The 288358-nt window shown below is 50.1% G+C and overlaps 3 protein-coding genes across 3 annotated transcripts; 1 reads left to right on the top strand and 2 right to left on the bottom strand.

The window, feature by feature from the left end:
• Nucleotides 1-13062: 13062 nt before the first annotated feature.
• Nucleotides 13063-14055, bottom strand: LOC308242171 (solute carrier family 25 member 3-like; the record flags this gene model as incomplete). Its single annotated transcript, XM_080656036.1, has 1 exon — nt 13063-14055. The coding sequence occupies one exon, from the start codon at nt 14053-14055 to the stop codon at nt 13063-13065; it is 993 nt and encodes a 330-aa protein (XP_080512162.1).
• Nucleotides 14056-28555: 14500 nt separating this feature from the next.
• On the top strand, nt 28556-35979 carry DMRTB1 (DMRT like family B with proline rich C-terminal 1; the record flags this gene model as incomplete). The annotated part of the gene is made up of 4 exons (XM_080657115.1): nt 28556-29114; nt 30842-31047; nt 34203-34452; nt 35801-35979. The coding sequence occupies 4 exons, from the start codon at nt 28556-28558 to the stop codon at nt 35863-35865; spliced, it is 1080 nt and encodes a 359-aa protein (XP_080513241.1). The 3' UTR covers nt 35866-35979.
• Nucleotides 35980-61516: 25537 nt separating this feature from the next.
• GLIS1 (GLIS family zinc finger 1) lies at nt 61517-284645 on the bottom strand. The gene is made up of 11 exons (XM_080654399.1): nt 284613-284645; nt 283362-283650; nt 150378-150555; nt 144158-145037; nt 80984-81145; nt 76205-76315; nt 72934-73066; nt 69143-69296; nt 64899-65077; nt 64161-64328; nt 61517-61808 (listed from the first exon to the last, which is right to left on the bottom strand). Exons 2-11 carry the CDS (start codon nt 283606-283608, stop codon nt 61651-61653), a joined length of 2370 nt encoding a protein of 789 aa, XP_080510525.1. The 5' UTR covers nt 283609-283650; nt 284613-284645; the 3' UTR covers nt 61517-61650.
• Between the last annotated feature and the right edge of the window lie 3713 nt (nt 284646-288358).

Raw genomic sequence — 288358 nt, 5'->3', positions numbered from 1 at the left:
GAGGGTCTCGTTAAATTTATCGGCCTTTTCTAGGAAATTCTTGAAAAACCTTATAACTGTGGTTTTGATCTCTATATCCAGTAGTTTGCTTTCCTCCATTTCTTTCATTTGTAATCTGTTTCTTTGTCTCCTCATTTTCACTGCTTCCCTGAGTTGGTAGGGTGGCTTTGTGTGCTAGGTTTCTTATATGGCCCAGTGGGTCAGCCTCCCAGTTACCTGAGGTGGACACTCTTGGTGCACCCCTTTGTGGACTGTGTGTACAGCCTTGTTGTAGTTAAGTCTTAATTGTTGTTGGTGTCGCTGGGAGGAATTGACCTCCAGGCCAATTGGCTGTGAGGACCCGGTGTCTATAATGGAAGAACTGCTGCACTGGAGACACCCTTATGGGGTAGGACTTGTTTCAGTGGGGTTTTGGTGCTCACTGAGTCTGCCTCTTGAATGTGTCACTTAAGGATGTGAGTAGTTGAAATCTGGTGTCGTCTCACACTGATCACTAGATACACTAGCTTTTGGATCTCCAATGGGGTGCAGGTCAGCTACTGTCTGAGGCCACCCAGCAGGAGCTATAGTGAGAACTACTGTTTTCTCCTCTTTGCTTGGGGTTTGGAGGTTTTGGAGCTGTCTGACCAGAGCTGCAGTTTGTTAGGTTAAGCTGTGATAGGGCAGGCCATTTATATGCAAAAGCCGCTGTGTGGAGCTTGGGTGGGTTTGTAGATTGTGCGGGGTGGGGTCTCAGGGAGTCACTAGGCTAGGGTGTGGCAAACAGTGATGGCTGCCAGTTTCCAAGTCCCTGCATCCTGCGCCCCAGCGCAGTAAACAATGATTGCTGGGCACATCTCTGCAAGAAAGTCACGCTCCCTTTCCAACCCGATGGCAGACAGTCCAGCTTCTCCCTGTAGGAGTTTGGGTCCCCCGCGTCTCCCAGAAACTGGAGTTCAGAGTAATTGGGAGCTTGTCTCCCTTTGGGTTGAAAAAAGCAGCGCTCCCAGTCGCCTGCCGCCAGCCCGATTCGCGCGCCTCCGTACCTCAGCTTTTCAGCGCTTGTGCACGTCTCACTGCTCTTTTCTCTTTCCTTCTAGTTGTAGAACTTCCACTCAGCCAGCTTTCCCGTGGTTCTGGGTGATAGACGTTTTGTCTTTTAGTTGTAGTTTTGAAATTGTTGTGCGAGGCAGCAGTTTAGGTGTTTACCTACGCCGCCATCTTGGTTTCTCCTGTTTGTCTATTATTAGGTAAGATGGAGCTCCTTGGCAAAAACACGCCACCTCCACTCCTCAGTGGCTCCAGGAGGATCCAGAGGACTAGGAGCTCACTGCCTGGGCGCCGGGCTGCTCTCCTCACTGCCCTCTAGCACTTCCATCAGGATCTGCCCTCCAGGCTCACTGTGCAGTGATGTGCCCTGCACTCTGGAGGGCGGGGCACTAAGAGATGACTGAGAGCCTTCTCTGCTTTCAAGGAGCTTTCACCCAGCTGGGACTGTAGAGCACTTCACACCTCCCAAGCTTGTAGGCACTGAGAGCCTCACCCCAGGCCCAGTCTCCGCAGGTCCACCCCTCCTCACCCCACTGTTACTCGTCCCTCTCACCCACAGCCCCAGAAGCTCAGGTCCTGGTTTCCGACACTGTTTTCCCCCACACCCTAAGCAGCCTCAGACCCTGTGGTCCATGTTGACTCAGGTCCCTCAACCTGCTACCCGTGTCCCCACCTGGTCACATCCGTCCTGACGCAAGCACAGACTGTTCTCCCTGAACTCCTCCCTCAGCTCTCAGCCTTTCCTTATGCCACAGCACCCAACTTGGTCCCAGGGTTCCCCACACGGCTTTGGACTTGACTGCCTTTCTATTTGATTCTCTCACAGGCTTTGGGGACATTTCAAATTCATCTTTATATCCTACAAGGTGAGGTTAGGATGCACCAAATATTGGGAATTAGTAAGTGTTAAATGAGTAAATAGATGAGTGAATGAATATTACTAGATACAAATAACAATTAGCTTTACCTAAAGGGCTTTTTGATTTGCAAGAATTATATACTCATCAGTGATTTTTATGGCAAGCTAGAAAAATAGTTACTATGCCTGAATATCACAAAGAGGTTAAATTACAACAATAATAGCTCCAATGTCTGGGGACTGGCTGTGTGTCAGGCCCTCAATAGACCTGTTCTGTTAATCCCAGAACAGCTGCACAAGGTAGATAGTCATCTTCTATAGCTGAGGAAACTGAGCCTTGGAAACTTGTCTAAAGCCAGGGCCTGGATTAGAACCCCTGTCTTGGGACTCCAAAACCTTTCATTAGTCCCTGATACCATGTTGACAGACAGGAGAATGGAATCAATCCCAGCCAGACAAAGTATGCCCTAGCTAAAGCTCAAAGAACTAAGTGAAGACCAGTGAGGGCTGGACAGCCTGGTCAGTGGGATTGACATGGGCAAAGGATGGGAGATGGAAGCAAGCAGGCCAGGCTTGGGACCTGGGACCTGGGACTTGAGGGACAGTGTGAGGTGTGGGCAGTGAGACAGGAAATGATCAGTGCCAATGGCCAGGAGGGATTGACTCAAAGAGTCCTTAGATGCTCTGGGGAAAGGTGCTTGGGCTTTAATTTGTCCACAGTATTACTGATGTCAGTGGGGGATGAATTCTGCAGGGGCCTTTGACGTATTCTTATATGTTAGTGGGAGAAGAGGCTAGAGCCAACAAGACTAGTTACAGGCTATGGCAATAATTTAAAAAACCATAAGGTGACCTACCCTGGATAGTAGAATAGAAATAAATAAGGGGAAACAGATACATGAGATGTTGAGAATATTTCCCATACCTATTCCCTTCTCTGTTCTTAGGCCAAATAAATTTCTCCATTGAAAAACATCCCCCTCCTTTGCTGGTTTAGGCCTCTATGCCTCTGTACTTATGTTCTCTCTCCCTCAAGTGCTCTTGTCTCCTTACACCCCACATATCTGGAGAACACCTATGCATCCTTCAAAACCTTGCTCAGATGTAAACCCTCCAAAAAGTCTTTCCTCACTACAAGCATGACAGAGTTGATGATTCCACCTTTGTATCACCTTTATACCTTGTACACAGTTCGGTCGGGACATCAGTGTCAGTGTAGTTTGCACATCTGCCTGCCCTGGTAGAGAGTGAACTCCTCAATGGTTGAGACTATTTTCACCTTTGTGTTCTTGTGCCTAGGGCAATGCCTGACACATACGAAGCAGGATGTTGAATTAATGAATATATGAACCAGTAGATGATTGACACATTGGTCTCTGCACTCTTTTCTAGCTATGTGATGCCCAATAGAAGTAAGCTACGCTTGACTTTCTCTCTCAGATGAGGTACTTTGTTCTGAAGAATACTTTCAATTTAAGCTTTGTTTCTATAAAAATAATGTGTGTCTCCTTTGGCAAATTTGAAACACCCAAAACAAGCAAAAAAATGCTTGGGGGAGGGAGGGAGACAGGAAAGAAAAGGAGAGAGGAGAAGCATGATGGGGCCATTGGCCTACAGGTGCTGTATTTTCCTGAGCATGATCAGGCGAAATGAAACACCCAGGACTGGGAAAAGTTTTACTTCCCCTCCTTCCATTAACTCGCAAAAGGAGCCAATAGGAAAAACACTCTGAAAACGGTAAGGCGCACCATAAAAGGCATATTATTAATTCTTCCCTGATGGTAAAACACGGTCTTGTGAATTAAATGCTAGCTTCCCGTGCTCACCCAAAGAAAAGGATGACTTTAATATCAAATGTATTCCTTTCACTTACTAAGACATACATTAATTAGGGAGAAAACATCTTCCAAAATATAAACTTCAATCTGTTAATAAGCACAAATCTTCACAGAAAAATAGGAAGGATATGGAGGCTAGCAGCTTAACCTTAGACGGGAAGCCATCTGTGACTTTCAAATAGGCATTTTTACTAACTGGAGGTGGCACACTGTTGTGAAATGCTAAATTAAAGACCACCAAACATTATTGTGGCTTCAAAAAGTAGTTAAAGGCTTCAATAAGCACACTTTTATCACAAGAACACACAATCTAAAGCCAAAATAGTTCAGTTTAATGTGCCAAAAATATGCTCACTCCATACATTGTTAGGAAAAAAATCTAAAATTTGCTGCTAATTCATTTGATGGCAGCCAACATCTCCTATCTTCCTTGGCAAGAGGGCCATTTTTCTATGCTGTATTTTGCACACAGAAATCTGCATAGAATGATTTGCATACCAAAAACACATTTGTAAAAGAAACTGTTTTCATAGAAGTCAGGGAGAGATGGGGTTGCCACTCTTGGCTTCTGTACACACATCCCCAGGCTGCTTGCGTTTCATTCCCTATGTGCTGCCTTCCCCACAAAGCATTGTGTACTTTATGATGCATTAAAAATTAAAGCAAATATATCTTGTATATATCCAAGAACAACCATAACAACAATATCAACACAGGCTAAGTCTTTCCATGTTAGCAACCTTCAACTTTTTACTAAGGGGCTGGTAATGTAAGTGTTATAATATATTAAGCTTTCATTTTATATTATGCGTTTTACATAAATTATTGCTAATTCTCATAATAAGTCTTCAAGGTAGGTGCTGTGGTTCCCCATTTTACACATGAGAAAACCGAGGCTTGGGGAGGTGAGGTAACTTGCAGGGGGGAAGCCTGGTTTGGAAGTCAGGTCTAATTGCGCAGCCCTTTCCTGCATGACTCCCCCTCCCTCCCCGCACCACCACCACTGCCTCTTTACCCCCGGTTTGCCAAATACCATTGTTTCATATCCAAGGGCCGAGTCTACCAGTCTGGGGATGGTAAGAAGTCATGCTGGAAGAGGTATACCACTTGGTTTCCTGGCATTTTTTTTTTTCCTGACCAAATCCTGGAAGCATCCAGTCTCAAGGCTCAGTGAAGGAACCCAATAAACTAGTTCAGTGACAGACATGGGGCGAATGGGCAATGGCCTGTGATTCAGAGGGTGTCAGGGGGGAGAGACGGATTGGTCACTGCACAAAGAAGGTACATGGTAGTTGAGATGCAACGAAACCCTCCCGCTCGGTGCCCATGCGCTATCACCAATTCAGTGCCAGCCCAGCTGTATTCTTGGAAACACAGAGTGGTTTTGTGTGTGCTTAATTATAATGCTACTTACAGAGAATTTATCAGCAGCAAATCAGATGCTTGATGCACTTCTTAAGAAAAAACATGGTAGTGGCTCTTTGAAATTTGTTCATGAATCCTGGATGAATCCTTTGGATTATTCCAGTAGATAGCATTTGAAAGAAATCAGCCATTTCTAGAAAGTCAATGGGAGACAAGTACAGAATGAAAAGACTGAGGATGACTGCAAAACATTTGCTTTCTTTTACTATAAGATGTTTGCCGATGTTTGCCTGGCGTGGGGGCGGGGGGAGGTTTCCACCTAGTTTCTCTTTTTCAGGGCAAATTGCAAAATGTATGTCTAATCATATCTCATTATCCATTATAACCATTGTCCAGAGATTTCTGGCTTTGGTACTTTATTATGTATTAGTCTCTGTTAGAAAGCAGTTTTTCCGACACTTTCAGTAACAAATCCCTTTCGATAGGATCTATAGCAGGCCTGCCTCATAGCAAGTTCCAGGCTAAAGCAAGTAATGTGACGGCAAACTGCTTTGGAGGCAGACAGGCCTGGTTTGAATCCTGGTTTCAGCTCTACACTTTTACCTTAATCTCTCTGGCCCTCAGTTTCCTCATCTGTAAAATAAAGAGAAAGAATATAAGGGCAGACCCCGACTGCCTACCCAACAACAATTTCCCTTTTCTTCCTTGCTAACAGCAACAATAACAACTAATCTGATTTTGTTCAGGTCCTAATATGCCAAATCCCAGCAAAAGCTTTACATTGATCTGAATCCTCCATAGCTGTTGTCAGTGACTGGTTTACAGGGTCTACAGAACGTATGCCACCTAATTCTGGCCAATGAGGCTGAAGGGGAAATCTCCCAGAAGCTCCTGAGGAAGATTTTCCTCTCTGATAAGGCACATAAAGAGAAAGCCCATCTTCTTTTGCAGCCCCCTCCCCCGCTCCCTCTCTGGATGCTCTTGTGGAGCAGCCCTCTCTTGAACATGAGAGGAATCAATACTGACACATCAAAGGTGGCAGAGTAGCCTGGCTGCTGTGGATCACGGTTCTATTCCCAGTCACGGCACATGCCTGGGTTGTGGGCTCAATCCCCAGTGTGGGGCATGCAGGAGGCAGTCGATCAATGATTCTCTCTCATTGTTGATGTTTCTATCTCTCCCTCTCCCTCTCCCTGCCTCTCAGAAATCAATAAAAATGTATTAAAAAAAAAAAAAAAAAAAAAGATGGCAGAGAAGAAGGACTGAAAGAGCCAGGTTCTTGGATATAACACTGATCTATTAACAACCTTCATTCACCTACCTCCAGATTTCTTGTTAACCATAAATGTCTTTGTGGTGTAACCTGATGTGTTTTGGGTTTTGTGTTGCTTGCAGCCCTCTTCCCCCCACCCCCCGCCCCACCCAAAATCCCAACTTATACAAATACCAACCTTATAATATGGTTGTAAATAAATGATACAGTGTATGTAAAATGCTCAGCATAATACCTGGCATAGTAAATGGTTGTTAGAAATATTAGTAACATTTATCAAACATAAGCAATGATCTGAAAGATCAGAAGTTTCCAAACACAACATATAAGATGAATGGCATTGATTTAACATGACTAAAAAGCTTTATATTCTTGGTAAGGAGGGGGAGACACCGAGGTATAAGACAGTGATTACAGCAACAAACCCTCCTCTCGGGGAGTAAGATGTACTATTAACTGCAGCCAGAGCACAAACGCGATTGGGAGATGAAAGGACTAGGGTTCCTTGCCAGGTTTCCATCCAGCCTCTCACGAACAGACCATCACCCTGTCAGCAGCTCCAGTTCATGTCTGAAGACTAACAATTACGTGTATGTGAATTACCAGCCTTGCCAAGGGGCAGGGTTCTGTCAACCCACAGAATATCTTTCTAGAATAGTAAAATTTACTAGTATTTTCTAAACACCTGGTTTATTTCTTAAAGGCGGGAAAGATAGATATACTGATCTATATTAAAAATATACTAATTTAGGAATATCATTTTCTTAGATATAGCCTATCATTTTGGAGCAGTGTGGTAAACTCACAGGACTACATATAGTTTACAGATGAAACCACCAATTTTTGAAACAACCTACTACAACACAAAGAAGGAATACAGTAAGATAACATGTGAAAGAACCTAGATAATAGAGGTAATATTATACAGTAGCTACTCAATAAATAATTTTAAAGTAAACCATATTTTTTTTCTTCACTTTGTTTTAGCAAAGATGCATATGACAAGAATTCCAACTAACACTGAAGACTAAACACGCACATGCATCCATATCCACTAGGGTCAATGTATACCCATTCAAAAGCCCTACACCTTCTATAGCTATAGTAGTATACAGCAAGCATTGATTTTCATAACTGATGGCCACGTGGCTTTATAAATCCCTGAATTATTCATCATATTCAGCATATTATAAAAGACTAGTAATCAAACATTTAGACAAAAATTCATCAAGAACTGAAAACAAAAGGGGACTTCTGGTTACCTTGCAGTTAATGAAATAAAACCACCAACTCCTGAACATTCTGGTTAACTCAGATTTTACTTGTATGCTATACACACCACACACCTGCTTTTCTCAAAATCTATCTGTCCCCTTTTCTTTACAATAAAGGGTAAAATTGTTAGTAGCTCAACTCCTCACATTGTGAAATGATTCTCCCAAATTTAGAGATCTCTGCATCTCTAAAGACTAAGATAGCTTTCATTCGTTAGAGGCAATTTCCAGACTTTACAACCTGGTAGATTTTTCTTCCTCATTTGAATGGAATTTAACAGGACATTGTCAGAGCCAGAAGTTTACTTTTGCAGGGGTAAACTTGAACTAAATGAATGACAAAGCCTGGAGTGACCCTCTTCCTGTTTCACATTTCATTTCATACCATCCTCTCTGCAGCTGAATGGCTCCAAACAAAGGAAATTTCTCTAAGTTCCATGGAACTATCAGGCTTTCTCTCTCTCTCTCTTTAAATATATATACTTTTTATTGATTTCAGAGAGGAAGGAAGAGGGAGAGAAAGTTAGAAACATCAATGATGAGAGAGAATCGTTGGTCAGCTGCCTCCTACACACCCCACACTGGGGATTGAGCCGCAACCCGGGCATGTGCCCTGACTGGGAATTGAACTGTGACCTCCTGGTTCATAGGTTTACACTCAACCACTGGGCCACTTCAGGCCATCAGGCTTTCTCTTTCTTTAGGGCAGGTGCACATACTGTGCCCACTGCCATATATATTCTCTAGGCCAGTCTAACTTCCGCTTATCCTCTAGGTCTCATCTCAGCCATCACTTGGATGTACAATCTTAAACACCCTGTGCTTCTTTGCAGCACTTTGCATAACTTTAATTTATTTTTTTCTACTAGTCTGTAAGCTCCACAAGGGTAGAGCAATGTACAGTTGACTCCTGAACAATATGGGTTTGAACTGTGTGGGTCCATTCATACATAGATTTTTTTCCAATAAATATTGTAAGTATATTTTCTCTTCCTTATGATTTTCTTAATAATATTTTCTCTAACTTACTTTATTATAAGAATACAATACACATAACATACAAAATGTGTGTTAATTAACAGTATATGTTATCAGTAAGGCTTCTGGCCAACAGGTTATTAGTAGTTAAGTTTTGAGGGAGTCAAAAGTTATACATGGACTTTTGACTGTGTAGGGGGTTGGCACTCCTAACTCCCACGTTGTTCAAGGATCAACTATATTATGCTCACCACAAAAACCTTTCTGCCTAGCACAATGCTTGGCACATGGTAGTTGTTGATCTATAGTGTTATACAAAGTATGGGCAGAATTATCAAATTGCCTCTAAAATTTTAGACACTCTTATCACTGAAGGTTTCAAAATATAGTAACCAATATGGACACACACACATACACACAAACCTTAGTTATAATTATACTAGAGGCCCGGTGCACGAATTCATGCATGGGTGGGGTCCCTCTGAGTGGCCTGCAGGGATTGGGCTGAAACCTGCCGTCCAACACTGCCTGCAGCTCCTACCTGCTGCTCCCGTTCATCCCAGCCCCACTGTGCCTGCCATGGGCTCGAGCCCAGTCAGTCCCAATCAGGAGAGGCTTGCGCTGCCACAGCTGCACTCACCAGCCATGAGCCCTGCGTCTGGCACCCTCCCAAAGGGAATAGCTTGTGGGATCTCTGACATCCCCCAAGGGGTCCCGGATTGCGAGAGGGTGCAGGCCAGGCTGAGGGACCCCACTGGTGCACGATCAGGCTGGGGAGGGGCCTTGGGAGGGCTCCAGGGCATGTCAGGCCCATCTCGCTCAGTCCCGATTGGCTGGGCCCCTGCAGCAAGCTAACCTACCGGTCAGAGCATCTGCCCCCTGGTGGTCAGTGCACGACATAGTGACTGGTCAACCAGTTGACTGTCTGCCTCCTGGTGGTTGGTGCACGTCATAGTGAGCGGTTGAGCAGCCTTAGCATATCATTAGCATATTAGGCTTTGATTGGTTGTTTGTTCTGCCATTCAATCTATTTGCATATTCGCCTTTTATTATATAGTACTAGTAGCCCTGTTCATGAATACATGCGCCAGTAGCTCACTGCTGCCCTCCAGTAGCTCTCCACCCACTGCCCTGCCCTCCTGTAGCTCCCCCCTGCCCCCCCCCATAGCTTGCTGACCTGCCCCCTCCTGTAGCTCTCTGCCGCCTGCTTGTAGCATGCTGCCCCACCCTCCTGCTGATCTGTGATCTGGTCGTTCCATGGTTGGTTGTTACGCTTCACGGCGTAACGACCATTTGCATATTACATCTTTATTATATAGGATTGTTAGTACCCTCCCTAACTCAACCAACCACCCAAACATTAGCACTGAGAAAAACAAGACAAAGCCTTGTAAATAACACTGAAATTGAATTTTTCTTTCAAACAGTTCTTTGCTCATGATTTAAAAAAATAACTGATCTATAAGTCCACATAAAACAAGCATACTGTAAGTGAATGGCTGCCTATCAAAAGGTGATCATCTGACTTCTACGATTATTCTTGCTTTTGAAAGGCTCAAAAGAAATGCTTCCTAAAGAAACACTTGTACAGCAAGAAAAAATACTCATAATATTAATACCTTGATTGTTTTCTTGTTTTATCAGTGTGGTAATAACATGTAAATGTGTCATTTGTTTTTCAAGATTTTACCTATTCTCTTTATTCATTTCTCAAAGGACAGACCAATGGATGAGATTACAGTATCCTATCATAAAATTAATGTCATATACTTGAAAAAGCTACTTTAGTCACCACTTGGGGGGATAGATAACTGACCTAAGCCAGCTTTTTTAGCTGTAGGAACTAAAGATTAGAGGAAAAAATTAGAACATGTGATAGTAAAGCTTCTTGTTAAAACTGCAGTACCACAATTTTTTAAAAAAAATTAAAAAGCACTGTTTTTATGATCATCAGTTCCTTCAAGTTGGGATTGAGGCACTGGCCTGGTGTGGAAAATAATTTAAATATTAAATTAAATGCACTTAAGTATTTTGCAGTCTGAGTACTTCTAAGCAATTATGCCATAGGTTTTTCACAATTGAGACATATACTAGTAGTACAATTTTCCATTAGTAAAGGGATAGGAAAGTTCATAGTATATACAAATAGAAAATTTTTAAAATTTGGAGGTACTATGAAAAGCAATTTATGAAAAGGGTAGTCATTGGTTGTGTTGAAAGGCTGGACTAGAGTAATGGAAGAAAATGTGAACTCTGATTCAGACTGTATCACTTAGCTATATGACTGTGTAGCAAGTTGCCTAGCCTCTGAGTATATAAAATGGACTACTGCAAGGATTCAGAAATTAAATATAAAATGTCTGAAAATACCAGATGTATATTATGGCTTTTCTAATAGAGAAGCATGATTTCAAAGAGTAATTATTATAAACAAGGTAAAACAGAAATTTAAGTTGTCCCAAAGGAATAATAACTAGGAAAAAAATCCCTAATGATTCTGAACTCACATTTTCTTTAATTAAATTACCTTTTATTCTTCATTATTAGCTATCCTGGTTCCTATCAGAGAAACATTTGTAAACTACCACCAACAAAAAATGATGAATAGAAAGCTGGGGACTAAATATGAAAACTGTTGACACAACTTAAGTAAACCCATTTTCTCGACCATGTACATGACAGCCAGAATCATGGTAAACAGTTTTTCCTTAGATTATACTTCCTACACATACACAGAAATTATATGGTATTGCCAACAGAACAATCATGAAATACCACAGACCAGAACAAGTGGTGTCTTACTACTTTGAAACTCCATAGATGTTGTATTAATCCCCTAAATTACATTACTGATAGAAAATACTTTACTTAATAAATCGGTGACCAAAGAAATGTCCTACAAACATTTTACAAGACAACACTAGATGGAAATATATTTGTTTTACAGTCTTACAAACATGAACCTGCACAATTTAGTTCCTTGAAATGTTTATCATTCTTCTTCATTGAGAACTACTATTTACAACAAACCTGGACACTAACTACCTAAAGAAAGCTAAAGTATCTTAACAATTGATAATGACCCTTCTCCTGCTCCCTCCCCAATAATAAGTAAACATAGAAGCACTAAATATAAATTTAATTCCATTCTCACTCACAAGTTCTGACATTTTTCCTCCAAGTTCTTTATTATCCAACCATGACATACTTAAATCTAGACATTTTTTAACTTCTGTTAACCATTAAACAACTTATCAAATACTTAAAACACTAACATATTCTAAGTTTGTAGTCTTTAACACAATTATTAAGGCAATCATGTAACATTTTGGTAAATTGTATTAAACAGAATGTTTATTTCTTATTCACATTTTACAAACATCTCTCATTCACAGAATTTCACTAATTTTATTTCCCTAGAGACGTGAAGACTACAGAAATCTGAAAATGTGTCTTATGAACCTCAATCACTGTAAAAATCACTAAAATATCTACCAAATTAAATGAATGGAATTTGTTACATTAAAAGCAAGATTTTTTTTTCCTTCCAAAGTCACCAAAACCATTCTTTAAAATTCAACAAAAAATTGTTGGAATTTGTAGGGTTTTGTGTGTGTTAATGTTAGGGTGGTATGATCTTTGGATGGATGACTGTTGAAAGCTGAGTTATACAGAAGAAATAATAGAGAACAGAGGCTTTTTCTTTACATACTTATTTCCAAAGCCTGCCCTTCATCTCATTTTGGTTTTCCACATTGATCCAATTGTAGCACTTCCTGGAGAGAACTATGTCCTAACTAGCAACATCAGGAAGAGAATTGGACAAAGCAAAATGAGAAAATGCTCATGTCATTTCATCTCATGTCATGTCTCTTTGAAAACAATGAATACATTCTAAGGTATCAAGCACTAAGTCACAATTTAACCTTCTATTGCTTTTACTTGTAATGGACATGAACAGGAGATACCGAATGAGTCTATCTATTCAATAGGTGCACGATTTCTATTGAGATGAATACCATGTAACAGAATTTTAATTGGTTCCCTCTCCTGCATAGTTGTGATGACCTTAAAACCTCATTAGTAGGCTATTCAGTAGTGATGCTTGGATAATCTCCACTGGATGGCGAATCAAAGGAGATACAATCTAAAGACATGAAATTACCTAACATTAATTCCTGTTAAGAGATTTCCCCCCTATAATTGCTGAAAAACTATTGAGTTAAAGCCACCGCTGCCGACTCCCCAAAGATAATGGTTCAAACCCTCAAATCCCCTTGGATTGCCAAAAAAGAATCGATCGTTTAAAGAGAACAAGTACTGCACGTGAAATCACCTCTCCAAAAAACGTTAACATTTTACACACTAATAATGTCTGAACGCCATCTCCCACTGGATCGAAATGCGGGCCAGTGGTGGTGGCTACCGCACGTGACCAATCCACGCCTATTTCTGCTTCTTGAAGGATTCCGGCGCTTGAGGGACTGGAGGGCGAGGCAGCTTGAGATAGACCTTGACAGAGTCGTAGATGAACCACTGCAGCGCTGTCAGGGTGCCAATCATGATGATTCGGGCGAACAGGCCCTTCCACAAGCCCCCAAACCCCAGTCTGCGGAGAACTCCCAAGGCTGTGCTGCCTTTCTCCTTGTTCAACACGGAAACTACCGAGTCGGCCGGATGGGACACGATGGCGCAGAAGACGCCAGCAATGTAGCCGGCCACGAAGGTCACGGCGAGCTGCTCGGCTTTGGTGCACTGGCTCTGGGGCTTGGGCACCACGTACTTGTAGAGGGCCTCCACGGTGCGCTCGAAGCAGGCGAACTTCATCATGGTGTAGGGGATCTGCCTCATCCAGAGCGGCGCCACGCCCTTGTAGAAGGCCCACAGGCCCTCCTCGCCGTACATCCGGGGCACCGCGGCCCGCAGGGTTCGGGCATAGCCCGGCTGCGTCTGCACGCGGACCTTCACCGCCTCCATGGGCGACAGGGCCATGTCGGCGAAGAACTCGGCGCTGGCCGAGGCGGCCAGGTACAGGCCGGTTCTCCACTCGTAGGCCTTCTCCGGGCCCAGCAGCTCCGCGTAGCGGATCTTGAAGACCTCATAGAGGCCGAACTTGAAGAAGCCCTGCATGGAGTAGCCCAGGAAGGTGGGGGCCCAGCCTCGGGCCAGGCCGCGCAGCCCGTCGTCCTGCACCGTCACAGCGAAGCCGCTCAGGATGCCCTTGTATTTGCCCGGGTCCACCTGCATGCGGCACTTGACCAGGTCCAGGGGCACGATGGCCGTGTGCGTCAGCCCACAGCTCAGCATCCCGCCCAGGCCGCACAGGAGCAGGTATCTCGGAGAGCCGTATTCATAGCTTTGTTCCACCGAGACCGCCGCCCGCTTGCTTCTGCGCCCACTTTTTACGTGCAGGGGTTGGTTACCGCCACTGTCACACATGGCCACTCTCCGTCTAAGCACACAAGTCCCTTAGGCCTCCTTCCTCCCTCAAGAGCAGGTGCGCATGCGTAGTGAGCTTCCCCTGGAGCCGCCAAACCAACGGTCGCAGTGAGCGGGCGGCCCAGCCTGCGCCTACAGGGTTTCTGCCAATGCTCCAACCGCGCAGGCGCAGCTCCTACTGGCTGGGTTACGGTGAAGTCCTAAGTCCACTGGCGAGAGTTTAAGTAAGAATTGCACTGCGCGCCGCCCTCACACCCCCGCGAAGGCGCTTCTGGTAACAGCGGGAACCCCGCCCCTCAGCCCTTCTCAGCCAATGGTCCGCGGTCCCTAGGTCTTACCTTGGGCGCTTGTAAGGCTTTGTGTGCCCAGGTGGCAGCTCTGCTACTTAGTGCTCTACGAAGATACGGAAAAAGTAAACCAACAGGTACAAACATGAGTAAACACATGAATAGGCGAGTAAATAGATGAGGAGGTTGGCGAGAGGGTGAAGAGTCTCCATGCACCGTTGTCTTCCTGAGAGGCCTTTCTGGAGTCTCAGCTGTGCCCACTTAAAGTAATGGTCATCTCCATGGCAACAGAGTTTTCCATGGAGGAAATGGGCCGAGAGAACTAAGAATCTGGCGTTGGAGGCCCAGTCTTGAGGCTTCCAGCCTTACATAATAGTCATTTTTTTGGCTGTTGGTTTACTTTTTGTTTTTGTTTTTTATTCCTTATTGTTTAAAGTATTACATATGTCTCCTTTTCCCCCCATTGACCTCTCTCCGGCCACTCCCACCCCCCAGCACATGCCCTCACCCCCCTACTGTGTGTGTCCATTGGTTATGCTTATATGCACGCATACAAGTCCTTTGGTAGTCCTCTTAATCCCACCCACTCCCCTCTGAGGTTTAACGGTCTGTTCCATGTTTCTCTGTCTCTGGATCTATTTCTGTTCATCAGTTTATGTTGTTCACTATATTCACCAATGAGTGAGATCATGTGATATTTACCTTTCTCCGACTGGCTTATTTTTGCTTAGCATAATGCTCTCCAGGTCCATCCATGCTGTTTTGAATGGTAAAAGTTCCTTCTTTTTTACAGCAGCATAGTATTCCATTGTGTAGATGTACCATAGTTTTTTAACCCACTCATCTGCTGATGGGCACTTAGGGTGTTTCCAAATCTTAGCTATGGTGAATTTACATAAGTTCTTATCTGGCAGGTGGGGATGACATTTTCCTTCCCCCAACACTCATACTTCATTCCTATTTTCCCTCCAAGAAGCATGGAAGTAAACTGAGGGTGGGTGGGGAAGCTGGTTATTTTTATTCATTAGGTATTTTTTCATTGACTACTGAATGCCTGCCATGATTTTCAATATTATGAAAATAAGTCAGAAATCCTCTCTTCCCCATAGGGAACTTGCAGTCTCATTGGCCTGGAAAATGAGAACTAAGTGACTCCATGTGTAAATCGGTAGTATACATTCATTCACTCACCCACTGTATACTGGTCCTGAGCAGGGTTGGCGGTTTAGGAAAGAGCTAGATACATTCCTACGTACTTCTAAACAAGGAGATTTCAAAAATCAGTATTGTGTGATCAGTAATATAACAGACGTTTGAATAAAGTTCTAGATAAACAATGAGGAGCAACTGATTCTGCCTGATGAGGTTAAAGAAGACTTCCCAGAGGAGATGACAACATAGCTGCCTTGAAGGATGCATAGAAATCTGCCATGTAAATAAGAATAGAAAGGTAATTCCAGATAAGGGTAAACATGAGTGCATGACCTGTTGAGGAGAGGAGAGTAATTCAACATGGTGGAAACTCACAAGGGTTGAGTCTGGAAAAAAAAAGAATTGGGTCAAATTAGGAAAAGCCTTAATGCCTTGTTCAGGACTTTGACATGTTTTTCAGAAGTGACAACCATAGACAACCTGCATCAGAATCACCTGGGATGCTTTATTTAAAATCCCAGATAATATCCTAAGCTCTCTGATTGAGAATCTCTGAGGGTAGGGATATACAATTTTAATAAGCTCTCTTAAGTATATTCTTCATTAAACTTCACTAAATTTTGAAAACCACAGTATGTGGATGACAGAAGGTCAACGACTTACTTTAAGTTCCTCTGATCAAGAATTCAGTACTGCCCGGCCGGCATGGCTCAGTAGTTGAGCGTCAACCTATGAATCAGGAGAGTTCAATTCCCGGTTCAATTCCCAGTCAGAGCACATGTCCAGGTTGTGGGCTTGATCCCCAGTGTGGGGCATGCAGGAGGCGGCCGATCAATGATTCTCTCTCATCATTGATGTTCCTATCTCTCTTGCCCACTCCCTTCCTCTCTCAAATCAATAAAAATATATTTTTAAAAAAGATTTCAGTACTTAAATACTGAACTAGGTGTGTATACAACTCTGAAAATTCATCAAACTGTGCACTTAAGATTAGTGCACGTCTGTGTGTTTTACCATAATTTTTACACATGGCTGGTATAAATTTCTAACCACAAAGTAGGATAACGACCAGAGCAGAGGCAGATACAAATTTTCTCAATCAACATGTTTTATTGAACTCCTGTCCTTATTGTATTCTTATGCCAGTGTTAAATTAATTAAATGAGCAGAGCATTAGACTGAGGTGGTTCTGATGCCTCAGTAGCCTACCTAAGGGAACCAAAACCTAAACCTATAAACACCTCAAGGTTAAGAAACTGAAACTTAAGGACAGCCAACTAAGACAACCAACCACAAATAGCCAACCTAGGCTTTCCCAAATAAGGGAACCACTTAAGTTATAGCCAATAGAATAATTTCCTTCAGCATCTTCTCTATAAAAGCCTTTCCCCAGCTCCTGTCATTGGAGTACTTCTAGTTCTCATTTGGCGCTGCTTCATTGGAATCGATTTTTGCTCAGATAAACTCTTAAAATTTTTAATATGCTTCAGTTTATCTTTTAACACCAGTAAGTTCAATATTAAAGAGAAGACATTCTCCTTGAGTCATAGGGAAACAATTAGGGGGCAAAAAATCTTAGTACAATCGTTTGTGGCCCTGCAAAACTCAACTCACCCAACAAAATCTTATTCCTTAATATTTAATTTGGGGTAGGGAGAGGGAAAGGGGGACAGAAAAGGGTGATTAGAAAAAAAGTCTAAAAAGGCTCCTGGGGAAGAGGGCCAATAATGAATAAAAGGTTGAGAAACACTGCAATGTAGCATCCTCTTGGATATTCACAGGGTACATGAACATCTTAAAGAGAATTTCCATAGTAAAGAACTTTAACTTCATTCACTTAGGATTTCCTAATTTTATTGGATCTCAAACACCCTTTTTTATATGATACCTATTCACATTTTACAGGCATAGTCTTCCATGGAGCATATTTTGGGAAACACTGAACTGTATAAAAAATGGAACTTAGAGAAAATAAGGAGGGGAGGGCTAGAAGTAATAATAGCAGCTGCCACTTACTTAGGTCTCTATTTCCTAAAGGTGCAACTTAGATGTTTTGCTAGCATGTAACACAGATCACTGGCTATTTTATGAAAACAGAGGTTAATTCCCGGTTAAATCAATTTATCTCATTTGTATGAGCTACTTGTTCTGTGCCATTAAAATATTGTGAAATAACATGTACAAGTTGAAGAAAACAATCTAGGAATCTTCAGGACCAAAATGTTCTTGAATGATTCTTAGTTCAATAACTTGACTGCAACATAGCCATAAGGTTTTTAAAAACTGAATGTAGCCTGGAAGAATATTTTTGCCATTACAGAGTACACATCTACCGCTATGAAGTTTATCTCCGTGGTACTTATTTAATACAGGGCAACATTTCTGTTTTGAAATCATTATTTCACTTTTGCTGTGTTCTTCTTACTAACTTAACTAACAAGGCCACATATAGACTTTTATGTTCTCTTTGTTATAAAGAGAAGAGAGTTAAAATGTATTCATTCATTCAACAGATTTTTATTAAGTTCCTATTATGTGCCAGGCACATTTTAAATTAATATAACAAAGCAGAACTAATAATATCCTACATCGTCCCCAAACAGAACTTTAAAAATATATATATATTTTATTGATTTTTTACAGAGAGGAAGGGAGAAGGACAGAGAGCCAGAAACATCGATGAGAGAGAAACATCGATCAGCTGCCTACTGCACGCCCCCCACTGGGTATGTGCCCACAACCAAGGTACATGCCCTTGACCGGAATCGAACCTGGGACCCTTCAGTCCGCAGGCCGACGCTCCATCCACCAAGCCAAACCGGCTAGGGCCAGAATTTTCATAAGCTCTAAAACAGAATCATAGAGTGCACAGGTAACACAATAGCCAATGCTTCTTGAGTACCTACTCTTTGCCAGGTGATTTAAATATCTCTAGAACAACCATACAAAATACATATTCTTCCCATTTTATAGATATGAAGTGGCAGACACTGTTGTTGTCTACCCAAAAGCCAATTTCCTATTCCTCTCTGCTAACAGAACCTCTGCTTGTTCAAGTATCTGGCAGATTTTTTAAAATCTCTATATCATATTTGTTTACTTTCTTCTCATCACATTTTTATTTTCATGTAGGGTATTTTATTAATAGACCATAAATATTTAGGGCCATTAATGGTGTCTCCACTCCCATTACACAAATATCTATATGCAAGATGTGCTTATCCCTGTCCATGTTTTTGTGTATATCCTTCCACTTTCCTCTGCCAGTTCAAGTTGTCTTACAGAATCAGGAGCAAAGTATGTACACCAGCAAACTTTTCTTTATTAACCTACCTCTCTTATATTTTTCTGATAATTATAGTATTTAAGTAGTGTGCTAGACATTCATTTGTAGTTTAGACTGATAAATTGTCATTTTAAAAAACATTGCTTGCTTTGTTTATCTATCACCTCATTGTTCAGTGTTCTGTGTAGTCTCAGTGGGTATTGGCCAACTCATCAGTGAGAGTGAATTGGAGTAGTTACTTGAATTACTCTCTCAGCTTTAACATTTACAGTGAACTTAAGCAGGTGACTTCATCTGCCATCATGAATCTCTATATCCATCTAAGAATTTGGAGAATATAGTTTTTGGCATGTTGTTTTATTTTAAAATGCAAATGAAGGACAACTTAATGGACAGGGAAATTTAATATTTATTAACCACTACTATGAGTCAGTCACTATAATATAGTGGGAAAAGTCACAGCTTTGGGCAGAAATAAATTCTGAGTTCACTTTTTTTCTAACTGTGTGACCTTAGACAAATTATTTATCTCTTTCTGATATTTGTTTATTTCATTTAAAAATCTGTAATTAGTGTTAATTATAACATTTTAGAGATGTTATAAGAAGAGATAATACCTAGCACAAAATACCTAGCCCAATTCTATAAATGTCAATTATGTTACTCACCTGCCTTTTCTGGCCATCCTTAATCCTCACAGAACTCATGTTTCTGCAATGCTAATCTCTGCTGTTTCCCCTCCACTTGAGTGGATGATTTATTCAGTTAACTAAATTCCAACCGACTTCGATGATTTAGAATAGGAACTGAAGAAATCATCACTGGAAGAAATGTAAACTCCTTTAACAATGTCCCAGATGTGTCATGGCATAAAACAAGTAGGACAGAGATTACTCACCTGTGGCACAGAGATGAATAGGACAGACAACTGGACAAACTTCCTTTTCCCCCCAAAATAACCCTTCTAGCCTGGTTCCTTATTCAGTTGAATTCTAGCTTAGGTGACCAACTTAACAAGGTTTGCCTTGGACTCACCCAGTTGTGACCCTGAAAGTCCAGTGTCCCTGAACCCTCTCAATCCCAGGCAAATCAGAATGAATGGGAAATGCTGAACTGTATAAAAAATGGAGCTTAGAGAAAAAAAGGAGAGGGCTAGAGTAATAATACTATTAGGAGTCGGAACTGTGCCCACACTTCAGTTACTGCCAGCATACCACAGTATAAGAATCCCTGGCTTTGGAGCTAGGTATACCTGGGTCCAAATCCTGGCATATTCCACACCTAGCTATGACTCTTGTAAATGTTATTTAACTTTCTTGAGCCTCGGTGTCTATAAACTTCATCCTAGTCTTTTATGAATTTATAATGAAATTCACATTAATAAATCAAATTATAGCACAGTGCTTGCAATGGTGTAGGCTCTCAATGAATATTAGTTCTTTCCTTCCTGGCTTCCTTTTACTTATTAGTTTCATTATCCCCTGGGATACCATATTTCTTAAAATCCCTGTAATTTAAGGAAGGTGGGCATCAGGCAGTAGGGGGCACTGTTGCCACTATTCCTTTTTTCCTTCTGGCTTCTCTATGCCAGAGCAATAAAGTTTTAGTAAACCAATGATCAAAGATGGCTAAACTCTAAACCCACACTTGGTTTTAACTTATGCAAATGTGTCCCACATGCCTGAAATAATGTTTAGGGTGTATCAGGACCATTTTAAATGTTCTGCGTTTAATTTATAACCCTTCTCACTCCAGGAGATTTATGATGTTCCAGGGGGTCAAATGTTTATTCTTAGAATTATTTAACCCCAATCAACTAATTATTCTGATGAATTGTATACTTTTTTCTTTTTGTTTGACCAGACTGGAAACAATGACAGGCATTCAACTTGGATTTATTTGTAAAACTCTGACAGATTGGGAATTACGGAGTTCCTTAAACTGTCTCTGAAAATAAATATTCCTGGATAGTTAAAGGGGAAAGAGCAACAATCTCCAAACTCATTAAACTAAGTAAGTCTAACTATGTTTAAAGAAAATGTTGTAGGAGGTAATGATACTATATGCTTAGAAATCTTCATGCCTTTTTTTTTGCTTAAAGAATTATTTGTGCAAAGCAACATTAGTGCTCCTAGTGGTAATTGTTTACCTGGGGTGGGTTCTGGGGTAAAAGGTCATAAATAAAATAATTTTTATTAACTTTTCAGCATTCTTAAAATATTAAATGTCCAAAGGACTACATTTATCAAGCAGCATGTAAATAAACAACCCATGCCCTCTGGTTGGGATCTTAGAAGAATTTGATGATTTATGTATCACAGAAATGGTGTAACTTTAGTATATAATGACTTCCTTCTTTTTTTTCAACCTTATACAGCATTTTACTGGTAATTTACCTAATACGATAAATATGAAGATATTCCTATAAAGAGAACATCAATGCATTTGAAGCTTCAAAATGCAAACTGAGTTTTATTAGACTCTTCTAGCTAACATAATCAAGTAGTCAGATGAATATTTCCAATTCTAAAGCATGAAACAGTAAAGCATTAGAAAGACCTTAAATTTCAGGATACATTCAAGTTAGTGAAGGTAATCTAACCAACATGAGAAAAGGACCTGGGAATGTGGTGTATTTCCCATGGCAGTGTGAATTTGAGCTGCTTTTGAAAACTTGGTCTCTGGAAGTGGAAGGAGGACTGAAGGGACAGATCTCAAGTTCAGGGCTGTCCAACAGAAATACAATGCAAAACATATATATAATTTAAAATATTCTGGTAGCCACATTTAAAAAGTAAAAAAAAAACACATTAAAATAATGTTACTTAACACAATACATCCAAAATATCATTACTTCAGTATGCAGTCTATATGAAATTATTAATGAGATGTTTCACATTCTTTCATACTATATCTTTGAAATCTGGTATGTATTTTGTACTTTCAGCACATCTTAATTTGAATTGACCTCACATCAAGTGGTCAATAGCTACATGGGGGTAACAGTTATAGTATTGGACAGTTTAGGATTTTATCTATGCTAGGAGAGTCTGACTCTCCCCAAAAACGCTGTGCAGCTTAATCAAATCTTCTGGTTGGAGGTGGCCTTGGGTCAGTTAGAGATACACCTTTCTATTCATTTCCCATTCCCTTTCCCCTTCCTCCTCCTTGATACCATGTAATGAATGCTAACCATGTGCCAGATACTGGACACTGTGCTGAGCATTCTAAATGCATTATCTTATTAATCCTGCAAGAGATCTTACTTTATAGCTAAAGTAAATGAAATAACTAAATGATGGCAACATAGTGTAGGTTAAGAATAGAGACTTAGCCTGGCTGGTGTTGCTCAATGGTTGAGCATTGACCTATAAACCAGGTGGTCACAGTATGATTCCCTGTCAGGGCACATGCTCGGGTTGCAGACTTGATCCCCAGTAGGGGGACTGCAGGAGGCAGCCAATCAATGATTCTCTTCCATCATTGATGTTTCTCTCTCTCTCTCCCTTCCTCTCTGAAGTCAATAAAAATATATTTTTTAAAAAGACTGCCTTAGAGGCTATTTATATATGTGTCTGCCATTTCCTGTATACCTTGGATAAGAAATTTCTTAACTTCTCTAAGCTTCAGTTTTACCATTTGTCAAATGGAGACAATAAATGTACCTACCTTACAGATGTTGTTTTGTGGTTTAAATGAGACCATGCCTGCAAAACTGTAAGCATTCATGAAATATTAATATTATTTGGGGTAAATGGGGACACTGGACTTTGCAATACCTTGAAAATATTTTTACTACTGCTACTACTACTGAGACCCAAAGAAGTTAAATGATTTACCCAAGGTAACACAGCTAATAAGTAATGATCAGGCTCTCACCTAGTTTGCCTGTCTCTAGAGTAGTTTTTCTTGTCATCTGTTTATAGTAATAACATGGATTGAATTTTTACTGACTCTGTGACATAAAATGAAAAGGTCTCTTGAAAGATAAATTCCTGATCTCTGCTTGCCATTTTCATAGAAGAATTCAAGGGGAAATTCTGGGCTCTCTCACTCTCCTTTTAAAATAGGAATTTAGTGTTCTCTCTCTCTCTCTCTCTCTCTCTCTCTCTCTCTCTCAATAAATAGGAATTTAGTGTTCTAAGAAACTAGGTAAGAAACATACATAGAAAAAGGGAGATTAAATTTAATTTTCTTTGCTCCTTTGTTCTTTTTGACTCTAATCTCACTAGGGAAAAGTGCCCTACATGTTGTGTTAAATCAAATTTTCATTTCAACAAAGAACAGAGATATTAAAGCCATTATTCCCTTCTAATAATGTATTTATAGGGACAATTGCCTCATATCTTTTAAGACAAAAAATTATTGATATTTACAGAAATTTGATAGTACTATCAAAAGTACATGTATTGATACATATATTGTGAAAGTTTCTCTGTGTGTAAAAATACATTTTCCCATCAAATTAGCAAGTAAAAACCAAACCAAACAAATGTCAGTGCTACTGGGTCTAATTCAGCTAACAATGCCACTTTGAGCATGCCCTCTCTGCCCCAATCTTGTACTTTGTATCTGCTCCACAGAATTGTTTGTTCCTGTCTTTACCTATATATAGCTTCTTCAACTACTTTCTGTTTGATTTTCTATCACTCCTTTGTCTTCCATCACTGCTGCTTTGTACCTAGCCTCTTTATGATTCCTAGGAGATTCATAAGAACCAGTCAGCAGGGCTCCAGGGTTAGGAGGAACAACACTGCCTAGCATCGTACTAGTCCAGGGCCATGACGAACCTTGACTGTGTGCCCCATCTGGACCCCTCCCCTCAAACCCCACTTAACTCCATTTTTATACTGTCATACCTTCTGCAAGGTTATCTACTTATTGTTCCACGTTCTTAAAGAAAAACCAAGGGCAGGGGTTAGACGTCTGGATGTGTGGATTCTAGTTTGGCCTGCCTCTTGCCATGTCATTTTCTCTCCTTAGTCTTAGACAGCAACTCCCATCATTTCCCCCAAGATTCCCTCCAACACCTGGCTGTTGCTTAACCTCTACACCTCATCTCTCTCCAGTTTCCTGACCTCACTATTATAGCCACACTGTAGACCTTCCATGTTGTTCCCTCTGTCAGGAACACACCTTCCCTACTCCTGTACCTGGCTAATTCCTACTAATCCTTTAGACCTCAGCTTAGAAATCAGCCCTTCAAGGAAGTCTTCCTTGATTTCTTGATCTAGGTTATGACCCTCATGTGGGTTCCCATAGTATCCTGCCCCCTTCTTCACCCCCACCATTCCCCTTTTGTTTGGAATTGTTTACTGCATGGTTTGCCAGATAGAAAGTATGCCTAAAGGTAAGGATCCAGTCTTCTTACTTACTTCTGTGCTCCTTATGTTTAGCACATAGTTGGTACTCAATAACTACTGGCTGTTGGTGGAGGAAAACGACTAAGCTGGGTGTCCTAGGAAGTTTCCCCAGGTTGCTACCACCTTCACCCCCTTTTCCCTCAACTGTGACAGGATATGTAATAAGACAAACATTTCTATTCATCACCAAACTTTTCTTGAGGAGAGCACTGTGTTTATTTTAAAGAAATATTGAGTTAGCAGATATATGGTTAAGAATATGGACTCTGAGGATCCATTTCCTGTTTTTGAATTATGGCTCTGCCATTCAATGGCTATAAAACTTTGGGCAAGTTACTTAACCTCCTTAGGCCTTAGTTTCTTCATGTATAAAATGAGGGTGAAAATAATAGCACCTACCTTAGGGAGTTGTTGTGAGAATTAGATGCATTCATACACATAAAGGACTTAAGAATTACTGGCACATGTAGACACTTAGTGCTAGCTATTACTATTACTATTATCAAACAGTTAGGGATAGGGGTGAATTCAAGGAATCAAAGTTAATCCCCAAATTCTATTTCTCACGAGAGTGATCCTATTCACTTTGGGCTTTCTGTTTTGTATAATGTTTGGTGAAAATTGCTGAAGCCAAGTTGATTTACTGTGCCAATTATAACTTTGACATTGGCAGGAGGGGGAGGCAAGATTCATTTATACATTCAACAAATATTTACTGAATGTCGATTTTGTGCTAGACATAAAGGAAAATAAGATAGTCACAGCTGTTACAGAGCTCTCAAAAAATTTAGAAAAGAAAACTAGAGAGGCTGGATACGAGGGGTGGGGGGAGGAAAGGGAGGGCAGACAGTTTCCAGTGGGTGTAGCACAGCGGAAGAGGACCATGAGAGAACAGACATGCTATGGCAGGATTTTAAAGCATCGGGTATAGGATGTGTCATATAAATACTCCCCTCCATTCCCTACAAAATCTTCACTAAACTTTTCATTGCTCAGAGAGCCTGAAGAAGGGGAAGATAGCAGATATCTGGGTTATAGCTGCTGGGGGAAAGATGCTATTAGCAAAAAAGGCCTTCCTTACTCTTGTGTGCTACTAGTAAGGACATATTGCAGTACATACAATATTTGATGATTATAAATAACTAGAGGCCCCGTGCACGAAATTCGTGCATGTAGGTGGGGTGTCCCTCAGCCCAGCCTGCACCCTCTCCAATCTGGGACCCCTCGAGGGCAGTTGGACATCCCTCTCACAATCCAGGACTGCTGGCTCCCAGCTGCTCACCTGCCTGCCTTCCTGATTGCCCCTAACCGCTTCTGCCTGCCAGCCTGATCACTCTCCTGCCAGCCTGATTGATGCCTAACTGCTCCCCTGCCAGCCTGTTTGCCCCTAACTGCCCTCCCCTGCAGGCCTGGTCACCCCTAACTGCCCTTCCCTGCAGGCTTGGTCCCTCCCAACTGCCCTCCCCTGCTGGCCATCTTGTGGTGGCCATCTTGTGTCCACATGGGGGCAAGCCATCTTTGACCACATGGGGGCAGCCATCTTGTGTGTTGGGAGTGATGGTCAATTTGCATATTACTCTTTTATTAGATAGGATACCGCATGCATTGCATAATATAGGGCTCTTTACAATTAATATGAATTAAACATTATCAATAGCAACCATATTAACTAAAGAGAAAAAACATTATTCAAGGTAGAAAACTTGGGACTCTGAGGGAAAAGGGGACATAAATGAAGCTGTGAGTCAGATATGACCACCATCCTGCCCTTTCATGGTTAATTAGTCTAACTGCTGATTCCTTGGCAATTATAACTTATAATTTTATAAACCACTGCTTATGACATTGCAGACTTTCTTAAACATAAATTTCCTATGGGAGGTGGGGTTTAATGGGGGAATAAGGACACATATGTAATACCTTAATCAATAAAGAAATTTAAAAAAACACACAAAAACATAAATTTCCTAAGGTTAGGTGTAGGGAAGGAAAGGGAATGTTGTGTACTTATTGCTCCCATCCTTTTGACTTCCAGTTTTTCACATTTATGTCATTGCCATCTGTTACCACTTTTTTAAGGAACAACTTAAAGAAATGTATATAGTAGAAAAGCAGCAGCCTAAGAAGTAATCAGTCCTCAAGCTAAATAAAACAAAACTATCAATTTGTCTGAATTTCCAAGAGTGAAATAAATAAAGCTCTGTTGGAATTTACCTACACAAATTGAGACTTTGGCAAGGAAGAGAAATAAACTGGTCTTTTTTTCTTCTTAGATTTATTTACTGTATAAACTCTGGGGTTTCTACATCTTACAATGTGACTACTGATTAAAAAGATATATGGTTGTTTATTAATATTCTCAAAACACTATGCAAACTCACATCACCTTGGGTATATTTTACCCCTAATGCTATAAAGTAAATATGGAAGCATTTTATAGTTAACAAGGCTAAAATATGTTAATTCATATAGTTGGCTTCAAATAGGATTTACTTTAAATCATTAATAGTAAGATGAAGAGAGCATGGGTGCTCAGGCATAAAATATATATGAGTGGTTTTCTTTTTTAGGCCCTATCATCTGATGTCACCTGATGTTAAAAATTTAAATTTGATAATGCAGAAAATGACCTTACAATTTGCAATATCATTAAACAATGAAGCTAATGATCCAGATTTTTGACAGTAGTACTGAAACTATGATTTTTAAGTACCACTTTCAAATGACAGGATTGTGAAAAATTTGATATTTTGAATTGGGTAGAGTCAGAAAAGAGCTTGCTTGTCCTTTGATCTATGGGACCATGTTTTTAAAACAAAAAATTAAGAGAGAATCCTAGCCTGTCTAGCTAAATGGTTAGAGCATTGGCCCTTGGACTGAAGGGTTGTGGTTCTGACTCTGGTCAAAGGCATGTACCTCGGTTGCAGGCTCTGTCTTTGGCCCAGGTTGGGGTACATGGGAGAAGCAACCAATGGATGTGTCTCTCTCACATCGATGTTTCTTTCACTCTGTCTCTCCCCCTCCCTTCCACTCTCTCTAAAAATCAATGGAAAAAATATCCTTGGGCGAGGATTAACAACAACAACAAAAAATTAAGATAGAGGATATTAGAGCAAAGCAGAGACAAACCTAGATTTCTTTAAATGGATGTAAAATTACCAGTGAAATTCCTGAAGGGCCAAATAATACAGAAGGATATACTCTTGCCCTCTTAATAAGATAGGAATATATTTCTTTAAAGCAGAAAAAAAAAAAAAAGGCTTTAGAAACTCCTTTACAAAAGCCTCCCAGTATCTAACCGGCCTCAGTATGGCACAGTCTCCTATTCCCAGGCGGCCGGTGAGACATGCATAGTCAGCTGCAACCAGAGGCCCAGGAAAACCCAGGCGGGCACGAGGCCTCAGCTTCTGCCCTCTGCCCCCAGAGAGAGTTTCAGAGAAAGGCAGTTTAAAGGGCACGTTTTCATCAGGTGTTAACCACAACTACCTCCTTAAATATGTTTGATTCTATGACTATAAGCTTTCAACTTAGGTGTGAGTGGCCCACTTCTGGGAACCTAAAAAAGACAAAGACCTCAGGTGTCACAAATGTCTATCAAATAAGAAAATGAAGTGATTTGGGAAACTATGAAATTCATGCCAGCTTTTCAGATGTCCCAAGATTTGGATCGCTTTACAGGTATAACTAAATTCATGGCAAAGTTAAGCAATGATTCAAACGCATGCTAAAATGCCCTGAGTCTATTTACTTTAAAGCATTCTAAGTATGCTTTACTTTGGAAAGCATCGATAGCAATGAACTCCTATACCAACAAGACTCTTAAATGGGAACTACTCATAGGATGCACCCTTGAGCAACGATCACACTGCACCGTGCTCTTGAGAATATTCTAGAAGCATCACTGGGAAGGGCTGCTTCTCTGCAGGGTAGAGAAATGAAGTGCAGAGGAGGCAGCTGCTTTGGAGGGAGAAACACGGCTTGCGTCTTAGAATGCTTTCCTACTGGAATGGCTTTGCCGAGAGCTGAGTTCCTGGAGCTTTAAATCCATGGACCACTGCACATCACTGCGCCGACTGCACCGACTAACGTCACAAACCACCTGTCTCGGGGGTAACAAGAATAGAAACTTTGGAAAATTAAATGCCTGAACCTTCAGATAATCCAGATGACATACATGCAATAGCATTTCACGTAAAATTTATTTAACCCCCTGCATCGAATTAAGGCACAGAAACTCCAAAATTTGCACCCCCTCCAAAGTTGGGAAAATGCAAGGGTCTTGCGGCAGTTCCGGGGATGTACTCAGAACCACTTTGTTACAAGTGTATCCAGTGTCCCCAGCAGCAGGGACTTCTGGGGCTCGGCTTCGCCGCTTCACTTGCTCTGCAGCTCCCAGAGGTGGCGGTTGTGCTATGAAGGCAGACCCCGCCAAGGTGGCCAACAAGATGCTGCGCACCCCCAACTGCTCGCGGTGCCGGAACCATGGGTACCTGGTGGCAGTCAAGGGCCATGCGGGCAAGTGTCGCTGGAAGCAGTGCAATTGCGAGAAGTGCTATCTCATCACCGAACGCCAGAAGATCATGGCCGCGCAGAAGATGCTCAAGAAGCAGGCCTCTGAAGAGGACCGGGAGCTGGCCTCAAGGGCCGCGGCCATCGCCCCGGCCTCCAGCCTCCGCCCGCTGCCTCCGCTCACCGCTTCTGGAGACTTGGAGCCGGGCCCCGAGGGCCGCGCGGCCGCCTACTTGCTGGAGAGACCCCCTCGCGGCCCAAGCCCGGGCCCGAGTGCCTTCCAGCCAGTCATGGGCGGCCGCGGCCACATGGGCCCGAATGACGGGGCAGCCGTGGCCAGGCCCAGTTTCGTGAGGCCCCAACTCGGGGCGGAGGCCGCAGGCCAGGGAGGTTCCGGTCCCCTGGAGCCGAGCAGGCCTCTGCAACCCATGCCCAGGCCGCCCCCGCCGCCATTCGCCTTCGGTAAGACCCCCAGGCCCCATGTGACCTTCTTGTGCCATCGGTTCCTCTCAGGGCTGCATCCTCCTTGCACCTCATGTTCGTGTACCTGGAGTAACTTGGGGTGGGGGTGGGGAAATACTTTCTGAGTTAAATTTGCTTTCAGAAACCTTTCTCCACATACGGATTTGGATTGTGTGCCTTTTTGCATAAAGGTAAAAGAGATAGAAAAGAATGGGTGGTGAAGATGGCTTTCAATATTTAGCTACAATTTTTGCCTTTCCATCTTGCAAGAAAAAAAAATGGCCTCCAGTCCACTTAGCTGGGAGTCTTGTGGAGACATTGGCCCTACTGCGCTTGCGCATCTCTTCCGGCTCTTTTCTTGGGCTGCAGGCACCTCCCCCACAGAAAGAATGTCTCTGTGGGTGGGCCAGCGCCATGCTGACCGCGCCTGCGCACTTTCCCCCATTTCCAGTAGCTGGAGGCTTTTCCCAGAAGACCTCCCTTCCTCTGTGCCTTGCTCCAACCCGCCTGCGCGCTCTTTCCCGCTCTTTTTTTGGGCGGGAGGCTACCAATGGCAGGACTTCCTGCGGACGGATGGGCTTGCTAAACTATGACTGCGCCTGCGCACCCTTCTCTTTCTGAAGGCCCCGCCCTACATCGGAGCCCTGGCCTAGTGCACCTGCGCACCTCATTTTGTACCCTTTCCCTGGGCGTGGGTGGGGATGCGACAGCCTTTTTGCTCCATTAAGGAGAAGAAGATAGTTCATTGAGATATTGCCTATTTTTTCTCCTGCCCACCACGTGCATAAGTTACAATGTTCTTTATGTAACAATGTAAATTATGCTTTCACTATTAAAGTACTATAGGTCACATGTAGGTCTGAGGCTTTTAAAAAACGGCCGTTTGAAAGTGCAGACCCCTGTTGGTGTTCCCTGTGGTGTGCAATAGAAAGAGCACAAGTGCGAGTCAGGTGACTGGGGGCTGCTCACTCTGTCACATTAGGCAAGCTGCTTGGTTCTGGGTCAGTCTCCCGTGTGTGTGCTAAGGAGATTGGCCTGGGTGCTACCCGTAGGCCATTTCTGTCTTCTGGGATATTCTAGGAAAATCTGGTCCCCGGGAACTAGATGAGGAGGACAGACCTGAAATAGCAGTCCTATCGGAGGATACCTTTCCACTGGCACAGTGCTTCCTTATTTCCATCTCTCCACGCCCAGGGGCTGAGCACTCAACTGCCAGACATAGTGGCAAAAGGTGCGAGGGAGTCAGATTCCTTCCCTAAGCATCTTGTCCTTGTGAGAGGAGCAGCACTAATAAAGATTCACACATCAGTGTAGCTCTCATAGTTAACGGTTTAGCTGAGGTCTTAAGGAGGAGGAGATGCTGAGGACTGAGTGCTTAGGGGGCAAAGTGAGTTGAAGGGAGAGCCCTCCAAGGTTAGGGAAGAGTGTCTGCAAGGGCTTTGAGGGGGATGCGAAAGAGAAGAAGCTGCCAGGTTCTCGCACTGGAGGAGGCTGGAGGGGAGGCAGGGTCGGCCGCCTGGGGCTTCATGGCTATGCTGAGGACTTTTTCTAAGAATGTGGGACAGGGCTGAACAGTGTAAAAAGCAGGGATGGTGCAAAGCATAATGGATGTGGGAGCTCTTTGTAAATGGATCTGAATGTTTATCCCGTCTTTGGACAGTACTGTGATGCTTTTCCCCCCTCGCTCTTTGTGTTTTTAATACTTCTTCCATTGCTTGCTCTTTCAGGGCTCTCTCTGAGCATCAACTCGAATGCTATGGTGCGGTCCGAGTTCCTGGAGAGAGAGCCTTCCAAGCTGTATCCCAGCTGCTCCAACATGTACTCCTATCGCCCATTCCTGATGGGCTACCAGGATCCATCCCCAGGCGTGGGGATCTCCCTGCAGCAGGGCTTCCGGCATGTGTCCTTCAGCCACTACCATGGAGGAGGCTCGGTGAGTCCCATCCCAACCCCTTTCTGGGTTCCTCCTTATCCCATCTGCTCTGCTGCTCTTACGTATGCTCAATCCCAGAAAGCCATTGGTGTGCCCACTCTGTGCCAGGCCCCTTGGCCTGTACAGTGTGCACTTCGGGGAGGGCACACACGTAGATGCGTCTCATCATGTGTAGACAGGTCAGCTTGAGCTGTGGCATTTGCTGTTCAGAGCTGTAGGCTAAAGGCCCTGGGAGCTCAGGCAAGAAGGAATGCAGACACGTAGGTAAACCTGGGAACACTGACAAGTGACCCCCAGCCTGGACTCGTGGAATGCTGGGGCCACAAGGGCTCTTCGTTATGCTGCTGCCGGGAAGGAAATACCACTGTCCTGGTGCCATATAGTTGAGGGCAGAGCCAGGAGCAGCTGTGGGCCCCCTGCCCCAGGGTATGGCCCACTGAAGACTGCAGAGCATTTTCAAGAGGAAGTGGCATTTAAGCTTAGTCATGAAAAATATGGAAACCTTTCCCCAAACACCTATCACCTAAGGATCTATGTGTTGAAAGAAGGAATGAGATGTAACCCTTTTATGAAGTCAGTGGTGAGTTACTAACTGGTGTGCTCTGTAAGCCTGAAGTTTTGAATAATGACGGTAAGTCAGGCCATCCCTGTTGTAGGAGATACACATCAGGGTGACCAGGTTTTGTGACTTTGGTTGCCAGCTCCTTCCAGACCAGAATAGTTTAAAGCCCTCTCCTTTGTGGCAACTCCTGATGGACATCAGAGTAACAGGATAGTGAAAGGCCTGTGTGACAGTCCTGACTTTGGGCCCATAAGGCTGAATCTCTGGGGGAGGTTGGCTCAAATGCAGCTCAAGTGCATGGGAATGTAGATCACCATTACCTCAGAGCTAAAAGCCTAATCCTCGGGTTATAGAAATGTTTCCCCTTGGGTAGAGGAGAGTGGGGGGAGGACAGGCTTCTTTGGTTTAATGTGGAAAGCAATAAAGAAGAAAGATGAAAGCTTGACAGTCACATAATGGAGCCATTGGCCACAGAGTGTGGAGCCAGTACTGTGGGATTCTAGCTCTGTCCAGGCAGGTCAGGCACACAGCATGCTGGGTCCCCACTCTTGCTTCAGCCTCAATAGTATCTCTTCTCTCTTTTAGATATTGTAAACTTTTATTTATAAATCATTTTCCATTGTTCAAGGGGGGAAAGTCTGAAAACCACTGGTCTTGATCATTTCTAGGGTGCCTACCCACCTCTAGTTGAGCCTTCAAAGCACGTGTTATTATTCCATTGCAGGGTAGAGGAAGAAGGCTCAGAGAAGTTATGGGTTTGTCCAATGTCACAGAACTAGTGAGTGAGGCATTGGGATCAAAATTGCACAGCAGATTAGTGACAGAACAGGATGCATACCTGCATTGCCCTGACTTTGGAGCCCAGGTGCTTTCTGCTACCCTGAGAGGTAAACAAAACTCTCCCCACTGCCCTGCCCCACCTGAAATCTGTGGGTGCTGGCCACCCCCTTGCAGCCCAGAGACAGCATGGCATCTCTAGCCTCCACACAAAGAGAGGGGTTCTGGCCAAGTGGAGCACGCTCCCACCGTCTGCTCACACAGAAGCCTGGCGTCCAGAGCAGCGCTCTGATTGACAGGCCTGCCAGACGGCCATTGTTAAGAGTGTGATCTCAGTTGGTTTATCTGGGCCTGAGCTGGCACCACAGGCCCCAGGCAGGAGCTGTGATCCAGGGAGAAACAGCCAAATAGCTTGGAATTAAAGGGCTAATAACCCCCCTCCGACCCTTTCCTGTCTGGATAGTGGATCCAACATTTATTTGTAAAGCTGTTTCAAACCCAAGAGCCCATGAATTGCTTTCAACCTTGTCCTGCTCCCCCTGCCCAGGCTCCGAGGTAACCCCAAGAGACGTCTTCCACTTTTTATTTCTGTCTCTGTCCCACCTGCTGCTGCTTTGCTTCTTTAGTTCTCCTCTCACAAAAGATCACAGTCCTGGAGTTGGACAGACCTGGGTCCATTCGTACTTCTTTTTACTAGTCTATGGCCTGGGGAAGTTACCTACCTCTGAGGACCTCACTCAGCTCCTCGACTGAACAACAGGGGTGCGAGTACCTATCTCACAGGGCCATCGATAGAGTAAGGTGTGATGCATGTCAAGTGCCTGCACAGGATCTGGCATGTAGTAGGTACTTGAAAGTAGGCTTTCTTCCCTTCTTTGTAGTCAAATTAAGTTAGGACATGCTGGGTTAATCTAAGGAGATTTTTGCAGACTGCCTCACGGCTTTAATGTGCTTACATGTGACTCACCATTGTGGTGAGTCAATATGTGGAGTTTTTCAAACTCCCTTGACAAAGAACACTTAAAGGCACTTAAAAATAATCTTGTAGGACGCGAAGGTTCTCTGGAACACAGCTTGTGAAGTGCTGCTCTGATGTATCTGGATGGAGAAGTAAATAATAGGAACTACCCCTGACATTCATTCCTACCTTTTATTACATTCATGTCTTAGATGAACTTTGAGCTGTGTAGGCATCACCCCTCTAGATCCCTTTCTTCCAGCCTTGGGGTCCTAGGTCATGGGTTGGCTTCCATCTTCTGAAGAAGCAGCAGAAGCACAGAATGGCTGATGGCTGAAGCCACTTTTCCTGAGGTCACCCAGCTTTTCTGACTCAGTAACAGCTGCACAACACCCAGGAGAAGGCCCTGACTCTTGAGTCTAAGTCATTCCCGACCATGGGACACAGGTGGTTGGGAATGCACAGGGACCCTGGCCTCGCACAGAGCAGTCGGGTCAGACAGACGTGGGACCCAGTTCTGCCTCCGCCACTCACCAGCTCTGTGGCCCTGGGGCTGTAGCTTCATTCGCTGACCCTGATTTTCATCATTACAATGAGGACCATAGGATGAAATGAGGTAACGGATCTAAGCTAGAGAGAGGGCTCAGTCAGGGTGACCGAATGGCTGTTCCCAGGCTTATCTGCGGTGCGCCTGTGTGCCTCCTTCCCTTCAATCATTTGTTTGCTGAACCCCTCATTTCAAGTGCCTTGTGTCCAGCCCCTGGGAGCCCCCCAGTTTGAGAGAACAGATCATGTTTGATCAGCCCATCAGGCTAACGCTCTCCCCTGTCTGGCTTCTCTGCTGAGTGCACCCTGCAGGTGCCGGAGCCAGTGGAAAACTTCCAGCCGAGCTATCCCCCGCTGCCGCCGCCACCGCTGCAGCCACTGCTGCCGCCACCATCACCCCTGCTGCCACCCCCGCTGCTGCCGCCACCACTATCACCACCGCCCCCGGTCCTCCCACCAGGCTTCCTCTCTGGCATCCATTTCCTTCCACCACCGCCGCCGCCGCCGCCACCAGCATCTTTCTCACTGACCATCCTGTCTGATGTGGACCAGGAGAACATGGGTAAGAGCACCAGTCTTCTGGCTTGTGGGGGAGCCAGGGAGACTTTCTGGAGGAAGGGGGATAATCAAAATAGATGTGGAGAGAGGGGAGATGGAGAACGGAATTAAAATGTGCTGGGCCTGGGAGAAGTGTTTTCCTTACACCCCTCCCCTAAATTCTGTGGGCAGGCATCAAGGAGGTGGGCCCCCTTTCTCAGGTGAGGAAACCAATAGAGCCCATAGGGGTTCTTGTAGATATAAATGGCAGATCTCAGATTTCAACAGGATTATGTGTCTGGCTCTATTAGTGCCCCTGGGCAAAGATGTGGAGGGAGGTGTGTACGTAGTGTGCTCAGAACAGAGGTGCCAGGCCTCTGGCTAGGGAAACTACCAATGCCGAGCCTGGAACAGCAGCAGGAGCCAGTTTGGGTCTGGCAGGGGTGATTCCTCTCCTCAGGCCACTCTGGAGAGAGAACCTGCCCAGGAGCCAGAGACCCTGTCCTTAGCTCTGCCGCGGTGCACTGGGTGACCTTAGTCACGCACACGCCCTCCTCTAGGACCATTTCATCTGTAACGTGGGCCCTGTGAAGGCCAACTGAAATTTTAGATGTGAAAGTGCTTTGAGGAATTTGTTTTTTCAGGGCCCTTTGCAGAATGAGTTTAACCATCTCTGGGTTGTGTTACTTTTATGTTCAAGGATTTTTTTCCCTTTTACTCCTCCCCCGAGGTTAGTCTGGTGATGTCCTCATTTTACTGAAGAGGAAACTGAGGCCTGTTGCACACCTGCTGGGTGTGAGATGCCTACACCTGTTAGCTGGAGAGATGGTCTAGTGTGGCATGAAGCATGCTGGCCCTGGTGCTGGACGGCCTGGGCATAAGTCCTGGCTCCAGCACTTACCAGCTGTGTGACCGTGGGCAAGCAAAGCCACTCCTTGGTGCCTCCGTTTCTGTATCTGTCAAAGTGGACTGATAATGCATCCTACCTCATGAGGTTATTCTGAGGCTTAACCAGAACGTGAAATGATGAAGCCATTAGTGGGAGTTAGTTCTCACAGTTTCCCCTGCTCCCGTGCTGACCTGATGTTGCAAGGTGGGTATCATTTCATTTACAGAAGGAGGAACTGGGGTCCAGAGCTCCAGGGTAGCTTGTCTCATGCCACCCAGCCTGTGGCAGGCAGAACTGGAGTTTGAACTTGAGCCTGTATCACATGAGGACTAGAATTCCAGTCTCCTGACACCGAGCAAATCCAAGGCAAATTCATTCTCCTTAGGGCCTGGGAATGATGAGAATGCCTTGTAGAAAGCTTACACCTGAAAAGAGGCAATTTTTCCTATTTCTAAATGCATTCCCTCTTTTTTGTTCTTTGCAGATGACCAGGTTGCAGGGATGCCTCATGAGCCCAGCCAGCCATCGTCTCAGGAGCAGTCTGACTAGGCCCCGGGCCTCTGGCCAGCAAAATGGGGCATTGGGAGGGTGACAGCAATGATTTTCTTGTCTGTGTTCAGTGATGTATAGGGAGGGTGGGCAGTGATAGACATAAAATAGAGTTAATTCCCATTTCAAGATAGGAGGAAATAGGGAGGTTTCTAAGTTTCAATCCTGAAATGTGAGCTGGAACAAGAGAATGGAGGATGAAGTTAACCAGGGGAGGACCAGGACTCTGAGGAGTGGGGGCTGGTGAGAACGCCCATTTAGGAATGAATTTAACCATCTCTGGCTGTGCTACCCGTTGGTGACTCGCCCTCAGAAGCGTTCTTTGATTTCCTCAGGCCCCACTGCAAGACAGGAGGCACCATGTATTCCAGCCTTCTGCCTCCGCCTGGTCCCCGGGGCTGGCAGCACAAACATCAGGCTTCCAGCACACGCAGTGGCTGGTGCGAGCAGCCAGGACCAGGGCACTGACAGCAGGTTCTGGAGTGTCCTTCTCTGCTGCCCTGTCTCCCACTGCCCCTCGCCCCTTCTCCAGGGGCCTTCACTAGCAAGCATCGTGACCCTGGGGCTACTTCACCCCCTCCATAAAGTTTAAGCCACTTATAGGCATCATTTCTGGTTTTAAAAAAATGCATTAACGTTTTATTATTTGGTGTTTTTATAGTGATTGCCAGCTTTAAAAAGTAGGCCATTTGTAAGCACGGATACAGTTCTCAGAATAGAGTGGTGCTTCCAAAGTACCTGTGATGTCAGCAATTCTTCTCTGGGGCCAGTTGACTGTTGAAATAAAATGCGCAATGGAAATCCTTGTGGAAATTTATTCTGTTTAAATCCACGTGGAAGGCAGTGTTGGGTAGAGTAGTCGGGACCTGGGTTTGTGGCCTGTCAGCCTGCTTCTATGTGCTTGCTTAGGCCAGTCCTTCCCTGCACTTCCTCCCCTTCCCTTCAGTTACCAAGTGATTGTGGCCAGACTTACTTCAATTGTTGTTATTATTATTTTAAGAAATGGAAACCTCTTAAGGAAATCTGATGTAGACACATAAAATGTAAAGATGTCTTTTTGTTTCCCTGCCCCAGCTCCTTTCATGGTCCCTGCAGAGGGACATGGATTTAAAATACAGAACTTGGTCCCATTCTGCTGTTTTAGGATCTTGGGGCTCTTCCCCTGGTTTCATTTGTCCCTTCATTTAAAAATCATCCGACATCTCTACTAGATTTAGAGCCTGGCAATCACCAGCTCTGCCCATGAGCGTGGAATCGAGTAGAAACATGGGACTGGGACAGAGAGGAAGAGGAGCTGTGAGGATGGTCAGAGAAAGCCTGGAAAAGTCGGGCTTCATCTGCCTTTTATTTTTTAATCCTCACCCAAGGTTATTTTTTTCCATTGATTTTCAGAGAAAGTGGAAAGGAAGGGAGAAGGGAAGAGAAAGGGAGAGAGAGAGAAATATCAATGGGATAGAGACACTTTGATCGGTTGCTTCCTGCACTTGGGGATTGAACCTGCAACCCAGGTACATGCCCTTGACTGGGAATTGAACCATTGACCCTTCGCTGTACAGGCCAAACCTCTAACCAACTGAGCCATGCCAGCCAGGACCTCAAATTTTTAAAGGGCAAGAATGAGTTAGGTGAAAACGGGCACTCCCTCTTAGGTGGGCAGGAAGAGGGCAAGGGATCTGGAGTGAAGGATTCCAGGGTGAGGAGCAGCACCGTGTTCTCTGTCCAGGGAGACTGGCATGCAGGAGAACAGGCTGACCTGCTTTCTGTCTTGCCTGTGGGCCTGGGTGCCCAACCAGCCTCCTAGGACAAGTAGCAGGAGGATCACTGAGAAGTAGTATTCTGTCCTCGTCAGCATGGTGGCTGGGGATCTAGGGCCAGGCCTGCTTTGTTGAAAGGCATTGGGGCAGGCACAGTCATGGGAATATTTCAGTTACTGCATTGTAAACACAAAGTAGGTTCGGCAGGGCAAAGCCAGGCGTTGGCTTCAGTCTGAACCTGATGATGCAGTGATTTTGCACTAGCTTGGCTTAGTGGCTGGTCCTGTCCCCAGGGCCATAATGCTACAGAAGCCCTGGGCGGGTAGAAGACCTGACTTCTGGTTCCACTTAGCCCCACTCACCCTGCCCTCACGGGACCCCTGACCTATCAGTTGGCCAGGTGGGGTTGATCAGCCCTTGCTTTTTTTTTTTTTTTTAAATTGCATTTTGTTTTATTCTAGAGTCCATGTTTTGAAAGATTTTTTTCAACCAAGCTGCATTAATAAAGCTGTTTTTCCATTTCTGATCAAGTCTGTGACCAATCCAGACCAATGCAAGAAAACAGGATGTTAGTTAGCATATGGGGTTTGAGACGGGAAGCTGTAGCCTGGTAAGAAAAATGTCCTGTTGCCTTATTGTAGGAGTCCATGTCCATGGGGCTCTTAGTTCTCCAATGGGCCTGGGATCTGATGAATCTTGAGACACTCTGCATCTTTCCTGGAGCCTTGAAGGTGCCAGCTGGGGTGAAAAAACCCAACTGTGGGGCAGGGTAGGAGGCCTGGCTTCCTTCCTTCCCCCCCAAGTTCTGTCCTTTCCTGTGGGCTCTCACCATGATCACTTACGCTGGGGGGAGGGGGGTCAGTGGACCCCTGCGCCCTATAGCCTTGCCAGTCAATCCAACCCATGCTCCTGAATGCCCTGCTCTTCCAGGCTATTCTCCGGCAGCAGAATGAGCATTGAAAGAACAGATCTGCTCATGTTAGTTCCTTGCTCACATGCCTTTCATGGCTCCCTACTGCTCGCAGAGTAAAGACCGGCATCTTCAAACCAACTGCCCGCCCACCTTTCCAGCCTCCTCTCCCTCACCGGCTGGCCCAGCCTAGGTTCTGCAGGTGTGGAGTCAGGAAGGAAAGGATGGGCTGCAAAGAGACCAGTGGCCAGGGGCAGCACTGCTCATCTCAAAATGGAGGGTTGGCTGTAAGCCAGGAGGATGTTCCGGAAGGCAGCCAGCAGGCCGGCATTTGCATGGCGCCCGTGCACTTGCATGGCGCCGCCAGGAGAGGGCGTGCGAGCAGCAGCTGTGGGCGGGGCCGATGGAGGCCAGACCACTGTGGGGGCGGGCCCTTTTGCCTAGCAACCTGCATCCAAGAAGAAGCTGCGAGTCAGCCTGGCTGCAGGAATGGGTTTCTGCAGCGGGGCCTTGACGAGACTGGAAGACCTGTATTCTTCCCGGAAAATAAAAATGATAAGCCTGTAGGCTAGGCCAGGAATTTTCAACCTTTTTCATCTTGGCACACAAATTAATTACTAAAATTCTGCAGCACACCAAGAAACACATTTTTTTGCTGATCTTACAAAAAAGGTATAATTTTGGTTTATTCACACCAGATGACTTTGTATTGACTGTTGTCATTTTTTTAATTTGACAATCTCAAGTGAAAGAGGTCAGTGTTTCTGACTAAATAGTCGGGTATTGCATGTTTTAAACCTTCTTTCAGCATGCCACCATGTGGTCACCAACCTCGCAGCCATTGTCTTTGCACTGCCCCGCTTGTGAAACCAATGCCCTCCTATCTTTGTCTTCAGACACCAGCCTGAACCCCAGCCCCCGTATCCCATGACATAGTCCCCTTTCTCTCCGTTCTGCACTTTCTGAGTCTTCTGCCTAGACTTCTTCTGCCTTCACCAGCTCAGCTCCTACTCATCCTTTCAGACTAAGTCCAGGCACCCCCTCCTCCAGGCCTCCTCTACCTGGATTAGGAGGCTCTGCAGGGACTGCCCAGGCCCCGCCCCGCCCTCTGTCACACTGTTCCCACTGAGTGGATGTCCCTCCTACAAGTCGGTGGGCTTCCTGGAGGCAGTGTCTTCATTTGTCTTTGTGTCCCTGTTTGTGAGCTCAGCATTGGTTGGCCAGTAGTTACTGAGTGACTGTTGCAGAATAAATGGCTGAATTTCTGGGCCATCTTGTGGACTTTGGGGTGGAGGGTTAATTTGCTCTGCCTCAGGCCCCTCACACAGCATCTTTTGCCTTACATTTTTGCTCTATCTGCTGGGACCCCACACAGGAAGTCAGCCTTCACCAAAACTATGCCAAGTGAAGCACTGCACCCTTCCCGCATCTGAGCCTCACAACAACCCTGGAAAGACATGGGTCGTCACCTCTGTTTTATGAAGGAAAGAGACATAGAGGGCTAGTAATGTTCCCCAAGCCACACAAATCACAAGTGGCCAAGGGCATGCAGAGAGGAGCATACATCCCTGGACACCAGTTCTAGAGTTTTAAAGATCTGTTTTGCCCTGAGTTTTCATCTTGACATGTTTCGAACACGGACCACGTGAAGGCACCCTAGATTCTGGGCAGATTCCAGGACGACTTGGGAGAGCAGCCCACAGACATTTGCCTCTGAAACCACTGCCCACTGCCCTGGCCACAGCACACAAAGCCTCCGGAGCGAACGCTAAGGTAGGCGTCATGGCGACCAGTGAGGGTCTCCTCGGGCCTGAGCCTCCCATGGCCTGGGCTCACCACAGCCCCGCTGCCAGCTGGACCGACAGAGGGCTGGCTCCTGTGGCCAGAGTGGAGCAAGGTGTGTCTAAGGGACCAAAGCCTACAGAGAGAAGCCCTCCCGAGGGTGCTTCTCTGGATCCTCTTGGGAAAAACACACCTCTCTGGGCCTAGGGCAGCGGATGAGTTTCTCTCTCTGCAGCCTGGGGTTTCTGAAAGCCCCTTCCACTTCTGCCCGCTGTGGCTTTTGTGGGCCTGGGCCTAGGCCTCTCTTACTGGGAGCTGCTCAGAAGCCCAAGAAAGAGCATGGCCTCTTCTCCTGGGAAATACCACCGCTGACGCCACCTCTCAGTGCACAGAGTGGGGCACCGGGGCTGTCATGGTCCATGTGCGGAGGCGAAGGTTCTTTACTTCCTGGAACTCCGCGCATGCCGGGCATGGTGCTGAGCGCTTTCCACAAATTCTCTCTGCGAATGCTCATAATGACCGCCCAGGCAGGCACCATAGGCTCCCATCTTACAGATGGCAAGACTGAGGCCCACAGAGCTTAGGTTCTTGTGCTTGGGATACTATCTACAAGTGGTAGAACAGGGATTAAATCCCGGTTCCACCCGACTCCAGAGCTAAGTTCCTGACCACATGGTGCTCTCCTGCTTCTCGGAGTGGGGAGTGTGGCCTTGGGGAAGGTGCAGTCCCCGGGATTTGCTGCCCGACGGCCGCCCGCCCAGCCCAGCCAGGTGTCAAGGCGTGTGGACAGGCCAAGCATAGAGAACAGCCTGTCTAGCTCATGTTTTACACAAGGAATGAAACTTAAAAATTTAAATTTCCAAACCCTTTAATTTTGTTTTGAAAATAAACAAAGCATGAAGTCGATTTCTTAAAAATGAGTATTAATAGTTTTTAAAATTTAAATCTAAGCCCTCTCACAAGGTAGACTGGAACTTTATCAATCACAATGCTTTTCATTCAAATGGAACCTAGGAGATAGTTTTGGTATTTACTGAGCTAGTTTCTCTTTAGGCCCATTTCTTCCTCCTTCTCCAGACCTTTGTTTTAAAATAATTAATTGTGAATAAAGTAATGCATGGAAAGGATGACAATTTAAAAGGGTCAACCCCCCCATTACCCATTCTCATTTTTCTCCTTGCAGAGGTCCCCCACTTATGTGTCTCCTTCCAGAGATGATTTGTACAAGCTCAACTTGTTTAACTCATCGTTAGTTTTGCGGTAATTATAGATTCACATGTGGTTGTAAGAAATGATACAGAGAAATCTTATGTGCCCTTTACTCAGTTTCCCCTAATGATACCATCGTGCAAGACTACGGCGCAGAATCACTCCCAAAACATCGGCACTGACACGGCCCATCCACTTATTCAGAGGCCGTTTCACATTTCGTATGTGAGTTCATTTTTGTGTAAGATGTGAAGTTTAGGTTCAAGTTCATTTTTTTTTGCCTCTGGATGTGCAATTGCCACAGCACCCAGGTTGAAAGGCTATGCTCCCCTATTGAATTGTTTTGGGCCTTTGTAAAAAAACCAACTGTCTATTTTTGAGTTTTTTAATCTGTTCCATTGATCTGTTCTTTGAAACACACACACACACACACACACACACACACACACACACACACACACGTGTGCAGTAGCATATGATCCACACTGTTCTGCACGTTTCTGTTTTCATTAACACCAGACCAGGGTTCCGAGCATCTTGGTGCCATGAACCTCTTCGTCAGCCTGGGCAAGCCTGTGCCCTGGCCTCAGCAGAGCTGTAAGCGGATGAAGTACAACACGTAAGGCGGCAGAGGGAGCGAACTATGTTTAACATATTTGTCAAAACAGAACCGCACTGGTGGGTTAGTGATCGTGTGCGTCTTCGCGAGCACACAGAATAACATTGGTGGGTTAGTGATCGTGTGCGTCTTCGCGAGCACACAGAATAACGAGAGCACTATTAATCGTCTCACAGTCGCGATGCCATTGATGAGCTGCGGTACTTGCAACAACCGTCAAGCGATACGAGAAAACCCGTGATTTCTATCGTGACCAAGCCCCTGCCAGTGCTGCTGGGGTTGGAGGAAACACTGAATTGTAGTGGGAGGTTGAGGAGGATCAAGGTGTGCTTTTTCACCCAGCCAAGTTCACGAGCCTTCATTCCCTGCAGGACCCCAGGACTCGAGCTGGGAGAGCCTCATCTCCTCCTCACGCTTGTTAACTGCTGTCTTGGATTCAGCTTTACTTATTTAACCAGGGCCCCACTAAGAGACTGTTAGGTTGTTTCCCATCTTTTGCTATGTCTGCTAGTTTAATTTTAAAAACATTTCTCCTGCTCAGATTTTCTTCTCAAGCAGGGCCACCAAGCTGGGCCCTCTGCCCGCAGAGACACCCTTGGGTGACAATACAGCCCATCTGCGGAGGGCGCTTTACGGAGCAGGCTCCAGCCCCAGCGCTCCCTCCTTCGGGGGCTGTCCACCCTCCGCATCAGGACATCCTTTGCCCCTGCCCCCAAGCCCAGGCTGGGGATTCCAAGCCAGCCGTGGTGAGCGAGTCGGAGGCGGGCGGGGAAGGGTGCCCAGGCTGTGCAGCATCCTGGGAGCAGATGTACAGCTTCTCTGTGCCTTTGTGTTACATTTTATTAGCAGCAGATTGCAAGATGCTAACATTCTATCATGTCAGCTCTTGCATTTGAGCTAGCACAGGCATTGGCCTGTCAGTAATTAGCTGCTGGGTGGTGTCTTTTCTTCACCCCTCCCCCCCTTTTTAATTGGAATCAGAACATCCTTTTTCTTTCTTCCTTCCTTTCTTCTTGGTAGTAGACGCAGTCCATGGAACACTCTGTGGACTTGGCTGTTTTTCCACATTCATGGGCAATTAATTTCCAGCCATAATCCAGTTACCCAGCAAACACGGAGCTGCCGCCCAACATCGTCAGCATTTGCTGGAGCAGTGGCTCCCCCTGCTCTGCACTTGGGAAAGGAAGGGAGAATGACACCTCATTCCCAAGTGGGTGAGACATACCTGGTTTTGAAACGCTGGCCCTTTCAATTGTTGGTCTATAACTAAGTCCGTGTTTTTCTAACATCTGGCTTTTGTATTTGTTTTTCCAATTTGGAGTGATTTCTTTTATCCCCACCGGCTGTTAACACCAGTCGAGGTGATGTCAGCCACCCTGTGCAGCATCAGCAGCGGCCCATGCTCTGTCCTCAGTCAATAAGCAGTTATTCGGGACGAACATGGGCCGGGCCACGTGCTGGCTCCCGGGACGAGGTGGATACTTCCCTCCCACGTCCGGCCTGGGCGTCCTGTACCTCCATCTGAGCACTCCTCCCACTAAACCCTTCTGGCCCCATTGCTCTCGGCAAGTCCCAGCTCCCCCACTGCTCCAGGCAAGTCCCAGCTCCCAGGCTGGCCTTTCACAGCCCGCAGTCCAGCGGACCCTCGCCTATCTCCACCTCTCTGTCTCCATCACCGGCGCTTCCTCAGGTGCCTCAGGCCCGGTTCATGCTGTTCTCTGCCTGCCCTGCGCCTGCCCTCACCCAGGCCTCTCCAGCACCTCCGTGGAGCCTGGCCTTGCTCTTCTCTGATGCCAGGGCTGCCACGCAATGACCCCTCCAAGACGTACTGCACCTGCTTGCCTTTTCTGTGGTTCATCGCAAGTAAGGACAACGTCCGACCCGCCCACTGAAGTCACCTGATGTGACCTCATGGCCAAACCCAGTGGTCAGTCCTCTGCTTCCTTGGTCTCCTAATACATTTACACACATCTCACTAGACTCCTGGCCACCCCTCTCTCCTGGTTCCTGCCTCACACCCTTCTCCATCCACTGCTGCTCTCGCCCTCCCCTGCCTGCCTCTGGGCCCGGGGCTCCCCAGGGGGCCTGGACACTTCTTTCTTCTTGTCAATGTGCTAGTTGCTCCTCTAGGTCCGTACCTGACACTCCGTGTGGCATACAGGAAGGGCGAGCCGGGCTCTGGGCTCCTGTCAGACACACGTCTGGACGGAGGCAACACTCTGGCTGCACGCCTCCAAGGTGGCCCGGCAGGGAGGTCTTCGGGCAGGAAGGTTCACGGTTTTCAATGAGAGGCTCTTTCCTCGGAGGTGTGACAGGGCTAAGGAACCAACGAGAGGCACGGAGGCACTCGGAGATCAGCAGGAGCCATGGCCATCCCGGGGCGGAAGGGGCAGGGGAGAAGGTGGTTCCCGGGGCCCAGAGGGAGCTGGAGCTGGAGCTGTGGAGGAGGGCTGGCCAGGCAGGGGGTGTGGTCCTGGAGGGATAGAACTGCAGCCTAAACGGATCGCTCAGGAGGAAAAGGGGTAGAAATGGCCCAACTGTGCTCTCCCCCTGCCCTCTGATCAGCTAGTGCTTTGCATTGGCCAAACCCAACAGGAAGCTGGAGGGCAAAGGAGCCCGGGTATGCAATTCACAGCACTCGGGCTGGGCCCCCGGCACAGAGGGCGCAGAGAATAGGTTTCGAGGGGCAAAACGAGAGTCACTGTCGCACGGCTCGGTGCCACTCAGTCTCCTCGCCTCCAAAGTGGAGGAAGGAACACAGAGCCCGCGGTACCGTCAGGGAGCCGTCTCACTTCAGTCCTGCTCCCCCCAGGCCTGGACCAGGACGGCAGGAGACGCAGGAGTGGGAGGAAGTTACTCACCCTCAGAGCAGATCGGATCGGGCTGCGATCACCACGGCCAGCTGACCGAGAGGCGGAGGACGATAGCCCTTGCTTCCGTTCCCAGCTCTCACTCCGCGTTCCTCCCACACTCCGAAGCCTGGCTGCTGGAGTTCTGTCCCTGGGAGCGTGGCCAAACTCTTCGTCCTCACTGGGCCCGAGTCCTTAGACACCCTCTTTGTTGCTTGCTGCATCCCCCCCCCCCCCCGCCCCGACGGCATTAGAGGACAGGTGGCCCTTGGTGACCGGGTCACTCCGGGTCAGCGCGGCAGCTCCGACTGTCAGGTCTGAGCGAGGAGCTCCAAGTGGCCAAGCAGAGTCTCGGCTGCATTTCCGGGGAAGCCCTTGAGAAACAGCCCCTCCGTGGCTTCTGTGGGGATGTGGGTTCCTCAGGGAAGTGCTCTCTGGGGAAACCAGTAAGGGAGGGGGAGCCGGACAGGGAGGGGAGAGGAGCTGGGCACTCGGGCCTTGCTGATTCAGGCCAGCCCTCAGCCGAGGAGTCCCACCCTGCGGGGCTCTGCCCTGTGCTCAGGTCCTGAAGTTGTCTGGCCTCGAGGCAGAGACCAGGCCTCGCGCCCTGTCCCCTCAAGTCCCTGGCTGAGCTGCTGAGCCTCTGGGCCCGGCTCCGGCTCTGGGGCCCAGGGGGATGGCCTCTGCCTCCGATGCTCCCTTGGAAGCAAAACCACACCGAGCCCAGGCGGGGCCCAAACCTGGAGAAAGGGATCCGAGGGCATGGGGCGGAGCTCGCGGGAGCTGTGATGCGAGAACGGGAAACAGTCCCGTAAGCGCGTTGTTAAGGTGTGAGAGTGGGTGAGCCGGGTGAAGGCTGTGCGACTGCACCGAGAGCCACTGACGGTGCATGCGGAGGAGGTGACCTGCATGGCATGTGAAGTGCGTCTCAATAAGGCTTCTGCATGAAAACGCGAGTGGGGACCCTCCTGGTGACGAACTGAGGCACATACCCATCCTGTGGCGCAGGCCCTCCTCACAGGGAGCTAGTTCCAGCTGGTGCTGTCACCAAACCCTCAGCAGCCAGCCACCCCCTCCTGCTAGCTGTAATGCAAGCTCACGGCCACACTTCTCTCCCTATTAATTGCGTTCCTGGGTTGGAGGCGCTCTGGTGAGGCGTGCCGTGGGCATGGGTAAGGCATTCTGAATGGCCACAGATGGTGGCACTGACACAGTATCCAGCAGAGAAGGCAAATCTACACCAGATTCCACGAGGATTAATTTGTAAGTCCTTCATGATGGAAGACATCCAATGCAATCAAGTTGCCACCACGTGGTTGCATGGGAAGTGGTGCCATTGGGTGCCATTGGGCATGCGTTATTGGCAGTCTGGGCACGCAACAGCAGCAGTAGCCAGCTCAGCTTTGTAAGGGGGACTCGTGTTGCTGAGCTTATGAGAAGTCTCTACTCCTGCTATTACGGACTGAATGGTCACCCGCCCCATAAACTCATGTGCTGAAGCCCTAACACCCAGTGTGGCTGCATTTGGAGGCGGGGCCTCTGAGGAAGTAATGAAGGTGAAATGAAGTCATAGTTGTGGGGCCCTGGTCCAACAGGATGAGTGTCTTTATAAGAAGACATGCCAGAGAGCTCCCATCCTCTTTCTCTGCGTGCATACAGAGGTCCTGTGAGCGGACAGCCAGGCGGTGCCACCCCAGGCCCAGAGAGGCCTCCGGAACACCACCTGACTGGCGCCTGGAGCTCGGACTTCCCAGCCTCCAGAGCTGTGGATAACACATTTCTGTTGTTTAAGCCACACAGTCTGTGGCATTTTGTTATGGCAGCCTGCGCAGACTAACACACCTGTTGTCACAGCCACTTTTTATTTAAAGTATTTACTAGAAAGTCTTCAGACAGTGTGCATACAGAGGGATTATATTTTCTTTTTTCCCTCTTGTTTAAAAAATATTCATTGTTGAAAGTATTACACAGATCCCCTTTTCTCTCCCATTGACCCCTTAGAGCCCGCCCCGCCCCCTGCCCGGCCTCCACCCCCTACAGTGCCAGGGGTCCTCAAAGGGGGCCAGTTCACTGTCCCTCAGACTGTTGGAGGGCCGGACTATAGTTTAAAAAAAAAACTATGAACAAATTCCTATGCGCACTGCGGGCCCGGGACGAGTCGGCTGCTAAGCAGGACAGGCAGCGGCACCCGGCGGGCCGGATAAATGTCCTCGGTGGGCTGGATGTGGCCCGCGGGCCGTAGTTTGAGGACCCCTGCGAGTGGCTTTTTAAATGAGCCGTTGAGCAAGGGTAGGCTTATCTGGGAGAGAGAGGAACTGACGTCCACAGGATGGGTCATCTCGCCCCTCGTTCCTGAAACCCTCTGATGTGCGTTTACAGGGCATACGGCCTACTGTGAGAGGTCCAGTGCACCCCTCCCTCCTTATCACCAGTTCCAACCTCGTCTTTCCCGGCCGCTGAGCAGCCAGCCCTCCATAAACCCCGCCAGGAATCGGTGCAGGTGCACACCTCAAGCGGTCTCTCCTCCCACGGCCGTGGCGGCAGGGCCCCGGGGAGGTTCTGCCCATGGGAGGGTCTGCTTGCAGCACTGCCTTCTAGGGCCGCCCGAGTGGGGCTGCAGTTCAGCCTCCATCACTCCTGGCTGGTGCCGGCACCCCTCCACACCTATTCGTAAACCAGCATCCCTGGGGCACTGACGGGGCTGCCGGTCAGGGATGGGCGCCAAGTAAGACAGGGCTCTGCATTTGGTCTGGACTATGGTACAAGCTGCCCTGGCCACGGCCCGATGGCCCAGCAGCCCCAAAGCAGCTGGTGTCGGCAGCGGACTGCGGTGGGCCGTGGGGTTTTGCTAACTGGTCAATGGGAATTCCCCCAAAAGAAATGGCAAAGCAGCAGCAGGCTCCATAGGCGTCCGAGCCGTGTTCATATGGTTTGCACCCGCCCCCTGGGCCTGCCCCGCCCCCTCTGGGCTGCGCACCCGGCCTTGTGCGTGGGCGGAACGAGGACCCCAGTGTGCTCACGTTCTGTGGCTGCTTAACAAGTGGCTACACAGTTAGGGGCTGAACCGGCACCCGTCGTCACCCGGCTCTGTAGGTCGGAAACTGGGTAGCTGCATGCTCAGGGGCTCGCCAGGCTGCACCCCAGCTGTGGTGTACGCAGCCTCCAACTCCAAACAGGCCCCCTCAGCCCCGAGCCTCTTACTTAGTGGTAGTTTGTACAAGGGGTAGCCACCGGTCTCCTTTCAGAGGAGATTTTTCCAATTCTGTCTCCTGCCCTCTGACCTCCGACTGGAATTCAGGGAGCGAAGGAGCCGGAGATGCTATCCATAGGGAGCAGCCCCTCTAACCTGACACGGCAAGCCAGAGCTCTCGACTTTCTCAGCCACTGCTGACCCTGCAGCCACGTCGCCTCCTGCCTGGGGACGGCAGTGCTCTTGTCACTGAGCACCTTACCCCTCCCCTCCCCCTGCGCCCCTCCCCCCGCCCCGCATTCTCCATAAACAGCTAGGACGATCCTTACAAATATGAACCCAATCACTCCCGGCCCGAGCCCGGTAGGGGCTCCATTGCTCTTCCAGTAAAACCTCGACCCCTTGGCCGGCTCCCTGAGGTCTGGATGAAGTGGCCGCCCCCCAGCTGGCACAGGAGACGAATTTAACGCTGGTCCGTGCATGCCCACTTTCCTTTGCTTGTTTGTTTGTTTTTAGTAATGTGATAAGCCCCCAGGAAGCCAGCGCTCCAGACGAAGGCCAGGCCCTTGATAGTTTCCTACATCCAGCCATCTGGTCCCACTTGTCTCTCACTTCTCCCACCCCCGCCATCAGCACCCTCCATCCTGGAGCCTCGTTCCCTCGCTTTCCTTTATTTATTCCATTACACCCACACGTGCTTCTAAATGCTCGTTAAAAGTTATTTTAGGCTGTGGTCTTTGGGCTTTTTTCACTGAATTTTACTCACTCACCCATGTTGTTGTGAGCGGCTGTAACCCATTTGTTTCACCTGCGGTGTGCCGGTCCCACGTGGCACCCCAGGTTTCTCGCACTCTCCCTCCTGCTGGCACTCGGTGTGTGGTCCTGACTGTGGCACCAGGCGCTGCAGACATCACTCCCCAGGCCCTGGTGGCCCACCCCTTCCCCTCTCCCCCCACTCCACACGCCAGCCACGCTCATCCCTGCCCCGGGGCCTTTGCACCTGCTGCTTCCCCTTCCTGGAATGCTTTTGCTGGTCTGGCTCTTCTTCATCATTCTGGTTTTGGTCCACCGTCACTGCCTCAGGTCCCTGCCCTGGCCCACCTGGGTCTGTAGCCCTCCCCTCCCAGAAACTGTCCCCATGAGCCCAGGGTCTTCCTGGGGGAATGAGGGCGGGGCTCCAGTGGATGTGGCTGGAGCACCGGGGCACAGGGGTGGGGTGAGAGACGGGCCAGAGAGGCTAAGTGAACGCAAATGGAAGGAGGCCTTGAATGCCATGCCAGGGAGGCTGTGTGCATCCCCGTCCTTCCGTGCGTTAGGTCCAGTGCCCCAAAGTGCCTAGTGCAGCCGGGGTGCTCCTCCGGGCCTCCGAGGGACAGCTGCCGTATATGCCTGAATATGAGGCAAGTGGGTTTCCCCCAAAATTTATCCCTCAGAAAATGGCTTGCTTCATTTTGAGTCTTCTCACGGTTTTACATTTTATGGGGCACTTGTTCAATTACTGTATTTTGAAAACAAAGTTCTGGTTGGGGATTTCATGTCAGATTAAAACCGCCTCTGGTATTTGGGGACTTCTGAAGGTTACCTTACACTCGGGGGGAAGAGTCACCAGGCCGAAGGGTGTGACCTGACAATCGCGAGGGCTGCCGGGGGTGACACGGCCAGCCATGCTGTTTCCATGGGAGGGTGGGGGGCTGCAAGGCTCAGTGGCCCATCTCCCTGTTCTTCAGAGGGGGAAACTGAGGCCTGGGGAGGAAGGGACTTGCTCAGGTGCAGGGCCAGGCCTCAGCGCAGTCCCTGCTCCTGGAGCTGCAGAGTGTTTCAAGGCAGTGTGAGTGGAGGACAGCACGCCGGCACAAAGGACACGGATCCGAAGGCAGGGATGATGTTATGGGGAAGCACCAGCTTTGGAGCCCGAGACCCGAGGTCCCAGCTTCCCCGCTAATCAGCTGTGTGACCTTGGGCAAGTCACCTCCCCTCTCTGAACCTCAGTTTTCTCCTCTGCCGAGTGGACGCAGAGTAGTGGCCTGTCCTAGGATGGTGTGAGGCTCCAGATTCTGCAGAGCGGGAGGGGGTCATTCCTTGGAGTGTGGGAGCGTGGGTGTGAGGGGTGCTGCGTGGGGTGGGGTGGAGTTGGAACCTGTGGAGACGAGGCTGGGCCTCTCTCCGTGGCCCAAGCCGCAATGGGGTGTGAGCCTGCTCAGGACGCCTGCAGTGCTCAGGAGGGCAGGGCTGGGTGGCTGTGCGCTGTCCTCACAGCCCTCAGCCCAGCAGGTCCAATGACTCTCACCACGGGAACATGTGTTTGCCTTGAATGTCTTGTAAAACTCACAATTTGTTCAAAAGAATAAACAGCATGAAAGGGGATGCAGAGCCTTCATCCAGGGCTTGGGGGCGGGGGTGGGGGGCGGGGAAGGGCGGGAGCTGCTCAGAGGCTGGTTTCCATTTAAACCAGATTTGCAGGCGCCATTCTCAGCTCTGGGAAGCCCTGGCTGGTACAGGCTGTGTGCTCGGCTCTGGCCTTGGATGAAGGACACAGGCCTTGCTTTTTCCATCTGTGAAACGGGGACAATAGCATTACCCTGTGCAATATGGGATGAGTACAGGCAAAGTGTTCAGAACAGCACCCAGAAAGGCGAGCCCTTACTCGTATAGGAGACCGCCGTGTATGCACTTCATGACACCCAGAGGGTTAGCACTGGGACAGAGGAAGCCTGGGGCCTGGGAACCTGGGAGGCCTCTGGCCAGACTAAAGAGGCAGAAGTTTCCTGGAGGAGAGGACACCGGATTCCCGATATAAACGGAGAACAGGTTACACAGTGTATCACAGGGGCACGCAGGTGTCTGTCCCCTTCCTCCATCCAGGACAGCCCCCTGTAGCCTGTCAGGCTCCCCCCTCCTCCAAACCTTCGCCCCCCATTGCCATTTCTACAGCAGGCAGGCCAAGCGCAGGTGGGGAAAGCTGAAGGGATTGCCACTAGGGGGCGCTAGGACCCAAGCCAACAAGATGCTCTGAGCAGAGTGTTCCCTAGACCTGTAATTGGAAGGGACTCCTAGCTGCAAGGAGAACTGGACGTTTCTCAGGAAGAACTGGAGGCTTATCCTGTCCCTGAGAGGAGGCGGGAGGCCCAGCGCAACCCCAGTTCTGCCCGATTCTGGGTAAGCCTCTTCCAGTGCTTTCTGGGCCAGCTTCCCATTGGTCAGGAGTGGTGGGTGTGGGACACAGGAAGGTGGGGCCCCAGGAGAGGCCCCGGGTGCCCGAGCCTCCGCACCCCACCCTGCAGTGATCTGGCCTGCCACCCGCCCGCTGCCCGCTGCTGCCCGACGAGGCTCCATCAGTGCTGCTGCTCAGGAGGCGCCGCCCTGCTCTTTAAGGCTTCGACGTTTGCTGAGGATGCATCCACGCTGGTCTAACCTCTCCGCCCTCTGGGGAGTCTGGTGTGGAAACCGAGGCACAGGGACCTGGATGCTCTGAGGCCCACAGCAGGGGCGCTGAGCTCTGGGTCTTCGGGCAGGGTCTTGGGCTCTGTTTCTTCCCTGTTTGCCGTGTCTCAGGGAGGCAGACACCCCTGGGGTCAGGGCCAGAGGCCGTGTACACTTATCAGCCCCCAGAGGGCTGCCAAGCTGGGGGAAGGGCGCTGAGCCCAGACAAAGCCCTGGAGCCTGGGCTGCAGAGCTTAGAGGGCCTGGGTGGGGTGGGGTCTGCATTGTACCAGTTGCCCCACGTGGCTTCTGAGTAAGGGCCCTCGGAGACCTCTCTGTAGGCTCAGTAGCCTGTGCGGGGGCACCAGCCGGATGTGCCCTAAGCCCAGCATTAGCGGACGCCGCTCCAGGTAGGGGCCTCTGTGCAACCCCTCCCAGCCCAGCTCTGAGACCCACAGTCCAGGGGGGATGCCCACGCACAGCAGACGATGCGGGGAGCTGTGCCAGTGCCGGGACCAGGAAAGCTGAAGGAAGCGTGTCCCACACAGAGGGCACAGCACGGACACAGGCCTGGAACAAGAGCGTAATGGAAAAGAACGGGGTCTGGTGGGAGGGGAGGGCGTGATGGGAGGAGGGACAGCGCTCTGACCTGGACTTTAAACTGGGGTGGGGGAGCTCGGATGTCTTAATTGCCCTTTTACTTGAAAGTTTCCCACCAGCCTGGGGGCTCCCTTGTTGATTTACGGCACTAAACCTCCCCTAGTAGAGGCTCTGGCGCCCCCAAAACATTACACCTTAGTATTGAGCTGCCCCACTGGCATGCAGGATGGAGGGGGCCGTGGAGTGGGATGGGTGGGAGCTAAGGTTGCAAAAGTAGGAGGGGGAGGTGATGGGGAAGGGGGAGGGGTGGGCAGGGAGCAGCTGATTTGTTTTAGAGCAAGAGGCTCTGGGCTGCGTTCTGAACTGTAGCATCAAAGGCGGCTTGGAGCCGTGTACAGAATGAGGTGAAATATTATGGAAATTGTCTCCTCTGCTTTGTGGCCTGGGAGTTCGCGGTCACTGAGAAGAATTCCCCGGGCCCCCTATTTCTCACTCTTTGAAAGTAAGGCTTGTGGGTCAAATAAATACAAATTATGGTCATATGTTTCTTCTGAACTCAACTGGCTTTACCAGCCATGACTGAAACGGACTGAGCTTTTTTCAGACTGTCCTTCCAGCAGCCGAGGGGGCGAGCGGCTCACCTCTGAGACCCACGTGGGGACATCCCGCTTCTGCCTTTCCTGTGGCCGCTGCTGCAGTACCGCACCGAGAAGGCAGCCTGGAGGGTGCCGCCCTGTCCTGACGCGGCCACGCCAGCAGCCCCTTAGACTCACGGGGCATCCGTGCCCTCACCTGCCAAAGGGATTACACCTACTGCTCACTCATTTTTTACTTTCCTCAAAGAAATACCAACATTGTTTCAAAAAGCCCATCAGTATGCTGCGGGCTGAGAACCAACACGAACGGTCCCAAAGGACCTCTCAGCAGCCCCTCCCAGTCCACTGTCCAGAGGCGCTGTTTCTGTACTCGCGCCCACGCTTCAGTACGAACTCGCACGGCCGCTCCTGCGCCCCCTGTGAGATCGTCCCTCTCGGCTTCCCGGAGCGGGCGGTGAGGCCCGACTTCCCTCCTCTGTTCCCACCACGTCCCTGTCCCAAACTCTTAGTAGGTAACGGTCATGCATTTTCATTCAGTGGATATTCTGGACTCGCACGATCACAACCATGTAAATATTTACTAATCCAAACGCCGTATTCTGATTTTCCTTTTCTCATACGTTTAACTTGCTGGAGTTAATAATTGCCTCGTTCCTCATTTGTCTAGTTTCCTACGTTCCCATCGCTGATGCTTCCCCCCAAACCCTTCCGATGGCCACGGACACCACCTCTCTGTGTCTCTGTGTCATTGTCCACACTGCCAAGCACGTCAGAGGCCCGGGCCAGCCCCGCCCCCGCCAGGCCTGCCGCACAGCGTCCACCTGGCCTCTGCGTGACCTCTCCTGCTCGGGTTCCTTGTTGGCTAACGGGATGTCGTTAGTGCTTCTGCTTGGTGGAGCTCATCCCCCAGCAACTTCCTGAAACACACTGCGCAGAAAATACTTCTTTTTCTGTAGTTCTGGCATGTCTGAAAATCCCTCCGTTCTACATTCACCCTGGACTAATAGCTTAGCTCAGCGGGACACAGAATCCCAGGTTGAAAATTGTTTTCATTCCGAGTTTTAAGACTTTGGCTGTGCACCTGTTCGTCCCCCTGTGCTGCTCTGAGAAGTTCCCTGCCATTTGGATCCCTATCTTCTCCTCTTCCTCCTCCTTTTAGGCTCCCTCCTTGGGGAGGGTCTTTGGCTCATCCTTACACTGGGCACTCGGTGAGCCCTGTTGAGCTGGAGGCTTACATGCTTCTGTTTTGAAAACTTTTCTTACAATATTTCTTTGATAACTTCCTTCATTTACAGTAAAACCTCAATATAACGGACTAATTCAGGTGAGGGGGTGTTCGTTAAAGTCCAAAGTCCGTTATATAATAAAGTAAGTTTTCCGAATGCACATCTTAAAAAACTGACAAATTAGTTTACCTGTTTTTACTTAAGTAGACAAGTTTGGGTAACTAAAATTGAGTAGGTCTGAAAAGTTTAATTTCAAAGAAAAGTTTTCTATGTGTATTGCAGCAATTTTAAACTGATACTCACTAGGTCTAGTAAGTAAGTGCATGCACTCACCAGTCACTCCACGTAAATAAATGCACACGCTGGGGCGTGGCTTAACACACGTGGGAACATGGGCCGGCACGCGTTAAAACTGCTGCAGAAGGTCACGCCACGAGAGGACAGAACCCCTTACCATGCACCAATTACCGCTCGCGATTCGGGGTGGTCACGTGCTAATTAGCCGAACATTGTTTACAAGTGGTGACCCTGGATTTAAACATGCAGACTATCCTTATGGATATGTAATACTTATGTAGATGAAATTACTGCAATGTTTTTTCTAACATGTGGCCTACTCACTAAAATTTGTTTAAAAATAACAGTGAATTAATAACTAAAAATAAGCTGTTAATTATAAGCAAGTCTTGGTTAAGAGCATTTTCAAAGTAACAGGGTGTTAATGTTCACATACGACATACAGACCAGAAATTCTGTCCAATAAATACGAAGTCCGTTAAATCGAGGCCTGCAAAATCGAGGGTTTACTGGATTCTGCTTCTGGAACTTCTGTCAGATATGCTGACCCCCAGGATTGATCCTCAATCGTATTTATCATTTCTTGTCCTCTGCCTCTCCTCGGGTTGCTCTCTGAGAGGTCTCCTTGCTGTTACACCCACACCTGTCACAGTTTGTTATCTTGTTGGCCTGTTTCAGCTTCACTCAGCTGCCTGCCTGGTCTGTTTCCTCCAGGTTTTTTCTGTTTGGTCCTGAGGGTCCTTCCAGGCACTAAGACCCAGTGGGGAGCTGTGTACCTGATGGCGGTCGGGGGCACGACTTGTTGACTGTGGCTTCGCCTGGGTGACCTGGTAGCAAGTCTGCTTTTTGGGGGTGGCTCCCAATGCCCATTTCCAGAGGCCTGTTGCTCAGAGGCGGCTCTCCGTCCTCGGTGCTGTGGGGCCCGTCTGCTCGGGGTGTCTGAGTCAGATCCCTCTGGTTCTGTGTCTGGAGAAGGTGCCATCACCTCCTAGTCTCCTGAGAGGGGTCAGGGAGAGGGAGGGGAGGACTAGTTGTCCGTGGGTTGGGAAAGGGGTACCAGGGCATCTGCCAGCTCCCACACTAGCTTTCCACCAGCCCCTTCTTCCTGAGCCACTCCCCACCCTCACCTTCCTTAACATCTGGTGCCTGCGTCCTGAGCGTTCCTGGGGCTCTGTGGGAGACCCTGCTCACATCTGGCAATGTGCCCTCCACAGACACGGAGCCACTTCCGCCTGCCAGGTCAGGCCCCTCTCCCACGGCTCCTCTCCTGTTCGCACGGTCATTTTCAGTTCTGTCCTGTCACCTTAATGGAGTTTCAGGAGGAGATGAGGTCAGTGCTTATGTCTGGTCTCTCTCTACCCTTTCAGTTAGACTGCTTGCGTCAGGCGATCTGGGGGAGCCAAGGAAACATCATCCTCATTACAACAGCCAATACCAGGCCTCGCTCCATTCCAGGAGCCCTGCTATGCACGTTGCGATGTGTCACTCTCCTAGGATTCTTACTACCACCCTGTGAGGGCAGACACAGATGGGGAATTGGGCTCAGATCTGGGGTGACTTGCCCAAGGTCACCCATCAAGACCATCCAAATTCCTCAGCCCAAGTCAGAGTCTGGGTGGTCCTGGCCCTGAGCTCTCGGCCTCCCTCCCCACCCTGCCCGCTGCCTGGGGTTGAACTGCCTCAGGGCTCCGCTCACCGATGCTCCAGGACTCATCAGCCCTGTCTGCAGGAACACCTTTCCATGGTGTTTCTTCGTGGTGTCTCTAGACACCAAGTTATTTTGGTTTGTATAGCAGGTTTGCTTCAGCCTGGGCCTGAGAATGCCCATCCTTCCCGGCCATACCTTTTTTTTAACTTGAGGAGGGCTGGGGTTTTTTGTTTGTTTTAAATAATTGGGGCCTAGCCTGTTAGTTTCCTGTGTCTGAGGTGAGAAAGCTGGCCCAGCAAGGGACAGGGTTGCATACCGATGAAAGACCAGGGCCAGTGGGAGAAGTAACAGATTAGCCATTTGGTGCCGCAGCCAAGACAGTCACTGAGCCTGCACGGACTCTGTCCCCAGAAGGACAGAGGCAGCAACAGACTCTCCATTTTTTAAAGCAAGGCTTTCCTGAGCACCTGAGCTCCCGGCACCCCCGCCCTGCACCCCGCACCCGCAGCTCCCTCGCCCTGTCCTGGCCCTTGTTCTGTGCAGATTCTTGTCACTGGCAAACAGACCCACAGAGAGAAGCCTTTATTAAACCCCAGTGGTGTGCCAGGCCCTGTGCTGGGCACTGAGGACACGGCCACCAACACGGGCCCTGCGGTGACCAGGCATCACAGCAGCGGTGAACCCGGGCCTCAGACTTGCTGGGCTGAGCTCCTGTGCCGTCCCGGCTGCCAGGCCAGCGAGTCAGCCCAGCCTGGCCACACCGGGAGCGCGTCGGTTCACATTTCAAACATACACAGAAGCACGGAGACCAGCACAACAGACCCCAAGGAGAGTATAATGGACCCTCCTCCAGTGTCAGCATTTCCACGTCCAGGTGAGGCCTCTTCCCATCCCTCTGCACCGTGCCCCCCCCCCCCCCCCCCGAATCACGTGAAGCTGGCTGGCTGCTCCAGGTCCCTGCTCTGCCCTGGAAATCGCCCACTTCCGTGGTCGGCAAACTGCGGCTCGCGAGCCACATGCGACTCTTTGGCCCCTTGAGTGTGGCTCTTCCACAAAATGCCATGGCCTGGGCGAGTCTATTTTGAAGAAGTGGCGTTAGAAGAAGTTTAAGTTTAAAAACTTTGGCTCTCAAAAGAAATTTCAGTCGTTGTACTGTTGGTATTTGGCTCTGTTGACTAATGAGTTTGCCCACCACTGGCCCACCGGACCCAAGCCCAGTACCAGGCCCCGTGCTCCACGTGCTCCCTGGCCCTGCGGGGGCTCAGGCAGCCACCCACCCCCCCACCCCGCCCCAACAGATAGAACACATCTCTTTGGTGCAAAGCCAGTTCAGGGTGATCTGGCAGCCCTGTCCTCGCGGGCCTCCGGGCCTCTCGCTGGCCCTCCTGCAGGGTCGCGTTGCACTAACACCCCTGCCCCCCGCGGAAAGAGCTGGGCTCTGCAGCCGCAGGGCTGACATGGCCGGCAATTCCTTCCCAGTTCATGTTCCACTTGCATTTCCTCCCAGAGACAGGATCACTTAGAACCTATAAATCCCTGGCAGGGCTGCGGCCCAGGTGAGTATATAAACCGGGACTCGTAAAAGCGTAACAGTCTCCTCTGGACGGAGAGGGGGAAGGGGCGTGAGCCCGAACTCCTATGCCAGCCTCGGTCCTGTCGTGCAGACCCGCAGGACGTGGTGGGCACAGGCACGGGCACCCCGGCTGCCCTGGATTCCAGCTCCGCCCTGACGCTCTGGGTGGCTTCGGGCGAGTCACCTCTCTGGGCCTCCGTTCTCCCCTCTGCAGTGGGTGATGGCACTTACCTGGCAGGTGCAACAACATCACACACGTCTGAAGGAGTCGTCAGCATGGGCGGACAGGATGCACCGAGTGTGGCCAGGTGCCCGGGGGCCGGGTGCTCCACTCTGGTCACTGCCCTGCCCTGAACTGTCCTGTCTCATTTGGAAACCCGAGTTGGATGGGGTGACCAGCTCACAGTATTTGCGGGGCCCTGCTCTGCACGTGGTGCTGTGCAGACCATCCTGGTCTCCCTGCTCCTCTCTCCTGCTCCACTGAGGTATTTAACAGGCAGTCAGCAGGGAGGACAGATCAGGACCTGCCTTCACAGTGTACGTCCCACTGTTCCCTCCACAGCAGGGGGTGGGAGGGGGCGTCCTCAGGCATGAATCTGCCGTGCACCCCCACAGCCCTCTTGCCAGCACCCCATTCTCCATGGGCTTCTGCACCTGTGAAGTGAGAGGGGTGGCCTCCGTGGGCCTTCTCAGCCCCCACGTGGGTCAGGGTGGAGGTGGGAGTGAACACAGGGGCCAGAGGGAGAGAGACCAGGGAGGCGGAGGGAGTTCCCGGAGGGCAGACCCAGGTGTGGGGAGTCCCTGTGCCCGGGGCCCGGCCACAAAGGGCAGAAACAGAGCCCTAACACGCGTTCACCCTGAGACCCAGGCAGGTGGAACTCAGGGAGGAGAGGTGGCCCCAAGGCATCTCCCACCAGCACTTCTGGGCTCCCCCTCAGCCCTCGCTGCCCCCGCTACATGACCCCTCTGGGCCTCAGAGAATTAGGGAGACCGAGCAAGGAGGCAGCAGAGAGGAGAGGAAGGTGAGAGAGAGAAAGATGTCCTTCTCTTGATCAGAACTTGCAGTTTGAAGAGGGTGAGAGAGAGAGAAAACGGAGGGAAAGGAGACAACAGGAATGAACTGGGAGGGTGGATGGAGGGAGGGAGGAGAGAACTGGGAGGGACGGGGAGGGACAAAGGGCAGCAGCAGAGAAATGTGAGACAGAGGCAGGGAGGGAGCAAGACGCAGAGACCTGCAGGGGACGAGGGGGCCCAGTGAGGGAAGGCAGAGAGGGACAGGGAGACGGAAGGAGGGATGGGGGAGACAGGGAAACGGGGACAGAGACAGACAGTGGGGAGACAGCCCCTCTCAGCCTGGAGTGGACAAAGGCTTGGCTGAGGGCCACCTGGAGAGGCGGGCTTGGAAGGGCGGCATGGTCTCCTGGTCGGCCTGGGCACTGACCCTGCTCCTGGGCCCCCTGGGCCCCGTGAGGAGACCCCGGGCAGACTCAGCTCCATTGCCCTAGAGGCCCTGCAGGACCCCAGCCTTGGCCAACTCCCAGGAGCTCACCAGGGGAAATGCCCGCCCCCCCCCCCCCCCCCCGCCAGCCCCCAGCCCTCTCAGCCAGGCCTCCTGCCAACTAGGAGCAGCAGTCACCACGCCCCTGACGGCATGGCTCCTGCTGCAGGGCAGCGGCCAGGGCTCCGGAGGGCTGGGGTTCTCTAAATAACGGGTGAAGAAAGCCCCAGCTGGGATGGAGCAGTCCGTCTCTCAGGGGTCCTACCCCAGGGGCCGGGCCGCTGCTGAGCTCGCCTTGCTCTAGGAGGGAGACCTGTGGGCGTCAGAGCGTCAGTGCAGGGGCCCAGAGGAGGAGCGAGGCTGAGACCCTAGCAGGGGAGGGGCACAGTCAGGTTTAGGGGGCAGATGGAAGCTACGCTGGGGCTGGTCGAGCCCTATGCTTGCCGGCTCCAGGCTAGGCGCCGCCTCCACCTCCAACTCGCCCGGCTGTATTTCCCCTGGTCTCTTTGTTTCTCTTTGCCTTTGTCTCCTTTTCTCTGTCTCTGAAATTAAATGGGATTCAACTGCTGGATCCCTGTGTGTTCTGCTCATGGCTCAGCCCTTTTCATTATTACTAGAAATATGTCCTCATTGTACAGCTTAATTCTGCTTATCTGGAGTGGATTAAGTGCTTACAATGACATGCAGCATTGAATCCTGAGCATCCCTGTTAAAGGAATTTTGCCACAACCTAATTAGTTCCATAAAACCAGTGGGGGGTGGGACGGGAGGGGGGTCGGGGGGACACAAAGGAGCCTGGGGGGTGGGAGTCAGGAGCCCTGGGTCCTCACCCCAGAGGCTGGTGTTCTGAGCAACACTGGGTTAGTCCCGCCCTGAGGGGTTGCATGGGGCTGCTCTGGGAGGCTGGGGCTGGGAGGGGAGGTGGGAACCAGGTGGCCCCCAGTCTTCAAGGGGCAGGCAGTGCAGTGGGTAAGAGTGCAGGCTCTGGAGCCGGAGGCTGGGGTCTGAATCCCAGCTCTACCACTAGGGGCTGTGCCTTAGTTTCCCTGTTTCTGCACCTGTAAAACGGGGGGCCTGTCAGGCCCTGTGACTGGGACCGCTGACGAGGGCGAAATGAAGGGACTACGTGCAACGGTGTGAACAGGGTGTCAGGAGACGACCTCCCTGAGAGGGGGCTGTGCAAAAAGGCCGCCCGGGGGCCGCCTCTCTTCCCCTCCGTCCACGCTAAGCTCCTCCTTGGCTGCAGCCAGCCAGGAGCAGAGGGAAGGTGGGCCCTGACGCAGGCCCCCAGGTGGGCCCTGACACAGCGATGGAGGAACATGCACGGGGGCGAGCAGGAGGCGAGAGCTGAGCCATGTGAAGCGCACAGGACTGGCAGAGCTGCACCCCACGGTGAGGTGCCGCACGGCTTCCCTGTCGCCCGGTCCTATCACCACATGGCGGGTGGCCTTTCTGGACCTCGGGCCCCTCTCTATAAAGAAGGGGTTGCTTAGATCTTTCCACCTCACCTTGCCTCCCTAACCCAGCAGGTGTTACTGAGAGGGGATCGAAAGCCCTTCGCAGGGCTGCCAGGAGCTCAGGGCAGGGCCGGGCGCACAGTAGGTGCTCAGTAATGTGGGCTCCCTTGCCTTGCTGCACTCCAGCAGCTGCGAGGCAGGAATCTTCCTGGAGGAATTTTTCCCACCCGGTGACCCTCAGGGTGGTGTAGTGAGGCGGACACTGTCCAGGGTATTGCACAGGCCTGGTGGTGGGCCTGCTCCGTGCTGGACCAGGGGGAGGGAGGCAGGCAGGGAAGGCGGCAGCCCCAGGGGAGCCCTGCTGCCCTCAGAACTGGCCTCCTCCCCACCCTCCCTGGCCCTGCCTCTGCCCCTGCCTTTGGAGGCTGTTTGGGCTCAGGACTGCCCTGCCCTTCCTGCCTGGTTCATCCAAAGCCACACCGGAATTGGAGCTCATCTTCCTCCCAGGGAAGTCTGTGCAGGTAGCAAAGGTCTGGGTCAGGTGGATCTGGGTTCCAGTTTCAGTCCCAGCCCGGGTCCTCCTGCCCGCCAGTGGGGAGAAGCCTGCCTTCCACTGAGGCCTGAGACTAGTGCAGGCGTCTGTAAGGCTCACAGCACACAGCACGTTGAGGGGCCACGCGACTCATCCCCACCATCCCCACGGGGCTCCCAGGGCCCGAGGGGTCTCCATGTGGCTCCCACACATGCTGCACTACACACACCTGGGCCATTCTCCTGCTCCAGCCTCTGGGCTGAGCCACTAAAGCAGAGCCAGGCCCCAAGTCTCATTTCCAGTTTTTAATGTTTTTCTTGTAAAACCAAAAATATAAAACTGGCAGGAGGATGGAAAACAAGTCCTGTACACTCTATATACACGAGGTCTGTGATTTAAAGCCATCAGGGAGAGGAAAGGAAGACACGGTCAGGGACCAGCACAGGCCGCGGACCCTGTCAACACCTCTGAGCACGGGCCAGCCCTGGGCGCCGCGGACCGGCACCTTCGTGTGCAGAGAGCTTCGGTCTGGCGGCTCAGGCTGGGTGTACGGAGGGTGGGGACACACACCGGTGGGCAAGGTAGCATCTGTGGTGGAGTGTGGACGGGATGGGCAGGGCCTTCCTCAGGTGTCGGTGTAGATGGAGGGTATGTGACTGAGGCAGTGGTCAAAGGCCCCGTTGGGGAAGAAGCTGCAGTCCTCGGGGCCGCTGGACACGACGTCTTCAGGTGGCTGTGGAGGCAGCGCTGTGGGGCACGGGGCCTCGGCCAGAGCCTCGTAGCCTGTGTGGGCACAGGGTCTGGCTGGAGAACTCGGGGTGATGCCTTGTCATCTTTTCCCAGCTCCCAGACCCCACCCTCCTGGTCTAGGGTCCCTCATCTTAGTGCCCCCTCAGTAGGGCCTGATCTGAGCCCTCTGCCCTCCCAGGTAGGGCGGGGGCGGGGGGGGGGGGGGAGGCGCCCTAGGCTTTGTATTCCCAATGGGCCCAGGGCAGCTGGGGAGATGGGCACAGGCTGGCTTGGGGATTTCTCACCCAGAGCTGGGCTGTGGGGCAGAATGTGGAGGGGGGTGTGGGGGGGTTATCACAGCTCTTGCCTGCAGCGGCTGGTCCCCTCCTAGCAGAAGGACCCCAGCCCACCCCATCATTTCAGGTTCCTCCACCAGACACAGGAACCCACACCAGCACTCACTGGCACCTACTCTGGGCTCGGTGAAGTCTTATCACTCAAGCTTCACAACAGTCCTGCCTGGGCGATGAGACTCACTACCCCACTGCAGAGCTGAAGAGATGCCCAGAGGGCAATACACTTGCCCAAGTTCGGTGGGAGAGGCGGGCTTTGGACCCAGGTCCATCTGGCTCTTCCATCGGACATGCTGTCTCCTGGGAAGGCCCTCAGCATGGGAGGGGTCTGGAGAGGTCGCCTTATCCAGACCCTGCCTACCCTAAGGACTCTGCACCTGGGCTGTTGTCATGAACTTTTGTAGCCTACGACAGGTGGGCCTCAGTCTTCCCATCTGTGCAATGGGTTCAGGTTGAACTGTTCCTGAGGCCCCATGGTGCCACCTTTTCAACCTTGCATGCCTATGCTCAGCTTGGCAGAGGAGATGTAGGCAGGGTCTGGAATGGGTGCTGGCAACTAGGCTGCCACTCAGATAGCAGGGGCCAGGGGAGGCGAAAGAATCCCCTCCCTTGCTGTGGGGGCATGGACGCTGCCTCTCGGCCACTCAGAACTCTAGGCCTGGCTGCTAACCAAGGAATCCCACCTTGGGCTGGTGCGGGGCTGGTGGAGGATGGGTCGGTGACAGCTAGCAGAGCTGTGGCCAGCGGCCAGTGCCCAATCACATATCAATCCACATGGGTGCAAACATGGCACACACACACCCTGTGACTGGGTACACATCAGCCTACAGCATGTATGTGACATGTGTCCACCCCAGAGGTACTTACACCATATGTGAACACAGTCTGTACACACAGATGGGGTTATGGGATGGAGAACACACGTGTGTATGCATGGATGGGGGTCACGTGATGGGCACACAGGTGTGTGCACACAGATGGGGATGAACATCAGCATAAGCATGATGTGAGCACATGTGTGCACACATCAGCACGTGTCCTGCAAGCTCCTTACACACTCATGGGGCTCACACTGCCTAGAACCTATCTATGCCGGCTCCATGTGCACACACACACAGCCGGGTTCCACAGACACATGAAGAATAAGACATATGCAGACACGGGAGCATGCGTGTGAATAGAAAACATGGGCCCACAGCTTTGTGTATGCTCTTCTGTGGCCTCGGTGCTTGTCCCTATGACTTTATGCCTACACGCCCAGCTGCACACGCCCAGCTGCCCAAGGGGCCTCTGGGACAAGGTCTCAGGCTCCCCTCTGTCTTGGGATCCCCACATCCTGCCAGGCCTTGTAACTTCCAGCTAGACCTGGGCCCTGGGGCTGATCTGGGTGGGGCTTGGCTTGGAAAACTCAGGGAGGGCCCAGCCCCACCATCTGTGCCCTGCTCTGACCAGGACTGGCCCGGCTGGTCTGAGCCTGACTCTGCCTCGGGCTCCCACCGCCCCACCCTCTCACTGGGCCTCTCCACCCCAGCCAAGGGCTTTACCTGGGGGAGGCCCAGGGCCCTGAAGGGACATGTGCAGCACAAGAGCAAGCATGACCCCAGACTCTGTCCCTTCCTAGCAGTGGGGCCCCTCTGGGCCTCCGTTTCCTCATCGGTTAAACAATCAGGGTTTGTCTCATTCCCTGCTGGATCCCCAGGGCCTACCATGGTGCCCCCAACACATAGTAGGTGTACAGTAAATATTCAGAGGGAACATCAACTAGACTGTGAGCTCGTCTGATTCTTCTGTGTCTTCAGAAACCTGCCAGAGTCCAGACACGAGTGAGCCGTGTGAGGCTGTGGAGGAACTGACTTTGGGTTGGGCAGGGTGCATGTCCCCATTCTGTGGGGTCCTGGGACCTCGCTAAGCTTCAATTTTCCCTCTGCAAAGCGGGGATGACTCTGCCACAGGGGGCTGTCCCAAGGCTGTGGGACAATGGGCATAAAGCACCCAGCACAGGGTCGGGCCTTGGTGGGCGTTTGGGGAAGGGAGCCATGCAGGTGGGGCTTACCTGTGTCAGGTAAGGGTGCACTGAGGCCGTGGTAGCCATTGGGCCGCAGGGGGTTGAAACCAGGGGCCTCCCCAGCCAGTGCGTCCCCACTGGCTGCTGTCTCAGCTACCCGGTAGCAGTCGCCATAGGGGAAGCAGTTCTGGATGGAGTGGAAGCTGCCCTGGTACCCTGCAGAGGGAGGCGGCAGGGGCTGCATTAACCAAGGAAAATGCCCAGGTGGGAGGGGAACATCTCTGCTACGCTGTGTAGCACCCTCTCCCACCCCCCACCCCCTGCCCCGCAAGGCTTCCTGAACAGGCATGATGGGTGTGACTGAGAGAAGGGAGTCCCCGGGTGGAGAGGTGCCAGCTCTGCCCTGCGCCAGAGTGAGTGGGCGCCTGGGCCTCATGTGGCTGCACCTGAGTTGTTGGTGGCTGATGAGAGTCTCTGCCGGAGGGGACTGTTGGCCCTTCACCCTTCTCCTCTGAGATAGCGGGTCATCCAGCAGCAGGTGTTCCCTGCCACTGCCAAAGCTGCTCCCTGGGCTGGGAGAGCCTTATCAATGGAACAAGCTGGTTTCACCCCTCAGCACAAACTTCCTGAGTCGGCGTGTCGAGTCCCTGACTCTGGCTTCTCTGGTGGGGCCTCAGTGCCTGCTGTCACTGTTACCCACCCACCTCCCCCAGGTTGGGGTCCCATCCTCTTGGGCACCTAGCAGGAGTCCGTGTGTGGACAGGAGAGGCCGCAGCCAGAGCTTACCTTGGGGGCTGTGCAGAGGCGGGGGTGGAGGGCTCTGGAAGGGCGGGTAGGGTGGCTTACTGGGGAGCGTGGGGAAGGACTGGCCGCCCGGAGAATGGCTCTGGGAGGACGGTGGCAGCGGTGGTGGCCCAAGCCCCTTCAGCGGGCTGACCATGGGTGAGAGGAGGCCAGGTCCCAACCTGGAGAAAACAGAGGCAGCTGTGAGCAGGATGGGCTCGGGGGTGGGGCGGCCAGAGGCATGGCCACTGCTGCTTGCTTCCCTCCAGCAATGGTGAGCTCACTAGATGACCTGCTCTACCTGTGACAGTATAGTTAGAAGAGGAAGATTTTATTTCTGATTATGTTCAAACTGGAATTAAATTTAAGCATTAGAGCCCAAAGGAATCAGTAAAGGAAAACTGCCATCTGGTGTTTAGGACCGACAGCAAGGAACATGACCTTTGGAGTCGACAGAGCTGTGTTTACAGCCTCCTCGGCTCTCACTGGCCACGTGACTTTGGGCAAGAGGCCTGATGTCTCTGAGCCTTGGTTCCCGCATGGCTGCTGTGTCCCCTGCATGACACACTGCAGTTCATGACCCAGGGCTCAAGGCCAGCCTCCCCTGCCGGATCCCGACACTGACTGTGCGTGCCGCTCTGGCGTCTGGAGCGTGAGTCCAGGAACAGCCGCCGCGAAAGCACAGGCCATTCCTTAGCAGGAGACCACCCCGCGGCACTGACAGTCCACTCACTGCACCTTCGCCTCCCGCTTGTGTCCTCACAGATCAGAAACCAAGGCTCAGAGAGGTTGCCTGGGTTAGTCCGGCCACACAGCGCTGACGTAGTTACGGTGAGAATAACATGGATAAAGCAATGCAGGCCAAGCACCGGGACGATGGCAGGTACATTGCTGGCCACTGGGTGAATCATCATAGTTATAAGAAGAGGGGAAAGAAGACTAGCAGGTGGGCCTTATTCCCCTGCACCGCCGCGTTTAGTGGCCTCGTGTCCGTCCCTGGCATCTCTCCCTGGCCCACCCTCCAGGCACAAGGCGTCAGCAGGACAGATCCGTGCCTCTGAGGATGCAGGACCGTCATGAAACAGGGAAGGGGCTTGGGGAGAGGCTGGTGGGCTCCATGCAGCTCTGCTGGGTCCTAGCTGCTCCCTTCAGTGGGGCCTCCTGCCGTCGCTGCGTCACTGTCCCCCACTGCTCCGTCCCCACTCCGGGGTCTGGGCCCACCACTGCGAGTGCTCTGAGGGCAGCAGCAGGGCGGCCTCCGCACTGCGCCTGGGTCCCCAGCCCAGCATCTGACACCTGCAGGGACACTTCAGCCTCCTTCTGCTGATGAACTGGATCCTCATCAAGGCCCCAGGAAGGAACTGTCATGGCCGGCAGGTGGGCCCGTCCCACTGTGCTCCATAAACTGAGGGTGTGCGCCAGCTGTGTGCCCTCCTAACCGGTTCTCCAGGCTGAGACGGGCTGAGGTGTGGCCGCAGGGTGGGTCCTCCCGTGGGCCTGCTGGGTGGTACCCGTCTGCCTGAGCTCACCCCAGCCTGGTACCCACACTCCAGCTCTCCCCTGATTTCCTGCTGGCCCCCTCCTGCGGGAGGGCCAGGTCCCGGTCCTCTGTCCCTGGTGCTCAGCTCTGGGCTTGGCGGGCAGCAAACAGCTGATAAACACTAACAAACGCGTTTCTGAATTGCTTAGCCACAAAACCCAGAGATGAACGGCACTGCAGAATGAAGGAGAGCCAGATCTGAAGGGGAACAAACATGCATTTCCCAAGTTTGTGTTTCCTGTCTCACACCTGCCATAAATCCACATTTGCCACCTTCACAGCCAGTGAAATTAAACAGAACGCGGCTCTCTCCGCAGCAGACGCGAAGGCTGAGGTTACGCTGCAATACCTGAACCCTTTAAAAGGAAAAAGATCATCTGGAGCTCCTCTTCTGAGTCATGCAAATGACTCCTAAATCAAATATTTTTGCTCCAATTGGAACCTATAAAAATTAATATGAAACCTCACTGGCCTGGCAGACGTAGGGCTTCATACCTCGTACGGGGCCGGGGTAAAATACCACCCTATTCGGCGTCTTCCCTGAGCCAGAATAAATAAATTTGGTCATGAAGTCAGGCCCTCTTAGCATATTTCTGAGTGAATCAGATAATTCTGTCAGGCCCTTTAAACGTCCCAGCAAACCACCGGGGAGCCGCGAGGGGCCTTCCCTGTTGACTTTGGCAGGAAGGGGAGGCTGCAGGCCTTCCCCCACCTCCTCTCGGGGCTGGAAAAAGAAACCCATTCAAGCTGGGCTGGGCCTGGTGTCAGGCTGAGGGCCCCTCTCCCGCAGCCGGAGGAGCCTGGGCGCCGGGTGGCTGGGGTGACTTGAGCCCAGGCTCCCGCAGGCACGGGTGGGCGGGCGAGCCGGGGGTCCGTCGCGGGCTTGTCATCACTCTGCCTCCATTGCAGGAATTCCTGACGGGCACTTATGCAGGCGGCAGGCAAGTGATGAATGAGGCAGAGCAGAGCGCACATGCCCGGGTGGGAAAGGCCTCTGTGGTTTATTTTGATTTGGCTGGAGATGCTTTGGGCTGGCTGGTGGGTGAGCAGGTGGCCTGGCCGGTGGGTGGGGCTGGTGGCCTGGACGCTGTGCCCGGTGACACATACGGTGTCAGCACATGCAGGGGTCTCGCCCTCCCCCAGGAGGGACCGAATGCTCCCTTTACAGAGAAGGAGCTCAGGCTCCGGCAGGGCTTGCTTTCTGGGTGCCCCTTAGGGCCCTTGCCAGGCTGCCTCTCTATGGCTGTCCGTGCCCTCGCCACCAGTCTGCCCTGGCTCCATGCATGGCACCTCTGCTGCCGGGGGACTCCTCCGATGGCCCCTCTTCTCTCCACCAGCCAGAGTTTCCCTAAATCCTGCTTGTTCTAGGTCACTAATGCCTCCCTGCGCTTCTTCCCGCCCACCCACAGCCCCGCTCAGGTTGCCATCACTCACACCCGATGCCGCTCCGGCACCCTAGGCTCGCGCTGCAGGCCTCGCCTTCTCATCCCCAGACCTGACCACTTACTACTGCTTGGCACCCATCACATGGAGTCCCGCCACCCCGTGACCTCTCTCCTGAGCCTGTCAGCCCACACGAAGATCCCAGTGTCCCAGGACACACCAGGCTCTCACCACACGTGGCCTTCACTCTTGCTGCTCCTTCCCCCAACCTCTCCACTCAGCCAGCTCCTACGTAACCCAGAGGCCCAGCTGAGCATCACCTCCAGGTGCCTTCCTGCCGGCCTCCCCCACCACACTGGGTTCTCCTCTGGGCCTCCGTGGTTTCTTCTGCTTCCTTCCCTTAAGCACATGTCTGTGTGGTCAATCCCTGCAGACTTGTCCCCGTCCCCTCCTCACGAGAGCTTCCCCAGGGCTGGGTCAGTGCCGCAGGGCCTGCCCACACCAGAGGCTTACGTGGACTTAGAATAAAAGGGTGAGTGAGTCGCAGGAGGAGCCCTGGACAACAAATTTGGTGATAAAGCCAGGTCAGCCCAGGCACGGGTTGGCCAAGACTGCGGCCTTGGGGAGGAAGGACAGGGGAAGAGGAAGGCTCTGGAGCAGGCCCTGGGGGACAATTTGATCAATTCCTGCTGGAGATAAGCGAAAGTGGCAGGGAGGCAGGAGGCAGGGCAAAAAAAGCAGATTTTGGCAGCGTTGGAGGCCAGCAATTAGCACATCCACCATTTCCAGCCAATTAAGTGGCCACAGGAGAACCGCACTGATTGCAGGAAGAGGCTGCCCCTCCCTGCAGTGACCCTGCCATGAGGGCTCCTGGGCAGCCTGGCAGGACCTGCAGTGGGTCCCAGCTGCACTGTCCAGAGTGGGGGCGAGGCCCAGTGGGCATCTTGGAGTGGGCGGTGGGCAGTCTGCTCACCAAATGCACAGTGCGAGCCACAGGGAAACCCAAGTGAGGCTCCCAAGGAGGCCTGGGTGTGGGCGTGGCAGCCCGGAGGCAGGACACCCCCACGGGAGAGGAGAGTGTGCACAGGCGAGGCATCAAGAAGCCCAGGTGCCTTTCCATCGACCTGGGAGGGCTACTGTGAGATGCCAGTGAGATCGCGCCCGGAGCGAGTTTAACACAGACGTAGTACATAGCTGAGCACTGCCTAAGCATTGGCTATTTCCTATCAGTAACGACCCTTTAGTGTGAGGGACGCCTGCCCTCACCGGCCCCCCACGCAGGTGCCGCTTACCACCTGGGAGAAGGGTGGCTTGCTGTACATACCCATCCCTGGTGCTCTCAGCCGTGGGCAGAGGGGACAGATGGTGGGAACTGGTGGTGGCTTCCAGTGGGTGGTGCCTGGAAGAGACGTCATGCGTAGGGGGCAGAAGGCCTGGTGTGAGCCCATCCTGGGGGGTGATGGAGCCAGGATACAAGCCTGCAGGGAAGCAAACAAATATCGCTGGGCTTCGGCCACTCCCTAGAGACGGCTGTGGCCGACCCAGCAGCTGTGTGCCTGCTTATGGAGAGAGAAAGAGAAGAAGGAAACCAGCAAGGTTGTGGCCATAGGTTAGGGGCCCAAACAAGGAGAGGATGGGTCCACTCTGCTTTGCTCATGTCCTGGCTTCTTGAAGGGCTGTGTGCGGAGCTGAGGCCTACCCTGGAGCAGAGACCTGACAAGGGCTGTCAGAGGCCTGGGCGGCCAGGCGTGTGTGTGTGTGTGTGTGTGTGTGTGTGTGTGTGTGTGTGGACAGGGGACAGGAGGACAGTGTGGAGCGGCTGCCTCCAACCTCTGGGCTATTCTGGGAAAGAAGGGGCTTGCTCTGATGCCTGTGTAGCCCTAAAAGCAGAACAGGGTTCCTGGACTGGAGAGAAGCAGACTGTGGCTCAGGGCATGGCCCTACCTTCTACTGGCCAGCTGCTGTGAGGCAATGGACTGCCTTTGGGAAAGTGAACTACCCATCATCCGGAGATGTGGGAGCAGAACCTGGATGTCCAAAGAGAGGACCGCTGTGCTAGCTGATGGCAGGCTGGCCTGGGGACCTCCAAGAAAGCACGCCATGGATGGTGAGCAGGCTGGACACTGCGCACCAGGTCTCCCAAGTGATAGCAAAAGAAAGTCCATTTAAAGCCAGCTCCGCTCAGGTTCTGGAGGGATGCCTCAGGTGCAGGCTGCACTGTGGGCTGGCTGAGGCCCGGCTCCAAATGGGTTCCTGAGGGCCCTCTGTCTCTTGGCCCCCGTCCTTACCCTGCCCGTCTGAGGGACCGCTGCTCCCATGGCAGCGACGCCGTCCACCCATCCACTGCCTCCCCCGCCCACACCTCCTTCCCCAGCTCAGCCAGGAAGGTCCTGGAGGGGATTCTGTGGATGGAGCTGGCTTGGCCCTGCTATGCTCACCACTCTTGCTGGCATCTTGAACCAATTTGGGGGCCTGATAGCTTGGAAGGCCTAGAATCCTGATAAATCCTGCACCCTTTCCCTCAGCCATGCTGACCTCATGCTTCTCACGTCCTCACTGCCCCGGGTCTGCTAACGCGGCCTGCCAGAGAAGCCACCGAGGTTCCCCATGAAGACTGCAGGTCCTTCCCGGTGAGACAAGCTCACAGGGGCTTCCAGTAGTCAGACAATGACAACTCAGTGTCTCCCTCACCAGCGCCTCCCTCGCCTTCACCCCCCTGTTAGGGACTCTTGCATCCTAGCACTGCTTGACACTACCCCTGCTTTTCCCCAGCCTTTGCCCGGCCTCAGTCCAGGTCCCTGGTGGCCCCGCCTCCTGAGGACGAGCTCATGAATGAGGCATGTTGAACATGTGAACAGACAGTGGATGGAAATGAGGGGATCACCACATCGTGATGGGCAGGGAGAGTGGGGCTCGCTAGGCCTCTCCCCAAAACGCACCACTTCAGGCTGTAAATCAGCATCATCAATCATCAGCCATGAGTGCTTAACCTCTGGCCCTAACATCTGTTCCCAACTGTGCTTCAGGCATCTGCTGGGCGCCCACAGCAGAACCTGGGGGCCGGAGCTTAGGAGACCAGGACTCCTGGGTTTGCCTGCCTGGTCCTTCCCTCCCTGCTGCCCGAGAAGCTGCTCGAGGTCGGGGACCAGCACGGGGCCTGGCACACTAGGTGCTCAGTTTGGCAAGGTGTGGCTCAGCAGCAGGAAGCGGCAGGCGAGTTGGTTAAGGGCACAGCCTGCAACCAGATGGGCGGCGTCCCAGCCTCTGCCATTCACTGGCGGTGGGACCTCAGCAAAGAGTGGCTCGGCCTCACAAGAACTGCTTTCTCACCCGGAAGGGAAAGCGCATCGTGATGGGCAGGGAGAGTGGGGACGCCATGGGGCTTGCCAGGCCTCTCCCCAAATGCACTTCAGGCTGAAAAAGCATGCACTTGTTGAGGTTTATGTCAGTTAACACTTGCGTGTGTGGTACCTAGAACAGCTCCTGCACATACTCAGCAAATGTTGGCTGTGGCATTACTGAGATGGATAAGTAAGCAGTTTCTCATTCACCGTGAGCCACAATGGTAATAATGATGCTGATAAAATGATCAGTCATTGGGTTTATAAAGGCGACCACGTCCACAATCACATTTGTCATCACAGCAAGTCTGGTGGGGAAACCTGACGCCCCAGGCAGGGAAGGTACGCTCCCTCGCTGTCAGACGGGCCTGGCAGCTGCTGCCACCCAGTGCTGCTCCTCCGGGTGCCGCCTCAGTGACTTTGTTCTCAGCTGCAGCATGGGCTCACCGGGGACTGAATGAGAGGATGTCTGCCAAGTGACCAGCACAGCCAAGTGCTCGAGCGACGGTTACCGCTGGCCCTGGCTGGCATCCAGGAGAAGCAGCTTCCTAGCTGGACCTGCTAAGGACTGCGATGGCCTGAGTCCTCCCAGGTGAAAACGATGGGCTGCAGGAAGCTACTGCTCCTCAGCCACAGCCCTCTTCCCTGCGGAGCCTCGGAATCCTTCTCAACACAGAGCTTCCCGGAGTCATTACCAGCTGTAGGGAGCTGGCCTGGAGGTGTAAGCCTTCATCCCTGGGCGGGGTCACCCCCACCATCCCTTCTTGTCCTGCTTTTTTAGCACCCCTGACCATGTGCGAAGCAGCCCCGGGCAGGGGGGAAGGGTGGGACCCCCCTCCCCACCCTGAGCTGTCCCTGCCCTGTGGGCTGTCTGCACACACACTAAGCGCTTTGACAGTTTCAAATCTGCTGCTACTTCAATGCTGAGAGGAAGAATAAAAAATTGGAAAATAAAAAATGTTTAAAACGGTTGGAGTAATTCAAGAAATCCCAGAGGGTGGGAAGGGCTTGCTGCTCTGATCCTGTGGTTTCTGGGGGGAGCGGGGGGCGGGGGGGAGAGCACAACGTCAGCTCGAAGCCACAGGCCACACTGCCCTGTCCAGGCTGGAGGCCCAGCAAGCAGCCAGAAGCTCCTGCCGGGCCCAAGACCTGCCCATGGCTGGTGGCCATGGGGAGGGACATGCAGGCTGCCTTGGGGGACCAGAGGCTCTGAGTCTGGCCGGAGGAGCCTTTAGGGATCCAGGAGCTTGGGGGGCATCTCTGGCCGCAGAGTTTCGCAGTGAGCTGGAGTGATTGCGGCCACGTGTCGCCCACCCTCACACAGCCCCAGCTCTCTCCTCTGAGCAAGGAGTCCCGGTGGGGAGCGCGTGGGGTTTCCAGTCGAAGCCCAGGCCTGACTCAGGCGGGTCCTGAAGGAAGGGCAGGGGCTGCCTTAGTGGAGAGGAGGCATGAGGAAGCTGGCGAAGTGTGTACACGGCTCCGAGGAAAGAGGGAGCGCAGGGTGCTCGGGAAACTGTATCTAGTGTGCCAAGGGTGGGTCAGGAGGCGCCAGGAGCACGGAGGCTGCACAGCCTCGGAGGCCAGGCTGTGAGGAGCCCGGCTTCATTCCCTGGGCAATGGGAGCCACAGACGAGGGTGAAGGAGGGTCTCCCTCAGCAAGTCATACCTATATCGCCCCATGGGCCCACAGAGCATCACTGTCTTCCTGCGGGGCTGGGTGGCAGTGAAGGGCCCTCCGGGCTGTGAGCCTGGCCCTGCCTCCCAGCACGCATACCTGGGAGCAGCTCCTGGCCCAAGGCTCGGCCACCCTTCCCGTCGCTGGCAGCCAGCTGTGTGGATGCATGGAGCTGCTGCAGGGCCAGACACTCGGTCAGGACGTCGGCCTCAGTATCAGGGCCCGCGTGCAGCTGGGGAGCAAGCACAGGGAGAGAGGGTGTTAGCACGAGACAGCTGGCCCCCAGCAACCTCGCTTTAGGGGACAGGGCAGGAAGGATGGTGGCCCCGGGACAAGACCCTTCACCTCACTGTGCCTCAGTTTCCTCATTTGTAAAATGGAGCTAATTGTGTCCCTTAGAAGGTTGTGTTAGTTCAGGCGTGAGAAGCAGATGCTAAGACGAGATTGACCAGGCAAGGATTTTAATGGGGAATGTTAACGTGAGAGCTGGGCAGGCTGGGAGAGATCAGACCACCTTACAAGTCTGACCCCAAGGGCAGGGAGGGAAAGGAGGTTGGTGGGAGCTTCCTAGACGGGTCATGGGAAGGGGTCTTGCCTCAGCACCAACATCAGGATGGGTGTCAACAGTGCAGCTGGGGCCCCCCACAGGCACGTTCCCGTAGCTGTCACAGAGTGAAGGGATGAAGTGGGAATGAAATAGAGTAGTACACAGAGTGTTTCCCTCCTGCCTATACTGCCCCCACCATCTTTCTTTTTTTCTTGGCATAGATGCAGCAGAAATAGTCCAGGGCGAGGGACAGAAGACCTGAGTTCAAACCCTCCTCCATCTCCTCTTCTTCCCTGTGGACACTGGGCCAACAGCCTCTCTGGCTCTCCCCTCCCCTGCCTGTAGCAACAATAATCCCCTCGCCCCGGGTGCTGTGAGGACCAACAAATGATGGTGCAAGCACACTGCTGCATATGCTGTGTGAAGGGCTAGCTGACTGCAGCTGGCTGCGTCTCACAGGGTCCCACGGTGGGCACTCAACCCATACACGGCCCTGAGCTCATTGCCTAAGAGCAAGGCTGGGCTGGCATGTCTTTGGCCAACAACCCTCAGCTGTCCCTTAAAGACAGACTAGAGCCTGGCACCTCTCCAGATGGGGCCAGGTGGGGATGGGGCGGGGCTGAGTGGGGCCCTAGGGACACTGGGTGAGGAGTGGGCATGCACCTGGATGGGAAGGACCTCTTCTCCCAAGGAAATCCCAAGGCCCGACTCGGAGAACCCTGAAGACTGACTCATCCAAATCCTCATTTTACCAGGGACAAACCCGACCCAGAGAAAGTGAGCGCCGTGTCTCATGTTGTGCGGCTGAGAGTCAGCCCGAGGGTTTTCCCACCCTCTCAGCCCAAAAGGGCCAGCACCCAGGTTTGGGGAAGACATGCCCAGCCTCCCAATGGGCTCTCAGCTCCTTGACCCAGCAGCTGTTTTCCATGTAAATTAAGTTTCTGGCAAAAGAGGGCCCAAGCATGCCTTGCAGACCGAAATGTCGATCGGATTAGGAGCAGCAGGAGAGGAGAATTAAGGGAGAAAAGCATTTCTAATTCTCTCTGAAACGCAGAGGGGCTGCCAAGGAGCTGTCATAATACAAGGGTCGCCTTACCCAGAAAGATACATCATCCCCGATGGCTCTTAATGGATGCTTATTGTTGGGAGGTTTGCAGCTCGAGGCTCCAGGTCCCTGGGGCTCGGTGTGAGCCAAGCATGGGGCCTGGGAAAACCAGGGCAGGATTCAGGCCCTCAGGCACCAGGCCGCCGGGGACAGAGCATCCCTGGCATGGAGCCTGGGCTAGTCTCTGTCCCCACTCAGGCCCCTCACATGAGAGGGTCGGAGTGAGCTCAGACCCTGGCTCTGTCATTCCCATGCTGCACAACGCTGGGCAGATATGTGAACTCTCCAAGCCTCAGTTTCTACATCTCTAAAATGGGAAAAATAGTGCCCACTCCCTAGGCCTAAATAAGACACAGTCTGTGAAGCACCAGACACGGGGCTGAGTTTAAGTCGCCCTCCATTCCCGGGGATGGTGTTTTTACCCCTGAGCTCAAGGCACCTGCTTTGACCATGTCCCTTCGCTGCTCTCCCGCTTCCTGGCCCCGCTGTCTGCAGGATGAAGACCAAAGTCTCAAGCCCGGCTGTCTCCCTACGACTGTCTCTCCCACTGCTTGCTCCATCCAGCACCCAATCTCAGCACCCCCAGCCCATGACTAAAGCTGTCTGTGCTTTCTCCAGCCTCCAGGCCTGTCTCTGCTTTATCCACAGCCGTACCCATAGCTCTGAGAACAGCGCTTCGAAGACAGGGGTGCTCCATAAATCCTGCTGAGCAAATGAATGGGCTCTTCCCGCTCTGTCACACTGACACCCCCGGATTGGGCCCTGATGTTTCTCTTTGCCCCATGCCCTCCCTGGCTCTCAAGTGTGCCCACTCCCATGCCCCAGTGGTCCTACACAATATGGGAAAAACCCAGCCAGTTGGTTCTGCCCCAAGCCGCAGCCCCGTCCCTTCCACTGTACGGGGCCCCTCAGCAGCTCGCACACTCCTCATCCCAAATGGAACCCGCTGCTTTCTCCTGCAAACCTGCTTCTTTTTTAGATTCGCTGCCCTGGTCAGCGGCACCACCCTCCCGGCTGCCCCTCAAGGTCTGACACTGGTGCTCCTCTGCCCAGTGCTGTTCTAAACCCTCCACGTGTATGTATTTACTCACTGAGGCCTCGTGGCAACCCTGGGAAGCAAGTCCTCAATTGCCCGACTGGACAGCTGAGGAGCATGAAGAAGAAAGGTACTAAGAAACGTGCCCAAGGCCACAGGGTAGTGGGGTGAGCCCGGCAGGCTGACTCCGATCTCACACCCCTGCTCCTGGTGTGATTTCTTCGAGACCCTCCTGTTCCCACCTTGACGGGCTAAGGCCCCCTTCTCTGTGCCCCTGACTCTTCTCGGCATACCCCTTGTGCAGGCTTTATTAAATTATACTGAATTCACTCTTTATGTCTGTCTGCCACCCACCAGATCCCCACTAAAGATGGGGACCGTGGTTTTCCATTTTTGCATCTTCGAGCCCTACACAGTGCCTGCTGTCAACTGTTTAATAAGTGAGCCACAGTGAGTGGGCAGAGGGATGAGAGGAGTTGGGTGGTCTGTCTGGCTGGCGGCGGGTGAGGACGTACGTTCAGGGGAGGGGTGTGAGCAGATGGTGGACGATGGACAGCAGCATCCTTGGTGAGTGGAAGGGCGAATGCACATGAGGAGTGTGGGCTCCTGTGTGAGGCTGGACATGGGGCCGGGAGGCCAGGGGGTGTCTGCAGAGGTGGGCCTGGAGCAGAGGCCGTCTTACCTTCTTACGCACCTGCTGCTCTTTGGCCGAATGGGCCTTCACGTGCTTGCGGAGGGAGCTGGGGTCCGTGTAGCGCTTGGAGCAGCCAGGGATCTGACAGGCGTATGGCTTCTGCAACATCAGAGAGCAGAGGTGGGTGAGTGAGGGGCCACCGCCGGGCCCCAGGTCCTGCTGTGTGACCTGTGGATGGGAGGATGACTGGCGAGGGGCAGGCTGCAGGCTCATGCCCTGGCCCTCCCTCTATGTCCCTGGCCCGAAGGGGTCTGACTCAGCCAGCCCTGCTCAGGGGTGTGGGGAAGGTGCCTGACCTGGTAGTGAAGGAGGGGTCTGTGTGTCGATGCCACCCTCACACTGGGACCTCGGTCAGTTGCCTCTCCTCTCTGAGGCTCACTTTTCTACTCTGCAGAATGGGGCCCACTGAGGGTCCTCCCAGCTCACCCTGGCTCTGAGAAAGAATGCCCTTCGCAGCCCAGAGAGGCAGCGAGTGCACACGGAGTGAAGTGTGGTGGCTGCCTTGGAGAAGAGGAAAAAGAGGACGAGGAGGAGGAGCAGGAGGAGGGGGAGAGAGAGGAGGGAGAGAGGAGAACAGAGAGGGACAGCATGGGGCAAGGGGGCACAGTCATGGGGTCAGGCTGGGGTAGGGCAGGACCCCTGGCTAGGAGCAGCAGACCACCCCTGGCAGTGGCGCCAGAGTCCCCAGACTGCTCTCTGGTCCTCCCCTGACAATCACCGGAGGCCAGGAGGGAAGTGGGTCTCAGACACAGACCTGGGGCGGCTGAGCATCTGTGCCCTTTGTGCCCCTTACCCTCGGGGCTCCCATCGCTCTCCTTGAACAAATCCATGCCCACTGCCTCCTTTGGTTCCCGCCTGGGCCCCACCTGCTCTCTGTGCCTCCAACCTCCCCCCACAGAGCTGGCCATGCCCTTCCAAACCCTCCATGACCCCCTGTGCCCTTGGACACAGCCCATCTCTGGCCAACAAAGACCCTTTGTCACGTGGGCCCTGCTTAAGTCTTCACTCCTCCTCCTGCCCCTGCCTCTGGCTCTCATCACCTCCCCTCCGAGCCCTCCTCGACTCTCCTTCTACCTCCACCCCCTGAGCTTCCCACGGAAGCACCGTCCACCTGTGCTGCTGGGCTTGTCCAGCCTCCTTCTCAGGGAGGGTCCCTGGTTCCTCTCAGGCCCCAGGACGGACCCAGGGCAGGGTTTTGTGGGCATCTCTGGATGCTGGGCTCTCCCACGGGGCTTCCACAGCACCCTGCTTGGGGACTCCAGCGGCTACTGGGCTCGAACTCCCCCGGGCTTCCCTTTTTTAACACATCCAGCGGCTCTGATTTCTCAGGGCCCTCTGGTTTCCAGTGTTGGTAGGGGGTCAGGAGGATGTTTGCAAGAGGTGGATTACGTATCAGGGATTGCTGTGCCCGCCGACCCACAAGGTAACCCTGCCCTCTGGATCCTGGTGAGGTTGGTTGGCCTCGGACCCACCTCGTGGGGAGAGGAAAGCAGAAAGAGACAACCATACCTTGGTGCTGCCACGGAGAGCTGCCAGTTAAAGAAACGGAGGAGAGCAAAAAGAGAGACAGGGCAGTGAGTGGCTTGCCTTGCTGAAAGGAAGGTATGGGGTGGGAGGGAGAGAGTCCTCCTCAGACCTGCCCTCCCCCTGCCCACCAACCTCACAGAGATGCAGATATACATGCACATGCAGACAGACAGACACAGGGCCCCTCTCCGTAGGCTTGACCCCCACCCCGACATATGCACAGACACACACACAGCCCCTCTCTCACGGGCCTCAGCCCATCCCGTCTCTCTCTCTTGCTCTCTGCTCTGCCCGGCTCCAGGCCCTGTCCCTTGGGGATGCTGATACAAATCCACACGCTCTTGTCAAAAAGCAAGCAGAGCTCCGTGTGTGCAGCACACTTGCCGGAAAGAGGGCACCAGGCCCATCTCCGTGATTGTTTTTCCAGGGCCTGACGTGTGCAGAACATTCCTCCGGCCCAGCTCCCCCACGTGCCCTCAGGAAACCCTGCGCGTGCCCCTGCAGCAGCCAAGTCCCAGGCCTGGAGGCCCTGCGGCGGCTCCAAAGCCTGGGTCCTCAGGCGGGCTCTCAGGGTTCCGCTGCGAGGAGGAGCCGTGTAGCTCACAGAGCCTCCTGTCTGAGCTCCTGAACAGTGCTCGAGGGCGAGCGCCCTCCCTGTAGGCCCCTGTGAGCACCTGCTGTCCCCGCTCGTCCAGGCTTACACCCACCCTGGGAGAAGCCTCTCCACTTTGCAGATGAGGAAACTGAGGTTGAGGCTTTGACGCCTCTTGATCCACAGCCCTGAACAGTCCAGAGAAGTGGGCAAAGGAGGTGATCAGCCCCATCTTGCTGATGGGGAAACTGAGGCCAGAGTAGGACAGTGGCTTACTTAGGGAGTCTGTGCAGTCAAGAACTGAACCCTACTCTGAGTGCCTGGGACACAGCCAGATTTGGCCAGCATTCTGTCAGGGCGTCACAGGACAGGAAAGGAGGGACTCATATTTGCTGAGCGGACGGTGCATCACTGCCATCGATTCCCATCTCTCTCTGGCAAGTGGTGGTTGAGGAAACTGAGGCCCAGACAGGAGAGGTGGCATTCCTTGGACCCCTGGGAGCAGGTGGAGGGCCAGGGTTAGGATCCAGGCTGGTCCTCTCCAGTCTGTCCCACCACTTTCCTGCCCATGGAGAGAATCCATGCTCTCTGGGGCCAGAGGGGAGGTGGGGACGGGACCGGGTTTCCTCTGGAAAGAAGACTCAGACTTCACGAGGCTGACCCTCTGGGCTCTGAACCTTGGGTGCTGGGGAAGCAGCCTCGCCCTGTGGAGCTGCTCGCAATGTTTACATGGAGATGGGCACAGGCAGGGGCCGGGCTTGGTGGCTGTACCTCCAGGGCTTCCCCAGGATCCTCTGGGGCAATGAAGGCCGAGATAACGGCTCATTCGGGGCCTGATCTGACCTAGCCCTGAGCTGTTCACACACCAAGTGGGGGCCAGAGGCCTGTTGCTTCAGGGCTGGGTCCAGGAAATGCAGTGCAGAAGGAGGGAGGAAGGGGGTAAGTCAAGGTGGGTGACCCTGAGAGGCCTGGAGGGACACTGCCAGGCCTGGGAGGGGGGTGCAGAGAGGCCTGTGCTACTGGGACTGCCTGTGGCCTCTGGGAGATGTAACCAAAGGCCTGGCTGGGCCCCAAGGGCAAGGGCTAGGCATACGAGAAGGTAATGACAGCAGGGGGTTTGCTAGCACCCCTCCTCCCTGCATGTCCCCAATACAGCCCGTGTCAGTGCAGCCTGAGAGGGAGGTGGTGGGGGGTCAGGTTCAGGTTGGGGACAGGGCTCTTCTTAGCCTCGTCCTGTCTGCTCAGCTCCAACAAGGCAGCCTGCTTCCCCAACAAGGGCACTGGGCTTGGAGTATGAGAGACGCGGGCTGCATCCCAGCGCTGCCACTTAGCCGCTGGGTGACAGTCAATGCCTTCATCTCCCCGAGTCTCTGTTTCTTTGCAAAATGGGGATAATGGACCCCACCTTGTGGGGGAAGGTTTGTGTGATATGGGGGCTGAGAGGAGATGTGTAGGACATGTTGCCTGGGTCCCACCTGGACCCAAACATGACCCTGCTATTTTCTGCCATCCCCCATCCTTTTTGGGTCTTAGTTTTCCCAGCTATAAAAGAAAGGGCTTGGACCAAAAGGACCCCGCTCTGACCTCTGCCGTTTCATGGCCTCTAGCTTACCCTGGAGGGGCCGGCTGCCCTCTGGGCCTCTGTTTCCTCATCTGCATACCTGTGCCCTGGACAGGCTGAGCTGGACGGCCACTCAGGTCTCCCGGCCCCCCACCTGCAGAGTTCCCCAAACATGTGCATGAAGAGCAGGGACACAGGCAGGAGGCCCCGACGTGGACTCTGGCTGCAGACCCGCCTTCTGCGGCATGCAGGGGCTGGGGTCCTCCCAGGCCTTGTGCACCCCCTCACACAGGCCCTGCGAGGCTATATGAGGCCGGTGCCGAGCCCACTGAGCAGGCGCTGATGCCCCCAGAGCCTCACTTCCCTCACCAGGGAGACGGTTAGAGACCCCTGACTGGCCTTCAGTGCGATCACGGGAGGCCACAGGGAGGGCTCTCTGAACCGCGAGTGCTGTGTGCACAGAGTGCATGCTTGGACGGCCCTGGGAAAAGCTGCAGGTTACCCCACTGTCTCGCACAAACAAGGGAAAGGAGGTGACGGATAGGCACCTCGGCCAGGTCACTATTCCAGGGGCCGGAGTCTTAGGCCCTGCTCACCTCAACTCCTCACCCACTGGACTCCAACAGTAAAGAACAGCCTGTCTCCACAGAGGGAGTGGGGTGGGAAGAGCAGGGAGGGCCTGCTCTGGGGGTGGCTGATCACTCAGGCCTGGTGACAGGACGTGGGATGGCGAGCCCACCTCTCCCTTGGGAGGTGCAAGGACGCTGGTGCCCCGGCAGAACCCACAGTGGTTCTCACTTGGGGGATACTTCACTATCTCCTCCTCAGGACACTGGGCAATGTCCAGAGAAACCTCGGGTTGTCACAGTGGGAGATGGGCGATCACTAGTGGACAGAGGCCAGGGACCCAGTACACCCTCTAATGACAGAACTTCCCTCTCTCCCCAAACTGTCCTCCTGCCTGAAATGTCAGTCGGGCTCCAGGATGAAGGTGGGGTTTCTGCAGGCCTCGGCTCCCAACTGCATTAGACAAGTGTGGGAGTGTGCATGTCTCCCCACTTCCCCTTCCCCCCTCCCTTGGGCCTACCGTGTCGAGGTGGGTGCGCTGGTGCTTGGCGCGATCGCTGGAGTTGCTGAAGGCCTTCTGACAGCCCGGGTGCTGGCACAGGTATGGCTTCTCGCCCGTGTGGCTCCGCAGATGGATCTTGAGGTTCTCCAGCCGCGAGAAGGCCTTGCTGCAGCCTTCAAACTGTGGGAGAGGCTGGTGAGGGGCGCTCTGCAGCCCCGGGGGGCCCCCCTCCCAACCTGGACATGCCCCCAGCATCCTCTGCCCTCCCACTCCTCACACCCCGTCCATCCTGCCTGAGGTCTCCAGGCACCCGGTTAGCTCCCCATGAAGTGCTCAGGGCCCAGGCTATCTCTGGGAAGCCCTGGTAGGTCCAGAAAAAAGGGCACCCTGACTTAGAAATGGCCTCTGGGCTGCAGAAGAAGACAGGGATCTTTCCATCTGTGGATCTGGAAGGAGCCCTGCCCCCGTGGCACCTGGAAACGATGGCTGCTGTCACAGCCCGGACGGCCGAATGACAGGGCATTTTGTAGTGCATACAGCCCTGGATTGACAGCCCTTGACCTCCCTGTGCCGTATTTCCTTGCCTGCAAATGTGAGACTGTGGCCACCACTCAGGGCGATAGGAGAGCCCCAGGGGCAGGACCCTGGCTGTCAGGGGCTCTGTCCACCGGAGCGCAGCACCGACAACTGACCGCCGTCAGAACAATGGCCACACTGTAAACTCAGTGTCCTTGATTAATCGTTTGGCTAATTAGCCGTCCAATGCCCACCACATACCAGGCCCCATGCTGGGCAGTGGACGTGCAGTGGGTGCAGCACAAACACCTGAGGCCTCTGGTCAGAGGAGGGTGGGGATGGACGGAGAGCAACCAACGCAGCACCCCCTGTGGCCCCAGGCTGCCCTGGTCCACAGCCACTGCCCAGGCCTGACTCTCCCTGGAACCCCCTAACTCCTAACCCACCCTCCCTCCTCTCCACCCTGCTGCCCAGAAGAAGGCTCTGATGCAGGAACTCCCCATGCTCTGCTTAAAGCCCCTTGGGCCTGGCATTCGCACCCCTTCCTGCCCCTCCTGGCTCCCACCCACATCTGGAAACAACAGGAGCCACCAGGCAATTTCTATAGTAACAATCCATCCAATGTCCCCACGCCTTCAGAGGAGCTCAAATACACCTGGCGGAGGCAGTCTACCCAGTTCCTCCGTGGGGACTGGCTGCTCCCTCCTGCTTTCCCCACTGCCGTCCTGTCCCCGCGGAGCTGCTGTGGGTGAGGGGAGACCAACACTGACCCGCACCTGCTTGGTCCCTGCAGGCCTAGTGCTGGGTCTTTGACAACCATGAAGTGTGGGGTCTCAACACCCCCACTCAGAGACGAGGCTTCCTGTGCTGGCCACAGGGCTGGGACAAGGCAAAGAGGATGCAGGCCCCTTCGGATGCCAATGCCCGGAGGCTCTGCTAGCAGATGCCTTCCCAGCGCCGGGCAGGGGGAGGGACCCTCGAGGAGGATAAGACCAGCGGAGGCCAGTTCCCTCTCTGGAGCTGTGGGTTTCACCCCCTAGGCCAGGGCTGGGCTGCCTGCCAGATCAGGCCCCCTGTACCCCACGCCTCTGGGCCAGGCAGCGTGTCCCCAGGGCTAGTGCTCCCACAAAGGTTCACTCAGGCTGCTCCGAAGGAGGAAGGAGCTGACAGCTCCTGCCTGTCCACACTTGGAAGACGTGGCTTCCCCCTTTTCTGAGCGGGGCACTGGGCTCCTTTTTGCCCCCATCTCCCAACTTTAAAGCCCATTTTCTCAGCCCCGAGAGGTCCATGTCCCCATCTGAGCAGTACAGCACCTTGGTCACTTCCCATATAGGCTGTCTGGTTGGACAGACCGGCCCAGCCCTGTGCTGGGGAGGCGGAGGCAGAGAGAGCCCAGACGTGGGTCCCCTCCCCAGGAGGGCAGAGCCCCGGGAGGCACATACACCCTCAGAGCAGAACACACGGCCACAGCTGTCCCAGAGGCGGCAGCAGCACAGAGGTGGCACCCACCCGCCTGGGGACGGAGAGGCGTCACCGAGTGGGAGGCGGTATATGCTGGGCGAGACACGCAGTCAGTCACGCCAACACTGGTGCATTCACTCCATTCAGTCCTGGCTGAGCCCTGAACAATGCCCAGGACACCACGGAAGAGGAGGCGACCAAGAGGAAGGCCGAGGGGAGGCAGGCCGCAGGGCACGCAGTGTGGGTAGGGCAGAGTCCCGTGGAGGCCCCTCTGTGGCTGGGCGTAGGGTACATGTTGAGAGTGTGGGGTGGGCGCTAGTGGGTGAGAAGCCTACAGGAGATCAGAGGCCAGAGAGTGGGGGCTCCGACAGCAGGACTCCACTTGGGGACAGGGACCATGAAAGCGCCTTGAGAAGGGAGGACACAGGTCAGACATGCACTTGAGGAAGACCCCCCACCGCTACACACACACACACACACACACACACACACACACACACACACACACACTGGCTGCTGGTGACCAGGGCTGGGAGAGGGGACTGGGGACTGGGGGGGAGAGACAGGTGTGGCATCATAGATAAAGGTCACTGGGGCTGGACCTGAGGCAGAGGTGGCAGGGTGGGGTGGAAGCCAAGCCAGACATGCCCCGGAGGTGAGGACTGGACCCAGAGACAATGACCAGCCTGAGCGAGCTCCCTTCACACCTCGCCCTCGAAGCCTGGCCACACAGGCGGGTCGAGCTCTTTTTTAGAGGCTGTTTTTTAGAGGCTGGATTTTAGAGGCTGTTCTGCTTCCTACTTCCAGATGTTGTGCCTTTTCCATGTATGACAACCATAAGGAAATCCTTTTTTGGGAGTAAACAGGCCACAAGCTGCCCCTCTTGCTCTCCCCCAATGGCCTTGTGCCAAGTTCATACCAATGTGAGGTGGGGGGCCTCAGCTCATCCCTTTATTCCTCTCTGGCCCGAGCCAGGAGGGCAGACATCTGAAGCTGAAGGGCAATAACTTCTCACGTGCTGTGTGATTTCTCTGAGTTTGGGGGCCAGGGAGGGGAACCTGACTCTGAAGATCGGTATGTCATCTCCTCCCCTCCAGGGTTTGTAAGCCTGTCTGGCCAGCCCTCTGTCCCAGCACAGTTGCTCCCAGACCAAGTCTGAGCCCCTCTTCAGACACCTTCCCTTCCTACTCACTGACAATTTAATTCATACATTTTTCAAAAGCCCTGGATCTGTAGCTTGTTCACAGTCGTCTGACACCGCTCTTATCTGCATACACCAAGTGCCATGCTGTAGCCACAGGGAGTGATCCACTGAACTGCCCTGAACAGCACGCCCCAGGCCTGGCTGAGCTGTTCCCTCAGCCTGGACCCTTTCCTTCCTCCCTCCACTTAGCAGACATCTACTACCTCTGCTCAACCTTCCCAACCTCCCGGCCCCTCCCTGGCCACACCCTGCACACGTGGGTTAGGTTTTCCCTGCACACTCACTGTGGTCTTCTCTCCACGTCTCCAGGATGAGGGTTCCTGAGGGCAGGACTGGCATCTCAACCAGGGAGCAAAGGGTGGGTTAGACATGCCATCCAATGGGGTTAAGAAGAGGGATGCCGGGGCCTGGGGGTGCATGTGCCCTTGTGGGTGCACTTCCTCCCTCCAGTGTTCATCAAGGTACCCCATACCTGTGCCTGTGCCCTGTGCCCATGCCTTGTCCTGCCCCCAATACTTCCCGGAGCAGAGTTGCAAGCTGGGGTATAAGAAGCAGGCTGTCCTGATTTCGGGGGGGGGGGGGGGTGGGCGCTGTCTCTCTAGGTAGAACCAGAGGTAGCAGCAGGTGGAAAAGGGATGCTGCCCATCGGGACTGGTCTGGGTGAGGATGCTGCAGGGACCTCTGGCAGAGCAACACCCCCTCAGGGCCAGTATCCCAGTCATGCCAGGGGCCCTGTGGGTGTGTGGTCCCTGCTGTCCTCCCCATTCCACAACTGCACGGATGGGCTACCGAGCAGAGATGAGGGCAGGAACATTCCTGGGTTCAGAACCATGTGTGCTGGGTCTGCTCGGCCCGATGCTGTCGCTGGCACGATCTCTGTCCTCTCCACAGCCTGTGTGACAAGTACTCCTCCCCACGGTCAGGAACTGAGGTGGGGGCAGGGGGTCCAGCACCATGGTTACAACACAGCCTCTGGATGGATTGACCTGGGCTTGGGCTTGGCTGCTCCACTTGTGAATGATCCCAAGCAAGTCCCTTCAATTCCTTGAGCCTCGGTTTCCTCGTCCATAAAATTAGGTGAGTTCTACCAAACATGGACTGAATGAAATAATGCATAGGAAGTGCTTATCTTGACACCAAGTTCCTGCCCAAAATTGTCATTGTAACTATCATTTAAGGTCACAGGGCAAGAAAGTAGTGGAGTGGCATTCTGCCTGGGGTGGCCACGCCCAGGCCTGTTGCCCCTCTGCCCAGTGGAGGGAGCGTGTGTATAACGTCCCACTGGTGTGATGGCTCCCATGTCCTGTTTCCACCTCTTACTCCTTAACCCCTCACCTTATTCCCAGTTAGAACTGAGCTGTCCTCGCTCCACCTCAGGTTTCACTAACCCACAGAACTAAAGAACAGAGGCCATTGACTGGTCTGTCCTAACGCCCTTGCCAGGAGCAGCCTCCATGTCCAATGAGAGTGAGGCAGACTTTTGGGGTGGGAATGGTTTGCAGGGGCTCCATCCATCAGCTGTGTGGGGGCTGGGTGGTCAGCAGGGAGAGGGCCCCACCACTGTTGTGTTATGGGGGTACAGATGCTGCCAGGATGGAAATGTGGGTCTTAGAACAGAAATGGAGCTAATAGGCACATCCCTGATTTTGGGCCTCAGTTTCCCTGTAGGGCGTGGAGGATGGGCCCCTCAGGCAAGGCCACTGTGACCCAGGGTGTAACGATGCTGCCATGGGGGCTGCACCAGGGGGAGGGCCTTCCTGGCATTCTTCTCCCATCCCCTGTCCCCTGTGGTTCTAGGGCAGGTTTTGCCCTGGACAGACCCTTCCTCCCTGCTGTCAGTGCCCAGGTATGCAGCCCTGCAGAGCAGACCTCCTGGGATGCCCCCCGCCAATCACAAGGGTTAGGTATCTTTACACAGGGAGCAGGGAGGGGAAATGCTCCCACTGTGCCTGAGGGCACAAAGCCTGGACTAAGCCACAGTCCGACCTGCCATCTTTTCTAGAAAGAAGTGACCCATCGATCTCCAACATGAGGCAGCAACGCTGGACCAGCTGTGGCTCTAAAAGTCTCTGGTTCACTCTCCTCCATGGCCCCCAACCTCGTCACCTGCCCTCCTCACTCCTGTCATGCACCCCTCCATCCTTCCACCCACCCACTTCTTTCACCCACTCACTAACCTCTCATGTTTTTGCTCATTGATTCATATCCTCTTGCCTCATTCAGCTGCCCCTTGGCAGCTGCCCTTTGGCAGCTGGGGGCTGAGACTTTAGGGCAACAAAGACTACAAGAGAGAATGTATTAAGACCTAAGAAGGGGCCTATCACAGGGCTACCAGCTGGGGAGTCCAGGGGACCACTAAAACCTCTTTGGAGGAGCTGGGCTTTGCTGCCTAGGCAGGGTTTAGACCAGGGGTGGGGAACGTCTGCCTGCGGGCCGTATAAACCTGAGAAATCATTTGGTCTGGCCCTGCCAAGGCAACCACAGGCAAGACTCGAAATTCAATAAATGTAGGAGCTTTTTTCATAGCAACATAAATTTATATCGAGTGAATTACATTAAGCAAATGATGTTATAAATATCCAATGGCCTTGGCAGAAAAAAGGCTCCCCATCGGTGGTTAGGCAAATTGGGGGGGAGGGCGGGAGAGGGGCACAGGAGGCAGGGAAGGAGGTGCATGTTCTGGAGACGCTAAGGATCTGCTGAGCCAGAGTGGAGGAAGCAGGGAGAGGAGAGGTGGGAGTGGAAATGGAGTTTGGGGGCTCCCTCCATTCAAACCCATGGGTGGTGATGCCAAAAGACTCTACAGGAACAAACCTGCGCATCCCTGACATGGCCCAGCAAGTGGGGTGACCTGATCTCTTCACTTGGGGGATTCATGCTGGACTCCCCAGCCCTGACCTGCCACCTTCCCCCAGAGCCAGGAGCCTGTTCCCCCTCCCAGCCCCTGCACCCAACCAGCTGCCAGGTCAGAGCGACACCACCTCTTAAACATCTTTCACGCCGTCCCCTGCTCTTCTCAACCACCCGGTCCACTCCCACAGCACTGCTCACGCAGTGGCGGCACCAGCCACTGTCCACCTCCTCCCCTCCCCACCCACTCCCACATGGTATCAGGTGTCCAGACCAAAGACTTGCACCTACGGGTCTGTCCAAGTCCCCCTCTGGCAGGTGGGGCCTGTCCTCTCCACCTCCCACACTACTGTGTTTCAGCAACAGAGACGTCTGGATGCCAGTCTGGTCTCCACACTTCCCAACTGGATGGCCCTAGGCAAGTTCATCTCACTTGTCAGAGCCCAGATTCCTCATCTGTAACAGGGTACACCTGTGCCCAGGTGTGTGTGGGGGTGCTCTCTGTGAACTCCACGGTACGTGTTGCATCCTGTGGCCCAGGGCCCTCATGCCATCTGTGCCCACCCAGAGAAATACCTCTTGTTCAGGGTGAATTTGTAATGCTCTGGCTCCAATAACCAAACACACGACAGACTTGTGTGGTCAGAAGCCAAGGCTCACGTGCCAGGGGTAACAGAGGGTGGCTACTGTGGGTGGGGGGTACCCAGGGAGGGGGAACAAAACAGAAGGGACATCTAACAGTCCAGAAACAATGTAAGAATGGGTGTCAGGTTTTCACTATTCACCTTAACGTGCGTAAACATTACAATCTACCCCAAGGAGACACTGGGATGAATGCGGAGTGATTTAAGTGGCTGGGTAACACCCTCCCAGCACCTCTCAGGGGTGGGGGCTGTGGGGGCTGCATTTACGGTGGCTCGCCCTGCTGGTGAGGTTCTCTCCCAGCCACATCTGCAGGTGAGGAAACAGGCTCTGGGAGGTGACATCGCAGGCCCCAGGCCACACAGCCAGTAAGTGGCTGAGCTGGGATCTGGCATCAGGTCTGAGTAGTGTGCAAGGCTGTCCACATGTGGCCTGCCCACTCTGGCACTGCCTTAGGGACCCCCATAGAAAGCACCAATACAAGGCTGGCTCTTATGGGCCATTACCGATTTCCAACCAGGCCACCGCCCGGTTCCCTTCCCAGGCGAAGGTCAGGCCCATGACATGCAGAGCCAACGCAGGAAAGGAGGCTGCCCTCCTTCCGCCTGGCCCCTGCGAGAGGCGATGCCACCGTCCCAAAAGGACGATCGGGACGGCACAGCAGAGCAGAAAGCCCGCTGAGGCACGGAGCGCAGAGGCTTGAAAGGGCCTGCTCCCACATGTGGGGCATGTTACCAAAGAAGATGAAAATAACGGGGGAAAATACCCCAGGAACCGTGAAGTCCTAGACCATCTGGAGTTTTATACTAACAGGCAGGGGAGAGTCAGAACCTGATTGGAAAAAGTCCACTGCAATCCATTACTGCTGCGTGCAGCTCACAGAACCCAGGGCAGGAGATGAAAGATGGGGGAGCCATCCCAGAGCCAGGGAGCGGGTACCCTCTTCCCGTCCCGGCCAAGCCCGAGGGCCCTTCTAGCTCTGGCTGGGGGAGGGCCGGGCACTGGATCGATGTCAGAAACTGCTCTCCCCGAGCCTTTCGCCCATGGGTAGCAGGGCTAAGCGAGATCACGCAGGGGAGCCCAGCAAGGTACCAGCTGGGGCTGGGCACGACCGGGCTCTGCCGGGGCCCTGGGGAAGGATCAAGGGAGCTGCTTCACATGCAACGTGTGGGACGCCCTGCTCTAAGCTGAAGGTCATGAGGTCACGCTGAGGTTTGTGCTGAGGCCCCACCAACAGCCTCAAACTCGGGCAAGTCACCTCCCACCTCTGTCCTCATTTTCCTTCTCTCTAAAATGGTGGCCACCACAAAGGGCTGTTAGAAGTAAATAAAAGGACATGCCCAGCGCAGGAACTGGCACACAGTGGGTGCCTAATGAATGTCAAGTTTCCTCCCTGCGGCTGACATGGCCCAAAGAGTAGGCCCTGGTTTCTCATGCTCTGGCCAAGGATCTCAACACAAAGGGTAAGGAGGGGTTTTGGGGAGCAGGCACGGGTGGGGACAGGGGAGGAAATGCATCCAGTTTTGGCATTTGCCAGTGACTTGCTTCTAAACAAACACATTTCTGGTTTAAGGGTAAAATATATTGGGTTACAGCAGTCTGGCAGGCCATTCAGGGATCAGCTTCCCATTTTTGTACACTTTTAACTTACTTTGCAACAATGATTTGGATGGGAGAACTGTGTGGTGCCAGACCCTTCTCCAAGATGTCAAACAATTCTATGTTTGGCCAGCTCGAAAGGCCAGCCAGCAGGGAGCTGAGGTCCATTCCTCACCCCATGTTCTGGGAGGGGGACTCTGGCCCTGAGGTTACCGTCCAGCAGGTCCCCATGGGGTCTCCTCAGAGCCTGTGCTTTGCCAGTCCTTGGGGGGAGGAGGTCAAGGCAGAAAGGGGAGGGACAGATGTGGAGAGTCCTGGGAGGTGCGGCTGGAAGGCACTGGCCTACTTGCTCTTTCCTTGAGGGTCTGGTCCAGCTTTGGGTGCACAGCGCCATCTGAATCAACGATGATGGGACAGATGTGTGCAGGAGGGAGACTAGGACTGTAGCAGTAGCAATCACACTTACTATGTACCCCAAACTCTCCCTTAACAAAACCTCCTCCATCCCATTAGGCCAGCACAACAACCCCCTCATTACAGAGGCAGACATGGAGGTCCGTGGAGTTCACGTGTGAGGGTCCCAGAGCTCAGGTGGGATGGAGCCTGGGTTCGCCTCCAGCGCCCCAGCTCTGTGTCCTGGGCCACACTAGTGCCCTCAGCAGCCATGACCAAGGGGGTGCCCTGAGACCCAAGGCCAGCTGGGAGCCCTTCGAATAGGCTCAACTCTCTAGGCCTTCACGCCATCTAGAGAGGCTAGAGGCCAAGGGACACAGAAGAGGCAAAGGGAGAGGGGCCGGAGGCACAGCACAGACATGCCCTCCCAGAGCTGGTCAGGCTGTGCTGCCCTTGGTGAGGTTTCCAAGATGGTGGGTTGGGCGCTCAGGCCTTCCTCACCAGGACCACACTGAGGCTCTGGGCTGGTCCCTTCTCCAGCAGAAAGTCCTCTCCAAGCAAGAAATGGGTTCCTGTTCCTAGGCCACCCTCCCAGGGGTGTGTGGAGTCCCCCAAAGTAGGAGGTGCAAATGGGGGCCAAGTCTGCTCACCAAGCAGACTGGTGCAATTCGGAGGCACTCCCAGGGCCGAGCGGTGACTAGACACCATTTGGGGTGTGGAGAGAAGCTCGGCTAGCAGCCAGGCCACCAGAAAGCCGACGGCACAGAAGGGCTGACAGACACATCAGGCTCTGGGAGCCTCAGTGTTCTCATTGCAAAATGGGGTGGCACACCTGGTCCCAGCCACAGACCCGGAAATGCAGACACACAGGTACGCGGACACCTCCCTCCTGTCAAGCCACATGCCAAAGTCACAGTCCCAGGCACCAACACACAGCGCTGACTCCTACACACAGGACTCATGTCACAGAGACACACAGGTCAGCACACACGCGCTCAAGCATATACCCAAGGACACTCAAGCCCCAGGCCCCACCATAGGCACGAACATACCAACTCCCAGACGCCAGACACGCGGACACAGCCTGGGGCACAGCACACGCCAGCAATGGCCACAGCCTCAGCACGGTGAGCCTTCAGCGGCTTGGGAGCACAGGGAGGAGACACCCAGAGACAATATCCAGAAAAGGCTTCCATGAGGTCAGCGGGTGAAGACATCCTCACACCCAATCCCGCCAGTCCTGGGGCAGTGCTGCTCCAGGGAGCCCTCACGGTGACGCTGAGCTGCAGGCCGGAGGGCTGGGCCCACTGTACCTCCCGACTGTCCTGGACCACCTTGGCTTTGGAGGGCACACATGGCCTGAGAGAACACCATGACAGGGCTGCAAGTCACCCTTTGGCCCCGCTGACCTCCGGCCTAAGGCCCACTCCGCCTCCCCATGCTCCTGCCACAGGCTATACTTCCCACCTCCAGGCCTTTGCACAGGCTGTGTCCTCTGTTTACAACACCCCTCTCGTCACTGCCCAGCTCTCCCTTTCCTCAAGCTTCAGCACCCCCCACTTTCCCCACACTAGGCCTCTGGTTCTGCCTGAACCGCCCCCCCTGGTGCTGACGTTGCCCATCTCACTGCTCACCCTCCATGCAGACCCTGCCTACGCTCTGGGGCCTTGGCTGGGGCCTGGCCCAGCCCCTGGGAGCTCACCCCCGCCCCCCCGCTGCCCCCGGAGGGAGGCACAAGCTGGAGAGCAGCTCTTCTGTGTCCACAGCCACCTGAGAAGAGCCACTGGGCCTGTGTGCTGAGGGACACGTCTCTAGGAGGGGCAGCGTCCGACCTGGGAGCGGCAGGTGAGTGGTGAGCACTATTTCAGGAGGAACAAAAGGGTCCTCTCCAGCCTCCAACCTCATCCCTCCCCCCAGAAATCCCCCCCCGCCGAAAGGACGTCTCCCCACACCAGAGCAGCTCCCCACACCCGACTCAAACCCAACGCCTCTTTCTGGCCCCTGGGAGCCTCAGTATTCTCATTGCAAAATGGGGTGGCACACCTGGTCTCAGACACCTGTGACAGACACCAGGGTGTGGCCTTGGTACTAGGCATAGGAGAGTCAGTCCCCTTTCCAGCTCTTCTCCCGAATTCCAAGAAGAAACAGCAGGGGACAGGTCACGGTGTGATGAACATCAGGGTCTGAGACCTGATTCCAGCCCTGGCTCTGTCCCAGGTCGCTACCTGACCTTAAACCAGTCACCTGCCTTCCCTGGGCTTAATTACCCCAGGGTCGCCTGCCCCAAATTGGAGGTGGGGATGGGGGGCACTGGGATGAATGTGCACCAGGGTTGAGCAGGTGGCAGTTGCATTAAAGCCCAGCCCTGCACGACACACAGTGTCCTGGTGCTGCCCGGGGAGGAAAGAGATCCAAGACATTCTACCCATCACCTGAAAGAAAAACTCACATCAGACCATGGGGATCACTGCAGATGAGCAAAATGCACCGTTCCTGTCTGAGGTCATGAGAGTGTGGGAGCAACCTGCCCAGTAGACACCTGGGCTCAGATCCCACCAGGATGTGCTGGGAGGCTCTGGCCCCCACCTGGTGAGGGGACTGTGTTCAGACCTGGCCTCTGAGGGCAGGGGCAGGGCTGGGCTTGACAGTTCCGGGGCCGCAGGGACCTGTGGAGGCCCTGGTGGGGGTGGAGGTGGAGGGAGTCACCGAGGCCTATGCTCCTGTCAGGAGGCATGCTGTGGGGTGAGAAGGTGAGCAGTCCGTTCCCAGGTGCTCAGGTACAGAGCCGGGTGACCACATGTTCATCAGGGCAGCTTGGAGGTTCCTAAGTTACCTTTAAGGACATCCAACGCATCAGAATCAGGTTGGACCTACCACCTGGGGTACAGTGGGATAATCTCCTGTTCTCCACAGACCGGCTCAGGGGCCCCAAGGCGGGTGGCCTGGGTCAGTGACTGCGCTCATGGCGGGTGCTTAGTAATGGTGAATGGCAGGAATGGTGACAGCCCATGTCTCACACTGGACCTAGCGAAGGAAGGTCAATTGCAAGTAGGAACCAATTACACAAACAGAAACACCAAATGGAATCCGACCCATAGAGACGACGAGAAGTAGGAAGAGACAGAGGCAAACCTTACCGGTAGCAAGTGCCTCAGTCTGCAGAACACCCCTCCTCTCCGGTCCCACCAGCATCTCAGCAACCCGAGAGAGGCAGGCCCGGGTCACAGAGGCTCACTCGGGCTTCTCAGCAGCCGGGACCTGCTGCCAATGCCTTGCTACCCCAACTGCCCTGCTGTGCAAATGGCATCCAGCTACAGTGGGCATCTGGCTGGTTCAGCCACGGAGGAGCCCCCTGCGCCAGGTATCCTGGGAGTCCTATTCCCCGCTGGGCCTGTTCTCATCTGTCAAATGGATACATATAGAATAGCATTGTGCCTCCACCCAAGTGCCCCAGGGAAGAGGTAACAGCAGAAAGCAGAGCAGACAGGCCAGGCGAGGCCTAAGCGCCTGGCTTTTGGGTTTCAAAATCCCAAGCCTCAGGGCCAAATGGAAAGAACTCTGGAGACAGAAATGAGTCATGCACAGTTAACATTTCAAACAATTTTTTCTGCCATAAACCCCTCTGAGAGTGCCCAACACTGGGCCTGGCACAGAGCAGGCTTTTGTGAATATCTGTTAATGAATGAAAGAACCAAGCAACAAATGAGCCTCGAGGGAAGTGTGGGGCAGGGCAGGGAGCCTTGTGGGGAGGGAGGGCAAAGCTTCCTGGGCTCCTGCCCCTGGAACAATGCTCCAGTTGAAATAGGGACACGAAGGGGAAGGAAGACACGTGTAAACAACAGGGTGTCTGAAAGTGGGGAGGTTCCGAGTTCTGCCCTTTTGCCCTGGGGGTGCTACACCTCTAGCTAAGCCTGTGGGACCTGAGGCAGGGCTGTGACCTACTCATAATTTGCTACCCAGCATTTGGGTGCTCAGAATAGGGAGTCAAGGAAAATGTTCAAGTTACATTTTATTTTTCTTACTTGAGTTCATGGACACAGCAGGTTCAGCCTGACATAAATAAATGAGACCATGGTCTGCCCCCTCACAGGGACATGGAGCAGGAAGAAGGGAGGAAAACTGCTGCGAGTCGGCCTCGTGCACTCTCAGGGCGCCCTGGACGGAAGGTGGCGTATCACTCTCTCACAGAGGAAACAGAGGCTCCCACAGAGCCTGGGATTGGGGCACCCAAGGAGTGAGGGCTGCATCTGGACTGAACCAGGGCTGCCTGATGCCAAAGACCCTGCCCCTGTTCTCATTCAACAAAAAGCAGAGTGGGCTGCAGACTTAGGAACAGTCGGCCATGGGAAAGAAATGACCAGAAGGAAGAATGAAATGTTTCACATCACCAGAAAACAACACTAGCAGGAACAGCCACTGCATCGCTTTTCATATATTCCCTGGGAACACATTTTCCTTAAGACCTAAATTCTCCCACTGCTCAGCAGGTTGGAAAGCTTTGGTAGGGTCTAGGGGAGGGGCCAGCCCTCACCTGTGCCCAGGATTCCCCAGGGAATCCTGAAAGGGAAGTGGTGCCTCCTGCTGGGACGGGCAGGCCCGCTGGCACAGGAGCCTTCCATCCCTTAGGCAAGGGAGAAATATGCTGTGGTCACCACACAAACTGAAAAAGAGAGATAACTAGATGATTAAGCAGGAAGGGGTCCTCAAGGAAAACACGCTGCAAGGCACTTCTGTGGGAACCAAGGTGGCAGGAGGGCATGCTGGGGCACAGGCCCTGCACTGATGCCTGGCCTGGCCACACTGCACCGCCCACTCAGGGCGACACCTGGAACCCATTAGCATATGTCAGGAATCATGTAAAATTAAAACATTTAGCTTTGGCTTCTAAAATTAAGGAGGACAAAAAGAGAAGGATGCCATTGTGCTGAGGCACTCAGCTATGACTTGGGCACCAATACTTTACAGAAAATAAATCGCTGCTTTGCACTTGGGCCCAACTAGGGCCCTTGGTTGCCAGCAGAGGCTGAGGACTGAGAATGAGTCCATGGCTCTGTCCTGGGAGAAGCAAGTTGGGAGCCTGAGTGACTCCTCTACAGAGGCTGGGCTTTGGGGCAGGTCCTGGGCCAGACTCCTCACTGGCTCTGCTCTGGCCCTGGGGTAAAAGCAGGGTGGTTGGACCAGGCTGCACAGGAACCCGAGATTCACACAGCATCAGTGCTGGCTGGCTCTCAGAGGCCCTCATGTTACAGGTGGGGACACTGAGGCAGCCTAGAGAAAGCAAGGCTGATTAAGGTTTCTCCTGACCCCCAACTGTGGGGAAGCATGGGACTTGGTTGGAAAGTCTGTAAGGAGGAATCTCCGAAAGGTCAGGGGCCTCTAGGGGGACCTTGCCGAAGGTGCAGACCTGCCTTGACTTTTCCAAACAAGTCTGAGCCCCAGGTGTTTTACTGGACTCTTTATATTGACTTCAAAACGTCCTTGCTTAAAGGACACTACAGACGCATGTGTCTTCTCAAGGATGCTTACCCTGCCAGTAGTGTCTAATAGTTCATTTTAGTTCAAGCTGTTGTTACAATAAAAGCCTAAGGAGGCAGGTGAATGGGGCTGTTTGGTCCCTATAACCAAGCAGCCCCTTAGCCCTCTCTTTCACAGAAACGTGTGTCAGAGTAATCCATTCATCCATTGCTCAGGATCTGCTTGTCAGTCCCAGCACCCAACTTTGGCTCCCTTTTTAGGGCAGGCTCTTCCTGTCTTGCATGCTCATTCTAGCGCACAGAGTGCTCCAGAGTCACCCAGGCCTGAATTCTAATCTCCTCTCCCTCCAACTATGACTGGCAGAAACTACCTAATCTCTCTGGGAGTCATTGGCATTATGGGGATGGTAAGGAGAGTAGTGTTAGCCCCTCCCAGGGCTATGGAGGATCGGTATCAGGCACCCACAACCCCCTGCATAGACGGAGAAAAGGGGCCAAGGCTACAGTGACAGGAGAGAGAGAGGGAGGAGACTCCTGGTTCTGGGAGGCAGTCTGGCAGCTCATGAAGTCTGACTTGTACAGTGGCACCAGAGAGCAGAATGCAGTTCATTAATTCACTGGCCATTCATTCATTTCCTCACTCACTCACTCAGCTAAGTGCACATTGCCAGATGTCCAAAAGACACTGTTAGTGAAAAAAGCAAGTTACCGAACAGTAAAGGTATTATGATTCCATTCTAGTAAAGAGTATAATTATCATACAGAGAGGAAAGTCTGGGGAAAGTTTCTGAGCAGTGTAGTTAAGGGTAACTTCTCCTTTATTCTTACACTGTGCTCACTACTTTCTACTTCTTGATACATTATACTTACTGCTTTATGTATTATAGAACTCTGTTTTGTTGAAGTTTTTTTTTAAAAAAAAAAAGTCAGAGAGGGCAGCATAATACTTCACAGACAAATATAGGCTGCAAAACTAAATGTCCTTCTTAATTCTGCAGTGACTTTGGGTGAGCTGTCCTGGTAACAGGACCATGGGACACTCCCTCCCTCCATGGGCCAGAGAGATCTGAGGTCTGGACTAATGCCTGCTCTTGCCCTATGTGACGTGAACAAAGGACTTCCCTCTGAACTCAGCTTCTGCATCAATATATGGGGACAATATGATGGCCTCCAGAGGGGATCTAAAGATCAAAAAGACATGGATGGTGACAAACTTTCAAAACATCTGGGATGAAGCACATGACGATGACAGCTGTGCACCTGCATCAGGAAACCTGAGGCCGACCCCACTAGATGCACTGGGGACACAGATGACTCCTCACAGGGTTCCACACGAGGTGACCAGCGAAGGCTGAGGAGTCTCAGGAGTGGCTGGTTTAATGGAATAGTGGTGATAGACGGGCTCACTCCAGGGCAGAGGACACACAGGCAGGTCTGAGCCACAGGCCTGGGCAGGAAGGAGCAACCGCTCCTTCAACACCCAACTCTGAACCAGCTGGATGGGGTGTGGGCTTTGGGTCAGGCAGACCTGGGTTCAAGTCCCAGCTCTGCTTCTTACTGGCTGTGTCCTTGGGCAAGTTACTTAGCTTCCCTGGTCCAATTAACACTCCTTCCTTGTAGGTTTATTGTAAGGGCCAAATGAGATAAGGGAGGGCAGGGCCCAACACCTCGGGTTGGGAGAGGGCTCCACCCAGCAATACAACACGCTAGAGATGGGGGTCACACTCCATGCAGCCTACACCACTATGCCTCTGCTCCTGTCACTTTCTACTTAGAGTGTCCTTCTCCTGCCCCTTCTCCTGGCAAAATCCTGCTCATCCTCCAAGCTTTAGCTCATATGCCACCTCTTCCAGGAAGCCTTTCACTGATGTTAGGGCTAGGCTCCTCTGGGGTCCCACAGCCCTGTCCTTCCCTCATTACAGCCCCTAGGACTCAAGATTCTGAATGTCTGCATCTGTGTCCTTCTCTCCCATCAGCTAGGGTGTGAGTCAGGCACAGGATGGTGTTAGTCCCACTGACTGGCCTCTCACTCCAGGGCCCACCAATGGACTAGAGACACAGTAGGGGCTCAGAACACATTTTCTGGCTAGAACCATCTGCTAGTTAGAGTCAGCCACCCTTGTTCACCTCCCTGCCCACCCCCCCCCCCCGCCCCCACCCCAACCTCCTTGGGTAGGGAAGAGGCTCTTTTTATTTAAAATCATAGAAGGTCTGAATTGGAAGGGGTGTTTGAGGAAGCCTGTCCACTTTACAGGTGGGGAGACTGGGCTGGGGAAGAAGGGACTGGCTCAAAGCTGCCCGTTAAGTCAGTGGTGACACCAAGACAGGGAGCCAGGCCTCCAGACCTCCCCTCTCCCCCATCCCCACCCCAATCCAGTGCGCCCTGACCTGTGGCATCAGGGGCATGCTTTCCTCCTCACCCAGAGAAAGGGCCGCAGGGCCATCTCCTACATCCTCACAGAAGTAGCTCTTGAGTCCTGGGTCCTGAGCTTTTCAACTTTTCACTGCCTGTCACTGCCTTTAATGACTGGATGGTGTTACTGATCTCTGTGAGTCCTATTTCTTAGACCTTAACCAGACAAGCTCCCCCCGAATGCACCTAGCCTCCCAGAACTTCACCAACAGCCACAGCTCTCTGGTGAGCCCTGCAGGCCCACTCAAGCCTGGAAGCATAGGGCCCTGCTTCAGAATGCATTTGTCACTGCACGCACCACAGTGGGTTTTCATCATCTTTGGAATGACTATACTTTCTGGAACACAAACTGGGTGAGCTGGGCCCAGACCAGGTCTAACAAATGCTATTTCCCTGCCTCTCCCTTCGTGCTGAGCCAGACCTGGGCTGCCAGGGATTGCCAGAGCACGATGATGGTAATTTCTCATTAGAAAGATGCTTCATAAAGTCCATTTCTATTTTACTCAAGGAGCCAAAGTTAGCCCAAAGAGGCTCTCTTTGTGAGGAGGCAGTAGGAACAACTTTTGTTTGCTTCTAAATCTATGCTTACTGTGTTTTCCATGTTTTCTTCAATAAGCGTATAAAACTTCTACAAATATTTATTTTTTAAAAACTCAGTAACAGAATCTCCCTGCTTTCCTGACTCCTCCTTATTGGCCTGCCTCTCTCTCTGCCTCTTTGCACAGGGGCAGCTTCTGCTGAACATGACGGACTCTCTCCCCTCCAGCTGCTAAGCTCTAACTGGCCCCGGGCCTACGCACTTTACCTTCTCAACAACTCCAATTTTAAGGACGACTCTTGCCCAAGGCCACCCAGGAGTGATGGCTTCCTGGGACCTGAATGCAAGCCAGTCTCATTCCAATGTATATCCTCTTTTCCACTCTACTTCTCTGGGCCTCAGTTTTCCCATCCGTGAAATAAATGAGAGAGGACTGAAGGTGATCCCACAGGTTCCTTCTAGCTCTGGCATGGCACGCCTGTGTGACTGGCTTCTTTCACTTAGCATAACGATTCAAGGTTCACCCATGTTATAGCACGAATCTGTACTTCATTTATCTTCTTAATCCTCACCCAAGGATATGTTTTTGTTAAATTGATTTGAGATAGAAAGAAAAAGAGAGAGAGATGTGAGAGAGAAACATTGATTGGTTGCCTTCCATATGCGCCCCAACTGGGGATTGAACCTGAAACCTAGGTATGTGTCCTGACCGGGAATCGAACCTGCAACCTTTTGGTCTATGGGAGAACACTCCAACCAACTGAGCCACCTGACCAGGGCCATACTTCATTCTTTTTTATGGCTGAGTAATAATCCATTATATAGATAGGCCACATTTTATTTATCTAGTAGAGGCTCAGTGCATGAAATTCGTGCACTTGGGTGGGGGGTGTCCTTCAGCCCGGCCTGCACCCTCTTGCAGTCTGGGAGCCCTCAGGGGATGTCCGACTGATGGCTTAGGCCCACCCGCTCCCCATAGGCATCCTTAGCGCTACCGCAGAGGCGGGAGAGGCTCCTGCCACAGCCACTGTGCTCCCCAGCCGTGAGCCTGGCTCAGGGCTTCTGACTAAGCTGTGCTCTCCCTGTGGGAGTGCACTGACCACCAGGGGGCAGCTTCTACGTTGAGCGTTTGCCCCCTGGTGGTCAGTGTGCGTCATAGTGACTGGTCATTCTGCTGTTCGGTCAATTTGCATATTAGCATTTTATTGTATAGGATTTGTTGGTTGATGGGCATTTAGTTTGTTTTCACTTTTCGTCTGTTATGAATAATGCTTCAATAAACATTATGTACAGGATTTTGTGTAGACATGTTTTCATTTGTTTTGAGTATATACCTAGGAGTGGAATTGCTAAATCACATGATAACTCTATATTTAATTGTTTGCAGAACTGCCAGACTATTTTCAAAAGAAGCTGCACCATTTTACATTCCTATCATCAGGGTATACCATTAAGGGTTCCAATGTCTCCATGTCCTTGTCAGCACTTATTACCCACTGTTCTATTATAGCCATCCTAGTGGCAGGAGGTAGTATCCCATTATGGTTCTGATTTGCATTTCCCTGGTAGCTAATGATGTGCTTTTGGCCATGTTTTTTCATTGGAGAAATGTCTATGCAAGTCCTTTGCCCTTTTAAAAAGTGGGTTCTTTTTTTATTATTAAAATGTAAGGGTTCTTAACATATTCTGGGTACAAGTCCCTTATCAGAAATGTGTTTGCAAAAGTAAAGTCATTTTTTGAGCTAAAGGTAACAACAGCTAACAGTTACTGAGTGCTTACTATAGGCTGGGCCCTGCTTCAAGTGCTTTATAGGTAATAAGTGTTTTAATCCCACAACAACTCCACAAGGTATTCTTATGGTTGTTGCCATTGTTTTTATCACCCCCACATTACAGATAACTAAACAGCGTCACCCATCCAGGAGAGGGCAAAGTGGAAGCTCCAGGGCCGTAAGGGAATGTCATTGTGCCTTCTGGAGCTGATATGAGGCAGGGCAGCAAGAGACCCTCAAAGGGGACTGACAGGAGTCAGGGTCACCAGATTCTGTCTCCTTTGCCAACCTTCGGGGATCTGGGTTTGATTTATTCAGAAAGGATTCGGTTCCAGTACAGCTATACATGCTCAAATTGGGTGAAAAGGGAATTTTCTCCCAGAAGAGTACAGTCTCTGGCTGAGGAACCAACCCACTGTAAATCCTGGCGGTGCTGTTTTCAGCCACCAGCACCAGAGGGAGCCTAGCCCATTAACACAGTAGCCAGTGAACATCCTTGGCCTTTCTCTGCATCAGCCTGGGCCAGGCAGCAGGAGGCAGTGCTGGGAACCTCAGGCCCAGATGGGAGGAAGTGGTGCCCGTGGGGGTCGTAGGGTTAGATGTGACTGTACATAGAGCAAACGGGGCCTCACACAGAGCCAGGTTCCAATCGCCCTTTGACATCTCAGTTCTGGGTGACCACCCAGGCTGGAGATCAGAGAAGCTTTATTCAAGAAGATAGTTAATGAAATATTTTTGTTATGAACTAGAAGAGTGGAAGTTCAGGGACAACCTAGATATCCAACAGTGTGAGCAGACTGAGTAAGTACCCTATGCCCCAATCTGCTTGACGGACTATAATACTGCTACGAAAAACGATGGTTATGATGTTCCATGGAACCCCGGGGGAATTTCTTAGATATAATGCTAAATGTATCGATGCTAGTTGCCACTAATCCTCTCCACAACCCCCCTGGGGGCTTGAAGCACAGAGAATTGAATACCTCACCCAAGATGAGGGCTGGACCAGGATTCGGACCCCTCTCACTCTAAAATCCCGGCGATGAACTGGAAGTCGCCCTTGCTGAGCACTTCCTATGTGCTGAAGCCTCAAGAGGGGCTGCCTTCCTCAGGGACCCTGTGGGCATTCACAGAGCCCCTCTGGCCATACTGCCCTTCCAGGGGCTCTTCCATCTGTGAGCTCTGCACTTCCTACGTGTTCAGCACTATGTCTCAGAGCAGGAACCGGCCCAAAGAAAACTTCCCTCTCTGGTGGTTTAGAGTCATCTGCTCTCTTTTTGGTTTTGCAAAATTTCTAGCATATGTCCCATTTACACAAAGAAATTCAAAACACCCGCCACTCAGGGTGCGGGGAAGCCTGGGGACATTGTGAGGCAGCACTTTGGGAACTGTAGGGTCCACCTATACTCAGCACCCCACGTAGGACGGAGGCCTCTCTCAGGTTGAAGAGGAGGAGTCCTTCCTCCAAGGCCAACGCCTCAGGCTGCTTCCTCCCTCCGGCCTGGTGTTCTGTCAAATGGGGTAACAATCCCTGCCCCGAGGCCTCCCTGAGTGTGTGTGTGGGGGGGGGGGGGGGATGCCAGGTCAAAAGTCACTCAGAGCCTGGGGACCTACTGAAGCCTCAAGAGGGGCTGCCTTCCTCAGGGACCCTGTGGGCATTCACAGAGCCCCTCTGGCCATACTGCCCTTCCAGGGGCTCTTCCATCTGTGAGCTCTGCAGCCTGGCCCATTCCGCTCTTCCTCCTTGGCCTGACATTATCCCCACTTCTTCTGATCTCCCTCACCGCCCCCCCCCCCCCCACCATGTCACTGCTTTCCCTGGAGGTGCTGGGTGATCTGCATCCTGGCCCCTCTGCCAGGAAGGTCCCAGTGCTCTCTTCACCCCTCCAGGTCCTGCTTCTCTCCCAGGAATATTCCCAGTTGGCATCTTGACTTGAGGAGAAGGGAGTGGGGGCTACAGGCTCCTGGGTTCAATCAGCCTGGGCCAGGCCCGAAGGCTCATCTCCCCCAGCCACTGTGACCTCTACCCTAGCACTCCTACACCCAACACACACACATGTATATCCAACGTCCCACCCCAACCCTACACACACACACACACACACACACACAAACCCAATGCCAACACGCATTCCCATACCCAATACACATGTACATACAGAACAGATTCTCCAAAACACTCCTCCTAACACATGCGTGCCTTAACCACACATGCACAACCAACATACACACATAAAAACACCCAATGCAGCTCCACACACCCAACACACACTGCACATACAATACACACCAAACACTCAACCACATTCTCAAACTACCCGCCCTTCATATAGGCACATACCATGTGTCCTCTAAACTCAAATCCCAATACATACACATACACACTCACCAACCACACACACATATGCGTATCTATAGAGAAGTGTGTCTGATAGTGTGTTACAGGAGTATGTATTGGGTGTGGGGTGTTGAATGTGTGTCTGGGTATGGTGTTGGGGGTTCTGGGTATGCTTTGGATGTAGATGTATACAGGGGTCCATGGGGTATGCAATGGGTATACATCTATCTCTACCATATACTCCCCCAACCACATCCTCAATATATACATACCCACTTCATAAACTCCCCATCTCACACCAAATCCCATACACACCCCAATCACAATCCCCAATATGTACTCTGCAACTGTATACATTCCAATCACATGACAAACAAGTCCCATACACCCTCACAGAGCTAATTACACACACATATACCCACTTTCTCCTAATCCCCTCCATGCTTAACACACACCCAGGTATAGTCTATCACATTCTCTGAGCCTGTGCCCATGCCCCCAAACCCCCAACTCTCCTCTACCGGCCCCTCAGGCCTCACCGCACACCCTGACCTTAAAGTGTATGGGTGGAGAGCGCTTCCCCATGGGAGTGGGACCAGGCAGGTCCCTGTGATCTGCACACAAGCCCTGTGTACAGGATGGCTCCATACGGGGGACCCAAGTGGCAGGCGGAGGGGTAGCCCCCACCAGGCTTCCTCCTCAGGTCCCCTGGCCACATTCCTGCCTGCTCCAGGGGTTTATTCTTCCCTTGTTCATTGGTGATTAAAATACTTTTAAGCCAACCACAAAGATTGTTGTCTTTCGTTTCTTTCTTTCTTTCTTTTTTTTTTTTTTTTTTAATAAAAGCCAACAGATGGGTTTGGGGACCCTCTGATTTTCCTCCAGGATGATTTACATGACCACAAACAGCTCTTAGAGAGAAAAGCAAACATTCCATGACCTAACATGAACATTCCCCCCTCCACCACCCATCCTGTCAGCCCCTTGCTGGTTCCCAGGGATGCTCCGCAGGCCGCCCTCCATCCCTCCTGGAGGCCAAGAGACAGGAGGAAGAGCTGGCTGGACCAGGGCTGCAGCCTCATGTGAGACTATCTCTAGGATAATAATAGGTTTTATTATTATTATTATTTGTTAATCCTCACCCAATGATATTTTTCCATTGACTTTTAGAGAGAGTGAAAAGGAGGGGGAAGAGACAGGGAGAAGCATTAATGTGAGAGACACATTGATTGGTTGCCTCCCACATGGGTCCTGACCAGGGCCACAAGCTGCAACAAGTACATGCCCTTGACTGGAATCGAACCCAGGACCCTTCAGTCCATTGGCTGATGCTCTAGCCCAGTGGTCGGCAAACTGCGGCTCGCCGCTCTGTTGACTAATGAGTTTGCCGACCACTGGATAGGGGCTTAATCACAAGGAACAACAACAGCCTGTAATTATTGGAATCGAGAGTCTAGGTCAGTGGTCGGCAAACTCATTAGTCAACAGAGTGGCAAACCACGGCTCGTGAGCCGCATGTGGCTCGAGAGCCACAGTTTGCTGACCACTGCTCTAGCCACTGAGCAAAATTGGCTAGGGCTCTATTTTTATCATCAACCCTGAAGAGGAAGTTGGCCACGCAGAGACAAACTATCCCAGTGACAGAAAAGGAGGCACCCATTTAATCAACAACCCTGGGAGGTAAGTACTAGTGTTATCTCCATTTTATATACAAAGAGACTGAGCTTAGAGGTAATAAGCAACTTGTTCAAGCCTTCAACTGGGGACAAGTCCCAACCAAGTCAACGCAGAGCTGGTATTCGAGCTGATTCCACAGCCCGAGTAGGAGGACCACCGACCTTCTCTGCCTTCTCTGTTTTTCCCATCCCACCCAGCTGGTCCACACTGGCTCGCCTGGCAGATACAGCCAACCCCACCATGGAAGCCTGTGCTTCAGCTCTAGGGACACCAGGAAAGCACAGCCAGGCCTGGGAGGACTGGTGGGAATCCAGTCCACAGCTCCCTGGCAGGGACCACTGCCCTTGGCTTACACACCTGCTGAGATGGTGCCCGCACCTGAGGCAGCCTTTTCCTCTCCATCCACTAGTTCTCCATCACACTGTGACCTATCCATGCACATACTCACCCATCCATCATCCATCCAACCTACAAAATGCTAGGGACACAGGGGTGAATAAGTAGGACACATACGGCCTCTGCCCCTATGCAACTCATGTGCTGGGGTGACACAGATACCAACCAAGTAGGCAATAAAGAAGATAATGTCTGCCCTGGTCGGTTTGCTAAGTGGTTAGAGCATAGGCCCTAGGACAGAAGGGTTGCAGGTTCAATTCCCGGTCAGGGCGTGTGTGGGAGGCAACCAATTGATGTGTCTCTCTCACATCGATATTTCTCTCCCCGCCCCCCCTCCTCGCTCCCCTTTACTCTTTCTAAAAATAAAAATTAAAAAAAAATCATTGGAAAAAATATCCTCGGGTGATGATTAAAAAAAAAAAAGTATGTCTGACCATGCGAGTGCTATGGGAAGAAGCACTTGGCCTTGCGATGTGACAGGAGCACCTGAGCTGAGATCTCAAGGATAACAACTTCCTTTTGTCAGATGAGAAAACTGAGGCACAAGAGGTGGAACATCATCTGAGATCATATGGTGAGTGGGACTTGGACCCAAGCCCTTTCTTTGAGGTGTCCAGAGGACCCCACCACCCCACCACAGCCCTGCGGGATCACGTTTGGGTAACTGGGGTAGTGGCAGGCAGGAGGGGCCAGGTTATGTAGTCACTTGTAAAAGTAAGGGAACCAAAGTTCAGAGAGGGGTAGTTGACCTGCCCCAGGTCACACCACAAATCTGAGGAGGAGCCAGGACGTGACTAGTCTGACACCACAGGACTAATCAAGCAGCTCGTTAGTTCAGCCAAGTTTCCTCTTGACGCCGATTTGCACTCAGGTTGGAACCTTTTGGTGACAAGGACACTGGGCAAAGGTTTGGGTGTGGGTGTGGGTGGGTCACGTCAGGGAGACAGTGACATAGGCCCCACCAATCCTGACCTGTCCTCAGGCCCCAGGGGGCCAGCTCTGAGAAGCTGGGGACACTTTCCTGAGAGCCACTGCCTCGGGGCGCTCAGGAAGGCTCCCCACTCTGAGAACCCCGCTGATCCTGCTGAAGCCACCACTGAAGGACACGGCCGTCCTCCCTGCCTCCAGCAGGCTATGAGGCTGGAAGAGGACATTCTCCGGGGTGCAGAGTGGAAAAGAAGGCAGGGGAGGCCCTGGCTGGTTTGGCTCAGTGGACAGAGCATCAGCCTGCAGACTGAAGGGTCCCGGGTTCGATTCCGGTCAAGGGCACATGCTAGGGTTGTGGGCTCGACCCCCAGCAGGGGGCATGCAGGAGGCAGCCAATCAATGATTCTCTCTTATCATTGATGTTTATCTCTCTCTCTCTCCCCTCTCCCTTTCTCTCTGAAATCACTAAAAATATATTTAAAAAAGAAGAAGAAGGCAGGGAACCTGGGGATCTGAGAGGGTTCCGAGCCCCTGCAGCTCTCTCTGGGAAGACTTGAGTGCTGCCCACTTGTGGCTTCTCCAGGCTCAGCGACCCGCAGGGCTGGCATGCTCCAGAAAGCTCCACAGGGATTCTCAAATCCAAAAACTGACCGCCCTCCTCCCCCTAGGGTGACTAGATCACTCCCTCCCCTACAAAGCAGTGTGTTATGTTAAGATGGTCTCCTGGGCCACATTGACTCTGTAAATCCTCTACCTCAGACCTCGGTGTGGCTCTGAGGCTGTGGAAGGAGGCGGGGCACTGCCTCTCTGACTACAGCACAGAGCAGGGACCAAACGGGACGAGATGCGTGCGTTGTGTGTGCAGGTATACTATGGGCGTGTGTGCATGTCTGCCGTGGGACTGAGGCTATGTTGTTGGGCTTCAGGAGACACCCTTGACCTGCCAGGCTGCTGGCACTCAACTCTGGAGCCAGGCCCACTGGGAAGCAGCACTCAGTCAAAACGCGGAGAATTTGCTTCCATGCTGGGGAGGAGAGGGCAAAGCTGTGCACCATGCTCATCCACCCACAGCCAGGGTGGCCACCCTCAGAGACAGCCGCCCGGAGTTCAGCTGGCGTGTGCACAGCCCTGCTCACCTCCCTAATTCCAAGGCGACCCTGCGGCCAGGGCTGGGACTGGAAACAAGTGAACCCACACTCGCGTCTTATTTGCTGGATACTCTGGACACTGTCATTCTGTCACCATGGACCCAGAACAGCCCCAGCGGTGGGCACTAACACCAGGACCCCATTTTACAGATGGAGAAACTGAAGCACAGAGCACCATACATTAGTAACTTCCATGTCACTCAGATACAAGTAGGAGTAGCAACTGGGATTTGAGCTGCTTGAGAAGCTGGGGACACTTTCCTGAGAGCCACTGCCTCGGGGCGCTCAGGAAGGCTCCCCACCCTGAGACAGGTTTAGGAGGCCAGGTAATTGGCACTTGGTGACCAGTTAGATGTAAGGAAGCAAGGAAGAGCCCACACAGCCTATTGGGGTTCTGGAGGGTGGGGTGGGGAGCAGCCGGTACCCAGATGCAGAGCATCCACACCCTGTGGCTGAGGCCAGTGGGGGAGGACAGCCCTCTGACCCTTCAGGTGTTCCTTGAAACAGACACAAAGTAGACCACATGGGCGTGGGGTACCACCAAGCAGCAACCATGAAATATCTTGTCACTCCAATCCCATTTCTTAATGCCTCCCTAATTCACTTCCTGTAAAATCAGACAGACTAAGTAAATATATACCTTTTTCAAATGAAGCACGTTATAGTACTTAAATGGTTTTTGTCAAGTTCTTTCCAGTCTCTTGCAAAATTTCTGATTTCTAAATAATCCCTTATCCGTTCCATATGCCCCTCTGAAGTCTTTGTTAACAGAACAGCAGAAAACACACAAATAAGCTTCCCTTTTGCATGAGCTTATGGTTTACTCCACTTACTGCCAATCAAACATCCTTAGAAGAGCCCCCAATCAAAGCAGAACAGAGCCAAAAATAAGATGGGGACGGGGCTCTGGATGAGGAGGGAGGGCCAGGGGGTTGGCAGTGCCAGGCCTGCATGGGCACTGCTTGTCAGGCTAGAAGGGCACGCCGTCAAACGCACACAATGTGCACACAGTGTGATGGGAGCCTGGGTTCAGGAAGTGCAGCAGCGCGTGGAGGGGTGGCGAGCCACAGGGACACTCTCAAAGGGCCCTGTGTGGAGAGGGCAGCCCGGGGTCACCCTGGATGCCATCCCCTGGGGTTCAGCCTCCTGTCACTTACTATCAGTGATCTTTTGAAAAGCCACTGATAGCACTTCTTCCAAGATCTCCAGAGAATGCCCCAAGTCCTCTGTGTACGTCTATGCTGTGAGCCCCAGCCAACTGGCCTTTCCAGTCTCCCATCCGCTGCTCTCCACCCTGGGCTGTCTAGTCTGGCTCAGCAGACTCCTAGTCAATCCTAGAACATGGCACTCATTCCTACACACTGTCACCATCTCTCTTCCTAACAAGCTTCCACCTCTTGGGCTAACCCGCATGTCTACTTCCCCTGCTTTAGTGTGTGGCTTCCCCACCAGACTTGGGGCAAGGTCAAGAAGGGTGCCCCATCCATGTCATGGTACCCGGCACCAGTCCAGAGGAGCTCTCAGTAAAGCTGAGTGAGCGAGCAAATGCATGGCCACCTTCGCCTTGGATGAGCCAGTTAGGACCCTGTATGTGCAGGACATTCTTAGTGTGTATTTCTTTGCTCTTCTGTCCTGGGCCATGAACCCCCTCCCAGTCCTCAGCCTGCTCCCCACCAGTGAGACTAGTTTCCACTGGTGGACAGTTCCGATCATCAGAAATCTGTCCACACACAGACCTGATAACAGCTTCCCTCTAATGCCCTGAGGACAGAAGCTGCAGTGAGGACAGGAGGGGCCCTAGGGGCGACTGGAGACAGGGTCTGGGTTTGTCTGGTTGGCCTAAGGGCATATCAATTTGGCTGGCTTCACCAGGACTGCAGCACATTTTTGAGGGCCTGTTATGAGTCCAGCACTGTGCTAGGCACAGAAGGTGCTTTAAGAAGGCCTCAACCACACAGCCTGCTCCATAGACTGCTCAGAAGCAGCCGTTGGGAGTGGTGATGAGTCTGTGGTCTGACTCCAGGGTACAGCATCCACCCAGCCCACCCATCACCCATTCCAGGCCCTGCTGCCTGAAGGACCACAGGCAATATATATACTACATTCTACTGCCCCCTGCTTCTACCCCTGCCAGGCAGCTGGGTAGCCAGGCATAGTACCAGCCAAGAGGCCAGTCCCCAACTGGGTTTTTGTTCCTTACAGAAACTCTAACATACACTCCATTACTGAGCACCTACTATGTGCCAGGACCTGTGAAAGGATCTATAGACATTACCTAGTTTGATTCCCATAAAGCAGTGTCTAGGACCCTTCGTAAGTCACATTCTGCCATACTAGTCAAGTTATACATGAAGAAATACTGGCTCAGAGAGGCTAAGCAATGTGCACAAGGTCACATAGCAAGCAGGGGAGAGGCAGGATTGAAATCAGGTCTTCCCTTCCAATAATCTCCTGGGGTCACTTTAACAAAGAGCTAGGCCACAAGGGCTCCAGGCCTTGCAGGTAAGCTGAGCATCGGGGCAGTTAAGAATATACTGCATTTATAAACGGTGAACGACTTTACAAGCCTTCAGCTATAATTTCATCATAGCCCAGGCTTTGGAAAGTCTGCATAATCCTGGAAGGCACTGGATTTCAGCTAAAAGACGGCTGTGAACGCTAATTGGATCCTTGGCCTACACTGTAAATCAGACCAAAGTGTGGGCACCTAAATGCAATCTTTTCTCAAACAGTCACTGTATGTCTTTACATTACTGCTGGCCAACCAGAGCCTTAAATAGTTTCTGTGTGACCAAGTTCATAAATCTGCCCTCACTCCATGGCTGGCAAAGGCTGCCGGAGAGGAGACCACGCTCCCAAGGTAAACAGTTGGCTGGCAGCTGCTTCCCAGCCGGCCAAGAACTAGGGCAAGAGGCCTGGGGTGGGGGCCGGCCCACACTGGGGAAGCCTAAGAACATGCTGGGTTTGGCAGAGGCCAAAGGGAGCTGGTGGACCCAGCAGGCCATGGAGTTGTCACCCTAAGGTGTGGAGCCAAAGACGGTCAAGCCCCGTAGAAGCCAGAGAGTTCTGGTGGGTGGAACATGCCGGCGAAGAGCAAGTGCAGAGGCCGGCCAGGGAAACTGAAAGGAACTCACCCTTACCATGAACTACGTAGAGTGTGAAAATCTTGCTACACTCCTGGGAGGCTGGCTTCGCTCTCCCCATTTTAGAGGTAGGGAGTCCGAGGCTCATAGAGGTTATGCCATTTGTCCTCAGAGCCAGCAAGCGGAGAAGCCACAGTCTGAATCCAGGGCTGACTAGTTCCAAAGGCTTTTCCACGTCACACATGAAGAGAGGATGGGTTAACAGAGCTCGTATTTGCCAAACCAAAAATCTGTCCACCAGGAATGACAAGTACCAGTGTGGTTATGAGGGCAACACGACAGAGTGCTTCAGTGTGGGATGATGCCAGAACCCAATCCTGGGAGGGGGAAGGAGTGAGCTTCCCAGGTGACCAAGCAGAGGCTTACAAGATGCTATTGTTTCCCACATGATGCGGTAAAGAAGATGCATTGTTTAGTCCTGTATCCATCATCTGCTAACACCCGGCCCTTACCAGGTGACAAAAAGCCGAGAAGAGTTGAGTGCCTGCCTTCAAGGCGCTCAGTGGTGAACAGAAAACAGGCACCAAGCACTCCACTGAACACAGAGATGAGACAAGAGAAGGAGCCTGGGGACATCGGAGAAGTGAAACCCACCAGGGAAACAACTCGGGCCACACCTCCATGGGGACTTATGATGTATAAGAACACATTCCTGCCCCCACAGCTCACTCCTCTGCTCCTGAGACAAGCAGACTGAGATTCCTGTAGCCAGCACCCCAGACCATGAGCTTAGCTGGCTCAAGATCACCCAGCAGGAACCCATCAGAGCCACAACCCTGCCCTTTCTCTTGAGTTGCAGTCCAGCACTCTCCATTGCACCTCACTGCCCCTCAGCCAATGGACAGGCCCCCACTCCACTCCCTTAGTCACAGGTATTCTCATTTCCACCTCTTCCAACAACAACACAGCAATATGATCTTAATAACTGTGATGCAAATGCACCTTTACCACTTAAAACCTCAATTTTTCTCATTTGTAAAATGGAGGTGATGATAGAACCAGGTCTGGTGAAGGATTAGATGATAAATTGCATGTAAAGCAATCAGGAATATAAAATATCAACAACATATGGCAATTATCCTATCTAATAAAAGAGTAATATGCAAATTGACTGTCACTCCAACACACAAGATGGCTGCCCCCATGTGGTCAAAGATGGCTGCCCCCATGTGGACACAAGATGGCTGCCACAAGATGGCCAACAGGGGAGGGCAGTTGGGAGGGATCAGGCCAGCATGGGAGGGCAGTTGGGGGGGACCAGGCCTGCAGGGGAGGGCAGTTGGGGAGGCCAGGCCTGCAGGAGAGGGCAGTTGGGGGTGACCAGGCCTGCAGGGGAGAGCAGTTAGGGGCGATGAGGCTGGCAGGTGAGGGCAGTTAGGGGTGACCGGGTCAGCAGGGGAGGGCACTTGGGTGGGACCAGGCCTGCAAGGGAAGGCAGTTGGGGGCGATCAAGCCTGCAGGGGAGGGCAGTTAAGGGTGACCAGACTGGCAGGGGAGTGGTTAGGGGCAATCAGGAAGGCAGGCAGGCGAGCAGTTGGGAGCCAGCAGTCCTGGATTGTGAGAGGGATGTCCGACTGCCCGTTTAGGCCTGATCCTGGTGGGATTGGGCCTAAACGGGCAGTCAGACATTCCTCGAAGGGTCCCAGATTGGAGAGGGTGCAGGCTGGGTTGAGGGACACACCCTCCCCCCTCCCCAATGCATGAATTTCGTGCACCGGGCCTCTAGTTCTTAAAGTAACACTTTTATGATGCTTTGCCGTATATAATTTCCTAGGATTCTTACGACAACTTGTGGGGTAGTTGTTGTTACTGTTATTATTATTGGTGACCATTTTATAGATGAGGAAACTGAGATTTTGTTTCTGGACCCTTCTTCTGCAAAATAACCAGATTATGCACAAAACATAGTTTTTGTTGAGTTGCTTGTATCCTAAAAGGTAGGAAAATCTCAGAGCCAGGGCAGAAATGAAAGAAGGATGCATGAGCTAAAAGTGACTGGTAAAGGGGTGTGGGGGGTGCCCTGAAGCAGGTGTTGACATCAGGGCTGAAGCAAGGTGTGGGGGCGGGACCTTCAGCTCCTAGACTGGTTCTGAGTGCTCCCTGGCTTCTGGCAAAAGCCAACGCTAATCCTCTAGGGAGGGAAGCATGTTCAGTGGAGGCCTCCCGAATGCCCAGGAATGAAGATCAAACATATCAGCTCATACTCAAAATTACCCACCACACAAGCAGACAAACAGAGTGGAACCTGAAGGAACAACAAAACACAAAATTAGACACCCATTCCTTTGAGGAATTCAAATTTTAATACTATCAGACTTAATATAAACCAATATAGGCAAAATGTTTAAAGAAATAAAGGATGGAATCACAAAATATGAACAAGTAATAAGAGACTGTCAAAAACAACAGTGAAATTTGAAAAGGATCAAATAGAATTTCTAAAAATTAAAAATATAATTGTTGAAATAAATTTTTAAAACCCAAAACAGGTGAAACAGCAGATTAGACACAGCTGAACTGGAAGAGCTTAAAAAATATCGCACAGAATTTAGATCAGAGAGATAAGCAGCTAGAAAATAAGAATTACGGAGGGCATACTATACCTTTAATCAAAGCCTCAAATGCAACAAAGAATGGAAAGAGGCAATATTTGAAGAGACAATGGCTGATAATTTTCTAGAACAGCAGGAGGGGGGAAAAAAGAAATCCACTTACAGAGCAGTGAAAATTCAGAACACCAAAGCAGATCATAAAATAGAGAGAAAACAAAGATAACCCACAAAAGAATGACATTATGTCAACAGGCTTCTCTACAACAAAATGGAAGCCAGAGGCAATGGAATAATATTTTCAAAGTGTTGACAGAAAATAACTGCCAACCTAGAGTTGGGCATTCTAAAGACTATCTTTCAAAATAAGGGGGGGGGGGGGAGGGAGGGAGGGAGGGAGGGAGGGAGGGAGGGAGGGAGAGAGAGAGAGAGAGAGAGAGAGAGAGAGAGAATGTAAAATGTGCAAGAAATAATGATGGCAAATATATTTGTTAATATGTAGCCTGGCCTGTGTGCTCAGTGGTTGAGCCTCGACCCATGAACCAAGAGGTCACTGGTTCAATTCCAGGTTAGGGCACATGCCCATGTTGTAGGCTCAATACCCAGTAGGAGGCATGCAAGAGGCAGCCGATTGATGATGTTTCTCTCATTGATGTTTCTATCTCTCTATCCCTATCCCTTTCTCTCTCTAAAATTCAGTAAAAATATTTTTAAATATGTAAATATATAGGTAGAGATAAACAAACATTGTCTTATAAAATAACAAAGCTCTCTAATTTGTGGTGGAAACATGGACAGAACTAAAATACTGCACAACGGTAGGGTATAAGTTTGGATGGAGAAATTAGAGACAGTGTTCTAAGGTTCTTGAATTGCTGGGGAAGGGGTTAAGGTATTAACTTTAGGTTACTTTAGGCTAATAAAGCATGATAAAATTGTAATGAATATTTCACTCTGGTGGGGGATATTGTTATAATGGGGCAGGCTGTGCATGGGTGCGGAGGGTATATTAAAACCTTTAAACCTTCCTCTCAATTTTGCTTTGAACCTAAAATTGCTCTAAAAAAATAAATTTTCTAAAAATAAAAAGGGAGGGGCATGATAAAAATTCAAAGGTAATCACTAAAAGAATCAGAGTGCATAACTTCTAAACCAGCAGAGGGGGGGAAAGTAATAAGGAGGGGGAAAACTTTCCCTTAACAATAAGAGCAAAATAAAACAAGACAAATAACAACAATATGGAGCCAAAATGAACAAACAAAAAAGGAAGCATTGCTAAAGCAAAAATAGAAAGCAAAGTGTAAGCTATCAGAAACACATCCAAATACATTGTAATCACAGTAATTGAAAATGGATTAAACTTTAAAAGAGAGCTCGTCAGAATGAGCTAAAGGAACAAAACAACCTCACCTCCCACTATTTGCTACTTATAATAAACATACCTAAAGCATAAGGACATGACAATGTTTAAAGAATAGAATAAATATGCAATGCAAATGCTATCCCAAAGATGTCATAACCATATTAATATTAGAGTAGAATTTAAAATGATTAGGATCCTGGCCAGTGTGGCTCAGTGGTTGAGCGTCAACCCCTGAACCAGGAGGTCATGGTTAGAATCCTGGTCAGGGCACATGCCCAGGTTGCAGGCTTGATCCCCAGTAGGGGGTGTGCAGGAGGCAGCTAATCAATGATTCTCTCTTATCATTGATGTTTCTCTCTCTCTCCCTCTCCCTTCCTCTCTGAAATTAATAAGGAATATATATTAAAAATGATTAGGGATAGAATTATCTAATGATAAAAGTTTTACACTTCCAGGAACCTAATGATGTTGCAAATATAGATAGAAATGCAAAACCTCAAATCTTGGTGGGAGTTTTCAACATCTCAATTATTAATAGGTCAGACAAAGAAAAAATTAGTAAAGCTTCAGAAATTTGGAATAATACAAGACTTTTGATCTATTGAACAAAAATAGAGTGTACACATTCTTCTCAAGAACATTGGAACATTTACAAAAACCTTCTTTATACAGTCATAGTGACTGATGTTATACAAATAAATGTTCAACTACAGTGAAATTAAATTAGAAGTCAATAACAAAAAGGGAAAAATATTTCCCTATGTTTGTAAATTAAATACTCATTGGGTCAATCAAAGCATTACAATGGACTGAACAATAATATCAACACTACATATAAAAATTCTGAGAGGCAGTAGAAGTAGCATTAAAAGAGAAATTTATTTTATTTAGAAAAAGAGAAAGTCTGAAACTTAATGTGCTGGGCGATCCATTTCAGAAATTAGAAAAGGGACAGAAAAATAAAGTAAAAAATATAAAAGGAAGAGGCTAATAAATATAAAAGGATAAATTAATGCAGTATAAAACAAAGATACAATAGAGAGAACCAACAAAGCCAGGAATTAGTTCTTGTAAAGACTAATAGAGAAAAACTTTCTTGTGAAGTGAATTTTTAAAAAAATAGAGAGAAGGCACAAAAAAAAGTGTAATATTAGGAATAAAAAAGAAGACATAACTACAGATGCAGCAAATATTTAAAAAATAACAAAGAACATTATAACTAACTGTATGCCAATAAATTTGAAAACATACAAAGTGGATAAATTCCTAGGGGAGGGAATACTGACTTCAGAAGAAGTAGAAAGCCTTAATAGTTCTATGCCAATTAAGGTAATTGGAACAATAGTTTAACATTTTTTCACAATGATAACATCAGGATCAGATAGTTTTGTAGCATTAGTTCTATGCCAATTAAGGTAATTAGAACAGTAGTTTAACATTTTTTTTCACAAATATAACATCAGGCTCAGATAGTTTTGTGGCAAGTTTCACCAAATATTTAAAGAACATGTCATTCCAATGTTATACAAACTCTTCAAGGAACAGAAAAAAGAATACTCCCCAACTCAATCTATCAGGTCAATAAAACCCTGATAGCAATATCAAATGAACAAAGTATTTTAAAGGAAAACTATAGGCAAATATCACTCATGAACAAAGATGTAAAAATACTGAATTTAGTGATATAAACCAAGTTGGGTAGATGCTAAGAATGTAAGAGTGATTGACATAAGAAAAGTCAATAAATTTAACTCACCATATTTACAAATTGAAGTAAACATATATATGATAATCTCAATAGATCCAGAATGACAACTTGCTAAAATTCAATGCTCATATATTCTGAAATTTTTAGAAAATTAGAAATAAAAAGGAATGCTTTGAGCAAGACAACAATGTACCCTTTCAGTACTCCTTTTCAACATCAAACTGGAAGTCCTAGCTAGTGCAATAAGACAAGAAAAGGAAATAAAAGGAATACAGATTGAAAAGGAAGAAATAAAATTGTCCTCTTTTACACAGGTGACATGGTTGCTTATGTAGAAAATCCAAAAGAATTAACAAAAAAATTACTGGGACTAATAAGCTATAATCACAAGGTTGCAGGATACAATGTTAACACACAAAAGTTAATTACTTTCCTATATGCCAGCAATGAAAAAATGGAATTGAAATTAAAAACACAATACCATTTACATTAGCACTCTCCCAAAATGAAATACTTAGGTATAAATCTAACAAAATATGCACAAGCTGTATATGAGGAAAACTACAAAATGGTGATAAAAGGAATCAAAGAAGAACTAAATAAATGGAGAGATATTCCATGTTTATGGATAGGAAAACTCAATATTTCCAAGAAGCCAGTCCTTCCCAACTTGATCTATATATTCAACACAACCCCAATCCAAATGTCAGGAAGTTATTTTGTGGATATTGATAAACTGACCTGAAAGTATATGGAGAGGCAAAATACCCAGAATAGCCAACACAATATTGAAGCAGAAGAACATGTTGGAGGACTGACACTACCTGACTTCAAGACTTACTATACAGAGCCCGGCCAGTGTGGCTCAGTGGTTGAGTACTGACCTATGAGACAGGAGGTCATGGCTCGATTCCCAGCCAGGGCACATGCCCGGGTTATGGGCTCAGTCTCCAGTGTGGGGCATGCAGGAGGGAGCCCATCAATGATTCTCTCTCATCATTGATGTTTCTATCTTTTTCTCCCTCTCCCTTCCCCTCTGAAATCAATAAAAATATATTTTAAAAAAAATTTTAAAGACTAACTATAAAGATACAGTAATCAAGTCAGTGTGGTATTGGCACAACAATAGACAAATAGATCAACAGAACATAATAAAAACTCCAGAAATAGACCCCCATAAATACAACCAACTGATTTATTTTTTCTTTATTGATTAAGGTATTACATATGTGTCCTTATCCCCTCTTTGCCCCCCCACCCTCCTCACTCATGCCCTCACCCCGCTGGTGTCTGTGTCTATTGGTTAGGCTTATATGCATGCATACAAGTCATTTTAACCAACTGATTTTTGACAAAGGAGAAAAGTTAATGCAATGGCAAAAAGAGACTCTTTTTTAAAAATGGTGTTAGAACAACTGGACATTCACATGCCAAAAAAAAAAAAATCTAGATACAGACCTTACACTCTTCACAAAAATTAATTCAAATGGATCACAGACCTAAATATAAAATGCAAAACTATAGAACTCCTAGAATATAAAAGAGGAGAAAATTTTGGTTACCTTGGGTTTGCCAGTGATTTTTAGATAAAACACCAAAAGCATGATCCACAAAAGAAATAACTGATAAACTTCTGCTCTGTAAAACACAGTCAAAAGAATGAAAAGACAAGCCACAGACTGGGAGACAATATTTGCAAGGCATATCTAATAAAGGATATTGTCCAAAATATACAAAGAGTTCTTAAAACTCAACAATAAGAAAACAAACAACCTATTTAAAAATGGGCAAAAGATCTGGACACCTCACCGGATGGCAAATAAGCATAGAGGAAGATGTTCCACATCATCTGTCATTAAGGAATTAGCAAATTAAAGCAGTAATGAGATAGCTCTAATACCTATTAAAATGTCTAAAATTCAAAACACTAACACCACCAAAGGCTGGCGAGGATGTGGAGCAACAGGAACTTTCATTTATTGCTGATGGAATGCAAAGTGTCTTTTACAGTCACTGCAAAAGACAGTTTGGTTGTTTCTTACAAAATTAAACATCTTCTTACCATTGGATCCAGAAATTGTGCTCCTTGGTACTTACCCAAGTGAGTTAGAAACTTACATATGTCCACACAAAACCTGCACATGGATGCTTGTAGAAACTTTATTTGTAATTGCCCAAACTTGAAAGCAACCAAGATGTCCTTTAGTAGATAATAGGTAAATAAAACTTAACCTCGTACATCCAGGCAATGGAATATTATTCAGTTTTAAAAAATAATGAGACATCAAGCCATCAAAAGACATGGAGAAACCTTAAATGCATATTACTAAGTGAAAGGAGCCAATATGAAAAGGCTACTTATTATATGACATTCTGGAAAATGAAAAACTATAGAGATCAGTGACTTCCTGGGGTTGGGGGGAAGGGAGACAAATAAGCAGAGCACAGAGAATTTTTAGTGACACGATTCTGTATGGTACTATAATGGTGGATACATGTCATTATGCATTTGTTAAACTCATGGATGTGCAACACCAAGAGTGAACGTGAATGTAAACAATGGACATTGAACGACAATGTCAGTGTAGGTTCACTGAGTGAAACAAATGTACCACTCTAGTCCAGGAGATCCACAGTGGGAGGCTGTGTGTTTGGGGGCAAAGGATATATGAGAACTCTATGTACTTTCCACTCAGTTTTTCTGAGAACCTAAAACTGCTCTAGAAATAAAATCTATTTTTTTTAAATATATTTTTATTTATTTTAGAGAAGAAGGGAGAAGGATAGAGAGATAGAAACATCAATGATTAGAGAGAATCATTGATCGGCTGCCTCCTGCACACCCCCCACTGGGGTTCGATCCTGCAACCTAGGCACGTGCCCTAGGCCGGTATCAAACCTGGGACCCTTCAGTCCGCAGGCCGATGCTCCATCCACTGAGCGAAACTGGCTAGGGCAAAATCTATTTTTTTTTAAACAATGCCTTTTAACTGATAGAAGGTGTCTACAGAAATCCTACAGGAAGCATTATATTTAATGGTAAAATGTTAGAAGCATTTAAAATCAGCAGCAAGACAAGGATGTCTACTATTACTGTTTCTTTTCAAAGACATAAAAAAAGTATAAGGATTGTAAAGAAAGAAAGAAAATCATCATTATTCACATACATGAGAGTATGTATAGAAATTCCAAAAGAGTCTACATAAAAAGTAATCTAAATAATAAGAGAATTTGTCAGGATCACTGGGTAGAAGATAAATATACAAAAATCAATTGTATTTGATCCACCAGGAACAAACAAAAATAATTTAAAAAGAGATATGCTTTACATCAGCAACAAAAACAAAAGAAACCTATGAATAAATATTTAAAAGAGATATATGTAATACATGTATGAAGAAACATAAAATCTTGGAGCAAATCACTAATAAAGACCATGTTTATAGACAGGAAGAATTAATATCATAAAGAGGCCCATTTCCACTAACTGATCTACAGAGTACCAGTAAGTGGAATTCCAATAAAAATTTCAGGAGTTTTTAATGGAAATTTTAAAGTTGATTCTAAGATATATTGAAAAGTAAAGTTCCAAGAACATCCAAGGAACACTTAAAAACACTGCAGTGAGAGTATGGGGAAGGTCTTTCCTATTAGATATTAGCAAAAACTTAAAAAAAAACAACTTTTGTATTTAAGGTAGTGTGATACTGATACAGAGGTAGGAAAACTGACTAATGGAAGAAGAGCACCTAGAAACAGATTCATAAATATACAGAAAGTGATATATGACTGGGTGGCATTGCAGATCACTGGAGAAAGGATGGCCAGTTAGGTGAATAGTTATCCAGATGGAAAAAATTACATTTGGTCCCTACCCCACACCATACAAAACCTTAAATGAGAGTAAAACTTTAAAAACCTTAAAATAAATCCTCTTATTATGATACAAGAGGATTTATTTGTGACATTAAATTAGAGAATGATTTCTTATAACAGACACAGAAGGTATAAATAAGTAGAGAAAAAAACTAATAAATTCAACTCACTAAAATTAAGACCTTCTAGATGTGGAGAAAAGTGAACCCTCATGTACTGTTGGTGGGAATGCAGACTGGTACTGCCACTATGGAAAACAGTATGGAGGGTCCTCCAAAAACTAAAAATGAAACTGCCTTATGACCCAGTGATTCCACTTCTGAGTATATATATGAAGGAACCCAAAACACTAATACGAAAGAATATATGCACCACTATGTTCATTGCCGCATCTATATATATATAAAAGCCTAACCGACCATCGCAACCAAAACAACTGAAAGGATGACCGAACTGGCTATGTGGGGCAACCAGGCTGGCAGGGGGGTTAATGAGGGACGACCAAATGACTGAACAAGCAGGCTGCATGGGGCAACCAGGCTAGCAGGGGGGTTAGTGAGGGACAACCAAACAACTGAGCAGCAGGCTGTGTGGGGCAACCAGGCCAGCAGGGGGGTTAGTGAGGGATGACCAAACGACTGAACAAGCAGGTTGTGTGGGGCAACCAGGCTGGCAGGGGGGTTAGTGAGGGACAACCAAACGACTGAGCAATGGGCTATGTGGGGCGATGAGGCTGGCAGGGGGGGTTAGTGGGGGACGACCAAATGACTGAGCAGCGGGCTGCATGGGGCAACCAGGCCAGCAGGGGGGTTAATGAGGGCCGACCAAACGACTGAACAAGCAGGCCGTGTGGGGTGCAGGCTGGCAGGGGTGTTAGTGGGGGATGACCAAACGACTGAACAGCAGGCTGTGTGGGGTGACCAGGTCAGCAGCGGGGGGGGGGGGGGGGGGGTTGGGGAGGGGGCAGTGAGGGGCGACTAAATGACTGAACAGCAGGCTGCGTGGGGCGACCAGGCAAGCGGGAGGGGGGCAGTTGGGGGTGACCAGGCTGGCAGGGGGGGCAATGTGGGGCGACTAGGCCAGCAGACGGGGGCAGTGAGGGGTAACCAGGCTGGTTGGGGGGGAGCAGTTGGGGGCAACCAGGCCAGCAGGGGGGCAGTTAGGGGCGATCACGCAGGCAGTTAGGTGAGCAGTTAGGAGCCAGTGGTCCCGGATTATGAGAGAAATGTCCAACTACCGGTTTAAGCCCGATCCCCAGGATTGGGCCTAAACTAGCAGTCGAACATCCCCCAAGGGGTCCCGGATTGGAGAGGGTGCAGGCTGGGCTGAGGGGACCCCGCACCCCTGTGCACAAATTTCGTGCACTGGGCCTCTAGTTATTTATCATATGGAAGCAGCCTATCAACAGACAAGTAGATAAAAAGTACAATGGTACACATATACAATGGAATATCACTTGTTCATAAAAAGAATGAAATCTTACCATTTGCAACAGCAAGGATGGACCTAGAGGGTATTATGCTAAGTGAAATAAGTCAGTCATAGAAAGACAAATACCATATGATTTCACTTATATGTGGAATCCAAAGAACAAAATAAACGAACAAACAAAACTGAAACAAAGGTACAGAGAACAGACTGATGGTTGCCAGAGGGGAGAGGATTGGGGAATTGGGTGGAAAAGGTGAAGGAATTAAGACGTATAAATTGGTAGTTACAAAATAGTCATGGGGAAGTAAAGTACAGCATAGGGAATATCGTCAGTAATATTTTAATAACTATGTATGGTGCCATGTGAGTACTGAAAATATTGGGGGAATACTTTGTAAAGTATATGGCTGTCTAACCACTCACTGTATACCTGAAACTAATCTATACTAATAAAAGGGTAATATGCTAATTAGACCGGACATCCTTCCTGACAAAGCCACGGTGGTGGGGGCCGAGGCAGAGGCAGTTAGGGGGTGATCAGGTTGGCAGGGGAGCAGTTAGGGGCATCAGGCCAGCAGGCAGAGGTGGTTAGGGGCAATCAAGCAGGCAGGCAGGCAGGCAACCGGTTAGGAGCCATTGGTCCCAGATTGCGAGAGGGATGTTTGACTGCAGTTGGACATCCCCCAAGGGGTCCCAGATTGTAGAGGGTGCAGGCCGGGCTGAGGGACACCCCCGCCTCATGCACGAATTTTGTGCACCAGGCCTCTAGTACAAAATAATATTAAATGTAAAAAAATTAAGACCTTCTATTTCAGAAAAGCACCATAAAGAAAGAAAATATAAATTACAAACTGGCAGAAAGTATCAAGAATCCCTATAAATCAATAAGAAAAAGACAAACAGCCAATAGGAAAATTGGCAAAGAACATTAAAGGCATTTCACAGAAGAGGAAACAGGAATGGCTCACAAACTATGAAAAGATGCTCAATCTCATTAGTAATCAGATAAGGGAAAATTAAGACCACCACCAGATACCATCTCACACCCACCAGACTGACAAGATTATGCAATATTCTTGAGGAACTGGAACAACAGAACTTCTATATACTGTGGGTGTGGGTGAAAACTGGTACAACCACTTCTGGAAAAAAATAATTGGTGCTATCTTATATTCTCTGAACCAGCAATTCCATTTCTAGGCACACATTCTAGTAGAACTCTTCCACTGGTCCAAAAAGGCAAATGAAGAATTTTCACAGCAGCTTTGTGAACTAGCAGAAAACTCAAACAACCCAAATGTCCATCAACAAGAGAATGGTTAAAGTTTAGATTAGTCATACAATGTAATACTGCACAGTAGTGGAAATGAATGAATTAATAGCTACACACAATAATATCAATAAAATCTTAAAAACATAACATTAAGTGAAAAATTACAAAGACCATATACAATAAGATACTATTTCTGTAAAGTTTTAAACCAAGCAAAACCAAACAATACATTGTTTATGGATATATAATATGTGTGTGTGTGTGTGTGTGTGTGTGTGTGTGTGTGTGTGTGTGTGTAATGAAACCATGTTAAGGAAAGCAGAGAATTTTAAACAGAAAAGGAGCAGCGGTTCCAGAAATTCATGTATGTGCATTTTGCTATGGTTTATTACTTACACATATTTGCATGTATTCTTTCGAATGTATCAAATATGACATAATTTTTTAAAATGTAAACACAAGTAAGGGCTCTGGGACTAAACAGTACTAGTTCAAATCCTGGTGTCTTTCTAGTGCGTGACCTTGGCAAGTCTCTTCCCTTTCCTAAGCTTCCTTTTCTTTGTCAGTAAAGTGGGGAGAGTGACACCCCTCATGGGGTGTTGGGAGCCAATCCTAACTTAGCACAGTGTCTGGCATGTATTAAGTACCAAGTAAATGTTTGCTATTTTCATTATTACTATCCTATCTAATAAAGAGGTAATATGCAAATTGACCGTAACTCCAACACACAAGATGGCTACCCCCATGTGGTCAAAGATGGCCTGCAGGGGAGGACAGTTGGGGGAGACCAGGCCTGCAGGGGAGGGCAGTTGCGGGTGATCAGGCCAGCAGAGAAGGGCAGTTAGGGGTGACCGGGCCTGCAGGGGAGGGCAGTTGGTGGCGATCAGGCCTGCAGGGGAGGGCAGTTGGTGGCGATCAGGCCTGCAAGGGAGGGCAGTTAGGGGTGACTGGGGCTGTTGGGGAGGACAGTTGGGGGTGACCGGGCCTGCAGGGGAGGGCAGTTAGGGGTGACCAGGCCTGCAGGGAAGGGCAGTTGGGGGGGACCAGGCTTGCAGGGGAGGGCAGTTAGGGGTGACCAGGCCTGCAAGGAAGGGCAGTTGGGAGGGACCAGGCCTGCTGGGGAGGGCAGTTGGAGGGGACCAGGCCTGCAGGGGAGGGCAGTTGGAGGGGATCAGGCCTGCAGGGGAGGGCAGTTGGGGGCAATCAGGCCAGCATGGGAGGGCAGTTAGGGCAACCAGGCTGGCAAGAGAGGGAAGGTAGGGGTGACTGGGCCAGCAGGGGAGGGCAGTTAGGGGTGACCAGGCTGGCAGGGGAGGGCAGTTAGGGGTGACCAGGCCAGCAGGGGAAGGCAGTTGGGGCAACCAGGCTGGCAGGGGAGGACAGTTGGGAGCAGCCAGGCCAGCAGGGGAGGGCAGTTAGGGATGACCAGGCCGGCAAGGAGGGCAGTTAAAGGCAATCAGGCCGGCAGGGGAGCAGTTAGGCGTTGATCAGGCTGGCAGGGGAGTGGCTAGGGGGTGATCAGGCTGGCAGGCAGAAGCGGTTAGGGGCAATCAGGCAGGCAGGCAGGCAAGTGGTTGGGAGCCAACAGACCTGGATTGTGAGAGGGATGTCCGACTGCCCATTTAGGCCCGATCCTGGTGGGATCTGGCCTAAACGGGCAGTCGGACATTCCTCAAGGGGTCCCAGATTGGAGAGTGTGCAGGCTGGGCTAAGGGACACACACCCACTCCGTGTACAAATTTCGTGAACTGGGCCTCTAGTTAATAATAAGCATAGTGGCAGGGCAGGGACTTGGGCCACCCCACCTCTCCATCCGGTGCTCCTGCTCTGCTGCCCTTCCTACCTGCTGCCCCAGGTGGGCTGAAGCAGGTGAGGCTTTCCAGCCTGTCAGTGGAGCACTGCATGAGGCAGCACCATGGTCCACAGCCCCCATGCATCCAGGAGATGTTTACAACCTGGTGGATTAAAATCCTCAGAGGGAAGTGCAGTGGCCTCCGAACCGTGGTGATTACTAACCTGCCTAGTGCTAAGAGCCTCAGAGGATGGCTGGCAGCGAGCTCGCCGGATGGCACGGGCACCTTTGGATTCACATGAGCTCTGGGGACAGATAGGAGTCTCTTCCAGGCCCTGTCCAGCACCATCGCCTGGAGCTGGGCAAGGGAGGGGGGCCGGCAGGTCAAGTCCTCCTGACTCAGGGTGGGTTCCACTTCTAGCCTTGCCTCTGCTTGCTTTAGGAGCCCCAGGCAAGCTGCTTCAGTCTCTCACTGGTAAAGCAGCACCCATCTCAAACACATTGTGAGCTCAGATCAGTGCCCGCCACAGTATGAGCTCCATCACTTTTAGCTCTTATTGTTCCCATGGGGACCCAGGCTCAAGGTTATCATCATTAGTTTATGGGTCCTAGAACTCAACCTGCATCATGTCTGTGTCCCAGGGCCCAGAGCAAGGCTTGATACAAAATAGGAAGCTGCAGGGAATGTTCGCTAAATAAAACTACCAAGTGGCAGGCAGCCTGTACCCCCACACTCTGGGACGAGAACCTCACCCCTTTCCATCCCTGGGGCGTTAAGGTCCTGCCTGTTAGCAGTCTTCCTGGAACTGAGCTGAACCTGCCTCCTGACACCTTCTTCCCTCTGTGTTTTGAGAATGGAGGCAGGAAAGTGGGGAGGAGAAGCCCCCACCCCACTTGTACCCCTCTCCAGGGCCCAGACCCAGCCTGCTCTTCTCAGTGCTGCTTCCCTGGCCACTCTGGCCAGGAGTGATGGCTTCCTCAAGCTCATAAAGCCCCATTCACAGACACCTGCTGTATGGACACACAGATGTGCAGACGCACGGTCACATCACAAACCAGCACACTCATGGCAATACACACAACACCTCAACCTCACGAAAGTGCCCACAGATACTAACATGCAGACATACACATGTGAACACATTCACCTGTCTTACTCCCTCCCTACACACACACAAAAACAAAAAACAAAACCCATAAGCATATATAGTTAGGGACATGGTGTTGAGCACCCAGAGACAGGCAGGCATATACAAACACAGGCCTTCGCAGGTACTTGGGAACTTCAGCAGCCAGGGAGCCAGGGTTTGAGCTTCTCAAGGGGAGGAGGGCTTGGAGTTTCATAGAAATGGACTTGACTTACCCTGAACCCATCCCTCAGGGCCAGCTCAGGGTAATGCTGGCGATCACAGTCTCCCCTTGGTCACTCAGCAAGCCTGACATCGGAGGGGATTTTTAAGAAATGGAATAAACATTCAAGGCATAATGTTTGCTCCATCCATGCCATACAAATTATCACACAAACTGCAAGACAATGACAATGACAGCATCAACTGTTGCAAGCCAGTTTGCTCGTGCAGAGACCTCACTGCTCCCTCCACCAGCCTGCAGCCAGCTTCAAGCCCTCCAGACAGCAGGATGCTGTGATCCGGGACAGGCCTCACCCACCCGGGCCATCTGCACTTTGACCTCCACGTCTGCGGTCCTGGCTTTGCGTTCCATCGAGGTCACTCTCTGTGAGGCTCTGGTCGAGCACAGTTCTGAGCCTCCATTTCCCCGGATGTTACTGGACCTTTGGTCAGCTTCACCTGCAACTTCCCCACCCACCTGCCTTTTTCCCAGGTTCCATTCACCTCTGTCTCTAGCACTTCACATATTGCTGGGCAAATCCCAAGGACTAAGAACTATTGAAAGAATGAATGACCCCCTCCCCACCCTGGAAGACATTGTGGCAGATCCTCCCTTCCAGTCTACCCTGGGAGACCACCTGTACCCAAATCCTCCTCTCAGGGTCTGCTTCTGGGACACCCACCTAAACACCATTCACAGATAAGGAAACAGAAGCTTCAGAACGGTAAAGTAACTTCCTCACGTTACACAGCACAGCCTTGCCCTTGGGGGTTAGTTCTGGGGATGCTAGTGAGGTCCTGGTGTGCGCTGGTCCCTAATACTAGTGAAGGGCCTGGCCGGTGTGTGGCTGTAGTTGAGTGTCATCCCCATGAACCAGGAGGTCATGATTCGATTCCCTGTCAGGGCACATGCCCAGGTTGTGGGCTTGATCCCCAGTAAAGGGTGTGCAGGAGGCAGCCAGTCAATGATTCTCTCTCATTGATGTTTCTTTCCCTATCCCTTCCTTTCTCCGAAATCAATAAAAACATACTTTAAAAAAAATACGGGTGAAGGAAGCAGCCCCATTTTGCCCTTATGTCCAAGCCACATTCATGGTTCCAGCTGTACCATTAATGAGGGGCACTGTGTTCCTCACCTCGCCATGGGGTCTAGATGTGAATATAGTTAAGAGGAGGGGGCTGAGTTCAGCCAGGGTTTGACCACAGGCTGCTGGGCCCTTACCCTCTCAACAAAGAGTGCAATCACTCCAGGGACAGAGTGGGTGGCCCCGTCTGACCCTGGCGTCTTGTCAGTGGCCCTCATTGGACACCCTGGCCCAGCACAGAGAATTCTTGGGCCAAGATGGAAAACTACATGCAAGCACAGTGCTCTCTAGCAACCTATATAAATCTGGAGAAAAGGGGTTTTTAAACCCTGGGAAACTGCAACCAAAGACACTAACCATGTTCTTGGAAAAACCTCTAGAATCAAGTAATTACCTGTTATTTAACAAGAGGGGAGCAGAGATTTTAAGTAACCCCCTGGCATGAATGTGTGCATGTTGGCCCTCCGGAGGCACAGGAAGCACACACACACACCTATGTTCACACGCACTCACACCCCTCCTGCTTCAGCCCAAGCTCAAGTCTCAGCCTCCCTCAGACAGAGCGGGAGCTCCTCCATCTGACCCATCAAGTTCTCTGTTGCTAGTCCCGCCCCCTCCCCACCACTCTCTCCACCACCCGATGCTCTGAGCCACTCACAGCTCTCCCCGCCAGCCTTTTCTTATGCTGTTTCCTCTCCTTGGGATACCCTTCCCATCCTTTTGCTCCTGGATAACTCTTACCTCAAGTCCCTCCCAAAGCCTCCCTATCCTGGATTAAGTCCTCTCCTCTGGGTCCCCAGGGGATTCATCACAGGGTTTTGTAACCGAGGCCCTTGTGTCTACCCCCACTCCAGACCATGAGCATCTCTGTGAGCATCACTGTGCAGCGACGCAGGTGCACGGTGGTGAATGAATACACACAAACAGTTGCACACAGACAGAAGCTGTTCTTAGCTGGCCCTTGCGCTGACCTAGGGCACGGAGGCTAGCACAGCACCCACTGCACAGAAGGACTTCGTTAGGGCCCAGTCCACCAGCCTGTTATCTCTTCTCTGAGACAAGCACAGTCAGTAGGAGATGGATGAGAGTCCAAGAAGGCCCAGTGGAATGAACAACCTGAACCCCTACTATGTGACCCGGTGGGCCACTGGGAATGGACAAGGAAATCATCACCCCACACGGCCCTCGCTGCATCGTTAGAAATACGCCTGCTCCACCACCATGTGCCCACCATCCAGATATCATTGCTGACATGTACACATAAGGAACTGTTTGACATTGAAACGGGGACTCGGAACTGTTGGACATTGAAATTGGGACTCAAACATTTTTTGTTATTATATGTTTATTTCTAGTCTGTAGAGGCAAGATTTTTTAAAGGAAAGAAATGGGGGGAAAAATAGATACAGAGGCAAAGAAGCATTGAACAGACTGTCAAACTACAGCGGGAAGGCAGGTAGGTTTCGGGGAGTGCGGGGGCGCTGTAAGAGATCAACCGAAGGACTTGTACGCATGCATATAAGCATAACCAATGGATATAAGACACTGCGGGGGCGGGGGGGCAGGTAAAGGCATGTACTGGGGGGTAGGGGAGGCCGGGGGGAGGTCAATGGTGAAAAAAAAAGGAGACATATGTACTACTATTTGTAATACTTCAAACAATTTAAAATAAATAAATAAATAAATAAATAAATAAATAAATGTGAAAAGAAAAAAAAAAAAGAAATAAATACGCCTGCTCCAGATTCACGGCTCAGCCCTTTGTGTTTTCTCCGCGAATCTTTTCATATTGGCATTACTATCCATTATACAAATGAGGAGACTGAGGCTCGGAGAAGACAGGCTGGGATTCCAAACCCTGGCCTCCCACTTCAGGGTACTCTCATGAGGATTTGATATCCAGACAAAACTGGCCCTAATGCACACGCTGGCTGGCCTGCTTCCTTTCCCAGACAATAAGAATCCTGCAAGTCAAAAAGTTGCCTTTTTTGCCTTGGCTTCGAGGAAGCTCTACGAGAATGCAGGGTTCAATCACAATAATTAAATGCGCTTGGGTTTTTTTTTAATTGTGTGTATTTATGTCCTTTTCTCTCATCTATGTCAGTTTAACTACATATCTATCTTTTATTGTAAATCCCATGAATTATTTTTTTAATTGATTCTAGAAAGAGAGAGAGGAAAGGAGAGGGGGAGAGAGAGATAGACATTGATTCCCTGCTCCACCCATCCATGCATTCATTGGTTGCTTCTTATATGTTTCTTGATAGAAGACTGAACCTGCAACCTTGGCGTGTCAGGATGATGCTCTAACCCAGTGGTTGGCAAACTGTGGCTCGAGAGCCACACGCAGTGAGCTGCGGTTTGCCGCTCTGTTGACTAATGAGTTTGCCGACCACTGCTCTAACCAAATGAGCTAACTGGCCAGGTGCCATGAATTCTTTGTTTTTTAATCCTCAACCGAGGACGTGTTCACCAATTTGTTTGTTTGTCTATCTATTATAGAGCAGAAGGGATGGAGGGAAAGAGGGATGAAGAGAGAGAGGAAGGGGGAAAGGAGGGGAGAGAGAGAGAGATATCAGTGTGAGAGAGAAACATTGATTGGCTGCCTCTCATACATGCCCCAACCAGGACTGAACCTGCAACCTAGGTATGTGTCCTTCCGTATACAGGACGACACTCCAACCAACTGAGCCACCCAGCCAGGGCCCCAGGAATTCCTAAAAGAAAACAAGAATTCAATAATAAGGAATAAAATGGACTGGAACAGAAGGGAACGGACCAGAACATCACAGGAATTTTCTGGTGTTTCCTCCACCTATTCTCCTTCATGGGATGAAACAAGCTCAGAGAAGGAAAGGGGCGGGGCGACGCCCCGAGTGTACTCCGGCTCTCCCAGCCTCTGCAGGCCTCACTTCTGGCTGACAGCCACTGGGCACAGTGGGCACAGTACCTGGAGCTAACAGACCCTTGAACTACATGGATTTAAACTGCAAAGGTCAGTTGAAAAATTCCTCGTATAAGTGGACCCAAGCAGTTCATACCCCAGTTGTTCAAGGGTCAACTGACCTGTGAACATGTTTTAATTAAAAAAAACAAACCTTTTAAGTCAAAGAAAATGTTGTCTTTATACCACTGCCATCACAAAATGTAATTTTAAATATTTTTTATGGAGGAAGGGGCCAAAGCCCAAAGTGCTGGGGCCACGAAGGTCCTGCGAGGCCCTCTCACGGCCCCCTCTCACCATGAGGACTGGAAGCTCCTACTTCCCACCTGCCGGCCCCCGGGGCCCAGGCCTACTCTGCACTTTCCTCCAACAGGATCCAAGGGAGCGTTTTCGAGAACGTTCCAGGGGAAGTGTGCCTTGCCAGGTGAATCTAATTTATACCCTGCAGTAACCACCTCAGACAGCTCCTGAAAGGCAGAAACCATGCCGGCTGGGAGGGGATCCCTGGCTGATTGCACCAGCCAGTTGTCAGGACAAACCTTCCTGGCTGCACAATGTGGAGACAATTAGAGAGCTGGTGCTTTGAAGGTAGAGTCAAGAACCTCCTGACAGAGGTGTTGACTGCGGGCGGCAAACCCTCCGTTCCTCACCCCCGAGGACCACACCTCTTCTTCCCAGCCCAGAGCTGGGCTCACTGTGGGGGCAAAAGGGGAGCAGCGCTGGCCTGAGAAACACCATCCCACCCGAGGGCAAGTGGCAACAGAACTCAGAGGAGAGGTGCAGCAGGGGAAGGGCCTCTGGGCATCACTGCTGACCCTGAGTGACCCTGGGAATCACTGCTGACCCTGAGTGACCCCGGGCATCACTGCTGACCCTGAGTGACCCAGGGCATCACCGCTGACCTGAGTGACCCTGGGAATCACTGCTGACCCTGAGTGACCCCGGGCATCACTGCTGACCCTGAGTGACCCAGGGCATCACCGCTGACCTGAGTGACCCTGGGAATCACTGCTGACCCTGAGTGATCCCGAGCATCACCGCTGACCTGAGTGACCCCAGGCATCACTGCTGACCCTGAGTGATCCCGGGCATCACGGCCCACCCAGTGACCCCAGACATCACTGCTGACCTTCTGCTGGCTACCCTACCTCTCCAGGCCCCAGTGTCCTCACTGGGAAGATGAGGCCATTGACATCAAAAGAGTCACTGAGACAACACAGACCAAAGAGAGCACATTCCTGACAAATGCCATGAGGTTGTCATGAGAGTGATATGGAGTGAAGAGCAGTAAACAACTCCAGGCAGATGAGACAGGATTATAATTCCCACTGAACAGATAAAGCAACTGAAACAGAACAAGGAAAATGTTAAGTCACCAAAGGAGGAACGCACGAGGCCAGAGTGGTGAGGGATTACGAATTTATTCTATTCGATCATCCGCACACCAGGTGGCTGAGCCTGGATGGCTCCAGCAGCCAGTGAGGGGAGTCAGCGGCTTTTAAAGGACTTTTGACTGGATTTTTTCTGGATGGAGACCTCTTTATGCATACCCGGAGGGGAGAGAATGGAATGTGGTCACCGCAAGTGAAAGTGGTCTTCAGCAAAGGGCATGTCCATAGTGAAATGACCTGAAAAGCCAGTTCCCAGGGGAAGGGTATCAACTCAATTGCTCCATCAAACCTAACAGAAACAGCTTGCCCAGCGAAGTCCCTGCTGAATAAGGGATCACGCCAGGTTTTAGACATGGACCTGGATCCAGGAGCCCTGAGGTCAGGGTACAGGTGTTCCTGGGGACTGGTTTACTTGGAGGCAAATCCTGACCCAGCTCTTACCTGCTATGGGAACCCCAACATTCTGTCATCTACCCAGTGTATGTAGTCACAAGCCACAGAGTCCTTCCCTCCATCCTGGACTTGTCTCTTCAACCTTTCTCAGGACCAGAGCCCTAGGCAGCTGTCCCCAAACCCCTCCCTTTCTCTGCCTCCCCAACCTGTGAGGTCAGATATCTTCCTGCGTGCAGGAGCTGGGAAGTAGGGCCCGAGGACCCCTGGGGCTCATGGTGCAGTGTCTTGATTCAGCAACTCCCACCTGGAACAGGCTAAGTGAAAGGATTGGCTCCTGAAAGCTCAGATTACATATGATTGCTTCTGAGGAGTCATAGTAATTAATTAAGGTGCCTTGTCAGGGGTCCGCTGGGGTGAGCTCAATGAAAATGGAGTGAGCAGCACATGCTCGATTACTGAAACACACTGACACATGGTATTCTGGAGCAGTGGGAGGCCAGGGCTTTGAATCTTAGCACTTAACTTCTCTGAGCCTCAGTCTCCTCATCCATCAAATGGGAGAGTAATGCTAACATCGAAAGAGTCACTGAGACAACACAGACCAAAGAGAGCACATTCCTGACAAATGCCACTTCCTTTCCGTCCCCACACTTTAGAGTAGCTGCTTGGGGTAGTTTAATCATTTCCCCTGCTGCATTCTTGGCTATAAGAGTCCTTTTGTCATCAATTAATGCAAAATTGTATTCTTGCTCTATCTTTGGGCCATGGTCATAAAAATAGGGTCTGTGGAGGCAGAATTAATGATAAACAGCTGCAGGGACAGCAGCTAATTACTGAACATCTATGTGGAAGACTAGGAATTTCTTTCCAAGCCCCAAACTAGCATGGGAACCTGGATGAGAACGTCTCCTTTCTGAGCCTCAGTTTCCAAATTCATAAGTGGATTGAGCCTGATGGTCTCTAAGTTCCTGTCTGGGTCTGAGGTTCCATGAGCTGGTGGACTCGGGTTTACCCTAATACCGCAGGTTAAGGAGGAAGGGAAATGAGGGTGAGGGGTGGGATAGGAGGAGTGAACTAACATGTGCTGAGCACCTACTGTGCACCAGGCGCGTGCAGGGCTCTCTGGGCACACTACCCATCTGGCCCAACCCAGACATGCCTTGTGGACAGCAACCTGTGAAGCCCTCACCACAGCCCTGAGTGTTTGCTGTAAAAACCCTCATTTTACAGGAACTCCTGACTCCCTTGCCAGCACACTCCATCACGTCTGCCCCACTGAGCCAGACTTTCCCCTTCTTCATTCAATCATTTAGCAAGCACTTGTTGATCATATTACTTCCAGACATCGAAGACACAGCAGGAAACAAAACCTAAAAAGATTTATACTTCATGGAGCTTACATTTGAGTGGAGGAAACAGATCACAGACAAACACATGTCAGGTAGTATGAAGCATAGAAAGTGGCTGAAGATGCTACTTTAGACAGGTGGTCAGGAAAGGCCTCCTGGAGGAGGTGACATAAACTTCCATGAAAACCTTTATGGGCCTGAGTCATTGGAGTGGGGCTACGGCAAGAGCGTTCCAAGCAGAGAGAATGGCCATACAAGGAGCCTGAGATGGGGACAAACGCAGTCTGTTTGAGGAACCGCCTGGACCCACTGAGGCTGGAGTAAGAGAGAAGAGTGTGGAAGGACCTGAGGTCAGAGAGCTCAGCGTGGGTCCCATACCTGCCCCTTCCTATCTCCATTTCCTTCCTCCTCCCCTGGGCCGTGCTAGGAAAGCAGAGAGATTACTATGGATGTCTGAATGTCTGAGTACAAATGATCTTAGGCATCCTGGAGTCCAAGCCTTCCATTTTGCAGATGAGAAAACTGAGGCCCCAAAGGTATCTTGATGACTTTCCTAGAACCACCAGGCAGTTTGAGTGCAGGGCTGGAGAGGGAGTCGAGCTCTGAAGCCCTGGCCCATGCTCTCTATCAAGAATGACTGAATCAGGGTCATGAGTCCTCAGGGCTTTGAACTACTCAAAGTCCTCATCACACACATGAAGACACAGAGGCTCCAGTCCAGGTGGTTCCGGGTGCAGGAAGACGGTAAGGGGCTGAGATGGGCAGGGGAAGTGAAGACTCAGGTTGGTGCATGTATGTGAGGACCTTTGTCCAGCAATCCATCATCGTGCTTTTCTCATGCACGTAGGTGTGATGTTTGAGACCCACCACTAGTTAAAGTCTCCCTGAGTCTGCTGGCCGGTGCTTCATGAAGCAGACCCTGCTGGGAGGGAAGGTGATTCTGACTCATGTGGACTGCGCAAGCCACCAGCCACCTCCTGCCACATGGCCTTAGCAGGTCATCTCTCTGCCCTGGGCCTTAGGTCCCATCTGCCAAGGGGCACCACAGCATCAGATGAGATTCTGGGGAAGGTTCTTTCCTGGAGCAAACCCAGCACCAGCCAGTGCTCTTCAGAGCCTGGGAGGCAGTGATGGTACAGATGGAGGCAGCACATGCAGGCCCTCCACACGGCCTAGCACACAGTCGGTACTCAGCAGATGTTTCCTTGGGCTGGGCGGCAAGAGACTGGGCTCGGTTCTTTAGATCACTTTTGCTCTGTGATCTTCCATGAGCCAAATCCTCTCTATGGGCCTCAGTTTTCACATCAGCAAAAAACAAAAGTGCAAAGAAGGCATTCAAACTTGTGGCCTCCAGGAGCCACCTCCTCATGTCCTGGATACCTGGAGAAGGAAGGGGAGCTGTGGTGGGGCGTGGGAGAGGTGGGGGAAGCATCTGAGGCACAGCAAACTGGTCTTTCTCCCCGGGGCCAAACTCCATTGACTTCCAGTTGCTATGTTGGCAACTAAACCTGGTCAGAATGACACCATAAGGCCAAACTGACTCCCAAAACTTGAGGTTCAGCAGATTCTGGGAAGCACAGACTCATGATTAAATGGGGGTGCAGAAGGCAGCTTTGGGTAGTGGGACAATCACAGAGCAGGGAACCAGAGACATAAGGTAGAGTCCCAGGTATGATACCTGAACAGGTAGCTTCCACTCTGCGGATTTCAGTGACCCCTCTGTAAAACAGGGATCCTGTCATGGCCCTGTGCATTCCTTAAGCACGGGAGCTACCCATCAAATTCTGCATCCTGGGGCCCTGCCCAGGGCCTGGCCACATCTGGGAAGGTGCCAATGTTACTTTCAGCTCAAAAACCTATGCATTTTGACTCTGATACAACAAAAAAGTGACTGGAGGATGGGCTCATCAGTTGAACCTACCGGGTGCGTGCCTTGCTCCACATGTGGCAGAGACCTCCTGCTCTTACCCCCAGAAATGCAGTCATGCAGAGACCTCTGGTCCCATCATTCCATCTTCAAGAAATGCACAGCCCAGCACCACTGTGCCATCTGCCTTCTGAGACTTATGTCCCCAACACACAGACTTATCAAGGGAGGTTGGACGGTGTGTGGAGGGAGAAAGAGCAGATTGTGCTTCTTCTGACACCACCTCCCAGCCCTGTGGAAATGGCCACTCACAGGGTCACGGAGTCCCGGCGATGGGCTCTCATTTTATCATTAGCCATGGCGGAAGAATGCATGGCGAGGAGGCAGCACGGCACGAGTCAGCGCCATAATCACTTACAGACCGCGCTGGCCTCAGGCCTGGCAGTGGAGGAAGATTTATTGTGGGGATGGAGAGAAAACAAAGAACAGTTGTGCAAACTTTACGGAGCTACATTATGGGAAATGCCTTTCCTGTTTCCCACTGGTAAATGTGCTGGACGCTGTTTCCAAAGGGAATTGGGTGCAGACACTGTGCCCCGAAAGGCTTGCTGAGCTTGAGCTGGCCTGGCCCATGGTGCCAGGCCCTGGCTGACGGCCAAGCCCTGCTGTCTGAGGCACAGATGACCTGGCTGCTCTGTGAACCTGGGGACGATGGCTCCTTCCTGGGCCTCCATGGCCTCATCTGCCTACTGTCATTCCCCCACCAACATATCTGCCACATGACCAACATTGCAAATGTTAACACTGATTGTGTCACTCTCCTATTCAGAACCCTTCCACCACTCTCTCCACTGCCCTCAGGTACAGTCCATGCTGCCCACACTTGATTCTGAGGCTCTGCCATCTCTGTCCCCAGCTCCCAAGCACGTAATGCGCTCCAAGCACCAGAGGACGCCTATGCTTCCCCCAGGGGTCAAGGCTGTCAGAACTTTTATCTATGCTGTTCCCTTTCCTTGAAATGCCTTTCCTTGTGGTCTGCACCGAAAAAGGTTCCCCCATCCCCTCAAAGCCCAGCTCTGATGAGGTCCTGGGGAAAGTCTCTATGGCACTGGGTTAACCCCTTTGCCGCCAGATCTTCTCTCACCTGATGCTGCACCCACCCCCTGCTTCTAGCACTGAACGTGGCACAGTGTTATCAATAACGATGTGTTGAAAAGTTGGCAGGAGGAAGGGGGAGACAATACAGATGAGCCCAAGGCTGTCTCCTGGGGCGAGGGGGAGAGACACAGGTTCTGGGTCTTAGAGTGTCGAGGTGACCACGGCCATGGGGTTGTTTGATAGAAGAAGACAGGACGCTGAGGCCTGTCACAGCAACAGTCCAAGTGAGGCACACAGAGTCGGCTCAGCTAGCCCATCCGCCATCAGCGGAGACATAGCCTATTAATTCTCCATGAGAAGTTTACCACTGCCAGGCTGTCCCTCTTAGAAAACATGGTCTGGATGCTTTCTTAGAGTCACTGTTGATTTTATCTGACTTTCTCATTCCAGTAAGAGAATCATTTCAATTCCATTTACATTTAATTCAAAAGCCCCCCCCCCCCTTATTATTATTTTAAATTCAACTCAGAGGGTTGTATGTTTTTATCCTTAATTTTTTTCATATTCCATAAAGCAGCATTCACAAAACTTGGCCAGGTTTCCTTAAGTGTGGTGCTCCCAGGAATTCTCATCTCTTCGAGAGCTTGGGTTTGATGACTCAAAAGCAAAAAAAAAAAAAAAAAAAAAAGGAACAAGAGCTCCTGTTTTCAAGCATTTTCAAGTATTTGCCAGGCATGAGGTAAGTGCTCCATATACATGATCTCATTTAATTCTCACGACACTCCCCCCTTTATACAGAGAGGACACTAAGGCTCAGAGAGGCCTTGTGACTTATTTGGATCTCACAGCTGCTTGAGGAGCAGAGCGGGAGATTTGAAACCGAGGGGTTATCCGATGTGCTTGGCTATTGGTCCACCCTGGCTCACCAATTCCTAGCTCATAATTTAAATAAGATGGGAAGGGAGGGATCAGGGATAGAGAGTAGGTAGGAGTGGGGATCAAAAGGTGAATGGGAATGATGTGGGGTGGAAGGTAGAGGTGGAAGTAAGGGGTGGAGGATGGGGTGAGGGTGGGCTGTTGGGCAGGGAAGGAGGAGAGGGCAGGAGAGCTGCAGGCAGAGGCCTAAAGGCCAGAAATTGCATTTGGGGGAGCCTGAGGCTAAACCCATCTGGGAAGAACACACCAGGCAGGAGCACTGGATTTGGAATTGGGAACTCCACTTGATCCCCTCCATGGAGCACTCTGCAGTGTGCAGAGCACGGCTCCTCCACCCCTTACAGAGACTCCTCTGCGGTGAGCAGCACAAGCCCCATTTTACAGATGCATATACTGAGACTCGGGAGTGAAGGGGCTTGTCCTAGATTGCATAGCTAGTGAGCAGCAGAGCTGGGACGAGTCTCCAGTTCCTCTGCCTTCCCAGGCATGCCATTTCCACCTGGGCACTCAAGTTTCCCACTCTATACATAACGAAAGGGGGCCTCAGGGCTCTGACCTGACTGTAAGGCCAGAGCTTCAGAAAGCTTGAGTTTGATTTTTTAAAAAACTAGAGGCAAGAGGAAGGCATCCAATGTAAGCCAAGATCTGTGGAGCTGGCATCTTAGCTTCAAGAAGGGAAAAGGCATTTTAATCTGTTGGGTCCCACTGAACTCAGAGTGCTACTCATTATCCCATTTTACAGCTCAGGAAACTGATGCTCAGAAGAGCCAAGTCCCATCCAAGGTCACGTAGCCTGTCCGTGGCAGAGCTGGCACTTAAACAGTCTTTTCTGTTCCTTTGGGGACATTGGCAACAGCATGGCCACTATCCATTTTAGACTCTCCCTTTTCTCCTTTCCTAATGCAAACTGCCCAGACCAGTCAGATCCATCCATTGTGCATGCAGTGTATGCCAGGCACCATGTGAGCACCTCATGTAGAGTATCTCACAGAAGCCTGACCACAGTTCCATTCCCTCCACTCTCCAGGTAAGAAGACAGAAGCTTGCAGAAGCCAATTTGCACACAACCACAGGCTGATAGATAGCAAAGCCAGGTGTCAAGTGAAGGCTGTTTTTGCAGAAAAACTTCCAAGCACCAGATTAGGAGGTGGACATGACCATCTTTAAGATTTCTCTAATTTTGTGACTTCACAAAAAACTGCTCTGGAGGATGGTATCCAGGCAACCTCACACAGCCTTGGAGCAGGGAGGTCAGATGGCTACCCAGCCCTCTCCTCTGCCTCCACAGCCAGGCCAGGTGTCAAAGAACATGTGGTCCCCCAGACACTCAGCCACAACAGGAAGTACTGTTACACTTGGGCAATGCATTCTGAAAGAGCAGGAGACAGAGAAAAGGGAGCAGAGGTGGGGACACTGGACTGGGTTGTGAAGGATGGCTAGAAATTTCCTGTGCTAGGAAAGGCATTCCAAACAGAGGGACCAGCAAAAGCCAAGGCCCAGAGGAGCAAAAGAAGCGGGAGTCCAGGAGGAGAGGAGGCCTCGGGCAGGCGTTCCAGGGCTACCATTAACTCTTAACTCCGGGTGGCATGGGGCCACTGGCGCTGCCTCCCCGGCTTCAGCTTGCCCGCCTAATAATGAGTAGATAAGAGGACTGAATGAATCCCAGGAGACGCCCGAGGGGCTGTTACGAGGCACATCTGGATGCCAACTTGAAGGCTGCCTTTGCCCAGACCCTTCCTCCCTGGAGCGAGGTGAGGCTCAAACCCCCATTTCCAAAGCAGTGGGCTTGACAGACAACCTGCACGGGCTGGGCCAGCCTGGCCTCTCGAGGCTCATTTACAACAGGATTCTCCAGAGTTTTCAATCACATTCCACTTCGCAGGTTCTTAATCTTTCCAGAACCCCCAGCCTCCACAAAGAAAGCTTGTTTTCAGGTGACTTATTTATTTTATATGTGAAATGTCTTACTCCTCACCCCAGGAGCACCCTCTCCTCCAAGACAGAGCAAAAACCTGTCGTGTCAGCAGGCAGGGACCTGCAGCAGGCCCTAATGGTGACTGGGCACTGGCTTAGGAAAACTAGTTAAATGCTGATGTCTAGTGGTTTCCCTGCTCCACCACGACTCCCTGAGGCCAGACTGGCTTGGATTCCCTTCTGTGACCCCAACTCCCTCTCCTTCCCTACCCCTCTCAGCACCCAGGGTTTTGTTTCTCAGGACAGGTGGGGCTATGGCAAAGCAACAAGAGCAAGCCAGCCCCAGGGCCTGGCACACAGATGCTCAGTCACGACTTGCTGAATGAGTTTCAGATCTGAATATCCTCTTGATATATGTAAGAAAGACCTATGATTATTCTCTGCCTGGAAGATGGCTTGGGATCTTGACGGGCGCACAGTCTCTGGAGTCAGGTTGAGACCTGGGTTCAAATTTAACCCACAATATACTTGGGGCCTGGACTTGAGCATGAAATGGACATCCCTTTCCCCATCCGTAAAATGGGGATAATAATTCCAGTCTCCAGGAATGTTCTGAGGGCTGAGATCATGCATGTGGGGAAGCCCTATATAAATTGAAAAACACCCAACAAGTGTTTCAATGATGTTCCTGTCCCTCTTGACCAACTTGGACAAGGTTATGTGTCAGGCCTCAGATCCTCAGCTCCTAGCTCCTCTCCCTCCACTGTCCAGCAATAATATCATAAGATTCAAGGGCAGTGTCCTTCCCACGGTACCAGAAGTCTCCCGTCACATAGTCTTATCTCTGGACCCCAGCTCCCAGCACAGGGCCCTACACACAGGGAAGTCTGCCCCTCGCGTAGGGCAAGTGTTTCAGGAGGACCCTTCCCTGGTTTATGGGTCACTTTCCCACTGTCTAACCTTTCCCAACTGTCCCCTTCAGGAAACTCCTTGCCCAGTGAAGCCCAGTTGCTGTGTGCTCCCTGGCCCTCACCACCTCTCAGGGTCTGTCTTCCCTGCTAGACCTGCCTGCTCAGATACTTCAGGCTCCCAAATAATTCCCAGGATGGAGCCTGAGATGTTGAGGTGAGTCAGGGTGGCTGCTGGCCTGGAAATATGACCTACCCTCAGGGCTGGTCTCAGGCCATAGGGGCAGGGAAGGAACAGATGCCCAGGAACTCGTCCGCTGCAATTTAAGAAGCACAGAGGAATTGACTCTTTGGAAGGAAGAGACTGGGCAAAGGCCGGTAAGTGGAAGGCAGCAGGGCATCTGGAGTGGTCCAGGCAGCTGAGCCAGGGGATACAGAACAGGCCATGTGGCCTCTGAATACCCATTTCTTCTTCTGTAAAATGGGCATGATAACTCATGGCTGGGCACAGCTTGTCTCAGAATAATTAGTCCTCTTCTCTCTCAGGACTTCCCATGAGTTATGATCCCAGCCTGTCAGTCAAGTCTCTCTGACTCTCAGCTCACAGCCTGGCTGGGCAGATATGGTCACTATCCATCCCCTGCCAGGTGGCAGACTATGTGACCTTGGGAAGTGATGTAGCCTCTCTGGGCCTCAGAGTTTTGACCCTTTTTGTCTGAAGATGGCATGGAGAATCACCAACACTAAGCCAGAATATAAAAATCCCTGATTCTCAATAAACAGGAACTCGCCGCTTCCCCCCCACCCCCTAGTACCCAGGGTTTTGTTCCCAGGGGTGTGGGGGACTGGGGCAAAGCAAAAAGAGGAAGCCAGAAGCCCCAGGATTATGGGAAATGAAAGCAAGTTTGGCCTGGCCTGGCCCTCTGGGAGATGGGCAAGGAGGTCCAGCCAGGTGGCTAGTGGTCCAAGTGTCTTGGCTGGTTAAGGTCAACCAATAATGACCAGCTTTTGGTCAGATGCATTTCCCTGGCCCCAGGTCCAATGGCACCAGAGACAGAGTGTCCATAACAGAGAGGGATGGGGACCAGCGGCCGGTGCGCTGCAGCTGCGGAGGGACCCGGGCAGGATGCAAGGCCAGCCTGGAGGCTCTAGCTGTGCATGGGACCGGGGGCACTAACCAGAGCCTCCTCCCTGTGCCTCTCCCAGCACCCCTTCTACTCCAGTCGCCCCGGGCAGACACTCGGCATAGAGCAGGCACTCTGCATTGCTGGTGGACACCTCACAAGGCCAGCGACTCGCGTGACAGCCCTGCCCACCTCACCAACAGCGGAGGCTGCTGGAATTAACTAACCTCAAGGCCAGCCTCCACCACTAACTGCCTGCCAACCCTCATTTTCCTCATTTGTGAAAGAGCCATCAAAGATCCTGTCCTAATTCCTAGGGCTACTGTACGGGTCTCCTGAGATGATCAGTGGAAGAAGGTGATGCAGGAAGGACGGAATTAGCTAAGCACCTCCCTAGGTCATCTCTTTTAATCCTAATAACAGCAATCCTGAAATGCAGGTACTATTATCACCCCATTTAATAACCAGGTGTGCTTCAGTTCAGAAAGGTCAAGTCACCTGCCTGAGGTCACACATCTGGTGAGAGGCAGGGCCAGGCAGGGACCTAGGTCTTGTGACTCCAGACTAGACTTTCATCTGTCTACACACAGTTCCCACACAGCATTCACAACATTGGTCAAAGATCACAAAAGTCAGGGGCTGTTGTCATTATTATCTATAATAATAAAACGTAATATGCTAATTAGACCAGACAACCTTCCAGACGAAGCCGGGGCTGCAAGGGCCGAGGCAAGCTGCCATGGCTGAGATGGCCGAGCTCCTTACACGAATTTCCTGCATCGGGCCTCTAGTTTCTTATAAAACCCAAGGCTATGAGAGGTTTTCCTTTTCATTCTGCCTCTCTTTTCTCGATGTGGAGAAAAGCAAACTACACAGTCGGCTAATTCCTTCAGTCTCAGACAATCAGAATTCCAACTGTCTGGGACAGCCAACCTAAGAAAGCAAGAAATTAATCTTTTCAAAGCTAAGGTCTTCGAGGCGTCGCAGCAGTATTTGGATTGGACGTAATCTTGCTATCATAACGCAGATGAAACCCCAAATGTAATAAGGCTAAGACAACTCGGACCACGTAAGAAACATAACAGGATATTGCAAAGAGATCAGGGGGCTTCCTCTGGGCGGCGGGACCAGCCAGGGGAAGGCAGGGTGGGGGATGGGTGGTGTGGTCTATCTGGGGGCCAGCGAGGGGGGTCCTGGTCCCAGGCCTGGCTGTGGACAAGGCGGAGTGGCAGAGGGGAGCTGGCTCCTCCCCGACACCTCGAGGCCGCCTGGTGCAGAGCGAGGCTTCACACTTAGGTTAAATGTAAACCAGCTGCAGGATGGAGTGTTACAGTTGGATGGGGTGGAGAAGGCTTACCTCATGAAAGAACTGTGGAAACGGCTGCTGGAAAGATAATAAAAGGATTAACTGCTATTTTAGTGGGCCATTTACTCTTCAATCAAAGTGTCTCATCTATTTCCTGTTCTCCAGAGGCTCCGGGTCCAAAATTCCTTTGTCTATTACAGCACATGGTAGCAGAGGCCTGTCATGAGAAATTAATAATTTTACAGGGAAGGGTGATTTTATTTATCTGGGTGCGGGCTGGAGACCGCCCCTTCCCAGGGGTTGCCTGCTGCGCCAGCATCTCAGGAAGGGGGAGCACTCCCACTGCGGGCAGGGAGGAGCTCAGAGGAGACCTCTGCTACCATCTCCAGATGGGGGGACCCAGCAGGGCTGGCCCCACGACCCCAGAGAATAATCAGTTGAACAGGACAAAATCTGCACAAATAAGAGCACCACCATTTAGAAAGATGTGTGTTCAAATTCCACTCCAGTGGTTATCAGCTGTATAACCTTGGGCAGCAGATACTTATTTATTGTTGTTAGTATTATTGCTATCATGATTACTAGCCTCTATTGTTGTTGTATCTCTAGCTGTAAAATGGGGGTTCTAATAGCATCTACCCCGTAGGGTAGTTGTGAGGACCACACAGAGTTACCGACTCAAATAACCCCTGCACCCAGTCAGCACTCAGAAGCTGCTTGCCAGTATGATCACCATAACCCCGAACCCTCAAAGAGGCAAGATGCAGTGTTTTTATAGCAGCAAGTGGAAGGCCAGCTGGACCCCCTGGAACCTTTGTTTCTTTGCCTGTATAAACTGTTAGTTCTATAGGAGTCATATGAAGATTAAATGGGTGAGTACAAACACAGCTTTAATATCACCTCCTCCTTGAAGCCCTTCTGGGCCTCCCCTCCTTGAGCCCACGCAAACTCCATCCCAGAACCTGTCACTGATCTCCATACCATCTCCCACCCATCCCTGACCACGAGTGCCCCCAGAGCAAGGACCCTGGCAGGTCTGGGTCTGAGTACCCAGAGTCAGGCCTGAGCCAGGTCTAAGCCAGTGTCTTTCTGTGGAGTCTCCTGAATGAAGCGAGATCCTGGCAGGCTGGCCCAGAGAGGGATCCTGAGACTACACTGAGTAATCTGTGTTTCTCTGACCCACTTGTTAGTCCTCTATTTACCAAATGGGCAGGAAAGTTTCAATCATCTCCAAGGGCCCTAATGTGCAACATGGACACTCCTGCATGCTGTGATTCCACACGGGAGGCCCTAGTGTGAGAAGGCCCTGACCACACCTCGCCGGAAATCAGACCGTGTAGCCTCCACGTAGGCCCCCAGACACCAATGGGCTCACCCACAGGAAAGAAGACATGAAGGACTCTAGCTCCAGGGTCTCAGAGGGAGACAGGGCCCCTCTGTCTGCCAGCAGCCCTGGCCTATGATGCCTATTGGTCCTCTCCTTCCAAGCAGGAACATGCCTTTCAGCAGCCTTGTGTTGTGATACCCCAAGTGAACTGGAGCATCCCCAGAGAGTGGCCTGGCCACCAGCTCTTCCTCCAGCATACTCTTGGGCCAAAGACATGTAATAAACTCAAATTCTCAGCCTGCTCACGCTCGCCTCTCCCCACAACACCAGCACACCCACCACCAGCTATTCACTGCCCCTCACTTGCCTATAAAGTGAACTCCTTCTCATCCTCAAGGCCCAGCCTCCTCAACGCTGAACAGGCTGGGCCAGGCGATGCCCAGCTCACAGCAGCACAAGCAGATGGGGACCAAAGGACAAATACCTGGTCCCAGCAGGACGGAGTTTATGCTGCCAGCTGCCAATTCTTCCTGCCTCCTCCCTGGTCCCTGCAAAAGCTGCCCTGGGCTTTGAGCAGGGACAGATGTGTGCCCCTGTTCCCATTGTACCCCTTCCCAGACTGAGCACTCCATGAGGCAGGGCCCAGTGACAGTGACAGCACGCAAGTGTGGAGGAACTCAACCTTGGCTCTGACACACCGCTCCCTCCCTCTGCCTCACCAATGCCCCAATGGGTGGGCACTGGTGGCTCCACAGCCCTTCCACTCTGGGCAGGCACTTTTCCTGGGGGGTTGGCTGGGCCTTGGTGGTAGGCACAGTGGTTCAGCTGGGATACCAGGGACTAAGCCTACATTCCTCCGATACGGATTTCCACCACAGTGAGAGCAGACGCAGAAATGGTCAGAATGGCCATAGGCCCACGTGGCTGCAGGTGTGTGTGTGTGTATCCCAGTAGCACTGCAGGTGCTCTCTAGGGTCTTATCTGTTAACCCTTGGCCATATCCCCAAAGCCTGCCCTAGGGACCCATAGCTTGAGCTGGATGCTCATGAAGACCTGGTGCTCCTTACAGGGTCAGCGAAGCTGTGGGCTTCCCAGGAGGCCCAGGACCCAGCAGGACAGCTTATGCCCCGCGACTCTCTTGGCCAGGCGTCCTCAAACTACGGCCCGCCACATGCGGCCCGCTGAGGACATTTATCCGGCCCGCCAGGTGCCGCTGCCTGTCCTGCTTAGCAGCCGACTTGTCCCGGGCCCGCAGTGCGCACAGGAATTTGTTCATAGTTTTTTTTTAAAAACTATATTCCGGCCCTCCAACGGTCTGAGGGACAGTGAACTGACCCCCTGTTTAAAAAGTTTGAGGACCCCTGCTCTTGGCCATCAGCACGTAGGACACTGAACATGTGCATGTAAGGGAGAAGGCTGGCGAGCCTGCTCTGACCTCAGAGCACGTGTGTCACCACCTACTGTGTGTGTACATACCAGGCCGTGTAGCATGCCTTGGGGTGGGGAAGGGGCACACGGTGAGTACGAGGGGCCCTCTGCCAAGGTTCCCAGTGACAGGTGCACTGACCGTCTTGACAGCGGCCACACCCATAGCATTCTTCCTCCCCTCCTCACTCAGCCACAGCAGGTCTCAGCCAGCCCCCAGGTAAGGAGGCCCAGGCATGCCTCTCGGGCAGTGAGGGTCGGGTGGACATGGCCTGGTGGCCGTGGGAACTCACCATGCACTTGTTGGGCTTCTCGCCTGAGTGCACCCTCATGTGGATGAGCAGTTTGTAGCGGGCGTTGAAGGGCTTGTAGCGGCGCACGCAGCCCGCCCAGAAGCAGGTGAAGTCCTCGCCCTTGCGCTGGTCAATGTGACTCTTCTCGATGTGCCGCACCAGCTCCTCCTGCTGCTCGTAGGCTGCACAGCAGTCCACCCACCGGCACGCCTGCCGCCCAGCCACCCTTCCCGCCAGGCCCAGCCCCAGGCCTCCAAGGCCTAGGCCTGAAGGCACCTGAGGCAAGGGGTAGGGGGGTGGCAGGCCAGGCTGGTGAGGTCCGAAGAGCTCTGAGAACTCGTCCGCAGGCTCCTGCTTCAGGAAGCCCACCTTCCGGCAGGATTCCGCCTGCAAACTGCCCTCATGACTCTCAGTGGTTGCAGCGCCGGGCTGGGCCCGCTTGGGAGGGCCCCCCAGGTCTCCCGGTAGAGGGGGGCTCCGGAGTCCATTCACACAGGTGACCAGAGCAGTCTGGGAGGAGCGGATGATGGAGGTGATATCGGAGGAGGCACAGGGTGAGGAGGAGGCTGAGGAGGTGATGGGCAGGCCCAGGAGGCAGCAGCGCTTCAGGCCGCCCTCGGGAAGGTGGGCCTCAGGTGGGGGGCCCAGGCTGGAGCTGGATTCGCTGCCTAGAAGGTAGCAGGAAGGTGCAGGGTGGGCAAGGCCTCGGCCCGGGAGGTCCAGGTCTGTGTGCGGGCCAGAGGCTGGTGGGGCCCGGCAGTGGGCAGATAGGGGTACCCGAGCTTCCATCATTGCCCGGTAGACGGGCAGGGACTCTTGCTTGATGTGCTGTGTAGCCGGGAGGCTGCCATTCACATATGTGGCCTGGGGTCTGGGTGACCTGGAAGACAGGGGCCAGAGAGGCCATGAGATGGTGGGTACTCACAGTGGGGAGGCCCAAGAAGGGGGCAGTGAGGAACCTGAGGGCCGAGGGCTGAGGAAGCCCAGAGCAAGGATGGAAGGTGAGGAATGGAAGGCGGGTGGGGAGGGAGGGAGAGCAGAGGGAGGGACAGGTAGGAAGGTAGATATATGCTGTCTGGCCAGCAAGGAAGAGTGTGGAAGGGGAGAGGGGAGGAAGAGAAGTGGGGCTGGGGAAAGGTTCAAAAGAAGCAGGAGGTCTGAAGAGGAGAATGCAAGAAAAGAAACCATTTCCTCCTTTTACCAAATCCAGCCCACCCCCTCCTACCCTGGATGCCATCCCGCCCTGCCTCCCAGGCCACCCTAGGGTCTGCCCTGACCGCCCCCCCCACCCCCCCCTCCCGCCACACACACACACACACATACCTTCTAGTAAGTTCTGGAGGGAGAAGGTCGAGGCTGACATTTTGAGGGACAGTTTGTTTTAAATTCTGCTTACGTGTCCTTTAAATCTTTATTAATTTTTTTAATCTTTCACAATTTCTAAAAATGTTAACTGTGATGTTTTGCCCCAAGCAAGGTTTTTGACACTGAGAATATTAGTGGATGGGGTTTTTAAAACACGGTCCTGGTGGAGGCTGCATCCCAGGAATAACTAAGGAAAAGCTTCTTGGGTGGGGATGTCACCAAATTTCAAGCCCAGACACTGTGATGGGGAAAGCCGTGGGCAGGATGGCCAGGCAGGGCAGCACACGGGAGGCAGTGGGCCCGGGTTCGAGGCCAGGCTCGGCCACTCCCAGCTGTGCACACTGAGCAAGGGGCTCTGCGCCTTTCTCCTCACCCCACCTTCAGAATGGTTCTACTCCTGGGGGTGCGGACAGTGTGATGGGCAGGGCTGGATGGCTGAAGTGGTATCTTCATCACCCATGTGGTACATGCCATTCTAGAGAGGGCATCTCCCGAATGTGGGCACGTGTGTGCAGGTAGAGACACCGGGGCCTGCTGGTCACCTGAGGACTCTGAGAAGGGGAAGAGGCCAGCAGCTGGTGTTTGGTCTCGGGTCAGAGAAGCCCCCACCAGCTGTGGGCAGGACAGGAAGCCTGTTTATGTGCCACCCCATGTGTCTTCAGACCCTGCCCCGTCATGGCCTCGGTTACCTCAACTGTGAAATGAGGACCAACCTTCTCTACCTCAGAGGGTGGCTGCCAAGATCAAGTGAGAACAGATGCTGTGAGACCATCTGGAAAGAGGATGGCAGAGCGAATGGTGCCATTCTCTCTGTTTCCCAGTGTTACTGCCTGCAGCTCCGGCCCGCCCCTCTCCAGCTCTGTAGCTATGGCATCCCCAGCTCCAGTCACAGGAGGAGGGGAGGGGACAGGAAGCCAGGCCAGAGCCAGAGCACTCAGCGAGCATCGCCTCCAGCTCCATCACCACAGGGCCAGGAAAGGAGCCGGGCGGAGGTAGGCCTCAGGGCGGGGGGCGGGCAGGTCCAAGAGGGCTCCGGTCTTGCCCACAGTCACAAGCAGCAGGCCAGTGGCAGGGCTGGGCCCAGAACCCAGGCTCCCCTCCTCCTGGCTGTGTGCCTTTCTCGGATACAGAACTGTGGAAAGGCTTGCTGAAACTCTGCTGAGCGGTGGTAGCCTTCTCAACTACACTTGAACAACTCCTGGTTAGCTCACCAGTGGCCTCTTCCCACCCAGGAACTCTGCTGCCCAGAGCACAGTCAGTGGAACCAGGAGCTGGATTCTGAGGTGGACCTCAACACGTAACCCCTCTCCAGGGCTGGGGACGTGGGGTCCACCCTCACCAGCAGAAAGCTCCGAGCAGCTTAGAGATCTGATATCCAATTGTGACTGGGGAGCTTAACAAGATAAATAAAAGCACAGCTGTTCCTTGCATAATTGCAATCCTGGGCCTGGCACAGGGAGGCTCGGGCAGGGAAGGATAGCCAGGTAAGCCTCTGTTTCGAGTAATCCCTTTAAAAACAGTCAGGTTAAAGCAAACCCCACCAGGAGAAGAGATAGCTATCGTTTCCTGTGACTGAATCACCCAAATAAGCGAATAATCGACAGGAAAATCTCAAATGACATCAGGTGAGGAGAGAGCGACTCTGGTCCTGGGGTTCCATGGCTCCAAATGCCAGCTAAGCAGCCCCCGCCTGCCTCGCTGTCCCTGTGCACCCAGGAAACTCGCATCACCGCTAGAAATGGTGAGCGTGAGTCCCCAGATGAGTCAATACCATGGAGCAGCCCCACGTGCCAGGTGCTCTCCCAAGGGCCGTCCCAACACAGAAGAACGATGCGAGGCACCTGCTGAATGCATGCCCAAATTCTTCAAGGGAGAGACCACCATCTGTTTTACACTTAGGAAAACTGAAGCAACCTGCCCACGCTGTCAGAGGCGGTCAGGGATAGAGCAGGAATTTGAACCTGGATCTGGTTAAATAAGAGCTGGGGTTTTCCCACAACACTCTACTGGCCCGGGCCCCGCTTCCTCATCTGTAAAACGATCTAATTGAATAATCATACGTTTCCCTGCAGCCTTAATGTTCTGAATCTCAAGGCTCTACCATCCTGGACCCTGGAAGGAAGTTGCTGAAATTGGAAAAATCAGTGTTTCTCCAGCAGAGACTCAAGGAGAGAAGAGGGTGATGTGGGACCTCACGGGGTCCACACACCCGATGGTTCAAGGCTGCAGCCTGGGCTGAGGGTCAGTGAGCTCACTACACAGGCTTTTCACACTGTGCTGGGGTAGGCTGGGGGCTCCAGACAGTTCGAAGCCCAGGCAGACCCCTGCCCTTCTACTAATGGGGAAACTGAGGACCAGCCCCCTGAGGGAATGCTGAAACTCTGCTGAGCGGTGGTAGCCTTGTGTCAAACAGAAGAGAGTGCAGGGGCTTGCTCTGGAGGCCAAGACATGAAGGTATAAAACTATGTGGCACGTTCAAAGCAAGGCCAGGAAGCTGGCGGCTGGCAGGCCTAGACCCATCACGGGAACCTCCTGACGCTGCTGGGGGCCTGCACACTCTGTGATCCCATCCTCATCTTACAGGTGAGGAAATGGGGCTTGAGAGAGTCAGCATCTCATCCAAGGTCACCCAGAGAGCCAGTGATGAAGCTAGGACTGGATCTGCAATTAACAGCACATTCTGCTGACCGTGGTGAGGATGGGCAGTCATTTTAAGCACAGATATGATGAAATCAGGATACTGCTAACATTTCTTAACACTTCTCACCACTTGCTGAGTGACCTCTGGCTAGTTTTATAGCCCCTCTGGCCTCCGTTTCCCCACCCAATGGCAGCTGTGGGCTGAATGAGTTACCACATGTGAAGTGTCGAATAGTAAGCACCCCAGGATTGTCACTTATTAGCGATAGGACCTGGGCCTCCTGGGATTGTGCGGTTAAATGAGAGAATGTGCACAGGCAGCAGCCACTCAGAAAGTGGGAGCTATTTTATTGATATTAGAAAGCTGGGCCGGAGGCAAGGAGGCGGCTCGTGAGGCTGCTGCAGGAACCCAGGCAGTGGGGTCAAGGGGCCAGAGATCAGGAGGGGACAGCAAGAATGAAGAAGAGGCCCCAAACACAAGGCAGTCCAGGAGAAGAAGAAGGACGAGCTCTGCCTGGTGTGGGAGAGGGGCTGGCCCTCTTTTCCTTTAGGAAAATGAGGGAGTCTGCAAGTGCCAAGTCAAATTCAACCACTTCCTCCCTGGCGAAGGTGGCAGCAACTTAGGTTGATGCTGGTGTAGGGTTCTGTGTACAGACTCCCCTGTGCCCTCAACTGTCAAAATGACATTCCAAATGATAAATGATATTTCTGATTGCCTCTATCAAAAAGGAAAATGGGGAGGAGGTCATCTGTAATACTTTCGACAATAAAGATAAATTATTTTTTAAAAAGAAAACAAAACACTTGCCTAGCATTCCCTGGGCTCGCATAGCGTCTACCCCAAGAGAGGCAGAATTCCACTGGAGAAACTGGATACTGCTGGGAGCCTCCGCAATAACCAAGCAGATACATGCATTTGGCTGTTGCCAAACAGTGCACAGCTTGAAATCTAAAGGGTGTCTGGTCCTGTTGGGTACTGAATCGATGTCCTCCTAAAATTCGTATGTTGAAGCCTGAACCCTCAATGTGACTGGATTTGGAGACAGAGGCTAAGGGAGGTGATTAAGGTTAAATGAGGTCATAGGGTGGGGCCCTAATCCGAAAGGACTGGGGAAGAGACACCGAGGGTGTGCACACCAAGGCCGAGTAAGGACACCAGGAGAAGACGGCCGTCTGCAAACCCAGAGAGGCCTCGGGAGAACCCAAACCTGCTGACATCTTGATGTTGGCCTTCCAGCGCCCAGAGCTGTGAGAAAATAAATGTCTGTTGTTTAAGCCACCCAGTCCGTGGTGTTTGGTCATGGCAGACGAGCGGACTAATGTTCTCCTATAAATCAGAAGTCTCATTCACATCAAGGGAGGCCATGGGAAACCTAATTCTCAACGAAAAGTGGTTCCACAAGAAGAAAAAACTATTTAGTACTATCTCCCCCTGTGGACTCCCACTGGGAAGTAAGCTCCATCAGGGAGCTCTCTGCTCCCTCCACCAAGGCACCCCAGCACCCACAGTGTCTGGCTGGTGAAGAGATAAGCTGTGAACAGGCAAGTGGGCCAGTTTTTAGAATCTCTGACCTGTGAACAGGGCTGAGGTCAGCAGTCCCACGCAGTGGGGTAGAGGAGCCTATCTGAGGTTGGCCTCCTCCTGGCAGCAAACCAGAGGGCACAGAGGCATGGGTGGGACCCCGGGAGAAGCTGCAGGAGGCAGATTTCAGCCTGGCATGCCATCTAACTGGATACTTTGCAGAGGGAGACTGGGAACATCCTAGCACTGAATGACGCCTGTTACCTACCAGGGTCCTGTGGGGGGAAGGCTTCCCGGGGCAGGAGATGGCCCAGGAGCGGAGGAACCCCCTCCGCTCTGTCAGCAGTCCAGGGTTTGACAATGTGAATTCTGAACTGAGTTTTCCTTCCCCAACTTACTCCAAATCTTCCTCTTCTAAAACGACTGATTCTCTGTGAAAGGCCACCTCAGCTGCTTCAACGGGGAAGCACACCTCAATAATACCATCTCTTTCTCTCACGAGGCCTTGCAATTCCAGAGGTGCAGGGCCTCGCCCAGGCAGCCATCATTGTGCTACTGGGCTCTGGCTGGTCCCTGGCAATCCTGTGCCTCAGTTTTTCTGTGCATCCCATAAGCCAGACAGACTAGGTGAGGTCTGGAGGCCTCCAGGGAGAGTCCACCGAGGGCAGCTGATGGTGGGGATGGAGCACATACCTGCTGGGATGGGGGAAATGGAGCAGCCTCTCACAGGCTGGGGGGTGGCCCCTGGATGGGGGGTTTCCCGCCGAGAGAAACAGGCCCTGACGGCAGGTGGGGCCCAGGCCCTCAGCAAGGTCCAGGTCCAGCAGGCTCTTGTCGGAGCCTGGGGTGCAGTGATCGTAGCTCCCGTTCACTAGGCAGAGAAAGACAGGAAGAGGAGACAAAGTAAGTGGGGACAGTCATTGGGTACAGCATGATACAGAGTACCCCTGAGCCAACACTAACTGAACCCCTACTACATCTGAGGCACAGGGACACCTCATTTAATTCCCATAATCACCAGCAGGATCAATATTAGCATCAGCCACAACTCTAGGTGCAGGAAAGACTTGGGAACTAGAGCCAGGGGTGGGCAAACTTTTTGACTCGAGGGCCACAATGGGTTCTTAAACTGGACCAGAGGGCCGGAACAAAAGCATGGATGGAGTGTTTGTGTGAACTAATATAAATTCAAAGTAAAGGAGCGGAGGGGAGAGCAAGAGAACCGGATAGAACAGCCAGATCCGGCCCGCGGGCCGTAGTTTGCCCAAGGCTGAACTAGACAGACAAGCTCCTGTCTCTGGGAAGCTCAGTGTTTCACAGCTCTGTATCCTCATGGTTCTTTGACACCCTAACCATCTGCCTGGCCCAGCTGCTGGGTTTCTATGAAGAATAAATTAAGGGAGCAGATGTGAAAGCCCCTGAAAAACTACATAACATGTAACAAAAATGTCAGGCATGTTTCTTAAGTTACTTCCACTCCCTGAGCCTCCGTTTTCTCATCTATAGTGTGAGGAGGATTAATCTGGAAACTACTTCTTACTTAGGCTTTCTGCCCTGTCACCTGGCCGAGTTAGGCTAAGGAGGAACGGACATACATGGGCTTGGGGATCCTATGGGTCTTGGTGTGAGAGTCCCTACTGCCCCCAACTAAGCCTGTGACTTGGACAAGTCCCTCCCCAAGGCTGACCCTCCCCGAGGCTGACCCTCGCCCCGGGTGGAAGATGGAGACAGCCATGCCAGTCCCCGGGAGATGTTGTGAGGTTCTGAGCCCTGGGGTGAGAGCCCCTAGCACAGTGCTGGCACCTGGTAGGTGTGCCAGGAGTAGAAATTGTTCTTAACCATATAGCACTTTGAAAAGCATAAAGTACCCTAGAGAGGTAATAAAACATTAACAGGCCCAAGTATTGTCCAGAAACTGTCAACACTGAGCAAGACACACCGTTAAGATGAGAAGAGAACTGACACCAAAACACCCCTAAAGTAAGGACAGAGCACCATTTGCCGAGTAGTGTGTGCAGGCCCTGTGTGCAGATCCACTGGCCTCTGAGGGAAGTATGGGTATTATTGTCCCCACTGTACAGAAGAGAAAACAGAGGCTCGGCGAAGCTAAATTTGCCCAAGATCACACAGCTAGTAAGAGTCTGGGATCTCTGACCTAAGTCAGACCCAAACCCCACATCGTAATCACTATGTAATAAAAAGTGGCCCCTTAGCCAAAAATCCAACCTCACCTAATTCTAGCCCAACCCCAAGACCAGACTCTCTGAGCTAATTCAACATGTGCCCACAGCTCTGGACAGGCACCAGCATTCACCTGCCAAGCACTGACAGTTTGCAGATGAGAACACAATGCTCTCAAGGTCCTAGGCCAGGTAAGGGGCTCAGACAAATTTCCAGGTTCCCAGGCACAGGCAAGCCTGCCCAGATGAACATTTGCTCAGAAGCTGCCCTCTATGTCACCTTCCCAGCCAGAGCCTGGGCCCGTGTCTTGCTGTGAGGAACACTCACTCCCACTGGCTTTGGCTGCTGCTCGGCCAGCCCCTCACAACCTTATTTTTTAATAACTTGGTTGTTTTTTAATTAAAAAGAAATCCCTGGTAACAAATGTGAATGGCCTGAGCTAATGAGAGCAGGCTGCCGCTCGCTTAACTCCATCTCTGCTTGGCGGTCTCTGCCTTTTCCAAATCGTTTCTGCATGCGATTTTATTGTCCCATTGAGGCAAACCATGGGACTGGGCCTCAGAAAACTGTGGATAATTTTATGACCATTAATAGCATTTGGAGCAGAGAGAGCTTAATCATCACACAGGGCTGTTCAGCCAAGGTCTTTCTCCCAGAGTCTTTGGGTTGGGCAGGCAGTTCTGAGCTTCCTTCAAGGACCCACCAGGCCCATTGGGGACCTCTGAGTCACTTATCCCTCATTCACTTAGGAGATGTGTGGAACGATGGACGGTGGCCCCCGGAAAGGCGCCAGGGAGCCCAGCATTCTTCAAGCCCTATTCATCAGGCACTTCCTAGGTGCCAGACACATTCAGTACTTTCAAGTGTCCATCCCTGTGATGCGGGCTCATTACAGCCATTTTCCAGATAAGAAAAGTTGAGGTTTGAAGAAATTAGGACCTTTGACTAGGACCACGGGTCCCAGATCTCTTAGACTTCGAAGCCCAAGTTCAGTCCTGCCACCCCTCAGCCAACTGAACAACTGGGGGCCCCTGAACAAGCTTTCCCACCTGTGACTACAATGAAGATAGTGTTGGGGGCCTTTGGGGAAGTCAAAGAACCATCATTCCAATGACTCCTAAACTCTGCAGGTGGTAGGATCACTCCATCTACAGACAAGCACAGGGGCTCAGGGAAGTTCAAAGGTTTACCCAAAGTCACCCAGGCAGTGCAGTCAGGGGCCGAGTTGAGATGTGGGAAGAGACAGTCATTGTTACTTGATGAACAATTAAGGCCTATTGGCTCTTCTCTGCTGGATACACTAAGAGGTTTTCCTATCTCTATATATAAAAGCCTAAGCGACTGAATGACCAAATGACCTGTCGCTATGATGCGTACTGACCACCAGGGGGCAGATGCTCGACGCAGGAGATGCCCCCTAGTGGTCAGTGCACTCCCACAGTGGGAGCACCGCTCAGCTGACGAGCCTCTCCCACCTCTGCAGCAGTGCTACCGAGCAGCGGCGGCAGGCACAGTGGGGCCAAGATGAGCGGGAGCAGCACCAGGCCTGGGCTCAGGCTCCTCCCTGGCCTCCTGGCCTCCTGGCCTGCGGGGATCAGGCTGAAACATCCCCCAAGGGGTCCTGGATTGCAAGAGGGCACAGGCCAGGCTGAGGGATCCAACGGTGCAGGTGCATGAATCCTCTAGTAATAAGTAAGCAAGCCAGCTCTGAGAGGGAGGAAGGAAGGAGCCCCTTGGGTCACAGTTTGGCACTTCTCAGGGCTCCAAGCCCATTTGAACATTGTCTGTGTTAACCCTCCCAGACTCCGGATGAAAGCCTGGGCCTCCCACCTTGCAGAGGGACATAAGCACCAGACCTGGCAAGTAGCTGCCCGATGTCACATGCCAATTGCTGGCAGAGCCAGGGCCTGAACCCAGATATCCCAAGGCCTATGCCAGATCCTACCCTGGGCCACCTGCTTTCTTATAGGCTGAAATTAAACCAGAGGCTGCAATATGTTTCCCAGAGATGCTGCCACTACTGTCACTGCTGCCCACTCCAGGCCCACGTCAGCCAGGGGACCTCCCACTGTCCTCCCACCTGTTGGCATCTTGCTTCTCTGTCCCCAGGTGCATCACGGAACCCACCCCTGCTCACTCTACATCAAGCATGTCAAACTGACAGCCCACGGGCTGCATGCGGCCCACAACGAATATTTTTGTGGCCAGCCAATGTAATAGTATGTAAGAAACGTTTTAATAAAATTTCATAACTTATTTTTACAATATCCTGTCATACATAATTATTAATAATGAACTACAATGTTCGCTAATGACTGATTACTATAATCGTGTTGCATTCATTTCCCTTATGCACCTTACGTGCAGGCGCACCATTTCTCTCCACTAACACTAGCAGCGAATATTTTAGCAGCCGATTGCCACGTCATTAGTCTTAGACTGACTTGTTTGGTGTGCGCAACAGGAAATATTTCGCTTTCGGAGAACAAGAGAAATAGGTTTATTTGCGTTACGCTTATTAATTTGTACAGTTATTCTGTGTCTGGTAAGTTAATATTCAAGAAAAAATATTAATTTTTATTAAAATGTTGTATTATTTTATGTTAATGATTACCCATTTATTTCAGCCCTTTGTATTCAGCATGTCTCTACTGAAATAAACCTACATTTCTATGAAAATTGAAGGTTTTGTTTTTTTGCGGCCCACATAAACTTAAACCTTGTTTATTTGGCCCGTGTTAGCCTTTGAGTTTGACATGCTTGCTCTACATCTTCAGGGACCAGGACTGGAGTCTTTCTCAAGGGAGGCAGGGGAATGAGCGGCCTGAGGCCGGCTGGGGATACCCTGGGAAGGGGCTGCACCCAGCAGCCATGTCTCCCTCTGTGCCACAGGGGACCGGACCTTGGACCTGGCTTTGCCCATGTAAATGAAGCTTTTTTTTTGCTTTTGCTTTTTTTTTTTTTGGAGGATTGGAGGGTCAGGGGGTCCTGTGTTCATTTTTACAAGTTGGTGAGAAAATCTAGAACATCAGGGCTGGGATTGACTGACCATCTATTTTAATAATAGATGAAGAAACTGAGGCTCACACAGCAAATCCACAACAGAGCCTGGACTGGCACCCTCGGGGCTAGGGAAGAGTTTGGTTTCGCTTCCTCTTCAAGTCTCAGTTTTCTTATCTGTAAAATGGTGCTAACACTACTTCACAAGGTTCTGGTGACAATTAAGTGAGATGATAAACACAATGTGTTTGGCATGGTGCCTGGCTCACAGTAACTGTATAACGGTGTCAATAATGATAATTATCTCTTCCATTTATCCTTGAGCTTGGGATGGGGCCAGGAGGCAGGGCCCTGTATGGGAAGCATTCTAACCCCAGGAAGGTCAGGCCTGGATGGCCTTGAAGCCAGACTCAAAAGGACAAGCCCCCAAGGCTCAGGGGTCAATGAATGCAGCAGCCTGAATGAGGTCACAGCCAGCAAATCTGAAGCAAATGTCTCCAGTTACACACCACAGAGCTTTGCAAATTACCGTAATGACTTGGCTATAAAGCGGTACCACATATAAGGTGACTCCCCACAGGAATTTTAATGTATGTCAAAACCTGCCAAGTCTGCATGAGAGGGACAATGATGCATTCAGCACCCCAGGCCCAGATGCCGCCTCCCTGCAGTCCCAGAGCAACCAGTGGCCGGTCTAGGATGGCCTACACGACTGCACCTCATTCACGGACAAGCAGAGCAGACTTTAGTGCCCACCAGGCGCCAGACTGGTGACAGGTCACCGCACCTTACAGTCTACCAAACATTCTGCAGCCCTCACGTATGAGCTTCACTACAACCCTCAGGAGTAGGGTGGGGAGGGCTGCGGGGTAGAGGGCAAACAATTTGCCCAAGCTCACTCAGCAACTGAAGGGCTCAGACTTACACCGGATCTCCTGACTCAGCCACCTTGTCAGCAAACTTTTTCTGTAAAGGGCAAGACAGTAAATATTTTAGGTTTTGCGGGCCTTACAGTCTGCTGTCACAATTATTCAACTTGGACCGTAAAAAGCAACCACAGACAATATGTAAACCAATGAGTGGGGCTGTGCTCCAATAAAACTTTATTTAGAAAAACAGCTCATTGATCCCAGAGAGTGGGAGACACAGGGCTCCACTTCTCAGGCCCAGGGGTTGAGCAGTTCTCTAAGGACACACAGCCCATGCTGCACCCACACTCCTGGCCCCTTCTGCCTCACAGCACTGCCTCATCCTCCCCTCTCCCCCTCCCCCACCAAACCCAGAGGCCTGGCAACCACAGCCTGGAGGGATGGGCTAACTGAGGGCCACTCACTTAGCCTGGAGCCACCTTGGGGGTTCAGTCACTGGGGAATAGAGGCTGTAAGTTTGGCAGGGCCTCTGGAGCTACAGAGCCTGATGCTCAAGGCCTCATGCCAGGTTTATGGTCACCCGTCATCTCTCATCCCAGATCACAAAAACTCCATAAATTCTCCTTTAAAGCTAAGCTAGGTTTATAGGGACTCCGGCCAGTAAAACCTGAGCAGGCTCACCTCAGGATACCACTGCAAAGAAAACGGGGTGAGCCCTCTGCTCTGTCCCAGTCCAGCCCAGGGCCGGTTCCACATGTGGGTGCAGGTATCTATATACATAAACATATTCTGGCTGAGTTTTTCTCTGTGTCTTGTGTTGCTACCAAATTAGCACGTATTTGTTGGTGGAAAAAATTAGAAAATATACCTTGGCAACTAACTATTAGAAAATAAATGTCACCTATACGACCAACAACAGAGAGAGCCACGGCAGACATGACGACACATAAACCTCGTACTTCCATATGCCTCTCTACATATTTGACAAAAAAACAACAACAGGAAGACATACTTATTTTCCTGTACTCCGCTTTTTTTCTTTTTTCTTTCTTTTTTCTTTTTTAGTATTGTAGCATGAACACTAAAGTTCATACTGTGCCTATTACATGCCAGGCCTAGTACCAGGCTCTTTGCATGCCAGCATTTCTAATGCCATTCTCCAGAGGAAGAGTGACTTGTCCAAGGTCATGCAGCTGGTAAATGGTACAATCCCAGCTCTCTTGGACTTAGAGGGCAACACTGGCCCAGACCTTGCTCCACATCATTAAGGGATTCAGAGTCCACACAGCTGATTACTTTCTTATTGTATTGGTCAGCTTGGGCTGCCAACACAAAATACCATAGACCAGGTGGCTTAAACAACACATTTATTTTCTCACTTTTCTGGAGGCTGGAAGTGTAAGAGCAAGATTCCTGCTGATTGAGTTTCTGGTGAGAGTGCTCTTCCTGGCTTGTAGATGGCCACCTTCTCACTAGGTCCCTCACATGGCCTTTCCTCGTGCGTGCATGCAAAGAATAAGAGCAAGAGTGCAGTGTGCCCTGGTGTCTCTTTATAAGGACACTAATCCTATTGGAGGATCTGGGCCCCACCCTTAACCTCATGTAACCTAACAAAGGTCCCATCTCCAAATAAAGTCACACTGGAGGTTGTGGCTTCAACATATGAAGTTGGTCGGCAGATGAGAGGAGGCACAAACCACAAACATCCAGTCTATAACACCTGGTATTCATTCCCCCCACAACAGGGTGCATATTTCTATATCTATCTATTAGAGGCCCAGTGCACTTAATTCGTGCATGGGTAGGGTCCCAAGGCCTGGCCGGCGATCAAGGACGATCGGGGCCTTCCGGCTGCCGGCTGGGGCCTTCCTTCACTCCGTGCCGCCCCCTGGTGGTCAGCGCACATCATAGTGAGCAATCGAGCTCCCAGTCTCCTGGTCAAACTCCCGAGGGGACACTTTGCATATTAGCCTTTTATATACAGAGATGGGACTTGAGAAGGAGAGACCATATCCCATGGCATGTAAGTGCAGATTCTGGGGTCCGACCAACTAAGTTTGAATTCTGGTTTTGTCATTTACTAGTTGTGGCCCTGTCTGTGTCACATGACTTAGCGTCTCTGTGCCTCAGTTTATTGAAAGGGGTTCATTTATCATATGTAAAGTACCCGGAAGAGTACGTCTGGCACGTAGTAAGCACTATGTCGGTACTGGCTCTCGTGGTTGTTCTTTTTAATCCCACTCCAAGTGGGCTTCAGAAGCCTGCACTGATCAGCATGATCTCACCTCCCCAGCCACAAGGCCACAGGGGCCAGCCCCGAGACAGGCACACAAGTTAGTTTAATTAGACAGAGGCCTGAAACTTCTGTTTGATGACTGGGGTAAGAACAGCCTCTCCTCCTCTGTATGTGAACAAGGAAGCATGTGGCCCTGGTAGCTAGTAGAAGCCAGCTTGTCATCCCAAGGGAAGTCAGTTGGAGAACAATAAACCAAGGCATCTCAACCAACAACAAAGAAACTAAACCACAGCACTGGTTGCACCAAGAACCTCTTTTGCGAATAGTAAAATTCCTGTAGTGTACTAAGCTTGTCTCAGATGTATTTTCTGCCACTTGCAACCAAAAACATCCTTATTAATACAATTTCTTCCATAAAATAATTCCTATCCACTCTGATCATCTTTGTTTTTAATTTGAGTATTTAGTCCATTTATACCGTTTACCTTTAATGTAACTAACTTATATTTGGGTTGAAATCTACAACCTTACAAGTGTAAATTACTACTAGTGTACCTCAGGGGGAACAGAGATGCCATGTTGAATCAAAGAGGGAACAGCACAAGCAGGGGCCCAAAAGCTGGCAGAAGCACTGGGCATAGTTAGCTGATTAAAGTATCTCCCAAGGGTGGGGGAGGGTGGCCTAGTAAAGAAATTCTGATATCCCTTAAATTCTCAGGTTCTGCATTTCATCATACTGAGTCAGCATGATTCCAAAATTTAAGATTAGAAAGTTCCATGCATGTGGGATTTTAAAATTCCATGATTCTCTCATTCTAAGATGATGCAATTTCAATGCATAAAATTTGTGCATTGTGGGGGGTCAGGCATGGGAGTGGGGATTCTGGTAGTCACAAGGACTTGGAGCCACTCTTGCAGTCCAGGAGCCCTCAGGGGATGTCCGACTGCTGGCTTAGCGCTGCTGCGGAGGTGGGAGAGGCTCCCACCACCGCCACTGCACTTGCCAGCCGTGAGCCCAGTTTCTGTCTGAGCAGCGCTCCCTCTGTGGGAGGGCACTGACCACCAGGGGGCAGCTCCTGCATTGAACGTCTGCCTCCTGCTGGTGAGTGCACATCATAGCAACTGGTCATCCTGCCGTTTGGTCAACTTGCATATTAGCCTTTTATTATATAAGACTAGGGGCCCAGTGCACAAATTCGTGCACCTTGAAAGGAACTGTGGGCCACAAGGCTGCAGTGGGCACAGGGGCAGGTCTCAGCCCATCCTCCGTGCCCCTGCCCAGCCCCTCCCGCCGTGGCCCCTAGTCCCCTGTCTGCTGACAGCGCTGGCCTTGCTGCACCTGTTGACAATGCGGAGCGATTGGGGCCCGCACCAGCAGCGGGTGTGAGCGGCAACTGCTGCCCCGATCGCCCCTCAGGAGCAGGATGAGGTGGAGAAGCCCTCAGAGGTGATCGGGGCTAGTAGCCACTGCTCACACCTGCTGACAGTGCCGAGTGATTGGGACCGGTGCTGGGCACCGGCAGCATGTGTGAGCGGCAGCTCCGGTGCCAGCTGCGGGTGTGAGCAGGGCTGGCGCCAGTAGCAGGTGAGAGCGGGGCCGGCACCAGCAGCGGGTGCAAATGGCGGCTGCCGGCCCCAACAGCCCCTCAGGAGCAGGGGGAGGTAGAGAAGCCCTGAGGGGCGATCGGGGCCGGCAGCCGCTGCTCGCACCCACTGACAGCACTGAGAGATTGGGGCCAGCACTGGCAGCAGGTGCGAGTGCTGGGCAGGACTGCAGTGTGAGAGAGGAAAGAATTTTCAGTAACCACCAGAGGCTGGCCCCAATATCAGCGACCAGTGCCCCCACTTATCTGCTCCACCATCCCACCTGTGGCTGACACCCGCCATGTTCTGTGCGCGCCCCCTGGTGGTCAGCGTACATCACAGCAACCATTTGTTCAGTTGTACGGTTTTTTGGTTGTTCCGCTGTTTGGTCTATTTGCATATTAGGGTTTTACATATACAGATAGATGGTTCTAAGATTCTCTGATGTCATGAGATTCTCTGATTCTGAGGCTGTAAAATCCCAGACCTCTCTAATGGGCGGCCCATCACTTCCTAGGATGCCCTGAGCCCCACAGAAACCCCTGCCTGGCCCAGATCATCAGGGAGCAATAGTGATGGTCACCAAAAACCCTTTGTTTTTGTCCAAGCCCAAAACAGCCAGAAGAGTAATGGGATGACAAGACATCCAGAGGAAATGGCTGTTGAAATATATAAAAACTTCTCAAAGACAAACATTTCCATCTGTGTTTTTTCAGTAAATACAGAACCATAAATGTTTATGTCAGGCATATATTTATTATTTCATGTTTGGCCCCCTTTTTTTTAACATCCTCCACTTAAATTGAGCTAATTAGTTAACTTCTATTCGTGCCCATGTTGCCCCCCTCACATCCTAACCCCCCCCCCCAACTGCTAAGAAATATATAAAGTAAGAAAGAAGACATAAAGACAAGGGGGGAATGCACAGCTCCAGGCAGCTGGGCAGGGGGAGGAACATGAGATGAGATGCCAGCATCTTAAAACCCCCTTCCTCCATCTCAGGCCTCTGGGAAGGATTAGTTGTTCTGTCTGAGAAAATACCACGATTCTTTGCAAAGACACCTCGACCTCCAGGAAAAGGCACCATCAGTAATACAACATAGGGCAGGCAGTAGGAACAGTTCTTTGTCCCTCAGAGAAGCTCAGAGTTTCTAGACACTGTGGAAAAGACAATTTGTTCCACAGTTTGGCCAGAAAGGCTGGCAAAGCCTACTTGGGAAGTCATAGAAGTTGCTTTGCCTTCTGAAAAATTGCTTTTCTCTGGGCCTCAGCTCTGAAAACACTCAGTTCCCAGTGCACCTCCTCCAGTAAGCCCTCCCTGACTAGCCCTGTCCCACAGAGCTTTTTGTTCTCTTCCTCTGCCCTCCCTGAGGACCCATAGTCAGTGTTCCAGTCTGCACCCTCACCTGCCAGGGCACAAGGGACATACTGAAAATCATTGTGGGGGGGTCAGGCGTGGGAGTGGGGATTCTGATGGTCACAAGGACTTGGAGCCCCTCATTTAGTGAGGAGGAGCCAGAGATGGACAACTCATGGCCTACACTAACTTATGAATATCTTGCCAGGTATTCAAATAAACTGTAAACAAGCAACCTGGTCCTCTAAGCCTGAACACAGCCCCATTTTACACATAAACACAGAGTACTTTTTTCATGATTTTATCATGTACTGAATTTTCCAGGAATGGAACTACCATGTAAATTGAGGTGAGACTGTACTGTGTTTTGTTTGGAACTTAAACAGGAGGTGTTCGCCATTTCAAAAAATCACGTCACCCTCAGGCACCTTGCTTGTGACGTCTGTGTGTCTAGCTGACAGGTCCGGGGATGCTGCACACAAGGTGCGAGCAGCTGACGACTTCATCCTGTCTCCTGAGGAATGCATATCACCGATGGTCCTTCCCCTTGCACTTCTTCTTGATAATTCAATTGAAACATTATATGGAATTTTTAAGAATTTGGTGCAGGCAGGTTACATTCTCTATGAATTTTACTTCAGGAGGGTAAAGGAGCCCTGTTAGAAGAAGGAAGTGCTCTGAGAACCACTGGCCGAGGCCAACTCCTCATTTTTCAGATGGGGAAAGAGAGGTGTCCTCCCAAGTCACACCGTGGGTGATACGGGAGAGCCAGGCTTTGGCCAAGTGCGTCTGACTCGACAGTGTTGAGACGCTCCAAGTGCAGGCCCGTGTCTTTTTTTGTCTTGTCCTTTTTAAACAACCTTTACGTTACAGCTGGCATTCAGGTGTACAGCATACTGGTTAGACATGTACATAACTTATGAAGTGATTTCCTCATAAGTTAGTATCCACATGGGCAGGCCCCTGTCTTGATGTCTTTGAATCCCAGGGTCTGTTTCTAGATTCAGTGACACAAAGAGAGCCCCGAGCCCAGAAGGACACATGAGAAGGCAGGCACATGATCCCCAAGTGGGCTCCCCAGTGAAGGCGAATCAGCAGCCAGACGCTGTGCTGGGGCCACAATCGGCCGGGGGGGTGGGGGGGGGGCGGGTGCCAAGCTGACTCTGGAAAGCCCTGGATGGACAAGCCCAAAAGGGGTTCTCGGGCAGGTGTAGTCTCCTGCACTGGCTGATCAGGGGTTGAGACCGTGAAGTGGAGCTCACCTTCCCACCCTGCCTCCCCCACCCCAGTCATTCTCCTTCTCCTGCTGCACTCCTGGTCTCAGTCCTTCCTCACCCTCAGCCTCCATTCTCCCTACTGAACAGCTCTCAGTCCATCCTCCTCCCCATCCACACAGGCTTTGCCTCACTTCAAACCACCAGCAAACCTGAGCAATAGTTTCCTCTCCTCCCTGAATGTGACCACCCATTCCACCACAGCCAGAGTGATCTTCCCAAAGCACAAAACTGGCCCACCTGTCCCTGCTCCTGACCTACCACGGCTCCCACTGCCCACGAGATACCCTCTGAATGCCTAAGCCAAGCAAGCAAGACCCTGTACCCTCTGTTTGTCCCCACTGTCCAGCCCCCCTGCTGGTTCCAACACTCCCCTCCCTGCAGCTGTGCCCAACTGCTTACAGCTCCCCAGACCTGCCCTGCTCTTCCCCCATTTGCCCAGTCCTTGCCTTTGCTGTTCCTACCACCAGGCTACCCTCACTGCTTCCTCTGTGCCCCCAGCCCTGAGTGTTCCCATCAGAGCGCCACTCGCCCTGCGTAGTGTGGTTCATGTCTAAGTGTGTCAAATGCCAGTTTGAAGGACAAACGCAGAAAAGAACATATCAGGTGAGAGGTAAGCAAGGCCTTGAGTGATACTTGAACCTCTGCTGCCAGGAAAGACAGACCTAGAAGGACGAGAGAGATAGAAGCCTTTTCTCTAAGACGCAGCCCCAGTGGGTCCACTAGGTCGCAGGCCCCACTCCAGCCATGACAGCTCCCCTGTAGAGATGGGGGATGGAAACGTACCCAGCATTTCCATAAGCGTGTTTGAGGGAACACGAAGCAGCACCTAGTAGTATTTTCATTCTAAACAGGCATAGGCCTCTGGAAGGCTGGGGACTGCAGGCTTAGCCCGGCCCAGCCTGGGCCCTGCTCCGGGCGGCACCGGCCCACAGTACCACACTGCCCTAACTTCTGAGGCTGCACGGGAGGGTTTCTAGGCAAATACAGCCAATGGGGCACCCCATTCAGGGACACTCACGGCTGGGCAGCTCCAGAGGAGAAAGCCTGGCCACAGGTCACATTTCGCCTCCATGGGGAGGTAGTCTGGTTCTCACCAAAATACATGAATCAATACTCGTGTGTTTTGGTCCAGTAGCCTCCGCATTCACTCCCAACCCCCTTTCTCACATTTCGGTGTGAGAGTCCACAGAAAGGCCCCCTGGGCAGGGAAGCACAGCCCAGTGTTCCAGGCTTCCCTAAAGGTTCACTACATGTCTTGGGCAGCCCCCCAGCCCTTGGGACTCAGTTTCCTTTGCTGTAAAACAAAGGAAGTGGACTGGAGGTGGGGCTAAATGTGCATGTTCTCTTGTAGCCCCAGAGAGCCATCATGAATCCCCTGTCAAAGGCCTCATGACCCAGAGGAGGGGCTGGTGTTGGACAGGCCCCCACATTTGGGATGCCTCACCACCTGACAGGCCTGCTACTTCCCACAGGAACCAAATGCTTCCTCTGGAATAGCCAAAGACAGACACCTGTTCTCCCTCCCTCAAGCTCCTACTGTGTGTACAGCCTGGGCTCTGGGACACAGAGATGCACCAGGCACTGGTGTTATTCTCAGGAGCCCACAGTCTGGTGTGGTGAGTGACACAGACCCTTAAACAGAAAAGGTGCTAAAATTATCCCTCCCCCAAGGGTGAAGGAGCATACTTGGCTTCTTTTATCCTTCCTCCAATGCAGTCACTGCCTCCATGAAGCCTTCCCTGACCCTGCCACCTTCTCCCCATGTGGCTGACCACTCACTCCCATGCATGCTGGCATCCCTCCCCTACAGCCCTTACCATATAACGCAAGTGTGTGTCGGTACCTCGGAGGACAGAGCACCGTGCTATATGTTTCCTCGAAGCCAGTGGTCAGCAAACCGCGGCTCGCGAGGCACATGCAGCTCATGAGCCACGGTTTGACGCTCTGTTGACTAATGAGTTTGCCGACCACTGCTCTAAGCTTCTCAACAGTCTTGCTAGATAAGTCAAGCAGCCTATTTTATAGATGAGAAAACAGAGGCCCAAGAAGGTAAAACAACTTCTCCTGAGTAACACACATAGAAGGAAGCAGACCTGGCATTCAGTCCCAGGGCTTGTCATTCCAGAATACAGTCCTTGGCTGGGGTGACAGTGGTCATCCCATGCCTCACCACAGGGCTGCCCAAAGGCACAGATTCCTGGGGAACAGCACACTTCCTGAGGGGCACGCCTCAGTCGTTCTATTGTAAAATGTCAGGGTACAATGGCCCTGAAAGATAATCTCATCTCAGGCTCCTAGTTTACGGAAAAGGGAGACTGAGGCCCACAGAGAGCAAGAGGCTTGTCCAAGGTCGCACAACCAGGAGCCAAGTCAGGCATTCACTCCACAGCGCCTCGCTGATGCCTCTTAAAGGCACCTAGAGAGGGTAACTCTCTCCTTGGCATTCTGGAAGAGATGGGACTTTTATAACTTGGGTTATGAGAGTTTCTCAAAGGTTCTCCATCAGTTCTGTAAGGCAGAGGTCATCATTAACCCCGCTGGAGAAAAGAGGAAACTGAGTCTGGGAGATGATGGGGCCATGGCAGGACTCAAGCCAGGTCTGTCTGGGGTAAGGCATTGGCTCTCTCCAGGATGTGCTGACAACTTTCGCCACACGTCACATGTACAAAGATGACCTATCTCATCAGTCCTCACCAAGGCCTAGGACAGCCCTGACCTGTGCTTCTGATGCCAGATCAGGGCCCAGCATCTTTTCTTCAGACCAACTCTGACGTCACAGTGTACCACCTTGATGGATGCCTCTGGTTAGAGACTAGGGTGACTAGAAAATGGACCAGAGGGCCGCCTGGGCTCAGGGTGTGATTTCCCCAAAGTCTGCCTGCGTTCTTCTCGCTGCCAGGTTTTGCCGGGTGAGCTGTGGCAGTTCACTGCCAAGCACGGGGACCCTGTCAGCAGGCTGGCCATGAATGAGTGCAGTGTTTGGGACCAGTCAACAAGATGGATGTTGTTTCGTTTCGGCTCCGCGCACCGTAAACATTCTGGGGCAGACGCAGCTCCAGGTGGCTTGCTGGCGCGCGCTCGGCAGCTGGGCCGGTTTGCAAAGGCCCATTAACAGGGACATAAACATGGAGAGCTGGGGGATGGAGGGCAGGGAGGCCACTGGGGTCTGTCCCACTTTTGGAGACAAGAACACAAAAGAAGAAATCTAGGAGCCAAGCTGGAGGTGGAGGCAGCCGAGCAAGGAGGAACGAAGCCCCATCCGGTTCCAGTCCTAGTTCTTACACGAATTCTGTGTAATCTGACAAATCTCACACCTAGACCAGGCTCAGTTTCCTCATCTGGAGAAACAGGAAAGGCTCCACTGCAAAGCTGCAATAAATGAGCTGATGGTACCAGCAGTTGCCTGAGTACAAGGACTACATCCGATCCATTTAGGCTCAGCAGTTAATAGCATTGAATTTAAAGACAGACATCTACCTGGTCTAGAATCCGAACTCTGCCATTCACCCACTGGTGTGCTCTTGGCCAGGTAACCTACCTCTCTGAGCCTCCCTTCCCTTATCTGTCAAATGCAGACTGATTGTAGGCACACACGGGGTTGTTGTGAGGATCAAATGAGATAATGCCCAGAGGTGCTCTGCTCAGGGCCCAGTACACAGTAAACAAAAGTCACTCTCATTCTGTTAGTATTTGTATATCCCAAATCTCACACAGCCTCTTCCGGAGGAGCCGGCTCTCAGGATGAAGTGGATGGCCAAGGCTGGGCAAAGGCCAGGTCTTCTGGGATTCTCCCTTCCTGGTCTAAAATGAGATTTGAGTCCCAGACTAAGAGCTTAGCCTGCCAGGCGCCCATATGTGCTTCAGCCTGGCCCCAGACATCAAGCCCCAGGCCCATGTGGGAGGCAGTCCAACTCCACAAACATCAAGTCTCCAAGAGCCAGTTGGCTAAAAATCAATGTGTCAAATGACCAATTCATCAAAAGCCAATTAGCCACAGATTACCACGCCAAATGGCTACATTCCCAAATTAGCCAAACAGTTACCCAAAACTTGTTTATTTGAACCATTTATAAAGATGACAACAATTTGCGCTACAGGAGATGGTTCTGGTTTTAGGGAATTTGGGAAAAGGATCTTTGCAGATGTAATGACGTTAAGGATCTTGAGATGAGGAGATCTTCCTGGATTATCCTAATGGGCCCTAAATCCAATGAGAAGTATCCTGATGAAAGACAGAGGAGAAAACAAGACCACGGAGGCTTAGGGTAGGCAGCAGTAGCCAACCGGTGGTCCGAGGACCGAGGTCCAAAAGTTTGGTGACCACTGGACTAGAACAATGCATCCACAGAATGCCAACAACCACCGGAAGCTGGAAGAGGCAAAGAAGAGAGTCTCCCCCTGAGCCTCCAAAGCTAGCACCTTCATGCCAGGCTTCTAGAACCATGAGAGAATAAATGTCTGTTGTTTTTAAACCACCAAGTTTGTGGCCACTTGTTATAGCAGCCACAGGAAACTGGTCTACATTTTTAAATGATTATTTTATGCCATTTGCTATTTTGCCAACTTTTATCTTTTTTTTAAGGACTTTTGTTAATTTCTTAAGAAACTTGTTAACTTTAGTTTATTTCTAGCAATTACCACACAACTGTGATATGGCTGCTTATGCTACTTCTTCATTTATACGAGTATATTACTTAGCCCATCATTTTGGACTTTTTATGGTTTACAACCAACTTTTAAAAAACTCCTTCTTTACAATTTCATATTTATGGTTAAAGAATATAAAATTTGATATCTACTCTTTTTAAATAAAGTATAGTTGACATACAATATTATATTAGTTTCAGGTGTACAACACAGTGATTCGACATTTATATGCCTTATGATGTGATCACCATAGTAAAGTCTAGTACCCATCTGTCACCGTACAAAGTTATTACAATATTATTGCCTATATTCCCTGTGCTGGACATTAGATCCCTGTGACTTATTTATTTTATAACTGGACGTTTGTACCTCTTTTTTAAAAATTAATAAAACACAGCTATATATAAAAAAGATAATCCATCATGACCAAGTGAGGTTTATCCTCAGAATGCAAAGTTCTAGATCTGTCAATATAATTCACTAAATCAAAAGAATAAAGGAGAAGAGCCATATGATCAGCTCAACAGATGCAAAAAAAAAAAAACCTATTCATGATAAAAATTTTCAGCATGCTAGGAATAAAAAAGAATCTTCTCAGTATAATAAAGCACATCAATGCTAAGCTATAGTTAATATCATGCTTGATGGTAAAAAAACTGAATGCTCTCCCCTGAGATTGGGAACAAAGTAAGGATGTCCATATCAGGACTCTATTCAGTGTTATATTAGAGATCCTAGCTAGCGTACGTAGGCAAAGAAAGAAAAAGGCATGGAAACAGGAAAAAGAGAAGCCTGACTCTTTATTCTCAGATGACATGATTGTTTACATGGAAAGTTCTAAAGAATCTCCAAAAACAAAAACATAAAGAGAATAAATTAATTTAGCAACGTGGCAGGATATAAAGACAACATAAAAATCAATTATTGCAATTCTATATACTAGAGGAAATAATGGGAAAATTGAATTCAAAGAGCAATACCACATAAAGTAACACTAAAAAACATAAAGTGCTTAGGAACAAAGTTAACGAAAGTTGTGTAAGACCTTTACACAATGAAAACTACTAAACCCTGTGAGAGAAAGTCAAGAAGACCTAAATAAATGGGGAGAGATGTTATGTTCATGAATGGAAAATTAAATAATATTAAGATGTCAATTCTATTCAAGTTGATCTATAAACTTAATGTCATCCTAACCAAAGTTCCAGCAGGCTTTCTGGTAAAACTTGATAGGTTGACTCTAAAAAATATATATGGAAATATTAAGGGCTTAGAATAACCAAAACAATATTGGAAATGAAGAACAAAGTTGTAGGGCTCACATTATCTGATTTCAAAACTTTCTATAAAACTTCAGTAATCAAGACAGTGTGGTGTTGGCATAAGAATAGACATATAGATCAATGGAACAAATGCAAAGTCTATAAATCAACCTATACTAATAGGGTCAATTCATTTTTCACAAAGGTGCCAAGACAAACCAATGAGGGGAAGAAGTCTTTTCAACAAATGTTGCTAGAACACAGCTAGTTTCAACATTTGTTGAAAAAACATATTTCCCTCATTGAGCAAATTTTGGGTCAGTCCAATTCAACAACTTTTTCCTTTATGTTTTCTGCTTTTTGTGTTCTATTTTAAAAAACCTTTGCCTGCCCCAAGGTGTGCTCTCTTCTAGAAGTTTTAAGGTTTTATCTTTAAAGTTTAGGTTGATGATGCTTTGTGAATTGATTTTTGTGCATGCCTGTGACTGTCTCTCACATCACTAGTGGAACCACCTTCCCTTATAGTGGTCTAGGCAGGCCCCAGATGCCCAGGCTGAGCGACCTTGGACTTGGTCTCACTGACTCCCTTCTCTAGGGCTCATGACAATGGATGCTCTGTCCCTTTGCCTCCTGGTGGAACCACTAGGTCCAGAATGGGGCAGTTCTTGGGAATGGCAAAGGGGGTAGGGTCTGGTGCCAAGGTCCAGCCCCTCTACTCCAAGCCTCTCTTTAGCAAAACCAGACCCTGGCCAAAAACTAAAGTTCCCATTATTGTAGCTAGTAAGCTCATTAATCCAGTTAGAGGCAAGTCAAATAAACAAACAGCAGATACAACTCATATCTTCCCCAGGAGCCAGCCTCTTTACACCCGTCTCTGGAGCTCCTGCCAAGTCCATCCTCAATAGCCTGCCAGCCACATGCTCTGCACACTGCCACCTCACCCCCAGGGACCCCCATCTCTGCTCCAGACACTCTTTAGTTGCCCCATTCCCCATGCTGGATGGCCCCCACCTACATCCAGGGGATCCCTGAGCTGGCTGAGCTAAGTTTTCTGCCTCCTTATCAGCACCTCATTGCTCTGCCTCTACCACACCCTCTGTTATGGACTGAATGCTTGTGACCCTCCCCGCAAACTCATGTGTTGAAACTTCACCTCCAATGTGATGGTATTAGAAGTTGGGGTCTTTTAAGGTATTAGGATTAGATGAGGTCATGAGGGTGGAGCCCTCATAAATGGGATTAGTGCCTTTGTAAGAGTCATGAAAGATTGTTCTCATCAGACACTGAGTCTGCTAGTGCCTCGACCTTAGACTTCCAGCCTCCAGAACTGTGGAAATAAATGTTGCATTTTTGTTATAGTAGCCTGAACAAACTAAGAACCTACCTCATCCTCAAACACTCCTCAGGAGCTTTGCATCTTCCAGTCTCTGGCCTCTCCTCTCCCAGGTCTGCGCAGCTCCATGTCATCATTTAAGTCTTGGTAAGAATGCTACCTCATCTTGGAGGCCTTCCCTGACACTCCAGGGATCTCACCATCACACCATCCTGTTTGACCATCTTCACAGCACTCATCATTATTTAATACCATCTTGTTTCTTTGTTCACATCTTTATTTTCTACTCTCTGAGAACACGGATTTGGTCTGTTCTGATCACCACCCAGATCCAAGAATAATGCCTGGCTCATAATAAGAATTCTATAAACATCAGTCCTATGCATGAATCCTCAAGACCATGCTTAAATGACATCTCCTTGGTGAGACCTTCCTGTACACCCTTGCTCGGCCCCCTCGGAGGTGCAGACCTCACCGCCTCCCTCCCTCATCTCTCTCTCCCCCTGGTGCCTGAGGGCAGGGCCCCCGTTCATTCATCTCCACACCAGGCCCCTAACACCAGGGACTGGCCTGCCACGGGAGCTGAATACATTTTCTTTCTTTTTTTTTAATATATTTTTATTGATTTCAGAGAGGAAGAAAGAGGGATAAAGAGAACATCAATGATGACAGAGAATCATTGACTGGTTGCCTTCTGCACTCCCCACACTGGGGATCGATCCCACAACCCAGGCATGTGCCCCACAACCGGGAATCGAACCTCCTGATTCATAGGTTGACACTCAACCACTGAGCCACGCCGGCCGAGATGAATACCTTTTCACTAAATAAATAAATGAATGCAATTCAGCTTCCCCACCTGTGTTAAATATGGGAGGACTTTGTAAACTGTAGAGTGCCATACATACACACACACTCCAGGACCTGACAGTCCCAGGGCCTTAACACAGTCTGCTGAACTGAATTCTGGGCAGTTTCTGCCTGTGCCCAATCTCCAGGTCCCATAACCACAGCCACAGTTGGCGTGAGTCTTGAACCACTCATTCATTACCTGAGCAGCCCAGGAGGCAGAGGTTAAAAAAACCACAGAGCGGAGTGCCCCCCAGTCCTGGGAGGGGGAGGTGCGGAGAGCCGCCTGAACATGTGAGCAGCAGATGGTCAGCCCTGCGATCGGGAGGGTTCTATTTCAGTGACAATTCATTTTCAGTAATTATCCCTCTCTCCTTTAAAGTCACCTAAGGCAGCTCTCGTGGGCACAGTGGACCTCTTCCCTGGGCGAACTTTCAAGTTATTTGCACTTTTGGAGATGCGTAGAATTAAAAGCAGATGTGCCAAATTGAGCCTCCCGCTTGCCGCTCCATCTCTGACTTTTTTCCCTGCCGGCCCACTGTAAATGTTTTTAAAATGGGACCCCGGTACTAGACATGTCAAACAGCTGAATTCAAGGTAGAGGAGGCTGCCAGAAAGGAAGACGGATGAAATTTAAAATCTCTTTCGACAGATTAACTAGAGACACTTTGAAGCCATAAATCATGCAGACAGTCTAGAAGAAGCTAATAATGGATTTCGGTTTTGTTCGCATTTATTATCTCGAAGAGATAGCATAATGCAGGGCCACTGCGCCTGGCTGGGAAACCCACTGGGGACTTCCTAAGGCTGATTACCAGCCAGAGAAGAGCTGGGACAGGACGGGAGGAGGAACCTAAGAACTAGCTGTGTTCCTGCTGTGTGCCAGGTACTGAGCTTGGCATAATTTGTTTTGTTTAAGCCACAATGCCAACCATGTGAAGAAGACAATACTGTCCCCACTTTAAGGATGAGGACTCTTAAGATGCTATAAGAAAACTTGTTCCAGGCCATAAGGTTCCTGGATTCTAAAGCTCTTCTCTTTCCACCCAAGAAATGTAGGGAAGGAGATGGCCCAATATGAGAGCACAGAGGGCCTGGGAGAGACGGTCAGACAGACAGTGAGGGCAGGAGCTCCTGCACCCACCTGTGCACTTCCCCACCATTCATCCTGTAGCCGTGCTGTGCCCTCTACCTGGGGTTCCTTCACTGGTCATTTTCTGAGCTCCTGACAGAACCCGGCCTGGGTCTCTGCTCTCAAGATGTGCCCTGAATTAGAAAACTTGTCCCAGGCCATATAGTTCCTGGATTAATAATGCAGGTGTACTGGTTAATAATGCGGATTTATTTCAACAGATGGAGTTACACACATGTTGATATATATGCGATTTGATATGTATGCTATTTTGTTGTATTGACAGCAAGCTTCAAAACTTCATATGTCAAATTTGCTGAAGGTGTTAACATCATAGATATTTTTACACTTAAAAATGTCGAATTTCATGCCAAAGAAAGAGCATTTGTGGGAAGTTTTAATTCATTACTTTATTTTGAAGAAAAGTGCTGCTGAAAGTTATCGTATACTTCGGGAAGCTTATGGTGAACATGCTCCATCTCAAGATACTTGTGAATGCTGGTTTAAATGCTTTAAAAGTGATGATTTTAATGTGAAAGACAAAGAACATCCAGGTCAACCGAAAAAGTTTGAAGACCAACAATTACAAGCATTATTGGATAAAGATGCGTGTCAAACTCAAAAACAACTTACAGAAAGATTAAACTTTGCTCAGCAAATGATTTCCGATCATTTACAAGCAATGGAAAAGATTTTAAAGGAAGGAAAATGGTTGCCACATCAACTGAACGAAAGACAAATGGAAAATTGAAAAGTCATCAGTGAAATGTTGCTTCAACGGCACGAAAGAAAGTCTTTTGGGCATCGAATTGTGACTGGCGATGAAAAGTGGATTTAGTTTGAGAATCCCAAATGCACAAAATCATGGGTTGATCCAGGTCAACCATCAACATCGACTTCAAGGCCAAATCGCTTTGGAAAGAAGACAATGCTCTGTGTTTGGTGGGATCAGGAAGGTGTGGTGTATGGATGAGCTTCTAAAACCAGGTGAAGCTGTTAATACTGGTCACTACCGACAACAAATAATCAATTTGAACCATGCTTTGATCGTGAAACGATCAGAATGTGCCAGAAGACACAGCAAAGTAATTTTGCTTCATGATAACGCACCATCACACACTTCAAAACCAGTTAAAGACACGTTAAAAGATCTTGCCTGGGAAGTATTAACCCACCCGCCCTATTCACCAGACCTTGCTCCTTCAGATTACCACTTGTTCTGGTCGATGGCACACGCACTTTCTGAGCAGCACTTCGAAACGTATGAAGAAGTGGAAAATTGGGTCTCTGAATGGTTTGCCTTAAAACAAGAAAAGTTCTATTGGGACGGTATCCACAAATTACCTGAAAGATGGGGGAAATGTGTAGCTAGCAATGGACATTGCTTGGAATAAAGCATTTTTGATGTTTCTCTTGAAATTATCGTGTTTTCTTTTATTACAAAATCAGCATTATTAACCAGTACACCTGGTACAGCATGTTTATGTTTGTCTTACTTATCCCCAAGTTTATTTGTCTCAAATAAGTATGACGTTATTCATCCCTATGTCCTCCGGTGGCCACACAGGAAATGCTCAATGCGATGGAGTGAATTCTCTGATGACCCAGTACCCGAACACCAGCATCCTGTCTACCAAGGGCAGGGGAGAAGGCTAATATTACAGAGCACCTCACTGACTCATCTGACTCACATTTTTGAGTGCCCACTCTGTACCAGCACCACAGATTGAACCGTGAACCAGACACAGTGCGCCCACACGGAGCTTACACCCGGTACCAAGCACTCTGGAAAACACTAAGTTAACCTTATCAACCGTAGGAGAAGGAGTACTTACTGCCACCTACCAAACATGGAACCTGATGCTCAGAAGGTGAAGCAACTAGGCCGTGATGGAGTGAGATGCACACCTAGGCCACCCCCTGCCACAGGCCCTCCCTGCACCATCAGAGCCCTGCCCAGCACCAACTCAGTGCGTCTACATGCATCTACTGTGTGCTGAGCATCAGGACAATGCTGCCAAGTGCAGGATGGGGATGAGATGGATTTAATAACCAAAGGCTCACACACAGAGGCAGGTAATAACCCCAAGACGCCAAAAGGGGCACCATCAGAGAAGGCTCCCAAAGCAGAGGATCGAGTCTAATTTTCAATTCTCAATAATTCTTTGTCCACAGCAGTGGGCCCCAAACTCTGACACATCAGAATCACCTGGGGAACTTTTAAAAAATATCCCTGGGCCCTGCCCTAGATACATCAATCAGAATCCCAGGGTGTGTGGGCTGGGAAGCTACATTTTTATGAGTGCTCCAGAGTATCCTGCTGAGGCCTGCCTGATGCCAGTGCTACATATTATTTGGCCACCACCAAACTTCAAGAGGAAGTCTCACCTCTTTGGCCTGACAGTGGCACATTCAATGTCCTTCACAGCCGGCTCCAAACCATCGCCTCTCTGGTCTGATCTGCCAGGGCTGCATGCATGTGTACACACACACACACCATAGAGTCAGATGGTCCAGGCCTATCAGCTATGTACCATTGGCCCAATATATCTGAATGTGCAACCCGCTCCCCCACCCCATGCTTCACGCTGTCCCCTCTCCTGAAATACCTTTCCATCAGCTTTGACTTGGCGAATTCATTCCTATTTATCCTTCAAGGCCCAGCTCAAATGTTTCCTCCCTGAAGCCCTCCCAAGTCTCCTCTGTACTTCACAGCCCCAGGAATAAACCCCACCGAGTCCCAGCTGGCTGTCCCATCACTGGACGGCTGGCTCCTCAGGGCCTCTCTCCAGTCCTCCTCATCTAGCCTGACTTCCTGCCCAGCCTGGCTCAGAATGGTACCCTAGAAACAAATGAGGCATGCGATGGTCTTGGAGAACAGACCTTGACCCAAAGATAAAGAGGGAGAGGAGTTCCTTGTTCCTCTCTCCCCACTTCGCTGCAGCCACACTGGCCTCGGCCCACATCAGGAGCTTGCTCCTTCTTCCGGGCCTCCGCACTGGCTGTTTCCTCTGCCTGATGTGCTTTGCCCTGGACAGTTCATCAGGATGGCTGCCTCTGGTCATCCAATCTCACTGCCTGTGACAGGCCTCCCCTGACCTTCCCCAACCCGCTCACTCTCCACTCCCTCATCCGCTTCATTTTTCTTCTTAGCCCATACCATTACCTACACAGTATTCTATCTGCTCATGGTCTGTCTGACCCATCTGAACACAAGGTCCATAAGGGCAGGAGTCCCTTTGGGCTCAATTGCTAAATCCAATAGACTTGATCATCCCTGCACATACACACAGGCCATCTTAGACCATTCAGTATGTGAGCCTTGAGTTTTCCTTTCGGAAATACATACGGGAGTAGGCAAAAGGAGGTTTACAGGTCTGAGTATGTAAAACACAGAGTATAATAATCATAACCTACATGTCTTTTTCCCTATGAACAACTGTAAACCTACTTCTGCCCACCCCTGTATATGCTGACTATACATGTTCATTTGTGGTAAATTTTAAGGAAGGGGAAAAAAAACTCCAACCCACCCGCCGTATTCACCAGACCTTGCTCCTTCAGTTTAAATCCCATACTTCCATCTTTCAAACTACTTAGATTTTGATATGTTCATTTTTTTCACTACACCTATGTGTATGTATACATACACACATATACATATACAGATATTTAGCATTTTACTACATATTGACATTTGTTTAGTATTTGTTACATTCAATATAAAATTATGCACATTTTCCCCTTGTCACCAAGAATTCTTTAAAAAAAAACAAAAACCCTTTTGAATGGCTGCATAGTATTCTGTCAGGGGACTGCACCATAATTTATTTAGCTCTCCCCTGTTGTTAGACATTTAGGTTGCTTCCCATTTTTTGCTATCATAAATAGCACCGTGGTGAGCACCCTGGAACATAAATCACTGTCTGCATCTCTGAATGTTTCCTCAGGGTAACTTCCAAGAAGAGAATTCCTGGATCAAAGGGACTGACTATTTTCCAGGCTCATGGAATACATGGTCAGACTGCCCTCCATCCAGAAAGACTGTACCAGTTCACACTCCCCCCCAGTGACTGGTGATGGGGCCAACATCATCGCACATCGCAGCAATGAGCAACAGACTTTCCTTCGTCTTTGCAAATTTGTGGGACTAAAATGATACTTTTATTTTTACTACTAGGGGCACATATGTGAAAATATTCTTGGCTATCTGTATTTCTTCTCCTGTGACTGCTTATTCCTGTCCTTTCTCGAACATTTTTCTTATCATTCTGGGGTTGCTTTTTTAATGTATTAAAGATACCAGTCTTGCTCTCTATAGCAAACACTCTTCCCAGTTTGTTTACTGCCTTTTATTGATGTTTATAAATTTTCACATGTAACAGTGTTCTAAGATTTCACGTAGTCGTATCTAACAGTCTTCAGTTGAGATCACTTCCATAGGCTTTATGTAAAGCTAGTCCTTTTCCAACCAGACGTAAGATAAATATTTCCCTAGAATGCCTCCTAATTTTTTGTGTGGCTTCATTTTTCACTCTTAACTCCTTAATCCATCTGGAATGTATTTTGCAGGATAATGTAGGTGAGGAATTAACTTTATTTTTCCCCCAATAGTTAACCAATTGTCCCCATCTGTGTTATTTTTTTAAGACCTTATGGCAGGGTTTCTACCATCTCCCTTAGTAGCACCATAGTGTAGTAATAATCACAGTATCACATGTATGCACTTATACTTTATAAAACATTATTCATTCATCATTCATTCATCACATTTTTTGTTGAGCGCCTGCTATGCACTAGGGACTATTCTAACTGCTCAGAATATAGCAGTGAATAAAACAGATAATAATCTCTGCTTTCATGGAGCACCCCTTCTAATGGGGGCGGGGAGGGGTGAAACAAAGAAAATAAATAGTCCGGAATGTTAGTGAGACGGAAAAAATAAAACACAAAGGGAGATAGGAAGCACCTGTGGGATATCCGACATAGGATGTTCAGGGAAGGCCTCACTGAGAAGTGTCACTTGGGTAAAGACCTGAAGCAGGTGAGGGATTGAGCCATGTGGATGTCAGGGCTTGGGGGCAGGACATTTCAGCAGAGGAAACAGCCAGTTCCAAGGCCCTGAGGCAGCAGGAGAACTAACATGCTCTAGGATCAGCAGGAAGCCAGTGTGGCTCGAGGGGAGTAAGCCTGAGGGTGCGAAGGAGTTGAGACCAGAAGAATAAGGAAGATGTATGTGTGTGTGTGTGTGTGTGTGTGTGTGTGTGTGTGTGTAGTGTGTGTGTGTGTGTGTGTGTGTGTAATGTATGTGTTTCATGCAGGGCCTCACAGGCCTTTGTACAGAGCTTTCCCTCCACATCTGGACAAGATGAGGAGTTTTGGTGAGTTTTAAGCAGAAGAGCAACATTATTCATGTTTAAACACAGGGTTTGTCTGACCCCATCACTACTGACATTTGGGAATGGATAATTCTTTGTTCTGGGAGCTGTCTTTTGAATTGCAGGATGTTTAACAGCAGTAGCTCATGTGCGTGCGCGCGCGCACGCGCGCGCGCGCGCACACACACACACAGTTGTGATAATTAAGAATGTCTCCAGACATTGCCAAATGTCCCCTGGAGGGGGCACAATGGAGAACCACTGCTTTAACAGGGTCACTGGCCACTGTGCCTTTGCCAGAGACACAAACCAGCTCAAAAGCTGTTGCAGTCCATTAGTGAGAGATGATGGTGGCTTTGGCCAAGGTGGTGAGAAGTGGATGGATTGTGGATATGCTGTGAAAGTGAAGGCATCCTGGATTTATTGACAGATCAGCTGGAGGGAGTGAGAGAAAGAGTCGAAGATGACACCAAGGTTTTTACCCTGAGGATCTATTGGGGTGGAGTTTCCATTTACTGAGATGGGGACCACAGGAGAAGGATCAGGTGTGGGGAGACTCTCAGGAGCTCAGTTGTGGTTGGTCATGTACATGTGAGACACTTTTTAGACATGAAAATGGAGATGCTGAATAGCAACTGGATTTACACGTCTGGAATTTAGGGGCCAAATCAGGGCCAGAAACATAACTATGGGGCAATAGCAAGTTGATGGTATTTGAAATGCAGTGATATAGGATGAGACCACCAAGGGAGGAGTATAAACAGAAAAGAAAGAGTTCGAGGACTCAGTCCTGGGCACACCCATGTTTAAAGGTCAGAGAGCTGAAGAGGAGGAGCTGGAGGAGTAGAAGAAAACCAGGCATGAGAAGTGTCCTGAAGCTGTGAGAAGGAAGTGTTGCAAGTGATCAATTGTGTCCAAGGCTGCTGATAGAACAATGAAAATGAGGACTGAGATTTATCCACTGGACTTGGCAACATGCAAGGCACTACAAACCTTCACAGGACAGTTGGGGATGAGTAAGGGCCCTATTGGAGTTCATTCATGAGGGGATGGAAGGAGAGGAACTTGAGACATTGAAGTGTGACAACTCTTTTGTTTGCTATAATGGGTTCCCAGGCTCCTCCTGAGTTCTCCTGCCATCCTCTCAGCTCGCCTCTTACTGCTATCACTGTGCAGCAGACGTTGTAGGCAGGCTTCCCTGCTTCAGGCAGGCGCAGCCTGACAGTGCTTTCTACAAAGCAAGGACATGATACAAACACTAAGGTGGGTGGGGGTTAATGCTTTGGAGCACCCCCGACCAATGGGTATGGGCACCCATGAATGATACTTCCCCTTTGGCAGTGCTCTGAGATGCCAGCCGCTCCAAAGGCATAGCAGCTCAATAATGCACTCTTGATGGGCTCTCCCCCAGCCCTGCTTCATGACCCCCAGCTCTCATTCCTACTCCCTGGGATCACCTCCCAAGGAAATTACCTGCACCAGAGCATGAAAACCTCTGAATTCAGGGAACCAAGATAAGACAAATGGCAAGGAGAGACAGGAGAAGGAGGCTGGAGGTGGATACAGAGTCAAGAGAGGGTCTGAGTTTTAGTTCAGGTCTTTTTTTTTAAGATGTTAGAAATAATAGCAGACTTGTACATGGATAGGAATGGTCCAGGAGGGAGACAAAAATTGATGCAGGAGAGGAGAGAACGCTGGAGCAGTGGGTCCACAGTCCTATTTACAACACTGACCATGTGCTGGGCCACAAAACAAGTCTCAATAAATTTTCAAAGGACTAAAATGAACAGAACATGTTCTTCAACCATAATGTAAACGGTAATTAGAAATCCTATATGTTTGGAAATTAAGAAACGTGCCCCATAACCATGAGTCAAAAATATAATGGAATTTAGAAGATATTTTGTACTGATTGATAATGAAAATTCTACATAGCAACACTTTGTGGGATGCTGCTACATCAGTACTTAAGAAACATTCGTGCTTCTTAATGTTTTAAATGCCTTTGTTAGAAAAAAATGTTCAGACTTAATGAGTTAAACATCCACTTCAAGGTATTAAAAAAAGAGCAAACTAAAGCAGAAATAGAAATTATAAAGATATGGACACAAATCAATAACATAAAAAGTATACACGCAATAGAAAAGATTGATAAGTTATTCTAAAACTGGTTCCTTGAAAAGATAAATAAGATTAACAAATAACTTCTCACAAGTAATAAGGAGGGAAAACAAATAACTAAAATTTGGAATAAAAAATAAGCCAACACGATGCTACAGGCAATAAAAATGTTTAGAAAATAGTGTATCTTTATACCAGTAATTTTGAAATGTAGTCAAAATGGACAAATTCTTAGAAAATACAATGTACCAAAACTGATTAAAAAAGAAATAGAAAACCAGAATAGTCCTATAGGCATAAAAGTAATTGAATAAATGGTCTAAAATCTTTCCACAAAGAAAACTCCAGCCCAGATAGCTTTTCCAGTGATTTCTACCCACAGTTGAAGGAATAAGTAAGTCTAACCTTATACTTACTCTTTCAGAGACTAGAAGAAGAGGGAATACTCCCTAATTCAGTGTATGAGGCTAGTAAATATCCCAATATTAATACTCAAAAAGGACAGTATGAGGAAAATAAGTTACAATTAATTTCATTCATGAACACAGATGCAAAAATTCTTTAAAAAACATGAACAAGTGAATCCAGCAGCATGTACTGGAAAAAATACATCATGACCAGGTTGGGTATATTCAAGGAATTCAAAGTTGATTTAATATTATAAAATCATATAATGTAATTCACCACATTAGTAGATTTAGAGAGAAAATAATATGAATAAGTCTATAATTACAAAGAAAACATTTGATATAATTCAACATTCATTTGTGATTTTAAAAGAAAACTGTGAGCCAACCTGGAGAAGAAAGGAACTTCCTTAAGTGATAAAGGGTGTCTAGAAAAAGCTAACAGTAAATATCACAGTTAGTGGTAAAACGTTGAACGCTTCCCCTTTGATATTAGAAGCAAGACAAGGATGCCCTCCATCCTCATCTTTCATCCTCCAAACTCCATTATTATATTCTTTGCAATAATATTGTAAATACATTCTGGAGGTCCTAGCCAGCATAGAAGGCAATAAAAAGATAAAGGATGTATGAATAGAGCTGACCTCCACACCTAGGTTTCTCTGATTCTAGGCCACACAGAGCGCTCCCACCTCTGATTCCAACCTGAGCTTAACCTGTCTTCAATCCTCCCCCTACTCCCTCACCCAGCCACTCAGCAAATGCCTGCTTGGACATCTGTGAACCTTACAAATGCCTGCTGGGCCGTCTGTGAACCTGCTCTGCGCCTGTGGTGTGTTTCTGACTTCCCTTCCTCAGAGACTGCATTCTGGGGGTAGGGACCCCTCTGGTATTGCTCTGCGAGCTGCACTGTCCCAACCAGCTGCTTCAGTTCCTTGTGGGCAGGACCAGGGCTGCTCCACCTGTTCCACAGCCTCTCACATACTGCTGGGCCCAGCAAGTGCTTGCTGACTGGTGAGTGAGTGAGTGAGTGAGTGAGTGAGTGAGTGAGTGAGTGAGTCAATAGAGTGTGGTGGAGGCAGCGGGATCCTATCTCCTGGGCAGAGCCTTCCAACTTCACCATCATCTACCAGCTTCTACCTTTCTTCTTTAAGAGACCATTCCTGCTGCTCTGCACCGAGCTGCCATGAACTGGCTCTGTGCTGAGGGGCACTGGGGACACAGAGGGCACACTGAGACCCTGTCCCTTCCTGTGGGCCTAGAAAGGGTCAGGATGGTGAGGGCAAGGTGCCTGACCCAGCCCGTAAGGTCAGGAGAGGCTTCCAGGCAGAGGGGCTTCTAAACTGGGCTCTAGACAACAAGAGTTAGTGTCTGAAAGAGGGTGGTGGTGGGAGGATGTTTGGGACTGGGAAGCAATGAGACCAGAGAAGTGGCTCCTATAATATGTGACACTATAGACCCTCCCCCACAAAAAAAATGCATGAACCATACCCTGAAGCCCACCCTGTACCCCTAGGTTCTAAGTACCTAGACAGTATCCTGAGAATGGCAAATCAAACTGTTCCAGGCATAGGGTCAAACGGTACAACTGAAGTTCATTTGCTATCCACTTTCACCTGCTTATGTTGCACCAGGATCCAAAATATCACACACACACACACACACACACACACACACACACACACACACCAGGCCAAGGCTGACCTCCCAGCTGGAAAATGCACCCTCTTCCATTGTGCAAGGGCGCGCAGGCCTTGGCTTGTAGCACTGCCCAGAGCACTCCCGACAGAGGCCTTACAGTAACTCCATCACCTGGAAGGAAATGTCACTATCCCACCAGAACTACCAGAATTGCTGAGCACTCACCATGTGTCAAACAACGATGGACAGACAGGCCAGGGCAGAGAGGATGATCCTGAGACAGGAGGCATGTGAGTAGAGGACATGGGCATGAAAGAACCTGGTGTTTCAGGGGTCTAGCTGGAGGGTCCAATGCCAGGACACTGACTCACGTGCTTGGGAGAAGCTGGCCCCTGGGCCAGACTCCAGAATGTGGACACTCTCCTGAGGGCAGGGGACATCCAGGATCTAATGTGGGTATAGGGGTAACTCTGGTTGGGTGTGAAGATGGATCCTTAACCATGTTGTTGACTGCATGCTGTTCAAGGGGAGCCCTGCCTGAGAGAGGCAATATATATGGGGGGGGGGGGGGCGGGGGGACCAGGCAGGGCATCTGTGGGGTAAGGGGGTTTTCTTGTTTCTTTTCATTTGACAGATAATAACCACCGGCCTCCTTGGTGCTGAAAATAAAAAATGTAAACGCAAGGGTGCCACCCATTCGTTAACATCAGAGCCGCTGAAATGAGTGTTGCTGCAGGAAGAAAAGACTGAGCGAAATAGATATTGGCCCAAAGGAAGGGCTTCATCCAGTTCAGCCTAGGCCCAGAACATCAGGTCCCTTCCTCAGCTGACAGATGACGACTAGACCTGCACAGGGTTAACCAGGGGCCCCTGCAAAGTCATAGCATCTGGCCACAACCGTCGTGAACCTGGCCTGTGCTCTCCTTTTCCCCAGCCTGTCTGCCTCCAAACCCCAGAAGGGCCCCTGAGTCCGTGTGGAGTATCCATGTCCCAGCTGCACACCACTGTGTGCTCCTGGCCAGCTCACATCACTGCCGCCTCGGACCAGACAGCTGTCAGTAAGCCCCTTTCTGACTCAGTCTCACACACCAGAGGACAAAGGAGGAGCGCAGGAGTGACATAACTCTGGGAGTGACCCTGGAAGGGAGAGGTCAGGGAGGCCACTGGAAGAGGTGGGCCTGACCAGGGAGCTAGAAAACAGCAAGACCAGTGGGAAGGGGGCTGCTGGGGTCCCAGGTTTGCCTCGACGCAGGGGAGACCTCAGGCAAGTCACAACTCCTCTCAGTGCCTGGACTTCCTCATCCACACAACTGGGGCAGGGAGTGGAGGGCAAGGGGGAGAGTTGGACCAGTTGCTCCCAAGGCCTTTCAGCTTCACACTGACAGAACAGCCTCACATGAAAGGATGAAAACCAGGACCCCATCACTGGAAACTTATTCTCTCTGAGCCTCAGTTTCCTCCCCTATAAAATGGGGATAACAATACCACCTCCTTAAGGTTGTTCTAGAGATTAACCTTCACCAGGTGACACGGAGCAGCCAAGCGAGGATGACCGCACTCTCCAGCATTACACGGAGGATGCTGGGGAAGGCCCGCGGGGGGGGGGGGGGGGGGGAGGGGGGGAGCAGTGTGGCCAGCGGGCTCCACCAGGCCTGGCTGCCTCTCCCAACTGTACCAAGTCTGCTGCCATCATGTCAGGTGCTGGGGAAACTTGCAGCCAGCTCCCCTCTTTATTCAGAGGTGTTCTCCTTGGCCCCCAAGGGCTGCTCTCCTTTCCTGCTCCCCTTGGCCCTCAGGGTGACAGCTCTGAGAAGGCCAGTCCATCTCCTCGGGGCTGGCAGGACCGCCCTATAAATCAATCAATAAATTCCAAGCAGACGTGCACAGTTGTTTGGGTTGGAACCCTGGTCCTTTTCTGCGGCTGCCACGAAACCAGACTCTCTCAGGTGATTCACAATTTGACGGGGCCGGGCCCGGATCCACCAGAGGGTGACGATAATATTTTCTTTCCTGTCTTACCTCGGAGACAGGGTGGGGTTTTTCCAGCCCTCTATCCTGGGCCAACAGCAAATCCTGGTTTACTCAGTGCATATTTATAGACCCCCGGGCTCAGGGAAGCCAGTCCCAAGGACGGCCACAATGCTGCGGGCTTCCCAGCCAGCAGACGTCTCCCACAGGACTCCACTTTCCTCCCAGCTATCCCCCAAAGCCCTGCCTGAGGAAACCAGTAGAGTATGGATGTGGTTAAAGCTGTGGCTTTGCTGCTGATGGTCCTGAGTTCAAATCACTGAGCCTCCGGTGATAGTTTTGTTTTATAAATAGAGATAATATATAAAGTAACTAATGACAATGAAGTGAGGTTTAAATTAAAATATGTGACAGGCTTACACAGGGCCCAGCACATTTTAGGTATGTGATAAATCGTCACCATTCTTATTAATAATATGAGTGCTCAGAGAAGGGGCGCAGCTAGCCCTAGGACAAGGTCACTGCACAGTCAGAGGAGTTCAGACAACTGGCTCCAGAGTCCATGCTCGTTCTCAGCTTTCTCCATCGTCTACTGGGTGGACTACTCCCCGCCTCCCCCCCCCCACCCCAATACAGGAGGCACCAGGGCAGCCAGTCAAGGCCAAGGAAAGGAAAGAAAAATGCGCCACAATGGGAGGGATGGCCTGTGTGCGGGACCCGCCCCTTGAAGCAAGGATGTGACCCCACAGTCAGAGTCAAGGAGCAGAGCACCACTCAGCTGGTTCCCGGGCAGCCAGGCTTCAGACAGGACAAATAGCGACTCACTTTTCTAAGGTCCCACAAACCCCTTAATATGAAGAATGCCCAGAAAGAGTCTGTATCTAGAACAAGTTAGCAATCGAATAGGATGAGGAAAGGGCCATGAGTCTGGTTTAAAAACAGGCCAGTTACTCCTGTACATTTTTTGGCTAAAATCCTGACCTGCCCTTTCGGTGGTCTCCGTTTTTCATCTGATAGCAGGATTTCGGAAGTCCCCGGTGCTCTGCCCTTCTCTGGGGCCTGGATCTGAACTGCCTGTTGGACAGCTGTGTGAAACCCAGAAACCACAGCCATTGCTGAGCACTTACTTGGACTACCACACACTCCCCATCCCAGCCCCGTGAAGCAGGGAGCACCATCGCTGTGCCCACTGCACGGAGGAGGAAAGTTGTCATGCAGAAAAGTTAAGTACCTGGCCCAAATTCATCAGAGAGGTAAAGGCTGGATCTGAATCCCAGGCAGTCTAGCCCCTAAGCACTCTGCTGTCCTGCCCCCCTACACACACACGCACTCACTCTCTCGTGCCTGTGCTGAGGCAGCACCCAGGGTTGGGGCTAGACTTGTCCTAGGGGTTAAACTACATCAGATGACAATTTCAGAGGTGAACCTGTTGCTGCCTCCCCAGCCTCAGGAGTTAATGGGACAGCCAAGTATGGCGAATTATGATGAGATGCAGACAGCACAAGACTCAGCCTGGCCCTCTGCAGCCTAACCTTGCCCACCTCTCACCATGATCTGCTTTCAGGTACAGTCACACCCAACCACCTACAGAGCAGTCTGGCTCTCTGCTGCCCCTAGGCCTCTGCTCCCTGAGTCCTCTCTGCCAGGAATGTCCTTCCTCACCCCTTTCTTTGGCAAATGCCTACTCATCCCTCAGAACTCAGTTCAACAGCCACCTCCTCCAGGAAGCCTTTTCTGACTCCTACAGGTTATGTCAGTGCCACTTCTCCGCTGGCCACTCTTGGCCTCTCTCCATTCCTGCTCTGCTTACCCTGGGCTGACAGAGCTGTTACACACTCTCCCCCACTACACCAGGCTCTTCCCGGGCTGATGTTTTACCTGTTCACCTGGGGTCCCCAGATAGGGCCTGGCCCAGAGCAGGTGTTCAGTAGATGTTTCTGGCATGAATGAGTCTGTAACTCAGCAGATCAATGAAACAGGGATGGGTGATCAGGACACCTCCCTGAAGCCCTGGCTCTGCAGCTCCCCCCATGCTCTCCACTCCCTAACAGCATGTCACTCATCCACCTCCCTTACACTTCCTCAGGGCACCTATACTGACACCTTCTCTGGGCTGGGCACAGGGAATGCGGAAATGAACCAGAGGGATCAGACGGACTGTAAAGTGCAGGTAATAATGTTCTACTGGGTTCCCCCATCAACCACCAGAGCTGGGAGGGCGGGGCCTGGGACTCCTGCTAGCCACCTGCTCAGCCACACAGTGTGGCCTGGCCAGGCAGGCCAGGCTGCCAGAGCTGACTCGGCAAAGAGATAAAAGCCCAGGAAAAAAGAGTGCACAAGGAGGGAAGAGAAAAGGAGAGAAGGGGAAAAAAATAATAAAAAAGTGTTCTTTTGGTATTTGTTTTCAAAGCCACTGACAAAAACCAGATTTGAAGTTTGAGGGGGAAAAGGGATTTGGGCCTTTCAAATCCCACTCTCCACTAATTGACTGCAGTTTCCTTTGAAAGAGCCCCCAGCTCTTCTGAACAATCAGCGGCCCAGCTGGGACTCCACAACCAGCAGCATCCAGGCCTCCTGGCTCCAGAGGGTCGCCCTGGCTGTGTCAGCTCTGGACAGACAGACAAACGGTCACTGGGGCACTGGGACCCTCAACATGAACACTTAGTCAGACCCTGTGCTGTGCTCTTTCCATGGAAGGAGGCCAGACCAGCACTCAAACCCAGGTCTGCCTGACACCAGTGCTGATCATTTTGCCATTCTGATGCCTGCCTCTCACGGTGCTTGTGGCTTATCTGAGGCCGTAGGGAGCCACAGCAGGTTCATGCACAAGACTCCTAGATGGTATGTTTTCTGGGAGGAACAGCAAACTGCACCAAACTGCCTGATCCAACATCCTTGAGGCTCTGAGAATGAAAATCTTTACAGGCTTAGTTATTCACTTCATCACACACACACACACACACACACACACACACACACACACATCCCCAGTGCTCCCTCTGCTCTCACTCAGTAAAACTGCTCTGTTCTCTGTTCTTCTTCTTCCAACAAAGTCAGGAATGCCTCCCGACTGAAGCCTGCTCACCCCCTGCCTCCCCTTGCCTGGCCTTGAAGCATTTGGCCAACAGCTTCTCTTTGGGGCAGTTCAGAAACAAATGTCCCTACTTCCCCTTTGCACTTGGAGAAACCTAAACCCAAAGGCTGGAGAATCCCAGAAACCCAGGCCTGGGAAAATCCAGGGGCCTCACCCAAAGGCAGCTCAGACCATTAACAGCCCTCTACCTCATGTCTCACCCAGAGGGGCAGAGGGGTAGAGGGACTTTCCCAAAGACACACATTAGTCCTGGAGTTGGCGGGATCTAAACCCAGACCTGAACATGAGCCCCTCGCCCTTTTCCCTGGCCCCACCCATCCATCTGGACAAAGAGCCCCACTTGCCTTCCTGTGCCATTACCCAAAAGGGATCTGTGAGCAGCAAAACCAGAATGCCCTGGGAATGTCATGGTACCACCACAGATGAACAGGGCTGCCCTCCTTCAGCAAAGGCAGGCCTCCCAGCTTTTGCACATGGGTCCCTCTGCCTGGAAAGCCCTTCCCTTTGAACTCATCCAAGGAGGTTTGCTCCAGGGCTTACCTCCTCCAGGACGTACTCCTGGGCCCTTCTTCTGTGCTGCCGTGCTGTGCTCTCTCATGCCCTGAGTGGCACAGTGTGGAATGACTGCCCACCTGCTGACTCCCAAGGACTAGCTCCTCTGGGGCAGGAACAGCTTTCCTATGGCCATGCCCGGTGCCCGCAGTAGGGGCTCCAGCTGTGTCTAGTGAAAGAGGGAGGCAGGGGGGCCAGAGGGGCTGAGCACTCGGGAGAGTCCAAGGTGCAAGTGCTGACTACGTGGCCTTGGGGAACCCCCTTCCCCTCTCTGGGGCTTGGGCTCCTCACCTGAAAAAAAATGTGAGTAACTAACTGCCCTTTGGGGTTGTCACACATACGAAATGAGACTGAGAGTATGGAGATACTTTATGAATTATGAAGCTTTAAATAAATAATGACAATGGGAGCAACCTTGGTGGTAAAGTGAGGGGGACAGTCCTGTCTTTCTGACACATGTCTACCTTGCCTCAAGCCTCTTGAGAAGGAATGGTCTGTCTGCCAGTCTGTGTTGGGCATTGCTACAGCTAGCACCTCAGTTAATCCCCCAGCCCTGGATGGGGGTGCCCAATACCTTTCTTTCTCAAGGGAGCCCCTAAAGCCAAGGCGTGAGGTGCTTGGCCCAGGTCTCACACTTGGCTAAGGGCATTCTCACCTCATAGCCTGTATATTTCCATGCCTCCCGCCCTAGGCTGAGCCCAAAGCTGTCAGGTGTGGGGCCTCACAGCTGCTCCTGGGACCAGCTGGCCAGAGCCAGGACATCTCCGCAGCCCACAGGCCCAGAATCCCTTGGGCAGGCCCCACCCACCCATCCTGGTGAATCCCCAGGCAGCACACTGCCTGCTTCTGTTCCCTATTATGAGTGAGGACCGTTGCCCGTCAAATAAATCAGGCTTATGAAGTCTGATGAACAAAGATTCTGATGGTGGGATACTGTAATTATAAACATCAGCAGCTCAGCAATCCAGGATCAGGGGGGCGCCTTGCTTTGATGGGGGCAAGAAGCAGAGCAGCTCGATTTAGATTGTTCCAGACATCGCAGGCAGGAGGAGCCAGGATCCTCTGCTCCAACTTCCCAGCACTCCATTAGGGAGTTTCAGGTAGCTGCATGGCCTTCCATGGGCACCCTGCAACCTCTCCAGCCCCCACCTCTATAATACCCCACTGGAACTGCTCACTGCTACCCACACTCGCCACCATTTCACATTTCCAGGACATTGCAGAGGTTAGTCTATGGCTAATGAAGTCCTATCCATCCTGTAACACCCAGTTCAAATGCCATCTCCTCCAGGAAGCCTTTTGAGTGTCCCACAGAGTAAAGCACACCCTCCTGCTGCTCTCAGGCTTGTCTCTCCAGCCTCACAGGAGCTGGGCTCCACCTTTTCGCCTCTTTGCATACACCAACCCCTCTGCCTTCCCTGCAGCTTTAACTCCATCTCACCTTTTTCATCTCAGGTCAGATGTCTTCTCCTCTAGGAAGTTCCCCCTGATCTGCCATCTGCCTGTTTTGGGTGCTATCCCAGCCATCCAACTCTGTGCACTTGTCCCCTGGACTCCAATGGTCAGTTTGCATGTTTGTGCCCTATCCTAACCTGGAAGCTCTCTGTCCCTGGTGCCCAGCTCAGTCCTGGTCCCCCGTAGGTGCTCAGAGAATGTGTGCTGAAGAAATGTGTTCAATCACTATCAAACAGGCAGAAGGAAGGACAATCCAAGGCCCACCAACTGCGGTCTGGGTCCTCAGCATTCTATCTTCTCAGACTGACCAGAAGACCCGGCTTCTAGTAACAAAATAAGTGAAACAACCAAGAACTGTCAAGACCCAAACATAGTGGGCTTCATATGGAACGAATCAAGAGGACGAAGGAATGAAGTATCCATTGGAACAGACACTTTGTTATCCAGACCATAAACCTGATTCCTTCTTTCCAGAAGCTCTGTAAAGTTTTACGTTTTCCCCAGCAAGCCTTGGGAACAACCCTTTAGAGCAACAGGAAATCGCCCATTTAACTGGGGAAGGAGAAGGGCCTCCCGGATGCTCCTGTCCTTCAGGTAACCCTGTAAGCCAGTCACCTGAACAAGGTGCATGAAATGGGACTTAGAGACCTGGGTTCAAGTACTAACTCTGCTATACACACGGGTGTGGCTTTGACAAGCTACTCCCCCATCTGGGCCTCAGTCTCCCCATCTGTGCAATGACCACGGGTAAGGAGGCAGTCAGGCCAGATCTAGAGCTTATGTTCAAGGAAGCAGCATAACACAACGGCTGAGGATTTGAATCTTCTTAGCTCCATGACTTGGGCAAGTTAGTGAAGCTCGCTCTGCCTCACTCTGCATATCTCTAACACAGAGAACTATGCCAAGATGGCACGACCTCCGAGGGCTGATGTGAGCACTATGGGGTTCAGGTTGGAGAAGGGGGTAGACCAGCACTTGGCACGCGATGGCAAGCCCTCTCCACTCTGCTCCTGTGGGTCTCCTACCCTCAGCTGTCAGATGCTGACAAGTGGAGATAAGGCCCTTCCAAATCCATTGTCCAATTTCATCCCTCAGACAAGCTAGGAGGAACAAAATGTTACCTCCACATTATAGATAAGGAGGGTGAGGCTTAAAGAGGCACCTTAACTTGCCTATAACTCAGTGAGCTGAGAGCCTGGCCCTGGACTCCCAATGCCAAGCCCAGTTAGTGTTCCTTTCCTGACAGTGCAAGTTCTAGATCAACATGTTTTAATAAGAAAGGGGGCAAGGATCTACCTTAGGGTCACCTCACATACATTGAAAAATGTGTCTAAAAGATACTATTTCGGGTCCACTGATTTGCCTCTATTTCTCTCTATGCACCCACCCCATCAGTAGCTCCCACTGCCGTCAGGCTGCCTGGACACCCTCCAGGCTTCTGCTCAGATGATACCACCCCAGAGAGCCCTCCCCACCCAGCTACAATCGCACCTCACCCCTCAGCCTCCAGCCTCTCGCCCTCCTTTTCTAAAAATCACCATATATCATGTTACCAGAAACAATATCAAAATTTTCCTTCATTAAACCAATATTAATTGAGCACCTATTATGTACCAGAAGCTGTTGTGGATGTTTGGGAAATGACAGTGAACAACACAGACAAAAATCTCTGTCTTCCTGAAGCTTACATACCAGAAGGCGAGATAAATCATAGTTAATAATCATAATAGGTGTATAAAATAGTATGGGAAAATGTGAAAAATTATTTTAAAATGTTGAGCAATATAACGAGATTAGATATGCCAGGGTGGGACTGGTACAGAACTCTCATACAGGATATAATAAGGGGAGGAGTTGGTCCAGCAAACATCTGAGGGAAGGGCATTCCAGGCAAAGGGAACAGACAGTGCGAGGGCCCTGAAGAGGGAGTGTGCTCAGTAGAGTACAGGAAGTAAGGAGAGAAGTAAACGATGCTGTGGTCAGAGGGGTCCCAGGCCTGGAATCATACTGTAGGCCACTGTGAGGACGCAGGCTCCTGCTCTGGGTGAATGGGGAGTCATTTCATAATAGTAAGTATTAATGGCAGAGGAGTGACAGAGCTGATTCAGTATAAAAGGGTCATTCGAGCTGCTGTGTTGAGAACAGACCGCCTCGCTTGTTTGCTGGTTTATTGTTTATTTCCCCTACAAAAATATGAAGGCAGCGCTTGAACTGAGTTGATCGCTATTATCTCCTCAGAGCCTAGAACAAGGCTTGGCACATATAGGTGTTCAGAAAATTTCTGTGAAATGATTGACTAAACAAACAAACATGCCTCTTGGCTGTTCCTCAAACATGCTGAGCACACTCTGGCCTCAGGGCCTTTGCACTTACTGTGAACTCTGCCCAGAATGCTAAGCCCCCAGGTATCTTCATAGTTTATTCCCACACTTTGGATCTTTACTCAAGCATCATGTGAACACTCAGGCCTTTCTTGAACATGCTATTTCTGAGGGGTATACCAAATGTCCCTCTCATACTTCCTATCTCTCTTCCCTGCTCAATTTTTCTCTGTTGCACCTGTTACCAAATGACGTACTCTATATTTTCTTTTTTTTCTATTTGTATCCATCCACCTACTGAGAGATTTCATCTATTTCTAGGACAGCTCGTGACACACAGCAGGAGCCCAGAACTGCTGGCTGAATGTGTGAGTGGCTCCTCCTGTCTGCTCTTTTGTCAAGCCTCAGAGAGCAGGGTAGTAGGCCGGGGCAACAAGGGATGACCAAGGGCTTCCTGCCCAACAGTAAGAGCTCAAACCAACAGTTTGAGAGGCAGAGGCCAGAGCAGAAGGAGGGGCCATGCCATCCGTGGTTGAGTTGTTTCATAGCAAGTTATCTCACGATAGCCACACAAACTGTTATCATCTCCATTTTACTCAAGAGGAAAACCTGAAACTCAGAGAAGCTAGAATTTAGGTCTTGGATTTGCATTCAATTCTATTTGATTTCTTCCAATTCTTATTCAATCAAAGCTTTTTTTACCTGCCATGCCATGGCTGACCCTGCATTTGGTCCTGAGTGAATGGGGGGCCCAGGGCTGAGGTGGAGAGGAGTATTTCATGGAGGGAGCAGCATGTGCAAAGGCCTGGAGGTGAGTGGTTCGGTCTGGGCGGGGACTTGTAAGAGGGCTGAAACAGGAGGTAGGAGTCAGAGCACGTCAGGATTTCCTTGTGAGATGCATTACAAAGCTAGAACCACGGAGAAATGCAAGTCAAGACCACGGTGAAGTGCCATTTTATGCCCACTTAATAGGCAAAAACTAGTATGACCGTACCAAGTGTAGGAGAGATTATGGGATATTTCATGCAGTGCTGTAGGGGTGTTACTGGTCCATCACTCTGTAAATTCGCTGGGTATTATCTTCAAAGGAGAATTCAGATCTCTTCAGCCCAGGGGTTCCACAGCTTAGTGATATTTAAAAACAGGAGTTATCAAAGTGGGGTCTGCAGACCACAGAAATCCGCTAAAGCTACAACCACAGCTTTTTTCCCTCCTTAGAGAGCCAGTTGTTAAACATTTATTAGCACACTATTGGATATAACCCACATAAGCAAAAGGTTTGGGAGTCCTCAGTAATTTTTAAGAATAAAGGGTCCACAGGCCAAAAAGTTTGAGAGCCACTGCCCTAGAGAAACTCTTGCATACATGCACCAGGAAATGTGTACAAGAGTCTGCACAGCAGCACCACTGGTAATAGCAAAACGAAAAACAAAACTGGAAACAACCCAAACACCCAACAAACAAAGTAGATAACAAAAAGTATGGGACAGTCAAACAAAGGAATATTACACAGCAGTGAAAATGGATCAGTTAGAGGCACCTGAATGACCAGTAACATAATGCTGAATTTAAAAAGTGAGTCCTGGCCCTGACCAGGTGGCTCAGTTGGTTGGAGCATCATCCTGTAAAACAAAATGTTGCAAGTTTGATTCCTGGTCAGGGCACATACCTAGGTGGTGGGTTTGATCACCGGTTGGGGCATGTACAGGAGGCAATTGATCAATGTTTCTCTCTCACATCAATGTTTTTCTTTCTTTTCCTTTCTAAAAAACCAATAAAAACATATCCTCAGGTGAGGCTTTAAAAAAAAAAATGTCCCAGAATCTATATAATAAAAGCCTAAGTGACTGTTAGGATGGGATGACCAGAACGACTGGTCACTATGATGTGTACTGACCACCAGGGGGCAGACACTCAATGCAGGAGCTGCCCCCTGGTGGTCAGTGCACTCCCACAAGGGTAGCGCTGCTCAGCCAGAAGCCAGGCTCATGGCTGGCGAGTGCAGCTGCCACGGCAGGAGCTTCTCCTGACTCAGTGACAGCAGGCACAGTGGCGCGGAATGAGTGCGAGCCATGGGGCACCTAGCCCCGATTTGGGCTCCTCCCTGGCTGCCTACCACACTGCTACATCCCCTGAGGGGTCCCGGACTGCAAGAGGACACAGGCAGGGCTGAGGGACACCCTCTCCCAAACCCGCGCCCCCCCCCCCCCCGCAGTGCACGAATTTCATTCACAGGGCCTCTAGTATAGAATAAAGTCAAAAATCCACTAAACCAAACAATATATTGTTTAAGCACACACATATATGTAATAAAAACTGGTTTTGATCAAAACTATTTTAAAAAAATAGAATGACAAAGATAAAATTACCTCTATAGGTAGGGAAGGATGAAAGAAATAAAATATATAAGAATTGAAAAGAAAAACTGAAAACTGTTATTATTCACAAATGACAAATCAAAAATAATCTAGAAATAAATTAACATTAATAAGCAGATTTGACAAGGTCAGTATACATAGGGTGAATACTCAAAAATCAATTTCATGTCTATCTACAATAAATAGAAAAGGAAATTTTTTAGATATTTATGATATCAAAAAACACCAAATTCTTAGGGATAAATCTAACACAACATGTGTAAGACCTCTACCTAGAAAATTATAAAACATTATGAAGACCTAAATGAATCGAGGGATATACATATTCATGGGTCAAAAGATTGCAAATGTGAATTTGGAAATTCCAAATTTATCTCCCCAAATATATCTAGAGATTCAATGCAATCCAAATCAAAATCCCAGCAGGTTCTTTTCATGTGTGGAAATTACCAAGTTAATCCTAAAATGTATATTAAAATCCAAACAGCCAAGGATAACTAGAGTAATCCTGAAGAAGAACAAAGTTGAAGAGCTTTCACTACTAAATATCAAGCCTTATTGTAAAACCTTCATAATTAAGACTATGAAGTTGGTATGAAGATAAACAAAAAGACCAAAAAACAAAATAAGAGAATTCGAAAATAGACTTACTCACTGAACTGATTTAAGGCAAGGGAGAGTGGAGAAAGGGCAGTGTGTTCAATAAAAGCTGCTGGCTAAATCCGATTTCTATATTTTTTTTTAAAAAAAAGGACACTTGACCCCTACCACACACTATATACAAAAATCAAATCCAGATGGATTACAGATAGAAATACAAAGTGTAAAACATGGAAGCTTCAAGAGGAAAATACAGGAGGCTATTTTCACAACCTGAGACAGGCAAGGATTTCTTAAATAGGATACAAAAAGCACTAACCATAAAAATAAGGATGAGTAGACTGTTTTAACACTAAGAGCTTCTACTCATCATAAGACACCATGAAGAGAAGAAAAGGAAGAGCCAGCGTGGGAACAGGTATCTGTAGCACACCTGACTAACAGGGGGCTTAGATCTAGAATGAAGATCTTCTACACATTAAAAGGCAAATAAAAAAATTTTTTTAAGGGCTTGAAGAGGCATTTCACAAAAAAGGCTATTCAATGGTCAAAAGAACATATGAAATGGTGCTCCATATAATGGACCATCAGAAAAATGCAAACAAAACCACAGTGGTACCACCAACCCCCACCAGAATGGCTAACACCTAGAAGACAAGCAACACCAGTGTGAGCAAGGATGACAAGCCACGGACCTCTGCTGCCCTGCGGGTGGGAGTGTTAAGACAGCACGGTCACTCTGGAAATCTGCATGGTATTACAGCCTGAAAATGAACAGACCCATACCATATAGCTCAGCAATTCCATTCCTACACAGACACCCAACAGAAGTGCAGGGACAGATATATTCATAGGAAAGTTAGTCATAATGATCAAAAACTAGAAACAACCCAAATGGTCACCCACAGGTGACCAATAAACGATAATACTAGACATCAATGAACATGAATAAGTCCTACCTATACATCCACATGGAGAGATTTCAGAGACATGATGCTACACACAAAGAGTATCTACAATATGACCCCAGCTACATAATAAAGTTTAAAAGCAAGCAAAACCACTCTGTAGAACTAGGAGCCAGGCCTGAGTTTCCTTGGGGAGGGAGGCAGGGGGCAGACACTGGGAGGAGGTGTGATTGAAGCTGTTTGGGGTGACAGTAATATTCTATTTCCTGATCTAAGTTATGTTTACACTGTGATGATCATCAAACTGTACACTTAGGATGTATGTACTTTCTATATATAAGGTATACTTGAGTAAAAATACAGGAACAAAGTTGGTAAAGTGATTATCTCCAGACTGGAGGCAGGAGACCAGATAGGAGAAGGCACTTAGGAAAATGTATTTTCTTGTTAGTGTTCCAATGAGGGGGAGTGGTGAGAGAGGTGGGCACATTAATGGACCAAAGAAGACAGTGACACAAACTAATAATTGTGCTAATCCAATTCTATGCATTTAAGATTAAAAACATAAATATATATAAAGGACCATACTCCAAGAAGAAAACACTGGAAGCAGAACACATGGAGCAAGGGGACAAGTAAGTGGTGTAATGCCCTATTAAAGCTAGAAGAAAATAAACATTATTTCCTTGATTTTTATTCAGCATCTAGAACAAGGCAGATCTCCAATAAATAATTACTGAATGAAGAGATGGATGTTCCAGTTATAAGATTAATGTTCCAGTTATAAGATTAACCCATGGCCCTAACGCTGTAACGACCAAAGACTGGTGCGGGCGGGCAGGGTGGAGGGTGGGTGGGCAGGGCTGCGAGCACAGCGAGGCCACGTGGGTGAGCAGGGCCATGCAATTTCGCACGCTGGGCTTCTAGTAGTTAATAATAGCATACTGCATATTTGAAAGTTGCTAAAAGAGAAGATCTTAAAAGTTCTCATCACAAGAAAAAAACTTGCAACTATGTGAGGTGATGCATGTTAACTTGGTAATCATTCCATAATATATACTTATATCAAATCATTATGTTGTACACATAAAATGAATACAGTGTTATATGTCACTCATATATCTCAATAAAATTGGAAAAACACGGATGAATGGAGAAATGAATAGGTAAAACAGGACAGGTCTCACCTCACCCATCCACCACCATCCTCTCCCCAAGCTTATGTTTCTTTTTGGCTGGCACTGGCCTAATTAGTGCAGCTTCTATTAAAATCCCTTCACCACCCTCTCTCTAGCATCACACACTGGCCCAGGGAGCCCTGGATGTTGGGCCAAAAGAGTTAACAATTTCCTTTCAGCCCTATGGCGTTTCTCGAACGTGAGTCCACTTTTTCACAGCCTGAAAGAGATGGCAACTTTTTTAACAGTCCAGTTCTGGGCTGGATCTGTCACCACGACAGTAAAAATTAAAAAATTTTTAAAATAGTTTAAGTGCATCGTGTATTTATAATAAACAGTTTGCACAAAATTGTTCGTTCCACATAAGGGCAGGGCGATGCCTTTAATGTGCACATTGTGAAGAGCCCGTAATCAAGGCTGTTACTGGGCAGAATGTGGAAGTTGTTTTCTACTCTTAAATAAAGAAAAGGTTCTCATTTTAAAATTAACTCAATGAAAACTATTAAGCAGTTGGCCGTGAATGCCTCAGTATTTTTTCCAAACTGATACTAGTAAGGGCTCCCACTCCCAGCCCTGTCTAAACAAAAACACAATATTAACCACATAATTTCCAAGAGCGCTTCCCCAGTGTTGTTGTTGTTCAGAAACACGTAACCAGAAGGAGCGTGCAGATCCAACCAAAATTGAGACCCTAGTCCCTGGGACACTGTCTCCGGGTAGGTTTGGGTGGGGCAGCTGCCTCTTGGTGCTGCAGGGCTGGTGATTGGAGTACTGCTCCCTCTTTGTTCAACAATCAGTTGATGCGTGGGTTGTGCTAGGCCCTGGGCTCTACCTGAGTGAGGAGGGACTCAGAGTGAATGAGACAAATGCAGGTCCCCATGGCCTTCCAGAGAAACGTGGTCTGTAAGTACTGACAGTGCACCCACCCGTTGTAGGGCAGCTGGTGAAAGGGAAAGACTGCAGGACTGGAAGTCCATTAGACATGGATTTAAATCTCAGATATGCCACTTTGTAGCTTGATGGTCTCAGTGTCTTAAACTGTAAAATGGGGCTGTTCTGTGAATTTGATATGTCCCTGCGTGTAAAGAATCCAACACACACTTGGCACGCAGCAGGTGGTCCTCTGATGCTGAGCCCTTTTGTCCCTTCTGTGTCCGCTCTGCTGTGAGGATACAGAGATCAGAGTCGGCCACTGCTCCCAGTGGAAAACTACTCATCAGAGCAGAAGCGCAGCATGCTGTGGGAGCTCGGGCAGAGGAGGTTGGATCTGAGGCTCAGGGGTGAGTCCCACATGTGCCATTCCTGAAGGGGGTCCTGAGCTGCCAGCCACTCAGACCAGTGCTGACCAGGAAAGGGGGTGACAAGAACAGCTGAGGAGGCTAGGCCAGGATGACATGGCCAAGGACTCTCAGGGATCCCCTCGGAGAGTTTATACATCCATGTCCCCCAGCCCCTGTGACTGTCAGCCCCCTGAGGGCAGGGATAGTATCTGAGTCATCTCTGAGTCCTCGGTGCCCAGCCCATCTGGGAACATACCAAAACTCAGTGAAGGTTTATTGATAAACAAGTAAGTCCTAGATAACATCTGCCATATGCTTCCTGCAGTTCAGGAGGGCGGTCATCCTGGGCAGAAGCCTTGATCCCTGTGTAATACAGGCCTCTCACATCTCCCCTCTTAAAACTGAGATCCAGGGAGTCATGAGCCGGTGCGGGGGGAGGGGAGAGCAGGGATGAGGACAGACTATGTTCACTAAAAAGGAGACGGGGCAGAGGGTGTCAATGAGCTTCCTCTTCCCCATCTGTAAGTGGGGTGATGAAATAGCACTCCTGCCTCCTGAATGACAGACAGGAGGGAATGACAAGTGCTGGACACGCGAGAGGCTTACCATTTCCCTCTCTGCTGTCGCTGTCTCTGTCTCAGCAGACTCTGATTATGAACTCACTGTGGGCAAGGCTCTGGGGCCCATAGGGAAGAGCCCAGGCTACAGGTCGGACTGGAAGCGAGTGTCGGGGTTTTAAGAGGAGGAGGGGAAAGAAAAGGACACACAGTGCCTGGCATGAATGGGAGCTTAGTAAATAGTGGATTGACAGACAAACAAATGGGAATAAAGGAACGAAGGAATACATTCACACACCTAGTCTTCGGTTCCTCCTTCCCCCATGAGGTGGTTTGCTGTACCCTGTCCCAGACCCACACTCTTCCCGTTAACACTCGCCCCTGCCCCGCAAGTGCCTGGAAGCCCCACTCAGGTCTCTGCCCTCCCTCTCTGTCTCTACTTGTCTCTTCCTGAAGGAGTCTCTCTTCTGTCTTTCAATCTCTTTCCCCAGGGCTCTGACTTTCTCTGTCTCATCCTATTTTTCTCTGTAGGTGGATCTATTTCTCCTTCAATCTCGATGTCTCTCCCTCTCTTTTTGGCCTCTCTTCCCCTTTTTTTCTCCTCTCTCCTTCCCTCGCGCCATCGTCCTCCTGCCTTCCCAATTCCCCTGTGAAAGCCTTGCTTCCCACAGGCACAGGTGTGCCTGCAGATGTTTTATCCAGAGAGACCCTGCTTGTAAGTGGTGCGAGAAGATGGAGTGAGACAGACACCCCTGTTGAAAGGGGGCGTGGCCCAAAGCCCAGCTGTGAGCCAGGTCACAGTCAGGGGTAGCCTGGGTATCCCTCCCATGCTCCCCCACCAGTGCATCACACCTCCTCCCCATCCCTGTGTCTCCCTTGGCCCAGCCCTCCTGGGTGCCACAGTGGGCAAGGAAGAAGAAGGGCACCCAAGGAAGAGGTCTGCACCTGGAATAGACCCTAATGAATGGGCTTCATTTTCACTAAAGGGCGGGCTCCCAGCCACAGTGCTGCCCCTTCTTCCCCCCAGCCATGGGGCAGAAGTGGAGGGCTCTCTCTGTAGAGACAGCACCAAATTCTGCCTGCCCTAGGACTGAGACCAAGATATGCCAGACACCCCAGCACAACAGCAGTGCTGGGCACCTGCACGCATGAGCCCAGCACTTCTCAATTCCCAGGTATCCATTCAACAGATACTTCTGAGCACTCCTCTGTGCCAGGCAGCGTTCGAGGTCCTGGGAGAGAGCAGGGACAAGATGGACTGAAGTCCTGCTGCGTGTAGCTGACATTCTAGTGGGGAAAGTACACAATCAGAATACACAGGACAGTAGTGAGGGGGCTGACAATACCGTGAGAGGAGCAGTCTGGGGACCAGAGTGACCCCAGCTTGGTTTTAAGCACATTAAATCTGGGGTGCCGCCTGGACATCCTCGGGGATACAGGGAAATCAGCTATAGGTACAAGTCTAAGCTCCAGGGAAGGTCTGGGCTGAGCATACAAATGTGGGAGTCATCAACAAATAATGTCTTCAAAACCACAGCCTGAACGAGAGAAGGGGCAGGAGAAGCAGAGAGGTGGGCGGATGGGAGAGTGTGGTGTCAGCGAGGAGGGCAGTGAGCACGGCTGAGCAAGGATGGTGGCTGGGTGACACAGAGGCCACTGGGCCTTTAGAGGAGCAGCGTCAGAGTAGTGGTGGACATGAAGCCTAGCATGGGCTCAGAAGAGAACAGAAGAAAAACAGGACATAAAGTACAGTCACTCTTTCAAGGGGCTTTGCTCTAAAGAAAATGAAAGAACGAGGCGGTATCTGAAAAGGGAAGTGGGTCGAGAGGTTTGTTTTGTTTGGTAATGTGGTAGAAATAACAGCTTGCTTCTGTGGGGACAGGAGTGACTCAGCAGAAAGGAAGTGCTGATGCTGCAGGAACAGGCAGACTGCTGGGGTCGTGCCCTTGAGCAGGTGAGCGGCATCTGGTGCCTGGTCCCTCTGAGGCCCACATACCACAGATGCTGGTGGGCTGGGACCTGTCCTCATTTTTCAGATGAGGACACCAAGGCTGAAAACATTAACCTGCGCCTCCAGAACAAGCACCCCAGGGTTTCCTTCCCCACCTGCCCCCTGCTTAAAAACCTCTTATACCCCCAAGGTGGGGCCGGAATCTGCATTTTAGCTCCTTAACTGCTTCTCATTGAGCACGCTGAAATTTGACAATTGCTACTCCAGAGCAGTAGTCATCAAACTTGTTTGATTTCATAACCCTATCAGGAGAAAACATAGTCATGTATAAATCACAGACATAAACTATTCTTATATGTATTATCAGAAACACTCTACCACATGCTAGGATACGGCCTTAGGCAAGTTGCCCAAGTAACCGCTCTGTGTCTCAGTGTCCCCATTCATAAAATGGGAGATAATAAGAGCACCCGCCTCGTGGGATTGTTGTGACAACCACATGAGTTAAAACACATGCAGTGCTCAGAACAATGCCTGACACATAAGATCATTATCATTCCTATCACACCAAAAACGAGACAGGCCATAAACATGAACCACATTCTAATATTTCTTCCCATCCCCATAGATGGTCTTGGTGCCCTAGCTGCGTGATCACTGGTCCATCCAGTGAGGCCCTCAAGAACAAGAACCATGTATTTCTTATTCATCCTTTATTTCCGATGCCTAGCCAGGGGTGTGGCACAGGTGGTCTAAAATACTGGTGCTGGACTAAAGAACCACCATTTGTTGAGGCCCAACCGTGAGCTGCACATTATTCAATCCTTGCAACAACCACTGAGGTGGGGATCAATATTCCATTTCACAATGGGAGGGACTGAGGCTCTGAGGGGAATGTGGTTTCTCTAAGGTCATAGAGCAGGTTACAGCAGAGCTGGGGCCCACACCAGGACAGCTGGGTGCCCCGTCCCATGGCTAATGGCCTCTCCCCATCACCAAGAGTGCAGCCAGGGTATATGCTGGGATCGGCTGCTTGGGGACAAAGGTTGACTCTCAGCCTGATTGTCCTCCTGCTCCCAGCAGAAGAGGAAGGAATAGCTGGGAAGGTGCACAACTCCTCATAATTAGCAGAAGCACAGAGGAAAACAGAGCCTAGGTATCAGCAGGAAAGGCGGGAGGGTCAGAGAACCTAACCTGGCAGACCCATCCCACCCCAACCCCAGAGCTGAGCACAGCCTGAGCTGAGCAGCACCGTGCCTTTGGGAACCTGCACCTTCCCTTCACCTCACGCCTCCCTCCCAGCCAAGCTGCAGATCTGCCGGCAAGGCTACATTAACGGATTTCTGAAATGTCACCAAGAACAAAGCTCCCCTTTCTGCCAGCCCCTAGTATTTACAAGCAAGCACAAATCTGTGAGAAAATTCAATTGAACGCAGATGGCAGGAAATTCCTCTAAAATGACAGTGGCCAAATTCAAACCACAAGACATGAAAATAACCCAACATACTAGACATGAAGAACATATCTTATAGACTTCTCCTCGTGCGATTTGCAATCTGTGATTGATTACCAGGAAGACAGACTGCAGATTTATTGGACTTCTGTAGAACACGGATTCCATTTGCAACAATTAAACCTTCCGTGGTTGAGAAAGGGGTCGGAGGGGGCTAACGGGAGATGGTGAAGTTAAGGAATGTGGTGTGAGGCTGATAACGGCTGGTGTTAGCACCGTGGAGCTGGGCGTTTGCGGCTCAGGTACTGGCTGGCAGGGGAGGGTCCGGGTGTGCTGTGCATCTGAAACCCAGGCACACACCATTGGGTTGGAAGTCCAGCTTGTGGCCATGGGCTGGGCACAGAGGCATGCTGACAGGTTTCTGAAGGGATGCATATATGAGTCTTTGTGGCTGGACCAGAGCTGTGGAGGGATCCTTACATGGCCAGTGGTTCTGGAGGTGCGAAGGGGGAAATGGACAACAGAAGCAGTGACTCGAGGGACAGTGACAATGCCTCTCCCCAGGCCTTGGAAAAACAGACATGACTAATAAATCACACCATCTCTTTCCTGCTGAGCTCAAAATCCTTCTCAACACGATGCTCCAGGCAGCACTAGTAAGTGGCCAAAGCTGGGCTAAGAGCAGAAACCTGTTGGCCAGCCCTGGGCTCACGCTGTGGGCTAGAGCACTAGCAGCGTGCATTAAATTCATACTGATCTCGATGGGTGCTATAAGCTAGAGGCTCTGGTATGTGTCATGGATCAGCAGTTGAGGTGAGTGCTCACAGTTCAGAGGTTCAAATCTGTGCTACAGAGCTAATACCCACCATCTGGAAGATTCCACCTCCCATTCCTCGGAGGGACTCAGATCTCTCCGAGGCAGATGGGACGGGGGTTGCATGTGGATTAAAGATGGCCACACATTCTTTGACAGTCCTCCCATGAAGAGATGGGTCTGTGCCCCTCTCTGCATAGGAGCTGGCTTGTGACTGCCTTGGCAAATGGAGCATGGTGGAAGTGGTGCTGGGCCTGTTGATAAGCCCGCCCTTCTGAGGACAAGCAGCTTCCCTCTTGGTCTCATGGAGCCCTGAGTCACTGAATGAGAGGTCTGACTACCCGGCTGGAGACACCTCATGGAGACCACAGGGAGAGGGAGAAGGGCCCAGTTGAGCCCAGCCTTCCAGCCACGCTCACCCATGTGCTAGCATATGATCAATCTGTCCTGACCCTCCAATCAGACCAGCTACCAACTGAATACCACCAAAGTGACCCCAATCAATGTCCCATGGAGAAAAAGAATCACCCAGAAGAGTCTTGCCCCAAGTTCCTGACCCACAAAATTGTGAGGCTTGTGAAATATTTAGTGATTTAAGCTGCTAAGTTTTGGGGCAATTATTATTTGGATCATCCACCCTTGCCCCCTTCCTCCCCATCCTCACTGTTCCCTCTCTTTCAGCCCCATCACCTCAGCAGGGAGAACCACCCTGGCCTGATTCTCAGCTTCTCATTTGGTCCACTACTAGTCACACTTGCCCTGGCCTCCAGTGACCTATGCAAAGGCTCTGATCACACCCACCCTCAAAGCCTTGTGGAGTCTTGACCACCTCTCCAGCCACCTGGCCCACCGCTCCCCTCCCCACTGCTATGCTCACCATTCCCCAGATGGAGCTCACTCTTGAAAGGCCCCATGCTGTTGTGTATGCTGTTCCCTCTGCCTAATGCCCTGCTCCCTCTATTGTCTGCTTGGCAAACTCCTATTCAACTCTCAGTGCCCAGCTCAAATTCAGTGTCTTTCTCTGGGCATTTTTAGCCTTCACCAACCTGTATTGCCATTCTTCACTAGGTGGGGAAGCAACTTGAGGAGAGAACAGAAGCTCCTGGGTTTTTGTCTGCCCAGTGCTAACATGGTAACTGGCATAGGATCCAATAGAGTTTCACTGAATAAGCTAATAAAATAATAAAGGCATGATGCAGGAAATTCAATGCAGATCCTGGCATCAAGCTCTCTATAGGAAAGTAAAACATGAAAAGATGAATTTCAACAAACAATTCCAACAAGCACCACAGCAGTGATATGGACCCAAGGTCAGAGAAGCCACTGTCAGGGAGGACTTCCTGGAGGAGGAGACCATGCTGGTATCCAAGTTCCCTCCACCAGAAGTTCTCCCAGAGAGTCCTCTGGGCTGAGGCTGCCCCTTGGACTCCCATTAGCTGCACTCACCTGACTACATCATAGGGGCTGCTCACCTGTCCTGCTCCCACTCACTGCTGCATCCACAGTGCCCAGCCAGGGGGCTGAGAGACAAGTTTACCTCTCCCATAGCATCATTACTAGGTTCTCCTCCTTCTGGGTGACAGGGACCAGCATAGGGCCTCACCCAGAGTCGATACTAAGGGGCTATTTGTCAAAATGAACGAGGAGGAGGTTAAGAAGGCATTGCGAGCAGGAGGAAGCTCAGAGAGGCCCAAAGAATGAACTTAGGAGCTGCTGTGGGGCACTGATCAAACCACTGTCCTGGCTGAGTGACCCCACAACTTCCCCTGTGAACAGAAATCATTGCAGGACCCTGACAGGGCCAGTGCAATAAGTGCCTGGCACAGAGTCGTGTGTACTGATGCCTGGTAAACAGGAGTCTGGGCCTCAGGGGGTCACTGGGGGATGACCCCAGGTCCTGAAGGCCTCTTGGTGCTAGAGAAGGCCTTCAGAAGGGCCAAGGAAAAGGAAGAAAATATTTCCAAGCAGCAGCCAAGGCCTGGCCTGGGCTTGGTTGCCACACTCAAGGAGGGAGCAGTGGAGCAGGCGAACCAGGAGAACAGGTGACAAGAGAAACTCATGAGCACTCCGTTTGGCTCCCTGTAGAGGAGAGCTGTCCAGCATGGGGATGGGCTGACAAGACAGGTAGCTAACTGCCCATCACAAGGTGTTCAGCAACTGGGTAGCCTCTTAAATTAAGAATTTCAGGGCTGGAGGGTCTTTCAATCTTCCTCATTGTACACATGTGGAAACCGAAACCCAGAGAAGCGAAAGGCCTTGCTCAAGGTTACAAGGTAAGTTGATGACAGAGAAAGACTTCCACTCTGGTCTTCCTACTCCCAGTCTAGACACTACACACAGAGCCAGTGGTGTTTATGAGTGGGCCTATAAGCAAACTCCACCCCCACATCCCCGCCCCAGCCCCCTCCCACTGATGCTGAATCCTAACCCCAAGGTTCTGCAGCACTGAGACAGTTGTGCCACCCTGGGAAAGTTGTTCAGCTACTTCAAGACTCAGTTTGCTCATCTGTAAAATGGAAATAACAGGTCCCACCTCATAGGGTTTATGTGAGGAATAATGAGTAAAGTGCACTTAGAACAGGCCCAGTATGTTTCAAGGTCTCAATAAATGTCAGGTGTGTTTTTTAAACTGTTTGAGGCACTGGGAGAAAAGGAAGCAGCTCTGCTCCCTTCTGGCCCGGTGGCCTTGGGAAGGCCTCTTTCCCTCTCAGTTTGTTTTTGGTTTTGGGGTGTGGTTGTTTTTTTATTTTGGTTTTTTTGTTTGTTTGTTTGTTTGTTTTTTGCTTCATCTGAAGTGAACAATTAGGTTGATTGTAAAGGTCCACATCCACTTTTAGGTTTTCCCAGATATTCTCCAAGATAGGGAGCCATCTCATTAGCATGTGAGAAGCCTCACCCCTTTTCCAGACACTTCAGCATCCAAAAGGCATTAGGGCCTTCCTTTGGAGGCCAGGGGCCCACTGCCTCGTTTCTATCTTCCAGATGGAAGTCTTTCTTGGCTCACACCACCACAACCTCCTCACCCCCCAGTCATCCTCCCTCCTCAGCAAGGAAGGGGCTGGTTTCTCATCAACAGAGTAAGGACAGCTAACATGTATTCAGCACCTACTATGTGCCAGGTAGGGCACCAGGCCCTTCACCTATGTAATACCACCTAATTGTCACGACAACTCAAGATGGGGATAGCATGCCCTATTTGTGCCCGAGGAAGCCAGCTCAGAGAGGGGACATAACCAGCCCTGGTCACTCTGGTATGTGGCAGAAAAGTGCATGCTCCATGCTCAGGTGCCTTCCAGAAACCCTAAGCTGAGTAAGGATGGAGAAGGGAGAGCGCTTGGAGCACAGTCTCCCTGAACTTGACCGCTGGCCTGGAGTGGGGAAAGGGGAGAAACTGGGTGGTTCTGGAGTGGGGAAAGCACAGCCCCAGGGCTGCATGCAGATTGGAACACTTGAGTAGAGCCCAGCTAGACATTCTTCCCTCTCATCTTCTCATCGGGCTGGCTGGGGGAGGTGGGGGCCCTCTGACTTGCTCAGGTTTACAGGAATGTCCCCCAGGGCTCAGTGGGGATCAACTACAAAGAGAGCAGTGGGTCACTGCAAATCAAAGCACAGTCCACCAGCAAGCCCACTCTCCCAGCTGGGCAGGGTGGCCCACAGTCGGCAGCCACAGCGGGATTCACTGGGGGCGGGGGTGTGACTGGGTGAGGTGGAATGTGTGTTGGCAGACTCATGTTTGAATTATGGCTCTACGACCCATCTACTGCATGGCGTGGGCACAGGGCTGTAAGATTAAGCAAGGAGATACACACATATGTGCATATACATGTATATTTGAGCACTGCCTGGCTTATAGGACACAATCAAGATCTGGGACAAGGCTGGGGTCTATGCATGTTGGAAAGACAGGAAAACAAATGGTTGGTGACAGAGAGATGCCTGAGGACTACTGGAGCCAAGAAAAGGCCTCTGATCCAGTCAAGCAAGTGAGAGAAGGCTTCCTGGAGGAAGGGGTATTTGAGCTGGGCAGGAAGTTGGGAGGTGGGGAGACTGAGGGCTGTAGATTGCGCTATTGGAGGCAGAGGGGCAAAGAATGGGTTGAAGAGGCAGGCCAGGCCCACTATGGAGGGCTTATTTGCTGTGCTATGCATTTGGCCTTTGTCCTGGATCAAAATTCCCAAAAGAGCCTTATTTGCTGTCATTAAAAATGATCCCCCAATATCGAAAACCTCCCAAATGCATGGTCTTCTAAGCTCCCCTAGATTACTCTACACAGGCCCACACAGTCAGAAGGACCTTAAAAAAAGGAAGGAACTGGCGAGGACATGACTGAGTTTCTAGGAGTCTGGGAGGGCTACTGAAGGACTTGAAAGACCTTCTGATTCAAAGAAGCCTAGTAAGGTGCTGAATTTCAGGGACAAACAGAGCCCAGGCCCTAGATGCCCAGCCCAAGGCTACTTCTCACCATCACTCCCCACCATCACTCTGTTCTTCCCCCTCTCTAAGGAAGCCCCAGGATGTGCCCCAATGGGGCGGGGGATGGGGGGCAAGAGAGCAGAGACAGTGCAACAGACACAACACAAAGATGAGAAGTAAGCTGGGGAGGGGAAGCCTGGATATCACCTGGTCATTTAAAAGGCCATTCAGGCCCTAACTGGTTTGGCTCAGTGGATAGAGCGTCGGCCTGCGGACTCAAGGGTCCCAGGTTCGATTCCGGTCAAGGGCATGAACCTTGGTTGCGGGCACATCCCCAGTAGGGGGTGTGCAGGAGGCAGCTGATTGATGTTTCTCTCTCATCAATGTTTCTAACTCTCTCTCCCTCTCCCTTCCTCTCCGTAAAAAAAATCAATAAAATATATTTAAAAAATAAAATAAAAAATAAAAGGCCATTCAGCACAAGGTTGCACATCAGAGGAGACATGCCTCCTGTCCTGATCTCTCAGCCAGGCTATGCATTGCCAGACCACACAGCTAGGACCAACGGGAGGGAAGGAGACCCATGCATCAGGGGACAACCTCTGCTCAATCAGATGGTGAGCTTACCATCCTGGAGGTATGTAATCAAGTGGCTGAACTGCTGCTACAGAAGAGAGGCCTGCCCTGCATAGAAGACTAAACTGAAAATGAAGATGTCATAAGCCCCCCATCTAACACTTAAGTCCCAGCCTCACAAGCTGGGACACCTCAAGCAAGTCACTGGAATTGGAATTCTCGGGATCTCAGATTTTCTCGTCAAATGGGATGTTCATTCCTGGCTGGTGTGCCCTGTGAGGAGCCATAGTGAGGGCCGAATGCAAGCATGGACATGAGGACACTTTGCTAAGTACAAAGCACTATGAAATGTGCAGCATTATTATCATCTGAAACAGACTTTCAGAGCAGTGGGCCCCACAGGACCCCAGAGAAATGCATCCTTTGCCTTCTATTGGAACCATGTGTTCCCAATGAGGTAATGGATGAGAAAGCACTTTGTAAAAAGTAAATCCCCACACAAATGGTAGTTGTTATTGCCATTATCAAGATGATGATGGCGATGATGATCACTGTTTCCCCATCTCCTGCCTCAGGGACCCCAAGGGGCCAAAAATAATCAACCTGTAGATCCTGAAGGCAGACCTGTCACCTGTGGCCGCAGACTCCTGGTTTGGAGGCAGCTGGGAGGCCATTTCTGTCAGTCCCTAGAAGGGCCTCCTCATCTCCAGGGGATGCCCACAGGCACCCTGGATTCAGCCAAGCTCCCTTCCTCACCACCTCTACACCTGTGCCTCCTCTCCCACCTCCAGACACACAGGGCCTCATCTGAGGCACCACCCTCTGTCCCAGTCCCCCACCTGGCCAGTCACCAAAAATAGTAATAATGAGAACTAATGTTTACTGAGCACCACAAACGCGCTGAGACTGTTCAAGCCCTTTTCAAGGCTATCTCCCCTAACCCATGAAGAAAACACTGTTAATACCCCTCTTTTATAGATGAGAAACTGAGGCACAGAAAGGGTCAGTAACTTGCCCAACGTCACACAGCCAGTAAATAACAGAGCTCGGCAATCTACAGCCAACAAATTGCCTCTTCCATCTCCTAAATGTCTCTTACATCTCTCCACTCTGCTCCATGACCACTGCCACCACCCTCGTCCAGGCCGCCAGCACCTCTCATTTCAGCCTGTATGACCACCTGTCTGCTACACCCATGGTGCGTAATGCAAGTGCTCTGACCTGTCTGACTCTTTTCTAGGCTTCTAAATTCTGGCACAGGGCTGGGCCCAACGCAGACAGGCATCAGTGAGCGATGAGTACACGGAACCAAACCAAACCCACTCAGGAGGCCTGGGAGCTGCTGAGGCTGATGAGGGGGTTGCAGGCAGCACATGAATGGCTCCTGGATATCAGGCAAGGGCTGAGCACTTTCCATGCATACATTACCACATTTCATTCACACAAGGACCCCTCCAGGGACAACTGTGCCACTTGACAAATCAAGGCTCCTTCCACTCCACCAGCTGGAGATTTCTCTTCTAGACCACAGGAGTGAGCAATGGGCATGATTTAAGATGGGAGATGAGGCTGAGCTCGGTGTCCACCTCACTGCCCTTTACTGCTCTGTGCCTCCATTTCCTCATCTGTCCTGTGGGGCAAGCCATCCCTTCCCAGCAGGGAGGTCGGGGCAGTCTGAGGAATGAACATCAGTGAACTGCAGGCTAGCTTAGCTTCCCTTCTCACTCACTTCCCTTTTGCCTTCTCCTGTCCAACTGATTAGAAAGGGAGCAGGGAACCCAACTCAGAAAAAGAAGGGCAACTCAGAACGTGCTCTTCACCTTGTCAAGCCCCTGCCAGTCAGAGAGTCTGAAACAGGCCTGCTGAGGTCTGAGCAGTATCCATTCCAGGGGTGAGCCCAACCCCACCAGAGACTCTGCTGAGCAGCCACTGGAGGGCTCTGAGCAAAGCACTGACATCACTGAGCTCAGGTCAGAATAGGACCCCAACTGCATGGAGGACAAATGAAAGTAGGGAGCCAGGTCAGAGGCAACTCCAATCATCCAAATGGGAATGATGGAGGTGTGGACCAGGATGACGTCAGGAAAAGGATAAAGGGGTCAGATTCTCCCATGTGGTGAAGAGAGAACCAACAAGATTTGGGGATGGATTCAATGTAGGACTTGGGAGAGAGGAGGGGAATCCAAGAATTTAGGCCTAAACAACTTATAGAAAAATGGGGAGCCTGGGGCTAGGTTGCAGGGTGTTACCAGGAGTTTAGCTCTGGATGTGTTGAGGTTGAGATAGCTACTGGACATCCAGTTGAAAAGCAGGGCTCAGAGGCGAGGTCCCAGCTGGAAGTATAAACCTGGACTCACCAGCTGGTAGTCAAAGCCATGAGCATGGAGGAGCCCCAAGAGTGAATGTGGAGACTAGACCCCCAGGCATACGAACATCTAGATGTCAGGAGGAGAATCAGGAGGTGTCCTCAAAGCAAAGGCAGAACGTGTGTCAAGGAGGAGGGAGTGAGCAACTGCGTCGGACACTGCCGAAAGGACCCCTGGACCGAACAACTCGGAGGGCACTGATGGCCCTGACTTGGGTGACCTCCACGATGGGATGAGAGTCTGAGTGGAGTCGATTCAGGAAGAACGGGAAGAGAGAAAGCAGATATTAACTCAATAATCCTCACAACAATCCCATAAGGTCAATATAACTTTTCTCATGGTTACAAAATAAAAACAACAAAATAAAAAAGGCAGAGGGCTAACCAGAGGGTCCAAGGTCACGCAGCCATCAGATGGTGAAGCCAGGCTTTGAACCTGGGCAGGCTGGCCCCAGGGCCCCTGGTCTCAACCAATCCTCTCTGCTGTCCCTGACTCTATGCACAGATAGCCACCTGTTTATTGAGCCCTGCTGTGTGCCAGGGCTAGCTCTTCACAGACACCTCCAGCAGCACTGCATCTCCCCTCTGCCAGGTTGCTTCTGATTTCCCTACTTTGCAGATGGGGAAATCTGGGCTCGGAGTTAGCAAGAGATGAGACCAGTGTTTGGGCCCACGTCTCGGTGACTCCAAGGCCTGTGCCCATAATTGATAACTTTCGGGATGGCATCTCAGGTCCCATTGGATCAGGCAAGGACAAGACCCACCTCCCTGACTTGAGACCCCTAAATCCCACTGGTTGACAAAGAGCCCAATGGGTGCCTTTGGGGTCTGGCCTGCCTCCTTGCCAGCCTCATCTTCTGCCCCACCCCCCACCTAACTGCAGGCATTCCTGGGGATCCCAGCCCTGGCCTGGCAGACTTAAAGACCAGCACAGAGAGGCTGAGCCCAGCACACCCCTAGAGTAATCACACACACCTCCATGCCCTCTGCAGCAGTTTCTCAACCCCCTTCCCCGCTGCTGGTCTTGGGCCAGGCTGGGAAGCCACAGATCCGGGGTGGTGAAGGTGGACTCAGCCTTGCTCCAACCCTGCCTCTCTCTGCTGACTCGGCCTGTCCCAGAGCCAGGGACCAGCCTTCGCCCGAGATGTGGCTCAGTTTGTCTTTGTCCTTGGAGCACATCATCTCTTCTCATGCACCCGGTGAACACTGACTGTGCTACTCATCCCTATGCTACTTCTTCCATTCAGTCTCTACAGGAACCTCCTTCCCCTGGGCTCTGGTCTGGGGCCCAGTTTCTCACTGGGAAAGTATAGATAATGATGAATGTATACTTCTTAGCACTAATAGTGAGGATAGAAGAGATTAAAGGGCTAAAAGTACCTGGGGAACTGTAAAGCGCTTTGCACATGTGTGTGCCACCCAAGCCAACCCGTGAGCCAGTGGGACCTGCCGAGCCACAGTGACACTCAGTGCACAGCCCCCTAAACAGGAGCTCCCTGATGGCCGGGATCGCACCCAAACCACCTCTGCCCCTTGCTTGTGCGTGATTGCTACAGATTACACACTGCTTCCACAGCTCTCAAGGTAGGCCTCATTACTCCCATGTTGCCGTTGAAGAAACTGAGGCACAGTTCAAGGCACTGCATCCCAAGGATGCCCCAGCCAGTCGTCAGTGGAGCTCTACCATGGAGCAGGCCCTGACGAGTCTGGGTCCCTCTGTACCCCTCACTACATTTTACAAGGTGCTTCCAGACCCCGTCTCCTTTGACTCTCCCTCGAACCCCAAACATTGTAGATGAGGCACAGATGAGGGAAGTGACTGTCCAAGGTCACACAGCTGGTCAGAGGAAGAACCAGGACTAGGTATAGGTATTGTCCCAGCCAGTCTTCAGTTAACACTAGTCCTTCCTTGCTCAGTGCCTCGGAAGCCTTCTCTCCGTGTTTACAGCGGTCCTAGAACATGTCCTCTGTGCCTGGCCCTGTCTTTGGTCCTTCCCTGTCTTTGAGGAGCTCTAGGTGAGAGGCATGGACACACCAATGTGCACTGTGTCATGGGGGCCATGATGGAGAAGCCACGGGAATGGTGTGGGGTGTGAACAGAGTTCCATGTCCTCTTCCCTGGGGGCCAGGAGCTCCCTCTGCATATCCAGTTACCTGCATGGGGCCTGGACCTCAGCAAGTGCTCAGTAAAGGATAGGATGGAGAAAGGAAAGACAAAGAGGGGTAAGACTGGGTGATGACTGATTCCCATTCAACCCTCATACCCAGGCTGGGTCACCCACTACCTAGTCATTCATTTCACAAATACTTACAGAGCCTCCACTCAGTCCCAGGCAGCATGCTAGGTGCTGGAGGTACTGTAGAGAACAGGCCAAACACAACCCAGCCTCTGTGGATCCATCGGGCTGCCAGGATGTGTAGGCTCCCAGCTCCTGCCTCCCTCGGTCCCAACACCTCCCACCACAGTCCCAGCGTCCGTCCCACGTAGACTGAGAGCTCCCTGAACACAGAGGCCAGTCTAACGCCTCCCTGTGTCCCCACTCCCAGCACCCAGCACGATTTTGACCATTTACTGGTAGAACTGAGCAAGTGGTGCATCCGAGGCTTGGGTGAGAGCTGTCCATTTGCTTCAGAGAGGACTCCTGACAGGGCAGCCTGCAGCCCAGCACCGTTTGTCAGACCAGCAGCAGACGCGTGAAGTCACACAAGCTTCCATGACAGCACATGGAGATGACTGGTCTGGCTTTTATCTGCTTTATCTAAGTGACCCAAAGCATAAAACAGAAGTGGCTCAGCAGCCACAGCCCAGGTGGGAATCCTATTTCTGGATTGAATCTCTCTCTGGATTCAATAAAGACATTCAACCTGGCCAGGAAGGGCTCAGCTGGCTGGAACTGAGCACTCTCCCAGCCCGAGCCCACACAGGGAGATGGCTTCCAAGCACCTGGCCAGAGACGAACAGAATAACTCGGGCAGCGTGAGGTTTTTCAAGTGAGGCAACAACCCTTTAGCCTATAAATCCCCAAAAAGGGAGACTCCTTGCCCCAAGCCTCCTTCTGATGCCTCCCTTATCCAAGCTCTCTAACTTCTTAATAAGTCAACTCAGATAACCACCTTGTTTTACCAAGAAGACTGTTACAAAGACAGGGGTGAGTCCACTCATTTCTTTTCTGATCCAGATCCTAGTACACAGAAGTGCTTAATAAAAATTTATGGTTTCTACATCTTAGCAAATTTCTAAAAGGAAGACACCTGCTTGCAACCCCTCAGACACCAGCCAGATGAAATCCCAAAGGGATAACCGTCAAGTCCCATGATGAGGTTCAGATTGCAGCATGCTGGGCCTCCGAGACGTGAAAAGTCCCAGCAGAGCACCAACAAGACTTGTACATGTTCCCATGTCTGTCTCCCTTACCCTGCCCCTCCAAGGCTGTTCATCTTTGCTCCCCAGCACCCAGCCCATCTCCTGGCCCACAGGAGGAGTTTATTGGTCCTTTTACTTTTAATATATGTTTTTTTATTTCAGAGAGTAAGGGAGGGGGGAGAGATAGAAACATCAATGATGAGAGAGAATCATTGATTGGCTGCCTCCTGCACGCCCCACACTAGGGATGGAGCCCACAACTCGGGCTTGTGCCCTGACCAGAGTGGCTCAGTGGTTGAGTGTCGACCTATGAACCATGACCTCCTGGCTCATAGGTCAACACTCAACCACTGAGCCACACTGGTCGAGCATATTGGTCCTTTTTTAAATGAATATGTTCATTATGTTATTATTTACAACTAGAGGCCTGGTGCACTGATTCGTGCAGCAGTGGGGTGCCTTGGCCTGGCCTGCACCCTCTTGCAATCGGGACCCCTCAGGGGATGTTGGACTGCCAGTTTCGGCCCGATCCCCGCAGGCCAGGCCGAGGGACCCCACCGCTGCACAAACCCATGCACTAGACCTCTAGTAAGATCTTTGGTTAATCTCTTCCTGCCCTCCCTGCTTCCCTCTGAGATTCATCAGTCTGTTCCATGTTTCCATGCCTGTGCGTTGAGCATCTGTCCCCTGGTGGTCAGTGCATGTCATAGCTACTGGTCAAATGGTTGAATGGATGAATGGTCGCTCAGGCTTTTATATATATAGATATAGATAGTGAGTGAAAAGCAGGAAACATCCTAAATGTACAGCAATGGAGGAAATATTCTATATATATGTCTTCACTGCAGAGGATGTTTGTGAAGGACAGAGGGTGTTGACAGATGGGGATGTTTGTATACACTGAGTCAACAAGCTGATGAGATCTGAAGTTGCACTGGCTGGAAAGGTTCAGGTGTAAAAACTCTCCTCCAAGGCAGGCCCTGCCAGGTCACCTGGGGCACTAGGCTCAGCTCCTGGCACCAAAGTCTAAAAGCTTGGGTACCTACTTTCTGAGAAGAGCCCAGGACTGACAGCCCAGGGATGTGAGAAGGTTCACCGGCCTCCAGTGCCCCCGCCTCACCAGCATCAATGGGAAAGGCTACAAGGGGTCAGATTTCACTCCATATAAGAACTTTTCAGTTATAGTTGATATACAACATTATATCAGTTTTAGGTGTACAACATAGTGATTAGACATTTATATAACTTGGACAGTGATTTCCCATAATTCTAGTACCCACCTGACACCATAGAGTGTTATTACAATATTATTGACTATATATTTCCCTATGCTATACTTTACATCCCCATGACTATTTGGTAACTGCCAATTTGTACTTTTGAATCCCTTCACCTTTTCCACCTAACCCTCCAAACCCCCTCCCATCGGGCAACCATCAATTGGTTCAGTGTAACAACTGTATTGAAAGTAGAGAGCACCCTACCACTAGGGGTATTCAGGGACAGACTGGAGCCCTTCCATCAGGAATATTCCAGGGAGATGGGCAGGAGGATTTCATGTATGCTATGGAAAGTGAAACATATTTATTGAGTACCCATATAAATTGGAATGCATTTTAAATATGTGTTATTTTATTGAATCGTCACAGATGAGGAAACTGAGCCTTGGGAAGGTGAAATGGTTTGTTCAAGCTTTCAAAGCCCATGAAGGCAGAGCAGGAATTCAAACCCAGACCTGCCCAGCTCCAAAGCTCTTTCCCCTCACTCCTGACTATAACTTCTTAAATATTTCATTTATTAGTAAGAAGAGACTCTGAATCCTCATTCAGATTTCCTCCGACTATTATATGAGGAAATTCTCAACCTCCCCATCAGTGAGCTGTGGCCTGGAGAAAACAGCAGACCCTGGCCAAGCTGGCGGAGGCCCATCTGCAGGGTGGGGGCCAAGGCCGATGAAATCAAGCCTGTTTCCAGGCAGCTCTGACACCACCCTGCCCAGCTATTGCCCTAGTCCAGGTGCTAAAATGGAACAGAAGTCCAGGGCATATCCTAAGCTTTCCCAGGGCTACTGTGGGTGTTTGAGAATAGACCAGGGGTGAGCAAATTTTTTGACTCGAGGGCCACAATGGGTTCTTAAACTGGACCGGAGGGCCGGAACAAAAGCATGGATGGAGTGTTTGTATGAACTAATATAAATTCAAAGTAAACATCATTACATAAAAGGGTACTGTCTTTTTTTTTTCAATAGTTTTATTCATTTCAAACATTTTAACAAAAAGAATGTAAACACTAATTATTATAATTTGAAACTTCAAAAAATGGAGGAATCATAGCACAATAACATACCTTATATTGAAGATGGCAAAGGCAAAATAAAATTGCCTAACAAAGGAAAGGTACAAAAGCCTTTCAAATTAAACTTAAATATAATAAAATAATTTAAAATTAAAACAAATAGAAAAGAACAAAATGTGTAAACAGTAAATTAAACATTTTCTTTAGTGCAACTTCCAAATTATGCCCGGGACGTAGATGTAGATGGCAATGTAGACTGGGTTGAAAGGTTTTTGGTCTTTAAAACATCAACTTCAGTGGGAACAGTGTTGTTGGTCTCCTTTTTAGCTAATGCTCTGATACTGTGCTCTCCAGGGGCGTGTCTCCCTACATCACCACGATAACGTGTCTACGCATTCCCAGGGTGATGTCGGGGGGCCACGTCCGTGGGCATTACAAGGAGCCTCTGGAAGATTGAGAGGTTGTTCCTTCTACTGAATGGGCGGATATAAATCCTCCCACTCAGAAGAAGGAGCTGCGGCCGTGTTTCCTGACGTTGCCATGTTAACACTGCTGCTGGTGAAGGAGCGGAGGGGAGAGCAAGAGAACCCTCCACTCTTTCAGCTCCGCGGGCCGGATAGAACAGCTGAACGGGCCGGATCCGGCCCGCGGGCCGTAGTTTGCCCACGGTTGGAATAGACCTAGGAAGCAGTGTGGGGCAGTAGGCAGAGCACCAGAGGAGGAATCAGAAGGTCTGGCCCCCATCTCCTTGGGCAAGCCACTCCATCTTCTCACCTTTGTGCAAAATGGAACCATTCAACCCACCTGGCCCAACTCAATGCTGCATGGGGTTCTGCCTGCAATGCTTTCTCACCATCCTATCTATGAATTCCTACATATCCTTCGAGGCCCAGACCCATGTCACCTATTCTGTGAAGCCTTCTCTGATTACCTCCTATCCCTGGGCCCAGAGTGGGTTACTCTGTGCTTCTCTAGTATTCAGAACACCCCCTGCCCTTGCACTATTTATTTTACTATGGGCCTTGAAGCAGGTGCCATGTGCTGCACAGATTAGTGAGCTGGATTGACTACAAGGCCTCTGCGCCAACCTAAAACCAATGCAGCCTTTAAGGTCTTGCATTTGCAGATCTCTGTGAAGTCCACCTGGTGCCTTGAGAGCAAGTTTTCCACCTGCTCCTCTCACCCACCTCCCCTCCACAAGCCTCTGTTTTCTCTTTCTCCTTCCTGTGCTACACAGCATCCAGCTCAGAGCTAGCCACCTAATTGGACCATGCCTCCCCAAATCTATCTGTCCATAGCAGCGAAGTACCCTGGAGTTACTGCAGCCCCACCCTACTCTCTGCTGGGACTGGCTGCCTGGTCCTCTCCAACTTGTTACCCCACCCAGCAGGGAGGTAGTGCAGGCCTTCCCCAGGCCCAGCCTGGCCAGACTGTCCCCACGTCTTTGCCCAGCCAGGTCACTCTAATGTCAGGGGCATTATTCCCTGAGCTGGCAAGCACGCCATGTTCCCCACAATCCCGTGCCTATAAAGGCCAGAGCGGCGCCAGCGGTCATGGAAGCCTCGTTCCAGTCTGTGTCCCCACGAGGCCCCATCCATCTCCCTGAGCCCACATTCAATTTTCGACCATAAGTCTTATGTCTTTAACTTCCTGTCCATACTGTCCCCACAGAATTTTTTTATTAGTGGAACATTCAAGTGGTTTAGAGAGTTAGCAGTGATAAAATAACTCTAAAAGGGCCTGGATTAACATTGGGGCCACTTGCCCAGGAAAAATCCAGCCCTAGATATAGAGAAAAACAAAATAAATCCATGCCTCCAGTTAGACCATGTTGAGAAAATGACCCAGCATGAAAAGGCAGCACAGTTCAGGGGAGACCTGGCTTCAAGCCCTGATTCTAGCCTTATCAACCATGTGGTCTTGGGCAAGTAACCGCCTTCAGGGAGCCTTCCATGATTCCACCCCCAATGGCCCCTATTTACTCCTGAGCTTCCCATGCATCTCTTTTTTTCTTTTCTTTTCTTTTAATACGTTTTATTGACTTTTAGAAAGAGAGGAAGAGAGAGGGATAGAGAGATAGAAACATTGATGAGAGAGGAATATCATCGATGGGTTGCCTCCTGCACACCTCCTACTGGGGATCGAGCCCGCAACCCAAGCATGTGCCATGACCGGGAATCAAACCAGCAGCCTTTTGGTTCCTGGATTGATACTCAGTCTCTGAGCAACAATAGCCAGGCGTGCATCACTTACTATACTGGGATTTCTTCCCAGTCAGAGACACCCAGCTCAGGGGGCCAGGGAAGCACCAGTGGGCATTTGTTGGATGAACAGATGGTTAGATGGATAGAAAAGCAAAAAAAAACAAATTCTATTCTCTGTGCCTATTTTTATCTTTAGAACAAGAATTAAGCCTGTGTTCACTACCTATATCCCTAGTGCCAAGCATAATGCCAGGTTTGAGGTAGATGCTAATGGCCAAATAAATGAAGGCAAGAATGAACAGAAGTCTGTGTGGCACAGCTCCTAGGGCTGTGGCGAGGAGCAGCTGAGATGGGGGTGAAAACATTGTAAACACCTGTATGAGGGTGACTGGGTGGGGGCTACCCAGAGTGTGAGCCACAGTCCAGCAGCAGCAGCAGAACCTGGGTACTTGTCAGAAATGCAAATTCCCTGGTCCCACCCCAGATCTACTGAAACAGATTCTCTGGGCGTGGGGCTCAGAAATCTGGATTTTAACAAGCCTCTCGAGTGACTTTTCTGCACAGGAAATTTTCCATCATAGGTCTAAGTTCCTTATATTTTTTCTGTGCCTCTAGCTCCATCTTTGCAAAATTGTGACAACACATGTACATGTGCTCAGGAGAGAGGCAGGCATGCTGCTGTCCACCCCAGGAGACACCAGGAGGGACACCGACACAGCAGACATAGCTCAGTCTTGGGATAAAGGCATGTTATACCCAAGGGGATCTAATGACCTGCTCAATGGTATGTCTGGGGTCATGTGAGTGAAACTTCTGACCCAGAGGCCCTTGGAACTGAGCCGAAGCTGTCCCCATAAGGGACCTACAGGAACCCAGAAGCTTCGTTTTACATAGGGGAAACTGAGACCAGAGAGGGGCAAAGCCTGGCCAGAGGTCACCCAGTCAGTGTGGGCAAGCCAAGCCCGGGATACAGTCTTCTTTCAAGCAGGAATGCCCACTGCAGGACCTCTCACTCACCTCAGCCCAAGAGCAGTGGTGACAGGCTGACTGCACACAATAGGAGCCAACTCAATACCTCCAACTCGCTCCTGACCAAAGCCTCACACAGGCTGATGTGCAAGGTGAGGAGCCACAGCATCTCACACCTGACAATGGTTGGCTCTCTTGGGCCCCCTGCTTTGCTAGACTAGGATTCATGGTAGGGGTCAGGATATTCCAGAAACCTGGAATTCCTCCAAACAACCTCTTTCCCCAATCCTGACTCTTAAACTCATATTCATTCCCTTACTTATTCAACAGTTATTCTCTATGCATCTTCTGTGTGTCAAGCTCCGAGCAGATGGCTTTAATCCCAGCAAAGATAAGGAAATTGTTCATATGGGATTATTATTATTCTGCTTTTAGAGATGAGGCTCAGAGAGGTTATGTGACCTGCCTGAGGTCACACAGCTTAAGAGAGGCCGAATAAGGTGGGCTGACAAAGAACCTCATTCTCTGTTGGTGCTCTTGCTGCTTCCACAAATTAGAAGTTTGGGTTTGTGCCTGGCTGAACCTCAAATTAGGTCCCAGATTAGACAAGTCACAACCCCACTCTAAGTGAGCTCAGATTCCCCAAAGACAGCAGGGAAAATACCATCTATCTCCTAGGTCAGTGGTCAGCAAACTCATTAGTCAACAGAACCAAATATCAACAGTACAATGATTGAAATTTCTTTTGAGAGCCAAATTTTTTAAACTTAAACTTCTTCTAATGCCACTTCTTCAAAATAGACTTGCCCAGGCCATGGTATTTTGTGGAAGAGCCACACTCAAGGGGCCAAAGAGCTGTATGTGGCTCGCGAGCCGCAGTTTGCCGACCACGGTCCTAGGCTTATCTGGAGAAATATAATAAAGGCTGGAAACAAAGAAATGTGCAAACTGTGTGTGTCATTTTCTGGTCACTGCTCACTGCTGGCTGGCTGCCAGACACAGACACTTTCAGGAGATATCTCCTCAGGACCCCAAAGGCAAGGGAATTGTTTCCTTCTTTTTAACAGAGTTTTAGAGGCGTGTAGCTCTCACAGAGGCACACAGCAGCAAAGCCTGGACTTGAACCCAGGTCTTCTGGCTCCTGAGCCAGGGCCCCTTCCACCTCATTCACCAAACCTCCTCCCACAACCACCCCCGAAAACACGCCACTGCACCCCACCCCACTCCACGAAACCACCTCTCTCTACCTGGCCCAGAGAGTCCAGCCCAGAGCCAGCAGCCACTAGGACCCTGTCCAAGAATCCCCAGGCAAAAGCAGAAGGGGAAAAAGAGGCACAGTTAATATTTAAAATTTCTTGAACAGACCTCCTTTTATTTTTAGGAAGAAACTGTTGACTTGGTTCACCGTTTAGGAAAAAATAATAATTCTTGGGTTCTGTTTGGGATTCAGCAAATTAACACCGTTTGCTCTGGTTTGGGGTTTGAGGTTTTGGTCAAGTCTGGGAAGCAACAATTGGGGAACCTCATTCCACAGACCCCAAAGGCATTGGTCTCAGTGGCTCTATTTGAGGAACAGGGAATAAGAAAAGACCGTTCAGGCAGGAGTCCCGGTTCTCCTTAGAGCTCTGAGAGCAGTGGGCCCAGGCCTGGATAGAAAAGTTCTATTCCCCCTCAGCCCGGCTGTGCTAGACCAGCACCCCAGCTGCTGGGGGACCGCCCTGTGTCGCCCCTCCCTCACACTCTGGCACCTCCTCCAGAGAGTTCCATCCACCACCCCTCAGTGAGCCCAGGTCTTCCCCAATGATCCTTCCACCTGCCCTCTGCCCTGGGGACCCCAGTGGGCAGGTCCCATGCCAGACATAGGCATGGCCACAGTAGGTCCTCAGTCAGATATCACCTACCCACTGGGCCTGTCACAGACACGTTCCTCAAGGAAAATCAGGCAGAAAGAAGGCACTGGTCCTTCTCCAACCCTCGGGCTGAGCCTTCCAGTATCCCATGTTTGCATCCTGGGGCCAGAAGCATCCTGCATCCCAACCTCCTGAGTGCCCTGTAGCACCCTCTACAGCTGAGCCATGCCTGTATCCTCCTCCTCGGCCTCATGTAGGAGCTGGGAGCTTGAATAACCACTTAAAGTTATTAAAATTTCTCTCTCACTCTTGCCTCACACCAGGAGCATAAGCTCTGGACAAACATGCCTTTGAATCCCGCTTAATGGTCATGCAATCTTGAACAGGCCTGCTAGCCTCTCTGAGCCTTGTCTGCAAAATAAGAATATCGATAATACCTAGTTTGCAGGGTCTTGAGGATTAAGTGATGTGATGTCAATCTCAAGGATTAGGTGATGCACACAGTCACCCAAGCTCTCCTTCCTTCCCTTCCCTCCCCCAGGGTGCAGTCCCTGTTTCTCCCTGTGAGGACAAGGCTCACCGCTGTCCACAGCTCATAATTATAGATCTAGGTAAGGGATATAAGAAGCTTCACGCTGGGGTGGACGGTGCCATCCACAGGGTGCCGTTCGTTGATGAGTCATAAAGGGAGGTAATGGTTGCTGAAACTGCTTTTCACCAACGAACCAGACTGGTGGCACCCGAGAGGCAACCTCCATGCAGGGCACGTGGTCATTCCCACCTTCCAGGTGAGAAAATGGAGGCGCAAAGCAGTCAGACAACTCGCCAAAGCTGCCCAACCACGGGTGACAGAGCTGGGTCTGGAATCCAGGTCTGCTGGCTCCAAGACCCAGTGGGGAGAAACACCCTGTAAATGACAGCCTTGCCTCACCAACACCTCAGTGTGTTCCCAAAAGGTCTGCTCCCGAGCCTGGCCGCTCAACGCTCGATGGCCAGCGGAGGAAAAACAGCTCCGTTTAGAAGGCAATAAAAATGTGTTTTTTCTTGCTAAACAAATTAGTTTACATCTGGTGATGTACAAATAAATAGAGGGCCCTTGGCCAGGCCCAGACCAGACGTCTCCCAGGGTCTGGGCCCCGCTCCGATTGGATCTGGCCCTGGGTGCGGCGAGGATCACCCTCACTTCTCGCTTGCTCTCACACCATCTCTGGGACCTGCAGTCCCTCCTTGCCTCCTCTCCCCTTCTCTGTCATCACCTCAAGACCTGCCCTGCTATGGGGGTTCCTCCAGTCCTTCTTCCTTCCAGGGAAGGAGGAAGGTCTCAGGGAGGTCCCAACCTGCTGTGAGGCCTCAGGGTGTTACTTTTCTCCTCTGAGCTTCAGTCTCCTTAGGTGTAAAATAGGGATAATGGTATCTTCCTGCCAGAGCTGTTGTGAGAATAAAAACACCTAAGTTCCCTACCTTCGTGTCTGCCACTTAGACAACAGCCCCAAATGAGGATTCCCCCACAGTTCCATGGCACCATGGCTCCTTGTGAATCACACTGTCTGTGGACACCCGGAGCTCAGATGAGGCAATGAGCGCCCCCATCATCTGGCTGCGCTCCCCACCATATCAGTCCCTAGAGATACCCTGTGGATCTTCCCGGAGATCCACACCGTGTACCAGCACATCACGCTCCTGAGGGAGCCTGTGGACAAGAGCCTGGCTACTGAGTTGTCTCCAAAACACAAAGAGGATTGATCAATTCTCAGAAGGCTCAGAAGATACTGACCCGAAATGGGCCAAGGCTGTGCAACCCCCACAGGATGAAGAAACTGAAGCCCAGAGAGGTTAGATCACTTGCCTGGCATCACCCAAAGCGCCAGGTCTCTGAACTCCCAGCCCCATTATCTTCTAATTCACACCCATAAGACAGAACTAGTACCTGCCACCCAAGCCGTGATGGGGAGGCCACTGCGGGGATGCACTGATGGCACAGAAACATCAGCTCATGGCCTGTACAAGTACTCACATCCACCAAGAGTGCCTAAGTCCTCTGGGACTTAAAGGCTTCTGAGGTCCAGAGCCACTAATTTCAATGCACATCACTGAGGGTGTGTTGGGGGTGACAGGGGTGGGGGTAATACCTGGTACTATCAGCCAGGACACAGACAGGATTAGCTGGGGGCAAAGCAAGAGTGAAGCCTCAGAGTCGGGGGAGGTGAGAAGGGGCAATGAGCCCCCTCCGTCTCTGTACCTGTCTCCTTAACTGTAAAAGGAACACACTGGACAAAAGGACCCCCAGGGCCATTTTCCTCGTCAGAAATCTGACTTGGATCCAACTTTGCAGCCATTTTAGCTGTAAGGTGGGGTGTGCCTGTGGCCCTCGTAACCAGTGTGAATTTACAGCCAGGCCCTGCTGCTTCTTCCCTAGTGACCCTTCCTCAGCCTTCAAGGTGACACCCCACCTCCGGGTCTCCCTCTCAGCAGGCCCACATCTGAAGCTGGCCTCTTGGCCCCTGCAGCCCTCGGGTTCTTAGACAGAGCATCCGGAAATGGGAGGGAGTTGCCTTGCACCTTATTCTATCTCCCTGGAGACTCCAGGCCACTCTGGGCCTCGGGTGGGAGGGGACTGGGTCCACAGGAGGAGGGAGGCAGCAGCCGCAAATGCCCCCAGAGCAGCTGGATGACTGAGAGAGCTGGGCCCGCAATTAAAATAAACCCCCAAACAGCCTTAAAATAACTACAAGGCATTTCAAGAAGATTGTATTGTTGAATTTACTGTTTGTTTACTGAGACAATCCGAGTTGGGTTTCAGATGAAAGGAGGAGGGAGACCAGATGTGAGGCTGAACATCTGACCTGCAGCATCTGCTGCTCCGCAGGGGCCCTGGCATGCTTGGGGAAAAGGGCTGCCCAGAACTGAAGACCCTGAGACCCAGACCCCCAGCCCGAACCACAGGGGATGAGTGCCCAGCTCTGAGTAACTAGACTGGGTGATGGGCACATGGCACACTCCTTTCCAGCATCTCGAGGTCAGGGCCCAGAAAGCCTGCGTTCTGCCTCCATTTGACTACTTCCCCCATTTGTGCAGAATTCCAGAGGGCTATTCAGAGGCAAGGTGTCCAGAAAGAAGTCTGGGCTTCAGAATCACAGAGATGAAGTTCAATGCCAGCTGTGCAACCCTGGACAAGTCACTGTGCTGCTCTGAGGCGATTTTCTCAGCTGTAAATCCAGGACAGCACAGGCCTGCCTCCTGCCCTGCTGGGAGGAGAGAGCAAAGGTCTGGAAAGCCCCTAGCACAGTGCTGGCCATGGGGGCTCCGTGAGGGCAATGCCAGCCCCACTTCTCTGCTTCTCCCCACAACTTGTCAGTCTTTTCTTTTCTTTTTAATTGATTTTAGAAAGGGAAGGAGGGAGGGAGGGAGGGAGGGATGGAGGGAGGGAGGGAGGGAGGGAGGGAAGGAGGGAGGGAGGGAGGGGCATCGATTTGTTGTTCCACTTACTTATGCATTCATTGGGTGCTTCTTGTATGTGCCCTGACCGGAGATCAAACCCACAACCTTGGTGTATCAGGACAACACTCCAACCAACTGAGTTACCCGGCCAGGGCTTATCTGTCTTTTCTTTTAAATAATGATACCCAAGCTGCCCGCCTAAGGCAGCTGGGCCTGGGGAGGGCCATCGCCAAGTTCTGTGAACTCGTCAAGGTCAGGTACCAGGTTGGAATCTCTGAGCCCCCAGTGCCCAGCCTAGAGCTGGACAAAGAGCAGTGGTTCCCAGACATCTATTGAATGAAGCCAGGAAGTCTCCACAGACTCTAGGAAGGGTCTAATGCAGGGGTGGGCAAACTTTTTGACTCGAGGGCCACAATGGGTTCTTAAACTGGACCGGAGGGCCAGAACAAAAGCATGGATGGAGTGTTTGTGTGAACTAATATAAATTCAAAGTAAAGGAGCGGAGGGGAGAGCAAGAGAACCCTCCGCTCTTTCGGCTCCGCAGGCCGGATAGAACAGCCGAACTGGCCGGATCCGGCCTGCGGGCCGTAGTTTGCCCACGGCTGGAATGGCACAGACTGTCCATGAGGTCTCAGCTACTAACAGCATTAAAATACTATCATATAAAATACAGCATTTGTTCTTAATGTCCTCATAAGGGAAGGCAAAGAGAGAGATTTCCACCACGTTGATTTCATAGGTAGGAATACTACAAGTCTCAAACAGATTAAGGAAACATACTTCCCTTTCTACAAATCTCTGTTCTTTGGCAGGAGGTGGATGCTATTCATGTTATGAACATGGGGCCTGCCACCCATGGCACCAGTACCAGATTGGGGCACTGTGGGGAGAGGGGACAGCCACAGCCCTCTGCTATTGACAGAGCTGAGTCATCTTGGGCAAGATACTTAACCTTTCTGAGCCTCTGTTTCCTTCTCTTACAAAACAGATAAAATTTCCTTACCCCATGGATATTCGATGAAATAATGGAAGAAAGTGTGTTATGATCAAAGGTTTTAAAACTCACATGGTCAGAAAACAGATCAATCCTATTTGGGGAGGGGTTAGGTGTAGGCAAGTGTGTGTGTGTGTGTGTGGTGTGTGTGTGTGTGTGTGTGTGTATGTTTGTGTGTGTGTGTGATGCTCCTGGTACACGCCGAGTAAATGAACAAAGGACATTCTAAAACCAAAGCTGCTCAAGCCATTCGAATGTATGCTGAGACTAATTCTTCCTAATAAGTAAGCAATATGAGTAGAATATGAGACCAATGCCACTGATATCAACGAGCAGGTGAGACATATCTGAAGACTCAAAATTGACAAAGGTCGACAGCTTTACCCCTTGTCATCCCCAAGGAGAACTTCTCTGAAAGGTGATGGCACATATATCTGCCACCATCTGACACGTCCACTCTGCAGCAGACATTGGCCAGATAATCTCAACCCTGGACACAGCTGGGTAAACGTTTCCTGGGCCCGGGCCCAACTACACCGATACCATCTGCCGTGTCAGAGGGAGGCCCTTCCCTCCCAGCCCTGGGCCCATGCAAGCCTCCGAGTCTCTGAAATTAAGTCCAAGAGAAAAACGAAAGCACTCTCCTGGCTGTCCTGGGATCCACACTTGCCCCAGGAGCGCAGGGTTCTCTCCCGAGTTTGTGGCTGCATAAAGATGAGTGCCCAGCTCTGAGTATCTGGATTGGGTGATGGGCACCTGGTACACTCTTCACCAGAATGAGGAATGCAGTCCGCCATGGGCAAAGACCATCAAGGCAGGGTTTCAGGGCCTCATAGCCTCTTGTCTGCACTGTTGCCGCACTGCTCCAGGGACAATGCAAAGTGGGGTGGAATATACTGGTCAAAGGCGGAAGAGGGGCCTGGACCCTGTAGGAAGACTTGGGGAAACCCATATAAAACTGTGAGCAAGATGAGAGAAATGGACACTGCCAGCCTAGGCAAGTGTGTCCAGTCAAAGGCAGCCCAGAAAGAGAACATTTACATTCTCTCTGTGCTAACAAAGTGAAGGATTGGACTTCCTGAAACCTCCACAGGATGGTGACAGCTGTTCCAGGACTACCTGAGCCCACCCGTGACCTGTCCCACTACACATGTGGGCGCCTGGGACCCAGGGAGGACCCAGACATGGCCCCTGCCATCAGGTAGCTTATGCTGAACATCTCACCTGCTCCCAAATGGCTCAGCGGCTAAATAATGTGCTACAGGCCACACGGCTGGTATGTGGTAGGGCAGGGATTCAAACCCATTCTCTGATCTCCCTTCAGCTCCTTCTGTAGAGCCACAAGCACCCAGTCAGCCATTTGTTCCCTGTGTCAGGGACCTTCCCTGATCCTCCCCCTCATTCTCTCTCTCTCTCTCTCTCTCTCTCTCTCTCTCTCTCTCTCTCTCTCACACACACACACACACACACACACACACACACACTCACTCACTCCTGTGCTGAGTTTATACTACACTAACTTAAACCACTTTGTCAGCTACTTTGCAAGTGTTCTTAATCTTTCAACTAATTCATCGGTTCTTGGAGAATAAAGGAAATCTGAAATTGCTGTGCTGCATGCAATAAACTCTTGGCATCTGCCTGGCCAGGGACATTCCAGGCAGATTCGGCACCAGCCCTGCACAGATGCTTCCTGTTGTAAAGGTGAGGAGCCTCTCTCCCTCTCTGAAGCCCCTTCAACAAGCCCGAGCCCAGGACCCACTCTGCAACCATTCATCCTCTGCTTCAGCTGTTCAGCAGTCACCGACAGAGCTGACACCTGGCGGCAGGCCCTGGACAAGGCCGTAGGATGAGAGGTCAGTCAGGCATAGTCCCTGTGTCCCTGAGCGAGGAGCTCACAGGCTGCTGGGGTCAGGCCATTTACCTCTTACCATGTAATGTGACTGAAATAAACTGAATGTAATCAGTACATGGCCTTCCTCTGTGGGTTACCTTTCAACATGGGTCCCCATAAAGGAGGCAGGGACACAAGCAGATGCCAAGGACCCTGGCTGGGGCCCTAGGTGCTGGTGCAAAAGACTGGTAACTTTTCACAAGGGTGGATTTGGCATCTCTCATTAGAATACATCCATGCTCCTGTCTGAACTGACTCTTCAAGAGCAATAATTTCAGACCAGAGAGGGCAGTCAAGGAGGAAAAGAATTAGGAGAGATCCTTTCACCATCAGTCAATCTATGAGGTTCTGTCTTTTATGAAAAAAAAAAGTGTGTGTGTGGGGGGGGGGGGGGCGCCACAGTAACGCATTAAATCTTATGACCGGAGTGTAGAAAGGGACCTCAAGATTTCTGTAGACAACACTGCCATTTTACAGATGGGGAAACTGAGGCCCAGAAAAGAGGAGAGGCCCCCAGGCCTCACAGAGAGGTAGGAACAAGACCTAGACAGGAAGCCAGATGTGGTGTCCAGCAGAAAGGCTGGCTTTATTAGTCCAGACTGCCCTTGCCTCCCAGAGAGCTGTCCTGGAGGCTAAAGGAGAATGTCAACTGACCCAAAGATATCCATAACAGGTGAGCTTCCCAGCCAATGAAGAGGAGTTGTTGCAGGGAGGGTCCTTGGAAATGCTGACCACCTTCAGACCCAGGCCAGGTCTACTTTTGTCTCTTCCTCTCCTCCCAAAGTCCCTAAGTACCTTGCCTTTCTTTTCTTTGAACTTCCATTCAGTAAGGATTTGTTGTGGGCCCACTATGTGCCAGACATAATGGTGAGTTAAACAGATATACCTGCCTTGAGCTTAGCACCTAATGAGGGTGCTAAATAAATGCATCATAAACTCTGTTAGTGGCATGAGGGGTGTGTACAGGGAGCTATGAGAACATAGGAGAAAAGTCAGGAAGACTTCCCTGCAGAAGAGGCATTTGAACTGAGAATGAATTATGAGTACATATTAAGTGAGCAGAGGAAGGAAGAGCATTCCAGGTCAAGGGAACAGCCTATGCAAAGGCCCCAAGGAAGTGGTAACTGCTTTGAAAGGGAAGGAAAGACTAGTGTGACTGGAGTATGGAGAATGAAGGGACAATTATCAAGGTATAAAGTCAATGGGCCAGGTCACACAGGACCCTGCAGGCCAAGGTGTAAAATGTGAGTGCTATTGTGAAAACAAACAAATTAGTAAAAGTCCTAAGCAGGGTAAGGGTATGTGACAGGATCAGATCTGTGTTATAAAAACTCACCCTAACTAGAGGATGGGAGACAGCCTAGAGGGAAAACAGGGAGATCAGTGCAGGCTTGGACTGGGGTAATGACAGTGTAGACGGAGAGAAGTGGATACACTCAAGCAAGATCCAGGAGGTCAAAGTGACAGGGCTTGCAGAGGGACTAGCAGTAAGGAGTCAGAGCTGCCATCGAGAATAGTTCCGAGAGCATCCTTCGCTGAGCCTGGGACACCAGGTGAGGCTCAGTGCTGGCACATCGAGTCTGGGGTCCCACTTCTTCACTCTCCCTCCTTCACTGCTAGTCCCCCATGGGCGTGACTAAAAACCCAAGGAGGCAGTCTCCAGAGCCTGAGCGCTTCACCAAAGGCCCCCTCTCAGCAAGCCATGGAACATAGTGACCAAAAGCAGAGACTGTGGGTCCAAGTCCTGGGTTCAAGCCCCAGCTTTGCTTCTTGTTTCCTGCATGACCCTGGACGAGTTGCTCTACCTCTGTGGGCCCTATCTGTGAAATGGGAATATGATGATACCACCTACCACGAAGAGTCCCTGCGTGAATCAAATGAGATCAAATGGTACAGAGTCGGCACTGTGCCTGCCTGCCAGTGAGCACAAAGGATAGAAGCCAGGGCTTGTCTTAGCAGCCCGGCGTTTTCAGCACTGCTGGAAGGCCTGGCAGAGGGCAGGAATATGGAATGGAGGAACCACCCAGGTGCCCAGGAAATGCATGTCAGGTAATGAGTGTTATGTCCAGAAGTGGGGACAGGGGAGAGGTAACGAGCACCTGTCCCAGAGATACTCAAGCGCGCATGGGGTGGTCACTTGCTGGGGATGCTACAGAAGGGATCCGGGCATTGGGAGGGCCTGGGTTAAAAGGATGAGGGCTTTGTACAGTCCTTTCCAGGCCTGATGTCAGGTGACTCTCCCAACTCGCCAGCCTGCCGGAGCGCAGACAATTTTATGGAGCTCCGTTTCCTAATCAGCCTTATTTTGGGGCTTAGCGCTGAATCCTTTCCCCAAATTGGACATTTATGGGGCTAGAGGAGGGACAGAAGAGTAGGCTGGATGAAGTGTCCACATTCCAGCTGGGAGGTTAAGGGCTTTTGTGTTCCTTCCTTCTAAACTCCAAATGTTCCCAGCCAAGCCTGGAGGCATCCATTCGCCCTCCATGGGTGCCCTCCCCTCCCAGTCCTCAGTGGTTCAGTTCTTCCTCCCAACTCCAGAGGGAGCCAGGCTGCCAGGACCCCAGAGCATCCCAGGGCTCAGCACAGAGCTGGCACACAGTGGGTGTATGTTTGTGGGGTATGTCAACCAAGTTCACCCAGATTTCAGGCTAGCCCAACCCTGCTCCCTCTCACTCCTGGGCTAATGTGGCCTTTCCATGGTCAGGAGCAGCTTGGATCCCCTGGGGTCATGTATGCCTCACACTACCCTGCAAGGTGAAGCAGCTAATCCAGGTCAGATGCACGGGCAGCTGGTGGCTCAGAGAGATCACATTCTCACAGAAGAAGAAACTGAGCTCCGTTTCTGTCAGTGCCCCAAATCAAGAACCATAAGTGGCTCCAATGCCCAGAAGGTCAAATCTACACTCTTCAGCCTGGTACTCATCCCCATCTTCCCTCCCAGTGAATCTCCTTTATGCACTGCAGCCTGATGGAGCAGACTGCCTCTCTCAGCTGGGCAGGAGGTGAGTGAGATGCCTGGGAACCGCTTACCCTGCCAGCGCACTCCTGGTACCCACCCACCCACAAGCCCCTCTCGGTCAATGTCTGGTGTTGCTCCCAGGGCCGGCAAGCAGAGCCCCACCCAGCTTTGATATTCCCAGGTGTGTGGCTTCAGGAGTGGCTCTGCCCAGATCAGTGAGCACAGCCTGACATCTGCTCTGTGTCTGGACCTAAGCTGGACACACAGGACATGGAGAGGCACACCGCCAGCGAGGGACTCACAGTTGGGAGAGCCTCTGGGGACACACATGGAAATAGACCATAACAACCCCAGTGATGGGGTCTGTGGGGACTTAGAGGAGACACCTGACCCAGGCTGGAGTCAGGGAGGCTTCCCGGAGGAGGTGCAAGCATTCAGTTTCCTGGAGGGAAACAGAGGATAGAAGAGGGTGAGAGAGGCATTTACCACAGCAGGAAGGACATGAGCAAGCACGCAAAGGTGGAAAACGGTGACTTCAGCCAACGCCCAGCTCGGGGGAACAGTCCTGTCCACAGGGGCTCGGGATAAGGAAACAGAGGCCACAAAGAGAGGACGAGACTTCTTCACACGCCCCCTGCCACCTTCATTCCCATCGGAGCCCGCGGACATACCATTCCTTGTGGCCGCCCCGCCGCAGAGTACCGCGTCCCCAGAGCGCCGTAGTGTCTGCGCTGCCGGGTGCGATCTGTTATTATCCCCCGTCAGGGCTGCCGGCCTGTGTACATTCCTGGGTAATGAGTCTGACCCTCCTCGGCAATGTTTAATCAGAGCCTAATCGACCCTGGCTTTGATCTGCTTCATTCTCTGCAAAAGACCCAGTACCTGATTCTTACAATCTGATTAGCAGGGCTGGCTCTCCAAAGCCAAAATTACCCCGAGTTACAGAGACCCCTGCTGAGTTCTTTGTGTTTTTCTCCTTCTTCCAACGAGTTATTTCCTGAAACCACTGTCACTTCCCCACTTGTCCGTGACTGTCTCCCTCACCCTCATCTTTCACATCCAGTCCATCGACAAGTCTCAAATAGCAGACCCGGATCCATCCTCCTCTCCCTGATGCCACCACCACAGCCACCTCTGTCCCCAACCATCTGGCCACAGGAACTGCTTCCTTGCTGACCCCTCCAGCCTGACCTGGAACGCCCGACCCCACCACAGACACGCCAACTCTCATCTACAGGTTCTGTCAGAAACACGCCCCTTTCTCTGTCCGGACCATTCATCTAGCGCACATCTCTCCGTCGTCCACATGCCCAGCTCAGACTCACTCACACCAGGCTGCTGGGCTGGTTCCTCTCAACTCTCCAGTCCTGGGGTTTCCCTCCATCGTTCCAGTCACCCCACCCACTGTCACTGTGTCTCCATCTCTCCCACGAGACTGCATGCCCCTTCGGGCAGGGTCTCTCTCTGATTTGCCACTGCTTACTTGAGGACTAGAGCAATGCTTGACATGAAGCTGGGTTCTAAGTGATGGACAGATGGACGGACAGACAAACAAATGGAAATTCCCTTGCAGCTCATTTTGGAAGCAGCACACTAGTGTGTCAGCTCTCCCCTGGCTCAGCCACATTTCACTTTCCACTAGCTCCTCAGCCTCGCCACAGAGGACACTGCCTTGTTCTCACCCACAGTACTTTCTTCTCCCTACAACGTGGAAAAGAAGAGCCGGTGGGAAATGGAGCAAAACTCAAGCATAGGAAAATGAGCCTGGCTAGGTCTGTGCCAGACCCTGAGCTGGGCACTGAGGCCCAGACGAAGCCAACTGTCTCCCTCTCACTCTCCTTGGGAAGCTCAGAGCGGGGAGAAGATAAACTAGAGCACAAGGTAAGAATGCTGGTACCTGGTGAGGGTAACTGACTCTACTCAAAGGAGATTGGAAGGATTCAGACAGGGAACATCTGAGCAGGGTTTTGAGAGATAATCGGGAGTTTTCCAGCCAAGAAAAGGGCAACCATGTAAAGGCACAGAAGCTTAAGAGCACATAGTGTGTTCAGAGGATGAAAAAAGTTCAGGGTGACCAAAACAGAAGCAGGAAAGAAGCGGGATGCTTACTGGGGCCAGATCATAAAGGACCCTGCCCACCTGCTAGGGAGGTCAGACCATGCCCTACAGGATCAGTGTCTGTCACCTAGCTGAACTTCCTGAGAGCGTTGAGTGCTTTCCTGGCTTTGATATGCAAAGGATTCCAGCACTGTGTGTAGGAGGCTCCAGAGAGCTATTCCATTGCCAGGATTTTTCCTGTGAGGATACAGGCTCAGAGAGGCCAAGTGATTTGGCCAAGGTCACACAGCCTCTGAGAAGCAGAGCCAGGGCTGGAAACCAGCATTTCTTGAGTTAAGAGATCTTTCCAGGATGGCGATAGATGAGCCAAGGAAGGTGGTAGGTGGGATGTAGGAACTGGGAGGTGGGAGCTGGGAGCTGGGAACTGGGAGCCAGGCAAGAAAGCTGGACTCGGGAAGGGGCCACTCGCCTCTTCTGCAGTGGTGAGAAGGAAGTAGATCCTAGCTCACACTTTCTACACCCTTTAAGCTGCCACCCGCCTGTGGCTCTCAGACACTCTCTTAACAGGCAGGAGCAAAGAAAGTAAAGGTCTCCTGAGGACTTTCCATGGAGTTCTTTTACTACTTATTTATTCCCAGAAATTTCAAGACTTTGAGGCAACATCGACCACCTAGTCAAACCATCCAACCCTGCTTGTACCAAAATCTGAAGCACTAAGTTCTTGTGTCAGGCCTTGTATAGTTTAATCCTCATAATGATGCCTCTTGGGAGACACTATTATATTCCTGTTACCCTTTCTTTCCTAAAGGTCACCCAGCTAGAGAGTGTGTTTATTTTCTTCCTCAATTCGTAAGATTTGCTCAACAAATGACAGGTCCACCCAGCTGAGAAGTGACAGCGCAGGACCAAAGACCTGCCTCCTGCCACCCATTCCAGGAGTCTTTGCTATGCCGCCTGGCCAGCTCCTCTATACTGAGGACAACGAGGCAGGAATTCTGGATAGCGGGGGTTCCAGTTAACGGGGACTATCAGCCCAGGCCCTCACGGCAGCCCCACATGGCCAGGTGATAGGAATAATGCTGTGAAGGTTCCCAGGTGCAGGCTCACCTCCCTGCATCTACCTCTCACTCCAGCTCAGAAGGCCAGTAGCATCCGTCAGTCACAGGCCAGGAAACAATCGCAAAGGTAAACTAGACCACCAGTGGCCACACGGCCGACCAACCTAAAGTGTGTGCTACCCGCCGTCTCCCCCATGCTGTCAGGACCACTGTTGAGGCTGAGGACCAGGGCCACCCGCTGGAGGCTAGACTGACCCCACTGCCTGGTAAGCAGTGTTGCCTGCACCGTGTGTGTGGCAGGCGGTACCTGCTCTACCTCTGGTTCATGGTGAGCACCTTATCAGACCCTCATTAGGCTCTGTTTTCTCTGCAAACGTCTCCACAAGCCGAGCCCCTCCTGTGCCCAGGAATGTGACCATGGGCTCACAGGGGGAAAATCTGTCTGAGTCTATATTTTGACTAGTCCCTACAGCATGTGCTCTGAGCACTCAGCAAGGGAAAAGTGGGGAAGAGGGAAGAGGGAAGAGGTGGGGAAGTGGGACGGCAGGAGGGTTGGAGGGGAGAAGGATCTCTTTCCTTCCTGGGCAGATGGGCAAGCTCCTGCTGAAGCAAGTGAACAGGCACCTGCCCTCCTCCACATATCTGTGCCTGCCTTTCCCATCACCCTCTCTGCTCTCCCTCCCATCACCATCGCTAAAACCCCCTTCCAATTCTTCAATCTCCAGGGAAAATGCCCCCTCCTCCAGGATGTCTTCGTTGGTTTGCCCTCACTGGGAATGAGGTCTTCCTTTCCTGAGCTTCCACAACATGTGCTTCCTCCCTTGTCTGACACCTGCTTTCCCCACTAAACCGTGAGCTCCCCAAGAGCAGGCCCACAGCACCCATAAAGTGTCATGTACCACAGTAGGCGCTAAAGAAAAATCTGCTAAATGAGTAAATATTCCCACTCTAACAATGTTTTACTGAATGGTGGAGAATTCATTGGGTGAGCACTGTGAGAACTTCAGAGGGGCACCTGCTGGCAGAGTCTTCTAAGACTCAGGAGTAAGGAAGATCTGGCACCAGCCACATCCTCCCAGGTCAGAGGCTGACTCTATGACTGGGGGGAAGGGGACACTAGAACACAATCATGGTGATTTTAGAAATGGTAGCACTGCCTTTGCTTTTAATAGCACTTTGTGGATAATGAGCACTTTCTCTCAGGGTATTTGATTGTCTCCATAGACACCACCCTTGTGAGATGGGGGAGGTTAACAGACCAGCTCAAAGTTACAGTCTACCCATTCATTTAATCATTCACTCAACAGCATGAATTAGACTCAGAGAAAGGAGAGGGGTGCTGGGAGCACAGAGGGGTGCTGGGAATACAGAGGGGTCACAGGCCCTGTTGGAGGGAAGGCATTCCAAGGAAAGGCTTCACAGAGGTGACATCTGAGCTGAATTTTGAAAAGCAGGTAGAAAATACTTAAACACAAACATAAGGAAGGGCAGCCTGGGCAGAGGGAATAGCAGAGGCGCAGGCACAGTGCTGTGAGGAGAGAGCTCATGGTTCAGTGTGGCTGGAGTTAAGCAGCAAGACAGACATGGCAGAGGGTGGCCTTGTGTGGCAGGCCTGGTCCTTGCCCTAAGGGGAGGGGGCAGAGGGAGTGTCCCACAGAGGCAGGCCAGCCTGGAGGTACAGACATGGGCAGGAGAGGGAGGGCAGAAGGAAGGTTCCTGGCTGTGCAGGCAGCACACCTTGTTGGGAATAAAGTTCCCTGGGGGCTCCTGACCCTGAGTCACTATGTGTGGTGATAATCTCATACCCAGCTGCCTGACCCCTCAACTGTGAGCTCCTCAAGACAGGCCTGGATTTGACTTATCTCTGGGTCCCCAGCATCCAGCACTGGCCAAAAGGAACAGAAAACAGGAATCAATCAGCAGCTGGTCCAGAGAGCCTGAACCACGTGCTATAATGAAGGCATCAGGCAGGTGAGCCTCACCCCTCAGCACCCACCCAGCATGGCGGTGCAGCATCTCCAGGGCCACGGTGCAGCATCTCCAGGACCACGGGCAAAGATGGGCTGTCTGTCACTTCACACATACACCCAGCTCCAGCCTGCCCCCCCCTCACCCCCCCGCATCAGCACCATGATGGGGAAGGGGCTGATCACCTCTGAAGGTCTGTGATGTAAGATGCAGCTGGAACAGCTTCGGCCAATCTCATGGGAGACATGGCAGAGTCTCCTACCAGAAGCAAACATCAAGTGTCCTCTGCCTGAACTAACTGGCTAGACCCTGGATGCAGGCAGGGTGGATGGTGAGGGTACAGTGGGTCCTGCCCAGAGAGAGAGGGTGAGGTCAGAGCAGGACCAGTACACAGCAAGTGCCTCTCAGCCTCCACCTCTATGTCTTAAAACGGACACAATGAAATAAGTAAAGACTGCAGAGGAGCTTGCAATGCACACTGCTGCTCAGAGGGCCAAGACTGTCTCTCCTTCCCTTTATCACCCAGTGAGGCAGGCGGAGCAGGAATGATTATCCCCTTTTCACCGCTAAGAAAATGACAGGCAGAAGGTGGCATGCTTGAGTTGGGCCTTAACAGGCAGAGATGGGGGGAAAGGGCATTCCAACAGAAGGAAAGGCGTCAGTAGGAACAATCGCTGGTGACAGGGCCTGGCATGGACTGTCCAAGGGTATGGCTGGAGCAAGAAGAATAAAAACCAGGTGCCATTCTAACCACTTTGCTGTATTTAGACATTTAATGACAACTCCTCCAGGTGGGTAGAATTATTTCCCCCTGTTCACAGATGAAACACAAAGATTAAGTACCTTTGCCAAGCTGCCCAGCAAGCAGCTGAAGAACCAGGGGGATGTAAACCCAGGCTCCAGGGCCCCATTCTTTCTTAACCACCAGGCAACACTGCCTCTCAAAAAGGAAGGGAGCATGTGAAGCTGCCTATTCAGTGCCTGGCCCTTAATTCATATTTGATGAGCCAACAGTGGATGGATGAATGGAGAGTCTGGGCATCTCTCCCCACCTGTAATACTAGCTCCCTGGTCTGCTGGGACCACTAACCCCTCACAGCATAGCATGCTCATCCCAGCCAGGCTCTGGGCCTCACCAGTCACCAGCTGGGAGATTTTCGAGGGTTTCAAGGAACCCCGAGTAAGGCGCTCAGGGAGGCTACTGGTCCTGCTCTGACCTCACCCTCTCTCTCTGGGCAGGACCCACTGTACCCTCACCGTCCACACTGTCAACAGACTTTCTCTTGCCATCCTTTGTCTCCCTAGCTGTGGACCCCCTAGTTCTGACTCCTCAGTCTGATTCCTGAGACTGACACCATGTCCAGTCCCCACCCAGCTCATAGATCCCCATATGCCCTCAATTTTATCATCAATCATGACCAGCTTCTAAACAAAGCTCTCCAAAAACCTCATCCCCAGGCCAGAGTCCCTCACCTCTGCCCACACTAGGGCCCGTCCTCTCCCTCTCCCTGCACCAGCTGCATCCCCACAGGAGTCAGGACCTAAATCAGTGTGCTCAGAGCCTGCTCCTTTGCCTTCTGTCCATGGACTCTTGTTTAAAATGCAGATTTCTGGGAGAAACCAAGATGGCGGCATAGGTAAACACCTGAACTTGCTGCCTCGAACAACAGCTTCAAAACTACAACTAAAAGACAAAACGGACATCATCCAGAACAGTGGTTCTCAACCTTTCTAATGCCGCGACCCTTTATTACAGCTCCTCATGTTGTGGTGACCCCCAACCATAAAATTACTTTTGTTGCTACTTCATAACTAATTTTGCTACTGTTAATGAATCGTAATGTAATGAATCATTGTGACCCACAGGTTGAGAACCACTGCTGTAGAGCCTAAGACCATCGGAAAACACAGATATTCACATTACGATTCATTAACAGTAGCAAAATTACAGTTATGAAGTAGCAACGAAAATAATTTTATGGTTGGGGGTCACCACAACATGAGGAGCTGTATTAAAGGGTCGCGGCATTAGAAAGGTTGAGAGCCACTGATTCAGAACCACAGAAAGGCTGGCTAAGTGGAAATTCTGCGACTAGAAGGGAAGAGAAAAGCACACTGAGACTCAGAGGAGCTGCGGAAGTAAAGTGCAGAGGTACCGAGGCGCGCCCGTGGAGAGGGCTGGCAACAGAGTACGCGGCTGGCTTTTTCAATCCACAGGGAGACACAAGCTCCCAACTGCTCTGAACTCCAGTTCCGGGCGAGACTCTGGGGACCCAGACTCATATGGGGAGAAACTGGACTGTCTGGCAGCGGGCAGAACTCAAGGGCGTCTTTCTCTCAGAGGTGCTTGCAGCGATTACCAAGGGACACTGAGACCTGGGGGCCTCTTAGGGCAGGGCTGACAGGAAGCCATTGATGTTTGCTCCACCCTGAGACTCTGCCCCATCTAAGCTGTGCACAGAGGTTTTTGCATATGAATGGCCTGGTCCTTTGAAATCTAAACTTACCTAACAAACTGCAGCTGAGTCAGAGAGACCCAGAACATCCAAAAGAAGGCCCAAGGCCCCACAGCAGCTTGCATTGCTTCATAGCTAGGCCTCGTCTGGGCACTTCCAAAACCCAAACAAAGAAGAGGAATCTTTAGATCTCTCTGTAGCTCCTGCTGGGTGGCCTCAGGCAGAGGCTAAATTAGCACCTCCTTGGAGATCCAAAGGCCAGTGTACCCAGGGGTTCAGAGTAGGACCATCCAGATTACAACTCCTCAGATCCATAAGGGACACACTCAGGGGGCAGACTCAGTGAGCACCAAAGCCCCACTGAAGCAAGTCTTGCCTCAAAAGGGTGTCTCCAGCATAGAAGTTCTCCCAGTGTAGACACAGCTGATCCTCGCAGCCAGTTGGCCTGGAGGTCAATTCCTCCCAGTGATACCAACAACAATCAAGGCCTAACTGCAACAAGACTGTGCAGACAGCCCACAAAGGGGTGCACCAAGAGTGTCCACCTCAGGTAACTGGGGAGGCTGAGCCACTGGGCTCTATAGGACACCTAGCACACAAAGCCACTCTATCAACTCAGGGAAGCAACCAAAATACAGAGACAAAGAAACAGGTCACAAATGAAAGAAATGGAGGAAAGCAAACGACTGGATATAGAGATCAAAACCACGGTTATAAGGTTTTTCAAGAATTTTCTAGAAAAGGCCGATAAATTTAGCGAGACCCTCGAGGATATGAAAAAGGACCAACTAGAAATTAAGCATACATTGACTGAAATAAAAAAATAATATACAGAGATCCAACAGCAGACTAGAGGATCGCAAGAATCAAGTCAAAGAATTGAAATACAAAGAAGCAAAAAACACCCAACCGAAAAAGAAAAAAGAATCCAAAAATATGAAGATAGTGTAAGGAGCCTCTGGGACAACTTCAAGCGTACCAACATCAGAATTATGGGGGTGCCAGAAGAAGAGAGAGAGCAAGATACTGAAAACCTATTTGAAGAAATGACAGAAAACTTCCCCCACCTGGTGAAACAAATAGACTTACAAGTCCAGGAAGGGCAGAGAACCCCAAACAAAAGGAATCCAAAGAGGACCACACCAAGACACATCATAATTAAAATGCCAAGAGCAAAAGACAAAGAGAGAATATTAAAAGCAGCAAGAGAAAAATAGTTACCTACAAGGGAGCACACATACAATTGTCAGCTGATTTCTCAACAGAAACTATGCAGGCCAGACGGGAGTGGCAAGAAATATTCAAAGTGATGAATAGCAAGAACCTACAACCAAGATTACTCTACCCAGCAAAGCTAACATTCAGAATTGAAGGTCAGATAAAGGGCTTCACAGATAAGAAAAAGCTAAAGGAGTTCATCACCACTAAACCAGTATTATATGAAATGCTGAAAGGTATTCTTTAAGAAGAGGAAGAAGAAGAAAAAGGTAAAGATAAAAATTATGAACAACAAATACATGTCTATCAACAAGTGAATCTAAAAATCAAGTGAATAAAAAATCTGATGAACATAATAAACTGGTGAATATAATAGAATCAGGGGCATAGAAAGGGAGTGGATTGACAATTCTCGGGGGGAAAGGGGTGTGGGGGTGCGGGAAGAGACTGGACAAAAATCGTATACCTATGGATGAGGACAGTGGGGGGGGGCGGTAAGGGCAGAGGGTGGGGTGGGAACCAGGTGGAGGGTAGCTATGGGGGAAAAAAGAGGAACAATTGTAATAATCTGAACAATAAAGATTAAAAAAAATAAAAAATTAAAAAATAAAATGCAGATTTCTGGCTCCACCCAGGACTCCTTGAGGCAGAATCACTGAAAATGAAGCCTGGGAAGACCCTTGGGCCCAGGGTCCCAAATGCACACAACATTTGGAGGAGCCGAGTGCCCTGCTCACCCACACACCCCATCTCCCTGAACTTCACTGCTTCGCCAGCTTCTCCTCCCTCCCCGCTTTCTGCCCCCCTCGCCCCCCAAACCTCCCAGTCTCTCCTCTAGCTTTTCCACTGGCCACTCCCTGTAGCCTCTCAGCCAGCATCAAATCATATACTGGCTGAGCTCTGGACTTGCTAAAAAAGGGTCCTTCATCTCTGCACAGCTCCACCTTACCAAGCTTACAGTTTCTCTAACTGGCCCGTCCTTTCATGGCCAATCCCAAGCTCACTTCTTCCCCCACCCCTATCCAGGGTCACACCCACCAGCATTACTAGGTTCACCATCAAACCAGCCCCACCCTGGCGGCTGGCCTCTCTGAAGACACAGAAATCATCTACATCATGATTATTCTCAAGTCCCACATGGAAGGGGGTGAGGGATGAGGGCATGTCCATACCCACAACCTGTTCTGGGGACACTGTCTGGCAACCCCAGGTCTGCCTGCAGCCCACTGTTCCTATCTCTTAAATACCTTACTCCCTCCAACTGCCTCCTTTTTTCTTAACATAAGCTTTCTTTTCCTTTTCATCCAACCTCTCTTCCCACCCCACCCCACCCCCCACAACTAAAGAAAGAAATAATTGAAAAGTCATTTTTTAAAATCCCATAGAACAATAAATCCCTTTTTGAGCTAACCACACCTCCTAATGAGGGTGACACCCATTGCCAGATTAATCATCCCAGAGCCCTGCTCTATGCCATACCCTTACTCAAAAGCCCTCCATGGCTCCCCACTGCCTAAAGGACAAATGTATTCAACAACCATAAAACAGCAAATGGTCGCCAATGTACTCAGGAGGTGTGGGAAATGAATGGAGTAATAATTTGAAGAATGTAACAATAACAACAGAAATATCATCTAACAGTTATTGAGCACTTACTATGTACTTTACACATATTAACACTTCCACTACTTACATTACATCACAAAGCTATAATAACTCTCATCACAACCTGCCAAGTGGGTGCTATTATTGTCCCTAGGGTTGTGGTGAGGTATAGGGCTGCAGCATCCCCCCAACCCCGCCCCCACCTTTGGCTTTCCTTCTCCCTGCTAGGCTGGAACCACACGCTGACCAGCAGGGAGAAGGAAAGCCAAAGGTGGGGTGGCCTGGAGTTCTCTGACTTCTCCCCTGCAGGCCTGGTTCTGACCAGCATGACCACCCTCAGAAAACCCCGCAGCTCTTCCTGGACCCCTCTGCCTGCTCACCTGTGCTCTGGCTGGAGATGATCAGTCATCACTGACTGGACTGTCCCGTTTTTCAGGAGCCCTGGGTTGGCTTCTGGGGGCCTATCCTCCTCAGGAAGCAAGCTCAAAAGCCAAGCTCTGTTCTCTGCCTCCACCTCCCCTCTTTCTCAGAGAAGACACGTGCACAGCACTTTATAGTGTGCAGACTGCTGCATCTGGACTTCCCATCAACCCAGGGAGATAAGCAGGGTAGGGTCCAACTCCATTTCATAGAGATGGAAATAACCGTGGTACTCGTTTTGTTATAGGCACTGTTTAATGATTTAATCTTCGCTAACCCCCTCGAAGATTATTATTATCCCCCTTTTACAGATGATAAAACTGAGGCTCAGAGAAGGGAAGTGACTTGCATGGCCCCATGTTAAGTCAGTGGCATTACTGACCAGGCAGGATTTGAACCCAGGTCTCCCTGGGGGCAGTGAGTTTCTGGAGCCACCACCATGGCCAACTTAATTTCAATAGGCCAGAGTAGTCAGACCCATTTTCCCTGCTGCTGTTACCATTCAAAATCTTCTGAACACCCAGATATGTGATGCAGGCATTTGGCCAACCACTCAGGATGGTTTTCAGCGGTCCCCAGGGCCACAGCCTAAAACCACTAAGTCTGGTTCTAATATGTTCACCCCATTCGGGTCCCCCAACATCCACACCCAGAGCTGCCCCCACAACCCAGCCTTTCACCCCGCCCACTGATCCAAATTTCCATTCCTTCAGCAGCATGGGCTTAATGGGGAGGAAAGTCATCTGATTATAAGCAGTCCTGGCCTCAAGGTCTCCAAGGGTGTGGGCGCCATAGGCAGGCACCATCTGTGGCATCATGCAGATGATGTAGAGAGACAGCAAACACAGTAAGCCTTGGACTTGAAGGCCAGGCTCTACCACCATCATGCTGGGCAGCTTTTTGAGCGTCAGTTTCCTCATTTATCACCACTATCTTACCTAACTCTTCTGTGCGGCTCAATGTGACAATGGATGTGACATGCTTTGGATAAGAGATAATACGGTTCAAACATTACTATCATTACTAATCAAACTGGAAAAGCTTTCCCTGAGCGTGCCAGGCCTGGTGGGAGGCACTGGGGACACAGAGGAATAACAACACAGTCCTGTACCCCAAGATCTGCTGCCTGGTGGGAGGGACGGACAGTGAGCAGGTGATCACCACACAGATGGGAGTTCAGTGCTGTGCAGAGGGATGCTCAGGGGCCTTTGGGGTCAAGGCAGGTCTTCTAGGGTTGGCCTTGAAAAGTGTCTTAAATGATCAACAGGAGTTAGCCAAATAAAGAAGGGTGTGAGGACACTCTAGGCAGAGACAAGAGTGTGGAGGAAAGCATGGGCATGGACAGCGTGTGGTACTTTCACAGTTAAGTGTAGCTGGGTGCTGGGGGGAAGGGATGATGAGGAGAGATGACATGCACATGGCACACAGTAGGTGCACAGAGCATGGTCGTTCTCTTCCCACCCCCGCACACCCCTCACAGACTCAGGTCCAAGCTTAGGACTCCACATTCCCCCTCTGCAAGCCGGCTGACCATGGTCTGGACCCTTTCTGCCTTCTCTTCTCCATGGGCTGGGCCCTACTATTCCAAGAGAGCCCCACTAACCTGGTTTTCGGGACTCCAAACGGGGGCCAGCCCATTAATTAAGATCATGCTGAGGGGAGACCCATGAGGCAGGAGTGCCACTCAGGAAGAAAGCCCAGGCTAGACAGATGCTGCCCCTGGATCTACCTCCTAATGGCTGTGTGGCCTTGAGCCAATCACTCCAGGGCTCAGAGCCTGGACTGGAGGTAAGTTACTGTAGACAAGGTACACAAGGCTCTCAGCACAGCCCTGCACACACCATTAAGTGTTGAACAATGGATGCTAAATTCTTACAATCATAGTAAATTGAGGCTAGCTCCAAAAATCCTGGTCACAGGGTCCCTCAATAAGCATGCAATGTTGTGCAGGCAACAGCACTGATGCAGAGGGCGGCCAAACTCATCAGTGCAGGGAGCGGGAGAGGGCAGCCTCGGTACAGGGCTGACAAAAAAAGGTTGGCTCACTACCTCCCCTGATCAACGCAAGGGACCAGAGCCAGATGGCAAATGGTTCCTAATAAGTCAGGGAAGGTGAATCAATGAAAACAGGACAACCACTGTAGGCCCACATCTGTTGAACAAGCTCTCCATGTGGTCCGCAGCTGCAGGGTCCACTGCTCTCTACTGGACATCAGCCTGGATCCCAGCTAGGTGACCACCCGCCTGTAAAATGGGGTGATAAGCCTCCAAGGTCCTGGTGAAAGATGTGTGCAAAAGATGAGTTGTAGGTGAAGTAAGGGGTGGAGTGCAAGAGGCAGTGGAGGTCCCAGAAGAGTCCCTGCAGGGCTGGGGGAGCTGAGGCCTTCCAGCCAGAAGGTGGCCACAGGGCTCTGGGACCAGCGAATAAAGGCGATTTTCCCCAGTGAGCTCATTCCTCCTAGACCTCCAGAACTCTCCCAGCCCCTGCATAGGAAGCCTTTACCAGTCCCCCAGGCGGATAAGGTGCCCACCCTGCCCGCTCCTCACCATCACAGTTCACTCATCTGCCTTCATTCATCCCTCTGGGAGCTCCCTGAAGGCAGGGGCCTATCTAAGTCACGAGACTCTCAGTGCCAACACATGGCAGACACGGAGCCGGCATCAAGGAGTAAGCTGCCCAGCACTGAGAGGGGTCAGGCTGAGCGGGGCCTCTCCCCTTCGCCTGGTTGCACAGGGAAGGGCTGGGGCAGGCCCTTTGTACAGGGTCTCAATAGGCAAGAGTTTGGAGCCTGGAGCCAGAACAAAGGAAGGTAATGGAACCCATTAACTGACATTTATCAAGCACCTACTGAATACCAGGCTACTTGGTTTACTTGCGGTGTCTCATTTAGCCCTAGCCACTACCCCTAGAAATGAAAACTCCCCATCTATAAAACAGGAGATTAAGCAATGCAGCCAACTTCACCAATCTTAGAAGAGACTCTGGCTTGACCAAGTACAGGGTCCTTTCCTGGGGCGGGGGGTGGGGAGGTAGACAGAGTGGGAGCTGAACCCATTGTCAAGTCCAAGGATGTCTGAAATGCAAGTGTCCCCAGGGCCGCTCAGATCCCACCTTGTAACCCTGCTTTACAAGGTGGGACGATTCTGAGGGTTTTCCTCCCCTCGGGGAGCTGGCGAGCTCCAAGTGGCTAATGCTGTGCGTGGCAGAGCATTGAGTTTAATAAAACTAGAAGCAGCTAATGGCTAACAATAAAAAATAATATTTTTCCTTCAAGCAATTAAATTGTAATATAGAGCTCACTAATTCTTTCCTGTTCTTTCCCAAAGGATCTCAGATCAAGCACCAGGAGAAATAAATTATGTGTCGCTATTCCCCACTTGAAACCCAAGTTTTAAAGAATCCATGGGAGAAAAATTGCCTCCTTCATTAAGGCTGAAATCTCTGAGGATTTTTATAATGGCTTCATAATAAGTCACCTTTCTGCAAACACAGGACCCACAACCCACGCCCATCTTAAAGACTGATAAATTCACTCTATGCCCCTTCTCCAAAGAACAGCACCGCTAAAAGCTGGCTGGGAACAAACAAAACTCCTCTGCTCCCCACCCCTCCTGGCCGGGCCTCAGGCCCTCCAAACTCATTTCTCTCCATTCCCTCCAGTACCCTTCCCTCCAGCCAAACAGAACTCACTGCTGCTTCTCATCTGTGCCCTCTGCTTTCCCACATCTCGGCCTTTGCCCATGCTGATGGTGCTGCCTGGAATCCCTTCCCACCCATGCTCCAAGGCCCACCTCCCCCACCAGTCTAGCCAGTTTCCCCAGCTGGAACCAGTCTTCCACTCTGTCTCGTGAGTGACAGCCTTCTGACCTTGAGTGGTGGCCTCTTGGGAGAACCACCTTTGGCTGGAACAGAACACCTTCGGCATGGTATTGCCACGCAATTCTTCTTTGTGCACCCCTCCACTGTGCCTAGCATGGTGCCCAGGGTTTTACAGGAGGTGGATCCAGGTTAATTAGGTCAACTAATAATTGAACTCAATAACTCCTGAGGCCTGCTTCCCTCAAGACTGCAAAAGAGAGCTGGGTGGAATCAGGGCATAAACCTTCTGGACACTAACCAGGTAATGGGGAAGACAGTCACACATCATACAAGCCGAGAATGACGCAATGGTGGGTTATGTAAGAAAATTGGAGGGAAAGACAATGCCTAAAACCTTACAATTGTTCCCCCTGTCTACTGGGCAGAGATCAGATTTCCATAGCTTGACATTCAAGGCTCTTTGTGAGAAGATCACCAGCTTTGTCACACTGTTCTCCACTTTCACTTCCTACTCTACTCGCCTTACACATGCAATTGCTCCCCACCACTCTGCCTAAGGAACTCCTATTCATCCTTCAAAACACAGTCCTGTATTGCCTTTTTTATTGCCCCTCCTCTGAGCAGCCACTGTCTGTTCTTGAGAACTCCCTTGCCCAGGCTGTGAGCATTCCTGGGGTAGGCTCAGAGGATTGGACCCATTCCCAGAAGAGGGCTTGGCCGTACAAAGGGCTGAGTGTCAGTGGAGCTGAAGTAGGAACAGTTCTGCTGGAAGGACCTACCCTCGTCCACACCTCTTGCACAGACCAGCTAACATTGTTTAGCACTTACTCTGTGCCAGACACTGTGTTCTAATTGCTTTTCCATGTTATTGCATCACTTCATCCTAACAACAACCTATGAGGTAGGTGCTACTATTATTACTTCACATATAAGGGAATGGAGGCACAGAGAGGTTAAGAAACTTGCTGAGGTCACAGAGCCCATCAGAGGTGGAGCTGGGCTAAAACCCAGTGATTCTAACCACAATAGTCAATGCACCTCTCTGAAATACACAGGCCTATGGGATGGGGCCAGACCAGAGTTATTCTAGCAACCAAACCCCTTACTCTTTCCATTTGAAAACCTCCCTGTCTCCACGTCCATTTTCTGACGTCTGTCCTCCTCTGTCCCAGAGAGGCCTCTGTGCTACTCAGGCCAACATTCCAAGGACTTCCCACCCTACTGCCCCAGACCAGACAGCAAACAAACAGGACACGATTAAAGGACCGACCAGAAAATCCCATAAACTCTCCCGGAACATGCCCCTCCCTCCATTCCGGTACGGATGTGTGAGCTGGGGGAGATGTCTGGGCTGGGGAGGACAACCTCAGCCCACAGCTCTGAAGACAAATGCAACAGGCAACAGTCCCTTGAGACACGCACCAGAGGGTGACTCGGAAGGAGTTCCAGACAGTGATTTTCCATTGGAGACTTCCGAGTCCTGATGTCACAGAGCAAGGATAGGAGCCAACTGGACTCGTGCTTCTAGGTCTCCTCATCTCCCTAAGGGCCGCTATTGGCCAGAGCCAGTGAGGTTTCTCTGTTACCCAAGGTTCTCCCTTACTTAGGGTCCGACATCACCAAAAGGCAAGGTCATGAGCTGTCTGTGGGCTGTCCTCCCCCTCCCACATCTGAGCACACACGGCTGCCTGTGGGCACTGGCCCCGCTTCCTCTTCTCCTCCTCCTGGCTTCATTCAGTGATGAGACACTTGTGAGCCCAGAACACCAGCCCCTGGGGTCAAGCCCAGGGACCTCTGTGAGGCAGTTGCCACTTGGGTACAGGCAGACAGATGCTGCTGCCGGTAACTTCTTGAAAAGGCCACATGGAAAGCTTCCCAGCCAGGAGTGCCCTCGCACCTGCTGTCATCAGCACGTCGCTCTTCACACACACTTCATCCACATTTCCCTGCAGGGCTTACCCATCACTTCCATTCCATAAACACCCAGTCTCTTCTACAGGCACGCCATTTCAGTTCACAAGCCCCTCGACCTAGATTATCTCATCTGACCCTTGGCACAGCCCTATGTGTGCGGCATCGCAATCTCATTCTACGGAGGAGGAAAACAACTCAGAGAGTGAAGTGACTCACCCAAGGTCCTACAACTACTAATGACCATCACAGTCATAAAAGGAACCACCTACTAGTAATAGCAGGTGTGCTTACCACATGCCAAGCACTGCGCTCCAAGCTGTACATCCATTATTGTTTTTAATACCTTGTCTTAGTCAGCTTGGGCTGCCACGACAAACTGCCGTAGTCGGAGGGTCTTAAACAACAGACATTTATTTCTCACAGTTCTGGAGGCTGGAAAACTGAGATCAGGGTGACACATGGCCAGTTTCTGGTAAGGGCTCTCTTTCTGGTTTGTAGATGGCTGCCTTCTCAATGTGTCCCCATATGGCAGGGGGGGGGGATGGGGGATGGGGGGAGAGAGAGGGAGGGGGGGGAGAGAGAGAGAGAGAGATCTCTGGTGTCTCTTCTTATAGGGGCACTAATTTCATTATGAGGGCCCCACACTCATGACCCCATCTAAACATAATTATGTCCCAAGGGCCCCATCTCCAACCAAATATCAGCACACTGAGGATAGGGCTTCAACATATGAATGGGGCAGGAGGAGACAATTCAGTCCATAGCATGCCCATCACAACCTGTGTCTACTAAAGATAACATTGAAGCACAGAGAGACTGAGTGATCTGCAAAGATCACTCAACTAGAAGGAGGAGAGCTGGGGTTCAAATCCAGGCCCCCTGACTTGTAGCCAGGACTCTTAGCTGGGCTGCCTCTGCCAGGTAATGGCAGAACCCAGCTACATGTTCAGCCAGCCCTGGGCCCCACTACCCCAAACATTCTGGAACACCTACAGTGTGCAAGGCACTCAGCTTGGAAGAAATGCATAATGGAGAAGTCAAATGCTTCTGTTCTGGATACCCATCCCAGACCCCTGCCTGCCCTCATTCCCCCTCACAACAGTCCTACACCACATTTTCAGGTAAGAAAACTGAAACCCAGGGGAAGAATGCAAGGCTCAGCAGCTGCAAAGCTCCAGGTTTCTCCCTGAGATATCACCTTTGAAGCGTTAATTCTTGGCCCCAGACAGCCTGCCTCAGAGGAACAGGACAGAGAAGCTCATGTGCAAAGGCTTGGCTACACCAGGTGTTGCTGCCTAAAGCACAGAAGGGGTGCACATCCCCAGAGGAGGTTGAGGGGTCCGATCGCGCAGAGCTTTCATTTTCCTTAATTTTTTAAATTGACACATAATTCCTATACCATAAGAATCACCCTTTTAAAGTGTACTTTTTAGCGGTTGTTAGTATATTCCCAGAGCTCTACACCCATTGCCACTACCTAATTATAGAACACTTTCTTTTCTTTTTTTACATTTTATTTATTGATTTGAGTGAGAAAGAAAGAGAAACATCGATTTGTTGGTCCAGTCATTCATTCATTCATTGGTTGCTTCTTGTATGTGCCCTGACCAGAGATCAAACCCACAACCTTGGCACATCAGGATGACTCTCTAACCAACTGAGCTACCTAGCCAGGGCATTACAGAACATTTTCATCAGCCCCAAAATAAACCCCATATCTACCAGCAATCATTTTCTATTTCCCCCTCCACCCAGCCCCTGGCAACCACTAACCTACTTCCTCTCTCTACAGAGCTGCCTATTCTGGGCATTTCACACAAATGGAATCATGCAATCGGTGGCCTTCTATATTGGGCTTCTTTCACATAGCATATTTTTAAGGTTCATCCATGTTGTAACATATATCAGTATTTCATTACTTTTTATGACTGAATAATATTCCATTGTGTGGATAACCTATTTTTGTTTATCCATTCATCAAGTGATGGACATTTTGGGCTGTGTCCACTTTGGGGCTATGATAAATAATATTGCCATTAACATTTATGTACAAGTTTTGCATAGATGTATGTTTTCAATTCTCCTGGGTATCAACCTAGGAGTGGAATTGCTGGGTCATAGAGTAACTTTATGATTAAGCTTTTGAGGAACTGCCAGACTGTTTCCATAGCAGCTGCACCATTTTACATCCCACCAATAGTATATGAGGATTCTAGTTTCTCCACATCCTCACTGATACTTGTTATTGTCTGTCTTTTTTATTGTCTCCATCCTAGGGGGTGTGCTGTGGCACCTCACTGTGGTTTGGGCAGAGTTTTTAACTCCTGGCTGGGATAGTCTTCTTCTCCCATAAAGAAGAACTTTGGTACCTGCAATAGAGGACTGGAGAAGGAAGATGTGGTACATATACACAATGGAATACTACTCAGCCATAAGAGAGGATGAAATACTGGCATTTGCAACAACATGGATGGGCCTTGGGAACATTATGCTAAGTGAAATAAGTCAGTCAGAAAAAAGCTAAGACCCATCTGATTTCACTCATACGTGGAATATAAAACTGAAATTCATGAACATAAACAGCAGTGTGGTGATTGTGAGAAGAAAGGGGGTGGATTGAGAAGGGGTCCTAATATATGGTATGGGAGAAGACTTGACTTTGGGTGGCAGACACATGGTACAATACACAGATCTTGTAACATAGAAACCCACACCTGAAACCCGTATGATCATGCTGACCAATGTCACCTCAATAAATTTAATTTTAAAAATAAATAAATGAAGTAAAGAGCACAGGAAAAAATGAAGAAGGAGAACTTTGGGATTTGAAGTCTATAAAGCTTACAGTCGGCTCTACCTCTGCCCCTTCTGTCCCACACCCTCCTCTCCTGTCAAAAGGAACACTTACTGAGAGCACTTGTCATGTGTCAGGCACTGTTCTAAACCCTGTTATTATCCCCATTTTATGAGTGCAGAAACTGAGGCACAGAAAGAAGTGATTGCCCCAAGCAGGTAAGTGGTGGAATCGGGGTTCAAAGCATGGAGTCTGGTTCCAAATCCTGGCTCTTAACCATCAGAATCTGCTGCCTGAGTCAAAAAAGAGAATGCTGGGAACACACTTCGTTTGAAAACTAAAGACTGTACGACCATTAGCTACTATACTGCTATCAGAAATCCCAGCTTCCTCCAGTGCCCCACCCCTGGCACAACGCCCAGCAAACAGTAAGCATTTAATAAATGTTTATGGGAGGCAGGCGGGTGGGCTTCACACATTTCTCCCTCCCTGCATTTGCTCACATAAGTGACTTCTACCTCAAATTCCTTTCCACGCTTTCCATCAGGGGCAGTTGGGCAGTACAGGGTCCAGATGGGGCTGGGGCTGGGGCTGAAGTCCAGTCCTGGCTCCAAGGTCAGTGCTCCTCCGCAGCCAGGCGGCTCCTCCAGGAGGATGCCAAGGCTCTTTCCTGGCCTGTAAAATGGGGATAATAATAGTACCACTTCATAGGGTTAAGTGAGTTAATAGAAACGAAGAGCTGAGAGTGCCAGGTGTGGAATGAGTATACAGTAAACATCAGCTCCCATGAGGGGGGCCTCCCCCTTGCATCTGTCCCCTTGCCCAAAAGTGGGGAAGCACAGATCTGTGGCCTGTGGCCTGGGGTAGCAGGGCTTCCTGGCTGGGGTAGGAACAGGGGAGAGAGATGGCTGACCCTGAGCCACCCAGCTGTGGGCCAGAGTCACACTCACCGCTCAGGCCCAATGCACCCCTGCTGGCAATCCTAGGTAGCAAGGGTGCAAGGTGGGGCTGTTCTCCAGCTTAGGGGTGACTGCCACTAGGCAGTCTGCCCCAAAACTCAACCCAGCCCAATTAATGAAGAACAACTGTGCCAGCAAGGGACCGTCTGCCCTGGGAGTCAGCCACAGAAGATTCTCGCCACGTTCTCTGCATGGCCATAAAATCCTAAGCCAAGAGCACCCCTGGCCAGTCTGCCAAACCCTCCCACAACCTCAGGACCCTGTCCTCAGAAACCCGGCCTGTCCACAGGGCTGATGGGAGGAAGTGGCCTTGGAGACCACTACAGCTTGTCCCCTTGTGGGGGTGCTCCTGCTGCCTAAAGGGTAGCGTGGCATCGGGGCTCCTGTCTTTTTACAGACTTCTGGCTTCCAAATCAGCTGGACCCAGACTCGAGCCCCTGCTCTGCCACTCACCAACGCCAGCAAGTGACTTTACCTGTAAGCCCCAGTCACATTCAATGTAAGTGTAATTCCATCCCTTGCTGGCAGGGTCCTCATGGGAGCTGATGTTCACTGTGCATTACTCTATGCCTGGCCCTGCTCAGGCTTTTTCTAGGCATTTCTTTCCCTTTACTCTCACCACTGCCCTTTGAAGCAGGCACTGTCATTATCCCCATGTTACAGAGGAGGGAACAAGACAGAGAGATATATAGGAGGTACCTGGCCTGGCCCCGGCATCCAGAGCTGCTGAAAAACATGAGTCCTCCCTCCCCTGAGTAGATGGGCACAGGGCTGAGGGTCTCTGAGAGTAACAGGAGAGCCTTTGTCCCAGGGTCCAAGGAGCAAACTGATCCCCACGCAGCTCAACACAAACCTCCCAACCCAAGGCTGTTGGAGCCTGGGGAGGTGCGCTGGACCCCGCCTGCCCAGGAATGGAAGGCTTTCCAGCTCCACACTGGTCACAGGAGGTGCTGGATGGGCCATTCACTACCACAGACCCTCTGTGGTCTCACAATTCTATAACCACGGCCCAGGAGACATAGAGCACGGCAAAGCACTCCAGATCCCTCCACAACCCAAACCGCACACATTTAAGCCTCTTAGATTTTCCGATTTTAATCAAGCCTAGCCCCAAGCAACATTCTCCAATAAGGGGGGATTTGTTTAGCTTGTTCTGAGAATCAGTGTTACCTACTAAAGAAACAAACACTCTCCCTCAGTCCCACTTGTGCTTTTAAGACTATATGTCGCCTTTAAAAAGCCTCTCTCCACTGGAAGAGATGTTTGCTCACAGCTGAGGCTGCAGAACACGGGGCCTTCTCCCAGGACCACTTTGCTCCTAAAAGCACCCCGCCTGACAGCACTTTTAACTGGGTCCCACCTGCTCACTATTCCTTTTAATCCCTTGTAACTCATTTGTGGCAGGGATGAAGCGGGTATTATCAATCCTGACTTATTGATGGAGAAATCAGGGTACAGAGAAGGAAAGTAACTAACTTGCTCAAGAACACACAGAGTTAGTGGTAGGGCAGTTCACTTGTTCATTCACAGCGTTTTTAATCCAGTGGACACCCCACCTTGCACCACTCATCCATACCACCCTAAGCCCGAGTGAGTAGAGAAACGGTAGCAAAAAGCAGGGAGGGGAAAGGAAGGGCAAAGAGGGGGAGAGGGAGAGTTCACTGAAGACAGAGAGAGCTAGAGGAGCCTCCTGCTTCATGAGCCATTCTGACTCCAAGAATCTAGGGTTTTTTGGAGAGTGGGCCATCAGGGCAGGGGCAGAGCAGGCCTGACCTGCAGTGGGACAGACTTCAGTTTAAATCCTGGCTCTGTGGGACCTAGTAGCCCCCAAATCTTGAGCAGGTCACCTCCCCTCCAGCAATGCCTCATAGTGAGAAAGCGGACAGCCACCCCAGAGGAGTGCTGAGGGTCAAGGAGGCAATGCTCTCTGTAACCTTCCACAGCAGCGTGATCACTGCTACCATCACTGGGTGTGCATGGCCTGCAGCCTCCCAGGTGCTTTCACATGCACCACCTCCAGGGAGGCAGAAAAGGGATTCTCTTCCCCACTTTACAGGTAAGTAAAGGGAGGCCAGGGGAGAGCACATAAGCAGAGGGACATGAACTCACACCCACTCCCAACAGGCACCGAAGGGGACACCAGGCAATGAATGAAGGAGGCCTTTTGGTTCTTAGGGCTTTCTTAGGCCCTGTGCTGCCTCCTGGGAAAGTCTGGCAGATCCTAGCTCGTATGGGTCCCAGTCCAGAACCTTCACATCTGCTACAGCATCTGACTCCCATGGCAGTCAGTACTTTATCATATGAGGACACCAAGGCCCAGAAGAAGAGCTACCTGCCCAAGGTGCCAGCTGGCAAGTGGCAGAGCCGAGGGGTGAATCCAAGCTGGCTGACGCCAAAGCCAGTTCCCCATTACCTCACAGAATCTGCCTTACCCCTGCCACCCGATGAAAATCAGATGTCCATCTCCAGGGAAATGGCCGCTGATGGTCAGTAAAGGCTCTTACACACAGAGGAAGCCAGTGAGTCCAAAAGCAAGCTTTTCCATTCAGGGAGGTGGAGGGGAGAGGCCTCTTTCCTGCTCTTCTTTGTCCGTCTCTGCTCCTATAATGTTGCTAAGCTAGTTAGAGGTCCTAAAGAGAAATTTTAAACATAAAAGAATAATCCAGCCCTGACTGGTTTGGCTCAGTGGCTAGAGCATCAGCCTGCAGACTGAATGGTCCCAGGTTCGATTCTGGTCAAGGGCATGTACCTTGGTTGCAGGCACATCCCCAGTAGGGGCGTGCAGGAGGCAGCTGATCGATGTTTCTAAGTCTCTATCCCTCTCCCTTCTTCTCCGTAAAAAATCAATAAAATATATTTTTAAAAAATAATAATCCAATTTGTTCTCATTAGTTCTCAGGTCACCAGCCACCAGGTGTCCAGAAAAAGGAAAGAAAGGGTCTTCTGCTATGCTCAGTCCCATGGGTCAACAGCACACCCAGGCCCCTTCTGAGACAACGGTGGGGGCGGGGGGGGGCGGTGGAGGGGAGGGCAAATGTAGGGAAGGAGAGGGAGGAGGATGGAGAGAAGGAGGGAGGGAGGGTGGGGGAAGCCTTCCATCCCAAGCTGTTTCCACTTTTTATATTTACCCAAATCCTTTAATTGACCTCCATGGAAAGACTCCCGATTAGGCTAATCCTGCCTACTGAGCTTTCCCATTAATGCTCCCAGGGAGTCTGAGGAAGGCCTAGGGAATACCCCACATCCTGGTGCAGAAGTCAGCAGGCCGCCCTCACTGGCCATCTGCTGGCCAGCACAGCCCCACCAGGGCAGACCGAGCAGCATCAGGAAAGGATTTGGAAGCTCAAGACCTGGGTTCTGGATGTAACCCACTACAGGCAAGTTACTCTGCCTCTCTGTGCCTCCGTTTCATAAGGACTAGAACGTTGGCTAATGTACTATGGAGCACGGGTAATAAAAGATGTTAGCATTATCCCTATTTTACAGGTGAAGGAACCAAGACTTAGGTTAAGTCACTTGCCCAGAGTCACAGACAGTGAATGGCAGAGCCAGTCAGGTCCTGAGAGTCTCCCTGTGGACTGAATCAACATTCCTAACCCCATGCCACTCTGACTCCCCTTCAAGAAGGTAACAACCTCAGGTTGTTGAGAAGTTCAGCTAGACTCTGTAGAAAAACACTTAGGTGACAGAGCCTGGCACACAGTAGGTGCTCTAACAAGAGGCATTTTACCCTAACCGGTTTGGCTCAGTTGATAGAGCGTTGGCCTGCGGACTGAAGGGTCCAGGTCCGATTCCGGTCAAGGGCGTGTACCTTGGTTGCGGGCACATCCCCAGTAGGAGGTGTGCAGGAGGCAGCTGATTGATGTTTCTCTCTCATCAATGTTTCTAACTCTCTATCCCTCTCCCTTCCTCTCTGTAAAAAATCAATAAAATACATATTTTTTTAAATAAAAAAATAAATAATAAATAAAAAGGAACATTTTTTCCCTTGTCTCTTCCCCAGGCATTTGAGAGTAAGAAGGGCTTTCTCTTCATGTCCATCTTTTCAGACTTCTCTGCAGCCTCGGTCCAGTGACCAGTGGGTCCCATGCAAGCAAAGGGATGGCCTGCCACCGTCTGCATTTCTGCAGCCAGCGTGGGGCAGCTCCACCATCAAGGCCCCACGAGGGGCTGCCTCCTTCTCTCTGAACCTGGCCTTTCAAAGGGCCTTTCATTTATCGGGCTTTAATGTCTCACATGATTTAATCGGAAACACGTGCCTTGTAAATATCGTCTGTCATGTTCCATTAGGTTCACAGGGAAAAGTACAAGTCAATAAACAAAGGTTGTAGCATAAATCTACCTTGAACACATAATACCTCAAATAAGAAAATCAAAACATGTGTGGCCTCTGACCTGGGGAGTTTCACGAGCAGGAACGCTGGGTATAGTCGGGAACATTTCTAAATGTTCATAATTAATAGGGAGGCTGGAGCTGGTCCCATTTGCATAGTGTGAGTGCATGCAGAGCCCTTCAACAAAAGAGTCTGCCCCTGCAGCACCTGTTAAATCACAAAGCATGTCTAACTGGACCAAAAACGGGCTCTCTCCACACTGAAAAAGACTCAGCGAGCCCAAGAAGCTTTTTTTTAAAAGAGGAGGCACTTCCCCCCCCCCCATCTTCCTCATATGGAGGATGCAGGAGAGGGGGGTATGATAAAAGCCCTCCCTCTTCCTTTAAGTCCCTTTCTTCCCTGGTACTTCCACAGGCAGTTTAGAAGGCCCTGAAACAGAGGCAGGGAAAGAGGATAAGGATGTCTAAGGAGTCAGACAGCCTTTGGTTCAAGACCCAGCTCGGCTGTTTAGGACTGAGTGGCTGCTGCCAGAGTCTTGTTTGACCCTCATTTAAAAGGAAAGCAGTTAATTACAGTATGTTCTGTTCCAATGTTCCTGCTACTAAAGATGTCAAAACCATTTACTGAGGTTTTTTTCCTAAAAAAGAAATAAAAATTATCATTTGTCATTTTAGGTGGACAAAGATAGGGCTCATGTCCCCTAATACATACCCTCCTCAGGATTGGTGCTTTCAGACACACCCTTCCACCCACCACCAGAGAAGCTTTCCCCAGAACTGTGAAAAGAAAGCAAAGGCTGAAGGCAGCTTGATAGAGTGGGAACATTCAGTTTTCTCATCTGCAAAATGGGAATATCACCTCCTCCTTCACAGGACTGTTACTCAAAATGGTATATTCAAGAATGCCACTATAAAACATGACATAAACATGCCTCTCCTTTTAAATTCATAGCATTTAGAGTCACAGTCCAGGAGACTTTACAGCTCATATAATCGAACTCCTTCATTTTGTGGTTCAGGGACAAGGGCTCAGAGTGTGCAAGGAACCGGGTTCACCCAGCAAGTTGGGAGCAAGACCAACACTGGACCCAGGCATTGGGATGGCACTCAGGGTCAGAAGACACTTTGCACACTTCAGCAGGTCGCCTGGTACTGTGACCTCCTAGGCTAAATCCCGGCTTCCCTTCCCCATGAAGTCCTCCTTGGCTGCCCCCTGACCATCTGCAGTCCTTGTGTGTAAGTGCACTCCAGTTTGGAACATAGAGCCTGGGAGTGTTATCTCTCTGCTCAGACCTGTCTCACCTCCAACTAGACTGGAAGCTCCCTGAGAAAGCCTAGCACACAGAGACACATTCTATAATCTCTACGTGTTTACCAGTTACTGTCTGTCTCCCCACTAGAATGTAAACTCCATGAGGTCAAGGATATCTGTCTTGTTCACCACAGTATCTCAAGTGTCTAGAAAAGTGTCAGGTACACAGCAGGCAGTCAGTAACTGTTGGGCATACGAATTTGTTGAAATGAGAGTAGGATCCCTATCTTATGTTTCTGTGTATTACAGAATATCAGAGATTTAAAATCAAGTCCCAGTAACTCAACTACCCCAGGTCATGTATCAGGCTAGTGTTCCAGAATCTAATACATGCCTCATACATATTGTGATCTTACACTATACACCATTTGTTGATGGTGTGGGTAGTTGGGTAGCCAAATAGGTAGTGGGGTAGTTGGGTGATTCCTGGCAGTTAGATGGCTTCGTGGTAGGTTATATAGGTGGGTGAGTGGGTGGGTAGGTGAGTGTATAGACGGTTAAGTGGATGGACACATGAATGGATAAATGGGTGCAATGGGTAGATGGACAAGTAAATAGAAGGGAAAGACTTATTCAGATTTACTCTCTGATCTGATTCATCTTTAAAGGAGAGTCAGTGTTTATGGCCCTCCTTGACGTCAAAGACAGAAAGCCACACCCACCTCCAATGAACCCTCACACACAGGCAGCTCTGACTCATCTCACTGTCATCTAGCAAGAGCAGGCGATATGATGGGGCCTGGTGAATGTTGGCTGATGGGTGACAGAGTGGATGGATGAAAATATCAGTGGGTGTTCATCAAATGGGCATGAAGATGGGGCTGGGACTGGATGAGCTAAAGAACGGTGGACATCTGTATGGGTGAAAGCCTTGTTGTTGGGGGTGGGGGATGCTATGTGGCCAGATGTGGAGGCACACAAGAGTACCCCAGAGATGCAGAGGATGGGCAGGAAGTCCTTGAACAGAACAGGAAAGTTGGGTGGGGAAGCACAAAGCACAAGAGATCTTTATCTATGTCATAATTTTCCCAAGGATGGCACATCCCTTCATCCAAGCCTAAAGGAATGGGGAGACACTTACAGTCCACAAGCTCCAAGTCCCATGGGGTCTGCCCCATCTGCTCAGATGGGGGCTCCTTCTTCGTGAAGATCCAGGGTCCTGGGAGCTGCCCTATGCTCAGCCAGACTCCCAAATGCCATCCCTCTCCATCTCCAGGGCCTGAGGGCATCTCCCCCACTAGAATGTGCATGAAATAAACAGCCCTCAGCCTTTACATCTCACATGTAGGAGTTACGTGCAGCTGCAGAGCTGGCACTGACACTGCGAGAGGAGCTGTGCCCTAGGGCAGCCCCGAGCATGCAACCCTCAGTCCTCATGCACAATGCTTCATCTAATCTTCACAACAAGCCTGAGAGGCAGGTGGTCCTAGTCAGTTGAAGAAACCGAGGCTCAAAGAGGTGAGGACTCATGCCCAAGGTCACAGAGTGAGAGGTCAGTCTGGCTGACTCTGAATCACTGCTCTGTTACTGGTCCCTTCCTTCGAGGCTTGGCATTTTTCCTCATGGGGATGAGGCCACCTACTTCACAGGGAGGGTGAGGTGTTCTAAACAAGCTCTCCTCTACCAGCAAGTGCCTATACTCAGCCACCTGCGGGCCCCTGGGATGAAACCCCTGAACTCATCCTGCAGGATCCCCATCCCGGGTGGCTGTGGAGCTCCAACATGGTGCCGGTCACGCTCGTGCAAATGCAGTGCCTCCCCGCAGACCCCCAGCACATGTGGGAAGCCAGTGCCAAGCACCCTCCCACGCATGTGAATGTTCCTAAACAGAGTAATTAGAGTGGTGTTTAGGTAACTTTGACACAGGCTCCCTAATCAGAATCACATGTGGGATGGAGTCAGCCATGGTGGCTGAGCTGGAGGGGGCTGGTCAGTCTCCTCCCCTAACACAACTGCCACCCCTTCTGCCTTCTTTAAGCCATGTTTCTCTGACTACATACCTCCTACCTCCCACCTCCGAACTGAAACTACCCGCACCCTATTATAGACCAGCAGGAAAATACTTGTGGGACCAAGGCCAAGCCACCCACCAGCAGCTCTGCCATCACAGCATGACCTATACACAGCCAGACTCAGAATAGACCCAGACCTTCTGTTAGCACTGCCGTGGAAACCCACAGGCGGGAGGACTAAGAAGAAGGATCCTGCTCACCCAAAACCATTCAAAGAGTTTAGTGATCATGGCACCGGAGTAATCTTCCAAACACCTGGTCTGACCAGGGCCTTCCCCTGCTCAAAAGCCTCCCATGGCTTCCCATCACCTGTAGGATACAGCTGGCGTTTCTCTGCCTGTCCCCAGGTGGGAAAAGCACAGCGGCCCTGGAATCAGCCAAATATAAGTTCTGAGCCCAGCTCTGTTCTCAAGTCACTTGTCCTTAGGCAAGTGACTTTACCTCTCAGCCTTAGTTTCCTGTCTGGTAAATGCACATCACAGTAGGGAAACTACCTATTTCATCAGCCCAGTGGGAAGCAATTGGTTCCATGCATGGCCCACAGTGTGACCTTAATAAGTAGCTGTCATTCTTATCATGAGCAAACACATTGCCAGAAGAGCACCACCTGTGGAGTCAGACAGCCATGTTTCCCAGTCCCATCCCTCCCTTTATTCACTGTGTGACCTTATGCACGTCACTTAGGGTCTCTGGGGCTTCAGTTTCCCCATCCAGCTCATGAGAGGACAAGGCCTGATGATCCCAAAAGGTCTTTGCTGACAAGGTGGCTCGTGGGTCTGTGGGTCTGGCAGGCCCTGGGAAGCAGCAGGCAGGGCCCCAGGTCCGTTCTCATCCTTAGCGGATCATTCTCGGTCCAGCACAGTTTTGAGTTCAATCTTTCTTTCTAGCCTCATTCCAGCCACTTTCAGCCACATCACTGCTCCTGCAACACCAAATTCCTCCCCATGGCCCAATCAGTCTTTGTCTAGACCAGTGCCTCTCCAGCTTTGGTGTGCACAAGCATCGCCTGGGAATCTTGTTAAAAAGCAGATTCTGATACAGTAGAACTGGGTGGGGCTGAGAGTCTGTTTGTCTGACACGCCCCCAGGAGATGCTTACGCTGCTGGTCTGCAAGCCACACTTTGAATACCGAGGGCCTAGAATGCCTTCTTCCTGTTCACCTAGTAAAGGGCCTCCCTATCCTTCAAAGCCTCTTCTGAAAAGCGGCACCAGCAGCAGGTCTCCGGTGTGTGTAGGTGGCCATCACCAGCCCAGCGCTGCCCACAACAAGCAGTTTCTGAGTCCCTGTTCCTACCAAGAGCCCCTGAGGGTGTGGCAGTGTCCCAGTGCCCAGCACAGAACCTGTGCAGATGGAGGGTCAGTGAGCATCCCTTAGCGGTGAGGTCAGATCTGTCCCCTGGGGCCGGCAGCAGGATGGCCCACAGAAGCCTGCCTTTTCCCCGCCCCCAGGACTGGGCCACATGAGGCTTCACCTGGTTCTCTCAGGGCTCTGCTTCTAGGCAGTTCAGGTGCAGGGAAGAGCCACCAGGACCACGGGCTGCCACATAGATTCTTTTTCAACACAACCACAAAAGTGGCACTTGTCAGAAATAGCAGGTGGTGGGGCCTAAAGGTCAATATGGACCCAAAGGGCAGAAACAGAAGGAAGAAAAAAACACAGAGAAAAAAAAATGAGGCAGAGAGAAGCCTAGATAGAAAGACATGGAAAGCTCCAGGGGGGATAAAAGAGAAAGTGAGCAATAGAGAGAGTCTAAAGAGAGACACCAAAGGAGAGAAACAGATGGCAACAGACAGAAGCGACAGGTATAGAGAGAGCACGAGGTAGAGAAAGACACAGGGTAGGAAAGGACTGAAAAAAACACACACAACTAACAAAGAGAGCACAAGCCAGAGGATGAGGGAGAAGGAAGGAAGAGAAGTGGGGAGAAGGAAAGGGGAGAAGGGACGGCCCCCAAGATAGCAGCTAACTCATCCTGAAAGGCAATCATCACAGGGTGGATGACAATTTCACCACAAAATGTCACCCTGGTCCCCTGAGGGCCTTGGCCTCTTCTTGCCGTGCCTGTCAACTCCATCCCTGGTTTGGGGTATGTGGCTGGACGAGGCAAGTCCTAAGCCCTTTTCTCCACTTCCCTCTACCTTCCCCAACCCTCCCCCTCCCCCATAAAGTTACTAAATGAAGACATATAAGAGCCCTGGCCAGTGTGGCTCAGTTGGTTGGGCAACATCCCCATATACCAAAAGGTGGTGGGTTCAATTCCCAGTCAGGGCACATACCCACATCAATGTTTCTCTCCCCCCCCCCCCCCACCCACCCCAATTCCTTTCTCTCCCTCTCTCTCTCGTAAATCAATTTTTTAAAATTATTAAATAAAAAAAAACGATATGAAAGAAACTGTAAAAATCAATTTGGATGGCGGGGGGGGCGTGGGAAGGTGACGGTGTCTAAAGACAAAGTCCAAAACATGCAGGAAACAGAGTTGAGCCTAAGCACAGGCATCACAAGTGACAGATGGATTACCAGCAAGTCATCCATCTCCTCCAAGCCTCAGCTCCTTCAGGTGCAAAAATCACCTGGAGCCTCATGAGAGTGTTCAAAGATTAAATGAGTTACGTAAACATGAGAGCAGCACCTTGTTCAAGCACTTAGTAGGTGCTTCATAAATGGTCACTGTATTTTTTTTAATATATTTTATTGATTTTTTTTTTACAAAGAGGAAGGGAGAGGGATAGAGAGTTGGAAACATTGATGAGAGAACATTGATCAGCTGCCTCCTGCATACCCCCTACTGGGGATGTGCCCACAACCAAGGTACATGCCCTTGACTGGAATCGAACCTGGGGCCCTTCAGTCTGCAGGCCAATGCTCTATCCACTGAGCCAAACAGGTTAGGGCAATGGTCACTGTATTTAAACTGCAGGATGGGTTACAAAACATCCTCTTTATTAGCTGTGTGGGGTTTTTAGACCTTTCCTACCCTGTATCTCCCCTAAACCTCACAAGCACTGGAGCATAGACTCTCACCCCATTTTACAGAAGAGAAAACTGAGAGATTTTAGGTGGCAGCCCTATGCTCAAGACAGTTTAGAAAATCAGGTCCACCATGCCCACCCCCACCTTTTCTACTATACTAGCTGCAGGCAGCATCAATGCTAAAGCCCACACAAGAGTAACAAGAAATGCATTATGTTCCTTTAAGAAGTAGCCAAGCCTCTCCTGGCACAGAGGTGGGTGAAGCCTCCCTGGGGAGAGGGACAACAGTGTGCCCACTGCTGAGACGGACAGGAGCAGTGGGAGGGCACTCCACCGACCCGAGATCAGGGGCCTACTCTCTGCAAGCACTGCTCTAGGCCCTGGCGAGACCCGTGAACAAAAAATTACTAAGTAATGACAAGTGCTCAAATGAAAATGCAACAGAGTAAAATAACACAAATTAACTGGGTGGGCAGGGAATGCCTCTCTGAGAGTGACACTTAAGCAGACACCTGGGTCCGCCATGCAAAGGTGAGCTGGAGAAGCCCACCAGGCCGTACAAAGACCCTACCGAGCGGACAGGCTTACCGTGCCCACAGGACAGAAAGGTCAAGATGGCCGAGGCACAGTAAGGGAAGCGGAGAGGGGTACAGAGGATGAGGACCAACATCACAGCAGCCTCAGGTCAGAACAGGAAAATGATGGAGGGCTTGAAACAGAGAAGCGCTGTGATATGATTTACATTTTAGATCATATTTACACCGGCTGCTGGGGACAGAATGAACTACAGAGAGATGAGGATGGCAGCAGGGAGACCAATGAGGCAACTCCAGTAGCTACCAGGAGAGAGGAGCCGGGAGGCACAGACCAGGTGGTGCTGGTGGAGGCGCAGGACTGAGCCCGGAGGCCCCGTGACACTGGGAGGTGGGCACTGCAGGGGGAAAAGTGGCCAGGGCAGGGAGAAGGGACAACCACTGCAGAGAGGCAGCCCTGGAGAACCAGGAGCAGGCACTGCCAAACGCTGCTGCGAGGGCACTGAAATGAAGATGGCGAGGTCTGGCCACACAGAGGCCCAGGGAAACTTAACAAGGGCAGTCTATGGGCAGGGGAGGGCAAGACTGAAAAGGAGGGAAGAAAGACTGCCAACCGAGGCAACTCCTTGAAGAAGTGCGACCCTCCGCAGAAGCAGAGAAATGGAGCAGTACCAGGAGGAAGGGAGGGTCAGGAAGAGATGCTGACGCATAGGGTCTGGAGCATATGTGGATGCTGATGGGAATGTCCCCTGGAGAGGGTGAGATTCACACTCTGCAGAGGTAACTACAGAGATAAAGTCTTTGAAAAAAAGGGAAAGGGAAGGGTTAACAAGGACAGTTTCCCCTTTGACGAAGCAGAGGCACTGTGAGCACAGTGTGGAGCAGAGGCCCCAGGAGCTCTCAGTTGACCACTGCTGGTTCACACAGCTGCGTTGCCTCCAGCACCCTGCAACTACGGGCAGGCACGGATGTATGGTCTTAATCAGGGTTGGGCCTGACAAGGAGAAGAGCAGCTGTTTGGAAAGGAGTAATCATAATGATGGACTCTAAGCTGGGTAAGGACAGCAGCCAGGACATGAGGGGCAATGGGCAGCAAAAAGCAGTAAAGCCCTAGCTGGTTTTCTCAGTGGATAGAGCGTCCACTGAAGGGTCCCAGGTTTGATTCCAGTCAAGGGCATGTGTCTGGGATGTGGGTTTGACCCTCAGTAGGAGGCGTGCAAGAAGCAGCCAATCAATGATTCTCTCTCATCATTGATGTTTATATCTCTCTCTTCCTCTCCCTTCCTCTCTGAAATCAATAAAAATATTTTTTTAAAAAAAGCAGTAGAGTTTATAGATGTGTTTGTAAGGTCAGATCACTGTCACCAGCATGTGAGAAATGCCCTCAACCTGGGGAAAAAAAAAGACCAAACAATCAGCAATGGGAAACAGAAAAACAGGAAATAGGATGAAAGATGGCTTCAAATCCTAAAATCTCCCTGGAGAAGTATGATAAGGTTTCCAATCCATACAGAGATAGAATGCGTGAAAAGGAGCCATAGAGACCAAAAAGGTGCTCTTATAAACTTAAAAAGTAAAGTGGGAGATAAAGTCAAGGAAGTTCTCAGAAAACAAATCAAAAGACAAAGGCAATAAGAAAATTACAAGCCCTGGCCAGTTTGGCTCAGAGGATAGAGTGTCGGCCTGTGGACCGAAGGGTCCCAGGTTCGATTCTGGTCGAGGGCTCATGCCTGGGTTGCAGGCTCGGTCCAACGTGCAGGAGGCAGCCAATCAATGATTCCCTCTCATCATTGATGTTTCTATCTCTCTCTTCCTCTCCCTTCCGCTCTGAAATCAATAAAAATAAAAAAATAAAATTACAAGAGCAATATAGAAAGCAAAATATGCAACTAGTGGCTTCAGAATAAAGACAATAGAGGGAAAATTCCAAGAACTAATACAGAAAAATGTCTAGAACTGAAGGTCACAAATCTCCAGAAACAAAGGGGCCACCAAGCAGCCAGTCCAATTAATGGGGAGAAAAATCCATATTAAGGTCCATCACTGGGAATCTTCAGAACACCAGGGATGGAGAGAATATCCAGAAAAATTCTAGAAAATAGAGGGAGGGGCACCCAGAATCTATGAAAAGTATCAGGAATCAGCACAGCATTGACCTTCTCAACAGCCATGAGGGAAGCTCACAGACAACTATCCTCAAAATTATCAAGAAGATCAGCTCTGAAGCCGGACAGCTTGAGTTCAAATCCTGCCCTGCCAATTACTAGCTGTGTGGCCATGGCTAAGTTATTTAACCTCACTGGATTTCAGTTTCCTCATCTGCAAAATGCATGTAGTCATAGTCTCTACCACCTACTGCAATGAATTGTTGTGAGGAGGAATAAATCCATGCAAAGCACTTAGAACTATGCCTGGCACATAGTAATAAAGATTAGTTCTCATTACTCAAATTCTCTGCCAAACTACTAATCAGGAATCAGGTACTTTTCAGACAAATATCCCTACTTAACTTGCTTATAAAGTCATTGGAAGATGTGCTCCAGCAAATTACAGGGTTAAACCAAGCAAAGGGAAAATACAGCCTTTCTTTCTGAGTGCCCAGCACTTGGACACCTTTCTTCTACTAGAAAAATTTACTCGCCTATTAAGGCAACCCCCAACTCCACTCCCAACACACACACACACACACATACACACACACACAGTTGAAAGTACATACAGAAATTGAAACTGTCAGCTCCCTCACATTTTTGCCTTTGCTCCTTATCACCCTATCATGACCACATTGTAAAACAGCACTCCTGCTTTTTCTCTATAGTATGTACCATCGCTTATAAACTAACTTATTTGTTTGGAAACTGTGTCTTCCCCGTCTAGAACCTAAGCTTTATGAGTGCAGAAGTTTTTGCCTGGTTTCTCATTTTCCCAGCCTCTAGAAAAATGCCAAGCTCATAGCAGGTGCTCAATAATAAGTTGGTGACTATAAATGGTGATGGAAGGAGACTTGAGGTGATGAACATATATACAACATACAGATGGTATATTATAGAATTGTACACCTGAAACCTATATAATTTTATTAACGCATGTCACCCCAATAAATTTAATAGAAATAAAAAGTTGTTGAATAAAGAAAATATATGCTTTCCAGCCTCCCTAGATGCTTTGGCACTGCCCATTAGAAGCATCCATCCCAAAACATGACTCTAAGAAAATGGCTCAAATCCACCTGTACAGGTAAAAACAGAGAGTCGGCAACAGCCAGTGACCAGGGATGGTGGCTCTGCTGCCAATGTCTGGCATCCAGTTTCGCTGTGTGTTTTCACTGCACAGCCCTGTGGCAGGATTTGGGGTAAGGTTCTAGGCTATGTAGCTTCCAAGCCTGGATCTCTTCGTAGAAAATTCTGAGAGCATTTTATTGAAATAAAATCTCTTTTCCGCTTAAATCAGCCGGAGTATGTGGTCCATGTGTGAGCCAGGAAACAGGGAATCCTACACAGGACAGCGTCAGAGAAACATCTCTGCAAGTCGGCTCTGCATTGGAAATGTCTTCTCCTTGCTTGGTAGGCAGGAGACATAGAACTAAGATAACCTGATGCATTTCAGCATTTAGAAAACTATGAAGAAGGCATCTGACAAAACTGATGGAATATTTAGTGGGGGAATGGTAATAGACACATAACTATAAAACTATGCAAATTTTAAAAGAGGTCACATTTAACCCCAGGAAAAACAACAGGTTGTTCTCCAAAGGAAAAGTTGCAATAGTGCATGACTTGATTCAACATCCTGTTCCAAACATAATCACCTTGCTAAGAAAGCAGACTCCAGAGGGGGGCTACAGAAACAATTTATCATTACTCCAGCCCCACCCCACCCCCGCTGTCTCTTTTAAAACCCAATCTGCAGACCTGCTCCCCTGTGAAGTCTGTGGCAGTTCCTCTAACTCACTGGCTTACTCTTAGATCATAAAACCTCTTTCAGACAGTTTTAGTCCCCGAGATTGGTCTCAGTTTAATCATTAAGATGTCCCACCCAGATTAATAATCTCCCAATGTCATTTACAGTCAAGTTTCTCCCCTCCCCCAGCTCCAGCCAGCCTCAGGCTGGGGACCCTGGGTAGGGTGGAAGCGCAATGTCTCAGTTCCCCTTACCCTGCCTACTGCAGTGCCAGAACAGAGCTCACTTGCCAGATGCCATGGGAGCTCGCTGGACTTGGATGTTCAGTGTCCACTACTGCGGGATCCCAGGAGAGCTCCCTCAGTTGTCAGGGTCCCCCCACATCACTGCATCCCAGGGGACACCTTCAGTCTCTTTCATCTCTGCCTGGCAGGAAGCCCTCTTGGGCATGGAGGCTTGCTTTGAAAACCACTGCCAGGCAGGTCTCTTGGGACGCAACCCCCCTGCCCCATCCCAGTGCAACAGTGCGGCTGCCTCTCCTCACTCTCCATGGGCCAGGGCTCTGGCCACAGCTTTCGCCTTTGACTCCTTCAGACCTGGATAAGCACAGTAGTCCTGCAGCATCGGGGCTGTGCCCAGCTCTCTGCATGGGCCTCATAGAGCCACTCTCCCTTGAGTGAAGAGAAGGCAGTATGGGGGTAAAGGACCTCCCAGCTTTCTCACAGCTCTCTCCAAGGAAGTTCTTTCTTTGGTCTCTCCCACCTCAACCCTTTTACACCCTCAAAGTGTATGCCAGGTTAGGATCTCAAAACCAGAGTTAGTTTAGGCACTTAAAGTCCCACTTCAGAAGGTAGGATCCAATGCCTACTGTCCATACCTATTGTCTTCAGGCTCAGCCAGAACCAAGAGAGCAAATCCCCACAGTGGCATCCTGTTGCACAGTGTGGCCTATGCACTAGCCCAATCAAAGAACTGTGCTGCAGCCAGGAAGGCGGGGTGGGCAGTGCAAGTGGGGTGCAGGTAGGGTGTCAGAGAACTTAATCCTCATCTATTCTAACAAGAAGCCAGGAGGCAGTAAGTACAGCTGATCAAGGAACAGCAGCATCCGTCTTACTCAGAGGCTGTGCAGCACAGTGATTAAGGCTTTACCACTCACCAGCTGTGTAGCCTTGGACAAGTCACTTTCCTCCTCTGGGTCTGTTTCTTCATCTGTGAATCGGGAATAACAGTAACTCCTTCATAGGGTTGTTGGGAGAATCAAGGGAATTACGTTTATAATGGGCTTAGAGCATGATTGGACCATGGTAAGCACTATGTTTAGTTATTATTGTTTTTATTTTTGTATCTGAGACAAACAGAGAAAGAAATACTAAATGACTTGAAGTCAGGGCCACCACGTTACACAGGTCCATGATGGGGCATAAGTTGTGCCCTCTGGAGGTGGGCATCCCAGCAGTTCTGGTTGAAGTTTGCTGGCTCTCAGTGTGACAATGAAGGAAAGAGGACTGACGGACTCTCTTTAAAGTCTTATAATATTAGGTGATTTTAAAACTATGGTTAGCATTATTTTGCTAAAAATAAAAATTTACTTTTAGAATGTTAATAAACAAGCTCCCCAAAATAGTAATAATAGCAAAAAAAGAGGACTTGGTAAAAAAGAAAAGCAATAAAGGAAAAGACAAAGAAAATTTTTGGAAATATAACTATAAAAAAATTTTAGTTTTTGTTTCAAAATCATCTTAAAAGAACTTTTTAAAACAGTAGATTCATTAAAATATCAGCAACAACTATAATGAATAGAGCGTTAATATTCTTAATTGAGCACTTTAAAAGATGTAAATTTTTAATTTTATAAGTAAAATATTCAGATCCCAACATAAACACCAACTTGCAAAAGAGGAGCTATGAACTGTAAATCAACACACAATATATATCCAACTACCCTAACAATCAAATAAACGTAAAATGAAATGATAACCAGATGTCATTTCCACCTTCAAATTAGGCAATTATTTTGGAAACACTGGTGAAGATGCAGGAAAGTACTAGTAAATTCTCTAAGACTGCCTGCAGTTGTGAAAATTTGTGCAATCTTCTAAAGAGCTATTTGGTAATGTGTCAAATGTTACTGCCCTTTAACCCAGTAATTTTCATTTCTGGGAATCTATCCTAAGAAAATAATCAGAGATGCAAATAAAGATTACTGCATAACAATAGTCACTGCAGCATTATCTATGCTAGGAGAAAGGCTGAAAAATCCTAAGCATTATGCACAAACAAGTAATATATAAACATATGTGTGTGAGCATAAACAATCGCTGAGAGGCCCGACAAAAACATGAGCATTACTAGTTGCCTCCAGCAATGAGAACTGGGGACAGGGGGGAAAAGAGAAGAGGAAGGCCTTTTGCATGTGCTCAATTTTGTATCATTTCAATGTATAGCCTATTCAAAATAATTTAACAAATTTCATAAACCTATACTAATAGAAGGGTAATATGTTATTAGACCGGACATCTTCCGGACATCCTTCCAGACAAAGCCATGGTGGCAGGGGCTGAGGCAGAGGCAGTTAGAGGCAATCAGGCTGGCAGGGGGGAGCAATTAAGGGGCGATCATGTCAGCAGGGGGGAGTAGATAGGGGGCGATCAGGCCAGCAGGAGAGCAATTAGGGGCATCAGGCTGGCAGACACAGGTGGTTAGGGGCAATCAGGCAGGCAGGCGAGCGGTTAGGAGCCAGCAGTCCCGGATTGCGAGGAGGATGTCCAACTGCCGGTTTAGGCCCGATCCCTAAATTTTGTGCACTGGGCCTCTAGTATGATATATTTTTGAATGATTACAAAGAATATTAATAGCCCTAACTTGTTTGGCTCAGTGGATAGAACATTGGCCTGCAGACTGAAGGGTCCCAGGTTCGATTCCGGTCAAGGGCATGTACCTTGGTTGTGGGCACATCCCCAGTAGGGGGTGTGCAGGAGGCAGCTGATCAATGTTCTCTCATCAATGTTTCTAACTCTCTATCCTTCTCCCTTCCTCTCTGTAAAAAATCAATATTTTTTTAAAAAAAGAATATTAATAACATGGAAAGATTTATTATGTTAGAATGTTAAGTTTAAAAATAAGCACACAAGACTTTATATTCAGAATGATCTCAATACTATAAAAAATATATTAACATAGTATAAATGAAATGAAATATACCAAAATGTAAATGGTGGTCATTACTGGGGGGTAAAATATGAGCAAATACTATTTCCATCTTTATATGTTTCTATAATTCTCAAAATTTTCTACAAAAAGTGTGCACCAGTGACATAAGTAGGGAAAAGAAAGATTATTAAATTAGATTATCTTTAAAGGATCAGCCACCTTGCAAAAAAGGGTCAGGAGTGAGACCAAGGACTTTGTTGGAAGTCAGGAACCCATTCCTGTCTAAGAAGTTGTGCAGGGCACTGTCAGGAGCCCTGAGCATGATGTCAATGCAGAGATGCACTTGCATGAACCATCTGCCCTCCTGGGCTGCCACCCTGGGGAACCAGGAGAACCCACCCACCAGGTCCCAGCCACTCAAATGTCACCTCTCAAGGAAGCCTGCTGTGATCTCTCCCATCAGTGCTGGACTGTGGGCTCTCTGAGAGCAGGACAGACCCTAGGACTCGTGTCTGTGTCCCTAACAGGAGCCAGGCCTGGTAATCAGCATGCTGGCCTCACCTCCAAGCTCGTATGTCCATCTGCCTCTCAACCAGATGCTCCTTAAGGCAGAGGCCAGGCCTGGGTTATACTTACTTCTCCAGGGACTAGCATGCATAGAGCCAAGTATATGATAGGGCTCCAGGAAATGTTTACTGAACAAATTAATAAATTAAAGAATGATATTCTATTGCTGTCCAATCGAACTTTCTGTGATGAAGGAAATATTCTATATTTGCTCTGTCCAATATGGTAGCCACTGGGCCACATGTGTCCACTTGAAATGTGGCTAGTATGACTGAGGGACTGAATTTTTAATTAATTTATGTATTGTATTGTGAATTAATTAATTTTAATTTTAATAGCTATAAGTTCTTTCTTAAGAACACTTACATCACAAGGTAGTACAGGATTATACAAGACTAGAGGCCCGATGCACAAAATTCGTGCAAGGGTAGGCCTTCGCAGCCCCAGCTACCTCGCGGCCCCTCAGTCCCGCCACCACCCCCCCCCCCCAAACTGGTCATTCCGGAAGGTCGTTCCTGAAGGTTGTTCCACCATCTGGTCTAATTAGCATATTAGCTCTTTATTATATAGGAGGATGCTCAATTTAAAAAAAAAAAAGACATTTTCCAGTGTCTTGCAGTCCTCAACAGACAATCACTGCAGGATACTAAAAATGAGGAAGGGAAGGAGAAGGCAGAGGAAGTGGGCCCCTAACAGCCCAGAGCCCCACTCCCACTCCACTGGGCCAGTATCACACAGTGGGAATTTACTTGTCTCCTGAATCCCTAGCAAATAGCTCTGCTATATTCTGCGTGCATAAGCAGCCAGAGCCATTGAGGGAATGAAAGTCTGGGAAGAGAGGAAAGGAAGGAGTGTGAGGCTGAAATGGCAGAGACTCGGATGAGTCTGCAAAAGGAAAGCTCTTGGCCTATATTGCCAGAGACAAGGAGAGAGGAATCCCCTCTAAGAGGAAAGCTTAAGCTTTCCCACTTTAACTCCCAGGGTGCAAGGAAAGGGCTGACTAACCCACACAGCTCCACCACCAGGTCCCGCAGAGGGCTGCTCTACACACCCCCGTTTCCACTGCCCCCAGAGGTCCAGCAGTCAGCCCTTTCCCACCCCAACCACACTGACTCTCTCACTAGCTCGCAGGGAGAGCTAGCTAGCAAATATTTCCATTTTACAAGGCTCAGTGAGATTGTCCACGGTCACGAGCCTTGGACTGGCTGGAGCCCAGGCATCTGCTTAGGACAGTGAGCCAAGTGATAAGGTGGTGAAGCTGCACAGAGGAGAACCGAGGACTCAGCCAGGCTGTGAACACTCTCCCGGGATCCACCTGCCTTGCAGACTGTGAGCTCCGTGCAGATGAGGGCTCTGTCTGTTAACCCATCACAGTGTCCCAGGGCCCAACCCAATATCTGGGACACAGCAGCCATTCAATACGTATCAATGAATGAACCAAGCAACCACCACATTCAGATGCAGCCCTTCCCATTTCCCCACACGTCATCCTGTATGCTCCTGACAACTGACCGAGCGGGGATCACTTGCACCACATTACAAATGGGAAACTGAGGCTCAGAAGTTGCTGTCCTGAAAATCTGCTTGGGGAATGATCCAGGAAGTGCACTGTGACTGGAGAGGGGCAGATCGATTCTGCAGGGGTCCTGCGCTCATTCTGTTCTCTGATCCACACTCCCTCTGCCAGTCGGAGATTCGTTCACCACAGACCCTACTCCAGAGTCTCGTCCAGGAGGAAACATGGAGCCACGTATCTCCAATACCTGACTGTTCAGTGAGAGAAAAGGGACAAAGAACAGTCAGAAGATGAAGGAGGAAAATGGTAATTCTGGCCAGAGAAGGCAGTTTCTCGACTATGATGGACGGGTAAGATTGGACCCAAGGCAGCAGAGACCCACAGAGGAGGTGAGAAAGGACAGGCAGGGTCTTTGAGTCGGGCAGGCAGGGACTTAGGGTCAGACAGGCCCACAGCTCCCACCTTTCAGCTCTAGAACCTCGGGCAGTGATTTAGTCTCTCTGGGCCTCAGTTTTTCTCATCGGTAAAATGAGAGTGATGATACTCCCACACACACAAGGAGTAAGTGTAGGAAGAATTAAATGGCTTGACGGGATATCTACTCAGTGCAAGTTTCAACCAATGGAAGCCACTGTAGTACTGCAGAGGGCCACCAGCATACGGACGTGGGAAGCAGAACAGTACTGGCATCATACATTTAGGAGGTCCCATCAAGATAATTCAGCTGGGTATTAGAGTTAGAAGGCAGCTCCCAACCCAGTAAACCAGGGACAGGAGGGGGTCTGAGCTGCACCACCAACAGCCCTCCCTGCTGGACACCAGAGCCACCACAGGCTGAGTGAGGGCCCTGCTCACCCCAGAGCCAGAACCTGTCAGGGACTTGTGCGGAGTCAGCCCACACCCACCTCGCAAGGGACAGCTCCTAACCTCCCCCAAGCCCTAAGTAAAGCCAAGACGCCAGCCAGTCAGATCTGTGTCCTCCAGCACTGGAATTAGAACCTCTTAGCCACACTGGCCAGGCAATATCTGCTCTTTTTTTTTTTTTTTTTTTTTAATCTTTATTGTTGAAAGTATTACAGATGTCCACTTTGGGGTTTTTTTCCCCATTGACACCCTCCTCCCCACGCCCGCCCCTCCCAAGCCTTTGCCACACTATTGTCTGTGTCCATAGGCTATGCATATATGGTTAATCTCTCACCCTCCCCCCACCCCTCCCTTCCCTCTGAAATTTATCAGTCTGTGTTCCTGGTTCTATGTCTCTGAATCTATTTTGTTCATCAGTTTATTTTGTTCATTAAATTCCACATATGAATGAGATCGTGTGATACTTATCTTTCTCTGACTGGCTTATTTCACTTAGCATATTACTCTCCAGGTTCATCCATGCTGTTGCAAATGCTAAGAGTTCCTTCTTTGTTACCACTGTGTAGTATTCCACTGTGTAAATGTACCACAGTTTTTTTATCCACTCATCTGCTGATGGGCACTTAGGTTGTTTCCAAATCTTAGCTACTGTAAATTGCACTGCTATGAGCATAGGGGTGCATATATCCTTTCTGATTGGTGTTTCAAGTTTCTTAGAAATGGGATCACTGGGTCAAATGGGAGTTCCATTTTTATTTTATTTTTTTTTTTCAAATTTTTATTAAGGTATTATATATGTACATATCTTACCATTGCCCCCCACCCCCACCCCACTCCCATACATGCCCTCACCCCCCAATGTTTTGCATCCGTTGGTTACTCTTATATACATGCATATAAGTCCTTCAGTTGATCTCTTATTTCCCCCACCTCTCCCTAACCTTACCACTGTAATTTGACAGTCTGTTTGATGCTTTACTGCCTCTGTAACTATCTTTTTGTTCATCAGTTTATAATGTTTTTCATTATCCCCAAATGAGTGGGATCATGTGGTATTTTTCTTTCATTGACTGGCTTATTTCACTTAGCATAATGTTCTCTAATTCCATCCAAGTGCCTACAAATGGTAGTAATTCCTTCTTTTTTACGGCAGCATAGTATTCCATTGTGTAGATGTACCATAGTTTTCTGATCCAGTCATCTGCTGATGGGCACCTAGGCTGTTTCCAAATCTTAGCTATTGTAAATTGTGCTGCTATGAACATAGGGGTGCATATATCCTTTCTGATTGGTGTTTCTGGTTTCTTAGGATATATTCCTAGGAGTGGGATTACTGGGTCAAATGGGAGTTCCATTTTTAATTTTTTAGGAAACTTTATACTGTTTTCCACAGTGGCTGAATCAGTTTGCATTCCCACCAGCAATGTACTAGGGTTCGCATTTCTCCACATCCTCGCCAGCACTTGTCATTTGTTGATTTGTTGATGATAGCCATTGTGACAGGCTCTTCAATAAATGCTGCTAGGAAAATGTAATAGGCACATGCAAAAAAAATGAACTAGACCACCAACTTACACTATACATAAGAATAAAGTCAAAATGTATAAAAGACCTAAATGTAAGCAGTGAAACCAGAGAAGAAACCATAGACAACAAAATCTCAGACATCTCTCATAGAAATATGTTTACCAATATATCTCCTAGGGAAAAGGAAACTAAACAAATAAGGAGAAAATAAACAAATGGGACATCAAAATAAGAAGCTTCTGCACAGCAAAAGAAACCATCAACAAAGTGAAAAAAGAGCCCACTGCATGGGAGAACATATTTGCCAATGATACATCTGATCAAGGGTTAATATCCAAAATATATAAGGAACTCATACAACTTAACAAAAGGAAGACAAACAATCCAATTAAAAAATGGGCAAAGGACCTAAATAGACACTTCTCCAAAGTAGACATACAGATGGCCAAGAGACATATGAAAAAATGCTAAAAGTCACCAATCATCCAAGAGATGCAAATTAAAATGACCATGAGGTATCACCTCACTCCTATCAGAGTGGCTACCTTCAATATCTGCTCTTCAAACCACAAGAGGAGACACATTTTACAGGGACTGGGACTTTGCCTAGAGGAAGGGCAGGTTCTCAGTAGAGAATGCCTACCGTCCTGGGCCAGTCACACTAGGACAGCCATCAGGTCCCTAGCTCCTCCACCTGGCCTGGCCTGGCCTGGCAGCTCTGAAAGCTTGCAACCAAGAAGGGTCTGTGATCACCGAAGTCAACTCTTGCCAAAAGGGAAAGGGGAAGGAGAGGGGAAGGGGAAGGTAAAAGGGGGGAGGGAGAGGGGAAGGGGAGAAGGAGGGAGGAGAAGGGAAGCACAGATAGGTGAGAAGACTTGTCCAATATCACCTTGCAAAGGAGAATCAGACCTCATTATGAAGAGCCCAAGATGATGCTAGGAAGAGAATATGACTGCTGTCTACATGTGAGAAGTCATTGTGCATTTACTGGAGTCTCATATATACTGAGAACTTACCATGTGTTCAACCTTGTAGAAAAAGAACATAACACTCGGCTCCTCCTTTGCAGGTTACATGTTCCTAAGGGCAGGAACTAGGTTCCCAACCTTCCTGAACACCCACTCTAATCCAGGCCTTGTACTGGGCACATGGAGTGCAGGGAGAATGAGACTCTGCTCTTGTCCTCAAGGACACGTAAGTAAATAGGAATCACCACAGAGAGTGACCAGTGCTATAGCGGAAGGACGAATAAGGGTTGTAGGTGCCAGAGCTCCAGCATAACCTGGCCTAGGAAGAAAGGAAAGGCTTCTGGGAGGAGGTGGCACCTGAGCTGGGTCTTAAAGAATAAGTAGGTTTGGCTCAGTGGATAGAGCATCAGCCCACGGACTGAAGAGCCCAGGGTTTGATCCGGTCAAGGGCATGTACCTGGGTTGCAGGCTTGATCTCCAGCCCTGGTCAGGGCACATGTGGGAGGTAACCAACCGATCTCTCTCACATCAAGGTTTCTCTCTCTGTGTCTTGCCCTCCCCTTACACTCTCTCTAAAAATCAATGGAAAAGTATCCTCGGGTGAGGGTTAACAAAAAAAGAAGACGTAGGAGTCAGTCTGGTAGAAAGGAAGGGAAGGAAGACCCTTCTAAGGGTTTTGTTTGCTGAATATTTACATGGTAGCAATAACAATAATAATAATAATAATAACCCCAACATTAACTGAGCATTTTATCATGTGCCATATCTGTATTTAAGCACTTATATGTGCATGTATTAACTCATTTCATCCTTATAAAAGTCCTTTGAGATCACAACTATTAAAAACCCCATTTTACAGATAGGGATATTGAGATCCAGAGAGCTCAATAATTTGTCCAAGGTCCCCAAGTTAGTTGGCCAGAATTTGAACCTAGTGGCCTGATTCCACACCCACAGCCTCAATGAGTACCCAATATACTTCTCACATGTGTACTTTGTGCCAGACCTGATACTGGACACAAGGCTGCAAAGATAAATATTTGAATATTCACTATTTATTTTCCAACTTGTTCTAAAAATGATTTTAGGAGGCACAAAGATGAATAAAAAGCAGCTCATAGAAAATAAGGACAGAAGGACAAGTAGAGAAAATTCCAGGTCTGAGGCTGCATAAGGAAATGTCCGATGCTGCCTGAGAACAAGCCAAGCATTAGCTGGATTGAGGGGAAAGCCTTGACTGCCAGATAAAAAGGCTCGGATTTTTCCCATTGGCCAACTGCTGCCCAATCTACAAGTCAGGATGTAGTTCAGGAGAGAGTGTTAAAGTATGCACTGAGTCTATGGAACAAATCAATGTCTTTACAGACATGAGAGTAGTAGATAAAATACAAATCTCGCCCTGGCTGACTTGGCTCAGTAGATAGAGCTTCCCCCTGTGGGACTGAAGGGTCCCGGGTTCGATTCTGGTCAAGGGCACATGCCCGGGTGACAAGCTCCATCCCAAGTGGGAGGCGTGCAGGAGGCAGCTGATCAATGATTCTCTCTCATCATTGATGTTTCTATATCTCTCTTCCTCTCTGAAATAAATAAAAATATATTTAGAAAAACAATACAAATCTTTTTCAAAGAGCTCTTAAAACTAGTAACCTCATTAGATATTTTTCCATCAACAGATACTAAAAACATAACCAATATCACCCCAATAAATTTAATTTAAAAAAAGAACATCTTTAAAAAAAAAACAAATACTAAAAAGATAACTGCTATCATATGGACAGGGGAAATATTTTTGTCCCTTATTTAGAAAATGTGAATACCCCTGCTGTCAGGCACTGGAAGTAACGGAAAGGTTTTAAGCAAGGAGTTCCTAGGATTCAAAATCTTGAACATTTGCTCTCCACCTACCCCTCAACCGCCACCTCTCCAAGCCCCTGGATCTGCTGGAAATCAACCATCTGAAGGCCCGAAGATGAGGCTAGCCCGGCGAGAAGTCCAATGCAGAGATGTTCTCACAAAGAGCGCTACGTAAGTACAAATGACTGTTTGATCAATCATTTGGCCTCAGCGTGGGATTTGGTTAGAATTAAAGCCATCTGGCTGAGGGGGGAGGGCTGGGGGTGCTGGGGGAGGAGACAAGCAGGCGGGAAAATGACCCACTCCCTCCCTCGAAAAGCATTGTTAAAATATAATGGGGGAAAACAGTAAAGTCTCTGCTGTTATTTCAGCCTAAACCACTTAATCCTTCAGCACATAAAGCAACTTATTTTATGACCTTTTCCCTTTAAAAAGTAAATCAGAAGATGCTGCCTTGAATTCAGATAGCTCTGAAACACACTACTCATCCCTCCCAGAGAAATATCCTGTTTCATAAACCTTCTTCGAGATACTTGAAACTGCAGATCACTAAATGCCTAGCTTTAGGCATCTGACATTCCAGAGAATTAATATTTAAACTTATTATAGGAAAAAAGAATTGCGTTTGGTTGAAGCATGAAATATTTAATAGTGTTCTCCACATTAGAAACCCTATTTTGTTTCACACTGGAAATGCCAACGTTATTACCTGGGCTTTGCACTCAAATAAGATGAAACGCACAGGCAGCCTTGAGATTAAATACACAATTATTACAGCCGATTTCTCCAGGGAGAAGGGGAGTGAGACAGGTTTGGGGAGTGGAAGCGATTGAGTTTCATTTTTACGATACACTTAAAATTATATTATCATTCTCTGCCTGGAGGGTTGGACTTGAAAGCAGCTAAAGCTACTTAACCACTGGAAACTGTGTCAAGATCGGTGAATCCACCGAGGCCTGTTCACAGTACGTGAAGCCGTCTATGTCTTGGAACGGCCCGCTGTCAGGCAGAACCCCGTAACGTTCTCTACTCGCTAGGACAAAAGTATTAAGTGGTTTGGGATAAAAATTAAGCTTCATTTGACACAGTGGAACCTGGCAGCCTCTGCCGGCACGTGTAATTTATTTACAGGGTTGGAAAGTCGGCAAAATACATCATCAACTCTTACACAAACTTCTACTAGGTATTAAATACCCAAGCCTCAGAGAAGTAATTCATATAGTCCAGCGACGTTCCAAAATAAACCCAATCTGCAGCCCTCCAGAGAGCTTAAAACAGCAAATGGGATCTGTATTTTTTAAGTCGGGTTTATAATACTCCCTGGTTTCTTGCTAAAGCCTTATTTTCCATCAAACCTGTTATTTAAAAACAAAGCAACAATATCTGAAAGAGTAATCTTGTTGCTAAAAAGACACAAATGGGAAGAGGCTGGGCCACATCGCAACCAGGAACGTCCCGATACATATTATCCCCCTTTCAGACCCAGCCTCCACATCCAAGGCAGAGGAGCCCTGGGCAATAAAGACTCCTGCAATTCACCTTCAGAAGAGTATGATTCCTTGAGAACGTCGTCCACACATACGTTCTCGTGAATGCACTTACCACGCAAGGCCACAAATACAAACCAGCAGGGGCATCTTTTTCTCCCAAAGGGGGTCATTTGGCTCATTCATCATTTGACACCAAAGACTCATTGCCCACAAACTCTCAAGTTCACTCTGATCTCTGGCCTGTTCTCCCTCCCAAGCCCTTCTTCATCCCACCAAGCGTTTAATACAAGATTATTATTTAATAGATCTCGAGCAACCCATGCCCAGTGAAGCATGCACTCTACACTCCAAGTGTGGTGAGGATCATGAGAATTTCTCTTCACACTGATGTCTTCAGGAGCAACTGAAGGGAGACGGCCAGGAACCTCCCAAACTGTGTGAAAGACTCAAATAGGGACTAGAAGGTTGGTAAGGGTCTAGGGAGGGAAGGATCTAAGGTTGGTCAGGCCACTGCTTCTGAGAAGAAGCGCTTCCAGGGGCCCCTCCATAGTGTGGGAGAGTACTTGCCTGAGAACCCCATGACATAACTGGGAACCACTGTCCTTCCCTCATTTCTGCAGCAGGGCAGTGGGGAGAGCCCTAAGGGAGGTAGAGAGTCTCCCCTGAAAGTCACACCTGGTCCTGCCAGCTGAGGCTCACGAAGTGCTACTCCAGGGAATGGCTGTCTGGACCAGCGTTCGGCTTTCTGCTGCCTTTCCCCCAACTTCAGGGCATGCTCTACAGCCACAGCAACTTTGTGCCACTGCTTGAGTTTTACAGGCTGCCCTTGAGAACACTGTGCTTTGGGGAGAAATACTGGCGTTGCTGTCAGACGGAGCTGGGTTCAAATCCCAAGCTCTACTACTTACTGCTTACACAGCAGGGAGTCGCTGTGAATGAAATAGTAGCTCATTATTGGGACAAATCACTTAACCTTTCCAAGCCTCAGTTCCGCCACCTATAAAATTACAATAAGGCCTTCTGTCCTCCTAAGGTCGTTATTATTAAATCAATCACAGCTATAAAGTACCTGGCCTGGCACAGAGTGGGTACTCAATAAAGGTTATTGACCTCCCCCTTCCTGTTCCTTCTGTGGTCAGCTTTAGGAGTCAAGAGTTCCAAGGAGAGGTCAAGTTTGTAACCTGGCCTGAGACAAAGGTAGCCTCTGTCCACACCCTAGATCCTTACCAACCTTCCCAGCCCAGTTCCTGTGAAATCCTGGAGCATCAGAGCAGGAAGGATTCTGGATTATCCCATCAAACTGCTTCCCATTTTACAGATGCTGCTACAGAGGCTCAAAGGGACGGGCATGGCCCACATGCACTGAGGCTGTACAATGGCGCATGTGTTTGCTCCAGACGGGCCCAACCATAACCACCAAATAAATTCAGGCCATACAGGAAATGCATTATTCAGTTAGCAGGCTGAAGGTCTCCTCTCAGTGCATCTGACTCAAATGCTGACTTTAAAAACACAGCTCGTAATGCTAATACAATCCGCCTCGACCCGCCGGAAACCTTCTGAAGGAATAACCCTTTGGAGTTTAGGGGAAGACAGAGGAAAGAAAAAAACAGATGCTTTAAGTGACTTGAAACTATAAGACCACTGGGTTAGGGCTGTATCCTCTCCACCCCCACCTCATCCCAAGCCTCTGTTTTCTTTCAGTTTTTTATAAATAAGACTCTGGGAGACCAAAGCAGCCACAAAACATCACCCCCCCCCCTTTTTTTTTTTTTCTTTTCTTACTCAGTAACTCAGCTGTCAGTCCCGGACTTTGCTTCTAATGCTGAAGCATTTTTTTTTTCTCATTGTAAACTATTAATTTGGGCAGCGGCTGTTGATAAACAAGAAGTCCGTTCTTAAACTGCTAGGATCATTAGCACAGTGAAGGCGAGCAGCACAAATATTTCAGAGTGTGCTCTTTTTCCTGGCCCTGGCACTACAGCTGTGCTCTCTGCATAAGGCAGTTGAATTTTTCAAAGCCCTCTGCAGAGTTTGTTTCATTCCTTCTCCCCCCTGCGCTAAGTGTCTTTGTTTCTTTAAACACAAAAATAAGCTACCCCCTACCAAAAGAAACAACACACCTCTCTAGGTCCAAACTAACTGCAACTAAAATCTATAGCAGGAAAAATAATTAGCAAACCACATTATAATTTAACCTTGAAATTAACGATATATATAAATAAGGTGAGATGGCTGGAATACCATCATATGGGCTTCGATACGGGGAATTCTTTTCCAAGAAAATGGGGAAAACGAAGGGAGACTACTCTCTCTATGCAAAAGCCACAGTTAGATGGTGTTCACTACATGCTAGACTTACAAATAAAGTCAACTTACAAATAAAGTTGGTATTTATTTGCTTGTTGTTTTTTTCCCTAATCCTATCCAAAAAGGGATGACAAACCCTATTCCAAACTTTGGTTTCTCCCCTTTTCTCGGATACTGGCCAAACTCCACAAAATAAAACTGAAGAAAATGATGATAATTATGCAACATTCAGAACAAAGAACATAAGAATATATTTTTTTAAATGATTCATTGTGCACTTATGCCTGTAATGGGATTTTAACGCACTGTTAAAATAAGTGCCCTGGATCACTTAGCTTCTCACGCAAACCTTACGCAGGGGGATGAATAACTCAAAGATGGGGTGGGTTTGGGGTGTTTTTTTTTCAGGAGGAGAAGTGCGAAGGAAAACCACGGAAGTATAAAGAAACTTATGAGTGGTGTTTTTTGTTTTTTTAAACGTCACCCGGGGATATGTTTTATTGATATTAGAGAGGGAGAGAAACATCACTGTGAGAGAGAAACATCGATCGGTTGCCTCCCATATGTACCCCAACTGGGAACTGAACCTGAAACCTAGGTATGTTCCCTGACTGGGAACTGAACCAGAAACATTTTTGGTGTACAGGACGACACTCCCACCAACTGAGCCACTCGGCCAGGGCAAGAAGCTTACGTTTTTTAATCACAGACAGAGCAACACAGCCTATCAATAGGTTTCCACAGCTAAGAGGGACCCTCCTGGGATATCAGAAACAACAAAAATTAAGTTACGATTTCATAGGATACTCCCCCTTCTATTTTGTATACCAACTCTTAGCTTCTAAAGAGCTGAAGAGGCAAGAAGGGGAGAGAAATCCTAGCCAAACAAGATTCTTAGGAAATCTTTGGGAATTATATTTCCACTATATGTCTACAAAAGATTTGTTGGATGTAGACCGCAACATGTTCCTATCTCATTTGCCTACCCACACACATACATGTTTCTCTTTGTCTCACTGAGCCTGACATTTGGCCAGCAGGTTTTTCTCCCCCTTATTTGAAATCTCAAGCACTGAAAAAAATTTGGATCTGATTATTTCCGGATCACAGGACCAGCACTTTAAAATGGATGAAATGCAAGCAAATTGCCCACCAGAGCCGGAGGGGGTAAATGCTTTCAAAATAACTCATACCTTTCTGCTACGGATGTGCTAGCCCCTCCACGGCTTTCCCAGAACATCAAATCAGGGTGGCTTCTGATTCAGATGAAGAAACTCTACCAGGTAACACCACCAAAACCATCACACTTACTCTCCACCACCAGCAGCCCCTAACATCCATGCACACAACCTATAATTGCTTTCCTTTTTTGTTTTCCTTTAAAAATGTGTGTACGTGTGTGTTCTAACTTTAAAAAAAAAAAAGAAAAAGATTGACTCCTTTTTGGCATTTACAGCCATGTTATGACGGCTGTTTACTAATGGCAGAATCCACATTTGTCATGATCATCAGCCCCCTTTTTATTGCTAGGACGTCTCTAGCCTCAGTAAATGATGAAAAGGGCCCAGTGAGTCTCTGTGAATTATGTGGTTTTGGTCCAGGAAGAGCAACTCTGGACAAAGAGAATTATCTGGTAAACTAAGACGATGGTATAGATACTAGATACCAATTTCTAAAAATATCAAAAGCAAAATATATTAAATTCACTGGGAACAATCTGGAGCGTGTAGTGAACACCAGCTCTAGACCGACAACACACACATGTAGAAGGAACAAGCTGTAGAAACAGAAACAAATATTGGAAACAGGAAACCTTAAAAAATGCCACTCACTGTCTGTAGCTTTGAGCACATCCTAGAACCTTAGTGTCTTCATCTATAAAACGGGGATCGCAGTAATAAGAGCCAGTGTCTGCCCGGCACTCTAAGGCTTCTCCGTCTGCTCCCCCGAACAGCCCACAAGGTAGGCAGAGCACAGCTGGCGTGAGGGCAGATGAGAGAGTGTGCGGGAACACGCACTGAAAACTGTAAAGCTCTGTGCACGGGGAACCAGAGATATCAGGCCATGGCCACAAAGCTGACCGCCTCCTTAAAGCCCAGATGTTTACCTTCTTTCCTTGTCAGGACTTCCAAAAGCAGAGTGTCGGGTGTTTAATAATAAAAAAGAAAAACACAGCATCTGGTAATTTGGCCTTTCCAGCTGTTTGGAATCTGGATAAACGGGACTCTGCCATAAACAGAGCATGATTCTTATTGTAAATGATGATAATGTTAGTCCATGACATCGCACCATCACCAGCGCCTCCCGACTCTGGAAACGCAGAGGACCTCAACATTGACAGATACGCTCCCTTCCTCGGCTTAGGGTCTGTCCAAGGCAGAAGGCAGATCATCTGAAACCTGATTCCAGACCAAGCAATACTGTCTTTTCTCCGGTCCCTGGGCAGCAGTGGCCACTAAAGACCTGAAGCCTGGCTCCTCTCCGCTTCCTCTGGCTAGCACACCAGGTATTGCTCTTCACATTCAATGTTTTAAAAATCAAAGCTTTCTCCCTCTTCACCCTGTCTCCGTTACCTCAAGTATCACTGACTCCAGCTTGGTGCCCTGCATGAATTAATAAAAGAAACCCCTCCCACCTTTTTTATAAAGCATTCTTGCAACCATTGTCTCATTTACCCTGGGAGGTAAGCATTATGACCTCTCGCGCTAATAAAAAACCAAAGGTGGAGAACATTAAATACATTACGAGAGTAAATCCCCCAACCAACCAGGCATGGAGGCAGCCCTTTCACACTCTCACTAATGCTCTCCTCAGTCTTTCAAAGGAAGTCTCCCGCTAGATTTACAGATGAGGAAACTAAGGCTCAGAGAGTAAAATCACTTCCCCCAAGGCCTCACAGATCACCCGTGGCAAGGTCTCACAATTCCCAGCACAGTCAATAAATATTTTCCTATTGGTATTTCTGTCTGTTTCCAATAAGCCCCAGGCTTGGAGCTAAACACCAAACATTCAAAGGGTTGCATGGTCTGGGGGATATTTTGGTGGGAATGGGGCAGTGTCAGGGTGCCGTTTCCTTAGGGCACTCTAAGAGGGCTGCTGACGCTCTGGTTTTCTCTCAGGCCCATTTTGAGGAAGAAGTTGGGACAGAGGCTGGGTCAGAAACCTCTAGAAGCCTCCTCAAGCCCAGGTCCATGAGCAGTGGGTTGGCCAGAGAACCCCAGCTAGACCTGCTGGGTAGCTTTTTCCATGAGACTCGTCCCCCACCCTCAGTGCTCCGTTACTTCATCTTTTAAACGGGGGCGATAAATCCCACCCTGCCAGCCTGGCCAGAGACTGAAGAAAACAGTTTAGAAGCCTCTTACAAAATGCATAACCAGAAAGATCATCTTCTATGGTACAAGGAAAGTGGTTCTTCCTCCTAGCCCTTTATCCTCTCCTGCACTTTCCAAATACAATCTTAACTTAAAGATCTCATAATTTAGACATGGGGGAGGCGTGTGCATAAAAATAACTGGGTTTTGTAGAATGGAAGTGTAAGATCAGTACACAAGGCATCGAGATGAAAGGAACAAAGGCTGTTTGATAGGCATTCACTAGGTCTTCGGAGACTCCGTCTTCAGATGATCACTACAATAGTTTAAAATCCAAAACGTTGCAAGAGGGTATCTGTTTAAGGGAGGGTTGTGCATGGAGGGGGACAAGCCAGGGAGCTCAGGACAGCAAATGTTACTCACGTCCTGCTGCACAGCTCTCCTCTCTCTCTAGTATGAGAGAACCTCGTGTGTGTCGTAATAACAGTAATAACACTCTAAAGGTGGTTTTTCTATATCTTTCTTCTAAGGTATGATCTCTGTCTCTTGGAAAAGACACTGACATCTAAAACAGTAAGAAATAGCTCTCTCCTACAAAGTCAGGTGTTTTCATCAAAAAGAAAAAACACTGTGTATGTTTTTTCATCTTGCCAGTCCCTGAACTGGGGAGCAGGGTATTTTTTTACCCAGAAGGCGCTCTCCTCTCTAAAGGTAAGCTGCCCTACCTTTTCGAAGTTGCCTGGGCTGCTGCTAAAGGAGAGATAACATAAGCTCTTTCTGTCTTCCTTGAGAGTCACCTGGAAAGAACCAAGAGGTCCCAAATGCTAAAATAATGAAAGCCCAAAGCCTTGTTTTCTTCTCCATGGAATGAGGGGGTGGGGGGTGGGGGGCACATTGCCTTAACAATTTCCCCAATTTCTGGTTAATTATCTGTCAGCATGAAACTTATAAATAATGGCTCAATAATAATTAACTGTGATGAGAACATGTTCATGAGAATCCTGGCATCATCACTGACTTTGAGCCCACAAACTGTACTGGGGCCTGTACCTTAAACCCACTGGCCTCACTGGGGCCAGGGAGAGTATTGCAAAGCAACTTTTTACCAAAAACTGTGCTTCTGAAGCATCAGGTACAGAAAAGCCATTTTTCAAGTCAGAACTTGACTCAGGCTATATCTATAGATCATAAAATTTTCCATCAGGAATCCAGAAATCATCTGGTATAATTAATTCCTTCCTTGACAGATAGGGAAACTGAGGATCCCAAGAGGGGAGGGTTTTTGTTATTTAGGGAGATTGGAATACTTGAAAATATGCCTTTTACTAGCAGAGAGAGAGAGAGAGAGAGAGAGAGAGCGAGAGCGAGCGAGCGCTGGCTGACTCTAGTGGCTACTCACCCCAATTTATAAGAAGATTTTTGACAAGTTTCACAAAACTTTTATCAGAAACATACATAAGCAAAATTATGTAATCTGACCTTACTAGGCACACTTCCCTCAAATAAGCTAATTTAGTTTAAATTAGATGCTTCTTAACCAGGCATCGCTAGAATGACAAGCTAATACCAAACTACTGGAGAGAAAATGATGACCTCTGGGGAAAGTTCCACCAAGTTCTCCGGAGGATTCCTGCAAAGGCTGCGATGCTCCCGGCCGCGCACGTTGGCAGGGCCACACTTACCCTTCCCCACAGCGGCCTTGGCTGGACCGTAGTCCCGGGGGCTCCGGGGCCGGAGGAGGTCGTGGGCTCGAAGCGGGGGCGCCGACAGCCGGGGCAGCAGGTCACGAGGGTCCCCATCCCCGCAGCAGCCACCGCCCACGGCGACCCTGAAGGCCATGTGTGCGCCGAGGCCTGCGGGCCCGCGGCCGGGGCCCGGAGCCTCCTTCGGCCTCCGGTCGGAGTGCGCCTCGGCCACCTCGCAGTGCATGGCGCCAGGGCGGGGCGCACAGATGGGGGTCGCGCCGGGCTCCTGCGGAGAGGAGACCGCACAGGAGCGTTAGAATAAAGGGAGCGGTTCCCGTCTCCTCCCGGGGCCGCGACTGGGCAGTCACCCGCCTCGGTTTATCCCTCCCTCTAAAATGGGCTGGCCACAGCACACTGACCCTGACCTGACGAACCTACCTGACCCTGGGCGGTTCCGGAGCGGCTCGCACTTTCTTCCCCGGGAGCCGAGGGTCCCCGCTGCGGGACGCCTCGGCGCATTCTCCGGAGCCCTTCACCCTCCCACCCAAACCCGCCTCCACCGAAACCAGCCCTCCTTCGAGGACTGGGGAAACTGAGGCCTGGAGAGGGGAGAGCGCCTGGGCGGCGTCACCGGTGAGACAGGGAGAGGGCGGGGACGAGGATTCCTGGGGCAGGGCGCTGGCGTCGGGGCTCGGGGACCAGGAGCGCAGGGGTCGCGCACTGCGCACCCGTCGGCCCCCGGGGCAGAGATTCACCCACAGCCACCTAAGCTGCGATGGACGCTCACTCCCGCGAGGCGAGCCCGTCACAGGCACGACGAGACTCACACACTCCCACGCCCAGCCGAGAAACTGAACCCGTCGCGCTCACGGACCCGCATCAAGTCAGTAACACCCATGCACGCACCCTCCCACGCACACCATACACCCCGCAAATGCACACTGGGGACACAACGTGCCACACACAGTACTTACTCTCTCATTCACCCTCTCAGACACTGAGCAACCCTTGCAGCCGCCCTGTCTCACACTCCACACCCACACGCACGCCGGGTCCCTCTCCACAGAGCCTCCGCCCTTCCATCATCTCTCCTGGAAAGTGGGCCCTGGGACCCCAACTCTCCTTTCCCCTGGGTGCTCCCACGCTATCCCAAAGTTCCTCAGATATGAACGTCGCAGGGAGAACATCCCCGTATCTCCGACCCGGGCGCCGGCCCCCACCCCGCGCCAGGGCCGCGCCCCCTCTCACCTCGCCACGGCCGCAGCAGCTGTCGGGGCGCACCGCTCGCCGTGCCTCTACTGGCGCCGCGACCCCCACAGCCGCCGCCGCGGCCCCGGCGTCCTGTGGGGCGGCACCCCGGGTGGGGGCGGGGCCAAGGCCTGCCCGACAGCCACTCCGGCCACTGGCTCGCTGAGGCCGCCCCGCCGAGGCCAATCGCGGTGCGGGGGCGGGGCCTCCTCGGCTGGGGGGGCCTGGGCGGGGCTCGGCGGAAGGTTTGACAGGCCGGAGCCGCCAGAGTCCTGCGCTGTCCGCCGCCCTCCTGCCAAAGAGTGGGCCCGGCGGGTGGGCGGTGCCGCGGGTGACAGAGGCCGGGCTCAGCCGTTGGGACTGGTGCGGCCTGGGCGGCGGGGAGAATTGGGCGTCAGGAGATACCGCTCACCCCGGCGATGTCCCTCTTTCTCCGAGTGGCTGGGGCAGGACCTTTCCCCTGTCCCTGGTCAGTTTTCTTCCCCTCAAATGGGGAGGGTGAAACCTGCTAAAGGGGAGGAAATAGATGTGAAAGTGCTTTGAAAGTTGCCTTGCAGAACTCAGCACGCTCACTTGAGAGCTCACACAGATTTCTCAGCGAGTTCGAAGCAAAGCTGGGACCCGAACCCAGGGCTCTCAGATCACTTTCCTGACGCTCCTGTTTTTGTGGTGTCTTTCACTGGGAAAAGTCCGGCGAGAGGGTCTCGTACTCCAAGAAGAAAAGGCAAACAAGCAAAAACAGAAACCGGGATCCCAATGAGAAAATATTCCAAGTGAATCTGTGCATCTGTCCGGGGGTGGGGCTCCAGTGCCCGATGTTTTGTGACTTCCCAGGAGAGCTTACAGCCCTGGGGGTTGAGACCCGCTCGTCTTAGTCTAAGTTCCTCCAGAGCCTGGAACCGGGCCCCCTGCGTGGGCTCCCCTCACAGGCCGCAGTGTCCCAGAGACCCCTACCCAATGTGTAGAAAGAACACTGGACACAGAACAAGATTTCAGGGCGACAGGAAGCAGTGGCTCAGTTCCCTTCTCTGCTCCGGGTGCAAAACCGGGTTATTCACCCGGGCCCAGCATATCTGCCAAAGCTACTGGAGGATCCCCCGAGGCCCAGAGGATGGGCCCTGCATTTCATCTCGGCCTGCCTCCTGCACTGTGTGTTGGTGATTTGGGATGGCTTAAAGGGTCCTGTCTGGCTTCACACTCTTTGGCCTTGGTCTCAAATTGAAAAATTATAGGGTCAGGTGTCACAACACAGGATTCTGCACAGAGTAATATGCCTTAAACCGCATCCCCGGAATCTTCAAAAACCAGGATTTTAGAATCACAGACTTTTAAAATCTGATTTCCTATAATTGATTAAATATAGCACCTGACATTTAGAGAGCAATAATGGTAGAAAGGACCTTGGAGATGGAGTTAGACCCACCCCACATGCAGCGGAGAGAGGATGTGACTGGCCCACAGCAGTATGGTGGGTATGGCAGAGCTGGCACAGTCCAGTGTTCTTCCTTCTACTATATACCATCCAGGCTGCCTCTAATAGATACAAGATATTAACCAACCATGCCCATTATACACAGGCCAAGGCCTGCATTGGGCACCTGAAAAATCGTGTCTCTGTCTAGGGCCGTGGTCGGCAAACTGTGGCTCGCAAGCCACATGCGGCTTTTTGGCCCCTTGAGTGTGGCTCTTCCACAAAATACCATGGCCTGGGCAAGTCTATTTTGAAGAAGTGGCGTTAGAAGAAGTTTAAGTTTAAAAAATTTGGCTCTCAAAAGAAATTTCAATCATTGTACTGTTGATATTTGGCTCTGTTGACTAATGAGTTTGCTGACCACTGGGACTCTAGGGATTTAGAGTTGCTACTTTTATGGCAGGAAGGGAAGGGGTAGGAAGGAGCAAGAGTAGCTTACCAGCCCTCCCACTGGGTGCTCCTCCCTTCCCACAAACACTTCTGGGGTTCCAGTGCTGGCTTATATACTTCATAGCTTTGTAATGACATTTCCTATACTAACACTTTTCCCTCTTGTCCATCTTTATACTCCTTCCTATGAATCTTCAAGTCCTGTAGCTTTAGGCAAATCATAACCTCAATTTGGACCTCAGTTTTCCCCTCAAAAAGTGAGAAGATGGGCCCAGCCCATGTGTCTCAGTGGTTGAGCATTGACTCATGAACCAAGAGGTGCCTGGTTCGATTCCCAGTCAGGCCACATGCCTGGGTTGCAGGCTTGACCCCCATTAGGGGGCATGCAGGAAGCAGCCCATCCATGTCTCTCATCAGTGTTTCTATCTCTCTCCCTTACTCTCTCTCTAAAATCAATAAAAACATTTGTTTTTAAGTGAGAAAGTGCAAGATCACTGGCCTTTCCAGTTCTAACTTCAGTGAATCCAGAAGCTGGATCCTCTGCCCTTCCTCCCCCACCACACACAACACTGCAAACTTAGTCAAGACTCTGAAAACATTTGCTGAATAAGTCGCTAACCAACTGGAACTGCAGACAAAGGCCTTCAGGTCTCCAAGATGCAGCAACAGTTCATTCATTTGCTCTTTATTGAGCACCTACCGTGAGCTAGCCCCCATACTAGCCAGGAATATGGAGATCCTGTCTCTCCCCAGTGAATACACAGACCTGCCCCACCAGGACAGATGGGTTTGTGAAGCCTGGCAAAGCAACGAGAAAAGTTAACTTGCTCAATAAAATGGACTTCTTAAACACTGTACATCGCAGGACCCCTTTGGGGATATACAGAATCCAGTGGGTATGTGCATTTTGTTTTCCTAGAAGGAAACACAAGAAAGTGTTAACAAGTGGTTAAGGGAATGGAAGACTGGGGGTTGGCCTGTACTTTTTATGTTATGCTTTTCTGAACTGTGTGTATTTTCTGACAATATATATTATTCTCCCTCCCTTTCAACAGGGGTTATTTAAGTAGTAGGATTATAAGCTATATTTTTCTTTATACTTTTAGTATTAAAATAAAACTCATTAATATTTTAATTGTCGAGAACAAAATAAGCCTCGCTGGTTTGGCTCAGTGGATAGTGTGTTGGCTTGCAGATTGAAGGGTCCTGGGTTCAATTTTGATCAAGGGCATATGCCCAGGTTGCGGGATCGATCTCCAGTAGGGGGCGTGCAGGAGGCAGCCAATGGATGATTCTCTCTCATTGATGTTTCTATCGCTATCTCCCTTCCTCTCTGAAATTAATTTTTTTTAATATATTTTATTAATTTTTTACAGAGAGGAAGGAAGAAGGATAGATAGTCAGAAACATCGATGAGAGAGAAACATCGATCAGCTGCCTCTTGCACACCTCCTACTGGAGATGTGCCCGCAACCAAGTTACATGCCCTTGACCGGAATCGAACCCGGGACCTTTCAGTCCGCAGGCTGACGCTCTATCCACTGAGCCAAACCGGTTTTGGCACTGAAATTAATTTTTAAAAAGAAGAACAAAATAAAGCAAAACAAATAAAACCCACTTCTCTCTTCAGCAAACCAGACAATGTGTGTGTTTTTTACACACTCGTGTTCCAGCTCAAACTCTCTTTTGCCTTCCAATCCCACATACAGTCTGTCTACTGCATATCTCCATCTGGATCCATCTGCAAAAACAAACATCATGTTTTCTTCTCTGACTTTGCTCCTCTGTTCCAATGTCTCTACCTAGGTAAATGGCCCCATGGCCAAGTCCCCCAAGTCAGAAATCTGAGAACCATCCTAGGCCCCTGCTCTCCCATACTCCCATA

The sequence above is a fragment of the Plecotus auritus genome, assembly GCF_963455305.1.
Source record: "Plecotus auritus genome assembly, chromosome: 2".
NCBI lineage: Eukaryota > Metazoa > Chordata > Mammalia > Chiroptera > Vespertilionidae > Plecotus > Plecotus auritus.
This window is presented reverse-complemented; position numbering and strand designations above follow the sequence as displayed.

Coding starts and splice junctions, on each gene's coding strand:
- GLIS1 (XM_080654399.1), bottom strand. CDS start 283,608: ATGCACTGCGAGGTGGCCGAGGCGCACTCCGACCGGAGGCCGAAGGAG. Junction 145,038..150,377: donor CATTTCCCCCATCCCAGCAG/GTATGTGCTCCA, acceptor CCTGTCTTCCAG/GTCACCCAGACCCCAGGCCA. Junction 81,146..144,157: donor AGAAGCCCAACAAGTGCATG/GTGAGTTCCCAC, acceptor CCTCTCCCACAG/TTTGAAGGCTGCAGCAAGGC.